The 288,358-nt window shown below is 42.7% G+C and overlaps 10 protein-coding genes across 21 annotated transcripts; 5 read left to right on the top strand and 5 right to left on the bottom strand.

Annotated features, from left to right (window-relative positions):
- Positions 1 to 105,683: 105,683 nt before the first annotated feature.
- Positions 105,684 to 106,775, top strand: C1QTNF4 (C1q and TNF related 4; the record flags this gene model as incomplete). The annotated part of the gene is made up of 1 exon (XM_080618321.1): positions 105,684 to 106,775. The coding sequence occupies one exon, from the start codon at positions 105,684 to 105,686 to the stop codon at positions 106,773 to 106,775; it is 1,092 nt and encodes a 363-aa protein (XP_080474447.1).
- A 3,193-nt stretch (positions 106,776 to 109,968) lies between these two features.
- Positions 109,969 to 113,320, bottom strand: FAM180B (family with sequence similarity 180 member B; the record flags this gene model as incomplete). Its single annotated transcript, XM_080618795.1, has 3 exons — positions 109,969 to 110,412; positions 110,976 to 111,055; positions 113,254 to 113,320. The coding sequence occupies 3 exons, from the start codon at positions 113,318 to 113,320 to the stop codon at positions 109,969 to 109,971; spliced, it is 591 nt and encodes a 196-aa protein (XP_080474921.1).
- A 5,390-nt stretch (positions 113,321 to 118,710) lies between these two features.
- Positions 118,711 to 123,949, bottom strand: NDUFS3 (NADH:ubiquinone oxidoreductase core subunit S3). Of its 2 annotated transcripts, XM_080618725.1 has the most exons (7): positions 123,869 to 123,949; positions 123,696 to 123,761; positions 122,460 to 122,557; positions 122,046 to 122,195; positions 120,275 to 120,400; positions 119,863 to 119,982; positions 118,712 to 118,937 (listed from the first exon to the last, which is right to left on the bottom strand). In XM_080618725.1, the coding sequence occupies exons 1-7, from the start codon at positions 123,915 to 123,917 to the stop codon at positions 118,770 to 118,772; spliced, it is 777 nt and encodes a 258-aa protein (XP_080474851.1). In that variant the 5' UTR covers positions 123,918 to 123,949; the 3' UTR covers positions 118,712 to 118,769. The 2 variants fall into 2 exon arrangements, with proteins under 2 accessions (XP_080474852.1, XP_080474851.1); XM_080618726.1 differs by lacking the exons at positions 123,696 to 123,761; positions 123,869 to 123,949 and adding an exon at positions 123,556 to 123,685 and having other exon boundaries at positions 118,711 to 118,937.
- Positions 123,950 to 124,018: 69 nt separating this feature from the next.
- Positions 124,019 to 131,784, top strand: KBTBD4 (kelch repeat and BTB domain containing 4). The gene is made up of 4 exons (XM_080618461.1): positions 124,019 to 124,110; positions 126,382 to 127,002; positions 129,439 to 129,545; positions 130,124 to 131,784. Exons 1-4 carry the CDS (start codon positions 124,092 to 124,094, stop codon positions 130,982 to 130,984), a joined length of 1,608 nt encoding a protein of 535 aa, XP_080474587.1. The 5' UTR covers positions 124,019 to 124,091; the 3' UTR covers positions 130,985 to 131,784.
- Positions 131,785 to 131,933: 149 nt separating this feature from the next.
- On the bottom strand, positions 131,934 to 134,712 carry PTPMT1 (protein tyrosine phosphatase mitochondrial 1; the record flags this gene model as incomplete). 2 transcript variants are annotated; one of them, XM_080619428.1, is made up of 4 exons in its annotated part: positions 131,934 to 132,187; positions 133,292 to 133,483; positions 134,041 to 134,121; positions 134,188 to 134,712. In XM_080619428.1, the coding sequence occupies 4 exons, from the start codon at positions 134,710 to 134,712 to the stop codon at positions 132,056 to 132,058; spliced, it is 930 nt and encodes a 309-aa protein (XP_080475554.1). In that variant the 3' UTR covers positions 131,934 to 132,055. The 2 variants fall into 2 exon arrangements, with proteins under 2 accessions (XP_080475554.1, XP_080475555.1); XM_080619429.1 differs by having other exon boundaries at positions 134,193 to 134,453.
- Positions 134,569 to 199,310, top strand: CELF1 (CUGBP Elav-like family member 1). Of its 10 annotated transcripts, none has more exons than XM_080619426.1 (15): positions 134,619 to 134,719; positions 153,218 to 153,258; positions 170,653 to 170,840; positions 171,593 to 171,675; positions 172,074 to 172,122; positions 175,334 to 175,468; positions 175,634 to 175,713; positions 176,115 to 176,276; positions 177,613 to 177,694; positions 180,063 to 180,191; positions 188,211 to 188,324; positions 188,499 to 188,684; positions 189,548 to 189,691; positions 190,427 to 190,595; positions 196,257 to 199,310. In XM_080619426.1, the coding sequence occupies exons 3-14, from the start codon at positions 170,663 to 170,665 to the stop codon at positions 190,552 to 190,554; spliced, it is 1,470 nt and encodes a 489-aa protein (XP_080475552.1). In that variant the 5' UTR covers positions 134,619 to 134,719; positions 153,218 to 153,258; positions 170,653 to 170,662; the 3' UTR covers positions 190,555 to 190,595; positions 196,257 to 199,310. The 10 variants fall into 10 exon arrangements, with proteins under 10 accessions (XP_080475551.1, XP_080475550.1, XP_080475547.1 ...); XM_080619418.1 differs by lacking the exon at positions 134,619 to 134,719 and adding an exon at positions 162,227 to 162,318 and having other exon boundaries at positions 153,220 to 153,258; XM_080619425.1 differs by lacking the exon at positions 153,218 to 153,258 and having other exon boundaries at positions 134,569 to 134,719; positions 175,337 to 175,468; positions 177,625 to 177,694; positions 188,214 to 188,324.
- Positions 199,311 to 204,135: 4,825 nt separating this feature from the next.
- RAPSN (receptor associated protein of the synapse) lies at positions 204,136 to 213,775 on the top strand (the record flags this gene model as incomplete). The annotated part of the gene is made up of 8 exons (XM_080618320.1): positions 204,136 to 204,327; positions 206,763 to 207,101; positions 208,328 to 208,486; positions 208,782 to 208,880; positions 208,978 to 209,100; positions 211,821 to 211,874; positions 212,488 to 212,687; positions 213,491 to 213,775. 8 exons carry the CDS (start codon positions 204,136 to 204,138, stop codon positions 213,561 to 213,563), a joined length of 1,239 nt encoding a protein of 412 aa, XP_080474446.1. The 3' UTR covers positions 213,564 to 213,775.
- A 215-nt stretch (positions 213,776 to 213,990) lies between these two features.
- On the top strand, positions 213,991 to 221,787 carry PSMC3 (proteasome 26S subunit, ATPase 3). The gene is made up of 12 exons (XM_080619427.1): positions 213,991 to 214,190; positions 214,312 to 214,392; positions 217,481 to 217,606; positions 217,734 to 217,838; positions 217,926 to 217,988; positions 219,015 to 219,152; positions 219,292 to 219,435; positions 219,656 to 219,804; positions 220,304 to 220,400; positions 220,548 to 220,693; positions 220,864 to 220,945; positions 221,058 to 221,787. Exons 1-12 carry the CDS (start codon positions 214,164 to 214,166, stop codon positions 221,166 to 221,168), a joined length of 1,269 nt encoding a protein of 422 aa, XP_080475553.1. The 5' UTR covers positions 213,991 to 214,163; the 3' UTR covers positions 221,169 to 221,787.
- A 1,326-nt stretch (positions 221,788 to 223,113) lies between these two features.
- On the bottom strand, positions 223,114 to 233,185 carry LOC308221985 (transmembrane protein 178B-like; the record flags this gene model as incomplete). The annotated part of the gene is made up of 4 exons (XM_080619457.1): positions 223,114 to 223,358; positions 224,709 to 224,846; positions 226,064 to 226,177; positions 232,804 to 233,185. 4 exons carry the CDS (start codon positions 233,183 to 233,185, stop codon positions 223,114 to 223,116), a joined length of 879 nt encoding a protein of 292 aa, XP_080475583.1.
- Positions 233,186 to 238,478: 5,293 nt separating this feature from the next.
- On the bottom strand, positions 238,479 to 250,665 carry SLC39A13 (solute carrier family 39 member 13; the record flags this gene model as incomplete). The annotated part of the gene is made up of 9 exons (XM_080619173.1): positions 238,479 to 238,554; positions 239,874 to 239,973; positions 240,110 to 240,242; positions 240,620 to 240,670; positions 240,960 to 241,049; positions 246,127 to 246,279; positions 247,560 to 247,678; positions 249,851 to 249,979; positions 250,398 to 250,665. The coding sequence occupies 9 exons, from the start codon at positions 250,663 to 250,665 to the stop codon at positions 238,479 to 238,481; spliced, it is 1,119 nt and encodes a 372-aa protein (XP_080475299.1).
- Between the last annotated feature and the right edge of the window lie 37,693 nt (positions 250,666 to 288,358).

Genomic DNA, 288,358 nt, shown 5'->3' with positions numbered 1-288,358 from the left:
CGTCCATCAAGCCCACGTTTCCCGTGTGCCTCTCCCTGCCAAACCCAGGCGTCCCCTCGGGCGGCCGCAGTTCCCGGGACAAGGAAAGTTGGAGGCCGCCCCCCGCGGCCGCGCTCTCAGTCGCAGGACCCCCGCTGCCCGCGCCGCTCCCGGGACAACGCCGCTGCCCGGGGCTCTCTCGCACGCACCAACCTCCTGGGCCCGGCCCAGCCCCGCTGCCGACTGTGATGCCCCAGCCGCCCTCCGAGTCCCGGCCTCCCGCTCCCCCCGCCGGGCGCAGAGCCCCCGCCGCGCTCCCCGGCCCCACCAGCGCCCCTCCGCCGTGAGTAGCTCACGGGGACCCCGGCACACAGCGGGGGACCGGCGCCTTCCCCGCCACCATCACCCCGGCGGCGGCAGCGGTTGCTGAGCAGCGACGGAGTCGCAACAGCGGCGGCGCCAGGCCCGGGAGAAGGGATGGGGAGTGCCGGCTTGGAGCAGCCCGGTCTCGGCTTGGTACCCGCTCCCCCGCCGCCGCGGCTCTCGCTCAGCCGCCCGCATCACCCCCTTACCCGAGTGCCGCTGGCGGGGCCCGCGCTGCCTTCGCCGAGGGTGCGGGGAGAGGCCGTGGCGGGGTGCGGCGGGGGGGAGGGTGTAGGAAGGATCGCGGGGAGCACCCCGCGGTGAGGAGACGGAAACGGGAACCGGCCGCTGCGTAACGGAGCCGACGCCGGACTGTGAAGAGACGGGGCGCGAGACGCGGTACAGCGCGAGGAGACGCGAGCGCGCGAGGCGAGGGCGGGGAGCGCAGCGCGCGAGCGGCGCTGACAGCGAGCAAACCGACGGCGCTCGCGCTCGCGCGCTCGCTCCTGCGCGCGTCCCCGCCGCCCGGGGCGCACTCGGAAGAGCGGCGCCTGCCCGGGAGCGCGCCTGCCGGGGTAAACCGGCCTATGGGAGAGCCCGGTGCTGCCGGCGGCGTGCTCGCGTCACAGAGGGATGGGGCGCGCGCGGCGCGCAGGCGCGGCGGGGATGTTCCCACCCTCTACACATACGCACACCGGGGTTGAGGGATTGGTTGGGGTTTCGCCTGTTTGCTTGCCGTGGCCGTCACCCCACGACCGGCCTCTCTGCTGTGTGGGGACCGGGAAGGTGAGGTACCGGGAGCGGGCTGCAGGGCAGTCCTTAACCGCCGCTCAGGCCCGCAGGGGAGACATCTCCCTCAGCAGGGCCGGGGGGAGATCCCGGTACCGGTCAGCAGCCGGTTAGCGCACGGCGAGAGCCGTGGAAGCTCGGAGGTTGTGCAGGAGCTCCCGCCGGGGCTGCTGTCTGTAACAGGCACTTCTTGATTTCTGCCTGCAGTGCTGTGGCATCTTGCCCAAGGATGAAGCTCAACGTAGTTTGATTATTGGTTTTGACATAATGATCCCCACAAAGGGCAGGAATCTGACAAGATTTTGTGTTAAGAGAGTAGGAGTGCTCCGTGTGTGCTGGGTTAGGGCAGGACACGGGGAAGGCCTGTTCTGCCTTACTGACTGTGGCTTTAGCGTGTTTTGCTTCTGTGGGGTATCAAAACGCATCCCTAATGTACACATAAACACATGTGAGCTCAGGGAGATGCAGGATTTCAGAGCGTTTAAGGGAACTGTGACTTCCTAAGGATTCACATGGGAAAGCTGAACACGTCTTCAAAGTTTATAACATGCCCAGGGAGTATTTTGGTGTTCTTGGGAGATTCAGTGGCCACGATGGGAAGGCAGCAAATGCAGTGGGAATCACAGTAGGAGTAAGCTGTGATTTGTGTAAAAGGCAGAGCTGGTAAGGATAGATTTTTTTGTAACCATCACATCGTTTTCACACCCTCTCCCAGTGTTAGAAGAGATAGGCTGTCCTGCATATCAGTGCTCTGCCATGTACTTGTTCACGCTTATCTTCTCCAGCTTGTTCCACAAACCCTCTTTTTTTCTCTCTCTCTTTTTTCTTTTTTCCTTTCCAGAACTAGTAAACATTTACAAAAGTGCTTATAAGGTCTATGAAAGTGTCTCTTGGTTTTCCTTTTTTGACATCATACATTATGGGTCAGCTGCCTGCTAACACGGAGCTTAGGGCACTGCTGCTGCAAAGCACTGTCTGGGGGACACAGTTATAATATTCTGTGCTCATAGCAACCTTCTAGAGAGATCTGGAAATGCAAACATAATTAATATATGTTTTCCCTAAGGTTTTAATTTCCAACTGACAACACTAGAGATTAGTTTGCAAATTGAAATCGTAAGCATGTTGCCAATGGCTGCCAGGTATTGAGTTGCTGATGCTAGCCCCTATTACTGTGGTAGTTATAAGTACTACTAATAATTATATTATGATCATGCCTACAAACTTAGCCAAGGATCTGGTTTCTAAAGCACATTGGGTTAGGTACAATGCTGACACTGGTAAAAGAACAAAATGAGTGTTTCAGAAGAGCTTAGATACATTTTCCATTTGTGATGGAGATCCCCGAGGGAAATATTGCTGAGGCATACATAAGAAAAACTAAACTATCATTAATAATCTTACACTTGGTATCCTACTGTCTCTTCATAAAAAAAAATCCCAAAACAAACCGCAAAACCAGTGCTACAAATCCAAACATTTGAAAAGTCTAAATATATTCAAAAAAGGCCAAAAGTGCATGAAGTGCAGATAAGAGAAGGAAACTTCTGTCCATGGAAACATTCAAGGTTGGATGGGACTCTGAGCAACCTGATCTAGTGCAGTTTTTCCCTGCTCATTGCAGGGTGTTGGACTTGACTTTTAAATGTCTCTTCCAACCCAAACTAATGATTCTAAGCTGCTTCAAGATAATCCAGAAACTAAGGCACAGTTTTCCAAATGACAAGGGCAACTGCAGTTGCCTTTGCTTGGAGGATCTCATGTAAAGAAAGATTCCAAAAGACAATAAAATTGTCCAGGGAGCTTCTCCTGATAGGTCTTCCCCATCTAGTGAGAAAATAAAGTTTTATAGACATAAATCTAGCTACTGACCCACAAAATATTAGGGTACTTCCAATACAAACAGTTCTGAGATACAGTGTCCACGAACTGAACAAAAAGCAGGGCTTAAATAAATGCGCTGTTTCATTAATATGCATGTGGTGATTTCAGTTGTACTTACTATGGTGTGAAATTAAATTCATTTCAAGTGATTGCTTAATGCAGTGAGCATACTACTGCTGGCTTATTTGCTTTCAAGTCCATGACATTCTGTGCTTTAGGCATATTATCTTAAATCAAGGAAAACAATGTAGTACTAGGGCTGACCCAGTATCCACTGGAGATACCAATGGATGAAATGTGATCAATCTGCACATAACTTGTACAGTTATGGATTATTTTTATTTGTATTCTAGTTCTAACTGTGCTATAGCGGTACCTGCTATCAGCCTCATTTTTATTTTGAGGAACTGGTGACCTGAGCAGTGCTAAACCATGACATAATGGGAGGAAGAAAATTCAATGACTAGTGAGAGAGATGAAAAGCTACTGAGGGGAGTGCTCTTACAGAGTGCTAACTTTTTCCGCATGCTAAATGCAGCAGGTGTGTACCTTTAGAAGTACATTTCACAAACCAAAGTAAAAGGCCAGTAGCTAATTATTTCTTTTTCCACCTCAAAAAGCTCATTTTTAAGTGTAGAACCTCACTTGCGACTCCAACAACTCCTTCATCAGGTGACCAAAGGTCAGAGCCTTAGTTTGTGGATGCTCTAAGACCATTGGGAAGGGAAATTTGCACTAGAACATGTGACACTTACTCCTGTGATTAGGAAACAACTTATGTTAAAGAATTCTGCAGTTTTAGGGTGGAGGCTTCTAGTTCTAGTTGCCCAGTGTACATTTTCTCATGCTTAATCTCACAACCCTAATGAATCGCTTTTAACTGATGCAGATCAGTCTGTTGAAGTCAGGTAATCCTTTCCATTTGGCAAGAAGGTGGTAGCACTTTTACATAGCAGGTGGAATCTCAGCAGGGCAACTCTGGTTGCACTTTAATGAGACATCCTGCCACCTGTCTCTGAAGTTACTCTAAGTAGCAACATGAGTTAAAATGAAAAGTAAAGGTATCTTAACTCTGCCCCCAAATACGTGAGCACATACTGGAGTCCACATTTAACCCTCACAGGAAACAAAACTGTGCTTTTGTGACCTTTTTCTTTCTCTATGCAATGGTAGCTGTCTCCTGTTCTTCACTAGCTCCAAACTCAGTGTCATGAAGCAGCCTTAATGGATACCACCAACTCCTATAAAAATACTTGACTTCTTCAATCCAGTCAGGAAAGCTGTATGCTTTTATCTGCATAAATGCAACCAGAACATAAGAATTAAAACTTGTCATGAGGGGTAAAGGGAAATGAAGCCACAATCAGAAGGGAGATTACAGAAACTGCCAATGTTAAATACAACTTTTTTACATATGCCTAAAAATTTTACCAATCACTTAATATAAAACCAAATTTCTCAAATTCTAAAGGATATTTTAAGGGATCCATCAAATATTTCTTTTCCGGCCCTCAGATTTTTTTCTGCTTTTTTTCCACTGGTTAAAAATCTGATCTTGCATTTGTTAAGTCTCAGTTTCAGGTAAAACATAATTTCAAATAATTGAAATAAAAACCCAAATATAAGCTCGTAATGTTATAAGAAACTTTTTAGGATGTTTTGAGCAAGTCTTAAGTCTGTGTCCACTAAAGAATATCACCAAAACCTGTATTTTCCATTTTCCAGGAAATGCTAGTGGGTACAGGCAGTCATTGTAAGTGCAGTACAAGGTAATGGTTTCCTCTCTGCAGATAAAAGAAAAGTAAAAAACCTGAATTACGGAGAGGTATTGCTTTTACAAGATGTAAGGTAGCACTTCAGCGTAACACACAGAAGTACTTGCAGCTGCAAAGCAGCCCAACACACTTTTCTGTCCTGTTTATCAAAACACTTTCAGTTTCCAGTTTAAAGCAGGTGAAACCATAACAAACATTGCACAAGAACTGTTTATCTGTATCCAAAGCATTTGAATAAAATGTTTATATAAATCAGTGTAAAACTATTCTTCCTTGACACTTCCACTTTTACAACGCTTCACTTTGAAATCTGACTGGGTTTGATGGGGCATACCATTTTGATTCTGTCCACACACTGGTTTTATAGCAAGCAAAGACTTAAAGGTCAAAAGGAGTGAAGTGCAAACACTATTAAAATGAACTGGGCAGGTCATGTAATCAAAAAATCTCGTTGTGGATGTTCAATAAAAGACAGAGGTGCCTGTGGTTATGTGGAAAATACTGCTGCACAGTGGTATCTGTTCTGGGTGACTGAAGCAGGGACAGCCTCACCATCACAGCAGCAGCCTATGCATCTCAGCAGAACAGAGGTGCTGCATTCCTAATATTGGAAAGGCAGCGCTGCAAATGCAAAGACAAAAGGGTCCTTTCCATGCATATATTTTAAACTCGAGCCACAAGTAGCACAGCTATGTAAACACAATCACTTGTCCCTGCAGATTGGTAAGTAAAATACAAATTATCCTAAAAGTATGTTTGGCATCATCCAAATCTATGCACAGTAAAAACTGCCTCAGGATTACTATCTGACAATGCAACTTGCACTACAAGCTGGGCTAGCTGCAGTTACGGACCCTGCCACCTGAAGTTGGCCAAGCACTTCCCACATTAAGATCCCATTTCAGTAGCTCCTATTGGAAATACTCGATTTAGAATCATAGAATCATAGAATAGTTCAGGTTGGAAGGGACCTTCAAAGGTCATCCAGTCCAACCCACCTCCAATGAGCAGGGGCATCTTCATCTAGATCAGGTTGCCCAGAACCACATCCAGACTGGCCTGAAATGTCTCCAGGGATGTCACACCCACCACCTCTCCGAGCAACCTGTGCCAGGATTTTACCACCCTCATTGTAAAGATTTTTTTCCTCACATCCAGCCTGAATCTTTCCTCTTTTAGTTTAAAAGCATCACCTCTCGTCACAACAAGCCCTGCTAATCTCTCCCCAACTTCATCAGCATTTTCAAGGCTCCATCCCCTTTCTTTCACATGCCTCAATTTTTGGAGTAAGAGTTTCAAATCTGGCAGATTTACACTGGTGATAAGAATGTTCCTTTAGCTTTTCCTATCAAAATCTACTCATATTTAGCCAGGCTATTTGTATAAGGAGCAGGGGGAGTCTATGACCTTAAAAAACAGATTTTTCACACCGTCAGAACTGTCACATAAACAAATCAAGTTTTGCAACTAGGTTTTCCAAATGAATTTCCCAAAGATGCCAAATGTATTGCATAGGATCTACTATTTCAGTAGGACCTAATCTGAAACTGAATTTATGGTCTAGATGTACATGAAGAATAAAAGAAGGAAGTCTCATGTTTCAGATCATCTCCATGCATCTCTTACTCCTGGGAAAGCTAGCGCATCCTTACAGACAGAGAAACTCATCATTTTCCCACTGTAAAAGAGTAGGAGAGGCAGGATTTCTAGAGCTGATTAGTGATTGCGAACATTTAATGTGTTAATGTGGTATTACTAAGGTGTTAATTGCTACAGTATTGCTATAATATTGCTCTTCTGAACGCCATTTCCCTCTATGAAGGAGATGCGCTTATTCATTCTCACCACATTTTTACATGAAAATTCCTTAGCTTTACTCACCTCCTATTTCTACCACAAGAGGGAAAGGGAAAGTGGTGATTGTTATTGAATGCTTGACTTCGTAACAATGTTTCTTCAGAGTGTTTGTTGGTTTATATACACCCACAGGCAAATAAACAAAGCTGTGGGATTCTCAGTATATTTGTACACCAGGTCAATATTTGCCTTTAAGAACTTGGCCCTTGGATTTGGGATTCTTGCAGACTACCAGTGATTTATTCCAGATTGGCAATTTATCTTTGCATTGGACTGGGCATTGTAATTCTTGCATGCTGATTTGTTCGGACATTGTAATTCCAACACGCTAATTTGCTTCCTTGCTCAGATCAAGTTCCCCACCTCAATAAATCTGTGTAAATAAATTTATCATGTCTTGTAGGATTTTCAATATTGAAACTTCAACAATAGCATTATCAGATAATTCTAGGTATTCATGTCCCCTGGAGAACAAGAACTTATCAGAGAGCCACATCTGTGCATGAAAAGGGGTGTGGTGTCTCCATTAGCTTTCCAAACAATGGATTTCCTGTGAAGGTAAACTTATACTCAAGAACAGCCCGGTCTGGTTTACAGCCTGAAATAGAAACATGGAACACTTTATCTGTAGGCTTATAGGGAAAATGCTATCATCTTTTCAAATAATGACCCCAGCTGTCTTCTTTCTCAGCATTGTCTTTGCAAAAGGTTTATGCATACACTTTCAAAGGATGATCAGCTCATAGAAGACCTGCCAGAGAAAGAGTCTGTAGCAGCAGCCGAGCATATCACATGAAACTCTACTGAGTTCTGGGCATAAATACTTCTGTAAACCAAAACCAGACAAAACCAAACACATTTTATTCAATGAAGCTTTCATTAAGCTTAATTATTTCATTATGCTGTTGACTAATTTCTTTGAATTTGTTATTACATCAGTAGCTACAACTGAAATAGTTCTTAAATGTCCCGAGGGCATTTCATTGTTATTGCGTCTACCAGTATTTGGCGCAAATGGAAAAACAGCTAATGAGCAAGTAAAATCAATTTATCGGTACCATTTACTTATCAGCCTATTCTCAAATCACATGTGACTTGAATGACCAGTTTTTCCTTTCATTAGCAAGTACATTGAGAGAAAGGATCTACCCCCCAGCAAGTGCCAGATAAACCAGATACTGTATCCTACCTGGAAATTAGAAAGTTATATGCAGGGCCTTCAGTTGAATTTCATTCCTGTTTCTAGCAGCATCAGCACAAAGCAAAGACAACAAACAAGTATAAAGCATGACTTTGTATCTCATAAAATAAAATAACCTCCCTGCAGTCATAAAATATCTATCAGAAATGAAATACAGCCTTCACTTCCACCAGCAAGAACTAGAACTAGCCTTTCTCCTACAACTGAGATAAAACACCTACTTGCAGCTGTGGAAATGGGTCTTGCTACAGTAATAGATGTACTCAGGCCGTTATTCTTACTTATCAAACTCCATTATCCATGGAAAAAACTCCAGCTGGTTCAAAACATACCAGACACTTTGCTGGGAACACAGGGCCATTGGGAACCAAGGGCTGTTGTGAGCAGGCTGCCTGCCTGTGTTGGTTCTCCGCCAAATGCCAAGGTTGTTCAAGGTTTTGCTGCTAACATCCAGCATTCCCACTTGGTGGCAGCTCCCTTGGTGTCCCACTGTAACCAGGAAACTGTCAGCTGGTTGGGACAAAAAAGGCTTTTGTCAGTAACGCTTGGAGTCGCTTCACTGTCACCGGGTTTTGGAACTGGCTGTCTTCTTTCTTAATTTTCTCTGGATTCTTTGGTAATCAATTACTCTAACCTTAAAGAAGGAAAACAAGACTCAATACAGGTAGAAAAGCCAAATTATTCAGACTTCTCTAGCGATCTTGAAAAATGTTATGTCATGTGAGATGAAAAATTGAAACAGACTTTCATCACTAACCAGTCACCTCCCTTGAATTGATATTCAAGTGATGGCTTCGCAGCATCTCTGACAATCAGCCAGATTTTTTTTGACTTTGGTAATGTACAGTTATTGTGTTTGAGGTTAAATACTTTCTAGATGAAATATTTAACCATTGTTTAAAGTGGCTTTCCCTTCTGCCAGTTGTGCCAGATTAAGCTGTCTTGCTGCTATGCCTTTTACCAACACAAAAAGCAGCAGAGCACTGTCCAGTTTAGGGCCTGGTTGCTACAGAAACAGTTACTGAGTTGATCACTGATGAAAGAGAGCTAAAAGACCCACTTCTGCTTTCAAAGCAAATCTGTGTTTGACTACTGTAGTAGTGTTTTATTTCTACAGCTAACAAAATGCCTACTATATGCAAGCTTTTTTCAGTTCTGAAATTAAAGTTGGCTATGAAGCTGGTGCATGTGTGAGATTAAAATTCATCCTATCTAAAATGATAGCACAAAATTTTAACTTGCACAAGGGATCTAGGGAGAAGTGCTTTATTAATATGAGAGTTATGCCCAAAAGCGTGTAGTATGTAAGTGTGGATTCCTATCTCATAAGGACTCAAAATGAGTGAGCCTCTTTTTGTGCTCTTTACTTCCCGTGTACACTGCAAGTGGCAGATAGGCTGAACTAGAAATGTATTTAATCTATATGGAATCATCAAATTGCCTGGGTTGGAAGTGAGCCTCAAAGGTCATCTAGTCCAATGCCAATATAGTTTTATATTATCAAAGGTAAACCAGAATTCTTTACTAATTCCACCTGACTGAATTCACCTTTGCAGAGTGGCTACAGAACAGCTGATGGATGGCAATGTATTTTACACTACTCTCTCACAGTTAGTGCAGCAAAGCTATCTTACACAGTCTACATGGTATTTATTTATATCATGTTCAAATGAGACTTGCTATTTGTTTGAACTCTGAGAGTTGCCCCCAGGGAAGGGTTGAAGATAACTTAGCTCCTGTGTCATTGGAGACATCAAGGGTGAAAGTTTACATAAGTTTGCAAACGTATTTTAAAACAAATTGTTGTTTCCTTTTGGTGTTTCTATTTCCTGTTGATCCTATAGCGAAGTTCATATGTGATAACAGAAACAGGAGTGCCATGAGAGAGCACTGGTGAAAACTGATGTATGTAGGTACAGCTTAACCACTGCGAAGTCAAAAGCATGTTAATGGCAACACAGAGCCGGATTTATACAGCAGGTTTTAGTCATTCGAGAGTACCTCTATAGCCACTCCATAAAGGACAGCCACTATCCAGGATGGCTTCCAAACTGTGAAAATTATTATAAGCTTTATTTCTTTTAATTCTCTCTTTCATACTTATGTAACACAAAACAACACAGGTAAAATAATGCGATTAGAGAATTAAACAGTAAATTGAATTGTCATGAAGTACATATACATTTATTTCTACACATTGCAAACATATCAATCAGACGAAACCTGGAAAATATTTGGAGGCATAAGCAACTAAGGAGTGTTTTCTAGAGGCAGAGTCCTAGAAGGTGATCACCATCACATCTTGCAAACAAATGTGTTTGCCCATTGGACTGACATTGTGTTCTGCAGGTCCAGGAAGAGGCAGGGAGCTTCTGTCCCCACCTAAACAAACAATGCAGGTCATGTCTCATCTCAATGATTTCTCTGAGCTCTGTGTGGCAGCCAGCCATACCTCACTCTCCAACATCAATACAGCTATAAAAATGTATACAAAACCTTTGACCATTTCACCTCTAGAAATGGTAGGGCTGTTGCCACAAACAGACAGCTTTCTCAGTTTTCTTAATCAGAACATGCACATGTAGAAAAACCTTTTAAACCTCTACTGCAATAGTTTTAAGCGTTTCAGAATGTTCACTGACATGAACTAAATAGCTGCTATTGCTAAAAATTATTATTGGTGGCTAGTGGAGGGAAACCTTCATGCTATTTTGTTACTTTACATGTCAGTAGTGTCCTTCCTACAAGAAATATGTGAAGTGGCTGAAAGATAAACGTGTGAAGTGGCTTTTGCTCGTTTGGTGGGATAATCATGCAATCTGTCTTTCAGTAAGACCAGCAGCTCCCTTTGACTGGAGTGCCTGCCTGATCTGCATCTCCTGGCCTGATCCTTTTTGTCAATCCACCCTTCTCCAACTTATTCTGGCCAGATTTTGAATTCATTTTTTGGCTCCTGTTGAAATTTCTTTTCCCCTCTTACTGAGACTCACCCTATGGAGGGTGCGACTTCAGATGTTATTGAATGGGTGGAATATTTACTCAGCTGTAAGATTCAGATGTTACTTATTTAATAAGCCTCATACAGAGCTCAGTAAATGACATTTGTATATTATTTTGGAAAACGATCTGGGATCCTGCAGGGTGAACAGCTGAAAATATTGGCTGTTACACAGACGGCATTGCCTCATAGGCCTCAGGTACTACTGAATCAGTTTAGAAGTTGAAAGGGAATACAAGGCTACGCTTACCCAAATGCTGCTGTGAACACACCAAGGTAAAACTCCCTGGCTACCAGTTTTCTTAAGGAAAATTGCAGAAATGCGGATGCAAAACAAGGCAGCTGTAATCCCAAGTGTTCATTCAGTGTGAATGGCACTGAGCTTCATGTAGCTCTTTCCACCCGGCACACCATGCGTGGTCTAATATAAGGTCTCACAAATGAAAGGATCATAAGGCAGGAGGCTACCCAGCTTACTTTCAGCTAGTGGTATGCTATTGGTAGCAGCTCTGTAAAGAACTGGTCCTAGTCCTTGATATCAAGAGGAAAATACGGCCCAGAATCCACACTGAGGGGTGTGAGTGACAGTTTAGAGAAGTTTGGCACCCTGTAACCATGCAGAATTGAGGGAAACTGGTGGAAAATAATGTTATTTGGTAAATCAGCTGACTGTTTAAATAACTACTGGACAGCAGCATGGGCACCAATGTCCAAAGCTGGCACTGTGAATTAGCACATAAGTGGTGCAGCTATTCTTGAGGCGTGTTATCTAGCACCCAGTGATTGCTGTGGCCCCTCAACATTCCTTGTGTCTGCTGAAAACAGTGCTGAAAACCCTGCTCTGTGATTCCCTATATGCTGAGACTAATAAAGCGATTGCAAAGAAACATACTTGTTCAGCTCTATATATTTCATATTTCTAAGGAGCACAGGAATTGTACAGTATGCACTTTATAGAAAAGCCTCAGAAGTTTCTGCAACCTGCAGTTACCAAATAAACTGCCTCCCACAGCATCTCCATTCTATTTTCAGTAATCAAAGGCGTTTAATCAGTGAAGGATGAGAGTCCATATCCCTGATCAACCTTTTAATTTCATTGCTTTAACGAAATCAGCTGGTTGAAACTGTATCTCTGGATCTCCAAAGGAGAGGAAACTTCAGTACGTCAGCAAATTCCTCAGGCTGCCACCTTCTGCCCAAAGTTTACTAGGCCAAAAAAGAAGCTAAAATCCACTCTCAGAAAGGCACAAAATTTGACTCAAGAGGCAACCAGGAATGACAGAGTTGTTTAATATCTTAAATGGGAAATAGAGTTTGTTTTCTGGCAGGTTTGACTGTAAAAGTCAGCTATGTGACTTGCTTCCTGTTAAATGCTATCTTGCTTGGACTTTGTAAACATTCTTTATTGCATGATTGCCTCCAATGACTCATCAAACTATTCAAAAAGTGCACATATGTAGATCACAGTTAATATTTATAGTCTGAACACAAGCAATACGAGTGTGACCACCTTTACAAAGCAAAGTAAGCCCAGTTACGTGCTCCATGCCTTGGTTCGTTAGCTGGTGCTTGGATTGCAGCAATGTTTTGCAATGCTATTATCCCCTGAAGCTCCTGCTGGGAGTTTTAAGGCATGATGTAACAAGTCTTGTGTGGGTGGAATGCTGCCCAGCTCTGAGGTAGTTTGCTTGGTTTGGTTTTGACTTCTGCATAAACAATTTTCATGTTGATTTTTAGCACGGCTTAGTTGAAAAGGCAGGCTGCGCCTACACCTTTTCCTGTTTCTCCTACAGACTCTTTGTAAAAAGCATTTAGTTAGCTTCTCTCTTCTTATTTTACAATCTTTCTTTGTTTCAGTTCATAAAAGTTCACATTTACTTTGAATGCTACTGAATGTTCCTCCTAAATGTGCACTACTTAAAAGACTTCTCATTTGTAGAGGTTACTTGTCCACCCTAGCCGCTGCTGTCATTCTCATACTGAAGCATTCACTACTGAAGCATTCCATGTTCTCATACTATCCATGGAATAAGCTATATAAGGCACTTTTAGGACATATACTGTTATCATAATCCCAATTCTCACCAAAGCAGTAGTATCAGACCTAATTCAATTGGGAAGTAGGCCTAAATTCAAAAGGGAAAAACACAGTTCAACTTTGCTTTACAAACTTCTCTTTATCATTTAATTCTGTGGAGAGACTATTCTGAACATCTAAATAATTGATTATTTTTAAGGTAGGCTACAAAGGTTGTAAAAATCTTCAAACAGCTGCTGAATTTGAATCACTGGCAATAAACAGAAGGACAGATCCTGGATCACAGCTTCTTTTGGTCTAAACAGGTAGAGCTTCTTTGAAATCAGGAAACTTACAGATTTGTACCAGTTCAGAGTGTGACAGGTATACAGGAATATACAGAAATGAAATGTTCCCATGCAACAGAAATCATAGGAATAACTGTTCAAAAGGCTACTACATAATTTATAATATCAAAGGGCAAAACGGTCTAATACAGCAGGAATGTTGAAAGGTAAAAGGAAAGATTTCCATTCATAGAATGATATAATTTAGGTAGGACTCTCAGGTCTGGAGAAGAGAAGAAACCGGCAGCAGCCAGGTTCAAAGCAAACAAGGTGGTTTTTCATGTAACAGATGGTGGACCTGTATAACTTCTTGCCACAGAGACCTTGTAGATAATAAGCCTCACGCAAGGTCAAGGTCTTTAATTGTTACTAATCACCTCAAAACCACATCCAGCCCGAGGAGTGCCAGAGTTGAAAACAGCTGGAGAGCATCAATGTGTTAGGGGGAAGTATCATTCCTGCCTGTCCTGTGCTTATTCTTCCCTAGGCATCTCTGTATGGCCAGCACTGGACATGGAGCACTGAGCTAGCTGGGCCTTTCATCTGACCCAGTATACGCAATATAGGTTCTTAGGTGAAAGAAAAACATCAGTGATGCATCTCAGAGTAAATGAAGTCTTACCGCTTCCACTTCATGTAATATTAAGCTTAACTACCTCTTCCTTGCCTATTCTACAGCATCTTGATACCAGATAAACCTGCTTTTCAGTTTTTGACTGTATCCGCTCTCACAATCACAACACGGCAAAATTTGGAAATGCTAATTTTTTAATCAAATGAATTACCTTTAATTGCCAATTTGAAGTACCAGCAAATACCTAGCCAGTAGTCTTCCACCTTTACAGTCTGGCTAATTGATTTCTGTGTAACCCCAAAGAGTTAATCATACTTTATATGATACACAGGATACATTAAAGTTCAGTAATGAAAGGTGTCATCACCTTGAGTTCATCTTGCTTACATTATTTTGTGACCAAGTTATGCAATGATACAAACATTGACAAAACCTTACATGGTGGTGTGGTATAAAATCATCTTCATGTGCTGCCAGGAGATAAGAGGAGGGATAAGTAATTCTAGGAAAGCTTTGGGTTGGGCTGGTTTTTTAAGTGCCCTGAGACTGATTTTTCAAAGTGCTTCACTTATGCAGTGAAGTGAATTCATCAGCACATCAGCACAGTGCTCTGGAGCAACCATACACACACTAAGGGAGACTAATGGGCTTGTCCACAAGGGGTAATCAGTGCAAAATAAGGCAGGAGATAAATTCAAAGCGTGCTAGCCAGCTTACAATAACTATTATGGTCTATTTCCACATGCAGAAAAAAACTAATGTCACAGTATCTTGTGCTGACAATGACTTTTCCTAAGTTTTAAGTAAATCACAGACATCATAATTTCTCCTTTCCAACTGCTAAAGACCTTGTCTCTGCTGCCTAAAAATCACCTTTCGTCGCATAAAGTCTTTCCATCTTCACACAGGGAGAAGGCTGTAGTTGCCTATATGACGTACTGGGCAAAGATAATTTTAAGAAGAAATTCTGCATATAAAGAAGCATTTCTTCGTTGAAATACATATGCAACTACTAATTTTAAAGTTGTGGGGGCTGTGCTGTGTTTAAGTGGAAGAATGCACACATCTTTAAAAGTCATCAAGCTTGTCTTCCATAGACCATCCTTCCACAAGAAGCATATCCATGCACACAGTGTTTCCTTGGTTAGTATAGAATCATAGAATCATAGAATAGTTAGGGTTGGAAAGAACCTTAAGATCATCAAGTTCCAACCCCCCTGCCATGGGCAGGGACACCCCACACTAAACCATGTCACCCAAGGCCTCATCCAACCTGGCCTTGAACACCTCCAAGGATGGAGCATTCACAACCTCCCTGGGCAGCCCATTCCAGTGCCTCACCACCCTCTCAGTAAAGAATTTCTTCCTTATATCCAATCTAAACTTCCCCTGTTTAAGTTTGAACCCGTTACCCCTTGTCCTGTCACTACAGTCCCTAATGAAGAGTCCCTCCCCAGCATCCTTGTAGTCCCCCTTCAGATACTGGAAGCTGCTCTGAGGTCTCCACGCAGCCTTCTCTTCTCCAGGCTGAACAATCCCAACTTTCTCAGCCTATCTTCGTAGTAATCTGAGGAAGGAGAATAACAAGAATATCTAGCAGCAGCACCACACTGAATTTATGTCACTAGGAACAGGTATAAAGGCCAGACCCATGAAGTCAGTCTTTGTGGGTGAACTTGCCTCTGCAACTCTAGGTGAGTCTTCAGGGAAGCTGCAGACTCTGGATTTGTCTTCCACCAGTTTTATGAGATGGACAATTTCCATTCAGCGTCCATGCTCAGACAAGTGTGCTCTGAATAAATGGATCTCCCACAGAATCTACAGTGTCTCTTGCGGGTATCATCAACATCAACTCATCAGCTCAAAGTGGAGCTTACACAAAGAGATGTTACTCACACAAAGTGGTGATAATGAAGCAGATTCAGTGGTCTGCTTGATCTCCACACAATCATATGTTCCTGAACAGTCCAGACACAAGCAAGAACAAAACAAACTGTGATTTAAAATCTTTGTCCTTCTTCTGGTACAACCCGATATGGACCATAATCTTATTTATAATTATAAGAAAAAACCCCAACGAAAGTAATTTCAGTCATTTTACCTTCCAGTCAGTGTCCATTTGCAGGTTAGCTGTCAAATAACATCAGTTTTACACAGCAGATTCTGTTAAAAGACTGTGCAAACTAGCACTATATCGGAACTGTTTAAATGGGCTTGGGTAACCCTTGTTTTTGCTTGGAGCGTCCGGTAAAACAGGAACTGACAAGAGATGTAGTGCTATAAAACTTTTTATTTTATATATCCTCTTACCAATTTTTAGTCCTAAATTATGTATAGACACTTTGTCTTATAGCCCTTTGTAGGATTATGACCCAGAGAGCCCTTGTGAAAAAGTACATGGCATGCAAAGGGCAAAAACTGTGGCTTAGATACTGTGAAGTGCCATTGAATTCACCACATTTGGCAACATGGGTTGCACAGTAGTCTGTAGCAATAGTTATTAGACAGAGATTACATTTCCTACAGTGTCTTAATGTATTATATTATATTAATATATTAATATGCATGAAGACAAAGGGGGGGTTCATTGCCAAAAAGGATAGAAGTAGTAAGCAAGAGTATAACATGATCATAAACTGCTGGGTCACAAATAGAGATGAAATACACACAAGGCAGAACTCCACTGGAAGAAACAGAGCTGCATGTAACAGAAAAGCCTACTGCAGGGAATAATTTAAACTCAGACACCCAGACAGTGTTAGTTTGTGCAGTTGGAAGCTCTGGAAGAGAGTCAGTATATCAAGTTTTCTTACATGCACCCTAAAATAAACCATAAGCGATTTTGTATAAATAATTCCTGGCTTCCTCTAACATGCACATTAATTACTGCAACTGTTTTTAATTAATCAATCATTCTGAGTTTTAAATCTGGAAAGCATGCTTTATGCAATAATAATGGAGTGCTACGGAAGCTTAAGTTTTCAACTGCTTTAAGTTCAACAGAAAAAGGTTGTGTTCCATTTTAATTTACTGTTCAGGGTTTTGCTATAATTTTGTGCAAACAGGCAATGAGGGACCACTAAAATGCAACTAGTCCACTGGCACAACTCTGCAATGAATTTAACATAAAGTTCCTCTAATGCTAATTTAGTGAGGTTATAAGCTGACAGCAGAAACAGATTTTAATGAGATAATGGCAGAGGTTTACACTGCTTTATTTTCTGCTACTGAAGATCTGAGGGGGGGATATTCCACCTAAGTGGTTGCATTTCACTTGATTTCCAAGAGATCTTTTATTGAATAAAATCCCACCTACTTAAAAAGAAATGTTAGCAAATTGGAATCAACAATAGACAGACAACTGGAGAAAAGCAAAATAGGTCAAGTGAGGGAAGGTTTGGCATTTAACCCAGGGCAAAGAAGGTCTTGGGGAGACCTAAGAATTTAAGGTAATAAGGCAAGTGTGCTTCTAAAGTGTTTTCACTGGAGTAATCTGGAGAAAAATATGAACATGTGATAACTCAGGTGCAAAATCAATGCTATTGAGATGATATGAGGCAATTTACACTTTCTTCCCGGTAGCTGATTTGGGCTGTCTGCAATTTCTGATGGTTTTTGCTTGTAATGTTCATATTTGGAAGATTCTCACTGACACAATAGGTAGACCTTTTTGACCTGCTTGGTTTGTGTTGTTGTGGGGTTTTTAAAACTGTGTTTAGATGTAGCCATAATTGCTTTTCCTTTCTCCTATATGTTTCATACAATTAATGTTTCTTATATCTGAAATAGGCACTTTTTAGCTACTTGTCTGTAGAGTCTCTAGAAAAACAGTGACCTGAGGAAGGTTTCTAGACTTCATTGCAATTATATAACTATTGATATTATCCCCAACTGCAATCCACTGCCATAAGCTATTCTGTCATAGACTGAGAATCTCATAGTTCCCTTCAAGCAGTGCATAAGAAGTAGATTGCAACTTAACAGCAAACAACTATTCGACCAAAACACTAAAGTTTGATGGCAATTACATGAACTACAAGGCCGACATGTATTACAAATTTAAAGCTATCTGCACAATAGGCTTTGACACATACATTAAATGACATGTTTTGAGAAGCTTTCTTGTTCTAGCCTGTTTATGACATGAAGACTAAAATCCAGGTAACAAAAATAGTATTTCAGGTCTCTCCACCTGTTGGTCTTAATTGGGGTTACTGCCTGTCAAGTATGATGTGCCCGTTTATCTCATGTTAGTGGAAGAGTCATGATCTGATCTGATAGTACACAGGTAAGCTGCAATTTCCTTACTCCTATTTGCTTGATTTCTTTTTGCTCGATTAAGGTCTGAAACGGAGCTGGACCTGCTGTCACTCAAGAGCTGTTACTGGCTGTGGAAATGAAGCTGTCTGTTGCAGTATTGCTATACCTGCAATATTTCACAGGCTGAAAATTACTAACAGCATTTTCTGCAGAAATTGCTTAGGGCAAAATCAAATTCTCACTTAGTACAGGATCTTAATTTTAATCCTATGCAGGCAGTTGTGTGTGGTCTTTGGGATTTATGAAATACAGTGACTAAAAACTGCTGGAGAGATGGCTCTGTGTGCTCCTGGATTGAAAATAAGGAGCATCCCTCATAATCAGGCCCACTAGAGAACACTTTTCTTCTCTGCTGCCTCTCATCTGTCACTCAGTTATAAAAGACTTCTATCTTGAATTTCTTCCATCGGTTGTGTTTTTATTTAGGGATGTAAGAAATTCTCTCTGCAAGTGTTTTAGGATCTTACTTCGGAAATGCTGACTTGAATTCATTGTTGGTATTTCTGAAACAATTTTGACTGAAAGTCTAGGGTGAAAGAACAGTGTATCCTGCTTTTTTTTTTAACTTCTATTCTCGTTTTTTACTAGAAGTATTTCCATGCCAAGTGTTGATATTCTTTTATGCAGAAGGTCCCAACATCATTGCCCACTATTCTTTTTGTATTAGCTGCTAATGAAACATCATTGAGAATAAAACAAGCAAAATCAGATTTATATGACTTGTAAGGCATACAGCCTTTTCATTGCACAAACTCTGGTGCAGAATAACTTTACATGGCTTAAAAATAAATTTGCATCTCAACCTGTATCAAGAGAAAGATTTCTTGTACCTGTGACAGAAAGGTGAACATTTACATGAAAATTTATCGAGGGTGATAAAAGGGCAGCTGAATTTTCACTGTGGCTATGAATTAGTTTTAGGAAGTATCAGAAACATGCTCTATCCTTCCCTTCCCTTCTGAAAAAATCAGGAGTGCTTAGGGATGATGGCATCACCAGCAGCTGCAAATCTAAAGAACTGGTGTTCGTGAGAAGAGTGATCAGGTAGAAAACAAGAGAAAAGGAAGAAGCATTAAGGGAGGAGGCACTGTATAAATGAGAACTTGGAGACACGAAGATTGATACGTTGGAGAAGATGAAGTCAAGATGCAGAAAGAATGGGTTCACAAATGGAGGTCAAACCAGAAACCTGAGTGACTGAAAATTGGTATGAGACATTTTGATTAAGGAAGTCAACCAAGATAAAAGTAAATTTGAAATGAAAAGGAAAGACAGACCTCAAAGTTAAATAACGGAACACTGAGTATAATGTCACAAGAAAGAGTAAAAAAACGCATTCAGCCCTGTTCTGAGAGCAACAGAGTTCCTGATATCTGATTTCTTATGAATCTGTGTCTGTGATTTCATTTTTTTTGTTGTCCAAGAAAATGTGACTTCTGAGTGAAGATTTTCCAGGTGTTGGGCATTAATAATAATTCATAATTGTGCAGTCACTGGATGGAGCGAATGCTGCAGCCTTTCCAGCAGTAAAGGCAGGTGCAGATCTTCTTCACCCAGTCATCAATCTTCATGAAAACTGTAGGCAGTTGGTATTTTTAAGGCCTTCACTCTGTTATCACTAAGGTTTCAGCTTACCAATGGCTTCAAAAATGGGTCATTAGATTTAGATGCTCACATAAACATACACATAGCTGAATCAAATAAGCCTTAAAAAATAAGACAAATTGAGTGGAACAAATCCCAGAGGAAGACGAGCTGTGGTTATTGAGTGGAAATGAGGCAAGACAAAGAGAAAGCTGACTTCATTATGGCTTCAGGACAAGTGGTGAAAGAAGAGGTAAGATAGATTGAGACAGCATCTAATAGAGAGTTGGGAAGAAGGCAGAAGAAAGCGATTTATTGAAAAACAGGAGAGTAAGGGATAGGATGTGCAAAGGCTGTAGCTGGCAGGTTCTGAAGAAGGAAGGGGAAAAGGAAGCTGTTGCTTCCCAGTGACAGGCAATACAGAAAAGAGGCTTGAAGGCAGGAGAGAGCTCAGTAAACTGAAGAAGGAAGTTAAGAGATGGGAAGAAAAGTGAGCATATGCAGCAGTGGGAAAAACAGCAGTGCCATCTGACTGAAGGGACAGAAGGCAGCAGGCACAGGCAGCCAAGGACAGAGATGTGGATATGGGGAAAGGATAAACTGACATAAGGATGAACTGTGTGAAGAAAATTGAGTAATGGGTATTAGATCACTTTTGCCCTGCAACTGTGTGCCAGAGCTTGAACAGGAAGGCTAGAAGGGGCTGGCAAGCCTACTCAGCTATTCTGTGTTGTGGATACTGCCAAAGGGGCAGGTGGAGCTTAACTGGTAAATGCTTTGTTCATGAGAGAAATACTGAATTATGTCTGGCAATTATACAGCAAGGGAACTAGAGATAATGATGTGTCTGTGCATCAGTGTCTCTGGGATTATCGATTAATCATCAGTCAAAGCTGGTTGTGAACTCTCCAAGACATGGCTTCTTCAGATCAGGTTGGTACCAGCACCAGGATCAGCATCTTTGATGAACCATGGAGTGGGATTCCAGGGGACTGCCAGGCACTGAGCCACTGCAAACAAGGCAGCCAGCTGGCTCAGAGGCCCAGAAACTCTGGAACCACAGGGCAATCCAGAAGGCAGACCCATCCCAGCAATCGAGACCTGGGAAGAGAGCAGACACTGTGCAAAGTGAAGGTCACAGCTGTTTGTTCAGGATGTGGGCAGTGCTGGGCCCAATAAGACCCATACCAATTTCAGCCAGCAGCTGCCAAGGATCATACTTCATTTCAGAAGTCCCATGTGTTGATATTTGCAGACCCATCTTTTCAACATGACTTCCAGCTTAAAGGAATCATCAGAAAATGGTGCCTTTCAGAGTCTGAGTAAAATGTATATGTATTTCTAAGATTTGGCCACCTTGGCTTGCCACATGAATTTGCTACTTGCAGGATCATAGGTTTCCTAATCATCTTGAATTGTTAAAAGGTTTTTGCGCTTGGCAATTTGTGCATCATCCTCCCATACACTTCACTGATTTGATAATGGACATAAAATCTTTCTACCATGACTTGAGTCTTCTGAAATGAAGTTCATGTGAAGGGGAAAAGACCTTCTGCCTGACTCTGGGCCATATCAGCAAAAGTGCAGAGCAGACACAGCTACAAACTGAGTCAATAAGCTGCAAATGTTCATCACTGTTGCCTAGTGAGTGAATATTTGTTCCTCAATTCAAGGGAAGTTTTGAAAGTTTTAACCTACACCTTACTGCACTTCCGTTTCATCATCTGTAAATGAGGAACAAGCTCTGAGAGACAATGCCAATTATTTTAATGTATGCATAGGCCAGAAAATGCCTTTTCTTGGAAACAGCATGGAGGAGAAAAATAATGCTTCATTGTTTGGACACAGCTTCACTAAAACCCAAACTTTCTGAATGTGCAAAATTCAACACAAAATGAAAAAGAGTTACTTTTCTTCCAGAAGCTTTCTTCAGTTAATTTGTCCTCCCTTTCCCTATTTATAGTATCCCATTGCTTGACTTGCTCTGTCACGTTTCTCTGTCCTGAGGTTACTGAAATGTCCTGTCCTTGACACCATCTGAGGTTAGCCACAGTGACGTTACAGCAGCCTGCACAAGGATGATAAAAGCCAGATTCAGTTCTCTGTCAGGCACCACTGAAACACAGATGCTGAAAGCTGTTTAAGATCATAGGGTTTGTTTCTTGTAGTGACAAACTGGCAGGAGCTGCCCTTGTGTTACTTTTCAGAAAGAAGTTAGCTGATATAACACAGTGTCTCTTAATTGTTCTTCCAGTATCTGTCTCACATAGACCACATCTACAATGTCGTCTTATCGTATCGCATGTTGTAGTTTAGAAAGAAATATTTCTATTACAAGAAAAAAGGAAAAAAAGGGCCTTCTTTAGCTTTTTTTAGGATATAAGCACAAAATGGAAAATACAGAAAAGATATTCAGTCCTTAACTGTGAGTACTGTGGAACTGTAAGCTTATCTTTACTACTACCATCTAGTGCCTACCATTATTATCGCACATTTCAGGTGTGATATGATATAATCATTCTTCTAGATAAAAACATTTTCCCTATATTATTTATGTGTATAGTGTTATATATTGAGCTTTTTGACAAGGGTTTTATAGCAAGATTCTGGTCTATGAGAAAACAGAAATAAAGGATCAAGTATACAGTGCTTGCTCAGAGCTATCTGAAAGAGATCCGTTTGCTGAAATAACCACATGTGCTTTGTCTCATGGGTCTCACACTCAATTCTAGTAATGAATCTGCAGCTCTAGATTTCATATATATAGGAGACAGGTGTTTAACACAGAAAAAACCCCAGTATTTACCAGCAGTTAGATAGCTCAGTAAAACACACAGTGCTGGATGCAATCTTGACATCTTGTTCAGTACATGGCCTTGGATGGGGTAACTTACCAAGGAAGCTATACTGGCACATCAGTCCGGAATACTCTAAGAGAAAGAAAGATGTGATGGGTATAACTGGACTAATGACAAAGACTTTTCAACTGTAATTGGACAAAAGTGTTCCACCCGCCAGTGACTCTGCTGTTTTTCTTCCTGTTCCCAAACAGGGTGAATCTTGTAATCAATAAACAGATAGGACTGTACAGATCTTTGATCTTCAAGAAGCACGTACAACTGTGCAGGAAATGGAGGTGGAACAATATAAAACCCCACCTAAACACAGTTAGAACTATGGATATTTGGATAAACTGAATTAAGCTCCCTGAAGGGAGTCTCAAGTAACTATTAAAAAGTCCACAAAATTAAACAGGGAATAGACAACCACAAGCCAATAGCAAAAAAGTGAGTAATTGTGTGCAACCATGACATTTAATAAACAGCATGCTAAAAGAGAACGCAATTGCTAAGTATAATATATTAGTGTCACACCTGCTACTGTCTATATTGCTTTTCTCCTTGTTTTCAAGATGGCATTAACTGTATTATCTATAAATAGATTAAACTGTGGAAGTCCTTTACCTACAAATAGTACACACACGATTCTGCAAAAAGCACCTTGTTCGTGCTGATCTGAACAAAAGAGAAGATGATTGTGAAATGGTGGAGAGGATGTTGGTGACAGTTGGTGGTTGCTGAGACTGAAACTTCCACGTAACCAGAGACCTGTGACAGCAGTGGTACAAGCTTGTCTCCAGACTTTGCTATTCTTGTTCTTTTATGTTGATGTGCATGAGATAACTCTGCAGGTGACAGATATACCTATAAACCTTGCCATCTTCTTTCCTTGGTTACCAAATGTGATCTTGATACTACTTCTAGTTTCTAGCCACTAGAAAATGCGTTGCCTAATCATATACCAGACAAATATATGCCCTCAAGTAATCTGACCTTGAGAGAAAAATGAAGCAGTTGAGAGCTTACTGAAATATATTCCAGCAGGGACAGGGAGCCATTCCCAGCAATTGGCAAAAATCACTCAGAAAAAAAACAATGTTTACTTTCATCTCTCACATATCATCTCTATCTGCACTTTCTGTGATTATTCTGCTTAATTGGGTCTCAGATTCAGCTCCACACAAGAAACCCTAATCATTCTCTGATAGCCATCATTGTCAGAATGCACGAACCTCTTTAAAGCTAAGTTTCTCCTTAGCAACATTATTCTCTTTCCCAGTATCACATAAGAGGCTTGGTTTACATTTCAGCTAGCTGATGCCTCAGGATTGACTTTCTCCTTCATCAAAACAATAACATTTGCCTCTTACCCCAGTTTGAAGCAGTTCAGAAATCCATCCTCTCTTTCTCCTTCCTACCCTGTTTAACTCTCTTGTTCTCTTGCCAGTATTGCAGCAGGTTGCATTCAGAGTCCTGTAGCACAGGGCAAGCAAGTCTTGACCTGCTGCACTCTGCAGCAGCCTTTGAAGAAAGTCTTTTTTACCCAACAGAGTGGTAAAAAGGGCCAAGTTGTGCTCATTCATAAACAGAAACAACATCCACCACTCCACAGCCCTGCCATGGGGCTGAGGAGAGCTGGGCAGTACCATTTGGGTCAGGCATGTAGCACACTGTCTCTCACAACAGCAGGCAGGTTGTCAGTCCAAGATGCTGGGGCTTTGGTTACATGCATCTGATCAGGAAAAGATACCAATGTTTAATCTCCCTGCTATCTGCCTCCTGCAGGAATGCTGAGATGAGCTGCAAATGCAGCATTTGTACTGGTGTAGAATTCTTCTTAACCTTTGTCTCATTGACATTAGGCTGTGCTAGAAAGAATGTTGTATTTATTTTACAGTTTAATTCTAAAGGAAGTCAGGAAAAGTTTCCTGGAGAAGCACAGATACTCCTTCCTTTTAAAAACCTGTAAGAACAGTGCATTGTTACTCGTTGCAACAAGTACTTTCTATAGATCAAAGTGTTGTCTGTTTTTATTACTACTTTCATTGTGATGCACACAGAAGATAACGCTGATCTAGAAAGCAGATAAAATACTTCAGCCATTACAATGTAGCAACCTCAATTCATTACTTTTGAAATGAATACAGCTCTTTTATCAGATCACAGCACACAGCAGTAGTAACAGAAGATGTTCATTAGTAGTCAAATTCCTCAATTAACTTATTCAAAACTAGTTTTTATTGTATTCAGTTTTCCTGAGGAGTATTTACTGAAACCTGTAAGTTCACAAAAAATGTTCTTTCGAAGCATGTTTCTGGCAAGCTGTTTTGATTACACTTTCTGGCCAATTCTATACTTCTGCCGGCTTCTCTGGTATGTTACTTCACAGATATGTATGTGAAGAAATCCTCATTTAGGTTTCTATTGTAATGAAATCAGCTGTCCCAAACTTACAGGTGAGGCAGTTCATTAGAAGCTCAACAGCATTTTTGCCCCTTAAAGGCAAATCATCAGTAGCAGCTCTTGTCTCATGCCAGGTTCAAATCCAAGTACTGGGAAGCACCTACTGTCTACAGACACTTCTCTGAAGATGGTGAAGATCCCAGCCCTTGGTCCTGTAGCAGCTCTGCTCTGTACCATGTGAAATATGCCTCCACACTCCCATTAGTACTCATCTTAGAGGTAGGCAACCTGTACTGTAGGCATGAAGTAGTTATCCTTCTGAGGTGGTAAACAATATCCTGAAATTCCAGAAGTTTAACAATATTGATGTTCTCTTTGGATGAAGATTTCCAAATTTGCTATCCCTCACAGCTGGAATAGAGATGCAATCTTCGTATCTTCTCCAAAAAGTGCACAAAAACTGTAAACAAGAGCCTAAATATCAGGATGTGACAGACAAGGTGGGATTCAAGAGACCTACTCCTGCCTACTCGTATCTATGTTCTTGCGCCTTAATACCTGGTCAATATGAACGAAACAAGCCCCGGACATATGTGAGGTCTAAACACTGTCTCCAGCGTGGGACAACTCGGGCTCCTAACACTAGCAGTCTGACTGACTGTCCCTTCAGCAGGGCAGCTTTTTCTTTACAAAACAACATTTAAGTTGAAAAATTACCATTCATAGATCCCCAAATAGTTGATTGTAAACATTTTAGGCTCTACAATTAATGTTTGGACTCTTGGAGGTCTTCAAGTGGCCTCAATGCTCCCGGATTCACAGGTATGGAAGCAGCAAACTGGCATAGCTTGAGGCCACAGGTCAAGGTCTTAGGTCTCACAGCAGCCTCACAAGGCAGACGAGAGATAGACCAAGAGTCTGCAGGGTGGGTATCTGAAGAGCCACATGAACAAGAAGGGAAGCCTGGTGTTTTTAAGGCTATTTTCAGGGAAGACAGCCACAGTCTCAGCAGCCTTAGCAGTTGCTGAGTAGAACTGACATCCTTGTCCCTTACAGAGAAGTTTATCACTATGAAGGTTTTCAGAGGCCCTGCTTCCTTGACTGAGATATGTCTCTGAATTTTTGTACCTTTTGAGTAACTACCACTTGGTTTAAAACCAAGTCTCACTCCAAGGCAAAATTATACTGAAGTATCCCAAGAGGTCAAAGAACTCATTCACTGGATGACAGTTACCAAAGCCTGTGTGTGTGGCTGCTCTTTTCCCATTTTTAGGCAGGTTCCCTTGCCTTTGTAAAGATCACTGCAGCTTCTATTCAATGTAGTGACCTTTACAGAAACAATGGTGGAATTGCATAAGGGCACAGAGACATTTTTGCTTTTAACCATTTTGGGAGAGTCTTGTAATAGACAAACTCACCAATCTGGAAATTAAAGAGTAAGATGATGCAAAGTAATATTAGCATATTACAATATATAATATAATATATAAAATACATAATATATAAAATACATAACATGTAATATATAATATATATAGTATAATACGTAATATTAGCATTCTGTGTCCTCAGAACTATGTTAATATGCTAAGTAACATTTTTGCCAGCTCATGGTGGGCTAGCGAAAACTTTATCCTCACTATGAGAAGAGGAATATACAGTCACAAACAGAGCTGAAGGGAACTTTTCCACAGGAAGTCTGTGATAAAAAAATGACTGGATGTTCTGGTTGCCCTGAGGTTTTATTCTCAGTGCACTACTAGTCTGCAACTTTACATTTAAAATAGCTTTGTGTAGTGTTCCACTATGAGGTCATTTAATGACATCGGTCAGGATTTGTGAGAGGCTCTGTATAAACACAGCAACATCAGGCCAGCAACTCAAACATCTCTCTCAGACCTATGAAATTTTCTTTTTGCTAATTTCTCGTTCACCGAGTAATTGTTTTCCATGCCATTTGATGTAGGAGAACAGGAAGAAACAAGCCACAATTTTAAGACAGTCAATTATTCTTTATATATCTCATAATAATGGTACACATATTAAGAATCTATTACACTGTTTCTGTACCAACATAATTTATCATTCCCTTATTTGGGTTAAGAACTGACTTTCAGTTCATAACATCACTATTAAATTTACCAGTGTATGAAGATGGAAATGTTACTAAAACCTAGATGGACTGCCAGTTCCTGACGTTTTGAGTCTTCGCTGTGGTAGGAACAGCCCTAATACAACCACAGAGTCACCCTGTTGGTATTCCAGTTTACTGCAGTAAAAATACGAGTCAGACTTCCTTCAGTCAACAGTGCCCTTGGTCATCCACAGGGTTTTGCCCTCACGAGAGTGAGAGGTTGCTTTGTAACCTTATTTTCTGCTGGGAGAGAATATCATCTTATGAACCAAAAGCCTACTGGAGAATGCCCTCCTTGTTTGCCCCAGCCCTGGCCCTGGTCAGATCCCAGGCACTGCAGCACTGGTCTTGTTCTTATGCCCTGAAAGGCAAGGGGTTGACGTAATTCATGCTACAACCACTTCGCTCCTGGGTGAGGTTTAACTGTTTTTGCCTGGTTCTACAGCTTATGTTGACAGAAGCTGACTTAACCAAGGCTTAAATATAGTTGTGCCTCAGTATGACTATTCACACATGCAAGGAAGGTGATGAAAAAGAAATGAAGAGTGCATTATAGTTATTTTACTTTGTAATATATTTAAAAGCTGTCTCCCACTACTGTTCCCATTTTCCAAATTTGACTGGAAGCTGGGACCTAATTCTCCACTGCTTTGCATTTCACAAGGAAAAAAAAGCTACTATCATGATAAGGTGGGATTCTGCAACTCCCAGTTTTTAAATATGTAAATACAAGGGCATCATGAGAATCAGACCTAGACACCAAGATTTTTTACTAAGTCAAATGAGCTCTTGTGATTTACCCAAACTGATTACCTAGATTTGGTCTTTACTAGAAGCTTAATGTGCTTTGTGTTTGAACTTCCCAAAGAAATCTGACAGTAACTGACTGACAAGCCCAGAGCTGTGTAACAAAGCAGCTTGCACGTTCTATTTGAAATCATATTTAGTTAAGAAAAGCAAATTCTTCATTCATATGAGCTATCCTAAAGAGATATAGAAAAGCTAATATAAAGAAAATCATGGATAGCTTTTGCCACATAACCATTCAACTGTCACTTGAAGACAGAATCATGTCTAATTATCCCTACAGTGACTAATGATTAGTGTTAAATATTTTCATTTCAGCCTTCTAGATCATTTTGATGGTTTTTGTCAATTGTGACAATTGACTGTGACAATTGTCAATATTAACCAGATATTTGTTCCAAGATACCAGATACTAATGAAGTCAAGTGTTTCCCATTCATAAATACTTTTCCTTGTCAGTGCTCACAAATTCAACTTAAACAAAGCTTAGCCACAGCATCATATATAATGCTTCAGAAAAAGAATTTCATTGTCTGTGTATAAGATCAGTAATTTCTCAGGTAAGCAGTAGGGCTTAATTTTAACATCACATATAGTTGCATTTTGTATTGCTTTTTTTTGATCTTATCCCATTTACCTGCCCATGGCAGAAGGGTTTGAACTGGATGATCTTTAAGGTTCCTTCCAACCCAAACCAGTTTGTGATGCTATGATTTTGTTTCTCTAGCTAGGGTAGAGTGCTTCTGAGGACCTCCTAGTCCTCAGACTATAGCAAGGATATTCACAACTCTAGGTTAATTTAGGAAATAAAATGAACAAGCAAATCAAGGTTTGTTATGCTGCAAGAGGTATGAAGCAGACTTCAGAATGCCCTGGTTCTAGTATAATTAAAGAGACATTAGGTGAACCTCAGCAAGACAATGAAGTTGGTAAAAACAAAAGAGAGGAGGCTCTTGAACAGATGAATATGTTGGTAAATGCTATAAAATGTTTGAAATACAATCAGCTCCCTGGTTGTAAGAACAATTCACTGGTGACAGAAGGTTTGCTGATCGTCAGCTTGTCACAAAGATGCTATTTTTAAACTTAAACCAAACATGGACTTTTTTAAATCCAGAGTCTTACAGACCTCCTCCTTCAATGTAAATGAGATAGTCTAAAATGCTGTGATTGAGAATTGTACATAATAATACTTACATGGGTGAAACAGCACCTGAAAGGCTTTATCAAAGAAGCTCTTTGATTAGTATAAAAGAGGATTTCTCCATATGGAATGGCACACCTAGATGATGAAGAAGAAAACATTAACTGTTTAGCTATCAGTGCTAGGTGCTTTATATTTTGGAGAAATTATTTGGGAAGACATTTTCAAATGAGGATCAAAATTAGCTATAAAAACCTTATCCTGGAGGGAAGAAAAGCTGAAAAACTGAATAAAAATCATTGTGCAGGAGAACAAGTTAAAAATGATCCTTATTATCTCCATGGTTTAATTTAGTTACCCCACCATTACCATTAAAACTCAGAGATACTGAATAAAATTATGAAATAAGCACAATAAGCACAGAAATTGTTCTTAAAAGGTTGTAAGTAATAGTTGAGAAAAAAAACCCTCATCAGATGTATATTACAGTGCTCTAATGTTGGGTCCATGAAACACTTGAAAAAAGGTTGAACACTTGCTGAATATAGTCAATAAGAAACCAAAATATTTTAGCAGCAGTTCACTGTTTATAGTCAAGAACAACTTAAATGAAATATTAAGCCATTCATTAGAACCATGTGCAGAAGCTCAAGTGGGTGGAATTACCTGCTGAAATCCAGAGACTTTAAAATGAACTTCTTGTCCCTCTCTGGTCAAAGCAAACAAACTGAGCCGAAAAGGAAAAGAAATGGTTCAGAAATATTCCAATGGCCAAGAATAAACCACTATAACCTAGAGCTCATAAAAGCAGGGAGGATAGGATGGAAAACCCAGTGATAGCAGATTTCAAATGATACATTAGGGTTCTGAGTATCAGATCTCTGTGGGATGAGGCATTAAGAGGCAGTTATGACTGGATCATAAAATAGCAAACTGATTCTCATTAGAGCAATTACAAGGCTTTTCCTCCAAAATTCTGGCACTCATGAAATATCACCTGGTAATTAAAACTGTATGTACTAATTGGTTACAGAAGAGACAAGCTATTGAGTAAATATATATATATAAAAATAGTTTTATATATTGACTGAAAGGAACTGTATCAAACAGATGGTTTCGTATCAGGAGGGAAGGGAAAGGCGAGGGAAAGAGAAAGGGGGGCATTCAATATAAATGTATACTGTTTGCTTACGTTATTTATAATATTTCCAGACAAGAAACAAACCAGGCTAGCTTCATTAGAAAGTATAATGCAAGGGCTGAGGCTTCCATGATCAGGATTATGTCTAGAACATATGATTCATAGCTGGTTTTAAAAGACAAACTGCATAAAAACTATTAAGTTATTTAGTCTAGACTGTAAATATGAAATAACAGCAAAAGACTGAGATGAGATCATGCAGATGATAAATACTTGCTTCCAAACTAACCGTCACACAGGATTCAGCACTATCTAGTTTACAGAATGTGCATGTCTCCATCGTTATTCCACAAAATACATAATATTGCCCCAGATGTCTATATGAAATGCAAAACAGTCTGGTTTTCCTTCTTACATACAATATGGGAATACTAGCTGATAAAAATATTTTGAAAATCCATCTTGAAAGCAATATAAAATTGCTCGAAACAGAATCTGAACAGGACTTATAGACGTGTGTATTGGGATTCAGCCTATTCAGGAGATTTAAGATGGGCATGATGAAGCTACTCTTTTTGTTGCTCTTTGTAGGAAAAAACAAAAAAGCAATCTTAAAACCATGGACCCAGGCAACAGCTCCCACTATATATTGCTGGAAAAAATATTAGGACAGCATCTAATAGGGGAAGACTTGACATATTCTGTGAGAACAGTGCCAAGCAAACTCTCCAAAATGGACAAAAATGGTAGTATAACTTGCAAAGAAAAGACAACACAGCAGAAACACTAAACTTGTGGAAAAGCTTTGATAGAGGTTGTATCAAACAAAAAGAAGCAAGAACATTCCAAGGGAAAAATAACTGAATTGGGTAGCCCTTCTTTAATCATCTATACTGCCTCTCTTCCAAAGCGTTTTCACCTCCTCCATACTAGCAAATGGTCAGTTCCATAATAAAGGTCTCAGAAAGCTTCAAGAAAAGGTTAAATACTCATACCAAGTTACGGTAGTATTCATCTAATTTGAAACAGAGGACAGCTATATTCAATATACAATTGTGTAGTCTTAATCATGTAGAAAGTTGTCTCGCAGGCCCTTGTTCTCATGGGGGACTTCAACCACCCTGACATCTGTTGGAGTGAAGGTACAGTCCGGCACAAGCAATCCAGGAGGTTCCTTGATAGTGTGGAAGACAACTTCCTTCTGCAAGTAATAGAGGAGCTGACAAGGAGAGGTGCCATGCTTGACCTGCTACAAGCTCAGGAGTGTTGCATCCCAACTAGAAGGAAGTGCAGCAGGAGGGCCAGGAGACCTCCTTGGATGGATAAGGAGCTGCTCAGGAAAATTCAAAGGAAAAAAGGGGCTTATAGAAGGTGGAAGCAGGGATAGGTGGCCTGGGAAGAATACAGGGATGTTGTCCGGGAAGCTAGGGACCAGGTGAGGAAAGCTAAGGCCCAGTTAGAATTAAACTTGGCTAGGGATGTTAAGGATAACAGGAAGGGATTCTGTAGGTATGTAGTGAATAAAAGGCAGACTGGAAGGGGTTGCCCAGGGAGGTTGTGAACGCTCCATCCTTGGCAGTGTCCAAGGCCAGGTTGGATGAGACCTTGGGTGGCATGGTTTAGTGTGGGGTGTCCCTGCCCATGGCAGGGGGGTTGGAACTAGATGATCTTAAGGTCCTTTCCAACCCTAACTGTTCTATGATTCTATGATTCTATTAATACCTATCGTAGTAACTACAGAAATGTTTTATTGCAAATGACTAAAAAGATATACTTTTATTTTGAAAACATTTTCTTTTCATTTCTCAACTAAAGCATTTTTTACTTGGAATCTCTGTCTCTTTTTCCTGCTCAAGTGCCTCAATTTGCAGTTAAAATGCAAAGAGATGTGAAGAAAAATGAGCTTAGTGGGGCAGATCAAAACTAACTCCCTTCATTACTCTGGCTACTCAGATTAATTTAGGACTGTGTTATCACATGGGTGAAACTGTTCAGAGGCATGACATCCTTATTTATTCTGAGGTTTGCAGGTGTGAATTGCAGTTGTATATATGCTTTCAAAATAGCTACTACAAGTCAAGTCATAGAATCATAGAATGGTTTGGGTTGAAAAGGACCTTAAGATCATCCAGTTCCAACCCCCCTGCCATGGGCAGGGACACCTCACACTAAACCATGGCACCCAAGGCCTCATCCAACCTGGCCTTGAACACCGCCAGGAATGGAGTGTTTACCGGTTCTTTGGGCAACCTGTTCCAGTGCTTCAGCACCCTCACAGTAAAGAACTTCCTCCTTATATCTAACCTAAGTCTCACTGTTGAAGTTTAAATCCATTGCCCTTTGTCTTATCACTACAGTCCCTGACGAGGAGTCCCTCTCCAGCATCCTTGTAGGCCCCCTTCAGATACTGGAAGGCTGCTCTGAGGTCTCCACGCAGCCTTCTCTTCTCCAGGCTGAACAGCCCCAACTTTCTCAGCCTGTCTTCTTACAGGAGGTGCTCCAGTCCCTGATCATCCTCATGGCTTCCTCTGGACTTATTCCAACAGCTCCATGTCCTTCTTACATTGAGGACACCAGAACTGCACACAGGGCTCCAAGTCAGTTTAAATTCTGTAATTATTTAAGAAATTGAGATGTTAGATGAAAATGAAGAATCAAACATAGTCTAGGCCAAAAAGCTAGAGACATGCCAGGAGAAAAAGGGTTCTAAGTTCTGTCATTTGAAAGCACATTATACAAAAACTTTTGCTAACTTTTATTGAAATTCTCACTTTAGAGCTGACCTTCCCCACCAGTGATTTTGTCTTGTTTGAATCAAGAGAGGCAGAAGTCCAGACCTGGGTTGGAATGAAAGTAGAGATGAGTGGAAGCCCATTGTACCACGTTCAGCCTCTCTACCTGTGAATTTGCTTCGCAGAGGCATGAAGAGGTCTTAAAACAGGTGAGGCACCTCTGATCTGCAGCCCTGGTCCATGCAGGCTAAAGGCCATGCTACTAGGATGGCTGCAAAATCTTGTCACTAGTGAAACAAGGAATTGGTATCCTCTGCACATTTGGGGTTTAGTTTTCTATACAAGAATGAACTGCACATAACAATCCCACACAGTATTGATGTAACCTTCCAAATGCCTCCTGCTTTTACAGTCTACAAATCAAGCTTCGAAACCAGCTTTTAAATGTCTCTTTTCACACTGAAAGAAACTGAGAAGAAGAAAAAAATAGCAATACAGTGTGGGGCTAGCCAACAAAATATTTATCAATTTCAGAAAGTCTTGAAGTATTTTGTTTCAAAGCATTGCTGAAAGAGCGGTATTAATGGCAAGACAAAAAATGCAATTCTGGCCAATAATCAGTTCAGAATTAAATTGTTTGTGTTATAGTTTATGTTAGATTTTTGTTCTATTTTGTTATATTTTTGTTATGTTATAACTGCTTATGTTATAGTTTATGTTATATTTTCTGCAGTTTCTTTCTGCTCAGACAAGGCCAAATGACCTTGACATTAAGACTCCAAACCGTATTTGTGAGATCAGGTTTCCATTCCCAGCCTCTGCTGAAGAACTGCTGTATCATCTTGAGCAAGTCGCTTTCCCGTTTTGTGGCCTCAATTTCCATCTGTACACAAGAGGTAATATGACAGTCATACCCAACTTCATACGATTTATTACTGTTTAAATTGTAAAGCAGAGACTGAGTCTTGCTGCTTATTCATGTAGGCACAAAACCAGTCCTATTTTTGTCTTGCTGCTACTCTGCTTGTGCCTCCGTGTTTGTGCTTAGAGCCTGAACTCCAATACACTGAGATGAAAGCTAATCTCTCAGCATTGCCAGCCTGTCTAGAACTAGATGATACCTAGAATCATATTAGAAACTCTGTTCTTCTCTTTCCTTCTCTCCCTTTCACACGCTTGCACAGTAAGGCACCTGTCTGCACCAGTCTGACAGCCAAAGGAAGTTCCAAAAAAACTTACAAATGCTTCTGGGATTATCTGAACCATATTTTGCGAAAGCTTGGTTTCAATAGTTTTATTACAAGCACAAGGATTTATGAGTGCATAAAATGCCAAGTTGCCTGCTACACAGCCTATCAAAAGTAAAAAAGGAATCAAAAAGGTTTACGAGATCACCATCCTGCAAGCATAGCGCATTCGCACCTAAGCACAGAACTGATCTGTTCAAGCCAAGAGACGTGCTCTGACATCATGGAAATTGCATGTCTCCCACACAAGGCATCTGAACATGTGAAAAGGCTGAGGAAAAATTGCTGCAAACGGCAAACCAGTGTTTTCACATGTTATATTGCATGGTGTAACACTGCAAACTATGCTTTGGAAAACAACCCTGCACCACCAGCTGGAGTATGCCAGCATCTTTCATGCCCAGCTCTACTATTTTAATGACCAGTTAGGGAATCTAACGCTATTATCACTCTTCCACTGTGTCATCCTCAACTCTTGGACTAAAGCCCATCCATCAGCATCGTTCAAGAAAAGTACCAGTAATCCTGTTCTACACATGTTCTTGATATACAGAGCTAAACCAAATACATACACATTTTAGCAATATCTAGACTAATCCCTAATATAATTAATTCAGCACAAACCTCCCAGCTATACTCCCATGCAAGTTAACAGTAGAAGACCTTTTCTCAGGATTGCTTTGAGACAATTGTTTGGCAAGAGGCTGTATATAGGACTGCTATAGACCTAATATTAAGGTGATTAATATGAAAGGACAGAAATCCCTTCTATTCAATAAACAGTCAAAAATGAAACAAAAAACCATTTCTATTCTTTTTCCTGTGGCTTTTTTCTGTTCAGAAAAGGCTAACTGACCTTGACAACAAGGCTCCAGACCATACTTGTGAGATCGGGTTTCCATTCCCAGCCTCTGCTGAGGAATTGTAAGGCTTGAGAAGCCCCTGCTGTTGCACAAAGATTGAATTTCATTAACATGAAACAAACAACCCAGGGTTCAGAATGCTGTAAAGTAGATCAAAAGGTTAATTCTTCCTTTGATGGAACAAGAAAGAGCTTTTAATACTTTGGCATACCCACAATGCTGACAGTAATACGTGGTTGTCAGTTTGTCGGTCACAGACTGAAAGGTGATAGCACTAGAGGAGAGCTGGGCCTGAGTCCTGCCGGGTGACAAACATGGGATGAAGCAGTTTTGCTGACAAACAGCAGAATGCATAAACCACATGAAGATTTCATTGGCAGAGCACAACACTCCCAAACAGAAATAATAGCTCTCTGAAAGAAGCTTTGTCCTGAGAAAAACAGCTCCACTGGGTTTGGGTTACTATGCTGGCGCTCCATTGGTGTCTACAAGATTTCGTCCCAAGCAAAGCCAACAAAACCTGATTACAGACCTTCTTTTCCTTTTTCCTTTCATCTTTTCTATTCTTTTATATTTTTTTTGGGGGGAAGAGGGGGAATGAAAAGTTTACAGACTTTTTTCTAAGACCTGCCTATTAGTTCTAGAGGATTCCCCACAGTGCTTTTGTCCAAGTTGCAGAAACACTTTCTGAAGGCTGTAAATCCTTTAGCTCATCACTTCCTTGAACACAGCTAACATAACACTCTCCTACTGGAATAAAGGCTGGACAGAATATTGTTCCCTCTTTGGATAATTTTGTACAAACATACTGGGGGTTTGGGGTTTTTTTCATGGAGAACTGGGTCTTTCAGAATTGCCAGACTGAGAGCATTCCTGCTTCTTTCCCTTTAGAGATGAGAATATGAAGCATTTCAGTGTTCCCAAAGTGAAGTCTGAGATTCAAAAACATGAAGCTGAAGCAGAGCATTTTGCTTTGTCTTAGCACAATACCAGACCACAAGTCCCCAGACCAGCAGATGCTTCATTCTCCCATTCTCCCCTGGAGGCTGAGCTCTCCATCAGCCTACACCTTCTTTGAGACACGGTGACCTCCCTTCTCGCCCTTTTCCACAGTGCAGGTACCATCAAATTTGACAGACAAATCCATGGACCAAAAATAACTTCCTAAATCCATTTTATTGCTTGAAAAACATTCAGCCATTTGCTTTTCTCCCCTCAATGAAAACTGTCTGCAAAAAAAAACTCTTAGCAAATAAATTTGGCTGAAAAAGTCTTTCTCCATCAGGTGTTTCATTTAGACTTCCTATTGGAGTCCTAGATTTATTTTGTTATTTCAAGCAAAATAAATTTTGCTATTTCTAGCTTATGTTATATAAAACCTATTTAGATATGGGCCTTAACTGCTAAGCTGTCAGAACAGCTGGGGGACAGGACAGGACAGAGAGGAATTCTGCTTTACGAATACATCAAGCTATCGCCACACAGAATATTTAGACCTCACATACTAGTTTGGAAACGAACATGCAAGCTTCCATTGGGGTTATTGAAAACATGCTTTTGTACTTAATGTGTGGTGCACGTGGCTGCTCCTGCTCGGTTATACTCTAAGGATCCTCCACTTCAACATGTATGTGATGCCACTTACAGGGAACTCTTGTTCTTGCAAACTGCGCTTCATAAACACAGTGGATCTTGCCATCTGCTTTATTTGTTAAAAGCACTAATTCTTGCAAAGTAAAATATTAGTGTATATGCTGTCTGCCAGTCTGTGAAAAGGTAGAGAAGAGGGAAGTTCTCAGACAACAGCTTCCCACACCATCATCTTTTTCGAGTCTTTAAATGGCTGGTACTATCATGCAAAGAGTGATTGTATCTGCATTCATCTTCATGTATGTCTGAATGATCTCCACCTGTAAAGTGAATTCAAGATTTACATGTTCATTTAAACTCCCTGATAGCAATGTAACAGATACACTGTTTCTGAACATACTGTTCTCTTCAGGATGCTATTCTCATTCACTGCTGAATCTACACTGTAGAAGACACTAGCGAACATTTTGAGTTTTAGCATAACTTAGTCAGAAGCCTTCATCTCAGTTCTCAGTCCAGATACAAAGAAAAGAAAAACAAAATAGGAATTATCTCACTGAAGAAACAATATACAAAAAAAGAATACTCTGGCTCCTATTAGAAAGAAAGCTCCGAAGAAGAGGTTTGTGGGTTTGTTTCATTGGTAGCAGATGTCAGTTGTTATTAAACCTGATGTTTTTAAAGCATGTAAACCAACGAGCTATCGCCTGTCAAAATCAGTTTTTAAACAATCACTTCCACCCACTAGGCCCTTCAAGTGCCGTAATAGGAAAATACCATTTAGGAAATAACCTGGTTCTAGTTGATGATACATTTATAGCCGAGTACAGGCAATGAGTCTCTGCCACTTTAACCGAACTATTGACTCTGCAGGTGCTGTTCTGTGCAAAATAGGAACTGGTTCTGAAATTAAAGGCTCCGGCTGAGTGCATCAGCTTTCATTTGGCAGGGGAATCAAAGGCAGATGACTCCTTTTCTAGCTTTTAACCCTGGAGTGGGCAGGGGTCAGCTCCTGTTCAAAAAGCTTCAGGGCACTCCATCCACAGATTCCTTTCAAATCTTTTTCTGACCTCAGGCTGCTAGACTGCAGTTTGTCCTAGCTCCCCTCACTACTATCTTCAATGCATTCCTCAAGCCAAAGGCAGAAATCAGAAATTAAGTCTATTGTGCTTATTCAAGCAATGATGGCACAGGAACCGCAGCTGGCTGGTGTGAAGCTGGTGTGGAGAGCACTTCCATGTCACTGCTCTTGTTCAAAGGGATTTTGCTAGGGACTGAAAATCTGGTCCTTCATTTTCAGGTGTAATTCACATTTGAAATACAGTATTTCCCAGTGGAAAGATTTCTTACCTAGATCAACCTTCACATTGCTGTGATCAAACAAACAGGGATCAGAAGAAGAGCTTCTTACCATAAGAAGGGCTTAGCTCAAGCACAGTATCTGATCATGCTCCAGACTGTGCTGGGCATCTTACAGTACTGACCCTGTGCACCAGAGGTTTCAGCTGTACACCACATCAGATATAGCAAAGAGGCAGGAATCAGTGGGGAGGAAATAAGACAGGAAACAACAAGAATACAACAGCAACGTATCAGACGGGATGTAGGCAGGCTCGTTGTTCCTAATGAACCATAACAGAGCTCTTGTTGCCTCCTGTTTGTGGCAGATTCTGTTCTCATGGAGAGATTTGAGCACGACAAGCGACAGCATGAAGGTGTTCTTGCCACACTGATACAGCTATACCACTGACTAATGTTTAGCACAGAGATACATCCAGGTTTAAAATTAGCTATGCTGGGTACAGCATGCAATATTGATCTCACAGAGCGGTCAGAATGGGAGAGAAACTCAGCTAAGGAGCTGAAGAAAATGAGCTTATACTAGGCTCTGTGCTGCATTGGAGCAATGGCAAAATGAGGTGGTTTAAACCTAGCTAGGATGCATCTATGAACATGCCACTAGTTTGAGGGCAGTGTAGATGTATCCTGGCTGAGGTACAAAAAGACTTCACTTCTTCCCCTTCGCACAATCAGATGCATATGTGATTTGAGAAATTTCCATCTTCCTTCCGCATGTGGCTCCTCCTGGGTCACTCCACACCGCTTACCCCACTAGACAGAGCTCTAGCCCAGGTATGTCTGGAACATTAGGTTTTCCTCATATGTTTGCAGAGAGATATCTCTGAGACAGGGGAGCCTCACAGGTTGTTTTTACCTTAGCAGGTTTGATTAGGTAGGGCACGGAGCTATACCACTTCCAGTTCCAAGGTTAGTACAGTCATTGTTATGAACCCTGGCAGTGTTCAAGGCCAGGTTGGACAGGGCTTGGAGCAACCTGATCTAGTGGAAGGTGTCCCTTCACGTGACAGGGGGTTGGAAATGGATGAGCTTTAAGGTCTCTTCCAACCTAAATCGTTCTATGATTCTATGAACTGGGGATCTCTGCACCACAGTCTTTTGAGTACGCACATATCCTTAGAAGCTTATTAAACAAGACCTCACACAGTATATGGGATACTAATATCCCTTGTGGGTTGTATATTTGTTCAGAGAGATTCATCTTTGAGCACCCAATGTCCTTGAGCTATCTACGCCAGCATAGCAAGTTATTTCTTCAGCCCTAAATCTGCCCAAATGGCAATTATTCAAGTAATGTCATCATTAATCTGAGTGGATTGTAGGGAAAAAATTATTTTTGCCAATAACAACAAAATCTTGGTACCTAGTGGTGGTCTTTAAATCTATGTGAAAGGCTTCTATATAAAAGTAGCAAGATTTCCATGCAGCAGACTTCTCAAAATATGAATGTAGGTTGCTTAATGTTAGTTTCTGACTTGAAAAATACTGACCTCAGATTGAAAACTCAGAGGCAGAATCAAAATGAAGAGTGCAGTATTCACGTCTGATGAAGTATTCATGTCTGGACATTTCCTCCTGGCTACTGTATAGAAGTATTCTCTAGGCTCGCAAGCAATAGCACTACAGGCTTTTCACTGATTAATCCTGCAGGGGTTTGAAGGACACTGTCAAATAGTCATAAAATTTACAATACCTATTAATTAACATCCCGCCTATATGTCTGCCAAAGCAGGGATTATTTTCTTCATTCCTTTTTCTGGAGTTTGACTCATCCAGTTTTAAAATGGATGAGGAGATCCCATTTTATTGCAAAGGAGCTCTAATTAATGTTCATTTACAGCTCTGGAGAGTTAATTCCAATTCTAAGCTGCATCTGCAGCATTGCAGCCATAAACTCAAGTCCAGCAAAGGACATTTGATCTCATGAGCTGCTGTGCCTATCTTCATGATATTCCCCTGCTTTTCTCATTGTCCTTCTTCATGTTTGATACCATTTATAAGAAAACAGAATCTGTTTAGCACTTTGTCTGCTCCTGCTGCATAATCCTTTGCAACACACTGCTGGCAGTTACAGGGATAGTTATGTGACCAGGAAGGTTCTGGCAGCGGGTACTGCCCAGTGGCAGGAATGAGAATAGTAGTTTATTTCCATACAGAGTCCTTCTAGAAAGACAGAGGATGCTGAGAAATCAGCAGGAGGGAAATTCTTTCCAGCAAAACAACAGAATTTGCAGGCAGTATCCCAAATCTGTCTACCCAGCATTGTCACAGCGCTTTGACCAAGCCATTTAACTTTGCCATATCTCAGGCTTCTGGGTGGCAAAAGAGGGACAAAGTACTCCTGACAAGGGTGGTCTGTTTCTATGTCAAGACAGGGCTTATAAGCTGAGCACTGCTAAAGCATTTTCAGGCTCTCAGAATTAGGTTTAAACGTTATTAAATACAGAAGACAGCTGAGTCTTCTCAGCACACAATGTGCTTTCAGCAGGGCTCAGTGTTTTCTTAAAGGGTCTTTGTATGGTAATGTGACATTTTACAGCCTATGTGTAGGCAATTATCTTTGAAAGAAAATGACCACTTTTTTTTTTTTGTGAGAAGAGGCTTTGATTAAAACACATTTCTGGGGGAGCAGATATGCAAGGGTGGAATGTGGATACAAAGCTGATCCAAGAGCTGGAGCTGCTATTAAAGGCACTAGAATAAAGTCGCTTGAGGAAGCCTTAGAGAAATTCAGACAGCATCAGACTCTGACACCGACTGGAGCCAGTGTAGTCTGTTGTGTCTGTAAAGTATTCAGTATCTCCTAGAAGGTCTTCCGTAACTAGACAGCTGCACTCCCACATGATTCTAAGTGGATGACAGGAAAGAATAATTAAAAGGCTTGTTGTTGCTGCTTAGCATCTCAAAATTGTTTGGACTACTGTGTATACAAGACATGCAGCATTAAACATTAATAATATCTGGTTATATTGGTTTGAGTGCAAATTTACTACTAATTCTTGTCCCCAGAAAGAAGCTGTTATTCCTTGCTCCTGCAGCAATGAAGTCAGTGGAGTTTTTGCCGCAACTGCACTGGGAGCAGGAACAGGTCTTAACAGAGGCTTTGAAGCTGCAGTGCAAAACAGGCATATCACCTCCATCCACATAGTACCTCCGCTGTGTGTGAGCAGAAATACTTCTTTTGCTTTAACTCACAACCAGCGCCATAAAGTTGTCATGCACAAAGCATTTCCATGCACTCTGTGTGTTATGTCAGTGCCTACTCTGGGTACAGGTAATCAGGTGCGTTCCCACATCATTTGGTCCCTGACCAAACAAGACTTCAGCATGCTTGGCAATCTCCGAGCCGGGAACATACAGCCTGTATTCACAACTATTCCTACCAAACCCATTTGCTTTTCCACCTACATTCTTTAGGCTATAATTTGACATTCATCTACCAAAGAATAAATTTAGGTCCCTTCAAATACTTCCTTTCACGACTCCTTCCTTCCATACTCTCAAACGTAACAGTCATGCATTTATGAGTTTATGGTTGAGAGTGTTTGCCACAGGGATATAAGGAGGCAGGAAGACAGGTTGGGCAGCAAACTGGAAAAGCACAAATGGGAATGTCTTCAGGATTCAACATTCCAGTGTCTGTACTGGATATCAGTGCTTTTGAAGTAATGTTTTCTCCATCTGTTTCTCTTGGTGTAAAGTCCAGTAGATTTGAAAAATAACAGAGGCTTCATTTAAAAGCACTAAAAATGACAATGAGCTTCTGCAGTTTAGGCTAGGACCATGTGAACATGAATTGTAACCAGGCATTTGTAAATTAAAGGGCAGTAAGAGAAAACAAACCCAGAAGTGATTTTTTAAAGGAGTTATTTTTCACTCACAGTAAAAATGCAGCCAGCTTCTGGGCAGCTTATAGAATCATAGAAGAGTCTGAAGGGACCATCAAAGGTCATCTAGTCCAACCCCCCTGCAATGAGCAGGGACATCTTCAACTAGATCAGGTTGCCCAGAACCACATCCAGCAAGAATGTCTCCAGGGATGGTGCATCCACCATCTTTCTGGGCAACCTGTGCCAGTGTTTTACCACCTTCATTGTAAAGAATTTCTTCCTCACATCCAGCCTGAATCTCCCTCTTTTAGTTTAAAACCATCACCCCTTGTCCTATCACAATAAGTCCAGCTAAAAAGTCTCTCCCCATCTTTCTTATAGGCCCTTTTAAGAACTGAAATGCTGCAATAAGGTCTCCTGGGAATCTTCTCCCAGCTGAACAATCCCAACTCTTTCAGCCTTAAGGCTTCATTCATGAGCCTTTGCTTATAAGTAGTAACTTGAGTCAAGTACTTGTCAATTCCTTCTCCTCCCACCTTGTATTTTCTGGATTTTGTGTTTCTTAGCCCTGAAGATGAATCATGAGCCAAAGAACAACCAGTACCACACTTCCTCTGTCAAGAAGGTAAGCTACCCAGCTTTGTTATGGAATCATTTGCTTCTTCCTGTGCATCTGAAGAGCAAACAAGGTTGTCAGAACAAGAGCTCCAGTGGGGAGCAGTAGGTTGCTTACACAATTTCCCATTACTTGCAAGTCTATCAGCAGTGAAGTGTTTATTCTACTAGAAAGCAAATTGGGTCTGATGATGCTTAAGCCTTCCAGCTGAATCACCTCTAACATAAGAAATCTATTCCCACAACAGCTCTGGGGTTTTGGCCTGGTTTTCAAAGGAAATGAGTCAAAGTCTTCATACCCATCTCTTCCAAAAACCTGTTACCCAGTTCGAACCAAATTCATCAGAGGGTACAGAGCATTGTGAAACCAGGCAGCCAAGTAGAGAAATGCAGGGATGCCCCTACTGGGGGATAGGCAGCGAGTAGCCTCTTTTCAGACATCAAAGGGTCTACAGGAGAGTCCTACCCCAAGACAAAAACCTCTGGGAAACCAGGTTTCATTGATTTCACTGCTGCTGGAAACACTTATTTGATGTTTTAATGTCAGGTGAGAGATAAAGATGTTCTTAATGGTCCGTGTTATTGCAATAGCCATATAATACAGCCTTCCTCCAAACTGATCAGAGTTTATTGTAAAACCATTTGTTTTTCTCATCCCACAAGTCCATTTGAAAGGCTGCAGCAAAATGTCACTGCTCTAATTGTCAGAAGTTTGGAAATTAGAAGGAAGTTCAGTTTTCCTTGGCAAGTTTGTATTATCAGCTCTAAAGACAACAATAACCCTTTAATTGGAAGACCCCTTCTCTCACATCTGCTTTCCCCATATTCCACTGTGGGTTTCCAGAGAGACTGTCCTCTTGTCTTTGGCTTACTGAGGCTAAACCACACTCTGTTAATCCTCTTTGTATTATAAACTCTCCATTCTCCTCATCATGTTCTGCTTTAATTCTTGTCTCCTGAACATGCTTGTTCAGTGGTCAACAAAGTCATGCCTTGTACCCTACTGCTAATACTTAATTTCTTCTTTCACTTGCTTGAGACAAGTTCTAAGATTGCACTTGCTTTTTTTATGGTTTTATTACACTGATAACTCACAGATATCCTCCATCCTTCTCCCTCTTTATTACTTCCAACACATGAGCTCCAAGGGTGTCCCAGAATTTCTGGTTCTTAATTCTATACATAATCTTAATACTTTGTAATAAAGTAAAAATTAACCTGTTCCTCAGGCACAGATACTTAAAGTCATTTGATTCTTTCTGTACCATATCATAGTTTGTCACCTGATGGCATCTCCCTACTTAAGGCTACCAATAATTTTATCAGCATAATTTTGGGTTTGTGTCAGTATCTTAAGGAAAATTTTAAATCAGATAGATCCCAGAACTGAACCTTCAGAAGCTCTGTCACTAACTTCCTTTTAAGCTGATTCTTCTGTCACAATAACTTTTAATCTTAATTTTATTGGATAAACAGCCCAGTTAACCAGTCTTCCCCTCTTGCAAATTTTGGCACCCCTAGAATGGGGTGTCACCCACAGAATACTGGGACTTCAACTCTCACCACCTTTCCTGATGTCCCTATACACATACTGATAGAGAAACAAAGCTTTCAGGCTACATGTACAAAAAGAGAGAAAATTTGTATTGATTATAAGTTTAAAGCTCAAATCAGTATAGTGTTGCTACTGTAGCTCTGATCCTATGGAGTCTGAGAAAGAATGGGCAGGGAACTGAACAGGGGCAATGTAGACAACTATCCAAAATGAAAGGTGAAAGCGAACATAGGTAAAGGACATGGATAACGAACCAACTAAATAAAAGCATCATTACTTTCAACATTCTTCAGTATCATGCAATTTTAAGAGCCCTATAAATGCCTACTAAGGATTGTTGATTCAGCCTCATAAAAACAGTAGTAATTTTTGAGGTTATCATGCCTGCCACCCATAAGATCCATTACCTTGCTGAGAAGAAGAATAAATAGTTGCTCTTCTCAAAATTCACAAGATAGGGGGAAGACAAAAGGTTGGTCAGACTTCTTTAGATAGCATTATCTTCTAGCTAAACATACACAAGCATTTATCGCACAGTAGATGTTCTTGGGAATTCACACAAAAAGTAAATTCAAGAAGAGGATCTATCATTAATGCTTTTGGACAAAACCAGACCACTCAGAGGCTGGAATTACAAGGCACTTTTTTCCAATACTGAATATTCACTGATTACTCAGAAAATGCTCTTAGCCTCCAACCTCTATTTCAAACCACAGAAGCTGACTATCATCTTTCTATAAAATGGGAGCTACACATGCATTTAGGAATTAAAGGGGGACATTCCAGTAAACTACCGTTGGTGCAGGTTTTCAATGATCAATTCATTTGGGATCGCAATGAAAACAGTCGGGCTTTTTTTTCTCTAATAGGAAAACACATTAAAAGATGCCCAACTCCTCTACCAAACATAGTTCTCCAAAGAAGAAAGAACTTTTTAAAGCGATTTATGATCACCAGCTTCCTCCAAGATCATTGGCCTTGTCTTTTGTCGGAAGTAGCACTTACTTGTGACCACTGTTGAAGACAGGATGTTGACCTATGTGGACTTTTGGTCTGAGCAAGTATGGCTGGCTTTATGTTCTTACATTAGACTCAACATTTTATATTCAGGCACAGCAGGATGCATCCCAGTGAAGCAGGACCAACATTAATGCTGGAATGCTGTAATACACTACATCAGCAAAAAGCCTCTTTGAGAGGAAACACAGCAGACTCACAAACCGGGTTTGGTCATGTTGACAGTTATACTGATTGTGTGAGAAATTAATACACTTTCAACTCAAATAAAACCCTGTAACTTATGTTCTGGAGGAAGTCTGATTAATATTTTATGGTTTATTACCATTTTTTTTTGGTAAATTATTCAAAAGCATAGCTCGGCAAAGCACACAGGAAGTCCAGAGTGTCAGGTCAATTACTTGTTTAAGCATTATGTAGAATTTCAAGTATTTGTTTCTAATTATGGAGTATAAATGTTACGATTGGGGAACAAAAAGTAAGGTGGGTTAGACATGTTCAGTTTTTAAGAGTCCATTTAAATATCTGGGGACTAGTACCCCAAGTGTTAGACTTCTCCCTGTCACTACAATTCTTGTAGCAGCAGTAGTTCTGAAGCAAAAACCTATGCTGCTGTGTGCTAGCTGGGAGAAATTAAGACATGTAACCAAGGATGTAATTTCTGCATGCCTTTATCATGATTAGATGAGCAAACTGACTAGCTACAGGAGCAACTGCTCTATTAGGGATCATTTAACAGTCTCTCCCAAAATTTGTGAGCAGCTTGTAATTTCAGAGAGTGAGAAAACAGTCATTTGCTGACGCTTTCCAGCTCCCTGCTATTGTGAGACTGTTCTCTATTGTATGTTTCCAATTGATCCCTCCAGACCACTGAAGCTTTTTAAGTCCTATATATAATGAACAATGGCTCCATTCGAAGGCTGCTTTCAACACAGCAGAGCTCATCAGGAAAGACACCCAGCCCAAGTATTACTCTTCTTAATTGAGTCTAGCTTCTCCTTTATGTGTCTGCTGCTCTGGAAATAGTTCTAGTCTTCTGAGCTGTATATACATATCATTCTGATATGTAAACACCCTCAACATGCTTAGCTCTTTATTACTCCATCGGTTTCACTATAACCCTGTGTGCTCCAGGTTAGGGGCATGAAATGTTTCAGCGTTTCATGGGCAAGAAGATCTGCAATTGTTCACAGTTTGCCTTAATGGCTGTTCTGATAGTCCCCTCATTTTTTCTCAGTCCTTGGCCACTTCTTTAACAACATGTGAACACCTACCTACAACCCACACTGCAATGAAGATTTAATAAATGATCCCAAAGCAGTAAAAGGGAATAAGAAGGTTCAGATCCTCAGTGTCATCCTTCAAAGCTACAATTATGCTCCAAACAATTCTAAGTGTTACTTAATGTTTTCCTATGTAACATGTGTCTTTGTCATTGCCTTGTCCTGGAACGAGGCAACTTTGCTTTTCAAGCTGGAAATCCGTTAATTTGAATCTGAAAATCCTGGAAATCTGGAAATTCAATATGGAAATCTGAAGAAGCCTGTTAATGCATGTTGGATACATTGAATTATCACATTTTAAAATAGCTGCTCACCCTCACACCATCACAATCATCCCAGCTGAGTCTAGGGACCCTCCTTTCAGGCTTGTCTTTGCAGTTTAACAAAAGTCAGGGGTAAATCAATATGAACATTCAGCAGCATCCTGGAAACTCCTCGATCTTCCAGGATTCTTGATTCCTGTCCCCAGTGACAGCCTTTCCTACAGCTTTCTGCTTCTTCTACAGAGATCAGGGATGGAAAGCATCAGTCCTATAATGATTCTCTCTGCGATTACACAGTCACATTAATGTAATCTAAATCCATGCCAGTGCTTAATGGAATGGTCTTTCCTACCTCCATATCACTAAACACTCCTACTATGTTCCTTGTCTTGTTGTAAGAGCCCAAGCAAGTACACAGTGAGCTAGATCAAGTACCTGGTGCAGCAGAAAAAGTCATGGCAAGGCAAAACAAGTGAAAAGAAAGGAGACAGAAGAGAGGGGAGAGTGGGAAAGGGTGGAAAGGGGGAAGACTTTAACAAGATGACTTTCCTGATTTAGTTTATGTGGCCACACAGTGCTAGTGCCTTGTCGAGGGGGACAGAGAAACACTTTCAGAAGCAGAGGAGATAGCGGGACTACCACTCTCTGTGACAAGCATGGACCTGTGCTAGCTTGAACTGACTATGTAACCACAGCTTATATATCACCAAAGTCCAGGCTTTCTGACCAAGTCAGGAAACCCATTACACAGGAGCATCCTGACTTCATAGCTGAGATACCTCACCTTTACCTCAGTGTCAGAAATGAGCAGGCAAATTGCATTTCAAGTAAGGAGCAGGGAATGCATGTAAGACAATGCTTATTATAGGAAAACCTGATGAAAAAGAGGAAGAAGCACCAAAAATGAATGCTTTAAGATACATTAGCATAAAAGCAAGCTGACAATACCATTCATCAACTAACTAAATAATTTCCAGACATATTTTGAGCAACAGAAGCTTGCAGATCTCCCACTGTTCCCCATTTCCATTTAACAGAGACATTATATCTTGTTCTCTAAAGCATTAGGCAGAGACCACAGCTGAAGACCAAATTGGCAGGGCAATGGTGTGATAAAGTTATTCATCTAAGTATTTCTAATACCTGGCATTTCTTCAGTTATTCCAAGAGACTATCAATGTTCTGCACACGAAGAATGAGTTACAGCTCACCACAAGCTGATAAAGTACAAAACAACCGTATTGCACAGCTGGAAAACAGAGGCACAGAGCATTAGTGTCTGTAACCACATTATAAAGTAGTAGCATCATGTGGGTTACCCGTCTATATCCAAATGCAAAATCTTTAATGTCAGATTTAGCACCAGTGGCAGTCATTGTGGCAGTTGCCACCACTGGCTGTTGCAGGTTTTGGATGGACAGACTTCATGCCACTCTGAAATGGCTCATCCTGTCTGCCACCTTTCAGTCTTAACATTTCAAATACGGGCAGGAAAGCATTATCTGTGAGGCATGCAAAGTAACTTCATGATCCAATCTTGATGCTTTCCCCAAAGGCAGGCCCTGAAGAGATACTTGGTTAGCTACAGAAATGTCACTGAAATACAGAGCCTTTCAGGCAACCCCTGATTAGCTCAGAGAACAAGAAAAGAGAGACAACAAATGTTCTTATGAGAACCTGTATATTTTTCCTTCACTACTTTCAGAGCAGTACAACAAGCCATGCGTCACTTGACAGGCTGCTTTCTGCTCTGCACCAGGGTGAAATACGTACATTAGTATCCGCTCCTAAGGTGTCAGCATTTCAAATTGTGGAAATGTCTTGATGAGATTACTGAAGCTCAGCTCCATTCTTCTCTTTCCACCCACAAGCTGCAGGCAAATTTATACATTAAGAGATAGTGGAAAAAGTCAAATTCCAATCTCTTCTGAGGACCCCTGCAGAAACTGATACACCTGGTGGTTCTGATCAGGTGAGTTCTGGGTTTCTGCTTTTCCATTGCCTGGGACTGCAGCAAATATAAGTCCTTTCAAATCAAATAATAATGCTGTTGAGTACTTCAGAGGATTGTCTGTTCTTTTTGGAATGTACAAGAGAATCAACCTTCCCAATATGCCAGTTCAGCAGCTTGGCTGCTATTGGATAACTATCCTTTACATTTTCTGTCTTACTGCCTTTCAGTGTATGTGGCAGCTGGTTTAAGTGGAACTGTTCCTAAACCGCAATGAAAAGTGAAGCATCCCGCTTGAATGCAGCAGGGCAGAGAACCAATGTGTGCAAAACCAAGCCTTTGCCTTGCTACAAAACGCAGCTACCGCAATGTGTACCACTGTGGCTGGATTAGACCAAGCTGGAGCGTGTTACATCACTACAGAAACCACCGTGTGCCAGAAATGCAGCATGCAACACTGCAGCAGATCATTTTACCTATCCCAAAATTTCCTCTAACTTCCCCAAAAGAAGGACACAACTTCCGTGATTTACTTTTTCACATTAACATTTTCAGTTCATTTTAATTTCTGTACCCTATGCAAAAAGACCTCAAGTTTTTGAGAGACCTGCACACAGTTTTTCTTGACAATGACTCACTGCAGCTCCACAGGGATGCACATCTTTCCCCACGGAGTCAGGGCATACTTCACACATAGTTTAAAAGGAAGAGATCTTGAGAGTGTAAACAAGGTAAGCAAAAGGAGATTTACATTCTGGAAAAAGAAATTTGTTGGTTTGATCTTAGGTTTTCTAATTCTGGATGCTTAGCGTTGCAATTCTAAAGTTATTATTTATGGAAAATGGACCTGAAAACAGAGATTGCATACTCACAGACATGCTCATGAAACTGCGGTAAAGCGTGATGGCAGAGGGAAAATGTAAATTAAAGGGTCCAAAACCAAACTGTAGTTTTAAAATAGTCTACCAGAAATATTGAGGGCAAAGTTGCTCAGCTCCAAGTTTTCACGTGGTTTTCATTTCGCAAAAAATAAAACCAATTACAGTTCTGCAAAAAACAAACCCACAATATCCTTTCTAACACAAAGTGTTTGAAGTGTTTCTTAAAGCCCTTAAAGGGAGGTGGTCACCCTGAACAGTCAACTTCATGTCGCAAGACCAGATACATTACAGCTACTTCACTGGTTCCTCAGTATTTTTGTCTGCCTTCTGGCTTTATGGTCATTCTTCTCAGTACTTTGAAGAGGCTCACATAAATGTGACCTTTTCAAGTCACGAATGACTGTGTGGACCAAACAGTAAGGTTAATTGTATTTCAAGTGTTACCAAACTGGACAAGGAAAGGATTAGTGAGAGGAAGTATATTTTAGTAATAATCTCCCATTCAGTTTGTGCATTACTTTTAGCACCAGGTGGAAGTGTTCAGGTAGAATTGTATAGCCAGATGTTCTTGCAGTGGGAAACCCCAGATCACTGTGCTCCCACACACCAGAAAAAAACCCTATGAGTAGTCAGCAGATCTTCCAGTTTCAGACCAGAGCTGTATGTAGGGAAATGATGATATATAGATAACCTCTTCGTAGTCTCCCTGCCAGTATCCCCCGTCAGGATTGGCATCAGCAGCATGTCACTGGCAAAGCACTGCACAGATTCTTGTGGTCAAGGTTCTTATTCTATAAATTCCTCCTGGAGCACTTGCCAGCATGTTCTCTGTGCTACCAGAACATTACCCACAGCTTTGAAACATCTGTTAAGGACTTTCTGTGACAGGTATCCTAAGCATTTTGGTTTTTACCTTCAGGTTGCTGCTAGTCGTCCTTCCAAGTTCAGGGGCTGTGAGCATCTGTTATTATGCCTTATCATGTATATGTCACTTTAAGCATATGTGAAAGTTTAGAAAAACATAAATGCAATCCTTTCTCAAGAGTTACAAAGCACACATGTGAAGTTCTTGTTCAGGTATAACTTCATGTATCACAAATGAAGTGAAGGGAGTAGTGAAGCCTTCACCTTTGGGGAAATATGTCAATTTTAAGGAATAATTGAAAGAGAGATTATATTTTATATGTGCATATGATAATACATAAATGTATAAAATATAACCATATGTAATATATATACGTACATATATAACATAGATGTTGGGAACCCTGGGGTGGGGAGAAATCCCAGCACAAAAAGTCTTGTGTGGGAGAGACACAAAAGGAGCAGCTGAAAGACAAGTTTGGCAAAAACAGCATGTGGGCTTGTGGGCAGAAAGATGTGTGGGCAGAGTTGTTTACAGCCTTGAAGGCGAGGGCAAGGAATATGAATTCCATGTGGATTTTCAGTCAAACATATTGAGACTTTTACAATTATTTGGCTAGCATTTCTAGACTGTTCTATCCTCTGATGCCTTCTAGACTGCTTAGCATCTTGAGTCCTTGAAAAATTCAGGGCACAAGGGGCTGATACAAGGGAAGCAATACTGCAGTGGGAAGCCAAAATGCCTGACACGTACATGGAGAGCTCCATCGGCAGAGATTTCCCAAGTAATATGTGTCAGTCCAGCTGAGCTCTGATTTGCGCAACGTATTATTTTCTACCCCAAATATCTGGATGCATTTTTTTTTATCGCCCAACAGGCAGGTATCAGAAGGGTGAATGACAGTGTTATTCACCCTGAAGAAACACATTTGATAAAGCTCTGGAAATAGTGATTCAGGTTTGTGTCAGAATGGGTGAAGGACAGGCTGCTGACACACAGAGACGAGAATTAGTCAGGCAAAGAACAACGATCACACTTCCGTTGCCACACTCACCTTATAGAAAGTAAATACTGCAAAAGGACGCCGTGTCTCCAATGCATTAAATCACCACGCCAGCAAGGTGCCACAAGCCATCTACTAGCTGTACGTGCTGCTTCCCTGGCTACCAGGTACCAGGGTCAGAGGCCTGAGTGCCACCCTAAGGTGGGCATGACCAGGTAAATGTGTGCTTGTGTCTTATTTCAGCTAAGCATGGAGGGGGTCTCTTTGTACAAATAGGTAAGCAATCATAGATGCCTGAAAATAAAAAAAGCAGAAGAAAGATCCCTTTCAGCTGATAGACATTCCATTACACTGGTGTCAGCTTTTCAAGTGTTATAGGAAAAGTCTTTGACACATGGAGCAGGATCAAAATCTCACAGACGGATTTTGCCTTAACTCAAAACAAAGTCAGAAAACTAATCCATGTCTCTCAGATATCATGGTAAGATGAGGAGATCGCACTGCTTCTCTAAACTTTTCCATGCTGAGACTTGGAATGGGTGGAAAGTATTACTCTTCAAGCTGTGGGACCTGCTGACAGCTGCAGCTCGTCTTTCGTGGGACCACAATGATGGGTGGAAAAAAAAGCCACAAAAATGCTTTCTGCATTAAAAGCCCCTATAACCAGTGTAAGCCTGGCCTGCTTAATCTTCACCAGCTCCCTTGACCTAAGTTGGGAGGCAGAATGTGGCCAAGGTTAGAGAAGAGAGCATTACAGCAATTGCCTCTTCCTTCAGGCCTCCAGGAAGCTTCGTGTGGGTGACAGCAGCCTCAAAGAAGTGCTTATTTATATCTATGGAGGTATCATGGTTTAACCCCAATCAGCAGCTAAGCACCACACAACCACTCACACATTCCTCCACAGTGGGATGGGGGAGAGAACCAGAAGAGTAAAAGTGAGGAAACTTGTGGGTTTAATAAGTAAAGTAAAGGCTGTGTATTGAAGCAAAGCAAAACAGAGAATTCATTCATCACTTCCCATCAGCAGGCAAGTAAGTGTTCAAGACATTTCCAGGAAAGCAGAGCTCCATCATGTGTAATGATTATTTTGGAAGACAAAACGCCATAGCTCCGAACATCTCACCTTTCCTTCTTCTTCCCCCAGCTTCATATGCTGCACATGATGCCATGTGGTGTGAAATATCCCTTTGGTCAGTTGGGGTGAGTGATCCTGGCTGTGTTCCCTCACAACTTCTTGCGAACCCCCAGCCTAGTCCCTGGTGGGGAGAGGAGCAGAAAAGGCCTTGACTCTGTAAGCACAGCTCAGCAGTAACAAAACATCCCTGTCTTACCAACATTGCTTGCAGCACAAATCCAAAACAGAGCCCCATACCAGCTACTGTGATGAAAATTAACTCTATCCCAGCCAAAACCTGCACAGAGAATAAAGGCAACTGAAGTCTTCCTGCCTGCGCACAGATCACCCTCATTGCTATCAACAACACAGGAATAAAATAATTGAGATTGCAGGTTTCTAGACAAAGCAGGAACTACAGGAGTCTTAAGTTTGCCCCCCATTGAGAAGCCCACCTCTCATTTGACATAACTAGCCTCAAAGGCAATAAAGCCATCCACTCTCCACGGTGCCTCAAAGACTTTTCTTGAGATAATTCTAAACATTGGACTAAATTATCAGACATGTAAGACATGAATGTCTATCAACTGAAGCTCAAAGGAGGTCACAATCTACTCGTTCTTGTTCTTCGGAGACACATGTTGTGCCTAAGCAGCGCAATAGCTGAGACACACTAGTTTTTACAGCCAGCAGCACAGAAGGGACCATTTTAGCTACCAGCTTGCCCAATCAACTTTAATTTCTCCTTCTCCCCCACAAATAATTAACTACATGCCTGCAGCTGGGCTGGCGAGAGAGCTGAAACCCAAAGATAAATGTAGACCCCCACTCTACATCCAGACACAAGAAGCTGTAACTGTATCAGGTCTTTTTGCTAAAACAGTGAAATTACTAGCATCTACCAATGGAAATCAATATAAAGCTCTCCCACCGTTGGCTAGAAGCCAGTCTTCCTACAGTATGGACATCTCCAGCCCACTGAACACAGTCCAGACATACCCCATTCACATGACTAACATTTATGTCCACGTCCTTATGTGGTTTTGACAAGTGGGTACACACCTCCACAGCATGATGTGGGGCACATGCCCATATCCAAGGGGTCGTCAGGAAGGAAATGTTAGGGATGGGGTTGCAAGCCAAGTAAATTGTGCTGAAAGGCTGAATCTGGATTATAAATCATCAATTGTGTGGTTTTGCCAACACAGTGCTGAGCATGTTTTTGCTTGTCAGTGCCAATCAACTGCACAAAGCTTGCAATCAAACCTTCAACTCAGTCTAGAAACGTTTTTGCTTTGTACCATAACACTGCCATGTTTTCCTCTCTGTAGGAAAGCAGCAGAAAACAGATGACAACTATTTTTTTATAGAAACTCATTTAATAGGAAGCAGCTACCTCTTCTCATCTCACATTATTTGAAACTACTCTTTTGCTAGGGTTTTATGCACAGATTTGCAATAACTTAACTAAGTCCATCTCAAAATATCTATCCACTCTTGGCCATTCAAAGCGTGTCCTTCTTAGCAGGAATTATTATAGTACACTTTCTGTAGTGTCTCTCTAATTGTACTCCTATTCTCCTCGTAGCTGGAGAAGGGACGCCTGCCACGCCAAATCAATGGAGCTCATTTAATCCCTGCCCAGTGCACTCAGCAGCAGCCAGGGGAGGTTGACCTGTTTCAGTCAGACACTGCTAGCCTGCTACAAGGGCAGCAGAAGCAGTGGTGCTATTTTGGCTGCATCATTATGGGGTTAGCAATGAAAAGACATGTCCTCAGGATTTGTGAAGTGAATATCCTAGTGCCCAGAAGTAATGTGCAAGCCGCTCGGAAAGGCAGGAGGGTGGCCAGGCACATTTTGTTTCAGATTTTCCTTAGAGAAACCTGCTCCAGGAGCATTGCAAAGAGAGGAGGAACAGTAATGAAACTTCAGCTGTCGTTTTATTGTGGTTTAAACCCAGCCAGCAAATAAGCATTACATCTGTTCCCATCCTTCTCTGTGATTTTTGCAAAGGGAAAAGGTGATTTCAGATCCACTGGGAAGGGGTCAGGAGGTGCAGAGGAGCTGGATGGAAGGCCCAGGAGATGCTCTCTCCCCTTCCACCACTCCCCCCACTTGAGGGAAGGGGCACATAGTGCATACACCCACTTTGTTGGATCTCCCCATAAACTAGACAGTGATCTTATTATTTCCACCCCTCTCCATCCCTGCCCTGCCTCCCTATTCCCCTTAATGGTGCCCATGAGGTGGATGAGCTTTTCCACCCACTAGTGAGGGAAAGGGAGCAGAAACTTCCCCATTGCTTCAGGGGACCGCTCCATTCTCAATCCCCTTGTAAAAAGTGGTTGGCTCTTTTCTTCCTATCACTGCCTCTTCATCCTCTCTTCCTCCCCACGCACTGCCACATGACTGAGAGAAGAGGGAGCATCTGCTCTCCCCTCCCTCCCTATTTCTCTCCTGCTCCAGCCACACCACGGACACTGAAGCAGATGATGGGGAGGAGAGGCAAAAATGTGCTTTGGCTTGGCAGCACATCATGAGTGGCCGTGCTGAGTGAACCGTGGGATGTGGGAATAGCACAACATAATTTGGAGAGCTGGGAGGAGTATGAAAGGTCTGCTGTGAGGCAGTGGCATGGCTTGCTCTCAGATGGGCTCATGGCAGAGGCTGACACTACATTAGTTGCTGTGTTTTTCCTGAGAGTAGCACCCTGCCACTCTTATCCCTCACCAGTGTGCTCCAAATTGCACTGTTCCAGTGGAAAAGTTCCCTCCCGGGTCTCACTTTTGTGTTCCTTTGTGGACTGGCTTCCCTAATTTAGGTGCCTAAGGGTTTTGCACTGAACTGATCATGAGAGTAGGAAGGTGATGTTTGCAGAAGAGGACCCCTGTCCTGTATTTCACCAAGGAGACATGAGTTAAACTCCATAGAGATGTAGCTCACCCTCAGGCCAAGTCACACCCTGTGGCTTGTTTCAGTGCTCGTGTGTGGAGACTTTTTGGAACTCTCTGTTGCACAAAAGCCCACACAATAGCAACTCTTTATCACCAGTTGAGATCTACTGTTGTGGGGTTTTTGCTATGCAGTTATTTCCCATGGGTGGGGAAATCCCATTGTCAGGTTCTGAGCAACAAGGTGGCCTTCATTTCCAAGGGGAGTCTCTCCCCAGCCAGCCCCAGCCGTGCCATGTCAGCCTGGCATCCTTCTGTGCAGACTCAGGATGCTCCAAATGACTTTTAGGTTTGTTATACAGGGCACATGGGTACCCTGCTCTAACTGCTGATATTATAGATTTGAACATCTCATGACAATTCTCCTATAGATTTACTGTTCTTCATAAAAGAGGAAAATGAAAAGTATCCCCTGCACTACTCAATCAGTTTTCAATGCAGTTTGTGTTCACTATATATAATGTAAGGTAGGCTGTTTCCTATCCCATGGTGGCTGTCATCTTTACTTCTCTCTGGCAATGACATGCAATGATTTACTAACACCTGTACAATTGCAGTGTCAAATTCCAGCTCTTGAAAGGCTTAGCTCTGTGATATACAACAAGATATCTGAAAGTACATTTATCACCTCTACAAGAGCTGCCACAGACCAGTCCTTTATCAACTTAGGTATCAAGGCCCTTCATTAATACAAACTACTAATGGCTGAAGTTTTAAATAGGGTTTGCTCTCCATTGTATAATGTTAACCAGTTGTGAACTTCCTTTATTTTCATTGGTGACTCATCTGGCAAATCCTGAATCTTTTTGGAGAATTCAGGAGCAATAGAAAAGACTTCTTCAGTTATCTAAAGTAAGAAACTGAATCAGCTGTAAAAAACTCAGAAGTACTGACCCGTGGGCTGTAGAATGGTAATTTATTAATGTGATATTTGACATCCAGAAAACTCATGTAAATTCTAGCAATCCTTGGTATAACTGGAAGGTAAGCAACATAAAATCTTCTTAGTACAAGTTCTTGGTCAGTCAAGCAATGTTGTGAAAGGGGGATAGAAGGATACATCCCACTACAAAATTCCTTAAATTGCTGTGGGAGTACCAGCCAAGGCATTAACTGATTCTCTTGAACTCTTTCCTTTCTACTCTGCCTGTTCCTCTGAGCAGTGGCTGTGGGGACTTAGCATTCATAGTCAGCATTTTTCAGTAATGTCCTTGGAGTGAAAAATGATCTTTGGCAAGAATGCGAAAAGACAAACACAAACCATTGGCACTTATTATGGCTTTTCATATTGTTATGCAGTTTTATAGTAAGCATTTTCACTGCTGTTCCTACAATCTGTTCCAAGAATCTCAGGAATTCGCAAAGTAGGCTGTTGGGTTTTTTCCTACAGCCAGGAACCTGAGGAATCAATTCTTATTCCCCATGTACCTAATAATCCTTGACGTTCCCAATTAACAACACGAGCAATAGCTGATATTACAATATTTATGATGATCAAAGATTTTTTCCAACTTCTTCCTTAAGCTGTTTGTTTGTCTTTCATTATATAAGTTGGGACTTAGGTTTGGTGTCATCTAAATTTCAAAGACTGGTAGAAGTATCAAGGGTAATTATATTTCTGCATGTCCTGTGCTAGGCAGGAGAAACCCAAGGGAGAGGCAGGAAGAACTGAACTGTTACACATTCTGTTTGTCAGCAGATTGCTCAAAGCCATCCACTCTTGACAAGACACAAAGCTAGGGCTATTGCTGGGAGGAAACGGTAGTACCTAGAAGTATAAAGTGTATAGATTCATGAGAAATCAGATTTGTTCTACTTTTTCTACTTATTCTGTAGCTCTTGGAAAAACTGGTTCTACTATTGTGTTTTGCTAAAAGGTTCGTTGTATCTGCCAGATAGACTTGCAGGACTTCTTTTTCTACCATTTTTGTGTACACATCTAGTATTTGGAGGTCTCCTGCAAAATAAAATCCATATTCATCTTGCAGATCTACACAATCAGGAAATCTGAATTTGTATTTGGAGTCATGCAGACTCTGATTTTATCTCAGAAATCAGGACTCAATAGTTCTAACAGCATGCAATATTTCTACCAGCTTTATGATTTTAGAATATAATTCAATTAGCCATAAATGCATTTTTCTGTCATCCTCAAAATAAGCCCCCCTCCAGATTTTGCTCTGATTTGTGCAGGTATTCATTACTATAGATCAGTTCTTTGTTTATTCTTTTCAGAAGCAATTATGTGTATCATATTGAATTGCCTTGTATCTTACCTGGTTGCTCCTTCCAATTGGAATGAAAAACTACTTCTCATTTAATTACATATTTCTTTTCCTAGATGGCTAGTTTATACCTCAGCAGTTACTTCTTTTCTCTGTGCTGTAGGATAATCTCTCATTCTTCTTTTAGTAATATGCCCACTTAATTATTTCTTCCTTTAGGTGCTGACATCATTCCAGTTTGTGCTCTAAATCTCTGCTTTCTTTTGACCATCCTTGTAAAATTTCTCTTTATGCTACATAAAATCTCCCTATGTAAGTTCCAGTGTGAAATTCTGTTAATCTTGAAATTATAAAAGAAGCATGCTTCACTACATAAATTTCATACCCATCAATATCTCTTTCATGTAGTATTGATCTGTTTATCACCCTAGTCAAGAAATCCATATTTCCTCCCTTATTTATATTCTACAGAAAAAACATTCCTCTGTAGCTTCAGCATCATCCATACAACTATAGCTGGTGGTAAACAAAAAAGTTTCTTCAGTGTGAGCAAATCTGGAATTCTTGTAGGCTTGGTTGGTACCTTCCAAACCAGCAAACAGGAACCAGTTCTTACTAATTCCTTTTCAAACTTGAAATAGTTCCTTTCACAGCAAAAGACATCTTGGGGAATATACTCTGAGTGAGAACACTCAGCTCTGCATTTCTGGAAGATGCCTTTGCTGAAAGTATACCTGGCAGGGGCAGGTCCTTTGCCTTTGCTGTTTGCTAAGGGGTTATGCAAATCCTCCATCTGTCTTCCCAATATCAACAAAGCTCCAAATACGGTATGTGATGCCTCCATTCTATTCAAGGATATGAAGAATTACTTTATTAAATGTGCTTAATATAAGCACATGATATGAATCAGATAAGTGAAGCTTACCCTTCCAGTAGCCTATATGGCAGGGTAAATATATGTTCTTGTCAGCACTTCTATCACTGGCTTACAGGCCATGTGAAATTGTTACTCTTGCTAAGATTGAAGACTGCTCCTGCACAGAAAAATGTGCTTCAGTATTACTTTTGTATTATTTTTACTTTCACAAGTAAAAGTGTTCGAACACCAGGGGGGTTTGGGTGCTGCTCAACTACACAGAAGCTTCTCAAGGTACTTTGGCTCCTTGGATTCGATGGACAGGGTGACTGTCACTGAATGGAGATGATTCAAAATAGTTTCTCTGGTGCTGTCCTTGTGATGAGAACCAACACAGTTACAAAGACATCAAGGCAAGCTGCAGGACAGGCAGGGAAGAAAGCGAGGAGATATGCTAAACAAACAAATCAGAGGACAAGATTTCAAGAGCAATCGCTCCCTCTTATCTACAGCTCTTTATTATTTTCCCTTCACAGCGTGTAGGGAGCAACCAGCAGACCTAAGAGATGCTGCTCCAGAAAGCCCCTGACGTGGTTTTAGATCAAACCTTACCTCCAACATCAGCCTATGTCCCATCTTTTTCTTAAGATCAGAAATGCATTTCAACACAGAGATTTAGTAAGCCAGTTGTAATAACCTGAACTGTGCAGGTGTTTTTACCATGTTGGTTTACTTTGAATAAGCCCCTACTGCACAGCTGCTATCCAAAGTTTAGCAATTGCAAGAAAGACTGAAGATATAATTAATACCAAGCTGTATGGAGGCAGAGGTTATCCTGAATGAGATACAAGCTTGTACTCAGTAGAATCCAAAGGAAGTGGAACTTCTCATGTAGACACTCAATGTTAGACACACACAAGAAGTCAGAGATAATGTTAAAATATATTTCACTTTACCTTTGTTTTCTTTCCTCTGGTGCAATGAAACACAATAGCTACAGGCAGCTGGCCACACCTTCTGGATGATGATATAAAGCTCAGTGTTCTGGTAGAATGCCAAGACTTTGGTTCCGTAAAACCTGAAACACATAGAACAGTGTGTGGGAACTTACTCTTACTCTGTAATTCCATGGAAAATCTAATGCGGATATAATTTTCCGCTGTGTTTGCAGCCTGTCCTAAGTGGCCTTGTCCTAATGCAAAAGAATAAAAAAGTGAAGTCTTAAGGAGAAGTGAAACTCAGTGGTCTATTTTCAGCATGCACACTCGAAGATGAGCAAAAAAAGAAACGCTGCTAATGATGAGAAGTAAATAATTGTTGTTCTTTTAGTGCTAGCTGGTAACTTTAACATTTTAGTGTGATTTTTATAGTGATGGCATCCTCTTAAAATAAAATAATAGCTTAATTAAGAAAGTTAATGTGTCCATAAATATATGCATAAAAATTAAATGGCCGCATATTTCTGCATAAGTAGGAAGCAAGGAGGAAAAAGTGTACATCAAAAGGTTGAGTTGTACCATTTTGGTAAGTTGCTACAAGGGGAGGAAGAGGAAAGAGGACAGCATCTATCATAGCACAACATTTCGTCAAACTCATTGGATAAAAAAATGCTAGGGAAAGAGTTTGTTGAAGAAGATCCTCAAATAGATGGGGCCTTCATCTTTAATGGAAATAGAATCATAGAAACATAGAACAGTTAGGGTTGCAAAGGACCTTAAGATCATCTAGTTCCAACCCCCCTGCCATGGGCAGGGACACCCCACATTAAACCATGAATAAACTTATCTGACATATCTGAGTGTTTGATGAGGGTGGAAAGCATGCAAGGGCTTTTTGAGTAATCAGGGTGTAAGCTTACAGGAAACAAATGTGAACTTGCTAGAGGTCACTTCACCTCCATATGACAGGCATTCATTTCGGAGGAGTCACAGTCTATGTTGGGGGTAGTGAATGTTGTGAACGAATGGAGGGTTCCTTCCATTAACCAGAACCCCAAGAATAATCTACATGATAATGCATAGCTTTGTATCAGCAAACAAACAGAGGTGGTTTGCATATAAACAGGCATCTAAAGGGCTTGGAAATGGAAATAACACATAAAAAGAATATAAATGAAAGTAAACCTGCACCATGCATTTATCATAACAGAACTGGAGATGAGCTCTGAAAAGGTCTTCTAGCAGCAATGAATTTAGCTATAGAAATTATCTACTTGTTAGGGAGAATAGAAAGAAAGGCTTACAGAAGAAGAAATCCTGGGAAGCAAAAATGATGGGGCAGTTTTAGAGGTGGAGGGAAGACAACCTGACAACACAGGGAACAAAGCTTTCAAGCACTAGCTAAGTAAGCTTCCATACACTCACAAAGAAACATAAAATTACTAGCAAAATAGAGACAGAAAACGTTATGAGCTCATGGATTCCAACTAGGCCAGAGTTGAGTGCACAATCAGGAGTTGCTGTCCGAACTCCTATCCAGAGATAATGCTTCTTATTGCTGTTAAACTTCTAAAAATAATTCCCAATGATTTCAAGGCTATACCATTTAGAAGTAAGTTAGTGTCAAAAAAGGTCACAGCTAGAAAGCCTTGAAGTTCTTTGCTTTTCAGGTATCTATACTGTAGATACAAGACAAGAAATGTCACAGCGTGCTTCCTTGTCTCAGAGACAGGAAACTACTCATGAGTTAGTCTTAGCTGTGGATACATTAAGTGCACAGACACAAAAAGTCCATTTACTGATCCAAAAACTCTCAGGTACACTGTGGCATGCCTTCATCCCAAAGACACCCATACCTCTGATCTCTGGTGTGCTTTGCTGCCTTTGTACAGCTATGACAGCTAGTTGCAGAGCAGTACCATCCTGCAAGCTGTTCACACTCTGCTGTTTTCCTATGTTTCTCCACCACAGACATGGACAGAAGTGTTCCAAGACTTTGAAAAGAATAGGGAATGGCATCTCCAGGGTGCCCCACCAGGAAATCCCCAGGCTTTCCTTGCCACTGAATTAGAGAATAGGACTCTTGACCTGCTGCCTCCCTGTCATACTCCTGTGATGCAGGGAGGACTTCCCGTTTCCTCCAAAGGGCAGAGAAGCAACTGGGTGATTCTTTTCTCACAGGGTAAAGACAGCACCTATGACTCTTGTAAGAAGTACCAATGCTTTCTGGATCCTCCCTTCCACCTTGGCATTGGAAAGGGTTGTTAATGTCTTCTGAGTTCCAAGACAAGATAATGGCATAGAGAATATGGAAGCAAATGCCTCCCAGCCAGTTATTCTGGATGCTCCTCTGGGTGCTCCCAAAGGAGCTAGCTTGAATCTCAGCTTTCCCTCAGGTGAGTCTGCCCCTCAGGATGGTGGAGCACACATCCAGTCTTCTTCAGCCTTTGCACTGATCTGGAGAGATCACCTATAAAAGCATGAAACAATTTTGTTCTCCAGGGTCTATTAAACTTCTGGCCTGTGCCAAGAGCTGATATATGTCTAAATAACACCAACCTCGAACTTAGAAACTGGGCAGTGACCTGTCAGAGGTGTGAAAATGAAACAGAAATTTACCAGTCCTTCCTCTCTGTAAATATGGTCCTCTCAGAGGAAGTGAGCCCATTTGCCACAGTCTATAATAACTACTAAAGGAAGAGCAGACAGCATTTTGGAACCTCAAAAAGTTAAGTGAGTCATTTAAAACACCAACAGATTCAGTTGTGCTCTGGCATAAGAGGCTGGAAACAGAAAAACTTTCTGTAATGTGCAGTCATTGTCCTCCTCTGATGGTGGTGTTAGATTGTGCACAATGGCAAGAAAAGCAAAGATCCCAAACCTGCCGACTGCTGTGATAAGAGAGAAAACTCTGAAGTGAACAGGGCTGCAGTGGGATTGTGACATTTTAATGTTAGTTTAGAGATACAAAAAAATCTGAAATAGAGATAGTCTTCTATTCATTCTTTTGCTCTATGGATAGCAGTCCTGGTGGAAGCATAAGGTGAAATTCATCCACTAGCCCTTCAGTTTTGTAGACATAGATTTAAGAAACTATTTTTAATCAGAAATAATTTTTATCTGAAAATAATGTAGTGAGTTTTACTTTTGCTTCTACAAATATCTGTCTATAACCAGTGATGCAAATACGTTGCACATGGCCCTGCTTTCTTCTGCAGTTTTTTCCCCCCCAAGTTCACACAATCTGAGCCAGACCTAATGACCCATTAACCCCCAAAATGATGTCTTCCTGAATTTGAAAGGTTTTCCAGTAGACCTTGTGATGTAAGGTTAGAAATGCTGTAAGTCTGACACAAAGCAGTTATAATAGGCTGCTCAAGACTAAATTGTAGCTATCTGCCTAAATCAGTAACTATTGTTTTGCAATTGAAATTGATGGAGTTATGTAGGTCAATCGAGGTGGAGAGACAAGGAGAGAATCTGAGTATAGGTGAGAAAGTTTCAGGCTGGAGAGAAAGATCACAACTAGACGAAGGAAGTAAGTTCTGTTAAAAATGTGATGTTTCGGTCAGTGCAGCCTCTAGGCTACCTTCAGGTCTCATTAAGAAACAGCTTTCCCCACTTCCATTAGACCTTTAGGAAGCTAAGCGTTCAGAAAAAGCTTGTCAAATATACGTCTTGTATCCAGGCGAACTGTAGTTTTGAGAAAGTAGTGGAAGAAGAAACCGTGAAGTAGAGGGTATTTCACAGAGTGCCAAAGGAAGAGAATTAAATATGTATGTAAGGGGTTTGGGGAAGGATTTGTAGCGTAAAGGTCTATTTGTGGAACATTTTGTTTGCCTCACACATGGTTGTACCACAAGACCGTTTGGTTTAGCTTGAGAAATAAAAGGTTTTGTAATATCTGGTTGTCTGATACAGTTGTATAAAAATAGTAAAACTGAGATAATGGTACCTGGTCTGCAAATATTAGGTGGAATGAAACAACTGGAACCATGTCTGCAAATAGGTTACATTCATCTGGTCAGGCCAAAATGGGATGACTTTCACCAATGAAAAGAAGAGGTAACTCTTTGAACCACACGTGTCCTGGCCCATGCTGAAGGGCATGCAAACAGCAGTGATATACAAGAAGCTGGAGGTCAGGATGAGATATTCACTTCATTTCCAGCCTTCTTCATTGTAGAATCAGAGAATGAGAGAATCATATTATGGTTTGGGTTGGAAGGGACCTTAAAGACCACGTAGTTCCAACCCTCCTGCCACCCTAAGGGTCTTGAACTGCACCATTTCATGGTCACTGCAGCCAAGGTTGTCCTTGAGGCTTGCATTCCCCAGCAGCCTTCTCCCTGTTGGTCACCAAACAGCTCTCAATCCATGCTATCTTAATCCTGCAAAATAAGAACCAAGACAGTAGCCTCCAAGCCAAAATAGCATCATATTTGCAGTACTGCATTCTGTAGACATATCTAACAGGTCTGATAAGGGCTTGAACTTTAGCTGTTAAAAGATGATGTTTTAGTTCTGAGACTTCGCAGTCTCTTGGTCTCACAGGTGCTCCCATCGTAGTGGCCTCAATTACATGTAGCAACAGATTAGGTGTAATTATGTGAGGTTTTGGGGAAGATGTGTCCCATATTTAGAGAGATTGTGAGGGAATTTGTGTGTATTTGCTTGATTTTAACAGACAAGCTTTAGAGTTTGAAAGGGCTATGGCCAGAGACCTGTACAACTTCATTGGAACAGAGGACCTGAGGAGCTGAGAGAAGTACATTTTCACCTGTATAACTCAGTGTAGCAGTAGTGCCTGATTTTACGGCTCAGTGTAGCAGGCAGTGGCCAGCAGCTTCCTGAGCTAACAAGTCATACAAACATTAATAGAAATTCAATAGTGTAATAAATGTGACTGTCACTGATTACACCTCCCAGGAGAAATACCATCCCTATGTATCCGAAGCTTTTGAGGTCTGCCCTCAGCTCTGCTCCATTGTATCATGTTAACAACTGTTCCTCAAATCATTCTCTCATCTTCCGAAACCTCCTGCATTCTCTTGCTAAAGCTAATAATGTGAATAATACACTGAAGCTCTAATAAATTTGTCATATAGGATTTAAACAAAATTCCTCTTCTCCCCACCCCCAAAAAGGTTAGAGGAGGAGTAATCACTGCTTTAAGCATTCGTCTTTTGTTCCTCTTTGCCTAGATGAAATATATTACAGCTTCTTTGTAGCATAAGAATGAGAACAGGTGCCTTCCTATGTGACAAAGAATATAAATGAAATATGTTTCTGCCTTCAGCAGCTGAACAACAAAATAACCAAAACAGTACTGGGATCCTGGTTGGAAAACAGTACCGTCCAGGATTATTCAGTTTATCATGGAGATTTATCAGACTCAGTCTAAGATGAGCACTTGTAGCAGCTTCTCAAGTGTTTTATTAACACTGACTTGCTGTGGTACACTGCTGAAAGTATGTAGTTACTAGGTACAAGTAACTACACTTTCTGTAATAGGGATTATAGCTGCATTTCACTGTCTCCCTAAAAAAAGACCCTTAGGAATTGGCTACAGTGACCTGGTGTGAGGGAGCAGCAGAAGAGAACTGCTCCACAAGGAAAGGTGAGCTGGGAGCTGAGGGTGACAGCAGGGCATTCAGGCAGTGCCCTCTACCCAAACAGGTCTGATGACAGTGAGAAGAATGAGCCAACAATCAAATGGTTGCTAAACAAGACTTCAGGGATGTAACAGATCAAAGGTAACCCAGGGATTCAGATCAGTGGATCTGGCTCAAGAAGGTACATGGCCAGACTACATAGCCACAACATAGCTCGGGCACGGACTGTAACCCAAGGTTACAGCTGCAAGTACCAAAGGCATGGGCACAGGCAGCCAAAGCCTTTGAGGGGGGCAAAGGCTGTCTTGGGAGCTGATAGAGTGGGCTTGCTTATCTACAAGGCTGCAAGGGTGTTTAACAGAAAGCATGTTTTAGAACTTTGTACTTCGAGGTGGAAACGGTTTCTTTTGAACTCTTAATTCACATTAAACTAAATTTATCGGTAAAGTTTACATTGGCAAATGCACAGTAACAGTCAATCCCCAGGTGATACACTCGATGGGAACTTCTGTTTATTCACAGGAAAAAAGGGGTGGTGATGGCTCTTGCTTTTAGCCAGATGTTTATGTGAGTCACACCTGAGATAATTGATAATCCAGACAGTGATAAGATGAAAATAATGGCATTACAGGACTTCCAGATTCAGTTAAAATAGCACAATTTTAATCCTTGCCTGGTTCCACATCTGCACATCTGCCTGTTCTCTCATAGTTAAAAGCACCACTGTTCAATTCCCCAAGCAACACAAATGGCAGTTTCACAGGCTACACAGGGGTTCTAAGCATCCTCACTCCCTTCTCCTATGGATATTCAGTCTTAAAGCCCCTGACCTCTGCAAGCACAAGCTGAGATGTTCAGCTGGTTGGGCAGACAGCTCACACTATCAAACACACACTTGTCTCCTGTCAGGAGGCAGAGATGAGCTGGGTGTATTGCACAGTCCATGGGCTGCCAGCTGAACTCAAAGAACTTCTTATAATCCTTGTTTGTGTTTCTCTGCTAGATCCCTTTGTGTTGCAAGATGTACGGGGCAACTAATTCTGAGAACGAATTGTTAGCCCTCTTCATAGTTACAAGTTTGCACACCACTTAAATAAGTCTTTTATTAGGAATCTGCATTACAGGAAATAAAACCTTTTATTAAACTGGGGCAGGTTAATCCTTTGCAACCGAGTATTTGGAGTTGTGCTTGCTATGGTTAGCTCTGATATGTTCTTTATTTCTCGTAATGCCTTAAGCATGTTTTTCTTCTGCTGTTTGTAGCGTGAGTGATGGAATCAAATGCAAATAACATGGAAGTAAATGTTTCACACGTCATAGAACCAAAACCTTAAGTGTAGTTTAAGTTAAGAAATCTATGAAACTTGTCTCATGAATCTCAGAACTCGTAAAAAAAAAAACCCTGAAGTATCAACACAATTTTGAAAGACTAATCTCTTAATAATACAAGTTGCATTAAAAAGAAATAAAACTTTACAGAAGAAATATAATGTGCATTAAGAATGCTCAAAAATGTAAAAAGGCAGTTGTAAAATTGTTTTAAATTAAATATGAGAATCTAACAAAGGTAAGCATGAGCAGCTTATTTCCTTCTATGTAAATTGTAGTGAAATTTTTTGATTGGCTCCTGCCATCTACCGCATGGTATAGGAAATGCAGCATAGAAACGTGAAAACCATGTGGAGTGCCTTTGCTGACAGCTCTGCATAACAGAAAAAGTCCATATTTTCTAACATTGCCAAAGTTCAAATACCCTACATGACATGCTTTCCCATCTCTGTGGATTCAGAAAATAGGTTGCCAGTGTCTCATCCATTCGGTGCATCAGGGTCACTCTGGTACCAAGTTGGACAGAGCCTTGGGTGACATGATCTAGTGTGAGGTGTCCCTGCCCATGGCAGGGGGTTGGAACTGGAAGATCTCAAGGTCCTTTCCAACCCAAACCATTCTATGATTCTACGTGAGGTGCAGCTCCGTGAAACCATGTAAAGGCTGAGGAATAAGAAACTGTCTACGCAAGTCCTGAGGAGAACAACAGTAATCTCAGATTATGCTCGTGGTTCAGACTGACTGCACCTGATCTGGTCCCACTCTGACTTACCAGTGTAGCCTGGATAAAGCTGTCTTGAAAGCAGAACATAGAGAGCCTTTGGTGTAGTGAGGCCGCTTAGAGCCACGTCTCTTTGTTTTGCCACTGGAGACAGAGCATGCATGGGAAGAAGGAGTCCGCTTCTTTTGTTCAGCAAGATGAAGCCAGCATGGCTTCACTAAGGGGAAATCCTGCCTGACCAATTTGGTGGCCTTCTATGATGGGGCTACGGAACTGATGGACAGGGGCAGAGCAGTTGACGTCATCTACCTGGAGTTGTGCAAAGCGTTCGACACTGTCCCACACGACATCCTTGTCTCTAAATTGGAGAGACATCAATTTGATGGGTGGACCACTCGATGGATAAAGAACTGGCTGAATGGCCGCATGCAAAGGATTGTGGTCAATGGCTCGATGTCCAGTTGGAGACCGGTAACGAGTGGTGTCCCTCAGGGATTGGTGTTGAGACAGGTCTTGTTCAACATCTTTGTCGGTGACATGGACAGTGGGATTGAGTGCGCCCTCAGCAAGTTTGCCGATGACACCAAGCTGTGTGGTTCGGTTGATACGCCGGAGGGAAGGGATGCCATCCAGAGGGACCTCGACACGCTTGTGAGGTGGGCTGATGCCAACCTTATGGAGTTTAACCATGACAAGTGCAAGGTCCTACACCTGGGTCGGAGCAATCTGAAGCAGAGCTATAGGTTGGGCAGAGAAGAGATTCAGAGCAGCCCTGCAGAGAAGGACTTGGGGGTGTTGGTCAATGAGAAAATGAACATGAGCCGGCTTCAGTGTGCGCTCACAGCCCAGAAAGCAACCGTATCCTGGGCTGCATCAAGAGGAGCGTGACCAGCAGGTCGAAGGAGGTGATCCTGCCCCTCTACTCTGCTCTCGTGAGACCTCACTTGGAGTATTGTGTGCAGTTCTGGTGTCCTCAACATCAAAAGGACATGGAATTGTTGGAACAAGTCCAGAGGAGGCCACGAGGATGATCAGGGGACTGGAGCACCTCCTGTATGAAGACAGGCTGAGAAAGTTGGGGCTGCTCAGCCTGGAGAAGAGAAGGCTGCGTGGAGACCTCATAGCAGCCTTCCAGTATCTGAAGGGGGCCTATAAGGATGCTGGGGATGGACTCTTCATTAGGAACTGTAGTGGTAGGACAAGGGGTAACGGGTTCAAACTGAAACAGGGGAAGTTTAGATTGGATCTAAGGAAGAAATTCTTTACTGAGAGGGTGGTGAGGCACTGGAATGGGTTGCCCAGGGAGGTTGTGAATGCTCCATCCCTGGTGTGGTGTTCAAGGCCAGGTTGGATGAGGCCTTGGGTGACATGGTTTAGTATGGGGTGTCCATGCCCATGGCAGGGGGATTGGAACTAGATGATCTCAAGGTCCTTTCCAACCCTAACTATTCTATGATTCTATGATGAAGTTTAATTCCAGAAATTAGGCTCTAAGCAAGCTCTCATGCTGCACATGATCTGCCTCAGAAATGCATCAACTATTAAGGGAAGCATCTATAAGATCAGTTAAATTTCCTTTGTTCAGGAAGCTATTGCCCTGGTGAATTCTGTTTTTAGGGAAGAAGGCAACACCTTTGTGCTGTTTAGGACTGCACTATCAAAACAAATGGTGTTTGCTTTAGGCGTCCAAGATTCATTTTAACAGTTTTTAGTAATCTCGATAATGGTGATCCAGCCTAATACCCTTCTTGTAAGCAGCCTTTCCATAATAGCCGTTACGTGACACCCGCTCACCTTCAACCAGCTTTAACTGATAGTGTCAAAGACAGAAGATAGTTCCCAAGGCTGGTAGACTGATAACCACACACACATGCAGAAGGATGCAATAAAACCTCTGTTGCCTGAATGCAAAGTGCTGATAAAAGGACACTTGTTTCCAGGGAAATACACTATATAACTCCTGCGTTGATGAGGTTAGTTTTGGGTTGGCAGGGCCAGTGCGCTATCAGACCCAGAGCTCTGCAGGTCTGGGTTTGCATTTAATCTCAAGCCTGGGCTTTCAGTCCTGGCCTGGGCTTCGTTATAGATGTGTCTCTTCCCAGTTTTGCCATAGGCATGCCCTGACCCAGCAGACAGACTTTCCAGCTCAGCTTTAGAAGCTCTCTTGTCGCTGTGAGCTTGCCCGGTGCTCTGGGCTCTCAGCCATCGCTCAAGATCTGACTCTGATCTGGGCTGTTTCCCCTGGCTCTGCCTTGCCTGCTTGGCTTGAGGGCTGTGGGGCTGGGCTCTGGCTGGTGAGGACTCTGCCCCATGGGTCTGTGCCTTGTCCCTGTCCCATGACTGCTCCACTGGGCCTGGGTCAGCCTTGCTGGGTTGCACAGGTCCTCGGAAACTGTTGTGCCAAGCTCCTCTGTCCATTTCTGCCAGGAAACAGTTACAGAGATGAGAGAAACAAGCATCTCCCTTTTAAAGTTCAAAGAAAGAAATGAACCTTGATTTCTTCAACTTGGAGCTCAGAGAATTCACACCTAACCTTTTGTTAAATTATGTTATGCATGATGGAAATGCTCAGTGATGATGTCCCCCGTTAACACCAACTGTTCTGCTGTAGGTACCTCCTCCAAGAATTCCCTCTCTTTGGATGAAATAGTGAAATATTTTGGCTGACTATATCCGCCAGACAACAGATTCAGTTAGGAAGGGCTGCAGTCTGGAAATAAGTATCATCGAGGTTCTCCTCAGGCAGAGATTAGACTCTGTTGAAGGCTCTGTGTTGTCCCCTGGCTCTGGCAGAATTAGACCCCTATGAACATAGAACAAAAAAGGACTTAATATCTCATCAAGTCTTTGCTATTGCACATAGTCTTGTCAGAAAAATCACATAAATAAACTAGGTCTCTCAAAACTAAAGAAGAGGGAGAGATTAGAATTTGACACCTCTTGATTTCCTCTGTATTTTGAATTCTTTTTTGCCATAAAATGGCATTGTAAACTAAATTTTAAGTAGTTGATTAACAGCTCACCTTTGCTAAGTAAGGGAGTTTCTAAATGAGAAATCTAATGCTGAACCTTTTCTAACTTCCAAACTTGCAGGCACCTCTCCAGGTTAAAAGTTATTAGTTGAAACAGTAGTAATTATAAGTTCCTTTTGTATACTGCTCTTAAAATGACAGCATTTCAAGTATTTAATCATACTATAAACTCTGTAAATTCTGTAACTGCTTAAAACCACCAGCAATTCAAGAAACATTGTTGTAGTTTGTCTTAAAACCTATTGATCAATTATATATAATTATTAAAAGTATATAAAAGTACATAAAATTATATAATTGTATATAATTGGGAACTGGTCACTACTAGGAAAATCAGTTTAAAACTCACCAGTATGATAGAAAATGCAGTTTAACACAGAAGCTAGCTACTGCTTTGATTCAGTGTATTAAATTCAAACAAGAACAACTGCAAGCAGTAAAAATGTGTTAGTGCTGCGGTAGCGCGTGTGTGTCTGTGCAAATCTCCTTGCATGAATGTATTGTGGTCCTCTAATGATGGGAGATCAAGTCTCATGCATTTTCAACCTATTTACCCAAAGAACTGGAGGACTGAAAGGAACAAAACACAAGTTGCAATGTCAAAGGGAGTTCACAGTAACTGTCCTCCAGTTCAAGAGGTAATCTGATTGATTGCTTTGGATTTTCTATATGTTTCTGGAGGTCAGTAAGGGCCATCCATTAAGCGCAGAACATTCTTTGCATTTCTACTCACTTCTCTACAACAAAGAACTCTAAAATGTGAGGGAAGCACCAAGAAGAGGCTTTGGCTTGCTATCTTTTCAGCAAATAAGTTGTTTCACCAGTAGTAGAAGTAATGGGGCCTGTGACCTACAGAACTCTGCCCCTGATTTTCCTCCTTTCTTCCACTCCCTTTACTTCTAGATAGATTGCTCCCCTGGTTTCTACTTGCTTAGCTGAACAAAGAGCAGTGTGGTTTGCTGGCTTAGTTCCAACCCCATGGCAGGGGGGTTGGAATTGGATGATCTTAAGGTCCTTTCCAACCCTAACTATTCTATGATTCTATGAAACCCCCATTTCTGTCCTTCAGAACACTCATCATGTGTGACTAGAGAAATGTTATTATACTGACTAGCATTTACATAAATAGGATTTCTCCCTCAAAGTCACCACAATTCTAAAAGACAAAGGAAAAGCACCTATCTATTGGCTTGATAATTCTCCTGGAAACCTTCCTTTTTTTTTAACATCACACTGTCATCTGGCCATGTAGTTTGACAAGAAATATTAAATGGAGCAGACAATATGTGGGAGGGATTGCAAGAATTTTATGTGGCTGCACAGGGTAGGAAGAAGGCACAAACTGTCAGAGTCTGTGAGAATCTTTGCCTTTCACTTCTAATACACTTTGAATATTAACACCTGACATGTTTCTCCAATTTCCTTATAAGTTTCATTACAAAAAGGTGGTCACAATGGAAGTTTCACCCCAGGATCCCTTCCTGGGAATCCTGAACAGGTCTTGCATCACGTGCTGTAAACCTAGGAGGGATTGGGGGATTTCTAATTTTCCCTGACAGCTCATCGTCCCGCAGCATTAATCCTGCTCATTGTGCAGGGGAGTTGGAAAGATGAATTCAAATGCAAAATGACCTCTCCTTCACCCTTCAGGAACCTGAATCCAATGCTCGTTTTAGATACCTGTCTTGAGGAGATGCTTCTTAGACTTTATTCCTAGGAAACAGCATGTGTGTAGTCACTGGAACAATAAGCCATTGTATATCAGCTGCTCAAGGGTAACTGAACTTTGAGAATAGATGTGAGAAACCTGGAGACAGGTTACCCCAAACTGATTCGTGTTAATATGTTTAGAGGGAGATTTGTAAATATGAAAGATATTACATATTTTTTCCTAACCTAATGCTGAAAATGAAGTTAGTAATTCAGAGGTGACCTGCTTGTGGGTGTATACCATAGTTTTCCTTTGAAAGAGCTCACATTTGAATATGCTTCCTGCTTACAATTTTGGAGATCTTTCTTTTTTTAGACCTTTCCAGTATTATGATTTTTTGTAACCTATCCCAGAGCTCACTCAATCTCTCATCTCAGTCGCTGAGTCACTCCATAGTTTCTCTCAGTCTACTACTGTACACCTACCTGTATTGTGATACCAAATTCCCTCACCAAAAGACGCACTTATATAGAGGCTCTTTCAAGGGACACTATGCATACATTTTGTATAGCTGCTCTCATTTCTGGTACCTGTTTGTGTGTTTGCTTGTTAAGGAGAAAATACATCTTCACTTTCAGAAAACTTACTGAGTTCCTCTTGATCCAGAAGGAGGGAGTAGCAACAAAAGGAGAAAGGAAATTACTGACCCCTTTTACACATTACTTTATGATTTAACCACAGGCTCTTCAAAGGTATGATGTAGCAACAAGAATTAAATTTGTATTGCCCAAGATAAGTTTATGTAAATGACTGAGTCATATTTTAAGAGGTTAAGAGCTTTGACTCCAATAGCTCTGTGTACCAGAAGCACTGCCTTCAGCTCTATTTTTAACTTGGTATTTTTATTCTCCCAAAGCAAAAGAGATTACACATCAATTGTACATCCTTTTTTTCATTTCTTTGTATGCTGACGGCAAGCATGAAAGTTTCTTTCTGCATCCGATAACTCATAAAGTTGTTTCTTTGACTGGTCGGACTTTGGCTTGAGATGCCCAAAGATCAAGCTAAACAATAACTTCCTGGGTTTACACCCAAGATTCTTTTTCTTCTTGTCTCTAACAAACTGGTATTTCAATTGTCACACACTGATTGAGTTCTCAATCAATCAATGGTTTTGATCTTCCACATGAGTGCATTATTGGCCCTTCTAGATGCCCATAATCATCCTATCTCTCCTCTTAAAAGAAAAATGAGAGGCATTCTGTTTTTACATTCTAAGGAGCTATGTCAGATGGACAAAGTGATCATCTGTATAATTCCAAAATCTAAAATATGCTCTGGTTCTAACTATAATCCTAAAACTCTTCCCTAATGGGTTTATCCCTTAGAAAGGGGAATAAAAAGAGGTGGCAAAAAAGAAATAGAAGTAGGCAAAATGTGAGTTCTGAGTTGCTCTTTATTAAACGTCATCTATGTTGAAACCAAACTCAAAATTGGCAAAGCTTTCAGGAAAATTTAGCAAAGAAACAGCTTGCAGTAATGTAGCAACCAGGGTTGCTATGGCAATAGCAGTACACTGTGAAATTTGGTAGATATGATTTTCCATGATTCACTGTATATTTTTAGCTATTTTTCCTTTTGTTCTCTCATGCTAATTGCCTTTCTGAAGAAAAAAGGAAGGACTGAATGGTTAGGTCACACCCTCAGAAAAGATAGAGAGGTGTCAGTTGGTGCTTAAGGGGAGCTTTTGTGTTCTAGCCTCAAAAGATCAACCATCCTAAGGAAATCTTAGGGTCCCAACTCCTACCCAGTTCATCTTTTCTTAAGCTTCTAAGAAGACCACTATTCCCTGCTTCTTGAAAACCTTCCATTCTCTGTCCACCTTAATTCCCTCCTCTAATGCTTCTCCCCACTTGCTCACAATCTGAACTGTTAGAATAATCATTCCCTTTCTTTCTTTTTCAGCTATTATCCAACACGATTATTATCCATAACATCACCTCTTTTCTTTGTGACGTGGTTTCAACTCAGCGAGTCAAAAATCTAGCTCCCTTCTCCTGACCCCAATCCCGTGCAGTCCTCTTTTTGGCCTCTCTGTGGCTTGCTCATAACCTGAGCTGATCAAGACTTAAATATCCTTTCACTGTCAATCACACTGATTCAGTCACTTTCCTAGCCATTCAGATACGCAGTCATGATTTTATATGGCTCCGACATTCAAGCTATCATGCTTTATTTACCTTGATAATATCTCTAAGATCTGCCCTCCTATTCTTTAACCAAATGTCAAAACCTGTCATACGAGTCCTTCTCTTTTTCCACTACAAATAGAATCTCTGCTCCTGGGCCACACATTCTCAGAGTCATTCAAAATGTTGACTTCATGATCTTCAGTTTGCTTCTTCAGCTGCTAATCTCCTGCTATTCTTCCTCTGCTATGCCAGGTTTTACTTCTGTTCTTCAGCTGTGTGAATTTTGAACTAAGTGCCCTTCTCTGTAATGATGCACTGATCATATACCATCACTGATCAACCCCTTCACTTTACCGTTGTCTCAAACTCTTGTTTTATTCCACAAACTGTACTGCTATCTCAATGCTTTGTACATTGATCTTGATATGTGATAGATGGGTCATGGAAAATGTAGAGTATCTCCTTTAGCTCCCTTTTTACAATTCACCTTTGCCACCTTATATGAAAAACTAGCATCTAAGTACATTAGGCAACTAGAAAACTACACAATCACAGGCTCAGAAAGTGCTCATGCTATTATTACTTGACCCTCCTTACTCTTCACTTCTAACCATTTGTTTGTTGAATACACCTCCGTATTGTCATTCTGTACAGTCAATAGTGCTCTAAGTGTTTAAAGGCTGAGACTCTCTGCCTGCTATATTGCCATCTATAAACAGCTCAAATGAAATGAGGCTCTGTGAAGCTTCTGTGAACTTCGGAAGGAAGGCATAAATGGAAAGAGTGGCAAAAATGCTGAGAAAGAGCAATTCTTTAAGTCAGTTGTGGCTGGGGAGGCTTACAAGGATCTTGGGGTGACATAATAGAGGACCAGAACTTAGGTGCCTCTCATTCTCAACTCCTCCAGATTTTAGTCTCAGCTGCTAATGTCAGCATACGTACATACAAATAAACACATAAAAAATAAGGAAGCATTCATAGAAATTAAAAGTTTAAAACATGCAGAAAAATACTTTTATTAAAGCACAATATATTTATGAAGTCAAGCTCCATGCTGCAAGATACAGAAAAAGGCTCTGTATTTGTTTACGTATATTCATGAGCATTGAAGACCACAGTGCTCCATCTCAAGACACAGCTGATCAGTAGCTGGGGCTGTGGTGCAGTGTTATATAATGCAAGTTTATGACTTTGTAAGACATCATTTTCCTTTCCAGCATGTATGGGTTTGCTTTTTTCTGTGTTTAGAAAGTAAAGTACTTCAAATAAATACTTTCTGGGGTTTTTATACAGTGTAGGACATACTAGATGCAGTTGCAGTATAAAATACAGTGATAATAATTGTTTTCTGACACAGATGACAGCAGGCTAAGATGTCCTCATCTGTTCTGTGGTAGCATCTAGCTACCTGAAATGACATTTTAACTCTCTCTGAGCCTCCATGAGCCGTAACTGTATGGGTATAAGGAAAAGTCAAAGGATAAGCATCTCTATTCTGAGCAACTCTCTATGCATGAGGGAGAAAATGCCCCATCCCTCAGAATTACCCAATTTTAGACACGTGATTAATGCAAATCCCAACGAATGAGAGTTCCTCTCACAAGAATCAGCAGCACTGAGGCTTCGATGGCTCCTCTGTAACGTCAGAAGTGCCTCATGCTGCAGCAGGCTCAGCTCGTGAAGGATCTGCTGTACCCAAGTGTGGTAACTTGTTCAGTCCATAGCATCACTGCCCCTCTCTGAGGCACAGAGCCTGCTGCTGAGAACAAAGCACTGACTCTGCAAACAATTACATCCATAAAACATTCACTGCTCTGTGTCTGTTACAGCTGTCCATGATTCTCAACATCTGTTCGGTTGTGGAGAGATTCAGAACAAACCTTGTAGAGTTCTGCTGATATTAGTTTGTAACGGGCTTTTCCACACACATGAAGTGCATCCCTCTTTCAATCTGCCAAATTAATGCCTGACATCCCTCACAGCCAAGACATTCGAGACTTCTATTTCCCACCATGCTTTATGTTTTCTGGCACAATCCAATTTCCCTTTTCCTCTTTAAGGTGACTTGGACTGCTGCTTTCTGACTCTGAATTGTTATTCTGGGTTTCTTTGTAAAGATGCTCAAATTGTTCTACAGCTGAAGTAATCAAGCCCCTTTTAGTAAGTGTTACCTTTGTAAATGCCAATACTGTAATTTCAGAATGTCTCCTGTTCCTAGTTACCACACAGCACTTTCTGCTCCATGAAGTTAGGGCTTTTTAGGCAGAAAATCCCTATTTCATCCTAATGTTTTACAGAGAAAAAGTCCCAGAAAGAAAAGCAAATGTGAGATGTTTAAAAAATAAGGAGTTTGAACTGTTCTGCCTATTCTGGATGGCTTGTCAAATACAGTAATGCTGTATATCGTATTTAGTATTGCAGCGTCCAAACTGTATTCCCTGGGCTATCCAGCAGATGATGCTAATGTATTACAAACTATTCTCTGTTCCTTTTAGAGGAAAGGCCAGCTGAAAGATGTAGTTTTGTCACATTCCAGACATTCTAAAAACTTCCAATTGCCCTCTTTAGTTCTTCTCTTTTCTAATATGTGTGATTCTGAGTCTCAGAACATGTTGTTCTTTCTGAAGCAGTTTTGTTACCAAGGGTTGAGCCTTTCAAGCATTTACCTACCAATCTTTCGTAAGCCTCTGACATTCCATTGAGTTTGACATGTAAGTTTGACCATTTCTAGAAGTCTGTTTTGATTTGCCATCTGTTCACTCATGCTTTGTGACACACAACATTAGGTTTTGTGCTGTGTCAAGCATTTATTCCTGTTTCCAGTCTGCAGTAAATATGTAAAGCCAAATTCTTGCACTAAAAGGACAAAAGCTAGAAGGGGAAATAGTATGTACCATTCACATTTGTAAAGAAAAAGGCAGAACTGAGTTTCCATGAAACTTCCAGCATCCTCAGCTTTTTAATCTCTTTCTCTAGTGTAATCATACCTTAATTATGGGCTATGAAAGGAAGCTTTATAATAATTTCTACTTTGGAATAGATTCTGATTTGCTTACTTTGGAAGGCTTACTCCTAATTCCACAAGAAGCCTCCACAGAGGCCTTTGGAATTACTTGCACAATGAGCATTCTACTAATCACATATATCAGAGTCCAAGATTTTTCCGTGGCAGTTCCTGCATGTCATTTATAAACAGCATTTATGTTTTGCTGAGGAAAGGAAAGCAGGATGTAAAGAACAGATTTTCCAAGGTGGATGTAGAAAAATCTTGACTTTCTCTGCTTGCCTCAGTCTTGACCTCATTCTTTATGATGTGATCATAGCCAGCCCTCTCCAGAAGCTCGGCAGCTGGTGACTATGTCTCCTGTGCTAACAGATAAGCACTTGCAGGCCTTCCAGCCATTGCATCCTGTTGTATCTGTTACCTGCTTGCTGCATTGCTGCATTGCTGCACTACTAGAAGGAGACGAGCCAAGAGAAACAATTCCCAGTTTCTGAAGAGAAAGGAAAAAGTACAAAAGAAGAAACTGATCTGCTTTTCTTTGTCCTCTTTTTTTTACCTCCGCTCCCTTGGGAAAAGTATGAGCCCCTGAGGAGATGGAGAAAGAGCCTTTTTGCTTCCTGCAGCAAGCAGGTCTGATGTCTGTCCTTTCCAGACTGTGAGGCTGAGGCTAATTAGACCATTTGGCTTTTCTTATACTTTTTTCCCCCAGGAGGGCTGAGTTCTATGAGCAAGTTGAAGCTTCTAGTGTCACTCCGCAGCAGGCTCAAGGACAGGCAAAACCCATTACTGATAATTATATTGCAAATGTTGGCAGCATAGAGCAGATCTAAGAATAGGCTGCCCTGCCAGCAGCTGGGACATTAACTAGACAGGGCATGCAGGATTTAAGGTATAGGCCCTAGGGCTTGTGTGCCTTAAGCTAACGGCTGAGGAAAAGGTTGCAGAACTTACAATTAAATCAGCACTAAACACTTCAACAGAAGCATATTTAGCCATGTAAGTCATACATAGTTGTGTGGTTAGCTGTTGTGTAGTCCTTAAAGCAAAGACAAACAAGAAATCAGTGGATTTGGCAAATGGTTTGAACAGAGAACAGACAGGAGTCATCCGACGCTTTTCTGTTTCCCTGGCATCAGTCACCAACAGACACACCTTCGTCACTGTGTGCACGGAGAAAGGGGATGGAGAGGGAGGATAAGAGGTAAAGAGAAAGCACGGCACTTCAGCCAACAATACACGTCCTTTCGCTTAAACAGAAACAACTTGCCTGGCCTGCCTCAAACCTGGTTTTGTGATGTGTAAATGCCTTTGGATGTGAACTTCATGCGAATGTATCAGAAAATGCTATATTCATGCTAGAGATAAATCATACAATTATAGAATGATTTGGGGTAGAAAGGACCTTAAAGATCAGCCAGTTCCAGCCCCTTGCCATGGGAAGGGACACCTTCCACTACAGCAGGTTGCTCAAAGCCCCATCCAACCTGGCCTTGAAGTACATAATAGGATGTATTGGTAAGTGTTGAACACCTATCTTTAACAATCCAAGTCAGGTCCTACCACACGAAATACGTGCTTTTCTCCAGTTATATAGAGAGCTGCAGGGCTTAACAGAAGTATCTGGGTTCCTCTGCTCAGCTGTTGCCTCTGTGAAGCAAGAAAGGGAAAAGCATTTTACAGAAGTCTTAAAGAAAGGGAAATTATTGAGAAAACACAGACCTTACAGGGACGTTGCCTTTGGCCATGGGACTGGAGAGACAAATATTGCAGAACTGATGTGTTTGGGTTTATTTTGAACTTTGATACACCCTGGAGAGGGACAGACTTTTTATGTAACTGACAGGAATTTTAACATAGCAGTACAGCTGGGTGATGAGAAAGAAGCTGCTGGTTGCTGCAGCTTAACTTGATAGAATTCATCAAGAATGACTTTGCTTCCTGTGAGGAGTAGGCACAGGAGACATTCGGTTGCTACTGTGCAGGCTATTTTTAATTCATTGGAGACATTTGGATTGGGAGGCTGAGCTTTATGGGCCATTGTATGTAAGTAATTTGGAACAATAGTTTCAAGCATTATAGGAGCAACTAGGTTTAGGATATTTTGATGATCAGAAAGAAACACTGAAATCAGCCTGCGTAAAACTTTGGTCGGTGTAGCATGCGCAGCTCTGCAGGTGTGCTTCATTGTACACATCAAGATGGGTGTTTTCTTGTTTAGTAGATTTGCCTTAAAATCATTTAGCTTTAGGGTATACAAACATGAATTTCTGGGCTCAATGCTTTGGTCTGGAGAAATCTTATGTATAATAAAGACACATCCAAAAAAGGTAGATAATAGGGATGAAGTTAATTTCCAAACAATTAACAGGAGTGCACATGTCCAGGAGATGTCATCTAGAATAGCCATAATGGGAAAGTAGTTTCTCTCCAGATATTAGTTGTTTCTTTGAGAGAAACTGATTTTTTACTGAGAAAAAGGGTTACAATAAACATCCAGTGCATTCAATATCAAGCACTTAGCATTCTGAAGGAATACTGTGTTCATTGTCATTTTAAGCAGTGCACAGTGAAAGTACACACACTTTAATTTCTATCACTTCTTTGTATGCAACCTCTGTATGTCTCAATTGCCTAGAAAATAGTATAGTTGACAATCTGAGGCTGTATGATTTACATGTGAGATTTCAGATGGATTGGAGAATACTGGGTAAGGCGTTAAACATTTGAATGTAAAGATCTGGGACCTTGAGAAGACCAGTAAATATTCTAAACAGCTTAATGCAAGGAAATACTATGTACAGAGTTAGAAGCTACGAAATACAAGAAATCTGATAAAGCTTCCTTTACCTGTGGAGAAGCAAATCAAAAACATTGTGGTCCTTCACAGGGGGCAGGGACAGAATTGCAAAGGAATCAGGGCATGATGATGGTTTCTGTCCAGTTACATAGGGTTTTTATAAGAAAATGGAATACAGTTTGTAATTCAATATTTTTGTTTCAATGAGTAACAAGAAAAGAAAGTTATTCATGAATTGTAATGAATGGAATGTGTGTTAAGTTCATCCTATGATTTCGATTAGAGATCTGAATATCAGGAAAATATTTTGATTCAGAAAGTGAAGCTCGTTGTTTGCACACAAAGGAGCTGGCACAGATGGAAAGTCAAAAGTACCTGCTTGTGCCTTTTGAGTTAAATAATAAGTTTTGTCAAAGCAATCCCAGGCACGGCTACAGGTTGGGCAGAGAAGAGATTCAGAGCAGCCCTGCGGAGAAGGACTTGGGGGTGTTGGTCGATGAGAAAACGAACATGAGCCGGCTTCAGTGTGCGCTCGCAGCCCAGAAAGCCAACCGTGTCCTGGGCTGCATCAAGAGGAGCGTGACCAGCAGGTCGAAGGAGGTGATCCTGCCCCTCTACTCTGCTCTCGTGAGACCTCACTTGGAGCATTGTGTGCAGTTCTGGTGTCCTCAACATAAAAAGGACATGGAACTGTTGGAACAAGCCCAGAGGAGGCCACGAGGATGATCAGGGACTGGAGCACCTCCTGTATGAAGACAGGCTGAGAAAGTTGGGGCTGTTCAGCCTGGAGAAGAGAAGGCTGCGTGGAGACCTCATAGCAGCCTTCCAGTATCTGAAGGGGGCCTATAAGGATGCTGGGGATGGACTCTTCATTAGGAACTGTAGTGATAGGACAAGGGGTAACGGGTTCAAACTGAAACAGGGGAAGTTTAGATTGGATATAAGGAGGTTCTTTACTGTGAGGGTGGTGAGGCACTGGAATGGGTTGCCCAGGGAAGTTGTGAATGCCCCATCCCTGGTGGTGTTCAAGGCCAGGTTGGACAGAGCCTTGGGTGGCATGGTTCAGTGTGAGGTGTCCCTGCCCATGGCAGGGGGTTTGGAACTGGATGATCTTAAGGTCCTTTCCAACCCTGACTATTCTATGAATCTATGATTCTGTCATTCTAAATACATATAACTTCCCACAGATAGGAGTTGTGCAGGAAAACTTTTGAAAGAAAACTCTCTTTTTTGAGTGATAAAACTGACTTCAGTATCACAGTATCACAGTATGTTAGAGATTGGAAGGGACCTCCAAAGATCATCTAGTCCAATCCCCCTGCCAGAGCAGGAACACCTAGATAAGGTTACACAGGAATGTGTCCAGGCGGGTTTTGAATGTCTCCAGAGAAGGAGACTCCACAACCCCCCTGGGCAGCCTGTTCCAGTGTTCTGTCACCCTCACTGAGAAGAAGTTTCTTCTCAAGTTTAAGTGGAACCTCTTGTGTTCCAGTTTATACCCATTACCCCTTGTCCTATCATTGTTTGCCACTGAGAAGAGCCTGGCTCCATCCTCGTGACACTCCCCTTTATATATTTATACACACTAATAAGGTCCCTCCGCAGTCTCCTCTTCTCCAAACTATAGAGACCCAGCTCCCTCAGCCTTTCCTCATAAGGGAGATGCTCCACTCCCTTAATCATCTTGGAGTCATCTTGCATAGCGCCAAAGTCTCAAGAATGACAGAGAATGTGGTTCCCATATGTAGATGTCTTCAAAAAATATGCTGTTCTTTTTCGATGAGTTGAGGATGATGATCTCTGATGATCCTCTGATCTCTGACTGTTCAGAAACGTACGTGTAGTGAATGCCTGGGACATTGTTATGAAGATCTGCAGTCCAATGAAAGTTAGCTTTAACAAAGAAGGGAAAGAGGAGTCTGCAATTTCACAGCACTGTTTGAAACCAAAAATAATGAAGAAATCATCACTCAAGAAATGAGGCCTTATGGCTGTGTTCTGTTGAGTGGGCAGGGTAGTGTAGAGGGCTGGTTTACTGCAGACACTTCTGTTGTGTCATTATTCACTCAAAATAATGTGATTATCACACATGCAGACTGGTAGCTTATTTCAACAGACACAGTTAAGTGCTAAATTGGGAACTGTGGAAGTGGAACAGGCTATCTTAAAGAGCTGGAGTGTTTATGCATGCTGATCACTGGCCTGTGATCAGATTTAGGTAAAGGAGAGTTTTGCAGCCATGTGAGACAGTTGAAGGAACTACCTAAGCACACCCAGAAGGATTGTATAAGCCTTACAATGACCTAAAAGTATATTTGCAGGGGGCTGTGCATGTGTTGGAGGATGCTGGTTGAGAACTGTTTCTTCTATTGGCAACACTGCCTCAGGCTGCCCTTGTTCATGCCTGATTTCTGACAGATGCCAGGACAACAGCTTGTGAAAATGCACAATGAAGAGGACCAGGGAACTCATCCAGGCGATGAATTGAATTCTTTTTCTTTTCTTGGACTATTTTCCAGGCAAATATGTTTCCTAATGTGAGTTGTCACATGACAGCCTAAATATTCATCCTGAAACACTTAAGAACACATGTGGGGGACAAGAAAACATTGCAAAAGATGAGAGTTTACTGCTCAGACCATCCCTGCTTACTTGTGTTCAGCTATATTTGCAGAGGCTCAGAAAGCCTTTTTTATCAGTAAAAGTAGCTTGGCAGGGTGTTCATTTTAGAATTTCAACCAGTAAGGAGAGATCTTGAATCCCAACAATGCCTAAAGGAGAGCTGGGAGCAATAAAAATTCATCCATTTACAGGATTGAAAAAACATGGAAAATGAAATCTTAACCCCACAGAGGTGTGAGGAATACGGTGGAGCTCTGATAATACGCAAATTGTCAAATTGAAATATTGAAGAACTTAGTTACTGAAAAGGTTGGTCTCTTAGAATCATAGAATAGTTAGGGTTGGAAAGAACCTTAAGATCATCCAGTTCCAACCCCCTTAGATCATCCAGTTCCAACCCCCCTGCCATGGGCAGGTACACCCCACACTAAACCATGCCACCCAAGGCCTCATCCAACCTGGCCTTGAACACTGCCAAGGATGGAGCATTCACAACTTCCCTGGGCAACCCATTCCAGTGCCTCACCACCCTCTCAGTAAAGAATTTCTTCCTTATATCCAATCTAAACTTCCCCTGTTTCAGTTTGAACCTGTTACCCCTTGTCCTGTCACTACAGTCCCTGATGAAGAGTCCCTCCCCAGCATCCTTGTAGGCCCCCTTCAGATACTGGAAGGCTGCTCTGAGGTCTCCACGCAGCCTTCTCTTCTCCAGGCTGAACAGCCCCAACTTTCTCAGCCTCTCTTCATACGAGAGGTGCTCCAGAACCTGATCATCCTCGTGGCCTCCTCTGGACTTGTTCAGCTTCTTTCACTCATGTTCCAGTTAGTCTCTCAGAGTGAGGATGAAGAGTTTAATATTCAGATCCTCAGGAAAGCAGCTCAGAGTTGAAAAGTAATTTTAGCTGTTGTGGGTAAATACACACATAATTCAGAATCTAATTTAATACAAGAGACTTGCAGAAAAACTAAAGGGACATATATATGTACGTTTAAATATAGGTACATATATATATAGGTATGCACTGAGGACAGGATAACTTCAATACGGTTTGATGGTATGACTAAAATACAGAATTATATCTTCATTTGGATATAGAAGATAGTTTTGTAGAAAGATCTATGAGTCCAGTTGATATTGAGACAATGCTGTAAAACATAAACCTTTAAGATTTAGTTATGATATTCACTTGTATCCTATTACTATGGAAAAGGATTAAATTATCCAGAACATTTGTAAGCAGAAGAGACAAAGACTGAAAGAGGAAGGGGAAAGCAAACACCCAGAAAGGTTTTGTTTTCTTCTTTGGAAGCTGGGTAAGAATTAGTTGTTAAGCAAACTGTTTTAAAGCAATTGCTGTTTGGTGTTTTGTTTTCTTGCTTGCTTGCTTATTTCTCCCAACTGAGTTAGATAGATTTGGTTTTTGTGTCAGTTTTTCTGTTGTTGAGTATATACGAGGCCTGTATATGTGTCTGCAGGTGTCCCAATGGAATTCAGAGCTGTACATCTTTCAGACATGTGTTAACTTCTTCAAATATAAGGGAAAATACTTGATTTCTTTCAGGAGAGGGTTTTTTTAACATTCTTTTCACATTTTCTCAAATTGAAATGCCTGACAGAATTTTAAATTTCATGGAATTATACCACACCCTGCTTCCTACACAGGTTATGTGAGCGCTCAACATTCCAGTCAGGAGAAGCGTTTTGACATTTTGGTGTTGTCAGTTATATCAAACTCCTTTTTATCATCAAAAATTGTCTTATTTTTTACCCTTGTTTCTCAGGCTCTAGCATTAGGAGATAAACAAGTGAAATATTTCTTCTCTTTTAATTCTTTGACACTTTTTTTGTGCCATACACTGAGTTCAAACAGTATTTTTTCTACCTATTTCTTCTGTTGTCAATTTTGTGTTTTCCTGGCTGCTTCTCTGGTGAGACAGACCAGCATTCATGTCTATCAAATACAGCAAAATTGCAGCATGCTGCCCTGTTATCTCTGTGCTGTTGGCTTCATCTGCCTTTTTTATCATGGAGTCACCAGCAGCTATTGCTCACCCCCTTGCAAGAGCTCCCATCTGATATCTCCAGCAATTTTCTCTTAGATTTTGCCAGACAAGTTCCTCCATAGGTAACTTGCTGAGGGTCAAACACCTTTTTGATAAGTTGAATGCTTTCCAGGTGTTTTTTCACCTCATGTGGTTAAGTTGCCCGTCAGCTACAGGGGTTTCTGCCTTTCTGTGCTTTCCTGCTGTTGACCATTTGGCTGTGACCCTGCTGGCGATTCCAAACCTGATCATTCAAGGAATATTAATTTGCTCCTACTGTCCCCAGGATTACATTTCAACACTTGTGCTGGATTTCTGCTGATTTGCATCACATGCATCCAAAATCTCTTTCAATTAGCAAAACAAGGAAAACGGGATATCCAGCACTGGTCACAACTGTCGTTCCCTCCTCAAGCATATGGCACAGAGCAACTCCTCTGCAGACATAATCATAGTTTCCCTCTGACCTGCCTTTCTTAGGTGGATCTACTCCAGATTTCAACAAACCCAGAATATCTTCCGCCTTGGCTTACTTCCATTACAACACACTCCAGGTACCTGATATGATCAATGACCCCAAAGCTCAAGCTTTGAATGCAGATCTCTTAAGCAGACTATACAGAATCACAGAACCCCAGACCGTGAGAAGATACAAACCAAACAAAAGCTCACCAAATCCCTTCATTTCCAAGAACAGGATTTGCAGGTGGGCTCCCAAAAAGTCCTTTTAGTTATTCACCCACAATAGTCATTGATGATGTCTTTTCTCTGCTGTTGACACTTCATTGAAAGTCAAGTGATGCCATCTGCCAACAGCTGATTATTCCATTTCCAAGTTAGTAACAAATACATAAACCAGCAGCAGCCTAATACAGAATTTTGAGGCATCTCACTGCTGTTACCACATCAACAATGGACCATAGATTTGTTTCCTTTAGCCTTATGCTGTCCCACTATGTTATCTGTTAGTGAGTCTTTACATATTCTTACTGTATTCTTTTTAATCCTGAGGTTTGTTTGAATCACTACTTGCTTTGACATTTCTCATGTTGATAAATACAAGTCAAGGATTAAAAATATGGCACATACTGATTACCAAGAGTACAATCAACGGCAATAAAACTGATAATAAGGAACATGCGTGCACCAAGACCAGAAGGTCTGCTCTCCAATAAGGCCACATCAGAGATGACTTAGCAGCAGAAAGCCTGCGGTCTGATAGCAGTAGGATGGGAACAAGGTTTAAATATGTCACACGGGCTATTTCTTTTCTCTGATTGGGAAGGCAGCAGTAAAGATACCCAGACTGAGAAAACAAAGCCAAAGTCAGTTTCATTTAAATACGAGCATTCACTTCCATGGAGTCTTGAACCACGGTTTGTAACACTGATTCTTACAATTCCAAGGCTACCATTCATTAATGTGTTATGCCATGAGAATTTTCATTATCCTAACACTAAAAGAAGCATTCCAGTATACTCATGGGGCTTCAAGGGATGTGTCCTGGTGAGGAAGATTTTCACCTGTAGTGAAGGCAACAGTATGAGATGGCACCAGGAGGTCCAGTGCATTTCCTTCTTCCTTCTTCATTTTTGGGAAATGTAGTCCTTTCCCCTCACAAAACCTCTTCTCCCGCCCCCATCCTAAGGACTCACAGGTAAGGCAGCTCTGCTCTGTTTCAACACTTTTCTAGGGAAAAGGAGTAAATCCATTGGCTGCTACTGGGTAGAGCCCTCTGCCTCCCCTCAGCTGAGGCAGAGAAGGTGTATGCAGAACTATAGCCCCAGCAACTGGCAGAGGCACATCTGATAGAGAAAGAACAGAGCACAGCTCATCCGGATTACACAGAACAATGCAAGACATATGGCTAGTTTGTAATCCTGTAGTATTTTAGTATTCAATCCAAACACATATGTTATCCCAGTGGCAACATAGATATTTAGAAGGGCAGTTGTATCATACTGTTGTTAAATTACTCATTGCAGTTAGATGACTAAAAGCAATGCATTTGTCTAGGCTATGCTCAGGATGATCATTCTCATCTCCTGGGAATCAGTGGTCCATTCATTCCTCCAGCAGCGGTACATTGGGTACTGAGTAATCTGTCCTTTGAAATGTGCAAAGAAGCTGTTAAGGGAGCACAAAATATGTTTAGCCAGCAGCACCAGCTGGATGTGAGCCCATCCGGGATACACTGTTCAGCTGACAGCTGTTGCTAGAACCACATGAGTGTTAGTCTCCAACTCTCTCATGTCTCATTCTGTTTATCATCCCTGCTCTGTAGGAGGGGAGAAGGAGGAAGATATAACATAGGGACAATGCAGCCATTGGCAGGTAGAAAGCTAGGCAGTATTTGCATGGTGGCAGGTATGTAATGTGATGTACACACCACATTACACAAGCTATTGGGGAAGAGTGGAAGCCATAAATTGCATCCCTGCGCTAAAAAGCAAATTACTTTCTGGCCATTTCATCTGTTGGACCTCTTCCTCTGAGAAAAGCTATTCCTTCTTCCTTTTGTTCGTTCTGTCCCTGTCTATTGTGGGGATTAGCCTAGCAGCTGGTACAGGAGTGCACCTGAGCTCTGACACCTCATGAGGAAGGGATGGGACTGGAAATGGGTTATGTGAAAACAGATTCACACACTGTCAGTATACAAGTACAGCACTTGCTGCAACAGTCCCCTGCAGGCCATGGTGCATCCTACGAGATGATAAATGGAGGTGGAGGTTGAAAAGCAGAACGTGCCAACACAGGGCAACAAAGGCTGGATCATCCTCTAGGAGAAGCCCCATGTCGAAGTGCCCCATCTATACTCAGAGGGGAGCACAGTGGCATCTAGATTCCTCCCATAGCAGGTGGGTATAGGAGAATGAAAGACCTTTGGTGTTGGACAGCTGGAACTTTTTTTAACATTCAGATCTCTACATCTTCTTCTTGAAAATCAACATAAGATTTTACAGGGCTAACAAAAACCATGCTTTACAAACCCTCAAATTTGCTCTTCAACATAGAATGGCAATGTGAAAAGCCTGCTATTTTGCCATCAGCAAAAATCAATGCCAACCTTCAAAGGAATAGCAGCGTTGTTGTTACCTGGTGATCAAGCCAAGCTTTCTAGAGAGAGATATGAGCTTTTATTGGACCAAATAACACAGCTGGTCTATAGACAGGCTTTTGGACTCACAAATTTCCACAGCAGGAGCAGGTCAGAGATGAACACGGTCTTGGGCAGACAAAAGCAAGACTAACTAACGCCCTTACCTCTCCCCATCAACCTGCCCGTGATCCGCCGGGCTGGGAGCGCTGCCCCGCGGGTCGCTTCGCCCATGACCCCACCGCGGCCGAGCCGGTCCCACACCCTCGTCCCTCCTTCACTCCCCGGTCCCCTGGTCAGTGCCTGCCGCGGGCGGGGAGCAGCGCAGGGCTCCCGTCCCGCCTCCCTCCGGCGCCGCTGGTGCATATCCCACCACGCCGGTTCCCAGCAAGGCAGCGGGAGCCGGGCCCGGTTGTCTCACGGCACCGGTCGCACTCCAGCGCCGCCGCCACCCATCACCGACCTGTGACAGGGGCTCCGAGCCCCCCCCTCCCCTTTCCCTCTCCCGCCCGCCTCCGGGCCCTCCTCCCGTCCCTGATTCGGCGCCGGAGCCCCGGGTGCCCGAACCCCCTCCCCAGCCCCGGCCCTCACCGCGGCTCCCGAGCTGTCAGTGCGCAGCCCCGCGCCGCCAACCGCCGCCAACCACCGCCGCGGAGCCGGCACCGCGGGGCGACCGCAGGTACCGTGCGCGGGGAGCGGGTGCTGCCGGGGCCGGGCTGCACCTGCGGGGCCGGGGGTGAGGATCGCGGTTCCCCGGCAGGACAAGGGGCGGTGAGAGCGGGGCCGCGGGCGGGCCTGTCCCTGGCGGTGCGGAGCGGAGCCCCGGCGGCCGCAGAAGGGTCGTCGGGGGCTCTCATGGCGGCGGCCGCGGGTCGTGGCGAAGGCGGGCGCTCGGGACGCGCTGCGGTGTCAGAGCCCGTGGCCCTCGGGGGCGGCGGGCAGGGATCCCGGGTGGGATGCGCTCCCGCTCCGTTCCCAGGAGAGGCTGGACAATAGAGGGATATGCCCCGTTTACCCCTCCCACCACCTCTTCGATTTGCAGCAGAGTTTATGTGGGAAAGGGTATGAGATTTTGGCCCCGCTTAGGATGGAGCCGAGGTTGGAGAACCTCCCGGGGCCGGCCGTGGGGAAGGGCATAGTGCAAAATCCCCACAGGGGCAGTTTCTCAGGTGAGAAACAGCATTAATCTTCAGTTTCCTGCGGGAACTGAGTCCTGAGGGTTTTCCCAAGAGTGGTGTAGGCGACTGACTCTGTAATGTGCGATTTTCTGTCAGATAATGCAGCTTAATCCTTCTCTGTGTACTTGGCATTCCCACAGTCATCTCCTCAACCCACTCCCTAAGAGCTCCCAGGGAAGCGGTTCAGCATCTTCAGATGATGTTTCTGTCAGACTCTCTTGAGTTTCTGCACTGCTGGCTGAGTAGAAGGCAGCATTGTGACCCTTTGGTTTATGCACACACTGAATGAGCCGTGCTTGAATTATTCATTCAGATGCTATTGCAACCTTCTGCAGTTTCTCTTCTCCAGGGACATGATGTGTAACAAGACTTTGAAATGCTTTGCCAATGAGGCTGCAGTCCTATCTAGGCATATGGCAGCTGTTTGCTTTCTAATTGTTCTTAAGGGTTAATTTATAGCAGTAAAAGGCATGTTAAGAATGAGGATCCCCAGTAGGGCAGCATTATCCTCTACCTTCCTTCTGTTTCTCTCTAAAAAGCTATAATTCAGAGTACTGAATGGTTAGTGGACTAGGCTCTACAATTGAGTTTTGTATTTTCCATCTGGAAAAAGCAATGCCTTCAAAGTACATTTGGTCTCCATGTACAAAATGCTTCCTAAGTACGTGTGTCGAACCTATGGCTTTGACATGGAATTGATTTAAATTTGATTATTTGTCAATGTCATAGATGTTTCTTATTTTGTAGGTAAAGAAACAGATACAGAAATGAAATACATTGGATCAAGAGATTTGACAGCAACACTTGGAATCCCATTTGTTGTTATTTATGTTTTACAAGAGTGATCATCTGTCCGTTGTGCTGTACTCTCCAAAGAGTGCTCATTGATACACTCAGGACCATTGATATTTCCCATAGGAGGTTGGGTGGATGCACAATGGCAGCAGCTACACTTATGAAAATACAGGATAACTGTACTGTGACCTGTAGTCAAGTAGGTGCATGATAGCTTTTATAGTCTCCATTTTAATAATAGACATATTTCCAAAGAGCAGCCAAGCTTACTGGTTTTGGAACACTCACTCTTGTATCAAATATTAATCTGGATGAACACAGGCACATAGAGGCATGCTGTATACCTAGGGTGTAAAGAGCCAAGATAGTTTGAACCTTCTGAGCTTAGCACCCAGTACTATGAAGACCAAAATACAACAAGATAAGTGCTAGTGGAAAAAGAACATCAGTCAGCCTCCAAGTGATGACTGTCATTCTGCTAGAATTTCCACATTCTTATGGTTAGTTATAGGCAGAAAGCATTGAAATGAACTAATCTGATAGATTTCCAAGGTGGAGAGTATCTCTGAGAATATAATATTAACAGCCGAGAAATGTCTCCCTCCAAGAGATACTTATAAGCAAAAAATAGGGCTTAAAATTGCTAGAGTCTTTAAAATGCTGAAGTCTAGGTCTTCATTACCAGCATCTACCATCAGACGTTATGATCTGGTGGGTTTTACTCCTGAACTCTTCCATTCACCCATCCTTTTAAATGCTCAAAGTATGAAGTGTATGTTCCTTTCCACGGTACACAGTTAAGGGAATTGATGTTCCACTTGCCTTAGAATTGCAGCCTACTGACTAGTCTGTATGGGTAAGGATCTTTGTACAGCCTTCAAAGACACGTTAAGGCTTGGCAGTTTGATAGTTTGTCATACAATATTTGAATGACTGGCTCTGATTTTCACCCAGTAGAGATTAAAAGCTTCTTTTACTTCTTGAATGACACCCAGAAATTTAGTATACATCCCGTGGCCCAGCAGATTCAAGCTGAAGTCAGGACTTTATTTTTCCTCTGAGTTTTCCTTTACCTTTTCCTTTGCCCCTATCCCAGGAAGGGAAATCTGCCTGATGTTCAATGATATAAGCCAGCAATACACAACTGCTGTGTTGGTGGCTGTTTTGTCAATCCCTTGTCTCCCCCTGCATGCTTTCTTGTCCTTGTAAAGCCTCTCTCTAGTTGCATATTTCCTCCATACAGGTTAGAGAACAAAGGAGGAATTCCTGCTGCATCTAATCAAAGGTCTGAGGTTTCCGGCAGAGGTAACACTGCCAGAATCAGGAGATGATCACAGAGCAAGCAGTAAGTGGCTACTCCAGAGGCTAATAATTGATTACTAGGGTCCCACCGGGAAACAGTATGAATTCACAAAGTCCTATTTCTCCCTCTTCAGCCTCCAGCTGCTTAATTCGTCCCATGCATGTTTTCTACTGTGCTACAGCCTCAGCCACAGTGCCAGGGAAACCATCCATATTGGGTTAAGGAATCTGGGAAAACTAGAGTAGTGGTTACTGGAATGAGAGCCGGAGGCAGATGAGACAGTGAAGCCACTGTTGTCAGGAGGAACACCACATCATCTTTATTCTTACGTACACAAAGGCTTTCTATCGCTTATGTGCCTGCTTGTGACCACTGCAGCTGGCATTTGAGCTCAGAGGAAAGGAACCTGGAGTCCTTTAGTCAAGGGCAAATGCAAAGAAGATATTTAGTCCTCTTAACCAAATAACTGATTGGGTGCATCCCTTCCAGTGCGTGCTGCTGGTGTAACTGCAGTGAATGTAATAAATTATGGTGTTCCTAATGTCGCCCTAAGTCTATGAAGAAAGCTGGTCACATCTTTCCCTTTCTTTATTTCAGTATTCCAGCAGGTTCTAACAATTGTTCATTCTACCTATTAAAAGATATTTGAGTAAGAGATTTAATTTGGGTTTCTTTGGGGTTTTTTTAAGTAAAAGTTAAGATTCTTGACTGTGGTTGCACATTAGTTTAAATATTTGCTTTGGTGAGGCACAAGGCATAGCAGTGAAGGAGACTATAAACTGGGTAAACATGATTTTATGAACAGAAAGATCTTCTTTAAATAATATCAGAAGGTTCAGAGCTCATAATCCATGTGCCAGCCCCTCAGAGAAACCTCAAGCTGCTTAAAACTGATATGATAGCTGTGTCAGTGTGACTTGGATCTGCTTTTCTTCAGTGTTCTCTTGGGTGACCTGGATGGTAAATATAAAGAGTGGGTGTATCACATTTGCCAGGGACATCAAACTGTGAGATTTGAAATATGCTGGAGGAAAGACGAGAATTCAAAATTATTCCAACAAATTGGAAGAATTGCTAGGAAAAGAACTGGGTGAAATTCAGTAGGGATTAATGTGAGGTACTACAATAAGGCAGGAATAATCAACTGGATAAGCACAAGAGAGAAGTAAATTACGAGCTTGCAACTCTGCAGAAAAGGATCTGAGTGTTATGATAGATCACAAGCTGAACATGAGTCAATGTCATGCTGTTGAAATGAAGGCAAACATCTTGCTAGGACGTATAAAAGACATATAGCCTGGAAGACATGTGAAGCAATCCTCCTGCTCTGTTCAGCATTGCTAAAGCCTCAGCTTGGAAGTTGCGTGAGGTTTTGGTTGGTACACTTTGAGATAGGTGTGATTCATCGCAGAGTCCAGAAAAGGGCATCACAGGTCAGAAAAACATGACCTGCGAGATGATTTGAAATAACTGAAAGCATTTAGCCCAAAGACCAGAAAGCTGCAGAGGAATATTTCAGTCTTCAGACACAAAATAGAGGAGGGAAGGATCTTTTCCTTGGGCTTATGGTAGATGGAGCAGAAAGCAAGAAGGAGCAGAAAGAAAGATTATTTTAGAATGCAGGAATAAGATAAGATAATAGATATAAGATAATAAAAAGACATAAGATAAAAACTGTTGAATATTTGGTCTGGGGAGGTTATAAAGAGTCCATTATTATAAGAATAAGTTAGACAATTATCTGTGAAGAATGAAATTGAGCTAGATCTGTCATGGGAATGCACCTTGAACTATCTGACATCTGAAGTTCTCTTCTAGACGATTCTTTTATCATTTCATGAAGGCAACATCCTCATCTCATGTAAATGAAATAAAAGCTGTCTGCTGGCCCTGTGTTGGTGTTTTCCTGTTATCCAAGGGTAGCACAGCACCAAGAACATAGTGCAGCTCTTTCTAAAAAGAGCCTGAATGAAAAGCAAAAGCTTAGTAGAAGATGGTTAAAAACAGTCTCTCTTTTTGGAGAAGACATAGAGAACAAGACATTCTGCTTGGCTGAGTCTATAAATGCTGAAAACAATTACATGGAAGAAGAAAAATTAATGAGGATTAGCAGTTAGGAAAATGATCTGAGCTGAAAATGCAAAATCTTCTAGTATTTTACTCCTTGAATGACTGTAGTCCAAAAATACTTTTTTTAGAGATAAAGTGAAATAAAATACTGAAATCAAAATAGGAGTGAAATAAAGCATAGTCTACGATTGATGTTTTTAGGCATTTCTCCATGAAGAGAAAATCTAGATCCTGTAGTATTCATGGTATAAATGAAATAAATAAAATATAAATATAATATAAATAAATAATAATATAAAATATACCATATAAAATGGCATATATTGTTTAATATAAATGGAACAGACAGAGTCCCCTGTGCATAGTGAAAAAGTGATGGATCTCTGTGAGGAGACAGGTAGAAAGAAATGAAAACGGTGATCATTTCTTTTGGATGCTGCAGTGGAAAGCTACACATAAGATCCTGAACAGAACATATTTTGAGTCCAACCAAAGGAATTTTTAATCCTTTAAGGGGAGAAGGATTTTCCTCTCTCCCCAGGCTTTAGATCTATCCATGCAGGCAAAAAGAAAAGCTCTTGGAGAAGTTAAATGCATACTGGGAGGAGTGGAAGTGGTTTTTCTACCAATCAATAACAGGGGATTTTTTCTGTGGAAACAGGTACTCTCTGGGATTGCAAAGCTGCAAAGCAACTGTTAGAAAGAATCTGTGTTGAATGAACAATACAAAGAGAAAATGAAGAATTAGGCTGTGCTTTTCAGAAGGCTGTTTTCATGGAGCTATTGCTCAGTGATGTGTTGTGTATTAACATTATAATCTGGCATCATTTAAACACACTTACACTTGAATTATCCATAAATAGATGGAAATCCTCATACTTTGATTTACTCTGGGACATGTGAGCACAAAGTGTGCCACTATATAAGCTCTGATCGATTTTTTTCCCTGCCCCCATCTTCCATTGCTGCTTGAACGCTTTAGGGAAAGAAACAATTCGCTTGGAAAGCCGGTGCCCCAGATACTTTAAAGTAAATTCACATCCCTTCCACCCAAGGGCTGACCAGTGCTTCACATTAGCTTGTATTTCTTTGCCTGAGTTTATTTGATTGCTCCTTCTCCTGTCCTTCTCTTTGCTTTCTTTACCTCTCATAGGAGTATATGAAATCCAGGCTTTACTTGGGAGACAGGGTATCCAAACAAAGGCTTACTGTGACCCAGTGCTAAAGGAGGTTCAGATTAGGAACAAGGTGGTTCTGGAAGGAGATAATGTGAAAAAAGATCTCCCTTTTACTGGTAGGAGGAAGCAATGAGACGGAGGGTTGTTCTCTAGGAAACTTGGGAGGAAATCTGAGGCAGCCTAAGCAGAAAGCTACTGAAGATGATGGAGGGGATTCTGTAGATATTAATCTCCTTTTGGAAGCTGTTGATAATTGTCTTGAAAAGGAAAGGTGTTAGGCAGAAGCAGCCAGAAGGAAGGTATTTGAGTAGAGGGAGCACTGGTTTGAAATATGAACTGAATGTGAACATTTGGGTTTAGGGTGCCTGGCTGAAATTTCTCAGTGTGGCTGCGAGGAAATTGTGTAGGCTACTGCAAATGGCACTTCTGTCAGTATGAGCTGCATATTTAATGCAATGTAATGATATCCAAGCCTGCTTTAAAAAAGCATCTGCATGACAGTGTTCAGAGCAGCTGTATCCTTCATTTCTTCTTTTCTCTTCATTTATATTATGTCCAGCTAGAGTCTAAAAGTCCCATAAAGCCTGCCAGTGGGTTCCTGCACTCGTCATTTCGGTGCGTTGGAAAAATTCTTTTCCTATAAGCAAAAATCAGAGGCAGCAGCTTCAAGCTGTCAAAGGCAATTTTGCCTAGGAGGAAACTGGCTGGTCACGCAGATGAGCTTGGAATCTATGAACACTTGACAGGCTCTGAGCAGTTTCTCACTGTGAATGAGGAACTGATGAGTGAAGAGCAGTGTCCAGCAGCGCTTTTTGATGGTAATGCCAGAGCCTTTTACCAGCAGCTTCCCAGTGCAGATGGAGTTTTACAGAAATAGTCACACAAGGATTTCTACTGCCATTGTGAGGGGACAGGTGGTTTTTTCAGCATTGGAAACAATATAGAGCCAGAAAGCAGATATGGGAAAACTTTGTAAAACTGTGTGTGTATGGAGGAGAAGCAAATGCTTCTTTCTCTCCCCCCAGCCAGGGCAGTAGATTCTGCACTAGGGACAGCAGCACCTCTCTGTCAGACTGTCACAGAAAAATCCAAGCTCAAAAGCACAACTGTGAAACCTTGATTCGTACAGGGCTTAAAGGAGGCTAAAAAATGGCACGAGCCCAGGTTCCAACTGCTATAGGCATTCCTCAGAAAGGTCTCATTACAAGGGATTTGTCAGGAAAGACCACTGCACATTGGTGATTGTGAAGGGTCAGACTTAACAAACATGAGTGTTAGATTAGATGGTCTCCAGAGGTCCCTTTCAACCCTACCAATTCTGTGATCCTTTGACAATGAATAACTTTGCTAACTTACTTTTCTATCTTTAACAGAGTATCTGTAGACATAAAAGAAAGAATGCTACTGGGATGAGAATTTGCTATATCTGATTCATGACAAGCAATCAATATTGAAGAGCACTATTTCCATTGCAGAATTTCATTGTTAATTGAGAACTTATATATCACCCAGAGGAAGTCTGGGTCTCAAGATACTGGTGACAAATATTGGGGTGGTCACATACAATGAGTATTCTTTGTATGATTGTTTCTTGATCTGCCTACCAACTCGTATTGTCATATTGGACAATTAAAGAACAGGACCAGAAAAAAGAGTCATTAGTTTATGTGGAGTTTGACACCTCTCTTTCCCCAGATAGAGTTCGCCAGAGTTTTCATTCTGGAATAATACTGGCCTCTGCTTTGGTGCTGAGTGCGTGATGCTCGTTTCTCCCCAGTTCTCCAGCTCCAGGCCTGTGTCCTGACCCAGAAAGAGGAGGAAGATGTCAAAGCAGAGATAGAAGATGCACAGATCTTCATGCCTTTAATCACCTTCTTCACTAAAGCAGAGCTCAGTGAATTTCCAAATTGAGATGTTGCAGCATGTTGGCAGTGAAGAGCAGCACTGCAGTGCAATTCACAGTGTTCTCTGAATATCTTCACAGTAATAAAACAGCAGGACATGAACAGAAATTAATGTGATTTTTTGGCTGAGTGTGGTGGCAGATGTTAAAAGACAGCATGCTTTCCTGCCTTACCTGTCAAGACAAAAACAAAACTCCCAAGGAAAGCAGCATTCCTGTAGGGAAATGCCCCAGTACCGATAGAGGCTTTATTCCGATGGATTCACAAAGCCTGCTGTCAGGAAATACCAGTCAATAGCAAGTGACATTTTCCGAGTATGTTATAGTGCAGCCTTTGATGGACAAAAAGACCAAAGCAATTATGTCTCCATTGATAAAACATAATGTTACGACTTGATCTGTTGAGCAAAGAGGACTGAATCTCACCCTTTCTGCAGGTTTTCTGTTAACTGCAGATAATCAAGAGGGGGACCAGAAATACCCAACTTGTGAACATCTTTGGTTGCATTGCTCAATCAATTCTTAGTGAGCTCAGACATGACTCACAAACGAAAATGTTTGTAATCCCAGCTGGCATTCAACTATCCATTAATTCCCTTAGGGGGTGACTACTGGACTCCACAGGCTCATCCTAGCTTGTGATTTGATGATCAACAAGCAAGAACCAGCATATCCCCTGTATCTTTTACCCAGGTTGGTAATGCAGCAGGTCTTACAGTAATGACTGGAGGGCAGCATTCCAGAGAGTGGAGGAATGGGTTGGAAGCAACAACTGCAGGCACAGATTTGCAGGGAAAGTGAGAATTATGTGACCACTCAAGTGAGAGAGGGGAAGAGTAGGTGTGGATATGCCGCTAGAGAAGAAAACAGACATGAAAGATATAAACTTTGATCCTTTTTCTTTATTAGGACCTGAGGTAACAGTTAAATAAAAATCACACATTGGCTCATAAAAAGTGCAGAAGCGCAGATACAGAGAAAGGAAATTGAGGACATAAAACTATTACAGAGAAGACAATGGGCACACCTTCAGAGTACACCACAGGTTCCATTATCTCTTATAACATCTCCATAGTCTTGCGTTCAACAGTCTTCAACAGGACCAAAGCGGCAATTCCTGTAATGTATAGACAGTCAAAATGACTTTCCTATTTAGTGCACCTTCACGGGTGTGAGGTTCCACAGGTTCCTATGAATTCCTTGACAAATAAACCTACTATTAAACTGCTGTTTTCATTCTTAATGAGGGGATGGAAGGAGAACATGAAAGGATCACTGCAGGATATTTCCCAACTGATTGTGCTGTGCCTGACAGATCTGCTGAACAACTGGACATGTGAATGGAAGTGGCAGTATGGAACAGGGATGAAAGGCAGTACAGCCTGTGTTTAACTGGAACACTTAGTCTCATCCTGGTGAAATTTCCTTCAATGTCTATAAGTATTCATTACAACTAAGGATCAAAAGAAAATTGACAAATAGGGCATCAACTCTGAGAACAGCATAGGAACCTCCTTTTCTAGTCTGCGTGGTTGGAGGATGGAAGTATTCATTCAGCTGCATTGAAGGAAACTGCTGCCTAGATACATAAAGTATGGTTTAAAAAAACCCCAAACAACCAAGAGCTACCTATACTGTAGATACCTACCTAGAGTAAATACTGTAAATAACTACCAGTAGTCTCTGAAGTGTTGCTAGACTTTCATTTTTTTAGCAGAAGGATTAGGGAATATCCTGAGATCTAAACTTCCTTTCACTGGAAAGGAATGGGGTAGAAAACATGAGCCACAGTATTTAACAATGAAACAGAAAGAATAAAGGGGTTAGAACCTGAGATGATTTCAGAGGACTGATTCTAGTGTCATTCTGCCAACCTGGTGTTTCCACTTTGTCACTCACAGCTCAGTTTACACTATTGACTATAAGGCAGAGATGTTTTTGGGAAAAAACCCACGTCCCTAAGGATGTGAGCTACACCATCACTTCAGGAAAACCTAAGAGCAAGCTTGTGTTCAGTGAGGCTATCTAGACGGCCTTTTCATTCTTTGCCAGCCCTTTAAAGTCCCCATGCTTCACTTGTTCTTGGGAAAAATCTTTATCTTTTTCCTGTCCAAACTCTTACTGAAAGAGAAAAATTACGGAAGTAGCCTGTGATGCTGAACCCATCTGCATCTTCCTTAGGCTCCCAGGTTTTGTGTCCAACCCCATTTACATCTTCTGCAAACACTTCTAAACTTTCTCCCTCATTGACTCCTGAAAGAGTCTCTCATGGTCTGTATAGCCATTACCATCCTCTTCACATTCTCATTTTGTGCTACTGTGGTACTCGTGGTGCTGTGGTACTTTGTGTACCGTGATACAGCTGGGTCTCAGTTGTTGATTCCAGCTGGTCAGAAATGACCTATACCACAATGAAATGGTACCATTTTATTTGCTGACTCTTTCATTTTAGCACCTTTAGTCCTACAGGGTTTGTTGGGTTTTCTTTTTCCCCAGACTTTATAATAGGATAGTAAAAGTAAGAAATCTTACGCTACATGTGCTTGTTATTACCCATGACCTTGTCTGATGTCTGCTAGGCTGTAAGCATCTTTTGAAAGCTCCTCTAAAAAGCCCAGCAATGTGCAGTTCAGCAGCCTACCAGCTTCTTTGCAGACTGCCATAGTTTAAATATCTTAAGGCAGGTGAAAATTTAAAACTTAATTCATCCCTGTAATTAATTCTTATTAATTTTAAACCATTAATTTCTCGTTTGCCTTTAGAATAGCCTGGATTGCGCTGCTTGTGCTCAGCATCCTTCCTTGTAAGGCGTCTGTCACTCCAGTAGGTCTGTTGCTGGGGCTGTCTGTCTGGCAGTGTCCTGCACTTCCTATGGGTTTACCTGCACAGCCAAAACAAAAATACCCCAGGACTTCTGTGAATAAGTCCTCCTGCTACATGGCTTCCAGCCCAGCCACTTGGAACAATGAAAGTGCCCTCTGCTCCATTCTCTGTGCCTTTCTCTCTAGAGCTAGCTTTTGCACTGGCCAGCCTGCCTTTTGGGCCTCTGTCTCTGTCTTAACTGAGATCCTTACGGCATATGCTGCCAAAGTGTCAGTTACTTTCTTTTACCTATCAAAATACCTCCTGGTATTCCAGGCTGGACTGTCTCTGTTAATCCTTTATGCCAGTGTAATTTGCCTTCTGGTGCAGCAATACGGCTCCTCCGGAGAGATGGGGTGCTTCAACAAAGCCTTGTTCCACGGGCTCAGCATCTCTTGTGCACAGCAGGAGAAAGAAATGCACATATAAACCAGGCTAAAAAAGGAAATTAGGTTGGGGGTGGGAAAAGAGATGGTTTAACTTTGACATTACTGTAACTGGATCCATGCAAAAAATCTTGCTTTTGAAATGGTCTCAGTGTTTTATGTCCAAAGGTGACTGTGTTAAACACTGCACAGCAACAGACTTCTGGCTTTCTGAAGCTGTGGTGTACAGTCTTCTCTGGCCTCTGCTTTCACAAAACACATTTATCACTGAACTCATTCCCAGCAATGGCTAGTGCTTTTCACTACTTATTTCAGGTGTGATTTCACTGACAGCTTATGAACAGTTTGTTAACTGCATGTGAAGAACACCTTTCTAGCATTAAACACATTTTATGAGCCACAGTTTAAACTCAAAATTTCTAACAACGTTTCCTGTTCTCGATCAGTATTAGAGTATGCTTCTTTGCTTTGCAGTCTTTTTTTCTTGAGGAGTTCGTATGTGGTGGAGAGTTGGACATGTGCAATTTGTTCATTTAGAAAAGGATGCAAAAAAATTGTGTTACATCTTAAAGCATTAGTCTGTTAGAATAACTCTTTTCTCCCATCTAGGGTTTACTCATCCGTCTTCCCTACCAAAACACCACTTTGACTAAATCAATGTATTTTTAAATACACACAGTAGCCAAAACAGAAGACACGGTGTGTCAGCTTGGCACTTCAACTGTGCGTAACAGATTGCCTTGAATGATGCTGCAGGAAGAAAAATCTTAATGTCAGAACCATTGTGTTTCCATTTTGATCAGTGAATATACATCCTGTCATGTGTCATCATTTTAGCTTAAACAGAGTTGTTAGAGCTGCGGTTGAAATACAGCAGGTTTAATTAATATTCTGAAGTGAAGGCTAACATTAGAGGTTTGTGCCAGAATTAAGCGTCTCCATTTCCTTTGCCTGATTATGGCTGGAGTTGAAGCACTTCAAAAGATTTTTTATCTCTCCACAGATCTTTGAGTACACAGAAGCTGGTTTGTTATGTTAAAGGACTGCCTTGGCTTGAGAAAACATTTAAAATTAAGTACTTTCTATATTAATAGCATACAGTTCTGTCATTCAAAGTATGGCTTAGTTTCCAAAAAGCACTCTGAACACTTCAGACAATGTTTTACCTCTCAGGATTGTTCCAGAGTTCAAAAACCCCACATTCATCAAAAGCAGAGAACAGCCAAATCCGCACATTTTGTCACACAGTCTCTTTATACCGATTGTGCTTTTGAGGATCTGCTACAATTAATTTCTGCTTGATGTTGGAAGAAGTGGTGCATTTGCATCATTATCTGATGCTTTTAATCTGTATCGGATGAGTGGAACAGGCAGTATGTGGTACCTGGGGAAAAAATTCTTGCTAACTATAGTCCAAGAAAGCTGTTCATTACACAGGCTTTCACTGATTCGAATAATAGAAACATCTGCAGCTGTCCTTAAATGTTAGAGTTAGAGCTAGGAAGAGCAGGGCTTTGCTCTGGCAGCTTACAGGATCCTAAGAACTTTTACTAACAGTTCATCCAACTGCACTGCTTCACTTTTGTTTCATATTTCATTCTTGTGGGTAAAGCTCCCACTGAAATTAAAGGACTCTTGCCTAAGGTAGGACTAGGGCATCTAGCTCATTAATATTTCGGAACAAAAAGAAAACCCTTGTGAGTTTTGCAGGAAGATCTGGCCTACAAGTCCAGAAATGGGGTGACCTTTCTGTTATTGAAAGGCCTTTTGTAAACCCATGGATTTCAGTAGAAGAGTAAAGGTCTTTCCACTGGTGGATTGACTGTGTTCCAGGATAGAAAAATCACCTCCAGCAAGCACAAAGCTATTAAAGTTTCCTGGGTCACGCAAATGGTGAATTCTTCCTCTTTCTTTTCGAAATAGATTTGCAACTCCTGTTCTGCTATGTCAGTCACTGCCATTTTAGCCCCTTCTTTTCAGGTCATTAATTTAATATCAGTGCATTTGAGAGCTATTTAGCCCTCTATTCCAAAATTAGTTCCTTGACTTCTTCCCTATGGGCTGCTGTCCCTGTTGGTACTGCCTAGTATAAAGGCAGTAACATACCTTGTTTATCCCTTGGGTCTGCTTAGCTTCATCGCATCCTTCTGCGGTGTTAGGACAGTAAGATATGATAAGGTAGAGGTCAAAGGGCCCTGATTCATACATAAATGTAGTAAGAATAACACAGTTGTTGTGTTATTATGTATGGCCCATGCTGCGGAACCACTTTTCACCTCTAACCTGCATCTTTCACCTCACTCTGAAGTTTCAACACTTATGCCCTAGCATGAACTGAATGCTGACCCCAAAGTGTCCATGGCCAGCCTCACATCCCTAGTGCTCTCTCTTCCCTGCTGGAAGAAAGTTATTTCAGTAAAAGACTTGAGCATCAGAAGCATTTGCAGGTGCAGCAGCAGAGCATTTTGAAAGTTTTATCTTTCAGACTTAATGCACTAATACCCAAGTCCAAGAGCTGTCATGAGCTGCCTCTGTTTATGGCAGCCCTGTGCTAGCTGAGTCTTCTTAATGACTGGCAAATTATTCTTAGGCTGGTGTGAGAGGCAGTTCTTAGATACTTTCTAAACTATTTTAAATAGATAAAGAACTTAAATAGTCCTGAAAGTGGTGAGTGGGAGCTGTCAAGGAAACAACTTGCTAATGGAAGAGCATTATACTGCCTTATTTAAATGACTTGCCAGTAAGTTACTGGGAAGAATTGATAAATAAGAGAATGCAGCAGCAGAGAGTCTTATAACTGAGTGACCCAACCTTTAATAAATGGCCTTATTACAGGGAAACCAGCTTTGGTACAGAAACAAGGATAGTGGTCATTGAAGAAACGTAAGGTCAGATTCACTACAGAGTTTATTAAACTCTTATTTGGTTTTAAACTCTTTTTGTGTTTTTGTGGCCGGCAGTGATGTGCTTGCAGTATATCCACTGATTCCTGGATACACCAAGAGCTGTGGAGCACAGGCAGTGCTTTAGAACCAGGCTTGATATTGTGGCTAAAAATGCAAACGCCAAATCCTTTCTTGTCTTTTCTTGCCTCAAGAGCGTGCAGCCATGTCACAGTCATCCTGGTTCTCCATGCAGCCGCACCACCGTGATCATTGGAATAGCAATGGATGAGTATGAATCAGAAACGTCTAATAGCCCTTATAAGTTTGCCTTTAGGGCTTGGTTTTCTGTGCTGGAAGCTCAAATGAGCCTGTCGTGCTAAATGTAGCACTCTGCGCTCTGCAAAAACAATACTGCTGAACCAGAGGCTGAGCTCACAGTGTGACAGTTTGGGGTTTAGTTCTTGGTGAGATGTTAGGGCCTTTTAGTATTGTTTAAAAGGCAGCAATAAATAGCCAAGTGCTTTACTGACATGGGAAGAGAGGGAGTCTTTGCCCTGAGGAGCACACAAGCTAAATGGCCAAGGGAGGAAAAATAAAGACAGCATGGAAGCAGATGCATGGCAATTAGCTGTGGCTTAATAGTTCTATTAAAAATGCTCTCTCAAATTAATTTCTGGGTGAAAGATAGTATGTCAGACCTGTTGGTAGCTGGTTTGTCCCATGTAAATGTTATGACTAGGGTTAGTAGCAAGTGAATTTTCAGCTGTGAGAAGGCAGTAGCTATAGGAATCAGTTATAGAATCAGGAATCGTGACTTAGGAGGTCTCTATTCTGACCTGCTGAAAGCAGGGCCAACTCCAAATGCAGACCACATTGCTCAAAGCTTAATAAAGCTTGGAAAGTCTTGAAAACTTCCAAGCATGGAGATTTCACAACCTCTCTGGGCAGAGTGTTCCATTATTAATTGCCCTCAGCATGAAATTATTTTGCTGTTTCTGGTGTGAACCAGAACCCTTTGTATTTTATGACCATTCTCTGTTACTCTCTCACCATGCACATCAGTGACAGACCTAGCTCTGTCATCTCAAGAACCTCTTCGTAGGTACTGGAAGGCTACTACTAGATCCACCCGAAGCTTTCCTTTCTCCAGGCTAAACAAGGCCAGTTCCTTCGGCCTTTCCTCATAGGGCAGGTGCTCCAGACCTCAGTCATCTTGGATACTCTCTTCTGGAGTTTGCACTCTTCAAGTTTGCACTCTTCAAGTGCAAACTAAAGTGCAATAATCTCTGCCTGTGGTTACTGGCTACATTCTGTTGATACAACCCAGTGTGCTGTTAGCCTTCATTACTTGTAGGGCACAGCCCTAAGTCAGGTACAAATTATTGTTCTCTAGGACTTCCACATCCTTTTCAGTAACGTTGCTTCCCAGTGTTAAGCACCAGCCTGTACCAACACACATGGTTAATCCACCCCAGGTACAGGGATTTGCATTCATCCATGCTGAATTTCCATTCAGCCCATTTTTACAGCCTGTCTAGATCCCTCTAAACAGCAGCTGTGCCTTCAAGTGTGTTGACAGATACTCTATTTTAGGGGTGTCTTCAACTTGGATGAGTGGGCACTCTATCTCCTCCAGGTCATTGCCAAAAAATACTGAAGAGGACTAAACACTAGCCCTTGAGCCTGGCAACCCAGCCAGTTTTTCACCCATTTAGCAGTCCAGTTATCTAGATTGTAACATCACAACTTGGATACAGGAATGCTCTGGGAGACTGTAGCAAAAGCTTTGCTAGAAGGTGGGTGACATCCGCTGGTCTATTCTCACAAGAAGGCAACCAGTTTTATTAGACACGATCTATCCTCAGTTGATTGATGCACACTAAATGTCACGTCCTTTGCCTAGAAATATGTTCCAAGGAATATGCTCCATGAGTTCCCCAGGGAACAAGGTGAGTGGCTAACTGGCCAACTGGCCTGTATTTCCGCAAGTCATCTCACTTGTCCTCTCTGAAGATGAGTGCAACATTTGCCTTTCTCCAGTCACCAGGGACCTCCTTTGATCTCCATGACCTTTCAAAGATGGAGAGTGGCCTCAATATGACAGGAGTCAACCGTCTCAGCACCCTTCAGTGCAGCCCAAGGGATGCATCCCATGGATGTTCAGGAGAACCAGGCTAAGTCAGGAAAAAATATCAGGGGCATGGAGGAAAATACTGAGATGTTTGTGAGTGAAGTAATCTAATGCAAAATTGGCACATGGATGAATAGTTCTTTTTGTCTTTGCTAGTGTGTCCCTTTCATGTTAATTAAGTGAGAATCTAATTAATTCTTGAGTTCATATCTATTGGAGCTGCATTTCGATTTTATTCCCAAGCATGAAAGAGCAGGGACTTTAGGTCAAGCTGGATTCATGTTGGCTTGATGAGTGATTCTAGGCATCGCATCTTGTCAAAAGAAGACACCATTACCACCTCGCAATCTATGTGTATTCCATCTGCTTTACTTTATTCCTAGGCCGTCCCAGTTGATTCAAGCATTTATCCCTTTACCCTTTTCAATTCAGGATTTGCCTTCACCCCCTCCTCCCGATGAGTAGCACGGTTTGCTCCTGTTCTGCTGGTCTGTGGATTCATTGTTTGCAGGCTGGCAAGCCCCCAGTTCTGGGGTGACAGATGGAGCAGACTGCAAACCAGGCAGTTGCCTCCCAGCCTGAATGATATTTTAATAAGCACAGAGAGGTGACAGGGAGAGGAGCTTCTCGCTGGAATGACTGGCAGGTTTGTTTGCAGCCTGAAAGCACTAATAGAGGATTTTGGCCTCAGTCCAGAAACAAAAAAATCACAGAAACTGGAAGCAGAAAATCCCATTAGCTTCTTATTTATCCCTCTGTTTAAGGGGTCAAAGTTTCTTCTTTCTGGTCTGTCATCCAGATACAGATAGCTCCCCTGTTTTGGGGATTTTAGCTCTCTCAGGGATTCTATACTTCGAGAGACCTGCCATTTATTTATCTTTATTTATCTTTTCCTTCTTTTCTTTTTTCCATTTCATTCATTTTCTCCATTGTCTTCTTTCCTTCCTTCCCTAAACACTCTCTTTTCTTCTGGTTTCTTTACACTCTTCACAGTGTAAATCTTTGCAGATTCATGGTAAAGTCTGCCTGAATAATGGGGTCTACCAATTTACTTGGCTTCCAGCTTCCACATCCTATGAAAACAGCCAGTGCAGTGCTAGGCAATGGCATCTGCATGGGAATCTCTAGAGCATATGTCCTCTCCTCCTGCCCTTCAGCTGTATCTCAGTTGTATAATAGAGGGTCTGTGTAGGGCTTTGTTTCATCCTCGGTCTTATGAATAAAAGCACTACAAAAAAGGAGTTCTGGCAAAGCCCCAGCACACCCTGAGATCCCTCTGCATTGTGAGCAACACAGTGTTTTGCAGACTAGCTGTAGGATAGCCAGGCTTTCAAATGAGAAGATTGTTTTTCTTCCTACAAGTACAGGGAATAAAGGTCCAGCTCTTGCTAGGAAAATATCGGAATGGTGCTTGGATCTGAACTGAGGGATGGTCCTGCACACTGATCAGAGAACGCACAGGAAACTTCCTCAGTATCTGGACGTAGACCTTCATGTTGTTTATCAAACTTTAGGTCTGGGTTTCAGTTGGAGAATGAGCTTTAAATTAATGGGATTCCTGCTAAAATATGCTTCTTTTTCCTTTCAGATACAATGATGGCACTGAAGGTTCAGATTCTCTTTGGTTTCCTTTGCTGCATGATTTTTCTGCCTACAGATGGCTTCCCAGCAGACGCCAGTACGGAATTTCGCTCTGCTTTCTCCGTGGCCAGAACCAGCAGCATGGAAGGGAGCTCCGAGATGGTCATTACCTTCGATAAAGTGTATGTGAACATTGGCAATGACTTTGATCCCAAGTCCGGATTGTTCCGCTGTCGGATCCCTGGAGCCTACTACTTCTCCTTCACTGTTGGGAAATACCCAAAGAAGAATTTGTCGGTCATGCTGATGAGAAACAAGAATGAGGTGCAAGTGATTGTGTATGATGAACATCACCGCAAGGAACGGAAGGTAGCAAGTCAGAGCGCTATGCTGCAGCTTGACTACGGTGACACTGTTTGGCTACGTTTACATGGAGATCCCAAGTATGCTCTTTACAGCAATGTGGGCCCCTATACAACTTTCAATGGCTACCTAATCTACCCAGACACTTCTGCCTTCTTCCAGAATGCTCTTAGCTCTCAAGAAGTGGGGCCACACCATCACACTATTCAGCAACTTCCCAGGGAGCAGAATGAAGCTTCACAGCCACACATGTTATCTGATCAACCAAGCAGGGAACAAGACCCCCGCTCTGCCTTCTCTGTTGCCCGCTCACAGAGTCTCCTGGGGACAGATGACAAGCAAACCCAGCATGAGCCCATCACATTTGACACAGAGTTTGTGAACATTGGGAAAGATTTCAATTCCTCCACTGGCATCTTCTCATGCCGTATACCTGGTGCATACTATTTCTCCTTCACCATCGGCAAAATGCCCTTTAAGACTATGTCAGTGAAACTTATGAAGAACCACAATGAGGTGCAGGCCATGATCTATGATGACAACCACTCCAAGAGGCGCGAGATGCAGAGCCAGAGTATCATGCTGCCACTTCAATATGGGGACACTGTTTGGCTCTACAGCCACCAGCATGACGGCTATGGTGCCTACAGCAACCATGGCAAGTACATTACCTTCACAGGCTTCCTGATCTATTCAGAGGCTCAATCAAAGCAGCTTCAAGGCGTCAGCTCAAATAATTAAGGGTTAAATAATTAATTACAGATGTGAAAGGAGCACAAGAAAAGCCAAGGTGCCATGAACTTGGGTGTAGCTCCTCTTCAATTATCATCCTCTACTTTGAGCATGCTATCGTGTGTCCAGTGCTTCCCTTATGCTGCACGCTTGTGCCCTCTCTGCAGGGTCACTGCTGTGTCTGCGATTCATCCACAGAGAGGTCTTTATAGTTTGTATGTGTGTGTCCCGTGTTAGTGTTTGATTTAAGCATAAAGCATGAGGTAGTTTTCTGGGTCAGGGGTGGGCCAGTGTAGTGAAATGCCAAGGATCAAAGAACCACTGCGGTAATGTTCCTGCAGATCCCCAGCATCCAGAAAGCGAAGGATACGGTGACTTTCCTTGCGTATCTGGGGAGGGAATAAATGTAATGAAAATGAATGTAATAAAAATACAAAATATGTAAAATTTTCTCAGATTGGAATTTGTTGTTACTTGTGTGCTTGTCACCAGCTGCAGTACCAGCTCAGGAGAGAAAGCAGCATGGTGATTGTACCAGCTGCAGTATGTGCTACTGAGCCAGTTTGCGTACACTCTTTTTTATCATCTGTGTGTGTGAAGTGTTGGTACCTCTTATGATATTAACGCAAATGTCACAATATTTGGTGCTTTTCTTAATCTGACATCAATGAAGTCAAGAAGCTGTTTGAGAATCTCAGCTTTCATTTAATGAAATAATACATTTCAAAACAAACCAAGAAGTGGGCTTCTAGCTCTTGTAGTAAAGGATGAGGGCTCAAATCTATGAATGGAGCATCCTCTGAAAGCTCAGAAACAAGGTGAGTAAGAAGAATAAAAGCTGTATCTCTAAATCCCTTCATATTTGGGTCAGAAGCAGACTCATAATGATAAGTGTGAGTAGTATCATGCGAAGCAATGGCAGTGTTGACTGCAGGGGCATTATATTCCCCAGAAACAAGCTCCTTGAACACAAGAACACACGGATATGGCTGATTTGCCTTATGCTGCGTTGGTAACATAGTGCAAACCAGATCACAGGCACCGTTAGGTGATACTTTCAGCATCTGTGTTCAGAGGTTTCTTACACAACTGTTTTTGCCAAACCATAGTGCTGGTGTACAGGGACTGTGGCTGTGAAGAGCCCTGGCACGTTCCCACAGGGCAGTAAGGACTGACAGCAGGATCCAGGGGGGCAGTAGGAAAGCAGGAGGCTGGAGGCTTCATCACAGTGTGACTGATGCTGTTTCCATTGAGCCAAACCCTGGTTTGTCTCCCCAGATACATAAACTGCAAAGTGCCAGGTTGGACAAGGCTTGGAGCAACCTGATCTAATGGAAGGTGTCTCTGCCCATAGCAGGGAGGTTGGAACTAGATAACCCTTAAGGTGCCTTCCAACCCAAACCATTCTATGATTCTGTGATCTTGAGCATGCACAAAACTTTGTGACGTGACTCGAGTTTAGTTTATAATCTGCTCAACACATAGCAATGCTCTTAGACTGATCCTAACAATATCCTGAATTCAAAACAGCGTGTTTGCATCTAGGTCACCAAGCCAACCCCCTCAGCTTTTATCCACACATTCACATAGCTCAGAGTGTATATTCTCCAACCAGACAATATTCCTTTATTCCAGTAGCATCCCTGCTCAGCTTTTTGATGATACTCTCTGCTCAAACTGGACTTGTCTGCAGCCACTCCCTGCCTTCATCACTACATACGTACCCTAGATATTCAAGACTGGGGGCATATGTGGGAAAAGGGTGAAGGGTAGAGATTGGAGGTATGTAAAAACCAGCATAAGAATAGAAGAACTTTAGGTGGGACACTGGTTTACTGGAAGTTGTACTTCAAATAAAATGCTACATCCTTTGGGAAAAAAAAACCCAACAACAAAACAACGACCAACCTGCTTTATGAAATCTGCATATCTGCCTCCTCCTGTCATAGCCCTAACCTGACCTCTAAAACTATTCTCTGTGACATCTTGCTTCCAGGCTTCTTATCCCTGCCTCACCAGTTCTCCTCTCCATCTGTTGGGCAACAACGGCTTGGAAAAAGATTAATGAAGGCAAAAGCCAGCAATTCCCACTTTGAATTTTGCACGTGCCTCCTTTGCTGAGCATGGAAAATTAAGAGTATATTGACAGAAAGAGAATTATGGATGCCATCATCTAAGCACATGCAATGAATGTGCAAAATTAATGTACCTACAATGGCAGCAGGAAACCTAGTGAAAACAAACAAAAAAATCAAAACCCTAATTACATTTATTTAATTCCACATTGTAGTGTGTAAGACAGAGAAAAGTTAATGACCTGTTTCTATAAAATAATTGTATTTCTCGTTTTGAGGATAGAGATCATATATTTATTATGTTTGGCTTGTAAAATGCCTTAGCTGTACAAAATAAACTTCATAGAAGAGGTAAAATCTGCTCCAGAAATAACTAGGTCACAATCTGTAGGAATTTAAATGAGCCCTAAGGAAGTATACTCCAGATATATTCCTGATAACTGACACAAAGCAGAGTACATGTGTAAATATGATATGCAAATGATAGAATGCTTCATGGAATACATATCTTCTCAGGTTTCTTTTTAAATTAAAGTGAATACTTGAGATGGGAAATTATTATGGACGTATAAAATGTGATGCCACATGAGCAGAAAGCTGAAATTAAGTATGTGACCTATATCATGAAGCACAGCAAAATCTGCTTAGCTGGTTAAAAGAAAGGAGAAAAGATACTGTATTTGGCTGAGACCACAGGAGGAATATAAACAGGCTGAACTGACTGGTCTGAAATGAAGTCAGCTAGGACAGCAGTGTGACTTCCTGGGAAAACACTGCCAGGGCATCTCTCCACTAAGCATCAGAGATGAAGACAGCTAACACATCTGAATAGCACCGCCCCCTTCAGCACAGCCCACTTAAACCCAAAACACAAGCAGAACAAAACCAAAAAGGAGAGAGTGAATTGCACTTTATAAGGAGAGAATGAAATGCACTTTATGGTTTTGCCCTATTTAACTTAAGAATAAAAGCTTGTGCAGAAATCCTTATAGAGTTGGCAGTGCATCGCAGAGAGCAGGACAAAAAGGTGTGGTGTATCTGCACAAAGTCCTGAAAAATGTGGAAACCAACATAACCAAGGATGCAGCAGAAGTCAGGTGTGTCCTTTCCTATGGTGGTTTCCCTTATTAAGTGTCTCTCTTGGTCCTGGCCAGATTAGAGTGATAGAAATGTTTCAGGGATGCTAAATGTGAAGGCTTCTCCTTCCAGGGCCAGGAAGCCAGGAGCAGGGTGGTATTCGCAGGGCAGAGCCCCTTGCACAGGTCACGAAAGATTTCATCCACCAGCTGAGAGAAAAAACGAATCCAGAGATTTTTATCCAGCCCCTGCGTGGAACGAACCTGGTAGGCACAGTAAACACTGGTGAAAAGCAGGCGGTCAAACCCCACTGGAGGCAAGGGGGTATCAGTCAGTGAATAGTAGCTCAGGTGCCGCTCAATCTCTGCTGGTGTTTTGGGAACTTCCTCCTGTAAAACGTGCATGAACCACCGTGCTGGGCGCAGGGAGGCCAGCTCTTCATCCCGCAGCCGGACTGTCCCATTGGCCTGAACATCCAGCCCTCCCCACAGCATCTGGAAGAGAAGAGCAGCACGTGAAGCCCAGCACAAACCCTCCGCCAGTTATAACCCAGCTGTAAAGCCATCTGCAATGCTGCCAAACCTCAGGCCACACCGACAGGCGGCTGCTCCCTGACTCGCTGCTGACGGCCCGCCTAATCCCACTCCATGTCCTTCTTTGCCAGCCCCACACCCCTTTTCTGACCGCCCCACACTTCAGTATCCCTATGGGACCCATCCAGCTCTCTCCTCCCACCCTGCCACATCTGACTCATTCCCACCCACAGCGGCTCCCCAGTGCAGCTGCCTTGGCAGGGGGGCTTGGCCACTTGGTGGGGAAGTCACCCATCACATCGGGATGGTCCCTTGTCCCACCCCAGGGGTTCGAGGTGCCATGGAGGGGATAAGAGCCCCTTTCAGCTGTACCCCACAATGGGAGGGAGCACAAACGCATTAAGGTTCTCCAGGCATTCCCGAAATCCAGGAGGGTTGAGAACAAGCAGGACGTGTGAGTTTTCACATGCAGGAAGGTGGGACCATGGACACTAACAGTGCCTTGGCCCCAACACCCAGGAGACCTCTAACACGATGTCAGCATCCTCTGGGCCGCGATGGGGAGTGTTGGCGCCGGCACCGTCCCTGCTGTAAGGATGTTCATCTGGAAGACATCAGGCAGAGTTTGGTAGCGCACGACCAGGGCCCTTCCTGTTTATGTTTGTCATTTGGTTCTCAATAACATCTTCAATGTTTCTGAGCTGTCACTCATAGCTTGCCAAACATGACAGATGCTGACCACAGGATTTTGATAAGCAAAACAAGCTTTTTAAGAGAAAAAAACACTTCTTTTAGGACAAGCTGTGTTTAAGGGAGGCAAGTGTAACTTTTGGATATGACAGCCTTTAATCCTGCCAACAGAGCTAAAGCAATGGCATCAAAGGCATTTGCTTTGACACGCAGGAAGGAAGCTTTTCACACTGAGAATGGGTGGGTTTTGAACTGATAGGGTTTGGTTGCTTGGCAGCTTTTGCTGGAGAAAGCAACACTTCCCAATGGAAGGAGGTGCTGGGAGGCTCCTCGACCTGCTGGTGGAGACATACCCTGATGCTTGTCCTGGTTTTATACTTCCCTGAGCATCTGCTGTCAGCAGGGGCAAAGTGTGAGGGGCAAAGAAACCTGGTCGGATGCATTATGGCTCTTATGTCCAGCTAATTCCTTGCTGGGCCACCCCACAGCATTTAAAAGGGGACAAAATTATACAAGGCAGGAGGAATGGGAGTTTACTAATATGAAAGTTACATTAATCCTAAGAATTCTTAAAGTTCCATTACATAACACTTCTAGTGCTTTAACTTTTTTGTATATATTTTGGCTTTATTATTTCCTTCTTGGTGAAAAAGGAGACACGAGCAGCCTCAGTCCAGGACTGTGACAGGGAGGCTGCATCCCCCCCCTTTCCCGTGTTGTTCAGCATAGTCATGTAGCCAAGACCCTCTCCTGCTTCTTACAGACTCATCCTTAAGGTCAAGAAACACGAAATGGAAAAGGCTTGTATAAAATATAAGCTTTCAGAGAGCTTTTTAAAAATTATTTTTATATGGATTAAAGCTTTTTTATATAAAAAAGAGGGAGAATTTATATTGAAGACTGCAGAGTTAAGGTCAGCAGGTGCTTATAGAGAGCAGAAAAATCACTGAACACTGTGTGTGCGTGATGACCACTAACAAACTGCACTTCCAACTTTCCATCCTTGATTAAGGCTTACCAAGGAGATGCACAAGCTGCCTGAAGAAGTGCACTGCCACCCCCAGAGCTGCAGAGATTTGTTTCTCTGCACAGCTGCAGGCTCCCTGATCCAAGCCAGCCGTGGCTTTGGAATGCGAGCGGGGATGTAGCTGCTCTTTCCTACTCCTCCATGGATGAGCCAGGAAGGCTTTTAGCTCAGGTAAAAATACTGCATCATCTGAATCTGTCTTTGCAGGGCTTCTGTCTGCTAACTGATCCTTTAAGTTCACAGATCTCTCTATTGAATGATTCCTCTACATGCGATTGGATTCAAAGTCAGTGTATTTGGTGACTAGCTGCCAAAATGCTGTCATTAGTAACTGTCTCATAAGTATGTGCCCTGTTAGATTCCGAGTAGAGCAAAACAAACATCAAACAAGTCATAACAAATAATGTATTGAAATAATAACATAGATATCCTCTAAAGATGGGAAAAAAATGTCCCTTGCTTACTTGAACATCCGACAATTGCTTGTTTGTTTTTCCCAAAAAGCATCTAGAAAATCCACAAAAATTCTTGCAGAAGCAGATTTTCTTCAGTGCAGACCCAAGAAAACCCTCCCCCTGCCACTGAACATCGCAGCAGGTCTTTATCCTACAAGTAGGTACAAGTGCCTGCCCCGGTGATCTGGGACTCCAGATCTCTTCCATGTCAGCACAGCCAGCCAGAGCATTTGACCATATTTAGAATCATGGAATCCCAGACTGGTTTGGTTTGGAAGGGACCTTAAAGCTCATCCAGTTCCAGCCCCCTGCCACAGGCAGGGACACCTTCCACTAGAGCAGGTTGCTCCAAGCCCCTGTGTCCAACCTGGCCTTGAACACTGCCAGGGATGGGGCAGCCACAGCTTCTCTGGGCACCCTGTGCCAGCACCTCAGCACCCTCACAGGGAAGAATTTCTCCCTAATGTCTAATCTCAGTCTCCCCTCTGTCAGTTTAAAGCCATTCCCATTTGTCCTGTCCCTACCTGCCCTTGCCAGAAAGCCTGAAGATGCTGGCAGTCTCACACCACTGGCATTGCAAGAACATTTCCCAAGCCAAGAAGCCACATCCCGAGCAGGTGCATTTCCTACCTGTGAGCCTCTGGGATCCAGCAAACACGCACAGGATCAGCCAGGCACTGACCTGCTCTGGGGCCATAGCAGCCCTGCTCCCACCCATGCACGGACAATGCCGTGCGTGGAGTGAAGGCTGTTTGCAGCGGTGTCCTCCCTTGCTGCTTCTGGTCCCAGCAGCCTCCGTTGGAACAGATCCCTCTTTCTGTGTTTCTGGTTACAGTCCTGGGAAGGGCTTGCAGTTCAACTTGCTGACCCCAAAGGATATTTTCCATCGTATTTTGGAAACTTGGAAGACTTTGTTGTGAAGTTTTTGGCAGAATCATTTAAGCTTCTTTTCCAACGACTGGCTTCCCACTGCAGTGTACTGTAGGAAGCTATCATTTGCACTACACAAATGACTCTGAAGGAGGGAGGTCCCTTCCACGTCTGCACTGCACCTCTGTCACATCTCCGTGACACTTCTGCTCGGCTCTTTGGCTTCGTTTTCAGTTTTCCTTTTTCCTGAATTTGAGAATCTGCAATCAGCCCTGAACTGTCACAAACAGATAAGGCCAGCAGGACTTATCCATGATTCATGGAAGCAGATTCATGGAAGAGCAATAGTAGCCAAAACATACAAACAGGCAGAAGACACGTCATTTGCTCAGCTCTGTATCAAACCTCCCAGAGGGAGAACTTGGTATAGCAAACAGCAAGGATCAGCGCCAGGCAGGCTTTAGCACTTCGTCGTCCTTTCCTGTGACAAGACTTGGGGGTTATGATAAGCGCAGTTTTCCTTAGATGTTGTGAATTACATAGCTGAAACTGCATCTGATTCCCTTCACAGCAGATCTATGTTCTCTACACATCTTTGCACTTTTCTTAGGGCCCAATCCCCAGTCAAGCTGTTCTATATTTCTATTTGGCATGGCACAGTATGGTCCTGGCTTCTCCAACAGTTTCTGGGATGCCAGCGTTATACAAACAGATATGTATGAATAAGTAACAGTAGCATCTCCCTGAGGTTAAAGAGGAAAAGAAGTCATCCCAGAAAAGAGAGGAGGTGGAGCTGATACTCACACCTTTCTCAACAAGTTACAGGGTGTGAGTTTGTAGTGACTACTGTCACCACATATTTTACTGAGGGTAGAGATGATGTTCCAGTTGGTAAGCTGGCAGCATGCAAGGTAGCATGTCTTCTGAACCTTCCAGGGTCTGTAGCTGTACCTGGCAATATATGGACCCACATCAGCTGTGAAGAAAAGCAGCACATAACGGAAGAGTCCCAGATTTGACTCTTATATACCCAGAGCCCTCAATACCCAGAGCCATTCTTACCCTCAGTTTGGATGAAAACAAGACCCGTGTTTCTGTCATAACCTTGCCTATCTTCAGATCAGGCTACACTTCTTTCAGTTTTCATTGTTTTCTCCTGCCTACTCTTTGGTTGCAACCCTTTCTTCTGGGATGAGATGTCTTTTATTAAGCTGTGAATCACGTGCTACTCAAGAGGCAGATAGTGGTGACCCATCTGTGCAGCGAAATGGATGTGCCTTCTGTTTTGTGCCAGAATCCCTTACGATCCCCAGCGTACACATGCCTTTGTCTAGAAGCCACTGTGCAAAAAGCCCCTGCACCTCATGGACTGTGAAATAGCTTCCCTTTAGCATGCACGAGGAGGACTCCAGGATTTTGACCAACCTCTGCAAAGGCCATATATGATTTTGACTGCAGGATCATTTCCTAGGAACAGCTTGCAGCTGAATTGCCTAGAGGATGCCCATGATGGTGGGAGAGATTAGAGAGGAGGTTCAGAGGCTGTGCTTAGCAGACTGATACAGAGGCAGGCAGGGGACAAGAAGCAGTGGTAGATGCTGCCTTGAGCTAGGGGAATTTTGCAGAATTTCCTCACTATCCCATGTAGAAAAGCACTTGCAGAGTGTAAAGATATGCCTTAGTTGTTTGCAAGCAGCAGAATTCACATGGTACACAGAAACAAGTGGGGTTTCTGACAGCTGCGCATGGTCCCTGCATGTACTATCGCAATGGCAGTGAGCCTGCTCCTCCTGATGGATTTTGTCCTTGCCAGGTATTCACAGCTGAGTGTGCACAACCCTGCCCCTCTGCACCCCACCTGGCCATGCCATCTGTTGTAGAAGCAGTTTCAACACATCACATCAAGCTAGGTTTCTGCAGGGGCACCTTGACTGGTTTCATTCTTTCCACCATAACTAAGGAGATGGGAAAGGGGAACAAGATACGAAGGATTGTAAACTGCAGCAGCTGTCTGGATGCTGGTTGAGACACGAGGTGTGGTTAATACGGTACCTAAAAAGCCTCTTTGAGAAGAAGGTTTCTTTGAGATTGGACTGCAGGGAGATGGGCAGCATCTTCACAAAAGGGAAATTATAGAATGGGAAAAATCTCTTGCTTTGAACCTCTTGCCCAGAACGTAGGGAAGATCATGGCCCCCAGCCTGGGTCTGTCTGGCAGGTGCTCAGGGGAGGAAGATGAGATGGTTGAGGAAAGAAGGGAAGGAAGAAGGACATACATGACTAGCAGAGAAGGTGAGGTTTGAGTCACTGGCAGGGAAAAGGGAAGAAAACCTTGAGGTAAGTAGGAGTGAAGCACTGACGGTAAACAGACATGACCTCCGCTGTCATTTTCCAGGTATGGTGCTGCTGGTTCTTATGCAAATGCTTTCCCTGACTTTCAGTTTGTGAGTGGCATCCGCTGCTTTAAGGAGTAATGGGCTGTGTGACAGAGAAGGCCCCATCGCACTGCACCTACTGCACAAAAGGAGCTCCCCAGAGGCCTCACACAACTTGGAAAGATCACGGGATATAGCGGGATGGGTGGTATGCAGCATGCTGTCACCCAGCCTGTCCCTCAGTAGCTCCATAAGCTCTGTTCTGCAGGATTGCAAGGCCCAGCTGAAATCCCCATCTGGGTTTTGACTTGTGATCAATTAAAAGGGCCCATACAGACTTTGTGGCTGTGATGCTGTGATGTAGGGAGATACCCTGACACCATCAATAGACACATCCTCAGGAAGGAGAGGCTGCTTGCCTGGCTGGAGGGAGAAATGCCAGAGCTCTGGAAAACACCAGCAAAACCTACTCACTCAGCTGGGGAAGCTCAACATGGTGACTGTGAGTCATCTCCTGAAGTCTATTTGTCCCCACAGTACCAGAAAATCTCTCTTCTGAATAGTGTGTCTGTAAATGCGCTACATCTGACTTACATCTCATCCACCATCCTCCTACAGCTGGGAAATCCAACCCAGGCAAACAAGCCTCATGGAGGCTGGCCGTGTGGATAAAGGGTTTGGAAGACAGTTCTGTGCTTGACCAAGGTGACCACAGCCTTGCCTACCATGAAGCAAGTGCCCACCAGCCACAAGTAACCTAGAGCAAGCAGGATGTATAGGCAAGAATGCCTTATAACACTGGAGCAGTGGAGGAGGTAGTGTGCCAACATTGGCAGTACTTTGCAAGGCTGTGCAACCTCTTGTGCCCTGGGATAATGCATCTGGGTGAGTAAATTGCACTCTTCATAATCTCCTAGGCTTCTCTAATGAGAAGAGATTTGGGTCCATTAGCAACTATGCCACATATTAAAGACCTGCTGGAGCCATGCCTGTCCCCACAGGGCTAGCTAGCTCTCCAGTACACACATCCTTCAGCAAAGCTTACATGTTGTTTAACTTGACAGGGCATTGTGTCTAACATTTCTTGACGTCAATCAAATTCTCCTTCTGCACAAACATCATGTTTAAATGTCAGTTTTCCTTCTGTTCCTGCCACCATCAGTCTTCTGACTTAACATACTGGGAAACACGTATTTTTTACATGATACAGACCATGAGTCTTGGCACGGTGCCTCAAACAACCTGGGATGAGGGAGGGAGAACATGGGGGGAAATGTGCTTTAAAAAGAATTTTCACAGCAATGGAAGTGGTGCCAGGAACTTTTCTGTCTTGTGCAATAGGCATCAGCATGCAAAAAGAGCCACCGCAACAGAAAACGGAGCCAGCTGTGGAACATGTCACAGCAAGGACTAAAAGTACATTTGCTATTTAATCAGCTCAATTGATGGCAGATCCAAAGTGAAGCTGAGAATTGTATAAAACCCCAAACTTCTGCTGATCTGTGTTCCTCTTTCTTTCCTGTAGAGCATTAACTTTGAAGGTATAATAGCAAGTGCTATTAATTTTAACTAGAGACCACTGTTGTGAGTCACATCCCAAATGCTGCCTGCCACAGCAGCCTGAAGCAAATTAAAGAAACAACAAAAATGGAATTAAAGGAACCCATGCTTACAAGGCTGGGGTGGAAAGAGACAAACATGAGACCTGATTCTTACCACACAGTTCAGCTCTTTGTTCTTGAAAACAGATCACATTCTAGTTACGATGAGTACTTGTCCCTTCTTTTTCCTTAATTGAAGTGACTATTGCCCTATCCCCTGCTCCATCCCATACTCTAACCTCCCCAAAACCCCTTTTTTAATTAGTGCTTTTAGAATTTAAAAGCTGAAGTAGTGATTCAGGGAATCTCTACAAACAGCTTGTGAATGATTTTATGAAATCTCTTATACAATAATTTTGAGATCTTAATGAGGTCAGTCAGCTTCCTAACACAGAACCGAGTTATGTATTTTCTGGACTAAGGACAAGGGACATTACTAATTGATGACTGCTGTAATGTTATCCCGTTCAAACAGGTGGTGGGTGGACTGAGACAGTGTTTTTCCAGCTTTTTTTGGAGAGAGCTGAGATTTTCCACAAGAACAGAGATAGTGGTAATGCTATTATAGCATACAGCTCAAAATAATTGGAGTAGTGACAAAAAAGGCATAGACTCTCATCTATGGCACAAGGGAAGAGGTTTTTTTGACTGCAGAAAAAAGCACAATCTGAAGATGCTGGAGAAGGCCTCCTGATTGTGAAGAAAAAGCCAGGATGAGAGTGGCATGTGAGAAATTACCTGCAACTCTTCCTTCTGCCAGAACAAGCACTGACTTTATGCCCATGGAAACAATGCAGAGATTTCCACAATTCTTTTGCTCTGTATCCAGGTACATCTTGTGTTATCCTAATAACTGTATTAGAATCATTTACAAAAGCTTTGCCTGTTTGGTATGTTATTAGCTTCTTCCCAACACCCATCTTGGAGCTCAGATACTGCTGTCCCATTGCTTAAGCTAAACAGCTGCTTTCAGTACAGCTCTCAGGTTATCATTTATGCCTGCAGGGATAGTTAGCAGAAGCAGTGCACATAAAGCATTTTAGCCGCAGGGAATTCCTGGACTCCACTCAGTTTGCAAACCGAAGAGACAAATCCAGTGTCTCACAACTTTGAAACAGCAGATAAACATCTTCCAGCTGGATTATCAGGATTGTAAATTAGCATCCCTCACCCTGTGCTTTTCATTGAAAACAACATTATTCATGTGACCACAACGGCAGGACTCTCATATCAATTTTTATTATTATAAATACTATGTAAGAACAGAAAGGATGGTGCCGTGCATCTGCTCCATTCTGCTGCTATTTTGCATCTTCTTTCTTGGCTCCTGCTTCTATTTTCAGGGTCTCTGGAGCTGGACGATAGGCAGGAAACGCCTCCCAAGGACTATTCAGATCAAATTTGCGAAACTCCTGAGTTAGCTCCACAGGCTCTGCCACTACCCGTTTCACTTCATCGTCATACCGCACCTAGAATAGTGCAAAGGACACAGGCCAGTCATTTTCATGCAGTCCCCACAGCATCTCTGCTATTGGCTGTACACAGTAATGATCCACACCACCCTCCAGTAAAGGGAATCCTACTTCTTATGCCATGGATAGGTCACAGGCTTCTGCCACAAACCTCTGGGCTCTCCACAGGAAAAGCCTCCTTTTTGCTACCACATAGGTCAGGTGTCCTGACTAATGACCCTGAGTACCCAACCTACAGTCCTTAATGAAGTCCACATAGAATAACACATTTAGTTCATCATATGACAAAGCAATTTCTTCTGAGTCACTGAAATAAGGTGGCCCATCCACCTGGCATACCTGGGGACTACTCTCATGAATCTTTATAATAGAGCTGTTGGGTTTCAGTTGTGCTTCTTATTGTAACACTCAGAACATGGGACAAAAGGACAAACAGGGTGAAATGCAGGTGAGTACCAGACACTAATGACTGGCTTGCTTTAACAGTGAGGATACCTCAACTAGTTTTATAATCTGGACCTACAAAAACTCAACAAAGTGGAGCTCAAAACTGTATTAAGATCAGGTCAGTCCTTTATTCCTGTGGGAACCTCCAGTTCTGCAGTGGAAAGTTCAATCTTTCAGAAGACATGCTAAAAGCAGAAGCACTTCCCCTGCCTGACAATTGTCTTTGGTACACATCACAGGAAATCTGCTCAATGTCTCTGGCTTCAGGCTGAGACAGATGATAGAGATTATTACAGACGATACTTTATGATGACTTCAAATTTCCATGCAAGACATCTATACAACTTTTATGGAATACACACAAGTGAAACATCCCTAGTACTTTTCGGAAAAGGATTCTATATTACTATGGTCAGTAATAGAGGGCATAGTACTGGAGATATTTGATAAATTTAGACATGAGCATTTCTCCTACCTCCACGTAACCAGAGAGTGGAAAGTCCTTCCGGAAAGGATGGCCCTCAAACCCATAGTCTGTGAGGATTCGCCTTAGATCAGGGTGGTTGGCAAAGAAAACACCAAACATGTCCCACACCTAAATGAAAGAGAGCCAAGTAAGTTGAATTAGATTAGAGAAAAAACACACCCAAAACATCATGTATTACATCTATAAAACTTCAGTTACATGCCTGGCTTCATGCAGTGCCAGCAAAACTGATGCAGGAACTCATTCCAAAGCAAATGAAACACCCTTTTATCTCCTACTCTGAAAACACAGCCAGTGAAACACTTCCCTCTTTCTTCATCAGGGCCCTGGCAATCAGTTTAATCAGGAAAACGCAGCCCCTCTCCACAAAGACTCTGCTCCCAAGCACAGTGGCACTCACCTCTCTTTCATACCAGTTTGCTGCCTTGTGCACAGACACTGCTGAGTCAATGGGTGTCAGCTCATCAGTGTATGTCTTCACCCGGATCCGACTGTTGAACCGCAGAGACAGGAGATTGTACACAATCTGAAGCAGAGTGAGAGAAGGCATTGGCCTTGTATGGCATTTATGGCTCTCTTTGCAGCACAGCATTGGCTAAGAAAAGGCACCAAAGACTATTTCAAATATTCTTTATCAGCAGAAACACATTCAGTGCTGGGCACTAAAAGACAGTATTACAACTGAGGTTCCAATAGGTTACGCTTTGGTTCTTACAAGCACAACAAAAATCACGAGAGACTTAGTAAACATGACTGATGAAGAGCTGAAGAGGGACACTAAATCTTAAAGAGAATACTGAAGGGAGGGAGACACTTGACAAAGAAAACAGCCGAAAATTACTCTCAGCATCCAGTGGGAGAAAGCTAAGAAATACCCTTAATTTTCAGTAGATAAGTTGGATACAAAGGAAAATTTCTACCTCTTCTGGCGATGAAGTACTAATAAGAAGGCTGCTTAGGAAGATTACTAGAACCCCCAAGGTAAGGGGAGCAGGAATACTTACTACAAGCAGACTGAAAAAAAAAAACCCAAACCTTTGTAAGAAGTTGTATAGCCCCACTTGATACTGCCTCTGTGTTAAAGAAACTCTACAACTCTCAAGATTTTTGCCTAATCACAAGATATGTTACCAAAAGTCAAAGCTGTTATGAGCAAAGCAAGAAGGAGCTACATCTGAAAACAAAAGCCATCTGATTAGCTAATATAGCTAAGGCAAACCTGTCACCCCTCACTTTCTGAGCAGCTGTAAATGATTTAATCCCACAAGATAAACCAAAGGAGGGAAACAAATCAGCTACTTTTCATTACCCTTGTTATTTTCTGTAAACTAAAAATCTATCAATTTACTTCTCTTGCCCAAAAGACAGTCTGCCCAGATCAGACACAGTAAGTCAGACCATCTCTTCGTCCATACGGCTACCTAAACCATAGCCAGCCTCTACAGCACGAGTCCCAGGTGTTTTGTGCCACTGCTTTTTAAAGATCTTCCTAAGTTAAACTACAGTAACGTGAACAAAGCTTTCTAATAGTGTGAAGACAATATGCTAAGTCAGAAGAATCTGCAGCTGCAATTCTTTTGTAGCTTAAAAGCTGTAAGTTGAGATATTCAAAAGCATTTGGGGGAACCAAATCTCCCAACATTCCTTGAAAGTCAGTGAACTGAAAGTTCAGTGCCCAAAGTCTCCTGATAGGTTCCTGAAAATCTGCCTCATGTCCTATCTGGTACTGACTTTCAGGGAATGTTTTTTCAAACAACTAAATAGTTTTTTGGTTTGTTTTAAAGATTAAAACAATAACAGCAGCTGATAAGCCTAACTGGAAGAAGGAAGAGCACCAGTTCATATCTGGCCAGAAAGAAGTCTGTAGACAATCTGATAAAACTGAAACAGAAGATAGAACAAACTCAACAAATCAAAAAACAAACAAAACAAACCAAAGCAAGAGAGAGACTTTCAGCAGAGCACAAAAGGAAAATCAGACTAAGAACCCAGGCAGTTATCAGTTCCGCTACTGCTTCCACAATCCACAGATCAAACAAAACCCAGCATTTCAGAGTGGACTTTTTTCTTCATTGCCAGAAAGCAAAAAATGCAATCAGAGTTGCAAGAGCACCCACAGCCATCAGCATTTGTGAAACTCTCCAAATCCTGTACCTATGAGCAATCCTTACCTCAAAGCGGTACTGCCGAGATGGGACATCAACTGCAGTCAAGTCAGCCAAGGACTTGAACTGGGCATTAGTGTGGTCTCGAAGGAAGGTCAGAACTGGAATGATCCCATCTGGATGGATCAAAAGTTCCAGCTCATTGAAACAGGTCACCTGATGAAAGAGTGGAAAGGACATGAGTACAAACACCAATAGGACTGGGCATTATGCTGAATCCAGAAAAACACTCAAAGAAAGAGAGTATATGGTACAGCAGACACACAATGACAGCAGATAAAGGGGCTTAATAATGGCAGTAACTTTATGCAATTCTGATAGGTCTTCCCCAGAACACCTTGTGAAAACAGCTAACAAAAAAGTAGCATGTTCACCAAGATCTGTCTCCCCTACAAAAAGAACTTCTCGAACAGCACCTACCTGTACTTGCTGGATATACTTGGGCATAATCTCAGCCACATACTCCCCAAAAGCACACAGCTGCTTCTGTTCTACTTCATTTTTTGGTCTGACAGTAGCTAAGGAGAAAAATAAAGTTCCCAAGATTATGGCAGGGAACACAGAAAGTGACAGAAAGAAGAGCAGCAACTCCTATCCCTGACTTACAAATCCCTTGTAGCAGTCTAGCTGTCTGTCAGTAGTTCTGGCAGAAACCAGGCAGCTTCAGGTTTAGGTACCCTGCAATGTTTGTTTATGGTAAATCTGAAGTTAAAGACAACATACAGTAGAATATACAGGATGTTGCAACAGAGTCAAGACTATAGCTACACATATGTGTTGTGGTACACAGAGCATGGAACTAGAGACTTTAAGGAAGGAAGCTTGTATTAGTGCTAAACAATTTTGCCTTGGCCACTTTACAGCAGAAAGAACAGTGCACAAGATGATGGATTTATGGCAATTGCAAAATAAGTTTTCAGAGCGAAGACCTACTAAAATCAAAACCTTTCAAGAGGATAAGAGAAGATACCACAGTACCTAAGGGGAAGATTGTGGTCTTTTAGTAATTTAAAAGTGCAGCTTTTAGCAAGCGTTCCAGTTCTAGGTTCACCACTTAAGGCTAGCAGAACTTGCAGGATTACAAAGACAGAGACTCCCTTTTTATGGGGAGTCACATGGAAAAGACAGGGGGTGATGGGCACAAGTTATTCCAGGGGAGATTCTAACTGGACACAAGAAGAATCATAGAACAGTTTGGGTTGGAAGGGACTTTCAAAGGTCATCCAGTCCAACCCTCTGCAATGAGCAGGGGCACCTTCATCCAGATCAGGTTGCCCAGAACCACATCCAGCTTGGCCTTGAATGCCTGCAGCGATGGTGCATTCACCACCTCTCTGGGCATCCTGTGACAGTGTTTTACCACCCTCATTGTAAACAATTTCTTCCTCATTTACAGCCTAAGTCTCCTCTCTTTAAAACTTTTATCCCTCATCCTGTCACAACAGACTCTGCTAAAAAGCTTTTCCCCAGGCGCTCATTTTTCCCAACGAGAACAACCAAAAAGGTTTCACCACACAAGAACGTCCTGAGGGCAGACCAGCGCCCCAAGGCCAAGCAGCCGGAAGGTGACAGGGCCATGACATGGTCTCTTTCACTGCTCCCAGCCCAACCAAGGGCTCCAACCGCAAGGCCCTCGCCTCGCTCCCCCTCACTTACGGCGAGTCTCTGTGGCGGAGCTCCCCGTCAGCCGGGCCTGTACCGCCGCCGCCGGGCCTGCCCCAGCTGCGGAGAGAAACGGACACGTCTCACCCACCGACCGCCCGGCGGGCCGGCCCGACCCGCGGCCATGGGCTGCCCCGGCCCCGCGGCCACCCCCCGGGAGCCCTCACCTCGCAGCGCGGCCCGCGCCAGGCCCCGCGCCGCCGCCGCCACCAGCATCCCGCCGTGACACGGACGGGCAAGGGCACGGACCGGAAGCGGAAAGCGCCGCGAGGCGGAGGCGCGCCAGGAACTTCTCGGGGACGCTTCCGGCTCGGTGGGCGGAAGCGGCGGGTGGCTGGCGGCGGCTGGCGCAGGGCGAGGGGTGCGGAGCAGGCTCCCCGTGGCGGCGGCATGAAGGGAGGCGCCGCAGGTGGGTGATGGCGGGAGGGCGGTGAGGAGGTGGGCTCTGTGGAGGTGCGTCCGCCGGAGGGTGCGAATGGCCCCGGGCTGAAACAGGGCTGCGGGTTCGAGGCGGCTCGCTGGCGGTTTCCATAGCGTTAATGTGGCCGTAACGGGGGGCTTTGCTTTCCTGGGAATTGGCTTTTCAAGCAGATCCCCTTGCTCCAGACTCCGAAGCGCGAAGCCGCTGTCAGCTGTGTACGTGGGTTCGCTGATCCCGGGCGCTGTTAGGAGCGGGGGGGAAAGGCAGTAGGTGTGCCTGGTGTTGGTTACACTGTCATTATCGCACTGCCGTGCTCTTGTCAGGCCACACCTGGAATACTGTGTTCAGTCTTGGTTCCCACTATGCAAAAAAGGTGTGGACAGGCTGGAGAGAGGCCACAGAGATGATCCAGGGACTGGGAAGCCACATGAGGAAGGGCTGAGAGAGCTGAGCTTGTCAGCCTAGAGAAAAGAAGGCTTAGGAGAGACCTTATCACTATGTTCTAGTATTTAGAGGGTGGCTATAAAGAAGATGAAGACTCACTTTTTAGAAGGAGTTAAATGGAAAAGACAAGGAGTGATGGGCACAAGTTACTCCTGGGGAGATTCCGGTTGGACACGAGGAAAATTTTTCATAACAATAATAATCAGCCATTGGAATAATCTCCCCAGGGAAGTGGTGACTCCCGATGGAGTGTAAGGTTTTGCTTTATGGGACACTTTACTGTTCCTGCACCTCTCTATAGATGCCATGGATGCAAAGGGGAGCTTTGTGTTTACAAAGCAGGGTGTGAGGTTTACAGCAGTCTTTAGGTGCTGTTGGCATTTCCTTAGTGACTTGGCACCAGCCCTATGGAAATTGCACAGGGCGGTGGAGGCAGCTGGCTGTGCTATGTCAAGAGGAAAGAGTGGTTCATCCATCCATATCCTGATGCTCTGAGTGGTCACTTTGGCATGCTAGGCAACAAAGCACCTTGACTTACTGGGATCGGGAGTCTTAACCGAAGTGGGAGCCCATCTGCAGGGTAGGCTTATACTTAGTACTTCTGTGTTCTGTGCTAATTGCAGTTCCTCAGTCTCTTACAGACTAATGTACAGGTACTTTTCAGACAGACCAGAACTATTGTAAATTCACACTAAAGGTATAATTGAGGCAGGCCATCATCAGGGATGGGATGGACTTCTAGGGATGTAGATAACTACTTCTGTGAACAGAACTCAAGCAGAGAAGGAGGAGCCTTCCTGTATCAAGCAGAGCTGTTACAGAAAATTGCATGTTTGACAAATAAAGCCTGGAAGAGTAACTGTGAATCTCCTGGAGAAAAATCCCATCTTTGGGAATCACTGTACTGGAAATCATGTTCAGTATTAATTGAAGAAGTTTGTGATATGAGTCACCATGGCTGACAGTTAAGGTGTGAAAATAAGATTAAAGTGAATGAAGGCAGGTGTGTATTTGCTCATAATACTTTCAAGACCCATGTGAAGAAGGAGCTCTTTACAGCAGTCCTCTTTTCAACCCACAGTCTTCTTGGAGCTCTCCAAACAATCTCTGGTACCTACTAAGGTGTTATCTTTTAAACTTAGTTCTCCTTGCCCTGTGGGAAACAGTGGCTAAGAACATCTAACAGGTTATTTGCTTGCTAAAGGTGTCTGGCACATTAACAGAATGAGTGTAACCATTAGTTGTCTCATTTGGTTAGCTTGAAGGACTGGTGGTTATGTCTGGCAGACTTCTCATGCATCATTTAGGTAAAACCAAGTTCACCTTACTTAATACCACTGCATCGTGTTGGTGCTGGATGGTAAATTAACTCCTCCTGATATGAAAAGCTGTCTGTGCTCTCTGTTAGTATGATACTGTAATCCTTTTTCCATCTAGCCCAGCTATGGTGCTGGCCACGTTTTTTTGGCTTCCCAAGTTGCCTAGGGTGGTTGCTCGTCTTTCCACTTGAATAACTGTTGCTGCATTTCTTTGTGTTAGTGAAATGGGGTGTGAAAAGCTATGCACATCTCCCAGTTCTGCTGGGACGTGATGCTCACTGTACTGGAAGTTTGGTATATATTATAATTTTAATCATGCCAACTTCTCATTTGTTTTTTGAGATTCTGAAGTTCAAGCAGAAGTTTCTGCCTGCACTATTTATATTCAGCATAAATATGCTGGCCTCTTACCAATATGTTTGATTTTCCCCTGTACCCTGAAGTACTGCATAATCTTGTTAGTGAAGAAGGACATGTAATTATTGTGATTTTACAGATTGCTGGAGGTCTGATCTGTGCAGCACCATGGATTCATCAGAAGAGACTGGAGGCTCCTCTGCAGAAGAAAACTACTTTGTGAACTACACCTTCACCGACCGCTCCCACTCAGGCCGTGTGGCCCAGGGTATTATGAAATTATGCTTGGAGGATGAGCTCTTTGCTGATGTTACAATATCAGTGGAAGGCAAAGAATTCCAGCTGCACCGCTTGGTCCTCTCAGCTCAGAGCTGCTTTTTTCGTTCTATGTTCACTTCCAACTTAAAGGAGGCCCACAACCGGGTGATTGAGCTGCAGGACGTTAGTGAGAGTGTCTTTCAGCTCCTGGTGGACTATATTTACCATGGGACTGTAAAGCTGAGGGCAGAGGAGTTGCAGGAAACCTACGAAGTGGCAGACATGTACCAGCTGACTGCCCTTTTTGAAGAGTGCTCCCGTTTTCTGGCCCGTACGGTGCAGGTTAGGAACTGTCTGCAGGTCATGTGGTTGGCAGATCAACACAGTGACATGGAGCTCTACACAGCTGCCAAACACTGTGCAAAGTCACATTTGTCTCAGCTGCAAGACACAGAGGAGTTCCTACACCTGCCTCTCCGCCTACTAACAGACATCCTTACAGGTAAGGAGTGCTTGGGACTAGCCAGGATGTGAATGTAGAGTGTATTAGGAGTTGAACAAAATAGATGGAAAGATCCAAGCTTTCATAATCACTGTCTATTCAGAGGCTTGCCTAAGCTAAGCAAAGCAAAACATTCTGGATAACCTGATGAGAAAAAAAAACCCTATTCATTGTTACTGGACATGAAGCATCTAAGCTATAGAAAAGGGGCACAGAGAATGCTGGTAATTCCCAGCAGTTCCTGAGTCAACAGGTCAGATGAATTAAAGGCTTTTTAAAAATAACTTAATGACTTTCAACAATTCACTGTATTTTTGTTTGCATTAAAAGTAAACCAAAGAAGCCTTACCGGAAATGAACATTTTATTAAGGTACCATTCTTTAGTTTTTAATCATTTAGCATAATAATGCAACAACTCAGCATTTGTAAGAAAGCTCGAGGACAAGCTATATTTTTAAGACTATGTTATAGTGTTGTTAACAGTTGTATATAATTGTTAGGATTCTTCAGGCTAGGCAGTCAGCTGCCTGAAATAGAGGCATTGTAACATCTTAGGTAATACAGTAATTACCCTTCTTGTCAAGGTAATAGCCTTCCCCAGTAATGATGCAGTGACTCAGTGCTGTGAAGGATGCGTTAATACATCAAGAACTTAATCCAGCTGCCACCAATCCTTAAAGTTTCTCTGCTGCTGTAGCAGGTACAGCAAGTGCTTGAAAAGCTCTTTATGATGCTGCAGTCACAAGTTCATTTTTGTGCATTTATGTATCATTGTTAGAGGAAGCAAGAATGTATAAGCTCAGACATTCAAATGTGCTGGACTTGGGAAGAGAGAGGTTGCCCCATTCTTGCTTAAATTAAATAACTTTGTAAATGAGTAAACAGTTTGTGTATCATGTGTTTTATATGTTGTTATGACAATAAACCTGCCATGACTGGCTGCTTAGGAATACTGGCAAATCTGTCTGCAAGACTTCAGGTATCCTGTAAAGTTGCTGCTATGCATATGAGTGTCTTTACAGATATAGTATTGTATTATCTCTATTGCATTTAAAGAAATTCACTGAGAACATGTACTGATAGCTCAAAAAAACTATTATAAAATTAGAGTAATCTTGATGACTAGCTGAATTTTTTAAACAATGTTGTGAGTTTATTAAGAAAAACTAAATTCCTAGGAATTCCATGTAGCAACCATAGTTTTAGGACTATGGCCTTTAGTTTTTGTGGTCCTATCTTAAAGTAATTGCTCAATAAAACTTTTTTCATGCATCAGCTATTTCCATATATAGAATAGCTTACTCACTATTTATGCCAAAACTTAGCTCATAAAATGGATTGAAATCTGAAATATACTCCTACTCCTGGTAGGGAAAATTTTTCTTTCGCAGTTCCTGCATCTTTGTTTAGTTAATGGTGAACTAAATAGAGGAAGCTATTAGTGGCAAGGATTAAAATTAATGAAGTAGTAATTTATTAAGCTTTTGTTGCACTCTAGGACTTATTTCAAAATCAGAGTTTTTCCATTTAGCCGCTACGTGTAATGGATAGCTTATGGAAATCCCTTTTACTAATAGAGTTGAAATACCTGCTTTTGTTTCACACTTTTGTTCTCCTCCCTGACAGTATAAATAAAAGTGTTGGAATTTGTCTGACGCCTTCAGCATCGTTGAATTCAAGGTTTGTTGTGAGAGCAGACTGCAAAATCAGAAAGCCTTCATAAGGAAACCTTTCAATGAATAAAACCTAATTGCTGGCTTTCCAGCTGGAAGTAAATACCTAAAATCTTCTAGGTAAAATACTGATGACAATGATGCAATAGTTTGTGGCATGACCAAAGCTTCCAGTTATGTCTGGAAACACTGAAATCTGATGCAGTCTGTTGAGTGTTTCCTACAGTCACGCTGCTAAGGAAAGCTACAGTAGCTCATTGGGGATTTCCAAACGTTAAGAGGATAGCAGCAACAGCAGATGTTCAGTCTTGAGGGTCAGCTGTCTGACTGCTCAGAGAAGGAAAATTTCTGCAGATGACTTGCTAGTTAGGTTTCTAGGACCAGCCAGAAAGAAAGGCAGCTGCTGAGATTCTCAAATAAGTGAAATTATTCTAAATGCTTAAATAAGAAAGTATTTTTCATTATCCCAAAGCATTTAAGTTCTCTTTCCTGCCTTTCCTCTTGGACACAGGTTCTTTTGTTGAAACTCATCCAAAGTGCTTAAGATCTGGCAGCTCTGTCTTCTGATACTTATCCAGACTAATTTCATGTAGACATCAGGCTAGCAGTGTGGATCACGCTTGCCAAAATCTATAGGTCTCTATATCCTTTTTCCCTCTCTAGAAAGCAGGGTTTGGGGTGGGAGTCACAGGAAAAGGATGCTCCTGAGTACGTACACCTTTGTCTAGATATCATAAATGCTTTTCTGTCCCCAAACCGCAGATGGCGTTCCATGTTCTCAGAATCCGACAGTTGCCATAGAAACCTGGATCAACTTCAACAAGGAGGAGCGAGCGGGCTTTTCGGAGACACTGCGATCGAGTCTGAAGGTATAAAAAGTTCTTCTGTTCTGGGGTTGGTGTAGCACTTGCTAGTTTCACATTTCCCAAGGCAGGGTATTCTGCTCATAGGTGTGACTTGAAAGTCCCAAAACACAAATGCCATTGAAATTTGTGGTGCTGCATGGGGAATGCTTTCATTGTCACAGATAGTAACCCCACTGACAGCTTTTTTAATATAACCTGAGGCTGCTTTCAGTAGTGATTGGAGCAATGCCACAAATAACTTATTTCATCAGATGCTTAGTTACCAGAGAGGCCATTCAGAAATCCTAATTGAGCATTCCCCTCATAACTCTACTCCCTCATTGATGTAGCCAGCCCTTACCTAAACCACAGACGCTTGAGTTCCAGTGAAGACTGTTGCTATTTTGCTATGTCAGATATGACTGGTATACTGAAAAGACTGAGGCTCTGAATCCCAAAGCTGTTGGGTGGCAGGACTTGGGAAGCAGCTTACACACCTCAGGCCCACAAGTGGGTCCTAAGCTGAAAAATTGGGTCTTGGGCATCGCTGTTGTTTGTGTAAACAGGTCAAGTTTTGCTGACGCACTCCTCCTTTCTCTCAGGTGATAGGAGAAAATGTTCACATCTACCTGATTGGAAAGGAGTCATCACGTACACATTCACTAGCTGTCTCTCTGCATTGTGCTGATGATGACTCCATAAGCGTGAGTGGCCAGAACAGCCTGTGTCACCAGATTACCGCAGCCTGCAAACATGGTAGTGACCTGTATGTCGTTGGTGGCTCCATTCCACGACGCATGTGGAAATGCAACAATGCAACCATAGACTGGGAATGGTGTGCTCCTCTGCCCCGTGACCGGCTCCAACACACCCTCGTCTCCGTGCCAAGCAAGGATGCAATATATTCACTGGGGGGGAAAACTCTGCAGGACACTCTGTCTAATGCTGTCATATATTACAGAGTACGAGACAATGTCTGGACAGAGACCAGCCAGTTGGAAGTGGCAGTTTCTGGAGCTGCAGGTGTAAACCTTAATGGTGTCATTTACCTGCTGGGTGGGGAGGAAAATGACTTGGACTTCTTCACCAAGCCCTCTCGGTTAATTCAGTGCTATGATACCAACACAGAGAAATGCCATGTGAAGCCATACGTACTGCCTTTTGCAGGCCGCATGCATGCTGCTGTACACAAGGATGTGGTGTTCATTGTAGCCGAGGGGGATTCATTGCTCTGTTATAATCCCCTTCTGGATAGCTTTACCCGGCTATGCCTGCCAGATGCCTGGAGCTCAGTACCATCCCTCTGGAAAATCGCCAGCTGCAATGGCAGCATCTATGTCTTTCGTGATCGCTATAAAAAAGGTGATGCAAATACTTTTAAACTTAACCCAGCCACCTCTGTTGTAACAGTCACAAGTGGCATCAAAGTGCTGCTCACTAACCTGCAGTTTGTCTTGGCCTGAGCAGGAAAAACAGGCCCAGTGATAGAAAGGGCAGCAATGGTATTCTGCTGGGCAGCTCAGAGGCATCTACCACACTCAGCACCAGTCCTGATTACTATGAGCTCACAATGTCCAGTTGTGAGGCCTATACTATACTATACTGTGCAGAGGAAGTACAGGCTTTCTGACTGTGAGCCTCTTCTCTTACCTAGCACTGTTAAAAGTTGAACGGCTGCATCTTAGATTTCAGATGGACTAAATGCTATTACTTTGATCCTTTGATGATAAGCTGCTTGTGTTTGAGGCCCAAATGGCAGCAAATGGCCTTTTTAGCCAGGAACCAATCTGCCAATAACAAACCCTATGGCATATGGACAATGTCTTCCTTGGCCCAGACTGCTGGTTTTAACTGCCTGGGAGACTGTGTGTTGCTGCCACGTCAGTCACAGTTAGACATCCACTGTGTCCTTCAGGGATGTCCCCATTTAAGCATTCTTGTGTGCCCATTTAAGCATTCCTCCCTATTTCAGAAGGGGGGACTGCAGAAATATTTACAGCAGATACCAGAGCTGACCCCAACTAGGTTTCATTATTCAGCACTTCTCCTAGAGGAGTGGTAACAAACTGGTAACTTGCTTACTGCTCTGTCCTCACCTAGCATAAAGACAGAGATGGTTTTTATGAGCACTGGCATCCTTTGTTGTACAGGGAATCCCCACCTCTAACGATAATGTAGTGTTGATTGAAGACAGAATTAAGACCACTTCCTCATACCCCTCTGTTGGCACTGTAACCCTTTGGGAAGGAATCTGAATAAAGTCTCTGCTGAGACAAAGTTTCCTGTTCCTTTGCTGCAAATATAGAACTTTCTGTGGATTGCAGGTCAGCTCAGCACTGATACTGTGTGTGGGAGAGAACTGTGGGGCTCCAAGAGAATGAAGGTATTTGCCACAAGGAAAGAAGTCTTTCATGAAACTTTAATATATGTAAAAATTTCTTTATTGGTGGTCAAGAAGTTCAATGCATAGATCATTAAAATGTAAGTTTCTTTTAAAGCAGTCAAACCAGAGATTTTGGTAGATCTTACTGACACTATGAAGTTGTCCCAGCAATCACATTCCTGTGAAATGCCTCCAGGACCTGGACTTGCTTGTGCCGAACGAGGATGTGGGGACGGATCTTGGCAATAGCCTCTACTGCTTCCTGAGGGCTCCAGTGATGCAGCTGAAAAGGCAGAAACCCTGCAAGTGAAAATACACTTCCTCCCTGCATGCGTTAATGGAGCTTTTCTGGAGGCTACAGGCAACACTATAGTTGTTAGAAAAGTTGCTGCTCTGCCCCTTGTTTACTTCATGTTCCTCACAGCGGGGACTGAACATGAATGCAAGTTCATGAAATAAGTCAGTTAAAAACAGGCCGTACAGGAACTCAGAAAACCAAATTCACTTCTCTTAATCCTGATTTCTGTTTATTGAGAAGCTTAGAAAGGTTCACCATTTCAGCTAACCAAGGAGAAAATCTGAACAAAAATTGATGTTTATCTGCTCAGTGAACAGGCAAATTGCTATTCTCATCTCAATCTGTTCCTCCATAGAATTAGGAACAGAAGAATCATTCAAAACCTCCATTTGCCACATTCTACAAATCATCAGTCCAAGTCTGGACATCTCCTAAACTGGGCCTCCAGTCCAAGCTCTGTAAAATCATGGTACCTAGGGGGGAGGGAAGAAGTGCAGTATGTGTAGGGCTGTAGATACACGTGCCTGTGTGTCTGTGTACACATGTAATGGAGCACCTCGTTTATGAGGAAAGGCTGAGAGAGTTGGGGTTGTTCAGCCTGGAGAAGACAAGACTCTGGGGAGATCTTATTGCAGCCTTTCAGTTCTTAAAAGGGGCCTATAAGAAAGGTGGGGAGAGACTTTTTTAACAGGTCCTGCTAGGATGAGGGATGATGGTTTGAAACTAAAAGAGAGGAGATTCAGGCTGGATGTGAAGAAGAAATTCTTTACAATGAGGGTGGTAAAATCCTGGCACAGGCTGCACAGAGAGATGGTGGATGCGTCATCCCCGGAGACATCCAAGGCCAGGCTGGATGAGATTCTGGGCAACCTGATATAGATGAAGATGCCCTTGCTCATTGCAGGGGGGCTGGAACTAGATGACCTTTGAAAGTCCCTTCCAACCCAAACTGTTCTATGATTCTATGGAACATTAATGCACCTGCTTATTAATGGTCAGGCTTCTTAAGCAAAAGCAAACTGTAATGGTTGGCTGTATTTGCCAAGACTGAATGAAAATAAACCCCACTTAGCATTGAATACTTCTTACTTGAATTAAATACGCTGCCACCATGGTGGCACTGCGGGAGCGTCCTGCCTTGCAGTGTACATAAACACTGTGACCACAGGCTCGGTGTTTCAGAATGAATTCAACACCCTTGTGGAGGTTTTCCAAGGTGGGGACTCCAGTTAGATCCACGGTGCTGAGACGCAGTTGCTCCACTCCCATTGCTTCCCATTCCTGAAATGGATATAACAGATTTGATCAGTTAATTTTGAGGGGTTTTGTGGTTGGTTGGTTTTAGTTCCAGAAAGAAAACCCAGAACCTGTTGAAACAGTTGGGAAACTCAGTCGGTTGTAAGCTGACTTTGAATGTCAATACAAACCATTCCATAAAACCATTCAGCCACTCTATGGCTCTATGAATCCTTTAAATCACACGTATGAAAACTTCAGTCCTGGCTATCAGAAAGGAGAAGTTAAAGGGAACTGAAAAGGTGTGGTTCAGCTGAAGGAAAGGAGGGGAGCTGGGATCTCATCCCGAGGCAAAAGGTGTTCTTGTACGTGCACAGTGATGTACATGGAGATTCAATGCTCCCATTCCCTCTCCGCCGCTGCAGCTCTAACACTTCCCTTCCATCCTCACTTTTTACCAGCTTCTCGCACAGTGTTAGAAGTTGGCTTAGGTACGAAGAAGCCACGTCTTCGTTGTCAGAGTCCCGGCTAAAGCCTCGCCAGCGCCGGGACGGGCGGACCGACAACAGACCCTGAGGGCCACCGGCAGCTCCCGGGCTCACCTGGGCGGAGCAGCAGAGGAAGCGGGTCTCGTACTCCTCATTGAGCGTGACTACGGCGCGCACGTTCTCCTCCGCCACCAGCTACGGGCACAGGCATCGTCAAGCTCCGCCGGTCCCCTGCGGCCCGGCCCGCTCCCCCGAGCCCACCTTACCCTGCGGCTGCGTCCCCGCAGCGGCAGCGCCCCCAGCAGCACGGCGCCGTCGATGCGGTGGAACCAGGGCCGGCGGGACCCGGGCAGCTGCGCCCGCGCCGCCGTGTACAGCAGCGTTGGGTAGAAGAGCAGCCGCGCCGCGCCGGCGCCCAGCGCCTCCGCCAGCACCATCGCGGGCAGCGCAGCGCCGCGCCGACTGAGGGGCGGGCGAGCGCACTGAGCGTGAAGAGGCGGGGGAGCCTGCAGCCGGAGGGAGGCGGTGTCGAGCAGGGCGCGGAGTGGAAGGTCGGTAGGAGGGGGGCGGGCACACAGCTCCGGCCCCTCCACCTCGATCCAGCTGTGGTCTCTCCCGGAAGCGCCGCCATCTTGCGGAGCCGGCCTGAGGCGGTGCGGGGAGCGGAGTGGGGCGCGGGTGGATCTCCGGGGGCAGGTGAGGGCGGCGGCCGCCAGGAGGAGCTCGGGCCGGGCAGGGACAGCGCTCAGCCGAGCCCAGCCGAGCCCGCGGAGACTGCGATTCCATCGCGCAGGTAACGGCTCTTCCCCTTCTCACCCCGTTCTCCGGGGCTCCCGCCGTGAGGCCACTCGTGCCGGGCCGCAGCGGCAGCCTCTGCGGCGGGCGCCTCACTCCCGCCCGCTCGCCTCTCCCCTACCCCTGACGCGGAGGGGCAGAGGCCCGACGGGGTGCCACCGCCCTGTGTGTGTCACCCTGAGGGGGACGGTGGCCGCCCCGTCGGGAGCCCCCTCCCGGGGCCCGGAACCGGAGGCCGCCGGTTGTATCTGATCCCAGCGCTGACAGCGCCTCGGGCGCCGCCGGGCCGCGGGGCGGCGGCGGGGGGCGCTGCAGGTACGAGCGCAGTCCGAGGTGGTGTCGCCATTGGGGCGGGGGGGGGCGGGTGTTGCGGCGGGTCCTAGCGCGCCTTGGGGCAGGGGAGAGGCTCCCCCGGGTACGGCCGCCGTTAGCCCACCGAGCTGGGTGGTTCGGGCCCTTGGGAGCGGCCGGGGGTTTAATCTCAAGTGCGGTTACATGTCGTAGGGGGCACATTAGAGGTCTATCTTTTGGACTAGTGAAACGTTTGGTGGTATGCGAGGCAATTCGGGCACGCGAGAAGCACAAGCAGGGGAATTGAAGTTCAGCACAGTGAGGATTTGCAGTTTCAAGCGTGCAAAGGCGTGACGGACATGACGGGAATGAAGTAAGAAAAGAAATATATAAACCAGGAGAGACAGAACATAAAATGAATGATAAATACATGAAGAAGCAGGAAAGGTTGATAGCAGCATGAGGCTTTTATAGGGCTGCTCATGTATAGGTAGTTGAGAGGCAGCATTATAATAAAGCATTAAACCTTCATTCCTTTAAGTTTCTAAAGAATTGTGACCCAGCCTTTTTCACCTTTAAAACAGAGGCATTCTATTCTGCCAGAAGTTGTCAGGGAGCATTTTTCAGATGTTGCAGCTTTCTCGTATGTCCTGCTTGAGCAGCGTGGCCATCAGGTGTGTTTCACAGGGAGTTTACTTGAGTCAGAAAAATGAGGGGGGAGATTTATATCTTTGAAGTATGCTTTGCTTCTGGTTTGCAAGAGCTTGGACTTTCTGAGTATCTTGAATTTGTTTATTCTTAATTTCATTTCTCTGTGTGTCCTTCCAGTCTTTGTACTGGTGATAGTTGTTATATTACGTCCTGGTGCCTTTTGCTTTTTCTGTGTTCTTTTTCTGCAGATTAGTTCACGAGATAGATTTTGCTGCACTGACTTGGCATTGCATATCTATAATAAACCCATCAAATTTTTTTTCCTTACCCTCAGCTATGTTGTTGGCAGCTGTGCATAATATGAGATACTCTTTACTTCCTAGAGTTGTGTCTGGACCTAAGCCTTTAAGAAGCAGCTTTGTGGAAATACTAGTGCTGTGGTAGATGCTTAAAAATTCTGCTTACATCTTTACTCTGAGATAGGAAATCTGAAGGTTGGTGCAACTTGAATCCTCCAACTTTAATATGTTCAGTTGCATTCCTGCAGATGAAAAGTCCCCAGGGGCAGGAGCACAGATCTCGCTGTTCTTATATCTGCTCAGGGGCATAGGTGCAGATGTGTATACAAGTAAAATTCCTAAACAGGAATTTAGAAATACAGTGAGATGAAGGATTATTTTTGGTTTTGAAGATGGTTAGTGTTCTCTTTCAGCATATGCTCACTTTCAATATTATTGCTCATATTTATTCTTGGAAAGTATATGCTGTTTGTGGAGTGTTCTCACTCCTTCTGAATCATCACTCTGTTCTTCCTTTCCCTCACAAAGTTTCTAATGTTACGTCAGAGAAAAATAAATCCCAGATCCTTCCTCCTTAGTTACGTGCTTTCCGTTACATATCTGCTTCTTTTTTAACATGAAACAGAATAATAGATGCAGGCTTAGAAAGTTGTGTTAATATGCATAGAGATATGCAATAGTTGTATATCTCATCAGTAATAAATCCATAATTTGTGAGATTCCTTGCAAGTACCCTTTACATCATCTGAAGAATCACTAGATGAAACAAATTCAGCAGGTCAAAGGAGGTGATCCTGCTCCTCTACTCTGCTCTCATGAGACCTCACTTGGAGTATTGTGTACAGTTCTGGTGTCCTCAACATAAAAAGGACATGGAACTGTTAGAACAAGCCCAGAGGAGGCCACGAGGATGATCAGGGGACTGGAGCACCTCCCGTATGGAGACAGGCTGAGAAAGTTGGGGCTGTTCAGCCTGGAGAAGAGAAGGCTGCGTGGAGACCTCAGAGCAGCCTTCCAGTATCTGAAGGGGGCCTATAAGGATGCTGGGGAGGGACCATTCAATATGGACTATAGTGATAGGACAAGGGGTCACAGGTTAAAACTTAAACAGAGAAAGTTTAGATTGGATATAAGGAGGAAATTCTTTAAGGGTGGTGAGGCACTGGAATGAGTTGCCCAGGGAAGTTGTGAATGCTCCATCCCTGGTGTGGTGTTCAAGGCCAGGTTGGACAGAGGCTTGGGTGACATGGTTTAGTGTGAGGTGTCCCTGCTCATGGCAGGGGGATTGGAGCTAGATGATCTTAAGGTCCTTTCCAACCCTAACTATTCTATGATTCTAAATTCTAATTTCCAACCCTAACTATTCTATGATTCTAAATTCATAGAGTCATTGTTCTTCCTTATATCTAACCTGAACTTCCCATGTTTAGGGGGACCTGCTGTGAGGTCTCCACACAGCCTCTCTTCTCCAGGCTGAACAGCTCCAACTTTCTGAGCCTGTCATCATGCAGGAGGTGCTCCAGCCCCCTGATCATCCTCGTGGCCCTCCTCTGGACTTGCTCCAACAGCTCCACATCCTTTTTATGTTGAAGGCACAAGAAATTATGGCACTTGGACATAAGAGAAATATTTATAATACTGTGTAACTTTACTTTTGAAATATTATGTTGCATTTCATAAAAAAATGGATGTTTATGTGACTCTTAACTATTTAGACTTGCATTGAGTTAATCCAGTGTCCAACTGAACTTAAGAAACTTTATCATGAGCAGGTTGGATGTTAAGTATTTCTTGCATATTTTTCTGAAATGCAGTCATCAGTTACTGTGCTTCTTTATTTCATCTGTTTGTCTTCTGGGTCTCCTGCCACAAATTGTGTCAGAGGGGCTGCTCTGATTTTTTCTTTCGTGTTTCTTTAGGCAGGGTGGGAAGTGATACACATTCTCCCTGGTTTTGAGATTTTGTGATTATTAGTCTCTAACTCTGGTATCTAGAAAGAGCCCAGTGCTCTGCTGTTGAAATAGAGGCTGTTCAGCAGGTATGTCCATGAGGCAGCCAGTTTTCCAAGTCATAACGTGAGTTTTGCACAGCAGCAATAATCGAACAGACTCAGATTTCTATTTTTGCATTCTTATGTATCAGTCTTGCCATGAATGTCTTAAATGTTTTATTTCAATGTAGGCATGTTCAAGTATTGCTTCTTGTCCTTTAGTTTATCATTTCCCAAGACTATGTGCAGAGTTATTCACTGCCTTCAGGCAAGAAAGTATCATTTTTATCCATTGATCAGTTATTTGGCAGGAAAAAAAAACCAAAACAACAGTATAAAAGCAGAGCAAAACACTTCAGGGTTTATTAGAATGGGAGTTGTAACTTTTCTCAGTTTATCTAGGTCCTCTAATGGGTATTTCTCCTAAAGTATCACAACGCTGTATGTTGAGTTGTGATCTTGTAACAAGATTTCTTGAGGCAAGAGAGATGATATTGATTGGAGAAAAGTGACCAGTAGTTTTATTGTCCTTCCTCCTGTCATTAGAGATCCTTGTGTTACATGAAAATAAATGCAGGATACCACCTTTTCTGCTGTTTCTGTCTACACCTTTTTTAGATTGTCCTGTCCAGACACTTTATGTTTAACACTGAAAAGAGAGCACTTTAGCATTCAGATTTTCAAGAGGAGATTTCCCAAACGTCAGCTGAGCATCATCCTGTTTGTACCTGATGTGACATTCAAGCATGTAAAGCTAAAATACATGTTAGATCAGAGCAGGAAATTTGGATAGAGCAAGGGAGAAAATGTAAACTACTTTAAAGCTGCAGTGCAAATTAGTCTGCAAATGCTTTGCTGTAGGGATGAATAGCTCACAAGTCTGAACTGTGATAAATAGAGCAGGCTTATTTGTTTGACAGCAATGCAGTACAGCACAGTCATCATCCCAGGTAGAGGCAGTCTTCTTCCTGACATCTTGAGTAGCATAAAATTTCCAGCCATCTTAGCTCTGTGCGTTTTAAAAGAGAATTGTTGCTAACTGAATTTGGGATGAACAGTGAGCAATTAGATAACTGAATGGAAGTCTTCAGAAGTCTTCAACTATTAGTGAAGAACTTCAGCGTAGGTGATACAGTTTGTGACACAGGTATACATGTGTGAAAGCTTTATGCCAGAAATAGAATCATCCTCCACAAGCTGTCTTCTCTGTCACTTGTATGCATATTGTCCTTCAGTTTTCTTGGTATCTTACGGTCTGTTTCTTTGTTTCATTTTTAGAAAAGATATGCTGGTTAATGGGCTGCTCTGTTAAGAGGCGGGGTACTAGTGGAAAACTGACAAACCGCATGTTTTGGTAATGAGTCTATTGATTTAGAGTGGATTTATAACTGATCTAATGATGTGGATGGCAGTGGTTTTGTTTATGTGAATAGGAATACCAAGGAAGACCAAGATTATATAAACTGGTCTTAAAATCATATCTCTGGGGAATTTTCACTCTGGTTTAACTAAATTACGTGTAACTATAACTTGGAACTGGCTTAGATACTGCCAAAATTCATGGCAAATGATCAGGCACTTTGAATTCTTTGTCCTTTTCAGCAGCACACCTCAAATTGACCTGGAATGAGCATGTGGATAAAAGGATGAGTGTTCACTGAGTATCCAGTGTCATGGCAGTATGATACCTGTCAGGCTTCCTTTGCAGTTTTGTTTTTTTGTGGCTGCATGCTGTGTGTTTTCTCAGAACTGACTGCTCTCCCAATTCTTACAAGAACTCAGGTGAAGTTCTGTGATGTCTTCCATACTTTTTACTTGAAATTAATTGGAGTTTTTCAGGACCTTGGCTTTTTTTTTCTTCTTCCATTAAAATTGTCCTTTCTTTCACTTCCGTCCAAAGGCTGTTTCATACTGCACCTTTCACAAAAATAATGTAGTTCTTATCCACTAGATTTCAGTATTTCACATGTCAAAGTAAAACTGTTGTTCTTCAAGCATATTATCATTTAGAATTCAGGTTTTCATTGAATACATGAATATTCTCTGCTATTTTTGCCTCTAACTATGCAGTTCAAAATATATTACCACATATACACTTTATCCACAGATCCCTCAGAATCTTTTGGAAAAAGAACATTCATGTTTGGTCTTTTCAAAGCAGAGGAGTTGGTTATTTATGAAGACTGTAGTTTGAATGAAGTACTTGGCAGACAATGGCCAAGTCTACCTACAAAAATGACAGCATCTTCCTTAATGTACTATACGTAGAGATTTGCAGGATGAGCACCAGGCATCTTAATGTCTCTGCAAAACCTTAAAAGACAGAGCTTTGATGAATGATTCTTCAGAGGGGAATGAAATACAGGTCTTTCGGGAAGAATATATTTTGAATGTTACATTTAGCTCTTGTTTCCTATAGGGACAACACAATGTAAAAGTAATTTTCTCATTTATAGTCCTAGATTCCTAAGCAGAGCATCGTCTCAAAATCCTGTTGCAAACTCACCTGTGCCTTCCTGTTATTTGCCTTCCCAAAATTCCTGGTTTTCATTTAAACTATTAAATAAAAAAATCCCATACATCTTGATGACATGTCAGCTCAGAGAAGAAATATATTTCTTCTGGGTTGTTTTTTTTTTTGTCTTCCTTGTCATTATGACTGTACAGTGTCTAGTCCAATTCATGAGCAAAGCAGTAAAGATTCCTTGCACAGTTGTAATGTTAGAAGTGGAACTACCATTGAAAATTATCAATATGCAAAATCTTTTTGGGGATAAACGGTTATATAGTTACTTTCCCGAAGTAGGTTTGACTGCTCAGAAATGTGTGATCATATGCTTGGTGATTTAAGAAAAATAAGTGAGAATATTCTGATACTTATGGAGTAAGGCACCTATATTACATTCTGGAGAGGTACTTTTAACAGGGACATGTAGGGCAAGGGGGAATGGCTTCAAGCAGAAAGATAATATATTTAGATTAGATATTATAAAAATTCCTCACCATGGGGGTGGTGAGGCGCTGGCACAGGGTGCCCAGAGAAGCTGTGGCTGCTCCATCCCTGGCAGTGTTCAAGGCCAGGTTGGATGGAGCTTGGAGCAACCTGGTCTAGAGGAAGGTGCCCCTGCCCGTGGCAGGGGGTTGGAACTGCATGAGGTTTAAGGCCATTTCCAACCCGAACCATTCTATGATTCGCTGCCAGAATTTGATCGCTATCAGAGACTGGCTGTAGGTGGTGGTCTCTGTATTTCACAGTGTGGAAGGTTTCCTGATGTAGAATTTGCTTTAGACCTTCTTTGGGTTTTAAAGTGTTTTTCTTTTAATTCAAGACTAAGTTTAATAGGCATTTCATGACTACTTTCAGGGGAGCTGACTAGGATGCCATTGTTGATCCTGTTGTGTGAGGAAAATAATTCAGAATATGCCTTGGCATCTAGCTAATTCTGAGTATGCTCAGAATTTGCAGGGAGCCTAAACCATTATCTCCAGTCACGAGAAATTAAGAAAGATTCATAAATTGATTATTGGTTAAAATACCAGCATGTTTATATGTACTTCCAAGTCACATTAACAGAGCTACCTGACTAGTGCACTTCTCTGAGTTCTGAATTGGTTACTGCATTCACGATACAGCTGAAAGTTACAACTTCCACTTATTTGTATGAGAGAACTTTTCTGGTAGCTTCTGTAAGATTGTTTCATATCACCACATAAATGTGAGATACAGCAAGTATAAGATACAGGCAGCAGAACACAGTAATCTCCCATGAAAAATTAGGCTTTTATATATGTATGAAACTGCTTTTAAGTTTGCTGACTTTCATACCTGTGTACTACAAAAAAATCAGGGAGTGTGCCCTTTCCATTTTTTGCTTGGAATACCTGGGGATTTGGGTTTTCTTTCAATTTGCTCTTTCTGTGCCAGAACGTGAAAAGGGGAAGGGAAGGAAGGAAGGAAGAAAATAGGATGCTACATAGAAGTGGATTTCATCCATTTTTTAAGAACAAGAAGTAGAAAAAGGTTTAGTTTTGCCAGTGTTTAAACCCAAAAGAACTACTGGGAGAGCAGACAGAATATAGCAGGTCACCATCGTAGTCTGTATCAGCTAATTGGAAAGGTCATTCTTGCTGATTTAGGAAAATACTTATAAAGGAAGAAGGGTTTATAAAGTTTGCTCTAATTCCATTTGGGTCTGGAGGAGAGGTCAAACCAAGAGCTTAGTATATGGAGGTGTGTGTCCAAAAGCAACAAGGAAGACCTGGCCAGTTAGTAGTTCTTGAAATGCTGGTGGATGTGGGGATTCCCTGGAATTTTTACCTTGTGTCTGAGTTGCTGCCCAGATTCTGTTGGATGAAGTGTGCTGGATGTTCCTGCACTGTTAAGGTGGGCTCCAGCAAAATGGATTTGGAACTCATTTCAAAACAGTTACTCCTATAAGTTTGTACACTGATTCTTCTCCTGCACAGTGTTACAGTGCGTGAGAGGGTGCATGTGTAAAGGAACTTGTCTTAGCAATGGTCTCCTCCAGAGACCATGTATGGGTAAAGCAGTTCAGCTAGTTCAGCTCCCTGCTCCTCCCTCTGAGAGCTGAACAGAATCTCTTCTGCTGAAATGGTTGTTCCGCTTTCTGCTTTCTATATTTGCACAGCACAGCACGGTAGCTAACCAGGCAGTGTGGCCAGCCTTGTATTGGCTGGGCACAATTGAGAGCCAGGGCTTGCAGTTTTTGTTGTTACGTCTGTCTGCATCTCTGGGGAGGACTGGCATTCCAAGTGAAAGGTGATCTATTTGTGGATGTTTTCCTTATTTTTATGAAATGCAGTTCATCCAAACTGGGAGTTTAGAGCCTGGGAGTGGAGGAGGGAAGTTGTATTGCAGAGAAAGTTATGGAGTGGGTGGCATTGGCTTCAGATACAGTTTGAACCTGCAGAAGAGCTGCTGTCTGCTGGGATGAGGATTTTAATGCCCCTGCCTGCTTTGGGGAGTGATTAGCCAGTAGCTTTCCATAAATGGTCTGTTGTTACTGTCTGCCGTGAAGATTAATGAAAGCTAGATCCTGTCCTGGAAGAACTGAGTGCTGTCTTTGCTTGTTATGGGCAAGGGGAATTAATAAGGAGCTAGACCCTGGCCAGCCTTGTTTGGAATAAGGAGCTAGTGTTGAGGGATGAGGTTGTAGGAAATGCCTTGTTAGGGAGAGCTGGAAACTGTAACTGGGACTTCCCTGGCTGGTCATTTGCATAAACTTTGTGTTAAAGCTCTGCACACATTGGGATGGCTACTCACAATTGCTTTTCTTAAGTAGTAGATCAGCTGGACAAACAGTGCAGGAAGTCTGTTAGCTGCTAACACTGTAGTTAACTGTTGATCTGATGTTCTTTGAGTAGTAGAAAGGTGCTTTAAATAGTGGCAGCAACTGTATCCACCATTAATATTGGCAATACATTTGATGAGAGGGAGAAAGAGGGAAATAGGATATAGGGTACTTTTTCTGTCTTTCAGATGATGCTGTCTACTTACAAATTCCGCTCTGTTTTGAATATCTAAGCAAATAGGCATCTCACTTTTTGTTTCTGAAATTTGAACAAGGAAAACATGGTTTTACTTGTGAAACAGAAAGAGAAGGCAGCATCTTGCTAAAATCATTCTTGAGGACAATGTTCTATGAACTCAATGTTTCTGTCCTACCACTGCAGTGTCTTCAGTGTCTTTCTTCCCAAGAAAGCTGTGTATCTTGAATTTGGAAGAAGCAAGTTTTGAAGGCAAAACGGGGCATTTCAGCTGCTGGCAGTGTCCATATTGCACTGTGTCTGCAGGCAGGGAACTGTGATGGATATGTGACAGAGGGTCATCTCATTCTTGAACTGCTTGAACTCAAGCAACTTTGTTGTATGGCTGTTTTCTGATCACTCTTGGTTTAACAGGGACACACTGTGGTAGCTGTCTTTCTTCATCTGGAAAACCTATGGAACTAATAGTGAATGTGCAGTTTTCTGAGGTCTTAAGATTGTTGTCTTCAGTGCCCTGATACGTTTTCCGATTCTTACATCCTCTTAAAGCCTGTACCTGCCTTTCTTCCCACTCTTCCACTTCCTGACTCTCCAGTTGACATTCCTCTCACTTAATACCACCCAGAGCAAAGTGACAAAAACATAATCTAAACTGTTCCTGAGTTTACAGTACTAGTTAAAAGCAAATCTTTGTACCGTTTGATGTCATCAGTTCCTCTAAAGTGTTTTCTGGTAGCATACTTAACTGTTAAGTCTTAACTGTTGCTTGTAGTCTTGTGGCAGGAATATGATTAGGCAATTTCAAAGGCCTCTTGTATGTAAACTGTTGCATGTTTAGAAAATAGTTTGTCCATTCGGTGAAAGATGTCATGATAAATGGGTAGAACACTAAGGAAATATTTTCACAAAGTGCATGGAGTAGATGACAGATAAAGCCAGGCTGTAGAATGGCACTGGAGATTTTAAGTCTTTCATTTTGTAAGGATTGACTGCGCTGTTACCCTGTTTGCAGAAAAGGTTTCATCAATGTTGGAGGCACGTGAGAAATTCACTTTTGTCTGACATCCTTTGAAGGTGCTGAAATCCCACAGGAAGGGGTAATTTTTTTGTTTTATTCTTACCTTACTGCTTTATTCTTTATGAGAAGCATTCCTTTTTTTTTTAATGTCATAATCATGCAGTTGAAAATAAAGTTAGGTTAGGTGTGGCAAGATTACGGGTATTTGGAATTAAGTCCAGTGTTATTTGAAGTTAGTTAAATTTGTAACTGTAAAGGTGATAGATGCATATGTTTCTTACAAGTATGGTGTTTTCCAAACAGAAGTAGTGGAAGCCTTGTTTATAATTCGAGGCCTTTAAAAAGGATTAAGCAGAGAATTAATGATGTGGAATTCGGCACCTAAATCTCATAATGTCGTTTCATGAGTAATTTGAATGAGCATGTGCCAGTATGGGTCTGAAAGAGACTTGTTCCATCTTTCATGTGTTTCCCCTTTCCTTTACACTGCCAAGAGCATTTGTGTGGTTGTGCAGTGAATTGAATCAGGGAGCATGTCTGGGTTGAAACTATTATTTTCCTGTTGTTGGTAGGCTAGATCCAACCTGGATCATTTCCTCTCTCAGGCTTGTTATACAGAAGTGGGGATGGATAGCTGGTGATCGAAGAGTTGTATTCTGTTCTTTAGGCAAGAGCATTGGCTTAAACTGCATCTATACTAGAAATGTCTTGATCTGTTCCTCTGTATTTCTACCTCATTTCTATCTAATCTTTATGGAGACCTTATAGCCAGTCTTCTCTAGTAATACAGCCCAAAAAAATTAAGTAAGAATTGTTTGCATGTGTTTCCTGTTGTGGCACATATCATTTGCTTCTTAAGAAGGTACTGAATGTTGTTATAACATTTCTTTATGAGTGTGGTATTTGATACATGCTGTGTTTGATGCTGCTGTACAGAGAAGCCTGCTGTTTGGGAAGAAATTGGTGAACTTTTCTGATGTGAGACAGAGAGAAGATAATGTGCTACATAGACAGTTAATGTGAGGTTTTGATTCAGGAAGTGTAAGGTGTCTCCAGAATCTAGATAAGAGGTATAGAAACCCTGGGACTCCAGCAAGATACACTAGAGGATTTTGTCTGTTTTGAGCCCTCATGCAGCCAAAACTGCATTTGTAGCACTTGGTTTTGTCATAAAGTTTCTGGAGTCTTCTCCTGCTAGCAGTGGAAACCAGCTTATGTCATACTGTGCCTTCCAGAACAGTGAGTGGAAAAAACTGATGGAGAAGTGTGTAAGTGAAGAACATCTGAAAATACGTGCATAAAACTATAAGCAAGTACTGAGCCTCTAGTTCTTGGCAAAGTGTACTGACAGTCCTGATCCTTCCCACCCCCTTCTCCCTCCACCCAGCTGAAGTCTAAGATCGGGTGACTGATCCAGCCTTGTACAGCAGCAAGGGTTTCTGAGGCTTTGGGAAGAGAGGAGTAAGCAAAGCTGAGCTGGCACAAGTTGGTGGGCATTAATCACTACTGGCAAGCAGCCTGGAGGGGGTGTCTCAGTGTCACAAAATGGGCCATGAGAGTAGTTTGTGGAGTAAAAGGCTGCTGACAGCAATAGGAAAGACGTTCTAATAGTCATCTTTAGATGTTTCTAACTAGGAAATAGTTAAGCTTCTTCAGACAGAGAGAAGTTCATGGTAAGGGTGGCACTACATTTGTGAGTGGTATTCAGGCAGAAATGGTACTTCAAGGTGCTCACTGTTTAGAAACATAGAATAGTTAGGGTTGGAAAGGACCTTAAGATCATCTAGTTCCAACCCCCCTGCCATGGGCAGGGACACCTCACACTGAACCATGCCACCCAAGGCCTCATCCAACCTGGCCTTGAACACTGCCAAGGATGGAGCACTCACAACCTCCCTGGGCAACCCATTCCAGTGCCTCACCACCCTCTCAGTAAAGAATTTCTTCCTTATCCAATCTAAACTTCCCCTGTTTAAGTTTGAACCTGTTACCCCTTGTCCTCTCACTACAGTCCCTGATGAAGAGTCCCTCCCCAGCATCCTTATAGGCCCCCTTCAGATACTGGAAGGCTGCTCTGAGGTCTCCACGCACCCTTCTCTTCTCCAGGCTGAGCAGCCCCAACTTTCTCAGCCTGTCTTCTTACAGGAGGTGCTCCAGTCCCCTGATCATCCTCGTGGCCTCCTCTGGACTTGTTCCAACAGTTCCATGTCCTTTTGATGTTGAGGACACCAGAACTGCACACAATGCTCCAAGTGAGGTCTCACGAGAGCAGAGTAGAGGGGCAGGATCACCTCCTTCGACCTGCTGGTCACGCTCCTCTTGATGCAGCCCAGGACATGGTTGGCTTTCTGGGCTGTGAGCGCATACTGCCAGCTTATGTTCATTTTCTCATTGACAAACACCCCGAAGTCCTTCTCCCCAGGGCTGCTCTGAATCTCTTCTTTGCCCAACCTGTAGCTGTGCCTGGGACTGCTGCGACCCAAGTGTAGGACCTTGCACTTGGCATGGTTAAACTTCATAAGGTTGGCATCAGCCCACCTCACAAGCGTGTCGAGGTCCCTCTGGATGGCATCCCTTCCCTCCAGCGTATCAACCGAACCACACAGCTTGGTGTCATCATTGGTGTGTTTTCAGTAGGTATTAGGTTGTAAAGTAATGCAGATTATATTTTCTGGGTTTTTCTATATTGTTTACAGTGGTGTGTATGCTTCAGATACTACATAAAGATATTAGAGGGGGTAAATACTGCAAAATAAAGAAACTAAAGTATATATTAAATGATGCTGCGAATGGTGACAAATGAGAAACCTTCAGAGAGCTGGAGTAGAAGCTTAGGAAGAACTGCTTTGCAGTAAAATGGTTAGATTTTCTTTCATTTGGGTTTTTGAACAAGGGTCAGGACATTCCTAAGTGAACGTTCCCACAGCAATGCCAGTGTTTGAAGAAAAAAATAACACAGAGTATTTTTTAAAGCTTCAGCTCTACACACCCAATATTAAATCTCTTGAAGCGTTAATGAAAGTTATTTGCTCTTCGAAGTGATTTGAATCAATATTCATTCCTTAAAACAGGACATTGACTCCAGTGCTTTGCAGAAGTAAATGTGAGTGTAATTTGAGACTTGTATCCATTTACTTCTGCAAAGGATTTGTCTGTGTGCCTATTACAAAAAAAACCAAACACCTCAAAATAGAAGTAATTGAGCATATTTTTACACTTTAGTTTGCAGGTGTAGCAACAGCAGACTCCGAATGGTAGAGTTCATGGCAAGTATTTGCCTAATATAAGCCAAGCAAGAGGCACATACAAGCTTAAGGTAAATCAGTCTTTCTTAGTTGTGCTTCTGAAATAAACTAAAAATGCTTATACTTAAATATTTTGAAAATACAGGATTTCAAACCTGCTCAGGATTTTGTGTCCTGTTTGATTCTGATCTTTCAAAATTGGGACACCTCAAAATGATGTTCCCTCTGACACTGGCAGTAGATGCTGGAAATTATCATATGCGCTGTATCCACTTCTGGTATTTTAGGTGTAATAGTACAGAATAGCAATTGCAGTTGAGGATCTTTGTGAGGAGACCTGCAGTACATCTTTCTCCTTTTGGATTTGATTTTACTGTCTTTTGTACAGTGAAAAGAAAGAATTACCTTGATATCATTAAAAAAGACTTACTGTAACACTGTGCAAACTGTCTGCACAGGGATGATTTTCCCATTGACATTTTTTTACCTTGCCCTTAATGATGGGTAAGTGAAAGTGTTAGCGTTTGAATCTTGTGTCTGGGATGAATGAGGTTGTTAAAGTTCAGGTAGTGTTGTTGCTTCTAGAACTAAGCTTAGTGGTTAAGCTGAGAGTATTGTTTTCGTTCTCTACACCTCAATCTCGTACCCGAAAAGAATACAAAAACCTCTGTGCTACATTGCTACATTTGAGAGGTCTTCCTGTGGCGTGTACAGTATCCATAAAGCAAAACACGAATGTGTGCTTCCTGAGTATTTTGGATCCTCATTCAGAAAGTAAATGAAATGTGTTGGTATCTACCTTCTATATTTGCAACTCTTGAGGTATTTTGAGAGTCCCTTGATGCTATAATCTGTCATTAACAGCCAAATGCTTTGTGGAAACTTTTAATGAAGTTTTTTTTATTAGGTTTTCAGCTGAGATGCAGCTGTAACAATGTGATTATACTCTGGCTCTTACTGAATACATTCGGTCACTAGTTCTCAAAACACCGTTTTGCAAAGAAAATAAATAAATGATAATACTGTAAAACCAAAAACTCAGGACCATCAGGTGACTTGTCCAATGCTATTCAGTCCCATAGTTGGTCAGAGAATTGCTGGCTTCTAAGCTCTAGTCTCATGTTTTCAATAGTAGACCACAGGATTGTTTTGCATTCTCATAGTGTGTGTCTCTTGACACTTTCATTGTGGGTTGTAAGACTAACGATGGATCTTGGGAATGTTTAAGCTGGGCATGGAACAGATGTTGCAGATATGGTGTACATCCCAAATCTGAAGTATTTTATGATATCCTGGTTACAGTAAGTTTTAGCATGGCATTTACAATGTTTTCCTCTCTTGTTACCGTCTTAATCTGCAGTGGGCCCAAAATGCACCTCTTCTATTCATTCTGTTCTTACTATGTCTTAAGTTGAACAAACTTACATTCTGATAGTTGAACATGCTGTTGTAATTCAATCAATCTACTTACTAATTGTACAGATTGTCTGCTAATATGTATGTACATCAGTGCTTGTGCTGGCAGCAGTGAGGAAAACACTATTTGAAAGCTCTGTGCAAGTGAAGTGAGCAGTTGCAGTGACTGGGAGCTGTTGCCTTGCATTGAGTGGGTAGCTTCTGGTGCTGAGAGAAGTTTGGGTGATGTAAAGATTGCAGTAGAAGCAGCATGTTTCTTAGGTAAGGAAGTATGGCTGCTTCCTTCGTAAGGTTTTGGCACTAAAGGAGTTTCTTTTTGTCTTGCTGTCTCATAAGTAGCATTTACCAGAAACTGATGTAGTTTTTGTGGGTTGTGGCCTGAGCCCCTGCAGTAATTGAAACTTACCTGATTTGTACAGGCTTCTCCAGTTGAAATCTGACTTTCCTAGTGCACTTGCTCCTTCACTGTCTGATGCACTGTTACCTCCCTGATTCTTCCACAGAAATAGTTACTTTTATATTTCCAACTTTTTATTAGTGGCCATAGATGGTACTTTAAATTAAACTATGTAAATCCTCAGTGAGTCCAGACCGAATGTTGATTTATGTGAGAGACTGTTGACGCCAGGATATATCTGAGGTTGAGAGCTATGTGGTCTGTTTTATCTGTTAGCTTCCTTAATTGTCAGTGGTAATCTTGACATCCCACAAACATGAATTGCTGGAAAGTGTGATGAGAAATCAGAACTAACTGGTCTAGACAAGTGCTGACTGTGACAGTAATTTCATTGATCAGAATCCATTAAATGATCCAGTGTTCTCTTACAGATGGTCCTGGGTGTTGCTGAGACTGGATTTACAGGGCTCATATCCATCGTCAAGTACTTAGTGGCTAGAGGCACTTGCCTTTGTTACCAGCTACACTTCTATTTATATTATATTGCATACCAGAAGTTACAACTGTTTGCTCATCAGTGAGAGTGTATTTTATCCTGCTTAGATCTGGCAGGTCTAAGTGTTAAATCTATGTGTTAAACCTTTGTTTTTCTACATAAAATTGTTGGGTGGGGTCATACTTCCTCCCAGCTCTGTACAGAAGAAGGTGGAAGTGACATCTGTACTCAGATGCAACATTTTAGTCGCGGGCAACTTCAGGAAGGATCTTCTTTGCAGAAGCTGTGATGAGATGTCCCAGTTCACACCTGTAAATTGTTTTGCTGTCCCCACTAAGAACCTAGGCTCATGCACCTGTGAAAACAGTTCAGTGTCAGCATCTAATGTTGGAGTGGGGTGAATCTGCTGTTTGAAGAAATTCAGATTGGAGGGCTGGAGTACCTCCCGTATGAAGACAGGCTGAGAAAGTTTGGGCTGTTTAGCCTGCAAGAAGAGAAGCTGTGTGGCGACTTCATAGCAGCCTCCCAGTACCTGAAGGGGGCCTGTAAGGATGCTGGAGAGAGATTCTCCGTCAGGGACTGTAGCGATAGGACAAGGGGCAGTGGGGTCAAACTGAAACAGGGGGAGTTCAGGTTAAATGTAAGGAAGAAGTTCATTACTGTGAGGGTGGTGAGGCACTGCCACTGGTTGCCCAAGGAAATGGTAAATGCTCCATCCCTGTGTTCAAGACCAGATTGGACAGAGCCTTGGGTGACATGGTCTAACGTGAGGCATCCCTGCCGGTGGCAGGGAGTTGAAACTAGGTAACCTTAAGGCCCTTTTCAACCCAAATTGTTCTGTGATTATGTGCTGCACACATTGCTAGCAGCATGCCAGCTATATAAACCCTGATCTGAGGTATCCAAGTCCTGGTTTCTTCTCAGAAGAAACACAGATTTCAGGCTTTTGGCCTTTGGGACAGGTTTGCCTCATCAACTTAGATAAAGTATTCGGTGTATTTATGTTCTGCATGCAGTTAAATGAACCATGCTAAACCAGTTTTGTTTTGAGAAACATTTATGATTTAAGAGCATTCTCCCAGGCTTTCTATGGGTGGTTGTCAGATTTGCTGCTTGCATTTTAAAGTTTTTATTGTCCTGGATTTTGCCTTTGATTCAGTGAGGTGTATATTTTTTGCCAAAGGTATCCAAGAGTTACATGTTCCTCTGGCTACGTGAGCTGTACTTCTGGTTCCTTTGAAGTTTTTGAATTAATGCTCTAGAGTGTTCCATAGTTACCTGTGCAAAGGGCATATTCTTTTTAATGTTAAGAAGTTGTTTACCAGTATATTCCTAAGCATTTACAAGATCAGCTTTTTCTGAAAGCTGATTATCAAAGAAATATAATTTGGCATTTATGACAACTTCCATAGGGCTAAAATACCTGGCAAAGATTGGGTTTAAATGGAAGAAAACAACAATTTTGTGTTACATGATGTTTTGAAGCCAGGTCTATTTGCAGAAATCTGAGACCATTTCTTGGCCATAAACAAATATTCTTTAATTAAACTTCAAAAAGGCAAAGGAATGTGGGTGAGGTGGAAGGAGGTGTCCTCAGGTTACATATTTGCTTCAATCCCTACTAGGAGCGTTTTAATCCAGAGTGCTATTGTGAAAAGGAAAAAATAAGTTTGTTAAGTGTTCCCTGGCCAGTAGTCAGTTTGCACTAATGTTCTAGAGAAGAGGAATCCATAACTTTGAAAATTCATATTTCAGGTAATAGAGTTATTTTTCTCAGGATTCATGGATTTAATTTTTTTCTTGTTCTTATTAAGTATTATAAGAAAAAGATTTCCGTTGTTGTGATTAATTCCATGTGCCTTTAGAGGGTATAACACTTTATTAAATCATAGAATCATATCATAGCATAGTTAGGGTTGGAAAGGACCTTAAGATCGTCTAGTTCCAATCACCCTGCCATGGGCAGGGACGCCTCACGCTAGACTAGGTTACCCAAGGCTCTCTCCAACCTGGCCTTTGAACACTGCCAGGGATGGGGCATTTACCACTTCTCTGAGCAACCTGTTCCAATGCCTCAGCACCCTCACAGTAAAGAACTTCCTTATGTCTAACCTGAACTTAACTGAACAAATGGGGAAGAAATTAGAACAATTGCAAACTACTACAAAATAGCAATGAAAAATTCTCAAGAGATCTCCCTGTGGAAAAGAGGGCATTAGTACATGGGATAAATATCCAAGTATACTGCAATAAAAGTTAGGTGAGGATATGGATCACTTATCCACACTTCTCAAAGAAGATAGGACAGAAGTTACGAAGGGGCCTGCAAAGCAGTGAAATTGTGGGAACTCAGCCTTGTATAATACTTCTTGCAGACAGATGCAGTTTTTGGTTTGATAGCTATAGATGAGTGAACGGATGTGGATTTTCTGTAAAACACTGCTAGACGACCATGAGTCTAGTTTTGTGAACTAACCTAGCAGAAAGCAGAGAAGAAATTCTTTGAAAGATAACTAAAAATCCAAAGTTTGTATTTAAGTATCTGCTAGCTTGTGTTGTGGGGCCGTTTGAATCTGCAAAGAGAAGTCTGAAGCAGAGAGTAGTGTCACCTTCTTACGAGATGTTTGTACAGAAAATCTGTGATGTTCCTGGTTGATGATTTGCTGCAGATGTAGAAATAACACCTTTTTCCTTGTGGTGTTAGTTCTTTGTGTTCGCTAATTCAGAGCTTTCTCGTAAGTTTTCATCTTACATAAGAGTACCTGTCTGCAGGTTGTCATCTGTTAGTGCTGCTGCTGTCAGAAGAATGTAATACAGGAGTTTAGGGTTGTGGGGACTGCTGTTGGTAACTCTGCTTCTGTCATGACAGCCAAAAAGCCAGACGGGTAGGATAAGTCCACTGAATGTTATTAGGAAGCTACAAGGCTTCTGTTTTCAGGCATGTCATGTTTGCAGTTCTTTCCTTTGAGCCCTTTCATGTAGTCTTTATATTTTTGAAATGTGCAACTTCATTTTTCAGTCTAATGAGGGTTTTTACTACCTCTTGATGACTTCTTTTATTAGAAATACACTTTACTTTCACGGTCTTCAGCATTTTACAAGGTGGAGTTCATGTTGCAATGATTGTTACTATCTAATTTCAACTCCAGAGTACTCAATGTCTGTTTTTTCCTTCTCTGTTTTAGACTGAAGACTGGAACGGCTAGAGGAAAGTGCGTAGCTGCAGGTACGAACAGTTTGTATCCCTCAGTTATGTACTGGAGCTTCATTTCAAAGGTTTCGAGAAGGTGTTTTTACTTTCAGTGATGAAAGCAGTCATTTTCCACTGCAGTGAGCAGTGCTCCCTGAACCTGAAACTTCACACTTTCCTGCCTTTGTACTGCTGAAGGAGGTTGGGAGTGTTAACAGATTAAGACTGCAAGTACCAAGACAATAGGCTGCTTTAGCTCCATCTCTAATATAATAGTTCTAGAAACGTTACTAACTATAAAGTAGAAATGTGTGTTGTCTTAGCAATTTCTCGACCAGAGCAACTCTGAAGTACTCCGTAGTACCTGAAACACTAAAGGTGTGTGTTAGAGTAATGCCTCTTTTCATCTGAGACAGATTTGATTACAAATGTAGTCTGGTGTGAGAATCCTTGGAGCCAAATGTGAGGGTCTTATGGTGTAATTTTCTTAATGCCTGAAGTCCAGGAAGGGTGTGGTTTCATAAGACAGATGAGACAAGTCCCTCTTACTCTTACTTGGTTTCCAACTAACTGTGAGTAGTCCTGTTTTCTTTGCTTATGCTGCTTCTTGCAGTAGTTTGCATGGTAGACAAAATCAGCTTGACAACCCAATAAAAAGCTCTTTTGTGATTAAGTTGTTATTTCTGTGGTTTAGCAAGTTGGAACGAGTTGCTGTGTGGTCACAGGAGTACCAAAAGAATAGATCAGACTGTTTGTAGTTGTGCACCTGAAGCGTTTGTGTTCATTTCTGAGGACAAATGACCTGTAACTGCTGTGTTAAGTAACACTACCGTGCTCGAAATGGGGTGATTGTGGCTTGTCTGATGAATCACCTCTGCTATGGCAGAAATATTTAAGGTGTGCTTTAATCTGTACACAACCAGGGAGAGTAGAGTTTGATGCTGTCTTGTGGAAACACTTGTTTTCTTCTGTGGTGAAACATTTTCTACATTTTTCATAAATACATTGGAAAGAATATAGTCATGTCTATGTCAGAAAGTAAATCAAATTTGTCTTTAAAGTGCAGGATATCCTGTCTCTCCGTATGTTACTCATCAGGGTAGAAAGAGCTAAAGTTAGATTAAGAAATCCAGGGACACCTTCCTTTTCAGTGGGTTTTTAGGGAACTGGTGATTGATCTCTGTGTTTGGAAGTACCGGTTTGAGGGCATTGGTCTCGATGCATTGAGGGTGTTGCAAAACGCGCAACTTCTGTCTTGAATGACTAGTGATAGGTGCTTTGCCCTTCCTGCTCCTTTGCTGCTCCAGGAGGACCACACAGAAGATAGGAAAGAGAATACTGGTCATTATGTTTGTATTTTTGTCTGAAGAGTTTTTATCTTTTGAGACAGACTAATCTGTGATTAGACCTAGTTTTCAAACTGATGGGATCCTGCCAATTACAAAACACAGGTCCAAACCAATAGGTTTGGATTACTTAACAAAATAATCAAGTTATTTACATAGCAAAATAATCAACTTCTTATGGTTGCTGAAATTAAATCACAAAAACACTTCCATTAGGTGAAAGAGTTGTGGTTTCTCATCTTAAGAGCAACATGAAGTTAAATTCATCTGCCTTAATGTGAACACAGAAAGGTGTCCAAATGAAAGAGGATTGAGTGTTTTCTTGAACATCTGATAACGGTGTATAAAAATGCATGCATCCCAGTATGAAATGCCTCTTACAATGATTAATTCCATAAATTAATTCCACGGAGATATTTCAGAATAAAACTGATGGCATTCCACTTCTGGTCTGGTATAGAGAGTAAGATTGAGGAGTCAGCTTTGCTTCAAGATAAGGAATCAGTCAGCCTTTGAAAGACCTCTTGGTTTCATTCCCCACTTTTCTGATAGCTGCTATCTTTAAGCAGACAAGTTTTTGGTTACTCTGAGGCTCAGGATTGCTTCTTGGATTTGGAAATTTGTATGCCAGACTTTGCCAAAACAGATTAAATGTTACTCTTCTGTCAAGTATTTGAAGTGCTTTATGAGAATTGTGAGGTTCAAGACTGAGAAGCTCCTACCTCTGCGTGTATGTACCTCTTATCATATCCACATTCCCTGTGCTTATACTCTGCTGGAGGACAAAAATGCCTTTATACTGCTTAAATGCCCTGTGAATAGAGAGCACTCTAGTTTTCATATTGTTCTTAACTGCCTTGCCCCCCGCCTTTAGGGTGATCCTGTTGTTTTCCTGAAGGTAAAGTCTAATGAAAACACCATTGAGTCATATCTGCAGGAATGTTGTGTGATGAAGAATAGTAATTACATGGTTTTACCTGGAAGATGTCTGTGTTCAAATACGATTTCTGTAGGTCTGAGCCCCTTCTGACATGGTGGCATGGAAATGAAAATGGGCATTAAAACACTTGTAGATTTGTCTTAGAAGGAAATTGAGTGTTCTGCCATAAGTTAATTCTTTCTCAATACTTCTAAAGCCATTTATATCGTAGTAAAGTAAATGTAAATCTGTTTGGTTATAGATTTGTTTGTTTGGAGGGACTGTTCTGGATCAGAGTAGTGTTCTTCATTCTTTCTGGGCTTAGCTCTTTCTGAAGTCGAAATCTACTATAGTATCTAATCTAATGGTTATTTAGACTTTATTGAAGAGGAAATTTTTAGTAGGTATGGCTGTATTTTCTTAGCTGATGGTGGAAACTGAGGTATATCTTTCAGACTGGTTTTCTTTTGTATCTAGGGGCTAGGAAAGCTTAGATATATTTCTGAGACATACTCTCTGACATTTTGATTATGGTCCTGCATGTGTAGCTTGAAAGCTAGCTTGTTTCCTCTGCTAGTCTTTTCTACCTCACAGTGTATGTGGTAGATGGAATTGTTTGCCTTACCACGGTTACTACAACCCCTTCTATATTATGGACAGTACTGGAGCTATACCTTTGCAGCCTTGTGCCAAGAGCTAGGGGAAATCATGTTCTACGTTGATGTACTATGTGGAAAATTATTACTGCAGTGATTGCTATTTTTAACTGCGAAGTGTGCTCTCCTGGAGCTGTCTTGGCTGCATTTGAACTCTCTGCAGGTAACATGCAACAAAAAGTTTTCATTTGGATAAAATAAAAGGAAAGAGAAATAGTGAGTTTTTACTGTAGTATTATATAAACTGATTCTTATTTGTGTCTGGTACTATTAGAAACAATTTGAGGTTAAAGGACTCCTTAAAATGGCTTGCATGGCTGTTCTGATGGCTGCAAGGAGCAATAAGACTTGAGACTTGATGCTTTGTTTAGTCCAAAAGTTCCCCTGAAACTTAACAAGGGAAGGAAAAAGAAGACTATTATACTTTAGAAAGATTTATGAACATGTCTGACTGCTATTCTAAGACATTGCAGTAAGGAGAGGCTTTAAAATCATTTCATAATATGACGTTTGTTCCTTCAAGTTAAGATGGCATGTTACATTTCTTAAGTAAAAATGTAACTCTGTCCAGTTCTTAGGGTTCGCTTTATATATGCATGAGGTGTTTTGCTTGCAATAAACCTTAAAGGCATTTTTGATTCACTGTAGTTCTGCAGTAATGCAACAATCTTCATATGTGGTATTGTTCTGGAATTGTATAGCTATTCTGTAGTCTCCCCTGGGTCCAATATGCAACCACACAGCAATTCTCTGTGTAAATGCAGTTGTTTTGCCCATGGTAGTGCTTTGTGGCATGTTTGGCTTGCAGACAAGCAGCCTGTTCAGAGCTTTCCAGGACCCAGTGGATTTCCAGCTCCTTAGCAGAATAACTTCTGGCTCTGTTTCAGTGGCAGAAAGCTAACCTAAAAATGTGTAGTTGATTCTTTAAAAACCTCTCGGGCAAATACTGCTGAGGTGACAAAATGCTTGTTTTGGGTGCATCTTTCAGACTAAGTACAGATCTGTGTTTTCCTATAGTATAGGAAAAGACAGCAAAATACAGGCCTATTTGAAACCACAATTCTAGGTCTTGTGTTTGTATTTACAAAGTATTCTGTTCCATATAATTGCTTGCAGGGTTGTTTCTTACACAAATAGCTCAAATAGCTGAAGGTAAGCTTTGGGCCAGTCGTAAACCCCGTAATTTTTGTAAGCTGAGAGATGATATTTGGGGAGAGAAGGAGGGGAAAGGCTGTGTAAGCACATTGTACCTCTGCTTTCAGGGCATGATAACTTGCAAGCATTAGTATTCTTATTCTCTTCTACTGTAGATTTAAGTGTTGAAGTGCAAATGTGATTTGTCATCCACAGTCTCTGTGTCTCATGGTCTGAATTCAGGCAATAAACAAAAAAGGAAGTAGGGAGGGGGCAGGGGAAACCTCAGACCTTGCTGCTGCAGCCTTAGCTGTTCCATCCTGTCTGCTTTTAGTAGTTCTCTGTACTTTCACAGGATAGAAATGCATGTCCTTGCTTCTTGTACTCTCATTTCCTGCCTTGTCTCCTGTTCTGTGTCACACTGCTGCCATTATTTCCTCTTACCATTGTTGTGACAAAGCCACTTTTCCTCCTCAAGAACTTTTTTCTATCTACAGTGCCAAAGTGTCTGCTGGTCTTTCAGATCTCTTTTGGGTGCTTAAGATTTGCTCCTGCATGATATAAGTGGTGGTGTGTTCTAGCACTATGATAAGAAAAACTCAAAGTGCTTCTCAAACCATGCTGGAATGTTTGCAGATGTTGACAGAAAATAGTAATTTTTAACTGATATTTTCATTTGCAAACCTTCCCATAGAGCTTAAGCAGTACCCCGAATACGCATTGCTTACCTATTTACAAACCTGCACAACCTACAGATAGGATAAAAGGATTAAATCTTCTATAGGTTGTTTTGTTAGTTTTAACGCTTATATGTCTTCATAGAGTGAGGGAAAGAAACCTATATGCTTCTGCTTTAAAAGCAATTGTCCTGGGATTCATACATCAATGCTTCTTCCTCATATCAATTATTAATTGTAAAATGTCTTGCAAAGAGGGAAAAACATGTGATGATTCCTCCTTGTCTGTGAGTAGCTGAAATAAATTATTGTAGGTAGCCTGCATTAAGGCTTGTTCTTCTCTGTTCTACAAGTACAGATGCTCTAATAGGTTGTCGTGCATTTACTGCTCCGATTTCATGATTCGATTTTTTGGCAATTTGTTCATTTGCTTATTTGCTTCATGTCTAGTAACTTTCATACAGTATCTTCTCAGCCAGGCTTCCGCTGTCATCTCTGCATCACAGGAAGTTTTACTGTGTTGTGGGTTTTTGGTTTTGTTTTTAGTTCACTATTGCTACCAAGAAATAGCTGATAATGGTGATTTTCATCTCCCTCTCCATTCCCTTGGTCTGAAAAAAGCTGTAGAAATATGCAAGATAAAGAAACAAAATTTAGCTGGGAAACACAAGATTTTAACATACATTTCAGATCACTATTGTGAAGGTCACAGTTGGGAACTTTAAATACACAACTGAAGTCTAAAGCTAGCAAGAGAAACTATCTTTCATGATAAGGGAAAGACAACAATCCAGGTACCTCTTGTGTTATGTTTCTGTGAAGATTAATGAAAGTGTTTCATGTATTATTAAGAACAGGCATAATGAAAAGATAAACACCAAAGGAAAGATGGACTTTCTAAGAAAATATTATAATTTGAAGGTTTACTTACATGGACATCTCTTATTTATTTCACTGTGCTAATGTAGTAGACTGCTATCCTAATGCTGTGCAGGTCAAAGATGTTCCTACCAGAGCATTTGCTGATTTTCGGTGCTAATGTTTGTACTTGAAAATAGGGTAGGTGAATACTGGCTGCCTTTGGAAAAACCCAGGTAAATACTTACGAACATTGTCTGTCACTTTGTAAATGGCACTATTGCAAACTCTGATATTTGAAGTTCTTTGGAGTTTCTGCCTCTGTGTAAAAAAGAATTAAATAGATACAGGTTCTGGGAATAATAGTTGTGATTTATCTCAGAGTAATGCAAAAATATTTAAGTAACCTCAAACTGTAGGGCTTTAGAGGCTGTCAGCTTCCTTATTCCTTGTTGTCATAGGGTAATGAGAAATTTTATGACTGGAAAAGGGTATCTGAGGTTATCTTCAGGAGGTGGTTTCATTGCCAGTCTACTCCATTTCTTTCTCTTTGGTAATGCCTGTGCAAGTCTTTGTGTTATCATCACTGAAGTAGCAGCCACAGCTGCAGTGGCTGAGCAGCCGCCTGCTGCTCTGTTAGCTGACAGCTATGCACTGAGACAGTAAAACTCAGGGGGGCATCATGCAGCTGTTCTGCCCTAGAGAAGCAGGTCATTGTCTGCAGAGCTGTGGGGTCATCATATTACAGAATTCCAGTGCCCACAGCCCCATTAGTGTATTCATGTGTCCCCTCTCAGGCAAGCATAAGAAGGGACAGTATGTCAGAGAGAGCTGAGATGAAAATTGAAGAAGTTTGGATGCCAGTGTCCTAAAGTTTGTGAACTTCGTTCATCTGCTATAAGAGGGAGATAAATCTGCTATAAAAATGATAAATCAGCTGCTCCTGAGTTCTTGTTGGACATCCTGTTACTAGGAGTTATTGGCAGAGCAGATCTTGTTGCAGTTATTTCTCAGATTTGAAGAGATGTTATAATGTATTTCCTGGTAGGTAGTAGGTAAGCTCTCATATTGCAGAGCTACTGTCTGCCATTTGGTGTAAGTTGTCCTCAGGACTGAGCCAGATATTGTATATATAAGAGATAGAATTCATTCAGCAGTTATATAGTGGCATATTAAAATCAATTGCATGGCATTTTAAAAAGAGGGGAAAGTGTGGTTTCTCTCTGTGCTGTGGCATTTCCTGTAACAAGTCCAGGGGTGTGGGTTTGGGGTTTTTTGTTGTGTGGTTTTGGAAGGGTGGTGGGTTTGCTGTTACTTACTAAAGCAATTGAATATAGTGCTGATAACAGCTGAGTGTTTCTAATTAAGAGTTGCCTAGTATGTGTACAGGTCAGTTCTTGAGTACTTTTAACAGGACATCTCTTTTTTTTTTTTTCCTGATGCTTTTTGTTTTGTCCTAACACAAATGCATGCTCTTTGGCTTGTTCCAGACCTATCTTTGCCAGTCATAAAGGCTAGTAATCTGTGGTGTTTGTTTTCACCACAGAACTGACTCAGTGGTCTCTCAGACTCTGTTTTCAGCTGAGGAGAACCAAACTTGCTGTGGTTTGTCTGGTAGCCTCTGATGGGTCTCTTCCAAGTACTTGTCCAGTCTGTTCTTGCACTCGTTTAAGTTTGTTGTATCTGCTCTATCCTGCCAACAAGGAGTTCCAAAAATCAACTCTTAATATGAAATGCCATTATTTTCCTTCTCAGAGGAATGCTGTTGTATCAGTCATTAAGATTCTGGGGTTTTAGCTGTCATTTGAAGAGTGAGATTCACAATGTTAGCTGCTTAAGAAGGTAATAGCTACAGAACCTTTTACAGTTGATTTGTGCATTCATTTCTTTGCTTGTTGTTTGAAATAGAAGTAGGAGGGACACCTAAACTGGTCAGATAAATAAGCATGTGGCAGTCAAAGCAGAAATGTTTGGCATCGTGTTCTTATGTGGATAATGCTGTAGATACAAGTCTTCCTTACTTGTTCGTGTGTTACATTAAGGTCAAAGATGTTTCTATCAGCATATAGCTGATTCCTGGACTTGACTTTTGCACTTCCAGCAAAGTGATTGCTTAAGGTCACTGGCCAGTGTAAAGACCTGGTGCTCTAGACTACTTTGGTGCCCTTTGAAGTGCCTTTGCAGTAATGCATGCAGCACCCGGAACAAACAAGAGGAACTGGATGCCGTTGCACAGTCTGTGCTGTAATGCAAAAGTATTTTCATTAATAGAAATAATAGGTATCTGCTACAGAGAGCTCAGGTGGGTTTTTAGTGGCCTGTTTTTAAAGGAAACAACGCACAAGACTTACACTGTCATTCTTTCCTGAAAACTTTTTAATCCACTGTTCCTGTTCAGATAAATTTATCAGAGCAGTAAATGTGTCAAGGCATTAAAATCCTAATTATTTAGCATTAAGTCAGGGCAAGGTCAAAACAGAACATTCGGGTCTTGCCCTTGTCCATCGGTATCCAGGTAGCTCTGAAATACTCTGGCTATTGGCTATGGTATAGCTAAACAGGCAGAAGTCACTGAAGGATCTTGAGACTCATTGGATTTATTGTAAGGAGGTAAGACACATCCATGGGAACAGCTTTCTTTAGTATGTATTGGCAGATTGGTGTTCAGTGTTACCTCTCTAGTGTTTAGGTTTATTGCATAGCAAACAGTATTCTCCTTTCTTCATGTCCCAGGAAAGCATCAGCACATCCTGGTTTGGGTGTGTGACATTTGGAAACTGAGGAGCTACGGGGGAAGTAGCTTGGTTTTTTGTGTCAGTTTGGTGCAGAGCTGAAACACAGAGCCTTCTCTTCTGCCACAGAAAGCAGTGCCTCTCTGAAACAGCATGTTCAAGCAGTAGGTCTTTTCTGACCAGCTTAGTTAAGAACCCCTTCATATGATGTCTTCCATATATATTTTCACATGAAGTTTTGGCACTGGGTATCTTGATTTAGAAAGGTAGAAAGTTCTGACTAAAGAACTTGAGAGCTGCCACAGCGGACACAGTCTGGTTTGTGGTTTCCTTCTGATAATGCCTAGTACTATGTACATTAGACAAATGGGTCTAAAATCTTAATAATTATTGATTAGTCTGTATTTAAAGCTCAGGTTACTTCCTAATGTTCCTTTGTAATGTTAGCTAGAAGGTGGCAGTTCTTATGTGCAGTATTTTGATGCATATAGCAATCTTTTGATAAGCTCAAAGTTGTTATTTTTTGCAGACTTTGGTACAAAGTTTTATGTCCTTTTCTAGAAAATTATCATAATTCCCTCATTTTATAAAATAGGGTTTATGTAACTTATTTTTAATCATTTGTCTTTACTATTAAAAAGAAGGGTACATTTAGCTGCCATTTTATTTTTGCCTTTCTTAGAGTGCTTAGGCAGAGAAGACATCATCCTGTAAGCCAGAGGGAAAGGTGACTTGCTGCTTCATCTGCTGGCTGGAAGTCTTGAGATTCTCCAGGTTGGAATTCATTCCTTTTGGATTAATTGGAGTAGAAGTTGCACCCTCTAAGCCAGCAAAGTAGGTCAAAAATATATCGATACACCTCATTCTTGTTGCGGAAACATTTTGAGGAAGGAGAGGAAAAAAGCTAAGTTTAAGCTATTCTTAGAATAAAATTTACTTACCTGATCTGTGAAAATCCCTCTAGGTCTGGAGGGATTAAATGCTCTCAAATAAATGCATAAGAGAGAACACTGTGGAACTTCGCTGTTTCTATCCTTTTTCTTCACCTGGGTACTTCTACAAAAACTTCATATAAATAAAAATGGATTTCAGTTAATTCAGTCCAAATTGTAGGGAGCCCCAAAATTCACGTATCTTAATGATAAATTCAGCATTCTGAATGTGTCAGATTTGTGTACCCACAGTGCATAACTGTCGTGGACATTGGCAAAGGAAGAAATTGCCATTTGGCAATTAGGTGGAGGCTTTTTGTACCCAGTGAGGCATGGGGAGACAGTTTGGATTTCAACATGGGCAGAAAATGTTCTGACCACAGGCTTGCTTGATCAGCAGTGAAACAACAGAATATTGACAAATACTCACTGGATTTTGATGCATGTAACTTAGGGGTTATCTGTTCAAAACCAAAACTGCAATTCAGCAACACTGTAGGGATCTGGATATGCACAGATAATCCAAGGGGAAGTTTATTCTAGGACCTGTCTCCTTCAGAGCTTCACAGTGTCTGATTTCCCCATAGCCTGCATCCTTTCGCATCGCTTGCTCTCACCATCCCAGTAGTCCCTCAGCTTCAGATTTGTGTATGTTGTCTGAAGTTCAGACTGTATCAAATGAAAAATAGTATTATCTTTAGCTTTCAGAGTTATGTCCTCATTGAAATGACCAAGGCTTTCTTAGGAAAGAAAATACAACACAGGATTTTGGGGTTTGTGGTTTGTTTTTTGGTTTGGGTTTTCTTTTTTAGATTTTATGCCCCAGGATGTGATGTAATTCTGTAAACTTAAAAGCAAAACTTTTAGCATTTATACTCTACAGTCTGAGGAGCATATATAGGAGTAGATTCTGCAGCTTAATTTAGGACTTCAGAAGCATAAAAAGAAAGATTTAATCTGTAGTATGTAGAAGTTTTTAATGTTCATGTTGTCAGATTAGCACCACGTTTAAATGTGTAGCTACAATCCATAGAGCTTGGAATTTCAGACATTGTTTCTATTATCCTTTGAATAGAAACAGTCAAAGAATGGATCTGGAAGCCAGCAGGAATTTGACATCTGAGCAAAAAATAAGTGTGTTTAGCTCTCTTACTTTTCTTTCTTGTTTTGTGAGGAAAGGCTGGGATGACTTTTGTGGGTTTTATAATTCCAAAGAAATGTTGCTTCCTTCTTTAATTCTCTGTGCAGTAGTGAAATACCATCTTTTTCCACTCTTTGCAAGAGTGAAAAACTCCTTTTCACAAGTGAATTCTGCAGGTCTTTTAGTTCCGCTAGTTTGATGCCTTCAACTATGTAACGTTAAAACAAACCTGGTTATAAAGTAGTGTTTTGTCACTAAAACTGCTATCATTAGTGCAGAAGTATGGTACCCTGAGGCACTGAATCTTGGCTAGCATACCTTCAGGTAATTATTCACCGTTACCCCAAACTGTACATAACAGCATGTGAAATTTTTGGCACTGCCATTAAAGTGAGCACATAAAAGGAGAAATTAAGAATAAGAAGAATTAAAAATTACTATGTAGCAGGATAGTTGCACAAAACTAATATTTTTATTATCAAGCCTGTAGACTGAATTTGACATGGAGTGTTATCACAGTGCCTGAGCTTGAAGTTGGAGTTCTGAACTGACCTGGAGTTCTCTCTTAACGGAACAAGCAGATATGACTTCCATTTTGAGGAACAGAGATATGAGGAAAGGGGTGTGTATAAGATCATAATAACTTAGTGATTTTCTTCACTAATCAATCTAACTAATTGATTCACTAATCAAACTAGCTAATCAATCTCAGTAACCTCTTTAAAACCCATTTTCTAGAGGGTCTGTTGCCAGCATCATCTTTCATCAGACCTACAGTGGGCATGGCTGCTGGCGTATTTTACTGGCTGCTTAAAAACTAAAAGATGACCAGAAGGAATGAATTCTGGTCTTCACAGTTAGGTTCAGAATTTAGGGTGTTGGTCTATAGATCTGTGTGAACAGTGGCAAGAACACTGCTACATCTTCTGCTGTCCTAATAATGTGAATCTGAAGTGTTTCTCTGTGGACTCATTTGAGACAAATCTACCAAGTGGGCTCCAGGCTTAGTTTAACGTTTGAATATGATGTGTTTTACACAACATGGCATTTTTCAAGTGAGAAGGCTGTAAGATATGTCTGAAGGTAGATAGGAATAATTTCCTGAAAGCTAGTAATTTGACCTCTGTTCCTTAGTGGTTATTTGCATGCTCTTAACCGTGGTGCTTAGCAGATAGCTTACACCTTTTTCATTAAAGTTTCTTGTATTTAAAACATGGTAAGAGCATGTGTAAATCAGTTACTGTTGAATATCTGATGTATGATGACTGGAGCGTTGAGATGGAAGAATAGAGGCTCTTCAGGAAGGACAGCCAGGAAAGATGAGGAGGGGGTGTCACCCTCTGTGTCAGTGACGAGCTGGAGTAAATGGAGCTCTGCCTAGGGATGGATGAAGAGCCAACCAAGAGCTTATGGGTCAGGCTTGAAGGGACAGGTGACATAGTGGGGGTCTGCTACAGGCCACCCAACCAGGAAGACTGAGTGGATGGAGGCCTCATGTTCATAAGCCCTGGTAATCATGGGGAGACTTTAACCATCCTGGTTATCTGTTGGAGGGACAGCACAGCAGGGCATAAACAATCCAGGAGGTTTCTGGAATGTGTTGATAATAACTTCATTCTCCAAGTGTTAGAGGAGCCACCAAGGAGAGGGGCTGTGCTACACCTTGTTCTCACCAGGAAGGAGGGGCTGGTGGCGAATGTAAAGCTTGAGAACAGCCTTGTCTGCAGTGACCATGAAATGGTGGAGTTCAAGATCCTTAGGGCGACGAGGAGGGTATGAAGCAAGCTTGGTACCCAAGACTTCATGAGAGCAGACTTTGGCCCTATCTGCTTGGTAGAGTACTACGGAATAAGGCCCTAGAGGGAAGACGGGCCCAGGAAACCTGGTTGGTATTAAACAGTCACCTCTGCCAAGCTTGGGAGCAATGCATCCCAATAAAGAGGAGGCTGCGGAAGAACGCCAGGAGACCTGCGTGGATGAACAAAGTAGCTCCTGGACAAATTCCAGCGCAAAATGGAAGCCTATTTCCTTTTTGTGGAAGAGAGTGGAAGCAAGGACAGGTAACCTGGGAGGAATACAGAGAAACTATGGCCTTAAGCTCCCTTCCATCCCAAACCATTCTATAATTCTGTGATGTGTGCTAAATTCATGTCTTCTCTTACTTTGCAGTAACATGCAGATCTTTTTATGTTACCAGGCCTAACTCCTTTTAATAACCTTTTAATCAAACCCACTATAGGCAGAAGATCAGAAATGTTTCTGGTTTGGGTTTGTTTTGTTTCTTTTCAGAGGCTGGAAACAGTTCTTTATGAAAAAAATAACTGACATGGTGTAACTGTGCAAGTGTAAAGCAAGCTATATATACTGGCCAGCCTAAATAACTGCAGGTACATGTTGCAGTCGTGGACAGACAAGAAAGAAGTAATTGCAGCTGCCTCAGCATGCATTCCTTGATGCTTTTAAGAGTTTATTTTGTGGTTATATTAACTGTATATGTAAGGCTCATCTGGATTCATGTTGGACTTGAATTCCTGATCCCTCCTGGAGTGTTCGGGCACACCCAGCTGCCTCTGCAGCACTTGATCCCTGCAGTCAAATATTTCTGCATCTCCTAATGATTCCTGTATTAGTCAGATTATCTCCCCAGTCATTTGGTATTGGAGAGTTAACAAGAGGTGTGTAATGTAAATACATCTCACAGTTCCTTGAACAACATGTTACTCCTGTTATAAGATGAAGCAGCTGATGTAGAATCATAGAATAGCTAGGGTTGAAAAGGACCTGAAGATCATCTAGTTCCAACCCTCCTGCCATGGGCAGGAACGCCTCACACTAGACCAGGTTGCTCCAAGCCCTGTCCACCCTGGCCTTGACCACTGCATGGCATGGAACATTTGCCACTTCTCTGGGCAACCTGTGCCAGTGCCTCACCCTCACAGTAAAGAACTTCTTCCTTATATCTAACCTGAACTTCCGCTGTTTAAGTTTGAACTCACCACTCCTTGTCCTATCACTACAGTCCCTAATGAAGAGTCCCTCTCCAGCATCCTTGTAGGCCCCCTTCAGATACTGGAAGGCTGCTATGAGGTCTCCACGCAGCCTTCTCTTCTCCAGGCTGAGCAGCCCCAACTTTCTCAGCCTATCTTCATACAGGAGGTGCTCCAGCCCCTGATCATCCTCATGGCCTCCTCTGGACTTGTTCTGGCAGCCCCATGTCCTTATGCTGAGGACACCAGAACGTGTTCTGATCGGTGTTTTCAAAGATTATAAGTTTTCAACAAATGACTGAGTTTTTTGCCCTTTATCACCTATAGGCTCTGTATATCTCTGGATTTATAGATGCATGGTAGGCAAAGCATTATTTCCAGAACAATGTATGTTTTGCTTCCATAAAGGAGTAGGTTTTGATGTTCTATGGTAGTTTTAAATAATTAAATCTTCTTAGTTGTGATTGTTTTGGCAGGTTCAGAGAACCAGGTAGCATTCTCCCTAGAAGTTAGGAGAGTATCAAAAACAGTGCACAAGGTAAAAAGAGTAAAATCGGCCATTGGAAATGTTGATGGTGAAGGAACTTCTTGGCTTCACACCTTAATTTTGTTAGTTATGGGAAGCATCAGTAAACTTCAGGGCCTTGGACTGCCTTTTTTGGGAGGCAAGGAGTTAGCTGGGGATGGAAAGACTGTAGTTTGTATTCTTTCTGCTCTGTTACCCATCGCTATCTTCATGGATCTGACACTCTGTTTATCTGACAGTGCACTCAGTACTGCTTCGCCAGGGAAAATTGCACAAAACAAGCCCAGCGCATCAGCACTTTCATTGTGTATTAAGCTGAGCCTCCCTTCACATGGTCACATCCCCTTTTTAATCTGGGATTCCATGTCCCTTTCCCAGTCCAGCCTTGTTTCTGTGGTGTCTATTGCTGGTCTCCCCGAGCTTCTGTTTCTGTGGTTTGAGTGTTTTTTTGTGTGGCTGAGTGTTAAGACCTGCAGGACTTTTGGAAGTGGCGTTGTTTGGGGGTTAGGCAATACACTGATTTAGTGTTAGTAGTTTGTCACAAACTGAGGTGATGGCTGCGTTCAAGTTGGATTTCCTCCCAGAGATGATGGTGGACCATTGCTCATTGAATGCCAGCCCTGTGTAAGTATTTCTGTCTTCATGTCTAAGTTTATAACTGAAGTGATAGTTGGAATTGCTGTCTCTGGAGCCTCTGTTGTTCGATGAACTCCCCTTGTGGGGAATGACATGGAGGAAAGAGGTAGGAGAGCCTGCAGCTTGTTTTCTTGAAGAAATCCTACCAAGTATTGACAGTTGATGTTGGATCCTGCAGAGGAGGAAAAATGATCTTTACAAGTTTGGGGATGAGGGCTAAGGAGGAGTAAAGCTCTTTGGCAGTATTGTTTATAGTGTGCTACAGGTGCTGATGTTATAAAATTAGTTATTTAAATCAGTAGTTGGGAGAACAGCTTCTATTCTTCCCTATTCATGACTCCAGACTAGACCTTTTAACTAGGAATGAAAGATTCCTTGAATACTGTAGAGGTCATGTTAAGAGTTGCCCAATTAATAAGAGCCATGCTAAGCTCTTGCAGCTACCCATGGCATAGAAGACAGGACTGAAGATTATTGTTGGAAGAGGGTAAACGTTTCCAGTTGTTTTTCTTTGTAAAAGGTATTGTTTGCCTTGACTGTTTGGAGATGTGCTCACCCTTTCTGAGTGGAAAGGTAGAGGGGAGTAGAACGATTTATGATTTCCTTTCCTTCTAGTAAGAAGCTTTGTTGCTTTTGATCTCAGGGGAGACCTTATAAATCTTTGAGTACCCAAAGGGAGCCTACAAAAAATCTGGAGAGGGACTTTTTACAACGGCTTGTAGGGACAGGACAAGGAGGAAGGGCTTCAAGCTGAAAAAGGATAGATTTAGATCAGATACTGGAAAAAAATTCTTCCCTGTGAGGGTGCTGAGGCGCTGGCACAGGTTGACCTGAGAAGCTGTGGCTGCCCCATCCCTGGCAGTGTTCAAGGCCAGGTTGAATGGGGCTTGGAGCAACCTGGTCTGGTGGAAGGTGTCCCTGCCCGTGGCAGGGGGTTGGAACTGGATGAGTTTCAGGTCCCTTCAAACCCAAACCATTCTGTGATTCTATGTCTGTTCTTACAGCTACAAAATTATGAGCTTTCCCTGGCATCAGTCCTTCCTTAGGCTCTGAACATCAGCATATGGAGGGGGGAAATTAACTAAATGTTACCTGGTTTGGAAATCTTGTTTTACTGAATTTTTTAAATTCTGTTCAATGGGGGAATATGATTGCAGATGGACAGTGAGCAGAACACTGTTTAATGTGTTAATAAGCCATTCAACACCTATCTTTAAAGTTAAAAAAGCAGTGATGAAGAGAGCTGAGTGCTGTAGAAGAAGGCCACCTGTATTCTTCAACGAAGAGACTAGGGGCAGTGGCAATCATTGTGTGGTTACTGTTCCACTTGCCCCACGTCCCTTCTAGACTATGCAGGGACTGGTCAGCAATTCTAAACTACTAATCACTATAGCTACAATAGGATGTCGTTACAGTCAGTCTTGCACAGAGAGAGGTCCTGTGGTATACTAGACTGTGACAACTGATAACAAGACCTCACATTGCACTTGCTGAACAATGAGGGGTCAATACAGGGAGTAGTGTGTGATTGTCAACAAGCTGTGTGGAATATAACACAGTTTTATAATAGGCTGTAAACTGTTCATACAGTTAGAGCTAATGCCTTGAAGCCTATTGAAGATTACCATACTCTAAACTTCTGTATTGTTGTAGTCCAAGAAATGACTTTTTTTTCCTATGTTAACACCCTGCCATTACTCAACTTGATTCAGTGTGTGGCTGGCTATAGATTGTCCAATTCCAACCTCTTCACATACAACCTAAGTCTGACTTTGCTTGCAAATATTGCTGAAAGCTCCCTAGTTTCACAAAGAGCTATTGCTTGGTAGAACTTTAAAGAAATTTCTCCTCTGTTCAGTTGTACCTGTTTCTCTGTGTTAAGATGGATCTTCTCCCTGGGAAATAGTTCCAGATAGTCACATTTAAAAACAATGAAGAAAATATTATCCTCTCATTTTCAGTGGTTACTGGTAACTTCAGTGATCTGTGGGTAAACTGAGTCCAGGTTCCTTCCTGTTCTGGTTTGTTTTTCATGTAAAAATATACATGGTTCAACTAGTGATACTTTTTTTTAGTCATCTGAACAGATTTATGTTCTGAATCCCAGATATTGACTACAGATAGAAACAAGCTTTAAGAGAAGTTTTGAACAGCTGTGTGGAGAGTGCTTGGTTTCCAAGTACACACCTTGCCAATGAACGTGAATGTGATTGTCCTGTGTTTGGCTGGAATAAGAGTTAATTTTCTTCCTAGTAGCTGGTGCAATGCTGTGTTTTGGCTTTAGTCTGAGAATAATGCTGATAGCACACCTTAAAGAAGCCAGGAGGGAGCACAGCAAGGACAGCTGATCCAAACTAGCCAGAGGGGTATTCCATACTCTAGAACATCATGCTCAGGATATAAACTGCACGGAGTTAGCTAGAAAGGATGAATAGCTGCTCAGGATAGGCTGGGTATCAGTCAGTGGGTGGTGAGCAATTGTATTGTGCATCAGTTGTGTTTTCTGACTTTTTATTTCTTGCTTGTTATTGTTCCCTATTATTATTATCAGTATTGTTATTGGTGGTATTATTTCTATTGTAAATTATTAAACTGTTCTTATCTCAGCCCATGGGTTGTACATTCTTCTGACTTTCCTCCCCAAGCAGCTGTGTGGTACTTACTTGCCAGCTGGGTTTAAACCATGACAGTGGTGTTTTTGAATATTCTGTGGTATGCGTGACTGGGAATATGCAGGAGTCTCTTTATATGTATATTTTAATCATGTACATTTATATATGTTTAGAAATCAATATTTTAATCTCACTGTAAGCATGCTTCTAGCTGCAGCAACATCTAAAATCTGCAGAAGGATACAAACCAGAAACTCATTCTTGATTTCCATAGCGCAAAGAAAATGAATGGCACACTGGATCACCCAGACCAACCTGATCTAGATGCTATCAAGATGTTTGTGGGACAGGTCCCACGGAGCTGGTGTGAGAAGGATCTAAGAGAACTTTTTGAACAGTATGGTGCTGTCTATGAAATCAATGTCTTGAGGGACAGGAGCCAAAACCCTCCTCAGAGCAAAGGTGAGAACTTCTGTACTTGAGATGAGTGTTAGCTGCTTTCATGTAGTTAGTCTTAGTTGTTTAAGTTCATTAGCTTATTCAAACATCCCTGTGAGGAGCTTTATGTGACCAGGTGTCCATGATAGCCCAGGCTTTTATAGTCTTAAGCCTGTGTGTCTGATTATATTTGAACTGCTGTCCAGCCATTAAGTGATCGGGATGCTTGAAAAGTATGGATTATAATTGCAAAACAGAACATAAAATTAATACTGTGTTGCTCCAGATCATCTTTGTGATGCTACAATATAGTGAAAATGTTGCTGGAAGCATCACAGTTTCAGATAAAATATAAAATTGAGGTCTTAGTCATTTGTGTGTCATCAAATACTTGTGTGCATTAAATACTAACTAAATGCTGTACCTGGATTTGCAGTTCAGTTACATGCAATATCTTATTTCTTATGAGACTAGGTAAATTTTTGGTACTAGCGTATAATTGTTGAGTTTGATAATGGAAGTAGCCAACAATTCTTTGGCAAATGTATCTAAACATTTGTTCTAATAGTGTATTGGTGATGTTGAGTCAGTTCTGAATATATCCTATTTCACTGCACTTAGTAACTGCTTAAAGAAGATTTCTATCAGTAGTACCACCAGGTTTCAATGTCTAACCTCTTCTACTTGTCCTAAGTTTTGCACTGGAAGGATAGAGGTGGGACTCGCATGTCAAGATTCCTAGTTCTGTCTTGGCTAAAATCTTGTTTCCATTGCAGGGTGCTGTTTTGTTACATTTTATACCCGTAAAGCTGCACTAGAAGCACAGAATGCTCTTCACAACATGAAGATCCTCCCAGGGGTAAGAGAAGAGCCATGCTTTCTTCACAACTCTGTTTTTCTGAGCTCTCGCACCACTGATGTACAAACATACATTATCTTGCCTTCAAATAATGTTTTAAAAGAACTATTCAAAAGAGCAATGTCATGAGAGTTATATGATAACAGATCTTAAGGGAATTTGTGAGCGTTTTGTAGTGAAGTGGGTGGGCATGGCTCCTATAATACTCTCCAAGGAGGAATGATGGCATATCCTAAAGAAAGCTTTTCTTTCTTCTAGAAATCTGTGTATTGTTACATATGCATTTCTGTAGAGGTAGTTTAGGCCTTCTTCCTCTTTTTTCCACAATTCATATGGGATGTATTTTACAGAGTATAAAGTGAATGTATCTAGGATTAAATAATCTTTTTACATTTCAGATGCACCATCCTATCCAGATGAAACCAGCTGACAGTGAAAAGAGTAATGGTAAGTTTTAGTATAGTCTCAATTAGGTGGCATCATTTGCAACAATAGGGAAGCTTGAGGATTTTCCTGTTGTTAACAGCTTCTGATGAAGTCCTCTTGAATTGGAGACAAAAAAAAGCTGTGTTTTTAATATAATAGAATAAATGATGTCTTTAAAATTCCATGACTCAGTATCTCCCACTGCTGCTGCTTGTGGTAGAACCACATTGTCAGTAAGGAAAACATCCAGTAAGTTCTTCTTTGTACGAAGGTGGTTTAAATATGTGTTGGGGACGTGGGCAGTGGGATTGAGTGCACTCCTCAACAAGCTTGTGGGTGACACCAAGCTGAGTGCTGTGGCTGATACACTAAAGGGAAGAGATGCCATCCAGAGGGACCCTGACAGGCTAGAGAGCTGGGCCCGTGTGAACCTTATGAAGTTCCACAAGGCCGAGTGCAAGGTCCTGCACTTGGGTCAGGGCATTCACAAACATGAATGCATTCTTGGTGATGAGTGGATTGACAGCAGCCCTGTGGACGAGGACGTGGGGTATTGGTGGATGAACAACTGAATATAAGCGAGCAGTGTGCACTTGCAGCCCACCAAGTCAGTCATATCCTGGTCTACATCAAAAGAAGGGCTGACATGTCAAGGGAGGTGATTCTTCTGCTTTACTCCACTCATGAGACACCACCTGGAGGACTGTGTTCAGCTCTGGGGCCCCCAGCATAAGAAAGACATGGACTTGAGAAGGTCGATAGGAGATCTGTGAAGGTAATCAGAGGGCTGAAGCATTTTCTCTAGGAAGACAGGCTGAGAGAGGTGAGGTTGTTCAGCCTGGAGAAGAGAAGGCTCAGGAGAGACCTTACAGGAGCCTTCCAATACCTAAAGGGGGCCTACAGGAAAGATGTGGAGGAATTCTTTATCAAAGAGTGTAGTGATAGGATGGGGGGTAGCAATATTAAACTGAAATAGCATAGATTTAGATTAGATATTAGGAAGAAGTTCTTCACTGTGAGAGTGGTGAGGCACTGGAATAGGTTGCCCAGAGAAGTTGTTGCTGCCTCATCTCTGGCAGTGTGCAAGGCCAGGTTGAATGGGGCTTGGAGCAACCTGGTCTAGTGGAATGTGACCCTGCCTGTGACAGGGGGTTGGAACTGGATGATCTTCAAGTCCTTTCCACCCCAAGCGGTTCTATGATTCTGTGAAATCTAGAAATGCTTTGTCAGGTGCTTGACCAATTTGAAGCAAGGCCTGTTGCATCTAGGGTGGGGGTCAAAACTTATTGTAGTTTACAAGGGAGATTGAAAATTCACCACTTTTTCAGTAGAGAAAAAAAACTGTGAATATTTCTGCACATTGGCCATTTCAGATGGATTAAGACATTTAGCATCTACCATTGGCTAAATGATCATTTTTCCATGCAGTTCCGTTATAACTTTATAGATGTACATGCTCAAATGATTGTGTGTTCATATAAATTGTTGCAAGATAAGCAAAGAAAGTGTTTAACATCTTGTAGTTTCAGCCTTTCTAGGCTTAGCTGAATTTGTTCATTTGCCATAGTTAATATAAGATTAGCATTGCATCACAGAGAATACAATCCTGGCTCCAGAAAACTTACATGTTAAGATAATTGAGAACAGAAGATGGGATATATGGGTAACATCTAGTAGGAGTAATACCATCTGCACCTTCCTCTGTGTGTATACAGAATACGTTTCTGTGTAAATGTATCTAGAAAGGAGTAATTCTTTTCAATTATTGTTGGAAGGAGAACAGAATAGGTTCTTTAAATTAAAACTGATCTTGCATCTCACACATACCCACACACACCCACACACACACAAATATCCTGGGAAAAAAAATGGAAAGAGGAAAAAAGGATTTAATGGAATTTTAGGGTGACAGTTCTGAGGCTATTATGTAATTACATGAGTTTTAGTAAATGGTGTAGGTGAAAATGTAAATTGGAAAGCATCAGTTAAAGTATTTTAACTTGTCATTAATAAAAGGGATTCTGGGTCTCTTGAACTAAAATGGATGGCAGAAAGTATTTGAAAGTATCTTTCTGCTCTAAGCTTGAAAGTGAAGTGGGTACAACATAAGATTTAATAATCAGTTAAAGTCATATTCATGGAATTATTTGAAATTTTCCTCTTAAACACCATAGAAGACTCAGCAAACAAGTTGATTTCCCCTTACCATGGCACTTAATAGAAGACTTTCTTGAAGCTTCAAGTTGTGCTATGTTTTTCATGGTACCATATTTTATATTGTGCTGAATCTTCTGTTTTCAGACTGGTTTATATTTCCAAATGGTATTTTGTATAATTCGCTTCATCCTTTAAAAGCAAGTATTTCAGAGGTGATTAGCATCCTTAAATAAATAAAGCATACACACAGTTCTGCTCTGGATTTGAATTTCCCCAACTCCCTTAAATGACCTTAAACTGACATTCATAACCACTAAGTGGAAAGCTAAGATAAATGTCTTTCTGCACCATTTATTTTAAATTGGTCTGCACAGTGAAAGGTACTATTCAATTCTAATGTATCTGGAAACATCAGCATTTAGAGAGAAGGTACAGTAGCACACGGTCTGTTGTTCTGATTTGAGGTGCTATTTTCATGTTCTTGGTACAGAACAGAATGGATAGATCTGAAATAGAACTAAAACTATTCTGGTTTAGCAACAGATGTCACTTCCACTGTTGAGACAGAAGCGTGAGAGAATAGGCAGATCTGAATTTAAGTGATTGGCATGATAAAGAGGCTAGAAAGATTTCTGCAGCTCTGTATCAGTTTAGATACAGTTAGGTATGTTGGTAGTCTAAAGATAGGAGAGACAGAAGTGAGAGGATGAAAATAGCCCAATAAAACACATACAAGTCTTCTCTCACTGACCAGGAACTGAACTTAGGAGATACAGGGAAGTGCTGAATCTGATATATTCTTTTGTTATGTTCTTGCAGTTCACAGGCTTGCAAGGGAGAAACAGTCAGCAAAGCATAAATATAAACCATCCTAAAATGTGCATCCTTGAGGTTCAGTGAGGTATCTTATATGCATCCTCTTAAATTGAAGAGATACTGTTATTGGGAATCTGGCTTTGACAAGCCATTACCCTCAGTACAAAGGAAAAACTGCAGCTGGTGGTGAAGGCTCAACAAAGTAAGATCTAGTAAGCACATACTTGCTGGTAATACTCTTTATCTTTTGCTTTCTTAGCAGTAGAAGATAGGAAGTTGTTTATTGGAATGATATCCAAGAAGTGCAATGAAAATGATATCCGAGTGATGTTCTCCCCATTTGGGCAGATTGAAGAATGCAGGATATTACGTGGCCCAGATGGCCTGAGCCGAGGTAAGCAGGAAGCTTTTCAGACAGTTCAAGGCTCTCCACTGGATGCTGCCTTTTGCAGCTCAAGGTGGCATTTTTTTTCTGCCCACCACCATTTTCATGTCTTTATTCATCCCAGTAATTGTGGGTGTAAAAGAATGACTTGGTTCCTTTCTGTTCTTTCCCCAGGTTGTGCATTTGTGACTTTTACAACAAGAGCTATGGCACAAACAGCAATCAAAGCAATGCATCAAGCACAAACCATGGAGGTAAAATAAGTTAGTGGGTGTCAAGAGATGATGTAATTTGTCAGGCAGTCACTATGGAGTTTGGAGGACTAAAGGGCAGAGAGAGAAGGCTAAGTGCAACGTGTGTTTCTTCACAAATGCTACTCCTGGACCTTTGTGTGTGTCCTGCTTCTATTTTTAGAGCTTGAGATAGAAACTTCATCTGCAGAGAAAATACACCAAAATAGAAAATACGATTAAAAGCAAATGAGATTTTGAACCTTTAATGAAATGTGCTGTTTGAAAAAAAAAAAATACGTGTGTGTGTATGAATGCATGTAAAGGAAGGGAAGAGGAATGCTTCCGATGACTGGGTCTGAATGCAGTATTTTTGTGACTGCTGGGGATAGCAAGTATGTAATTGTTTGAATTGCTGTTTGCAGGGTTGCTCTTCTCCCATTGTGGTAAAATTTGCAGACACACAGAAGGACAAAGAACAGAAACGAATTGCTCAGCAACTCCAGCAACAAATGCAACAGATCAGTGCTGCCTCAATATGGGGAAACCTGGCTGGTCTCAACACACTTGGACCCCAATACTTAGCAGTGAGTTTCTGATTTGGGTTCTTTTCATCTCTTCAGGGATTGCACTGGCTGCCTGTCTTGTAGTGTTTAATGGATTAATTTTTTAGAAGGCTTCTGGTAGATATGAACAGAGTTCTTAATCCCCATTTAGTGGATGAGGAGGCTGAAATTAAGTTATGTGCTAACAACTAGTCACGGTACATTTAAGTGAGGATTTGAGCCCCATTCACTGTAGCCCTAACTATTGAAATAGGGGCTTCTTTCTTTCTTTCCTGTCTTCTGTGGAATGACTTTGCACTAGGAACATTTTCTTAGTATGTTATGGCCTCAATGTAATATAAATGCCCTTTTCATATTTATGTGACTTGCATAGTTCTTACATTTCTATTCCAACTTTTTTCAGCCTTTATTTCTCTCATCCACTTCCAGAGAAACATAAAATAGTAGTTGGTGCTGTCCAAATAGAAAAGGTGATCAGGTTGGAAGTGCCAGTCAACAGTGACAGTGCACAGTAAAATAAAGAGAAGCTACTGTGTTTAGTAAAACTGACATAACAGAAAGTAGTCTGCTGTTAGTCACTGATTTGAGTTGATTTTGCTGGGTCCTTAAAGTGTGAATTTTCCATAAACTGATGTGCTGTGGCTAGAGTGACTGTGGGGAACTGTGTTCATACAGTATAAGGTCTAGGGAACAGAAAAGGAAACTTTCATGGCATTCTTGGTATGGTGTACTGTTGAAGTGGGGGCATTCTGTCTTTTACTGCTGCTATAGGTTTGGTAGTTTGGAAAGTTTTTATAACACTACCTAGTTAATGGAGAAGGGAATCAGAAATCCCTCTAGCTTCTGAGCTGAGGCTTGAAATTTCTGTCATGGCTGCTGTGCTTAAGGAAAGCAGAGTGGGTTCTCTCTCATGGTGTGTCTTTGGTTTTGGTATGGTATTTGCCTTTTGTTCTTGGCTGGCAATGTCAGCTCTTAAGGCTGGCTTGAAGTATCATATCCTTAGGGGTGGCAGTCCTGCCTGAAGTGCTTTGAATAGTTCTCTCACTACTGATTCCACTGATTTTTGTCTTGGTGTATTAGCTATAAACTTCCCTCGACACTGATAATGTTGAGTAAGGAAAGCATTGTGCTGTTGCTTTGGCTGCAATATGCATGGGCAGTGTGGATTTTCACTATGGTGGTGCTCTGGCTGCAGTGTGTAAGGGGAATTCTCTTTATGCTTTGTTACGGTGTGGTGCATGGGCAGTGGGAATTCCCCTTGTGACGGCGCTCTGGCTGTGGTGTGATGCAGTTTCTCCCAGAAAGCGGAGCCAGCCCTCACTCTCACTCTTGTTTTGTTTTTTGGTGTAATGTCTAGCTTTATTTGCAGCTCCTTCAGCAGACAGCAGCTGCATCATCTGGGAACCTGAACACACTGAGCAGCCTCCACCCAATGGGAGGTGAGTTTTTTTCTATCAGAACACATATTCAGTGCCCATGAAAGGAGGAGGAGGGTAGAGAAAGTAGACAAAAGGCTGTAGACATGTCAATCTCATTTGAAATAAGTAGTCCTGAGTTTACCCACTCCTCTGGAATGACAGGAATCAGAAGTTAAATCCTTAATTTTAGTTAACCATTGTCCCCAAGGTAAGTTGTCATATGCTGGTAATCTCCCCTACTTCTGGCTTTAAAATTGTCTTCCCTTATGGGTGCAAAAAGATGACTGTCTTATTTTATCCAAACAAATGCATATGTGAAGCATCGTGTTTTGAAGTAAGCAATAATGCATGTGATAATGGATACTTTGATTGCCCATTTTAAGTTCTTTGGTCTTAAATACTTCAAATTTGGAGATGCAGTGTGATCTAGTTCTTCATTTAGGTTCTTTAATTCCTTCATTTGAGTCATGATTGATTATGCTGTTGCTGTTAGGGAAATACCAGCTTAATATGTATGAGCTAAATTCCTTGCTGTGAACTGCCTAGTCAGAACATTCATTAAGTATAGCTGTAAGTATGAGTGCAGCCATTAAGTACTGGGCTGCAAATTGATTGTCCCTTCTGTCTTCACAGGGTGGGTAATAAAAATCCATGTGTTAGTAACTCCATTCACCACATGCTCTAAATTCTTCTGATGGCAAAAAAAACCAACAAACCATAGTTCTGGTTTTAATACTCAAAACTTTAAGCTTTTAAAATTGCCTTCTGGAGTTGTACTGTAGTTCACAATATCACGTGTCCTGTATGTGCAGAGGTTGATCTAGAAGTGGTAAGGAAGTGTCTTTGTAACATCTGACTTTCTACTGATGGGTGTACTAACACAGAAGCTTTTGCAAAGTGTTATATTGTAGATTGTAAGAACTTTGATTTATACTTGAGCAATCATTGTAGTGGAAGATGTCCCTGCCTATGATGGGGAGGTTGGAACCAGGTGATCTTTAAGGTCCCTTCCAACACAAACCATTCTTTGATACTTGAGGTTGATTCTAACCTTAGCTTCTTATGCTTACTGTTTTCATATTAGACCTCTTCAGCTGATCTCCGTTCTTGAAATTCACAGAAAGAAAAATTAAGTAGGTAATTAGATCCCAAACTACATCAGACTTTGTAGACAAAATTTAATCTTGATGCTGTTTGAAAGCAGATGGGAAAACAATGTGATGACGAGAGGGCAGGTGCAGAGTGAGCATGCCAAACTGCTTCTAAAAGGAAGCAAGCTGCTTTAGTCTTCACTAGCTTTAAGATTTGCACTTTTAACCCTCTACATGTAGCACAATAAAAACAAAAAGTACAGCTTCTTGATTTTAATTGAATCCTTTCGGATTCCTCTCCACCTTGAAAATCTAAATAAGGGCAAAATCATCTTGTTTCAGGCACTACACGTAGCCAAGGATACAGACTGTCACAAAGAGAAAACAATTGAAAAAGACTGTAAAAAATGAACTATGCTAATAGTGGAAGTTTTCTTTGGAAAATCAGTAGTTTATACTTCATTGCCATTTGCAGTCTTATGTTGTCTGCACATACTTAAATTGCAAAACTGAGATTTTATTTATTTGAGATATGTGCTTTGTCACCAAGTACTTAGAAAGCGTCCAAAAGAAGAGGTGCCATGTCTTGCCAAGGACATTTTGATGTAAATGAATGGTAATGAAATTAATTTTGGTTTTAATTTTGTAGGGAAGAATTAGTAGGAATTGTCTGAAGTCAGATGAAAAGAGGAGGAATTGTTAGAGTAAGTAAAAGTAGAAACAATGAAGGGAAATAAGGGAAAAGGATTGAGAGGCAGAATTGGAAGAGTGGAGCTAGCCTACCAAAGGATGGCTAAAATACAGAATTCAGAAGAATGTTGATATGGATGATAATCTCATGGCAGGAAAAGAGGGCAGGCTACAATGATGAAGGTGTGAGTTTGTGGCCAGTGTGGTGTGTAGGCCTTCTTGAAAGTATTCTGCAGTTATTGCTGTTCCTTTACAAAGAATATAGAGCAGCATGAGAAAAGATGTTATTGGCCTGATGTCTAGGCAAGTTCTCTAGCTATCAGATCCTGGCTTAACTTTGTTAAAGCTGCTATACTTTTGTCTACATCTTGGGATAGTGCCTACCTGGTCTTGTACTGAAAATCATCTATCTTGGCAAAGAAAGACTTCTTTTTTAGTTATAACAAGGAATATCCATGTGGAAAAGATCAGGAACTAGTATTAAGCCTCTTGTTTTTAAGCTTCTTTCCATCGCTCCCTTGCAATGTGCTAAGACTGCTGGATCTGTTAAGCTTCAATGATGGTGACCATTATAGGAGATACTCTGTGTATTCTTCAATGTGTTGCAGGACTGAATGCGATGCAGTTACAGAACCTGGCTGCATTAGCAGCTGCAGCCACTGCAGCTCAGAACACACCAAGTGGTACCGCTGCACTCACTTCCTCCAGCAGTCCCCTGAGTGTGCTCACCAGCTCAGGTAAGATATTTCTTATGCTGTACATGGGTTGCCTTAGAAATTGTCTCAAGATAGATGTCACCTCTTTTGTCCATCCCTTTTTGTCACTTTCATGTTGATTTCTTAATAGGTAAGCAGTTTTACTTAGTAGATTCACTTGCACTTCTTTAGGATAGGTATCTTTGCCATCAGCAAAGGCTTTTTTTTACCTGCTGTGTACCTTCCTCCAAAAGGTCAGATTAATTTACAGTAAAAAGTTTTTGAGATCATGATGAAGCGGAAAGATAGGTGACCTCTTTAGAGTTATGTCATTACAATCTCATCACATATTCCATTTATCTGTAATTTTAGGCAGATATACCCTGTTCTTCTGGACATGGAGATAGAAGATGCCTTAAGCATGAAGTAATTCATTCTGTGCACTAGAACAATACAGTTTATATTCCTCTGGCATTAATGAAGACAAGGATACTAGAACTACCTCACAGCAGTAGAATAAACAGACCCCTAGTACATTTATTGGAAAGCAGATATCTAGAACTGAGTGTACAAGTTGCAAATAAAAATCAGTATCTTCCTCTTCTGTTTTGTTTTGGGTTCTCTTGTGGTGGTTTTTGTTTGGTTTTGGGGGATCTTGAGGGGACTTTTTTTGTTCTTTGTTTTGCTTTTTATTTTTAGTTGGTTGGTTTGGGGTTTTTTTGTTGGTTTGGGGGGCGTTAGGATTTCTGTTTTGTTGTTTGGTGGTTGTTGTTGTTTGTACGTTACCCAGAGAGGCTAGGATGTCCAGGCAGTGTTCTTTTGCTGCCTTGTTGTTAAATGTGATCAAAACGGGAAAACAAAAGAAGTAAATTAAATTGTGTTTACATCAGACATGCTCAGGTTTTACCACAAATGAGGATCAGTATCCTACTCAGTTCCTTCTGTCATACCTTCAGTCATTTCTATATCCTGACATGGGAAGGGAGATCCTGTATTTTCAGGGTGTCAGTTTTCCAGCATCTGTGCTGTGGTATGTAAGGTTGGGGTGGGTTTTGGTTTTCATTAAAAGCCAAATTGCTTACCTGGTTTTGAAATCCAGCCTACAGAGTTGACATCCTCACCTGTGGTTGTGAGAGACAAAATAGGGGGGTTAAATTTCCAGAGGTAGCTTTTTGTATAGAAGGAGCAAGGTGCCGGACTAAGAGATTATAAAGAGATTAAAAGGAAAAGCTGGTTAGAAAACCTTATGTCACGTGATGAGGAGTTAAACCGTGGGTGCTTTGCACGGTTTTCTACTTAAAGAAATCCCCAAGAAAGAATTCACCTCAGAGGGGTTCTGCTACTGGACAGAGGGGGTTTTTTTTAGATGAAACTTTGTGGTCTGCAATTCTTAAAGATGGAAATGTCAAAATTTATCTTGACTCCCAGCTATGTTATCCTATCTATAATTAAAACAGCAACAGCAAAGAGTTGAGGCTACAGAAAAGCTTCATTTATAACCCACTAATGCTGCTTCATCATAGACAAAGCATAGAGATGAATATCTCTGAGAGTTTTTCCTATACATCCTGATGTAGCAGCAGAGCTGAAATTGTCAGGTTAAAAGTTGCTATGACTAAGTTGCTTAGAACTAAGGTTTCCCTGTTTGCACTTTCATCTACTGACTGGAGCAGGCTGCTTCTTTGATTTGTTGAGGTGGGGAAAGGGACTGGCAGGTTGTGAAGTTCAAATGCCAGACATGCTAGAAAAGGCAGAGACAGCCTCTTCTCAGAAGTGTACAGGAAAAGGACAAGGGCAGTGGATACAACTTGCAACAGAAAATTCATACAAAAGAAAAATGAAATGAATGGTGAGAGTGATAAAGCTCAGGAACCAGATGCCAGAGGGGCTATGGAATCTCCATCATTTCAGTGATTCAGAATACAGTTAGAAAGAACTCTGTACAGCCTGACCTAACTCAGAGGTTAGACCAGCTCTGAGCAGACCATTAGACTATACGATCCATAAAGAAGTTATGCTACTGTTCAGGGATTCTTTGGGATTGTTTTTACCTCCATGAATTTTGGCTGTTTCATAGCACTCTGTAGGTTCCTTTTCCCTTGATGAGAGACATATCTTGGGACTTTTCCACTTTTGATCATACTGGTGAAGGGGGCTGGGGAATGGGGAGCAGTCCATTTTTAAGTACCTTCTGTGCTGAATCCAAACAACTTTGATTGCCAGTCACATCAATAAATGATTGTTGCCAGCAATCAAGTAATCATGATGTGCTATTTGAATTAATATCCTATACAAATGTATCAGTCAGTTCACTCCTAAGGGGGGGCAGGAAATCTCAAATGTGTACAGACAGCATTCAGTCTCATGATACTTCCTGTAATTATACAGCTTTTTAACTCTTGCGTCTGAGCTATTATGTCTCAAAAAAAGCAAACTCAAAATTCTCTTGGTTAATATTTATATGTGCATTCACACTGTATATGTTCATATAGAAGGCTGTTGGACTCCACACATTCAAGGCATCCCTCCTGAACCATACCTAGACCTTGAAAAAACTCAGCATGCCGCTGTTCAGTACCATGTGTTAGTAAATGCCTTCCTTGTCTGTGGGACATATGGCAACATCTACTGTGATAACCTTTTAAACCTAACTGCAGATGGGATGACTGCCACCTTGAATTCTGTCCATCATCCAGATGTTCACCTGATGTTTATTTGGACATCTGTTCCAGATTGTCCTCAAGTTGCATAATTGGTGGAAAATCCGGACAATCATCGTGCATAGTTACATTTTTTAGTTTCTTTCACCTGCATTGATATCTTTTATGTTTGGGAAACTTAGAAGTCTACACAGTGCAGAGTCTGTGGTCTATGGATAGGTTACACGGCAAAATGGTTGAACTCAGAGGTGTTAAATATCACTGTTGGGCAGTCTTCCTACTCATTTCATGTGATTTTGTTTAGCTATTACCAAGCACTATTGTGTATGTTGATGGAGCAAAGCCTTCAGCCTTGCAATAAAGCAGCTACTCTTTGAAACTGAACAGACAAGCTGCTTCACCCACCTGTAGGTAATCCATGCTACAGAGACTGTGGCCTTAGATAAACTCATTTAAACTGATAAGTTTGTGAAGGGAGACTTAAGAAAGTATTATAAGAAGTATCTTGCAATTGGAGTGTCCTATCTGTCATCTTTTTGACTCTGATATCAATAAGAATTGTCTGCTCCAGAGGAAAACAGAATGGCTGCAAAAGCTGGTGTAGGTTCCTATTTCTCCTCATCTGAAAGGCAACCATCAAAGGTCCAGCAAAGACTAGGTGAATTTGCTGGCCTTAGTGTGTGTCCAACAAAGTTGTTTTCAGAGACTTGCTGAAAACCTTTTCAGGAATTTTCAGCTAGTTCTTCTAGAGTTAACCTTTCTGACTGGCTAGAACTCAGTAGATGGAGCTAAGAAAACATAACTTCAGTAGGAACCAAAAACTGCACAGAAACAATGTTAAGAATTGGGTATGGAGTAAAGAACATGTGTAAAGCTATACTGGTTTTCCATCTCCATTATTTATGCTATTTTCTGGTGTAAAATAATATACAAAAACCCAGAAGAACAGAAAGGGTGACTGGAACTGTGGAACTCCTTCCCTGTTAGGAACAAAGGAGCTTGAAAAATGGAAGACTGGCCCGAGAGGAGGATACAGTTGAAGCTTACAGATACATTAGTGTTGTGATGAAGACGAATAGGGAAAGACTGGTCATCAGCTATTTCAAGACAAGAATTATGGGTTATCAGGTGAAGTTGTCAGCTGACAGTTGACAAAAGAGCTGTTTCTTTGCATAGTGCATGATCAAATTGCAGAACTTGTGCCTTAGAACATAGTAGAGTCAAACAAGTTGGGCCTGTGGACTAATGGAGGAAACTGAAAACCACCCCTCTGCTTTCCCCAGTCCTCGAAGTTACTTAACAATATTAAGGGAATTTTAGGGTAAAATGCAGCTGCTACTTCTGGGATGAAATGCAGTTAATGTGCACAGCATCTACCCTGAAATAGTTCCACAGGCAATCCTGCACCCTTAGCATATGAGAAGATAAACTGGACAGAATGGAGCAGAGTGAAGATACAGCCACCAGGCTCTGTTTTATTCCATGCAGGTGTGGGAATGTGCAAATGCCATGTACTGGTAAACCACCTAGCAGCTGACAAAACAAAGTGCTAGAATTTCACACCCAAATATGTATGACTAGAGCCACTCCAGTTCCATATGCATAATGCTCAAGCTCCGTAAGTGTTTAGTTAAAGCTCCATAATCATATACGTAAGCTTTATAATCATACATATTTAAAATTGCATAAGTATTCAGTTAAGAAATTGAAACTTATGTTGCTGTGAAAGAGCCTGAACAGATACAAGGGCCTTTTGTATCTGATGCTGTCTCAGGAAACCTGAGAAATAACAGTGATTCACAATGAAAACTGATAGCTGGAGAGGCTTTGGCCTTGTTGGCAGGCTGAGAAAAGACTAACAAACCTCTAATCAAGAAGGACTATCCTTGAAGTCTGCTGCATCCTGACAGCACCTGGGTGATCATCAAAATATGTGAGGAAAAACATGATCAGTTGTCCTTTTGGTGAAGTATCATCATTATAATCTTATTTTAATACTAAAAATCCCATTCACAGGTCAAAAGACCTCTGCCAAGGTTGGGAGACCCTCCCCATAGCATGGATTATTAGGCATGCTATGTTATGTACTCTGTATGCAAATTAGCTTAGTAATAAGAATTAAATCATCTAAATATGTGAAATTAAGGAGGAGGGGAGGGAGGAAAGTTATGATTCCATTGTAACTGTTCACATCCGTTGATGGGCTGAACCTGTGTTCTTCCCCTCATAGGGATGCCTATTGGGTAAGAGCTATATGATTGATTTTTAGCTGGCTTTATGTATTATTTTCATGCTTGTTCTTGCAGTTAGTGTATTACATTGTCACCAGCAATATAGTTCTCAGTTTAGATCAATTTTGTGTGAGTTAGCAGAGACTTAAATTGACTTAAAATTGGCTTAAAAACTTACTTTAAAACTGTTTTAACTTGATGGGTGGATCTGCTATAATGTACCCTGAATAGGGTGGCTGAATCACCCTCTGAAGCAGTGTGCTGCTGCAGAGGGCTCTGGCAGCTAAGTGGTCTCAAGGGTCTCGGGGGTGGTAACAAACCTGTCAAACTTAGAGGTGAAGGGGTGAAATCTTCCCCCTATGGGGGGGGAATAAACCCCTTACTCAGGTTAAGACCCTTTTAATGTGACAGTGTTCAAAATGCACTGAAATTAATGAATGAAAATTGTAACTTTAATACAAAAACATTGTCCTTGGCTGAAAAAATCCTAGATTCACAAATTGCTATGTTAGTAAACAGACTACACCCAGGGTATACTCCTGTGTATTTGTCCTATGTTTCTGCTCTACTGTTACTTATCTACCATTACTCATCGTCAAAAATGGGTGCTGACTCAGTACAGCAATTCCTAGGTACATATGATAAAATAAACCACACGGTGTTAAATTCTCTTGGCATTTGCAGTACTAAGGCATATCTTGTTTTGCTTAAAGAGATTTCTGATCAAGTCAGCTAAGCTAAAATAACTGTGTGCAGTTTTTTGTAGTGGTTTAATTTCTTTAAAACCACACCCTTTCTAAAGTAGGGAAGGCGTCTGCTCTCTCTTACCTTGCTCTTTAGCTTTGGCTTGATTCTTTTTTTTCCCCTACCACTACTGTTTTATTGTGGGGTTGCCCTTTTTAAAAGGTGTTCTCATCTGTCAAGTGTCGCACATCCGTGTTGCAGAAACAAGTGATATTCTAAAATCAAGCAGCTGTATCATATCTGAACACCGGCTTTTGTTCTGTCAGCTGTGATGGTGTTCTTTACCAACTTGAGGGTTATCCTGTTACTTGCTCTCTGTGTTTTTCTAATATCTAGTATGCTGCTGATAGTAAGATGGGAAGTGTCTCCTTTTCTTCAGACTAAGCATCTTAAAATACAATTTGGGACACAATCTTTTGGTTTCTGACTTGATTGGAGGGTTTGTCTAGAACTTTACCTAGAGGAGCCTTGTCATTTCCTCTGTCAGTTCAAAAACTAAACAGTGATAAGAATTGCAGCTCGCTGCGTTCTCATGCAGCTTCTGTTAGGTACAACTACTTTTGTTGGGTACAGCTTTTCCTGGGGCTCATTTGGCAGGTTTGCTGTATTCTGTTTACTACCATATTCCACTCCAGCAAAGATTTTGTGCCACATGTATGAAGTGGGGAATACATAGTGCAGGTGAATCTGCTTGAAAGGTGCAAACCATTCTTTAAAAAGTTTTAATGGATGTATGCAGCATAACTGAGAATCACAAAAACACAAGGGAAACTGAAAATGCCTGAATTTCATTTCTATGGCTACCCACTTGGTGAGAGAGAGAATTCCTCATGAAACCAGACTACAAGATGCCTTTACAGCACTGTTCTGCAATGTCTTTTAAAGCTATAGAAGCCATAGGTTATTGCATATGTAGAAGCCATAGAGTATTGTGTGCAGTTCTAGTGTCCTCAACATAAAAAGGACATGGAACTGTTAGAACAAGCCCAGAGGAGGCCACGAGGATGATCGGGGACTGGAGCACCTCCCGTATGAAGATAGGTTGAGAAAGTTGGGGCTGTTCAGCCTGGAGAAGAGAAGGCTGCGTGGAGACCTCAGAGCAGCCTTCCAGTATCTGAAGGGGGCCTACAGGGATGCTGGGGAGGGACTCTTCATCAGGGACTGTAGTGACAGGACAAGGGGTAACGGGTTCAAACTTAAACAGGGGAAGTTTAGATTGGATATAAGGAAGAAATTCTTTACTGTGAGGGTGGTGAGGCACTGGAATGGGTTGCCCAGGGAAGTTGTGAATGCTCCATCCCTGGCAGTGTTCAAGGCTAGCTTGGATGAGGCCTTGGTTGCCATGGTTTAGTATGAGGTGTCCCTACTCATGGCAGGGGGGTTGGAACTGGATGATCTTAAGGTCCTTTCCAACCCTAACTATTCTATAATTCTATATTTTCCAATGTATCTTGTGCTACTGCATCAATAACTATATGCATAGCTTTTCTTGTTTACCTTCTTTAGATTTCTAAGTAGTCCACAAATCTCTTGGGAAAACCACTGCTATATAATCATAAAATAAGGAAACAATAGTATTTTTTTATCATGTCCATAACTTTTGTAGATGACTTTAATGTGAAATTCTGTTTCTTTTGATATACCAGCGTGGCAAATGTTTTTCTTGCGGTTTCGATGTCTGTTTCTGTAGAACTGACTCTGCCTGTTGCAGAATTTGGCAGGCTGTGTAAGCTGTTAGTCTGCTAAGTACTATACCTGTAGACATCTCTTACTGAGTAAACGTGGCTGAACATGTTAGTGGCACAGCCAACAGAGGGTAGACTGTGTATTTTGGATGTACATTCCAAGACTTCTCATGGCTCTAGCCCCAGCTGCTGCAACAAGATTTTTAATGGGAAATCATTTAAAGTGTCAAAATAATCTGGGCATCTGCTGTTCCTGCTCTGGCACTATGGGAAAACCATATGTTCAGTTTGACTGGAGCTTTCTTTACTGTCCATAACATACCTATGTCAGGCTTTTTCAGCTTGTGTGATGTTTTGAGGATAGACACTAACATGCAGCAAGTCATTGTCAGCAGGAAACAGGCACTGCTGCTGGTCACCTTATGTTGAGGTGAAAAGCTGTACGTTTTCTGACTCTTGGGTGTCTTACACTTTATTTTCTACTAGTTTTTTATTATCTACAAAGAGTAGAAGTTATGATGAATTAGAAACGTTTTGAAAATGTGGGAAAGGATTAGAAGATGTAAGCAGTATGATCAGTCAAGTTGTGTGGGTTTGGGGTTTTCTATTATTGACATAAAATATACTGCATTGCCTTGATCTCTTCATTACCAGCCTTTTCCAGAGAAAAACCTTAATGAAGAAGTTGAATTATCAGGCCCACAAAATATTGCTTGAAGTCTAATTATCTTATTTTAATAGCAGGTTCCTCACCTAGCTCCAGTAGCAGCTCCTCTGTTAATCCAATGGCTTCTCTTGGAGCATTGCAGACGCTGGCAGGGGCCACAGCAGGCCTCAACGTTAGCTCTTTAGCAGGTAAGCTGTGTGTTGTAGTGAGTTGTGGGAGGAGCTGAGCATCATTCCTCAGGCTGTGCTAGTTCTCTGGGGGGTTTTCCTGCTCCCTGCTTTTTGTAATAGTGCAGAGTATTTGAAAGGTAATCGATCTGGCTCAGTGGAAGTACTTGGTCATCTTTATTTTCTCTTGTACAGGAATGGCAGCCTTAAATGGAGGTCTCGGCAGTGGTGGTCTCTCAAATGGGACAGGTAGCACAATGGAAGCTCTCACACAGGCTTATTCTGGAATCCAGCAATATGCTGCTGCTGCCTTGCCCACCCTCTATAACCAGAGTCTCTTAACACAGCAGAGTATTGGTGCAGCAGGAAGTCAGAAAGAAGGTAGGCAAAAAGGTGTAAAAACAACTCGAGGGGTTTTCAAAAGGGCAAGCTTAGCCCTTGCAGCTGCCTTATCTGCAGAGGTTTTATTTGGCAGCATTTTTTAGAGTTCTAGAGTTACTGAAGATAAAGAAGGAGAACCTGTGAGGTGTCTGTTAAGGGCTGTCCAAAGTAATTTTCATACAGTAGAGTTCTCCCAGGATTTCTCTATTCTTAAATGCTTAGGATTGTACTCCTTCACTTTCCTGGAGTACAGAAGAGTGTGATGTATCAGGATGCAGCCTGATAAATCCCACTGTCAATGAATCAGTTGTGGTTTTGTTGACCTTGCTTGTCTGGTCCTTCACTTCTTCCCGCAGCTACTTAATGCCAATCTCTTCAGATTCAGCATCAGCTTAACATGTTGTATAAAATAATGAAGAATGTAGGAGTACATTTTCAGCAGAATGTAGGATGTTTAGAAAAGAACCTGTCAGATAACAAGTAATACAATTACTTGTAGTCTGTATTGAGATTTACTTAATTCCTGGAGCTGCAAGCTTTGCATAGCCATTTTAGTTGGCATCTGGGGCTCAAACTTACTCTTCAGCTTTCATTACAGCAAAGATGTGTGAACCAGTTTTGACACAATGTGGAAATCTCACATAAAAACGGTGAGAAAGAGCTGGAATTATTTGAATGGTCAGTCCCAACAAAGGGTCATGCTGACTTATTCTGGAATCAAGTACTCCACAGGAGTGCAGACAGCAGTTTCATTGTTTTACCTAGAAAATTTGGCTCGAATGGCTCTTTCACCCTTTTTTTGTGAAGTGGGCCTATGTTATCCATGCTGTTTCTGAATTACTATTCCTATTTGTTGTTTGAAGGTCCAGAGGGAGCCAACCTGTTCATCTACCATCTCCCCCAGGAGTTTGGGGATCAGGATCTGCTGCAGATGTTCATGCCGTTTGGAAATGTCGTCTCTGCCAAGGTCTTCATTGACAAGCAGACCAATCTAAGCAAGTGTTTTGGTATGTTGGGTCTAATCATTACCTATGGGAAAGGCAGCTTATTTCTGGTAATCTCTTTTCCAATATATTGTTTAGTCTAGCTTTTAAGTCAAGTAATGACTTTTTTCTCTATATCCCTAATAAATAAATCAATCCGAACTCTTCCAGCAATGAAACTGTATTTTCTCCCCAGTTACTGATTCCAGCCATTGACTGGAGTTATTTAAAATCCATTCCTTCAAAACCCTGGAGAAGTTTATTTTGAGGATGCCCTTTCCCTGGAATTATATACAGCTTTTCATCTGAGCAAAATCTAAATATAATGGTACCAGTTCCGTGCTGCCTTGACAGCTACTTCACTCCAAACAAACCTACTCCCATATAATGCCAAGAGGGTGATTTCAGTCTTGAATCTTTAACGAGCTTTCATATATAGATTAACATTCTCCAGGCTTGGTGTTCTCAGGTATGAGTTCTTATATATTAAACTCATTTTTGTTGGTAGACCAGAAAATGTTAATTTAACATCCTGAGCTTTGTGTATCTTCTGGCCAAAGTTCCATACATCAGAAAGCAGTGCTTTGTCTGAGAGCCCTTTAGTAAGAGGTTCTTATGAAGAGTCTGCAAGAGTTGGGAGCTTCTGAATATAGCATTTCATGAAAACCTCTCTTACCTTGCAATACCTGCATTTCCAATCATGAGTACCTGTTCTGAAGAGCTTTGGCATGGCTTAATTACGGGCTTTCCTTTCTTCAGGTTTTGTAAGTTACGACAATCCTGTGTCTGCACAGGCTGCCATTCAGTCAATGAACGGCTTTCAGATTGGCATGAAGCGTCTGAAAGTACAGCTCAAGCGCTCTAAGAATGACAGCAAGCCATACTGAGCGCCCCTCCCCTCCGGGACTGGAGTGAGAAGGATCTTCTGGTAAGTTGGAGAGGAGCGCACTTAGTGATTCGAAGCCCTAAGGCTGTGTTTTTACAGTCCTGGAAGCTGATCCATGCCTTCTATCTGGCACATCTTCCCCTGAAGACTCGGCTGCAGCCTCTGCTGAGAATCCCGCTTTGGATGGAGGACAAGTTTGTGCTTTTGTTTCCAGTGTTTTACTTTGGAGTTTAGGTGCCATATCGCTGAGGTGTTTCTTTTTTATTTTATTTTTATTTTATTTTATCCTATTTTTATTTCTCTTTTATTTGAAGTTTGCTGTGTTTGTAACCAGTGTGTGTTGAGAAGGACCAATGCCAGCTCCTTGGGGGTGGGAGGCAAGGTTAAAGGGAGCAGCAGAAACTGACACCACACTGCCTTGGGCTAGAGAGGAGAAGGGGGAAGCAGAACTGACACCACACCACCATGGGCGAGAGGAGAAGGGAAAGCAGAAATAACACAGAACAGCTGATGAAAACAAAAGATGGGGAAAGAGAAGTGAGTCCATCCAACTTTGGGTGAGCAAAGAATTGACTCCATGTAGCCAGTGTCATACCCCATCCACTCTTTGAAATTTCCTCAACTGCATGCCGTGGTTGGGGTCTAGTAAATCATCTCTAAAGCAAGAGACAGGCTAGAAGGGTGAACACATTAACAAGCCAAAGGAAAACTGCAGTGATTTTATTTTGCTGTATATAAAGTAGTGTTTATATAGCACTGTGAATGTACACAGCACTTTATAAAATTATTAGATAATATCCCTGCCCAGAAAATTTCACTGTCCATTTAGAGTTGAATATTAATGAGACGCAGTAAATTACTCCATATTTAAGCAAACTTATTCTATGTACTCTGTCTAGGTTTTGTAGAAAGGTATAGCGAGAGACAGCTTAGTCTGGATGAATACATCCGGGGCTGGAAATGAGAAACTTTTGATCCCTGATAATCTACTGATTTTTTTTGACAATTTTCTTCTTAACAGTTCATCACATTCCCATTTCTGTGGAATTTCCCATATTCTGTGGTATAATGTCCTTTTTGCAGAGTATTACTTCGAATTCATTCTGATAAGCATAATATAAGTGCTGTTTGTTTCTCTATTAGAATTACTTCAATTGAGATACAAAGCCCAGAGTTACTCTAACATAGCTTTTGAGGCTCCTGTTTCATACATGTTCTTTTAGGATTTGATTTCTCAGTCTTAACTCTGTTGCAAAGATAACTTCCTGTTGTGTTTTGTTTCCTAAACAATTTGTGCAATGATTTAGTCTAGCAATTAGGTATTTATTTATACTGCAGTTTTCCTTTAAGGTGGTGTGTACCAATGCAAAACAGGCTAACACAGGAGCTGTGGAACCAGAGCAGAGCATTGAGCCATTCAGTCTTACTCTGCCTTTTGGGTACTAGCTGTCATCTTCTATATTGAAGAAAAACTGAACACACCCCTTCAATGAACACACACTTTCTCTGCACACTTGTGAAATTGCTAATGCGTTGCTAAGGGCCTTTGTTATAAACTGGTTTTAGGGGGCTCAAAGGACTTTTGACACTCTGGCCTGAGTTATTCTAAGAAATCAAGAGTAGAGTCCCATTTTATAACCACCAAATCCACCTCTGTCACAAGAGGAAGTTTACAATTTTTGTGTGTCTTTAACAGAAGTTCCATTTACCTCATTTTCTCCTTTTTCTTGTTTTATTTGTATTCCTGGTTCGTGATGCTGTTTCCCAGTTAACACTGTAGTCTGGGAGCCAGACTGTTGTGTGGGTCAGACGTAGGGTTGAGACTTCCTGTTCTGCTCCAGCAGGAGGAGCACTAAACCCATCAAACCTGAGATCTTATGGTCTGTTGGGAATGTCGATGGTCTGTTGGGAGCGTTGGTGTTCCCACAGACAGGGCCTCTTGGGATCTCAAACCTCAGAAGTACAAGGCCTGACCGGTAGCATCCAAGAAGAGCCCTTTCCATTCTTAAATTGAAAATCAAACCATTGATGCCAGTCTGTCTGTACTGATGGCAGACAGGTAAATCTATCAGTATTATCCAAATCATTTTGTGGTGGCAAAGGTTCAGAGGCCAGATTGCCAAATTTCCCAGTTATGCTGGCATGTGGTACCCTTCTATGTTAATTATTTGAATCTCTAGAAACGTGAACATACACTTAAGTGAACCATGTACACTTGAATTCTGCATGATGGGAAAGATGTGTCCTGGTTTTCTGAGAACAGAGTGTTGGAGTGTGAAGGCCTCCAGGGTGATAATGAGTTGGTTGGGTTTTTTTTTAATATAAATAATATACTTTTCAAAAAAAAAAAAAAAAAAAGGGAAAAAAAGAGAAAAAAAAAAAAGAAAATAAACCAACAACATATTTGGGAGCAACTGCTCCAAGTGCAACCTGCTGTAACCAAGAATGTTGTTTCTATTTTTATAGAAGTTTTATACTGCTCCAGGGTGGAGAATATTTATTACCTAAATTATTTCACTGGAAAAGATTAAAAAAAAACAAGGCCAGGGTTTTGTAGAATCCTGAATGTGATTGTTTTACACACATAATGATGTGCATGATTGAAACTACTGATTTTCAGTGGCCTGTTTGCAGCCCAACAACTGCTAAAGGGGGAAGACGAACGCTGTGAACCAGTGGAGGAGAGCACTGTGCTCTGGGGTCTCTACAGTCACTCTTACCTTCTTTGCACCCTACCCCACTGTACTATCCAAGACCTTCGTCCTGTCTTTCTTTTAACCTGATGCTCTGGCCTCTTTACAAGTCATTTCAGTTGCCCAAAAGTAGATATTTTTAGCTCTGCATCCTATAGTGTGTCCTCAATACTGTAACTTACGGATCAAGCTTGGCATTGTTGCAAATAGGTGCAGCTCCTATTGACTTTAGGAGATTGACCAGTTTACGCTGTGGCTTAGTTTGATCAGTGACTCCTCCCAGACATAATCACCTTAAGACACCTAACTTGGGCTAGCTCTTGTGCCTTACTGGCATAACTATAAGTATTGCCAAAAAGCAAAAAGAAAACAAAAAACACATCTATGCAGGTTAAGTTTTGAAAGGTGTGATCCTCAGATGGTTTGAATCAGTGCAGTTCTGCTCTGTTCGGAAGAGCTGCATCAGTTTTCACCAGCTGAAGATGTTGCCCTTTTTGTGTATTTGTTTCAGATTTCCCTTTCTTGGTGTATCTATGTGTATGTTGCCAAAGTTAATAAATGTATTGGGTTTGTGACTTGGGCAGATCTTGTTCTGATAACAGAACTGATCAGGTAAAGTCAACATTTCTGTGTCTGTTTGGTGGCTGCCACTGACTCTGGAGATTTAGGCTCTCCTTTACCTTCCAGTCTTAAGTCAGGTTTCTTCCTCACTCATTGGCAAGGAAGTCTGGGATTTTGGGGACTTGGGGCTTTTAAATTTTATTGTATTTTTAATTCCTATCATGCTCTCATTCAAGTGCAAATCAAATCAGTGTCAAATGCTTTATATCCTGGATAGCAGGGTAAGAGTTGAGTGAGTTCAAATGAACTGCAGAAGGATTGGCTTAAGTAGCCACATGGACAAAGTATTCTGTATGCTTATAAACCAAAGAATCTGAATTTTCTACAACAAAAGCTAGTAGGTCTTCTGATGAAATGGAATTCCATATTCCATGTGCCACCAGGAAATACTTAATATTTTTAGAAACAAGACAAAAATGGTCTACTTCATACATTTTATTTTTCTCTCACATTGTTTTTACTAGATATGCCATAATAAGATGTAACTATTGTGAACAATTGAAGTCTTAGTCTGATGCCACTTAGTTTCAAGTACTATAGTAAAGAAAATCAGTCTTCAGTCCCCTCAGTAATTAACAGTCCAAAATAGGATTATCCCTTTGTAGCTTAGTTTTTTCTTCCAGTAGTACAAAACTTGCATTATTAAAAATGCTTTTTATAATTAATGATTAAATTTTAATCCTAAACAGAATGAGGATTGGAATTTTTCAAAAGTACCTGAGACAGTGGTGGTGAATATCGCTTTGTATTTTAATGGTGAAGCAGTTTACTACCTGTGGGCACTACTCACTGGAAAATAGGAGCCTCAGAAATTTTCTCCCTGGCAAATATATCTATAAGGAAAAAGCCTTTAATCTGAATACTGAAGATCACGTAGCAGCATACATTCTGCTTGCATGCCAGAATCAGTTGAAGTGTTTCTTCTGTTAATGGTTGAGAGTTAGGGAAGAAGAGCCAAGCAGAATGAAATTGTCCCATTTCATTTGGAAATACCTAAAAGCAATTTGGATAAAGCAAATTTCAAACAGAGGGTGCAGCCATGAATGCGTAAAATGCTTTGAGAGCTTCTTGTTGCAAACATTTAAACACAAGGATGTTTATGTATCCTGAGCATATCTGCCACAAAATATAAACCACAGAAGGCAGAACTGTCACAATTGTGAGAATAAAATGAACTGGAATAACTTTCCCCAAGTCATTAAGTTCTTACCCAGCATCTCATGGCTCTGCTCTTGCAGGCCTGTCCTTCCTCAGGGCTTTAATGAAACTTTGTCTTTCTCCTCAAAGTTGCTGAGTGAAATAATTGGAAAATCTCTACCAAAAAACCCCAAACAAATCACACAAAGAATTTCTGTGGTACATGCTTAGATGTCACTGGATTTCATGCCTCTTGTTTCTCATGGCCTCAGTTTGTGATGAATTTATCTTTCTGGTTTAGGATCCCAGAATGTCCTTTATCTCTTGCACAGCTCACAAGCTGAGGGGAGGAAACAAAGGTATTTATAACACTTAATAGAACAATTATTCATAAACTCGTCAAGAAAGCTTCACAAAACACTTTTTTTTCTATTCCTCAAACTGGCAACAGTGACTGTAGAGCTCAGAGCTCAGAATCCCCTCCTCATGAAGTCAGGGAGCTGGGAACAGAAAATCCCTGTGTAGGTTTAATGGCATGAAAAGTGCTCAGCTAGGACAAGTCTTAACTTGCAGTCAAGTCTTAAGGAATTCTTCTCTAATATGTGGAGGGTTTGTCTTGTATAACTATTTTCCCCCCTCCCCTTTGTTCCAAATCATCCACCCTAGTTTCATGGGCTCCTAGCGAATGAGAAGGGGCTGTAGCTTGAAGGAAAGAACACGGTTTCCTGGGCTACCACTGCCTAAGAACTTCCGACGTTAGGGTGCAGGAAAGGTCTCAGCTGTCAAACCACCTGTGAATCCCTTATGTCCTCTGTCTTGTCTCTCATGGTCTCAGTCTCTGAGGGCAAATGTTAGCCCTGGAGCCGTATTTTTTGGAGTTGGTCTCCTGGGGAGGGAGCTTGCTCTGTTCTCCTAAACAGAGCCAGTGCAGACACTGGGCACAGGGCAAGGTGAATGTGTGCTAACCAATGTGCCACTGGGCTGTGGAAAGCTCCCCAGACTGGGTGTTGAGAGGGAAATCCAGGCCTCTGCTTTGATTTGATTTCTGGCAGTTTGATGTTTACTTGGTGTCCTTCATGTACTTCGACTTTTACTTGTCCATCGTTGGCATGTGCTGCCCTTCCCTGTCAACTCCCTTCCCCAGGAGATCTCATTGTACAGTGCCCATTCTTGTTCTCTCTCTCTGTGTTTGGATGTACTGCTCTGTGTAACTCAGTGGGTCTCCCTCTTTCTGGTTTGTTTTTTTTTCTAGATTCCTGCCGTTTGTTCATCGTTGTGCCTAAAGCATGTCGATGTGGCGTTCAAGTACATCGTCCAAATCCTTGTCTCTTCAGCTTCTCTGATGCTTGAACTCTCACCTTTGACCTTGTGTTCACCTTTGACGCTGATGTGTATTTTTATTGCGTTTGTTTCTTTCTTTTTATTTTCGTTTGGTTGGGTTTTATTTTATTTCCGTGCTGCCAAATCGGTTTTGCTAGAAAGACTGCTGCAGGGGAATATTTAAACTTGCATTTGAATATAAAAGAATTTCTATTTTTCTAGACCTTCGTAAGAGAACCACTTGATTTTGTGAATCTGATTCTTTGTAATTGTCTTCAGAGCAGCCTTGCTAGCATACCTTGTGAGTATTTGTATTTCTGTGAACATACAGCCAATCACTTTCCAGGCTTAGGGTTGGTTTTTTTCCTGTGTGCTTTAGTTGGGAAAACCACAAAACAACACAGTTTCGAAGAGAAGGTCAATTCTATTGTGTGACTCAATCTTTCAGGAGACTTCCTAGTCACATTTTGCTGATCTGGTTTCTGTGCTTGAGGAGACAGCATGTGTTTTTATGAGTTCAGACTTGTGACTTGAGTGGCATCAGCAGAAAACACTTGAACTACATTTTCCTTCTGATTGTAGCGACATTTTTTTGCCCTGATTTATGGATTTTTTTAATTATTATTATTTTTATTTTTTCCCCTGCTTCCCTGTGTGATTATCAGTCTGCAGTGAAAAATTGATCAGAGTTGATGTTGTATTTTGTTAAGCTCCAGCATGCTTGGGTTTCTTTTTTTATAACTACAATCTCCTCAGCAAAATGTGATGTTTCTGTTTTAATCTTTCAAACTAAGATAGTGCCCAGAAATGTTTTGCATGTTTCCTGCTGTTTTCTTCACACCCTCGTATATATCACCTTCACCTCTCTGTTTTCTATAGTTTGTGCAAAAACTGAGCAATTTAATGGGTTTCAAAGGTATCCTTTAAATTGGTGTTTTTGGTAATGACAATTATCTGATCAGAAGCCACCTGAGGGCATCTACCTGTGCACTTAGACTGTCTGCCTGACAGAGCACCTGGACCTTGCTCCATCTCCAGTGCTGTCAGAGGCACCCAGGGGGCTTGGCTGTACTGTTTCTGTACTGGAAGTTTTGGTGGAAGGAGACAGCTGGGGAGCAGGAAGGTGGGGGAACTTCACAGTGTTTCTGTTTCCAAAGTTATCTGAAGCTAGGGCTCCTTTGAAACAGCGTTTGTATCATTCAGGACATGTTAATGTCAAATCCAGCCCCAGTTTAATACCATCAGTCAGACCTTGATGGCAGGATCCTGGAAAGGAGGCTCTGGGTTAGCTCTTGAAATAAAGTGATGGAAATACCCCAGAGAAAGCATTTGTAAACCTGGTCCCACAACTGCTGGCTCTTTTCCCAAGCGACAAGCACAATACAACAGCCTCTGCAGCTGTTACCTGAACAGGGTACCATCCCCAGCTCTCTTCTCAAGGGCCTTAGCTGGGGAATCTCTCCGGAGATTTTTTACTTTTTGTTTCGTTTTTAATTGGGCAATGAGCTAAGCAGTTTTGTTTCTGGCTCGCAGAATGAACTAGAACAGGTTACTGCTTTCTGGGTAGCAGGCTTTCCCCCTACCCTCCGTACCATCCGCACAGGTAGAAACCGGGATGTAGCTTCTAGATGAAGAGCGTGTACTGTGATGACGTTTCAGTCGGAAGGAGAAGCAAGCTTGTGTAGGTATCTTTAACAGTAGAAAATAATGTGAAATGAAATCCCAGGAGAAAGGGGTTTGCTGAGAAAATAAATCGTGTTTGATTTGGATGGAAATCTCACTTTTGTCCAGTGTTTGGGAGAATGCAAAGACGCAAAAGGATTTCTTTTCCATCCTACTCCTGAGTTGCCTGAGGATATCCTCAGTAGATGCTGGCTAGACTTGTCGAGACAGTCCTTAATCTGCTTGTAGGACAGACCACGTTTGGATATGGTACATACACCTGGGAGTAAAGCGCGAGGCTGGATGAAAAAAGGATCGAGCCTTGTTTATTTGGGAGGTAGGGTTGTGGGCTGGCTGCTGTTAGTCCCACAGTCTGAATGCACAGGGCTGTGTGTCAGTGGGGGGCACTGGTTACCCTGCAGTGTATTGAGTAACTGCCAGTACGTTTCTGTACATGAGCATTTGGTTCCATAAGGAACTTCGGAGAAACCTGTGGAAAAACTATCTGAAGAAAACCAAAATGCCAAACGTCGGATGTTTCTTTCCTTTCTTCTTTCCTTTTCTTCCTTTGGTTGTTTTAATTGTTCTGTGGTGGTTTTAATGGATTTGAGACAGTGGAGCAGCAGCTGCCTTTCTGATTTTTGGCTGCTTTTTGTGAATAATTTAAAAAGAAAATTTACATTTTGGAGACAAACCTGTGGGCTTTTTTATTGGTACAAACATTGTATTTAACACTAGGGGTTTTGTACAGTTTTTTGCCTTTTCTACTAGAAAACGATGTAAAGTGATTCACAATGTGACGAGAAAACAAATTGCCACTATGACCAAATGTAGAGTCTGTTCTGCAGTAATGGGATTTAATCAACTCGAAGTCGTGGTTCAGTCGTAGAAATGCTTTTCTTTACCTTGTGTTGAGCTGTTCCTTTTACTTTTTTTCTTGTTTTGATTTGCAAAACAAAAAATGTCTTTTCTTTTGTGTGAAATTGTGTTGTACTCTGTAGAGAATTACAGATTTTACTTTAATGGTTTAAAACGCAGAGGAGCACGCGTTGCTTTTCTGATCCGATGGCAGAGTTTGTGTAGTGGATTTCAAGATGAAAAGATTTGTTACAAGTTTGGAACGAGCGAGTATGTGTTAAAGGAATTTTCTTCCTTTTGTGTGTGTGTGTGTTTTCTTTCTTTTTTTTCCTTTTTTTTTTTTTGTCCCAAAGGGCAACTTAAAGCTGTTTTAATTGCACAGACACACCGACAACAAGTCATTTTGTATATGCCAAGTGTGGTACCTTCCTTTGTTTATTTGCTATTAAACTGTTTGAGAAGAGTCCTTGTGTGTTGTATTTGTGTCTCAACCTTGAGGTTCTTTCTGGGTGGGAAGATGAGGAGAGAGATGAGGGAATCTTCCATTTACTTAGCTGTGAGCTTCATGGTCCAGTACCCCTTGTTCTAGATGTACAGTATAGCCCTGGATGTACAGTATAGCCCTGGATGTAGAGGAGCTACTTTGAGAAGAAATGGAAAAGGGTTTTGGGTTGTATAGCCTCCATTTTGTTAAGATTTAGCACTGCATAGCCACTTGCCTGGCCATGCACTGTGCTTCATGGTGTTTCAGGGGCTAAATAACTTCAGTGTAATACCAGACTTCAGCTATATAGAGACAGCACATGTGCGTGGTGGTGTGTGGGATTAGACAGGCACCAGCTCATACTGCTCCTATGAGTCCCATACCCGCCACTGCCTCCTTACCCCTCCAGAACACAGCCAGGCTTGCTGAACCTGTCCTGGTTCAGCTTCAGTGCTCCCAGTCCTGGAAATACTATACAGGGAAGCCAATGGGTTGGGATTGTTTCCTAGCTCGGGTTTTGTGATAAGGAGAAGTTTACCCGCTTTGCTTTTAGAACTATGATGTGTTAATCATGTGAAATGAACAGTAAACAAGTATTTGGTGTAGGCAAAGTATAATCCGTTCAGAAACTTGCCACGAGTTTGACATGAATATTGCCTCTCTCAGAAGGAAAGAACCACAATGGCCATGACTCTGCCACATTTCTGAAAGCTCCTCAAATTCAGTGCTGTTCCTCCTTCTTCTGTCTTGCATCTCAGAGACTGCAGGCACTTTCAGGGCAGCTACGCTTCTTCTCTGTGTCCTCTTCCTCTGTTATCTGGCATACTTGGTTCCACCCCATTACTTCCTACATGATTGTAAATTTGAGAGCACTTGCAAGCATCGGGATTCAGCGCTGCATTCCTGTCCCTGCAGTGCACCAATTGCGATGGCGAGGCACTGAGCCATCTGTTGCAGAGTGTGCTGGGATCCCTGCAGTTAATTTGCAGCTGTTGAGAAGGGAGGCTGGGGAGATTTCAGCTCAGATAGGTCTGAGGTGAAGGATGGAGACAAACAATTGAGTCAGAAAAAGCGGTTGTTTAGGCAGGATGGAAGATTCTTGCTTATGCAAGAAGTTGGCAAGATTTATCTTACACAAAGCTCTGTCAGTTGTGTCTTACAGAACTGACAGTAGAGCCCTGTGGGCAGGGGTATCAAGAGCCAGTGTGTTTATCTCTGATAAGAATCTGTGTTTCACATGAGTTGTTATATTAACATCAGTAGGAAAGACACAAACCTGTGGATTAAGTCCTGATGGTGAATGTTTTAGGAGAAGTAGTTTTTCCTTTCGCATCCACCTCCACTTTTCACTACTTGTTTTGACTCCAGTCTCGAATCTTCCTGACTTTACCAGCCATGTTCTGCTGTCTTCATGTGGCCAGGAGTCACCAGGATACATTATGAAGACCAATGGGGAGAAGGACAAGCAGCTCGGTGTGGTCACTCTGAAGAAGTGACTGCGTGATTAGCCACACTGCGTATATAGCTTCACTGCATGACAGGTGAGATCCCCTAACTTGGTGTTTCCATGCACCTTCCAGGCTTACTTATTTGCCATTCCTGAGAAGAAACTGTGGACCATTTACCGTAGAAGCTGTACCTCAGTCTTGCACAAACTAGAGACACAGACTGATGATCACTCTGCCATTACTCTCTTGAAGCAGCACAGGTAGTCAGTGTCTTGGTGGTTCTACCCATTTACCCCTCCTTATTTAGGCAGCTGCACTGGGATTGGGGTGGGATGTTCCATATCAAGAGTATATTTCTGGTTTCTGAAAATGACCAGTATGAGCTTGATGGAGCTAAATCGTACTTTACTAGGGTAAGTTTTTATCTCAGTAAGCGAGTTGTGAGTTGACTCTTAAGACACTAAGCATGTTTTCATAGGAGAACTCAAAAGGAAGAACAGTGTGATCAACAAAATGCAGAACAGATCATTCCCCTCCTGTTCCATGGGGTCTGTCAGACTGCAAGGCATCCTTTTCTCACTTTGCCTTCTCTCTGTGCATTCAGACGGTGAATACTGAGGAGAGCAGAGCTTTGGTGAAGTGGTCCAAAAGCATCAGGATGAGTTTGAGGTACAGGCAGGTTACTTGTGGAAGGTCAATTTAGAAAGTAGTCTGTCCTGCAGATACGATGTCATTTCTGGTTATCCCTTCCTTGAGTCCTGGCTTGATTCTTTTATGTAGCGGACTCCAATGTTTGCTGTGCCTGGCTTCTTCTGCAGTCCTGAAATGTGATGGCTGCACCATTTTCAGTGCTTTCCATGAGGATTAGTCTTCTGCGTCTTGTGTCCATCCCACCACCCCCCTCCAGAGAGACACCTAAGAATGACTGCAGGGAGGAGAGACTTAAAATTCTGAATTGGACCTTTATGGAAGCCCTAAAACCTATAAAGTATCTTGATAATAACTTAAACAGTGCTGCCAAAGTGATTTTGCACAGTGACCAGCTGTGCTTCAGCACTCTTGGGGGGTTTTCCCACAGTTCCTACTTCCAAAGTCTGAGAGTACGCAGTCTGTACTGGAACATCATCTGGCACATCACTGCTCTGAAGAAACAGGGCTAAACTTAATAATGCAAATGTCATACAGTATATAAACTCCCAAAAGAGAAGCAGTCTTGACTGGAGCAAGACTTTTCTACCGTTTAAAGTGCTTTGCTTCTAAAACTTTTTCTAAGGATGTGTTGGATACAGGTATGGATGGAATCTCTTAAGATCATGACAATGATGTAAAGCCTTTGGGCAGACTGGTTTCTTACTCCTGTGTGTCCTGTTGTCCTTAGGGACATTACCTCAGGAAGGCTCCCTTTGGTTTTGCTTAGGCAGCCATGGTGTGGTGGCCTGTGGGATGACGCTGTTGGTATTTACCTTTGCTTGTGGAAGAACTGCCACTAAATTCACATAGAAGCAGGGAGGCAGCTGGAGACATCCCTGCATGTGGGTCTATCATTAAATCCCTGATTTGCCATTTCTTCTCTTTGGCCTGACATGTGTCTGGGACTTACGTATCTGAAAAACACAAGACTTCCCTGAGGCATCCCCCCCAGCCCTTCAAGGTTGGTATCTCTTCTTAGGAAGGACAGAATAAATCTATAGATAACCAAGACCAGGCCCATTAACAAATAGAGCACATCAATGGCTGTATGAAACTGGACTCCTAGAGGAACCAATGTACCTGGGGTTTTTTTACTCTTTCAAAGGTGTGTAGGAGAGTTAAAACTACCTCTAATTGGGCAAACAATTCTCATATACAATCAGAAGCTGCAGAAATCTGTTGCTTTGGGTCATTAAGAGTCATTTTGGTCATTAGACTCATGAGAGTCCAGAAGGCGGCCACAAAATTGCTCAGAGGGCTGGAGCACCTCTCCTATGGAGACAGGCTGAGAGCTGGGCTTGTTCAGCCTGGAAAAGGCTTTAGGGAGACCTTACAGAGGTTCCCAGTGCCTAAAGGGACTACAAGAAATCTGGAGAGGGGCTTTGGACACGGGGCTTTAGGGACAGGACAAGGGGAATGGCTTTAAACTGACAGAGGTGAGATTAAATATTGGGAAAGAATTCCTCACTATGAGGGGTGCTGAGGCGCTGGCACAGGGTGCCCAGAGAAGCTGTGGCTGCCCCATCCCTGGCAGTGTTCAAGGCCAGGTTGGACACAGGGGCTTGGAGCAACCTGCTCTAGTGGAAGGTGTCCCTGCCTGTGGCAGGGGTTGGAACTGGATGGGCTTTAAGGTCCTTTCCAACCCAAACCATCCTATGATTATTGTCATTCTTCATAAAAGATCGGCAAGTTCTGGATGCAGAATTTCAGCAGATGCCTTTGGCATCTTCCACTAAAAACTCTTGGAGAACTGCCACAGATATCAAAAGGCAACAAGCAGCAGTCAGTCATGAACAAAGCTTTTCAGGATGGTTAGTTTCTTGTTGTCCCTGAAATTCAGAAATCAGTGCCGTATCCAGTAAATCTGTGCCAGAGCTGACCTTTGTCCATTTTAAAAGGCCAGCTGTGGTCCTCAAAAGCGAAGCTGGATTTTGTGCCTGGTAATGTATCCGTCACATTGCTGCAAGTGTAGTACTGCACATGTGTATATGCTGGAGCCCCAATTCATACCTTCTTAAAGGCACGTATTGTTCCTAAAGCTACTCTCCCAGCTGAGGCTGCCACCTCCCAGCTAGCCCAGCACCACCACTGCTTGGCAAACAGGATGGTTGGAAGAAGAGAGAGGAGACAATCAAGACCTCCCTGTGGCTGCACTGCCTGTCTCCCCACGGGGTGTTTATAAGCCATGTGCTGGCAGGCAGGCGTGGGCAGTTGGCTCACCATGACCTTGGGAGCCGGGAAGCCTGAGCAGCATTCCTGGGAGCCACGTGAGCCAGACTGGCAGGCGCAGCTGCAGCCAATGGGGCGCAGACCAGCACTGGCTGCTCGGGTTGAGTTTCACTCCTGTTGCTTGGGATTTTTCTCTTTCTCTCCCTGTTGTGCTTTTCCTCTTTGTTTATGGGATTGCATAGGCGGATGCACTGATGGAGTCCTAGAGAGCAAGGCATTTGCCCACTGGATTTGGGATTCTACAGTGCTGAGCAACCACTTCTTGCCATTGCCTACCACAACTCCAGCCCCCTGCCATGGGTGGGCTTTTATGACTCCAAACCTTCTGAGCACACAACCTGCCCTCCTCTATCAGGGCGTTTTATGTTGTGTTCTCTTCTATGCACTTGCTTTTTGTTGTCCTTATAGGTTAGTGTATGAGGCTTTTTAATGCATGGGAGATGGGTCAGGACCAGACAAAGCAACAGATAGAGAAAGGACTCCGTCTTTACCAGTCTAATCAGACCGAAAAAGCCCTGCGAGTCTGGATGAGGGTGTTGGAGAAGTCTGCGGATCCTGCTGGCAGGTTTCGGGTTTTGGGTTGCCTCATCACTGCTCACGCAGAGATGGGCAGATACAAAGATATGCTGAAGGTAAGGAACTGGAGATGAATGCATGCCATGGTGTGGTACCCACTACGGAAAGTGGCTGGAGATCAGAATGTGAAATCAGGGGGGTTATTTTGTATATAGTAGAACATACCAGCTATTGAGTGTAAGTTGTGGGCTGCTGTAATCACTGTGTTTATCAATAGCTCCAGCCCACAACATACACAGAATACTACTTTTCATTGGGTCTGGTCCCTCAGGATTCCCAGGTTATTGCAGTTCTCCAGTTAATCATGGGGACCTTTCTTGATCTATTCCCCACATGCAGGCACACCATACAACCAAGCTGCAGGAAAAGAGATGAAAACAGGGCCTTTGCTGCACTTGAAGCTGTTTACACTGTATGTCTGTAAAAAGAGACCTCCATGTGGATTCTGTAGAATAAGCAGCTGTCTACATTGTAAAGACATATCTGTTATCTTGTTCAGATGATGTTTGATATCTAATATAGATGTTACATTGGTTTTATTACAATTCTTTGTTTGCAAGGGGGCTGATTAACAGGAGAAGGAGGATGCTTTTTTGGCAGGGGGACTGAGACATTCCAGGAGGGAATGTTGAGGTCAGAGAGGGGCTCCCAGTTGTCAGGACAGCATAGAAGAAAGGATATACAGGGCTTGATGGAATAGTGGTAAAAAGAAGCTGAAGTTGCATTTCAAGAGCATGAGGATAAATGTGTTTGATTAAATGAGCCAAAAAGCTGGTATGTGGATGCGAGAAGTAACAGGATGCACATAGAGAGCAGCAGGCAATGTTTGGGAGGGTGACTCAGGAATCTAGGAAATGAGGCAAGAGGATGTTGTAATAGTGTTAAGAAACCATCACAGCCTGAAATAGAGTCTTGCTAAAGGGTCTTGATATTCTTGTCCTGGAGTTTTGGTTTACCTCTTACTAGGTTAGTAATTAATTATTCAGCATTTAGCACAAAATGTGAACAGGAACCTACATCTCATTGAAAGGATTTTGGTAGCTCTGTTTAGAGAGGGGGAGAGCACATCTTACTAGTAAACCCATGCCCTGTTTTAAAACCAAATACCTAGGGTGAAGAAGAAAAGAGAGTTATTAATACAATTGGAAAACATCTGAAAAGAAACAGTTCTGATAAGTGATGTGGAATTAGGTGGTGGCAGAAACAACAGACTGATTAGGAAGAAATAGAAAGGTTAAGATGTGGCTACCTGAAGGAAATAGTTGAAGACTTCTCAGGAAAACCAGAAACAAGCAGAGGAGTGGGGTCAGTACAGAATCAGAGTATGCCTGAACCTTAATTTGTTATCAGAGAACATAAACTGGGATCAGAATAGGTGAATTTTAGTTCTTCCCAGTATTAGGAAGAAAAAATGGCTTCAGTCAAACTGAAGATTTTATACCATGAGTGATCAAAAATAGAGGAAAGAAAACTTTAGCAAAGGAAAGAATAGGAGAAAAGAAGGCAGAATTAAAGGCATGAAATGAACTGTGATTTAAGAAGGGTTATGATGGAGAGAAAAATTACTTCACACCAAGGAAAGAGGCTGTGGCAATCAGGAAATAATGAACAACTTGTACAAAGGTAAGGGAACGCGGGGAGCCATGAGCTGATGCACAGTACTGGGTCCATACAGCAGCTTTCCTACGGTGTGAAGGAAACTGAGAACATACATCCCCAAATACATGCAATTGTGATTGGGGTTTTTTTTTTGTTCATTTTGTGAAGAATGTAAAGTGTTCTACTGGCTTCAATTATTATGTGTTGGTGCTCTACAAGAAAAGGAAGTAATTGGTGCCCTTGGAAATTGTTATCCATAAACCTGATAATCTGTAATGAAAATACATACAGAGAAAATTGCTATATATTTACCTTTGCTACTGGTATTAATTCAAGCCAGCAGTGTGCTTGGTTCGCCACAGAACACTAAAGAGTCACTACTCAGAAGAGTGTGCAGTCTAAAAGAAAGAGACTTCAAGTCATTTAAGAAAACTGTATGCAATGAATCCTGAAGGTAATAGAACAAAAACTGTGAAGACTGAAATCTGTTAGTGAAAAACCGATGAAAGTAGCAGCTTACTTACTTTTATTAAAGGGTACTTTAATATCTTAAGAATGCCAGAGAAAGTGGAATAAATTGAGTGAAAGAAAACTGAGCAGCAGTGTGTCAGATGTGTCCTGCTTCTCTTTAGGGCCATCTAACAGCTTTCTTTCTCTAACCACCATGTGTGGAGAGAGGGAGAGGTTTCTTCAGACTGCTCATAGGCCTTTTATACCACCAGATAACTGCTCAGTGTAGACGATGCTTCTCAGTCTGTGCTGCTGGACTTTGCCGTGCTCAGAGATGAGCCATTTCTCCAGTACAGGGTGCTATCCTGTGGGTGTTTCAGCTGCATTTAAATCGACTATATGCTTTTATAAACACTGTCTACACTGTCTTTTCTACTTCAAGTTTGCAGTGGTTCAGATTGACACAGCACGGGAGCTGGAAGACCCAGATTTCCTTACAGAGAGCTACCTGAACCTGGCTCGCAGCAACGAGAAACTCTGTGAATTCCAGAAAACAATCTCTTACTGTAAGACATGCCTGAACATGCAAGGTACCACGGTGAGCCTGCAGCTGAACGGCCAGGTGAGCCTCAGCATGGGCAATGCCTTCTTGGGCCTCAGCATCTTCCAGAAAGCTCTAGAGTGCTTTGAGAAGGCTTTACGCTACGCACACAACAACGACGACAAGATGCTGGAATGTCGAGTCTGCTGCAGCCTTGGGAACTTCTATGCGCAGCTAAAGGTGAGGTCACCTAAGGGACAGAAGGGAGATTGTGCCATGGATTCAGGAAAGAATTGGATTTCAGGTTATTGCTTTGCTATAGGAAGTGAAGTACTGAGAGAGCATTGTAAGCTAAAGTGTCTTCTTTGTAAAATCACCATCCTTCACAGTAAGGATGGCAGGATTAGTGCAGTGTTTATATAGCACAGCAGAAGCAGCTGTGAATATTCCTGTGTTGAAAAGATCAAACTTAGCTACAAAGAAGATCACATCAGAGGAGGTACTGTCTGTACACAGGGCTGGCAGCCAGAACTCACGGATTCTCTACTACTACCACTACTACAGGCAAATAGCTATTGATGTGAGCAAAACCGGGCAGGAGCTGAGGATGGGGGTGATTTGCCAATTCTAACTTCTGCTGCAAACAGCAACAAATAAGTTTTCCTCACAAAGTCTTGATTCTTGTCAACAGCGAAAAACTCACCAACTGAAGCATTGAGAACTATCTGTAAACCTTTCTCATAATACCAGAAATAAAGACAATAACATTGTGCTGGATACTTTGAAGGTATGAAATAAGAAGGGAGAAAGGAAACTTTTAAAGTTGAGGTTTCCTATGTGCATCTTGGAGGATTAAAAGATATGAGGACTTCTTCATCTCTGCAGTCTCATGTAATTTACTTGAGAATGGGTTTAGATAGGTAATAGTTTTACATAATTATTGTAAAGTAATATTTCTTTTAAAAATGCTTTTAATGCAGAAAGATGCCTAAAAATTAAAATGTTAACATTATTACTTCTTTTGGATTTGGTGAGGCCATGATTCTTTGCTCCTGTTTCCTGCAATATGATGGATAACCAGATTCTGACTTTCCATATGGAGAACATAAGGGCTCCATGTAGATATTGAAAGCGGAGATGATGTCAGAGCAGAGAAGGTTTTCAGCCTTTAGTTATAGAGGAGAGTAAATGGTTCCTGCAGAGTAAGGCTCATGACATACCTTAGAAAATTCATTTGCTCTTTCATTGCCCCAGTGCCCTGAACCTAGAGGGTAAAATTAACTCAGTATATGGAAATTCCACCTTCCACAGTTTGATATCCACTGAAAACATCTAGGGAAATGCAGCATGTGGAAGAGGAGCAGCAGGAGTTGAAAGGTGTATAGAAACATTAGTAAATAAAATGTTGCGCTTTTTTATCTTTATTTTTGCTGTAACTAGCGTCTGTCTGTCTGCCTGTCTTACAGGACTACGAGAAAGCCTTGTTCTTCCCATGCAAAGCAGCTGAGCTGGTGAATGATTACGGCAAGGGCTGGAGCTTGAAGTACCGTGCAATGAGCCAGTATCACATGGCAGTGGCCTATCGGAAACTGGGGCGCTTGGCAGATGCTATGGACTGCTGTGAGGTACAGGGTGCAGGCAGATGCAGAGCTGTCAGAGGTTTTTGCAAGGGGATCTTGCTTACAGGACTGGGAGGAAGAGATATACATGGCATTCGTACTTGTCTATACATGTTCCTGCTGCCTCCCAACCTTAGAGCTGTGGTTTCAATAGCCCACGGGGGCTCAGAAGTTTGGGTGTATGAATTCCCCTTGGTTGAGAACATGTGAACAAGACTTTGTGGCTGCAGTGCACAGCCCCAGCCCTGCTGTTTTGAACCAGGAATAAGCTCTTTTACTGACCAAAGACAATTTCTTTCAGGAGTCCATGAAGATTGCCCTGCAGCATGGTGACCGGCCTCTGCAAGCGCTGTGTCTGCTGTGCTTTGCAGATATTCATCGCAGTCGTAAAGACATACAGGTACAGCTCTTTCCTGCCAGGAAGGACAGAGAGGATAGCAAGAGGGTGTGCAAAGCAGGCCACAGCAAAACATGTGTTTTCCTCCCTGCTTCTACAGACAGCCTTTCCTCGGTATGATTCCTCCTTGAGCATCATGACAGAGATTGGGAACCGCCTGGGCCTGATCCAGGTGCTGCTTGGAGTGACCAAGTGCTGGATGATCCAGAAGGAGCTGGACAAGGTCAGTTACAAACTTGTTTATTAAACAAGATTGGAGCATAATGTCTTTTTCTGCACTGTGTGCCTGTCGATGTGCAGTAGAGACCTGTACCCCTTGGTTCTATCAACAGGGTCTATTGCTTGTACAGTTACACTTCTCCAAATGGTCTCTCTCAGCCAGGAATTTGTTAGTAACAGTAGGAACAGCCATTCTGAGGCAGACTGCTAACACACCGGTGTCTCATCAGTCAATCCTCATGACTTTAAGCACTACACTGAGAAACCAGCACTAAGGGAAGGAAGCCTACTCTTACACTGTAGCCAATCAGCTTATGCTTATGCTCTGAAATAGATTCCACTGCCTACTTAACAGCTATGAGTTAAGCTCATTGTTGTAATAGTGATGATGTTTAAACAGCTCTACAGCTCCACCATGTGCTTTGCAGACAAACGTGGCATCAAATTCCTAGAGAAACTGAAGGCATAGAAACTGTGATGTGAAACAGAGAAATGAGGGCAGAAAAATCATCTGGGAATAAACAACTGGTCAATATAATGCAAGGGGGTGATTTTACTTACTTTGAAAATGCTTAGGCAGCATATATAAGTTAAAATCCAGATTGCACTAGATACAGCAGATTGCATTGCAGGAACGCTGCTGGCATTACAGGAACAGTGCTGGGCTGCAGAATGAGATGCTCAAAAGGCTAGCCTTGAACTAGTGCTGAAGAACCTGGAATGCCTGTGCAGTGCACATCAGGATGCTGCTTTGGGTGTAGATATGGTGAAGATTCACACTTATCACTCATACAAGACACAAAGAACTTTGGCTTAAACAAAGCATCCCAGATATTAGGAAATGAAGTATGTGTCTGTTAGAAAAGACAAGCTCAAAGTGCTGTCAGCATCTCTTTTGCCTACAGCAAGGAATCAGTTGGGTGAGGTACACCTTGCAGTCTCAGCAAGTAAACACTGTTTGCAATGGAAGAAGAAACTGTGGATTTAAAAACTCTGCTCAGTGTAATCCCTTCCAAGCCTCATCTCATGTTCAAAAGATGGGACAGGACACAGCAGCTAGGCCTCCACATAAGAGAATATTCAGAGCACTCAGCAAACCCCTACATCTGCTGATTGCACACCCAGACATTGCCACTCTCTGGTATCACAAGCAGTTCTCACTTGCAAGAGCCTGGTGAAGGCTTTGCACAAGTCTTCATCTCACCAAAACCAAGAAAATGAATAGATGAATCTTGTATTCTGCTCCAGGCATTAGTGGGAAATCTGCCCTCATGGGTCAGGGATCTTATTCCCATTTTCCAAATGTGACCTCCTCAGATGTCATAGCTCTGAATACTCACCCAAGCCCGTTTCTCAACTTGCCAGTCCCGGTTTCCATTTCTCATGCTACTCATTCTGGTATCAGTTACCTAATAAAGCAGTTTGCTAACTCTCCATTTACAGATTCCCTATTCTTGTCCTAGCATCCTCCATCTTCCCAGTCTCCTCAGCCAGTTAATCCATTTCCTTTCATTTGCATGTGATGCCTGCTCATGGCAGGGGGGTTGGAACTGGATGATCTTAAGGTCCTTTCCAACTCTAACTATTCTGTGATTCTATGGTCAGTACTACTGCAGATCCTCTCAGGCTGTTCGCCCAAACTCTTGTGCAGCCTCACATTCCTCTCCAAGACAATTGTCCCCTGAGCTTCTCAGCATCTCTCCCCCCACCCCACATGCTTCATTTTGCTTCTTAGTCCCAGTCATTAATTTCAGGGTTTTCTAATACACAGACACTCTTACTAGGCACAGCTTGCAGTTATGTTCCAACTGGTAGCCTTCAGTTCCTGCTTCCCTCTTCTTCACGTTCCTTATCCTAGGCTGTTGCTGCCACCACAGGTCTAATGCCATCTCCTCTGTATTCAAAGTCCTTTCTTTCACCTTGTTGGGTCCCCTTCTCCTAGAATAGTTAATGCCAAAATATAGGGTAGAAGTTATATAAACTACTGCATCACAAGGGAGACCTCTTCTTTCCCTTGGACAAATCTAAGCAGATCTCAACAGTTCTGGAAGAGGAGATTGATGATCAGAACAGTGAGGAACACTATGGCATCTAGGGGAAAGTAGGGACTCATTTTGGGTAACAGCTGCTATGCTAAATACTTTCCTTCAGATTGAAAAAGGTGGACAGCAGTACACTCCTACATCACACCACGTCCAAGTAGGACAAAGTGGATATGTAACAGCAAGGGCGAAATGGAAGAGCTTGGTGTGTTGGTGGTGCCGATCCCCTTCCTCCCCTCTTGTACAAGGGAAATTGGAGTTGCCCAATGACTATTGAACCTGTAGGGTTGGAGGGGGAAAAGGCTTGGTTTGCTTGTGCTTCGTCCCAATCCCTATGGCCATGTGTGACTGAGTTTAAGTCTGTATTCCGCCTCCTTGGAAATGCCAGCGTCTGCCGACATCATACCCCCACTTTGCACCCTGTGGCTGGAGCAGAAATGCAGCTCTTGGATTATTTGTGGTCTTTCAGAAACCAGGCTTTTCTTATGGATGAACTCTTAGGAGAGGGGGGAAATCTGCCAGACAGCTGTCTCGCATCTCCAGAGTTTAGTGGTGCTTGTTTATGTCCAAATTCTACTCTCTACCCGTTTACCTCTCTCTTTTAATTCTCATAGGACATTCACACAAGTCTGGTCTTGATATATCAGACTGAGAACTGATGATGCATGCTCTCCATTTACAGGCTCTGGAAAGTATTGAAAAAGCACAGGAGCTGGCAGAGGGACTAGGGAACAAGGTAGGATCCTACAGCTTCTCTTCAGCACTGTCAGTAGGTTTCAACACAAAGCCAAGTCTTGAAATATCCAGACTTGTTCTTGCTGATAAATGTGTCTGTGCTAACAAGTCAATGCTTGGGACTTGATTTGTTGTGAAATGTTAAATTATGGGCAGTTGCACAGATGATCATCAGTGTGCAGGTCTGAAAAGCGAGAGATGAGTCACAGTGGGATGAGCAAAGGGGAATGGGAAGCAGTAAAAATGGGATATTAAACAAGCAGAGAGCTACAGTATTGGGAGTCTCTTCTTGAAAAACATTATTGTCCTCAGCAGCAGCTGAACTGTGTGTTGGCTGGAGGCAAAGTGCAGTGGATGTCATGGATCGCTGAGGAAAACCATCAGCGAAAGCATTGCAGATGTCCTCAAACCTGGTGTCCCCTTTGGTGATACAGAGAAGCAAGGTTAATGGCAGGAAGTGCTGAGAGACCAAATGTCCTTATGAGTGGTCCTATCCCTGGGACAGGTTTCTGTGCTGATGTTTCTCTGGCGGATGGGGCTGAAGTGGTTCCCATTCCTGTTCCTGGTCTGTCTTTATCTTGTTCACTTCTCTTGTTTCCACCCTTTGTGTGCAGCTTGGCCTGCTGAAGCTCCACTGCCTGTGTGAAAGGATCTATCGCACAAAGGGGCAGCAGCGAGAATTGCGTGACCACGTAGTGAAGTTCCATGAATGCGTGGAGGAGATGGAGCTGTACTGTGGCATGTGTGGAGAGTCCATTGGGGAGAAGAACAACCAGCTACAGGCGCTGCCTTGCTCTCACTTCTTCCACTTAAAGTAATGAGCTGGAAGTACTATGACGTTAGTCATAGGAAAGAGCTGTTCATGACCACAGTAGGACAGCCCTATGCATGCTGTTCCCTAGGTCTTTGTCCCACTTTGCCCTACAGGATCCCACTGCAGTGCTGTGAATCTCATGGCTTTGATGGGTGAGATTTCATAGAATCACAGGTTTGGGTTGGAAGGGACCTTAAAGATCATCTTGTTCCAACGCCCTGCCATGGGGGATGGATTTAGCCATACTGTCCATCTCACTCCTGTCCTCTAAATGGTAGCTCACCAATGTCCTCACCTTGCGGGTGCCAGATTCTTACTGAATTACTCCACACCCAGGGTAGTTTGGATTTCTTCCCATGAATTCCTCCCCGCCCTTTTCTCTCTCATGTACAGGGACATTGAGGTGAAGGTGTCCAGTCTATTATTGCACTATTGCCATGAAAGTTTACCTCTTCCATTATTTTATTTTTAGGGTGAACATGAGTGTAACAGAACACTTGCTGCTGAAAATTAACAATGTAAAGACACACAATTTAGGAATTTAAAGCCCCCCAATGACACCAGCGTTAGGATCAAACTACTGGGTGGTGAGAGATGCCCAGTGAGCCCTGTGCGTTTGTCTCCAGCACTACAGCAACTTCCTTGTAAAGAGGGGCGTGCTGAGGGCCCTCCGCGGCATGGGTGGAAGAGGGATCATACCGGGAGGGCGCATTTTCCATGTGAGGTGGTTAATACAGGGAACAGGAGCAGGAGCGGCGCTGGGGGCGCAGAGCCCCCCCACAACCAACCTCCTCCCTTTGCAGGTGCCTTCAGACCAACGGGACCCGGGGCTGCCCCAACTGCCGCCGCTTGTCGGTGAAGCCCGGCTACGTCTGACCTTGCCGCGGGGCTCGGCCCGCGCCTCTGGGACTGCGGCAGCCCCGCTGTGCTCGGGGCCCTTCGGGCTGCGCCGGCCCCACCTCAGCGGCCGCGGTGCTCGGGTGGGAGGCGGGGTCCCCTCGCCCTCTCCCCTTCGCTCGGCGGGCTGGGGCTCGGCCCGAGTCCGCTTCTCTGTACGGGCACTGACCGCAATAAAGGGCACGGCGTGGCCTGTATAGGAACCGCGCTGTCTCCCTCTGCTCCGCGCTCCGCGGCCGGGCCCGGCTCCGCCTCACGGGGCAGCACCGCCCTCGGCCGGGCCCCGCCCCAAGATGGCGGCGGGGCCATCACTCAGCAGATTTACCCGGGGCACGTGACCCGCGTGGTGGTTTCCCCTCACCATCCGCGCCCGCAGATTCGCCACAGCTGTCGGTCTGCTCTGCGGGCTGCCGCGGAGGGGCTGCGGCCGCGGTGCGGTGCCGAGGAGGAGGAGGAGAAAAGGAAGGGACGCGGAGCCACCGAGTCGCCTCCCTCGCCGCCTCCCGCCCTGTTCCCGGGGTGAGGAGCGCGGAATCTGCCGCCCGGAAGCCGCCGTGTTGTGCGGTCGCTCGCTGAAAGATGGCGTCGGTGTGGGATGAATCCGAGGTGAGGGGCCGGGACCGCGGGCCGGGGCTGCCGCCGGGCTTGGGGCTATGGTGGTGGGGCGGGGAGCGGCGGGGCTCGGGCCGGGCTGAGCCGAGGGTGACGCTGCTGCTGTGCCCCGCAGGACGGCGTCGGTGAGGAGGTGCTCAAGATGTCCACGGAGGAGATCGTGCAGCGCACGCGCCTCCTCGACAGCGAGATCAAGGTAGCGGCCAGGGGCCGGCAGCCACGGGGGAAGCGGGGCCGGGGAGGGGACCTGAGCTGACCGGGCCTCGGGAGCCGTGCGCTGCTGCTGCATTGAGGGGAGGGCGCGGGGGAGCTCAGCACAGCCGTGGGACAGAGACCAGGGCAATAGAAAATAAAACGCGGTTATCTAGATCGTGAGCGGTGGGTTGAGGTATAGTGAGCCTCGAAGGTAGGGCAGAAATACTAAAAGAGCCGGGAGCTGACGGGTCGGCTGTTCTGCAGAGCTTTGGAGGCACTTGCTGAAGGTACACAAGGCCTCCCAGCTCTCGCAGGCCCAGGGGAGGGGGAGTCTGTTCCGCTGCCTGGTTCAGGTGGGATCATCGAGTCACTCAGGTTAGAAGGGACTTGAGAAGATATCTGGTCAAACGTCCTGCCCAGAGCAGGGCCAGCTGTAACCCAGGCTGCTCAGGGCTTCATCTGCTTGGATCTTGAAAGTGCCTAAACAGAGATTGCACCACTGCTGTGGGTTCTGTGCCACAGCTTGACTGCGCTCGTAAGGGTGAAGATTTGCTTTACATACAGGCTGAACCTCTCTTGTTTTGGTCTTTGTTGTCTCGGCTGCCTGCCGTGCACTGCTGTGAAGTGTCTGGTTCTGTCTTCTTGGTACCTTCTCCAGTAGTTGCCTTCTCCAGCTGAAGAAGCCTCAGCTGCTTCTTACAGGGCCTGTGCTCCAGTCGCCTTGGCCATCTCGATGGCCGTGTGCTGCACACAGTCCACTTTATCAATGTCTTTGCTGTAGGGGCAGGGGAAACAACACCGAACAGTTGCTCCAGATAGGATCTAACACATGTTGAGTAAAGGGGGGTGATCGCTTTTCTCCATCTACTGGCTACACTCCTGCTAGTACAGCCCAGGGTGCTGTTTGCCACCCTTGCTGTCAGGGCATGATGCTGCCTCCTGTTCCGTTTATTGTCCATGGAGACCCCCAGGTCCCTTTACTCAGAGCCAGTCAGCAGCCTGTGTCAGTGCAAGGTGCTCTTCCTTCTCACCTGCACTCCTCCTCTTCTCTAGGCCATTCATCAAGATGTTAAGTAGAACAGACCTGGGTAGACCTGACCCAAGACAGACCTGTTTCACACAAGAGCTCTTCTAACTTTAGTATAAGTTTGTCTCTGCTGCCTGATTTTAGTAGTATTAAGATAAATTGTTTCATGAATTCTAGAGAGCAACTTGATCCTAGTGCTTCGGAGGCCACTAGTGGTTCTGACATATTAACATACTTGGTTTTTAAAGGCAGCAAAGTTAAATGAATGTCTTATTTTGAAATTGCAGAAGATAGTAAGGAGTAAAAGTTGTCTTTATTTTATAGTAAGAGCGTCATAATTGAGAAATGTTTATTGGCACCCTCCCTTCATGCAGCTTTCCTTGAATATTTCTCAGACTAATTAATTCTAAATTGTTCTAGTAATTTAGAATATTCTAATAATTTCATTATTCTAAATGTTTTGCATTTATATGTAACAGATACAGTACTGACTCCTGCAATAGTCCTGTGAGTAAGTACGTGTTACAGCACAGTATTACGCTTAGGTATCAAGAGTTTTAAGAAGATAATTTTTTAGAGAGGAGCGGATAGGACAAAGGGTAATGGGTTCAAACTTAAACAGGGGAAGTTTAGATTGGATATAAGGAAGAAGTTCTTTACTGTAAGGGTGGTGAGGCACTGGAATGGGTTGCCCAGGGAAGTTATGAATGCTCCGTCTCTGGCGGTGTTCAAGGCCAGGTTGGACAGAGCCTTGAGTGACATGGTGTAGTGTGAGGTGTCCCTGTCTATTGCAGGGGAGTTAGAACTGGATGATCTTAAGGCCCTTTCCAACCCTAACTGTTCTATGATTCTGTGATTTCCCCATTAAACTTAATCACATATGCCAGTTCAGATGCGACCAGTTCTCTTGAGATCATCTGGGGCTACAGTTGCTTCATTGAGGCTCACAAAACTGATGTGTTTTCAAACTGAGTAACCAGGAAATGGAGGAAATGTATGTGGGTGTCAGCCAGACAGCACTGAGAAACACCTTTATTGCGTGCATTAGTCTTGGGTATAAATGTACTGACTGTTGGATGTACAGAGCTTCTTTTCTGACAGGTAGTAGAATCATACAATCATAGAGTAGTTTTGGTTGGAAGTGACCTTTAAAGGTCATCTAGCCCATCTTGCAGCGAGCGGGGACGTCTTCAACCAGATCAGGCTGCTCAGAACCCCATCCAGTCAGGCCTTGAATGTACAGTTGGCTTTCTGGGCTGCAAGCACACACTGCCGGCTCATGTCCAGCTTTTCATTCACCAGTACCCCCAAGTCCTTGCAGGGCTGCTCTCAATCCCTTCATCCAACAGCCGCTATTGATATTGGGGTTGTCCTGACCCATGTGCAGGACCTTGCCCTTGGGCTTGTTGAACCTCATAACTTTCACATGGGTCCACGTCACGAGCTTGTCCAGGTCCCCCTGGATGGCATGCTGTCCCTCAGCTGTCAGCCACACCACTCAGCTTGGTGTCATCTGCAAACTAGTTGAGGGTGCTCTCGATCCCACTGTCTGTGTCACTGATGAAGGTATTAAAACAGTACTGGTCCCAGTTCTTCTCTAAACCCAACAAAACATACCTTTAAAATAGGTGTTTGTATGTGGATGCATATAGATATGCACGTGTATGTGTATATCTGGTCACTTCCGTATCCGTATGTCTGTATATATTAAAAACTGAAAACCAAAACACAGCTGCTTTATCTAGGTCACATCCTTATCTAGGTCATATTGCACCCTGTAAGCTGCTGCATTGATCAGGGTAAGGTTATCCAGTGACCCTGGGAAGAAACTATTTCAGGATATTGATTAGTAAGAGACCAGAATGGATTGCATAGCCTTGATTCCTAACCAGTGCTGGCTAATTTGCTGGGTTTCCTCTTTTTATATTAGGTTTCCCTTCATAATCACTATTTCCTCAGATTTAGGTTTTCATAGCTTTTACTTTTGGAATAATGTATGAATTTTATCTTGCCTTGGTCTTCTACTCTGATCCCTACCTCTTTCATCTGTGACTGATTCCAGATCATGAAGAGTGAAGTACTGAGAGTGACTCATGAGCTTCAAGCCATGAAAGACAAGATTAAAGAGAACAGTGAGAAGATCAAAGTGAACAAAACCCTGCCATACCTTGTCTCCAACGTTATTGAGGTGAGAGCAAGCCACTCTTCTGCGGCAGTGTGACAAGTGTGTGCAGGATGGGCAGGAGGAGGGCATGGAACTTGTCAGTAATTTCAGACATGGTATGTTCTTAAACAACTGTCATTCTGATTTGCAGCTGCTGGATGTTGACCCCAATGACCAGGAGGAGGATGGAGCAAATATTGACCTGGATTCCCAGCGAAAGGGCAAGTGTGCTGTGATCAAGACATCTACACGTCAGGTAAGATCCATGTGCCCAGCTAGATGTGGGGAATGCTGAAAAGGACCACCTCCTGCTGGTTTTGCTTACTTTGGTCTTTTTCCGCAGACATATTTCCTGCCTGTTATTGGGTTGGTTGATGCTGAGAAGTTGAAGCCTGGAGACTTAGTGGTGAGTGAGGCTGTTGTGACTGTTAGATACGATGCTTACTAGAAAAGCTGCCTATATCTTGCCCTTCAGAAAGGAGGCAAATCTGCCCACATTTCTCTAAGACCATTTCTATACTAAAATCTTAATAAAAAGATATTATGGTGTCGTGGTTTAAGTCCAGTCAGTAATTCAGAAAAACCATGTAGCCGTTCGCTCAGTCCCCACTTTCCCCTCCCCCTGCTTCCAGAGGGATGGGGAGGAGAATCGGAAGAATGTAACTCCCACGGGTTGAGATAAGAACAGTCCAGTAGCTAAGGTATAACACAAACCACTACTGCTGCCACCGATGATAATACTGATAAGGGAAATAACAAGGGGAGAGAATACAACCGCTCACCACCCACCAACCAATACCCAGCCCAACTGAGCAGTGATCTAGCCCTTCCAGGTAAACCCCCCCCCAGTTTATATACTGGGCATGACATGCTGTGGTATGGAATACCTCTTTGGTTAGTTGGGTCAGGTGTCCTGTCTGTGCTTCCTCCTAGCTTCCCCTCCTCCCTGGCAGAGCATGAGACTCACAAAGTCCTTGGTCAGAGTAAACGTGACTGAGCAGCAACTAAAAACATCGGTGTTACAGTGGTGTTCCCAGGCTGACAGTCAAAAACACAGCACTGCACCAGCTACTAAGAAGGAGAAAAATGACTGCTACTGCTGAACCCAGGACATATGGGTTCAGTCATATCTGTAGTATAGAAAAGTAGTTTAAGGGCTGTGTTCTTTATATATACAATTAGGTGCTGAAAATTTGGATACCATCTACTAAGCTTTTTAAACGCATCCTTTGGTATTGTAAGTAGATTGGACTCCTCTTTTTTGGCATGTGCTGAGTAGCTATGGTGTTGTCCACTGTGCAATCAGTGATTTTATGAGTATCAATGTCACAGCTGATTATTCCCGCATCCTTGAGTTCTGGTGAATCATCTGTGATTCCATGTTTGTTGTTATCTGAAGGGCCTGTTAAAGACAAAGGATTTGTGTTTACAGGGAGTGAACAAAGACTCGTACTTGATCTTGGAGACTTTACCTACTGAATATGATTCACGAGTGAAAGCCATGGAAGTGGATGAGAGACCCACAGAGCAGTACAGTGACATTGGGGGGCTGGATAAGCAAATCCAAGAGGTAATACTTCATATTTAGTTCCTGGTGTGACTGAGAACAGCAGTCTTTGAACTACAGCTCAGAACTTCAGCTCAGAGCAGGCAGCCTGAATCTGTGAAGGAGAATGGCTTTATCTGTTAGTATTTTCCTTTTGCTGTAGCTTGTGGAGGCCATTGTCCTGCCAATGAACCATAAGGAGAAGTTTGAGAACTTGGGTATACAGCCACCCAAAGGAGTCCTGATGTATGGGCCTCCAGGAACAGGGAAGACACTGTTAGCTCGAGCATGTGCTGCCCAGACCAAGGTAAAAAAAACCTTTGAAAGCGTGTGCTGCTGTAGACTAGTACCTGAAAAAGAATAAGAACATCTCCAAGGGGAGAGGGGTCGTACATACAAATTGATGTTACATGGCTGGGATCTCCTTGTCTGTTTTCTTGCTTGGTTCTTTTAATTAAGGGTTTTCTGTAGTACTTGGAACTGACCCAGTTGAGACACAAGGCATAGGATTCTTTTTCAATTCCCAGGCCACGTTCCTGAAACTTGCGGGTCCACAACTTGTGCAGATGTTCATTGGTGATGGAGCTAAGCTGGTCCGTGATGCTTTCGCTCTAGCCAAAGAGAAAGCTCCTTCCATCATCTTTATTGATGAACTGGATGCCATTGGCACTAAAAGGTGAGGTGTAGGCCATGTTGCAAAGCTCCTGGGAGCTGCCCAGCAGCCCCCTTTACCTGTGTGTGTGAGGGAAGCCTGGCTTAAAGCATGGCCTATTCAGAAACAGTGTAAAGCCCATAACAGATAGATAGCAGTTGCCACAATCCTTAGGCGCATGAGTGAAGTTCATGAGACTTGGGATCTATCTGATAGACTCCTGCTATATAAACTGTTTTCTGATAACTGCATCAGGCACATAGAGATGATGTTCATCCTCATTTACTACTTGGGCCTGGACAACATTAGCTCCATTTAGCTCTAAGAACATAATAAGACTTAGCTGCTGCTGACAGTTATTTGAGTCGCAGTCCCCATCAGGGTAGAACTTCCTGTAGTTTCAAGTTGGAATTTGGAAGATCTTGGCCAGTAAGCATGAACTGCATTCATTCTGTCTTCTTATGTGATTAAAAACATAGGGACAGGGTTCATGCTGATAGTTCTACGCTTGTTTTCTCTTCAGGTTTGACAGTGAGAAGGCTGGTGATCGTGAGGTGCAGAGGACCATGCTTGAGCTGCTTAATCAACTTGATGGTTTCCAGCCCAACACACAAGTCAAGGTTGGGATCTAGCAGAGAGTGCTATTGAGGCCCAGGGTGCTCTAGCTGGGGATGGAAAGCAGTGTCTAGGAGGAAGCTTGGTGGATCCTTGTGGAGGAAAGGCCTGTTCTCCAGGTGTCTCAGACTGATGACCCTACTTCTACTTAGGTGATTGCTGCAACCAACCGGGTTGATATCTTGGACCCAGCTTTGCTCCGCTCTGGACGATTAGATCGCAAGATTGAGTTCCCGATGCCTAACGAGGAGGCCAGAGCCAGAATCATGCAGATCCATTCACGCAAAATGAATGTCAGGTAGGGCAGAGGCATGGCCTTCTGGGGCTGTGTTTTTCACTCATGAGGGTACCTCAGTGGCAGGCACTTCTGTTGAGAGCTCACTGCTGGGTTTTAAGGCAGCTCCATACCTGTGTTTCTATTTGGTACCTATTCTCAGATTTACTGTTTTTCATCTCTGCCCATCTCAGCCCTGATGTGAACTACGAGGAACTGGCTCGCTGCACAGATGACTTCAACGGAGCCCAGTGTAAGGCTGTGTGTGTTGAAGCGGTAAGTATTGCTCCTCTACAGCAGCAAGTACTGATGAGGGAAAGGTGAGAGCTAGTGTGGAGTAGTTATTCTGAACTGATGAGGTGCTCACGTGCCCTCTCTAATCATCTAGGGGATGATTGCCCTCCGCCGTGGAGCCACAGAGCTCACCCACGAAGACTACATGGAAGGAATCCTGGAAGTTCAAGCAAAGAAAAAAGCCAATCTGCAGTACTATGCCTGATCTCTGCCCAGTCAAGGTTGTGGCCTTGGCAGAGGACAGGACTAGACTGGACTGTACCACTTACTTTCTGTCTGGAAAAAATAAAGCATTTTTTCCCTCTAAAAACAAAGCCATGATGTGTTGGGGCTGTTGCCCTTGCGTGGTGGTCCTGCATCTGCAGAAGGGAAGGTGAGACGCTCCTGTCATGGTGCCCATCATGCTGCCTTTTGGAGCCTCTTCCTAGAACTGGATTAACTCCTACTCTGCTGTTTCTGAATGAGGACCAACAGGTTATACTGCAGTAAGTAAGTGTATGTTGAAGTGGATGAACAGCAGCTCAGACAGCAGCCTTGGTTTTGCCTGTTGTCAGTGAACAGACTGTACAGCTTTGTTAGAGTCTTTGAAGCTTCTGAACATCCATTTTGCAAGGGAGAAGTGACCATGATTCATGTTTTAGCTTTGTAATTTCACCTCGACTCTGGAAGCTTTAACACCATTGCTGATGTGAGATCTCTGGTGAATCAGTTGGTAATTAGTCAGAAAGAACTGAAGGTTTCATCCACTGAACAAGTCTTTCAGTACTTTTAATACCAGTTGCGAATTACAACTTCCATTTAAAAATTACACTTTTCATAAATACACTGACTTTAGCATTAAGTATCTTACATGCCACTGTATTGTATTTTAAATACAATGTAAACATCTCCAAATGCTGGCCATCTCATCTTTACCTGTGCAGTTTTTGGACACTTGGGAGAGGGACGGGGATGTGAGGGAAGAAAGAACAGATGAATGAAAAACAAATGCACCCCAGAGTACTTTGGCTGATGTTCCTGAGTTAGCCCTAGTACGTGCACTGGTTCTTCACTGCTCGTTTTGGAGAGGGAGCCTGTTCCTGCAGAGCGTGCATGTTCTAGATGCGCTGTGCTCAGGGGGCATCTGACATTAGAAAGGGCAAGTGGTGAAGTGAGCAGAAGCCACACGTTCCTGAGGAAAATACACTGTGGTTCCTTTGGATGTTAATATAAGAGAGGGGGTTGTACATCTGCTGCTTTAGCAGTACTGCTGTTTGAGCTCAGGGGGAATTACTCATCTCCTTTCACAGAACAGGAGTTGCACCCACAAATTAGTTGGGGCTGAAGTTTAATCCCAGCAGCTCAAACTATGACATGCTTTCAGAAATACACCCTCTCCTCTAGTGGAATAATTTAAGCTGCATGTTGCATACATCTCCCTGTTAAAACGAGGGTATGGTAGTTAGCCAAGTGAGTAACCTTACCTGTATAAGAAGCTGAGGATAACTTTCCCCTCCTTTCATAAAGCCAGTAAGAGTTCTTTCACTGCTCAGTTACAGCCGGCTCCTTTTGGAAACAGCCTTAGTAGTGAGTAAATAGCTGATACCACAGCATGGAATAGAACAGATTTCTGATGTAAATTAATACTAAGAATGGGCTAATTCTTTGGCCTAAACCTCGGCTTAGATCAAGGTTCTTTTGGGAAATGATGGCCTGAGCCAACACTAGACATGCCTGTTGCAAAAGTGTTCAAGCCAACTTCACATAGCTCCTTGCCCTAATTTGGGTCTGAATTACACAGACCTGCAGCAATAGAGTTGGTGCGTAAACATCCCTTACAACTGGACAATAACAGGACCATGGAGGTACAGTTCAAAAAACAGCACAAAAGAAGACACAGCCTTGGACTTAATCCCTTGTAAACAGAAGAAAAACGAATCAAAAGAACTGTCCCCCTTAAACCATCAATGAGCAAATCACCAATAATTCAAACCTGGAGTTACTTGCAATGTCTGTGTCCGCGCCTGGAGGCTGTAGCAGCATCCCACAGGCTGGTGTTTCCACAGCTATGGCACTGCTCTCCACACGCTGATATTCTACCTCTTCCTGGTGTTAACCCACAGCTCTGCCCAGGCTGCGCTTCCCAGAGTCTTTCCTCACTCCTGCCGAGGTCACACAGCCCCATTTTCTTGTCTGGGTTTTTGTACAGACGCCCGCGAAGTGTTGAGGGATGGGGCCAATGTGCAGAGGAACCCAGCCAGGAGGGTGAGGCCCAGGCCCCCCCAGGCACAGAACATGGACCAGCCATAGCCATGACTGATGTCCTCTGGCAGCCCATAGACGTAACGAGGATAGCGAGATAACTCAAAATTGATCCCAGCTACGCATGTGCAGAGTGAGATGATACAGCATGTACCTGCAGGAGAAAAGCAAGAGGGTTCTACGCTGCCCTCAGACAGGTTAATAATACTGTTTTTTTCCCCTAGGTGTTTTTGAAGTCGTGAGTTTTCAAAATCAAGAATTACCCGGGGTTTTTTGGTAGTCCTACCAGTCACTCTTCTTACAAGGTGGGGTGGTGGTGGTGGGATGCAAAATATGTAGACCTGTACTTCACAAATAACCAATATTGACCAATATTGCCTTAGCTCCCTCTGTTGCTATTTCAGACTCAAGTTGTGTAGTTCATCATGCTTTGAGTCTCCTGAGACTTTATGTCCAATGATTAATGTCATCAGGTTTCAGACAGGACTCAGGCAGTCTCTCCTATGAAAGACAAATAGCTGAAGCCCAGGGCTGCAAAATGCATCTGTGCTTGGTTTCTACTTGGAACATCCAGGCTTGCTCCAAAGACAGTGCACAGGTTTTTGTCACCTGCTGCACATTCCTTAAGCACACTGAGCATAGAGGAGCAAAAAAAGCTAAAGAAACATAACACAAGGCTCTCCAGTATGTCTAATATACACCAGGCTCAAGGTTGAGGTGTTCATTTTATTCCCTCCAGCTCTGGATCTCTGTCTAAATATTAGTAACAGCTCTTACTGCTGATAGCAGTACTTATCCGTATGGTTCCCATCACCATGAGTGCAGAGCACTTGATGGGGACCCAGTCTACCTGTTCCACTTAACGCTACTTTCCTCTCTCACTGTTCTGCTATAAAGAAATGAAAATGTTCCCAAAGGAACCTGCAGTTAAGCAGCACATAAGACAAGGAAGGACAGCACAAGCCTAGCTTCCAGCCTTTCTAGCATCACGCTGTGTCAGCAGGGTGGCTTTCTGTGCAGCTCCCCAGCATCCTTGGCAAGCACTGAGCTTACCCCCGGGTCAGTGTTCTCCAGGCTTGGCTGAGTTTGGACTTCGCTGTTACCCAAAGATGCAAGCATCTCTGAGCAGCAGAAAGGCACTCTACATTGATTGCTTTGTTTGTTTGTTAAGATTCCCAAAGGAAAACTGAGCTGAGCTGTCTGACAGGAGCCACAGGCTCCACACACTCAGATCAAGCAAGAGGGTTATGCTCATTGTGTCCCTGTGGCCACACATCAGCTCTCCAGAAGGCATGTGTGCATACAGTGGGGGTCTACTCAGAGGCATGCAAATACCCTTGCAAGCACAGGTCGTGGCCAGTGGTAACTGCGCTGTGCTGATGGGGTGCTGCACTACAGAACGGCTTCTTGTGTTTGCTGTGGGCTGACTTTACTCTTAAGAGCACCTCCCCAGCCAACAATACTGACTGTGGGGACTTCAGGAGTAGAAGGGAAAGGCTCTCACCTCCCATTAGGAAGAGCAGCCCAGCCACATACTGCATGAGCTCCTGCTGTTTGCAGCAGCCCAGCACACCAATGATCCACCCAAACAGGATGATGGACACTGCCATGCCAATGAAGCCCGCTGTCATCCTCCGCAGGTCTGAGGAAAGAGAAAGGAGAAAAGCAAGAAAGAAGACATGAAGATAGTAGCAGCCAGACAAGACAGCCAAGAGAGAGATTTAGATTTGCTGTTTCTAACGTTTTTACTTCACTTATGGACTCCTCCTGTAGCTTCTTTGAGATAGATAGTGTGCCCATTACATTGAAACTCATGGAATCCAGCTAACCTGACTCCCTTCTGCCTGGCGCTGTATAGCTAGAGGGCATTCCTGTCCTGATCAAGAGGAATGCTGTCTAAATACTCCCCAAGATGGGACAGAAGGGGGGCATCATGCATTCGGTAACAATTTGTAACTGTTTGTTTGTTAGTACTGCAGGGGCTTTGGTTTTTCATGTGGTGTGTTACTTTGGGATGGAGTTTGTTGAGTGAGTGTCTGCAGAAAATAGAAAAGAAGTGAGGGCGATGCTGAAGAGAACTAAAGGAAAGTGCATGGAAGGCAGATACTTTGAAAGGAAAAGAGGACTAGTGGGAGGACAGAAGCAGACAGCAGATCAATACAGTATGATGGGAACAACTCCAGTAACAAGCTCTAAAATAAACCTTGGGCACCAGTGATATGAACAGCACTTTGTCATCCATAATAAAAGTGCTGTTCTTGTCTCCTAGTTCAGCCTCTAGCTGGATTTCCTCAGCACTGAGGCTCACATGGCAGGGTCTAGGCAGAATTATAGGAGGCAACAGACCAGAAGACAAACATAGAGAGAAGCAGGAGCAGAAAAAACTGATTAAATCATTCTCCGTGACAGGCTACAGGTCAGTTATCTGTGTGGGAAGGACTTGGGGATGAGGCAGCTTGTGGGCCAGGAGCGGGTAACAGGAGGTTACAAAGACAAACTGAAATGTTGGCTACAAGATCCTGTTGCCAGGGAACTGCACCAGGTCACTGGTGTGCACACAGAAAAATGCAACAAGATACATACCGACTGTTTGGTGATTACCTTTGCTGTAAGCTGGCTAGGAATTGCCCGTTCCTAGATGATTACATTGTGCAACACACTAAATACATGCCTGTATTCCTGAATTCACCACTTAAGCCCCTCCAGATCTCATGTCCCAAATTACACTGTCAGCTGCTTGCCCTACCTCACTAACAAATAGGTATTTATGCTTAGCACCCAGTGATGGCTGAGTGAGAGCCCACACTTGGCACTGCATTACGGCATTAAGTAATCCAAACACTCCCATAGGTTACTTACGGAGTGCGTGCCACTCATCCTGCCGGATGGTGTTAGTGATGTTGATGGGTAAATTGCGAGGCAGAGAGCTGGAGGTGTAGTGGTACTTCACAGCAGTGCAGCGCTGAATAACTCCTGTAAGAGAGACATCAGTGTGAAACAGCATGAAACCCCTGTGCCTTGCACTTGCTGCCGTGCTGGCTGCCCAGCAGCACTCATGTAGCCTTAGTTCAGTAGCAGAGCAAACATAAGCCAAAAAAAGAGAGTTATTTACATCAAAAGCCCTGGGGATTAAGAGGGGAGGAAGCCTTGCTGAAAAGAGGGAGCAAGGTGCTCACCCAGGCAGGCTCCAGGAAGGAACAGTTAAAGGTAAACAGTAACAACAGTCACTAAAAACGGCTCCAGAAGCTTCCTAAAGTAAAGTAACTGGTACAATCTCTTTGGGATGGCTGAGGAGACAAGATCGTGGCTGAGTACTAACAAACAGCACTGCTTTGTCTCTAAGAAGACAGAGTTGAATCAGTTTGAAAATTTTGAGTAGATGCTGGGAAGTGAACTCTATGGGAGAAAAGCTTGAATTTGCTCCAGTAGTCAGTGGCTGTTTGCTTTACTTTTGATGAACACTAGTACCCAAGTAGGCTTGTTTCCATTCCACGTAAGCTTGTTTCCACTTCCATTTCCACAGCTTAAAGAGAGAAGTGTACCCAGACGGAAATGTGAACCTACATCCACGCTCTTCTTGAAAGGGATTTTTGGTTTAAAAAATAACTGATAACACAGCAGATACCAGGGGGTGGAAGGAGAGGAAGATGCCTTTCCTTCCCTGTTAAAAATAAAGCCAGGGGGAAGAATAAACATGGGTGGTGAGATGGAAGAGAACAGCCAGAAAGGTGAAAGAAAGAGCTAAATAGTACAGGAAGTTCCCCTTAAACAATGGTTATAGGATCATTACCACTATTTGAATGCTGGGGCAGAAGAACCATTCAGAAACAATTAGTTGACCAGTGAGCTAACAAAGCTGCTGAACAACCACTAACAGGGAGCTGCAGCCTCAGTGATGAGCTTTACAAAAGACACTAGAAAACCCAGGAGAGAAAATGAGCTTTGTGCTGCTCCCACAGCAGTGGGAATCGTTATTCTATTCTCTGACATTGTTCACTGCGATTGTACTGACTTGGTTCCTGCAAGGACCTGCAGAGGAAGACCCTCTTTGCAGGCCTCACAAGATTAGTTGCTGCACACAAGAAACCCAACCAATTCCACCCATCAGGCCAAGGATGATCTCAATTTCCCCACATTAACAAAACAGTGACATATGTTAACCCAAATGACGAAAACTCAAAGGTAGAGTTCCAAAAGCCTCTGAGCAGCAAAACATTTCAGCTGTGTCTCCCAGCATCCCCTTCCCAGACACCCCAGGGCACTGACACACAGAGTTGCTGCCCTTCACCCTCATGCTCTGGAGCAATGCTCCCTCTTTGTGGTTTCACAGCAAGTCAGTAGTCCCGCCTCAGCAAACAGACCAGGAAGACAACAGAGAATGCCAGTTCACTTGCAAAAGCTCTGTAAACATCTGCACGAGGAACTTAGGCCATGTACAGCACATCACAGTATCTAATTACATCTCACCTGTAAGTGTTGACCAAATTCAGTTTCAATGTTGACAGGATTTACATGTGTTGTTGAGAAACATGTATGTGGTACAAACTAGTGACACGAGGTTTTAGATTACGATGCACTGGATTCATGAAAAGAAAGATCCACACACATATTCTGATTATAAAATACTACTTATGAAGCAGTATTTTATATAAGAGCAAGGATTACTACTTTTGCAGCTCATTAAAGTAAAAATCAAAGACTAGAGATGTACATCCCTTATGATCAAAGCAATGGACTCCAGAGTTAAAGCAGCACTAAGAAAATCTTTGCTGTGTGTTATTACCACAGTTTACCTGTAGACTAAAAGGAGAACTTCTCCACCTTCTTATGCAAATCTGGTTATTTAGACGTTTTCAAATATCAATTCATTCTGCCTCTGGTTTAAAAACTTCACTCCTAATCCTTTCTTGCCCAGATTTCCAAGTGCTAATTACCTGAAACAGGTAGGCAAGAGAGTCAGGGGATGGGGAAAGAAGTGAAGGTGATGTCTCAGCTCAATCCCTATCCACTTTCCTACCAGAAAATCATAACATACACCCAGGCAACCGTGGCCAGATTTTGCATCTGCAGCTCACTCTTCTGATATTCTCAATGAATCTCTAATCCTGCACACAAATATAGTCAGGTTCTCCAGGGGCTGCACTTAGAGTGATACAACACCTTGTTCTCCAAGTACTCAAGAGAAAAGGGGAAAAAAACAAACCCAAAACTCAAAAGTGATAGAAAAGTCAAAGATATTTCAAAGGTACTCCTATAAGTCCTTTGTCCTAAGCCCTTGCATACCTTAAATTACAGCCTATAAAATGGGGACAGCATCCTGCCCTCCACTTCAGAACCTCACTAGCAAAGTCATTTTGCTTTGTTTAGAACACACACAAGAAGCACTATAAGAAAGCCTGCCAAAATTAAAAACATGGCCTTCAGGCTTGAATAGAATGGAGTCATGTGGTGAACAACAAGTAACTGAGCATTGTCTTTTTTGGCACACGAGTACGATAAGAATACAGGACAGAAGGAGGCAGGTGCTCATGTCTTAACTTCCACTAAGCATATGTACAAAGAAAAGGTTACTCAGGCAGCCTGATCCTGGCATTTCTCATGGCATTAGAAGAACACTATGCAGATGTACCATGTGTGCAATCTCCTTGATTAAAAAATAAACATAAGCAGCAATGAACTGCACCCAGCAGTGTCACATTGACACTGTCATGGCTGAGCCACATCCCTGTGCCCTCCCGCAGCCATCATTGTTTTCTCACACTTTATACTCAACGTGGGCTTTTCTCCCCCCTCAGGATTGCAATGCAGAGATGTTCCCCTTCTGTACCCCCTTACAGCTCTTGGGACACTACATCTGAGTGTCCCTGGACAACTGCTGCCTTCTGACTGAACACAAAGGCTGGGAAAGATCAGAGGATGCTGGCTAGATGCAGGCAGAGCACAGGCCCGTTGTCTCTGAGCTGCCAGACACCTGGAGATCCAGATCCAGGCCTGCTGTGACATATTCCATTTGTAATCCTGGCTTCAGCGACTTTCAGTTTAGCTTTTGTCTCTCTCTGACTTTGAAACATGCAGGTTCTTTTCTGTACACTGCCTTATGTGCCACTGTCATGAGGAGGAAATTCAGGGGTTCTCATTTTCAATTCTTCTACCTGGCCCAGTCCTATCTTACAGCAGTTTGGCTCTCACACAGCTGGGAGAGACCCTCTCCTCCTCATCATGAGCAAGGCCAGGGAGCAGCCATAGGCAGTTAACACTGAGCTATCACAAGGTCTGGCCCTCCCTCCCCTCATGCCCCAGGACCAAGTGGCCACTGAAGCTCCCTGGCCTACTCCTATCATTTCTGCCCAGGACTGTGGAGAGCATCACAGCTATGGGACCACTCTGTCTACATCATCACCCAAAGGCTACTTGATCTCATAAATAAACCTTCCTTTAAAACACCATAATAACTCTTACAGATCATATTTACTTACAGATCATGCTTACTAATGGCCATTACCTAACAGACTGAGTTTATTAAATATGCCACTACAATACATGCTCTACAGACCTAACAGTCACTCCTGTTCACCACTTCCAGTTCACCACCAGCTGGAAAGGATGGAAAGGACAGGTACCAGGACAGTTTTCTCTCAAAGGCCTCACTACTGCCACAAACCGATGTGTTCCTCTGCTTAAGCATCTAGTACTTCTCACTTTCTCAGCTACATCATGGTACTAAGCAGTCACTTCTGCCCAATAAATGTGAGACGCAACAATCTCACCCCAGTGTTTCCAGAGCAAGCTTGAAAAGCAGTGAAAGCCCCAGCTTAATAACAGTGTTGAACCTTTTCTTTGTTAATTCCTGCCATTTACTGGTGTTAAAATGCATATAGTTCAAGCTATCCAAAGCATCAAGCCCACCAAGCTATCCAAACCAGCCTATTAGAATGGATCTGTCCCAATGAATCATTTTCTACTGTCACCATTTTGTAAGCAACACTTTCTTCATATTAATAGAAAAGATCACTAAACAGCACATAACAAATTCCTGCAGGACCTCGATGCTTAAGAATTCTCCATGCAAAAGGTTTTTGTTGCCGCATCAGTTATCCAGTGTGTAACCCACATAGCACAGGCTCTATAAGATGATGCGTACTGCAAGTTCTTACACTCACAGTCCCTCCCTTCACACACACAGATCCTCTTAAGTTTCCCCAGCAGTGTTTCAGCTCTTTGGCTGCTATCTTTTGCTGCTTGCTAATCTCCATTTCCCCCATTTGGTTTGTACATTTTCTCTTCTTTTGCCTTCTTAATTGTATTTTTAAAATGAAACTCTCTATTTTTTTCACAGCTCCAGAATAGTGATTTTGCGTTTTAAGAAAAATCCCACACATCATTGCCTCTTACATTTCACCATTTCCCACCTCCCAGTTTTGCACCACATTTTTTGACTCCTGCTTTTTTCTTTTAAATAGATGAAGTGAAAATATTTTACATTTAAAAAAACACAGAAATGTATGCATGTATATGTGTCATCAGCTAAAAGGCTCAGGTATAAAAGTTTAGGCAGAGCTGCTTTGTATTAACAGCAGCTTAGGACAGAAATCCATGGCATTATCTAAATGGATAAGGGTATTTATTAGTCATGTATTCAGAATTCATGAGAGACCCAGAAAGGAAAGAAGCCTTATTCCAGAGGTACTAGAAAAAAGGAGAATATAAATAAAACCCAAGCCAAAATTACCACAGGCCTGTCACCAAAAGATTTACTCCTCCGTCACTAAAATCCTATAAAAATCTGCAGTTTAAGGAATATTAGGAATATAACAAGGCATCACACATCACCAAAATGCTGGCTGAAAACTTAGTGCAAATGGAGGAGAAAGTAGGCCTTTCAGAGGTGGACATAGTGATCTTCAGCTCACACAGGGAAAAAACCACCTATTTTTTTCCTTTTGGAAGCCCCAGCCCTAGTATTGTGCCTGAGAGAACAACTCAGGCAGAGCCACACCTGAGTGTCAGAGGGAAAAGGCTGCTTAATCACAGCTGTCAGAGAAAAGACACACACAGCGGGAGCAAGGCAAGGCTGCTAGTAAAGCAGGTCAGGGGAAGGGATAAAAAGGGAGTCTTATCTATTTAAAGATCTGACTCCACAAGAACTATTATTAATAATTTCCCTCTATAAGATGACACATAAATCTTTACAGTAGCAACTGCAGACCCAATAGGCAAAGAAAATGAGGGAAGCAAGGCTTGTAGGGACAGGCAAGGTCTTTTATTAGGACAGCTGGAATGAAAAAGAAAGTAGGAGAACCTTTTGGATCTAGAGTCCATGGAGTTTTACACATCAGACCCTGAAGAAGATCGTTCACCACCCTGTAATGTCCTTGTGCATGCACAATGCAGGCTCTAGTGTCTCTGTCTCACCATTACCATAAATGGGAAAATACCTTAAAAACATAAGTACTGAGGACCAAACTAGTATTCTTCCTATCCCTTCCCCCAGTCTTTGCTAATCTAAATGGGAGCTGAAGGCATTTAGCTTGATGTGAAGCAAAAAAAAATAGATAAATATTTTACATGACAGGCACAATTAATAGAAAGAAATTAATGAGCTGCCTTTTAGTGAAATCAGACCAACATGGAAATGAAAGTGCATAAAATGGATCCTAAGAGATTAAATAAAGAAGCTAATCACACAGCACTAGAGTTGCTACAAGAGTCACTGCTGTGTACTGGAAAGAATGGACAAAGATGAGCTGAGCTTCACAGTGCCAGTCTATCCATCCTCTGCTGTGCAGGACTGGCGTCACAGTTGGAAGCCACACCGAAGAACTGCTCCCACTTTCTTAAGATAGCATTTCCATTTTGTGCCTCAGTGGAAGCACTTCTCCCAACTCCTACTCTCCCTGTCCTAATATGTACCTGCTGGAACAATAAGTCCTGTTATTTATCATTAACCATACATGACATTTCTTATCCTAAGCTAGTTTTAGACATCATTTATTTTGCCTTAATGGGTCAGGCCACTACATAATTTATACCATCCAGTCTAGCAATTTTATTAATACTTCTTGAACTGCTTGGCTTTGTACCATGTGCCACAACAGAAGATCCACAGCTCTCTCTCGTGTCACCCCAGAAGCCCTGAGTGATATTTGTCACAGTGAAGGCCTGGCAATCTACCGCAGCAAGGAGCACTCCCCCATGCTAGAACAGGAACAACAGGTCCCTTTCCCCCAGCTGCAGGCATCACAGAGCCCTAAACAATACTTGTTTATATACAAAACTCTCAGTGCTCAGTAACACGACGGTGTCAGGGGTAGGAAAATGCCCACCGAGCCCTCACTTAAGTGCCAGGCCCTGCCCTGAGCTACAGAAAGGGCTCTCTGAGGACACAGTCCCACCCAGCACTGCAGCATTTAAAGCAGAAAGGGACGCGTATAAGACCCGGGATCGGGCCGGGGCCACACTCGCCGTTTCCCGCACGACAGGCCCAGCCGGAGCCACCCGGGGCTGCACCCGCGCCGTCCCGGGCAACCGCAGCAGCGGCAGCGCTCAGCACCACGGACAGCGGCGGGGCCGGCGCCGCCCTCACCCCCGCTCCCCGTCACCTTTCCGGATGAGCTCCTCGCTGTCCGGCTCGTAGCCCGCGCGGTGGCAGCGCCTCCAGAGCCCCGACACGGTGGAGTTGAAGCGGCGGCCGCAGTGCGAGTCCAGGGCGGCGGCAGCAGCGGCGGCCGGAGCAGGGGCCGGGGGCCGGCCGGGCAGCAGGGCCCGCGGGGGCCGGGCGCGGAGCGGCAGGTGCGAGCTGGGCGCCGACATGGAGCCGGGCGGGTCGCTGCGCTTGTGGCCGAAGCCGCGGCAGCGCTCACGGTGCCGTCGCGCGTCCGTCTCGTACCAGGAGTCGGTGCCGATGGCCACGGCCAGGAGGGCGAGGGCAGCGGCGGCCAGGAGCAGCCCGGAGCCGCTCAGCGCCTGAGCTGCAGCCGCCATCTTACCGCGCCGGGGGTGGCAGGGGCGGGCGCTTCCCCTGCAGCCCAGCTGGGGGCCTCCGCCTGCGGCACCGCCCCCGGAAGGGAAACGGGGCCACCGGGAGCCGGTCCGAGCTCGGTACCGCACCGGTACAGCCCCCAGCGCGCTCCAAGCGCCGGGTCAAAGGGGTCCCGGGGCCGCTAGTCTCCACAGCACTCTCGTTGCTCCGCGGCACGAGGCCCCTCACGGCCTGCGCGCGGGGCAACGGCCGTGCTAACGGTCAACAACGGCCCGGCCGCGAGCAGCGAACGGCCCGTGTGGAGCCCGGGTGAACGGGGCCCAACCGTGCCGGCGGCCTTCTCTTGCCGAGGACTCGGCCCTCCGAGGCCAGAACTGCCGTGTCCTGCCAACACTGGCACCACGGGATCGAGCCGTTCGTAACGATGAAATACAAACACACTAGCAGCAGCGGCATGGGTTGGCATTTGGATTATTACTTCTCCTCAGCCCTTCATTATCAGTTAATGGAAAGTAAGGCCTGAAGAGCTGAAAAATGTCAATCGAGTTTATGCAATGAGAAGCAGGCTAAAGCCAAGCCATCAGTTAAATGCAGCATTTCCAAGGGCACAAGATCCTTTTTGTTCTATGGGACTTGTTCTTCCAGCTGCAGCAGTATCAGTCTCCAAGGCCAGTTGTTAGGTTATTGCCTTTTCAGTTCTGGCCTCTCTAAAATGATCTAGTGATACAGTAAGTCTAAATTACAAATTCAATGTCCAGTGTTAAAATTCTAGAACCATAGAATGGTTTGTGTTGGAAGGGACCTTAAAGCTCATCCAGTTCCAACCCCTGCCACAGGCAGGGACCCCTTCCACTAGAGCAGGGTGCTCCCAGCCCCTGCGTCCAACCTGGCCTTGAACACTGCCAGGGATGGGGCAGCCACAGCTTCTCTGGGCACCCTGGGCCAGCGCCTCGGCATCCTCACAGGGAAGAATTTATTCCTAATAACTAATCTAAACATCGCCTTTGTCAGCTTAAATCCTTCCCCCTTGTCCTGTCAGTACATGCCCTCATAAAGTCCCCCTCCTTAGTTTTATGTGTCCAAAGTACTTTAAATTGTTCCCTAGAAAAGAGCAACTGTTCAACTGTAGGAGATTCAGAATCCCCCACACACACCCCTTGTCACTTCTTGGTCTCTCAGCCTAAACGCCCTCCCTAGCACTTCTCCAGGGACCCTGCCCAGAACAGGGTACTACCACTGTTCCCAAAGCACTAAGGCTGGTGGAAACATGCAGGAACCACAGCTAAAGCTTGTTTTAACCACGTTTCAGCATGATCCTCTTTAGCAGTCTGCACTGGACAGATGAGATTAGCATCCATGCAGCTGCACATTAGTGCCTTCAAGGCAGACAAATTGAAAAGAGCTGCTGTCAAAAGGATTTTCTTACACATACCAGTTAAATTGTCTTCTACATCAAGAATGGGAAAAAAATAATCACATACAATCACTCTTCTAGATAATATGGACAAATCTTTCCATTATAACAGCTCATTCCTGGAAAAATCCCACTGTTTGTGCTTCCTAAATCTGCAATCCTATTGTGACACCCTACTCTCTACATTAGTTCCTCGGGCTTAGTTTTAGAAGACAGAAGCTTCAGCAAGATAATCACCCTATAACGTTCTCATGTATGAGACTCCTTCCACTTGTTCTCCTCTCTGTGCTGCTGCAATTGTGTCAGAGCTGCTCTTTGTGGAGCCTGCAAACCAGGCAGCTGATTAATCAGTGCTAATTTTGATTGCTTTTGAGAAAGGGGGAGGGAAGCTCACAGCACAGCCCCGCTGGCAGAGGTACCAGCACAGCCAAAGAGTATGGCAAAGCCAGGGACAGAGATTCCAAAATGTAGATTGCTGGCAAAATCCCCAGATGGTGAAATCATGCCCTTGATCACCTACCTGTCTTCATCTTCCAGACCTTGGGTTATGGTTTTCCTCCTTCTCAAGGACAACTTCTGGTAAGAACCAAGAACCATGTACTCCCATTCAGTATTTATAGGCTGAAAATCTTCCAAATGAAGAGTGGGGTAAGACATGCTCTGAATCCATTTTTGAAGGGTGGAGAAAATCCTTTTAGTTCTTCCTGGACTACACAGAACATTTGACGAACATGCCCTTATCCCACATGGCAGGTAACCAGCTTAATGTTAACTGCCCATGGCACAGGGGTTGGAACTAGATGATCTTAAGGTCCTTTCCAACCCTAGCTATTTTATGATTCTATGATACCAGATAGGATTGGTTATTTTCTTAATCTAAACTACTCTAACAAAATATGGTTGCAAAAGTCTGGACAATCACCATGCAACCTCTCCCCTCAAGGAGGAGCAACTCACTTGGTGATGCTTTCCAGGGAAGCCAGACTAGCAGCCAAGAAATACAATCAGACCACACCACTTCTGGCTCTCAGTGCCATGGCAGCAGAAACAGGAAACTGGATTAGACCCTTTTCTTTCAGTTGTGAAAGTCTGAGGAGTATAAAGAAGGGCAAGACAGAGCCCAGACTTCTCTAGACTAACCCAGAGATATTGCTCTTTAATTCAGATGAAATTCAAACTGAATTTGTAATTCAAAGAAAAATATCAGCTTAAACCAAAGAAAAAAAGGAAATAGAAAAAAACCACAAACCCACATGGAAAACCATTTATTTCATCTCTATTGTCTCCATGCAGAGCAGACCAATACAGATGAAGGAGGAAAATGCATAAGAGCAGCTGAAAAAATAAGAGCTAGAAAGTACGATTCTCTCTGCATTTCCAAAAGTGGCAAATGTGGTGGAGTGATGCTCCATTTCCTCCCAAGGCTCTCCATCCTCAGCCCAGGGCTGATGTAGTGGAAAACTAAGGAGCCCCTCCCTCCCACAAGCCCTGTGCTACCCAGGAATCTTCCCAAGAACCGCAGACTGTCCAGGTCTGTTGTAGGAGCCAAGAAAAACAACTCAGAAATCCTTTGTTCAGTGTAATCCACTTCACATTCCTGAACGCTGAGCACTGACTGTGGTTTTCAGTCCTGGCAAGGCTGGGTGCTGATGCAACACCACCAACTCATGGGCACTCACCTGGCAATGCCTCAAATGCCAGCCTCATCTTGGGAAACAGCAGGCACGTCTTTCCATGCAAACCTCCTTCCTCCAGACCTACTACAGGGTCCATTTAGCTTAGCTAGAGGGACACTCCCGAAGCTAAAACTATAGGGTTAGCATATTCCCCCAGTGCCTGCAGGGTAACCAGATTAATCCTTCCAGGAAAGCAGGAAGTGGATGCTACCTTCAGACTGGAGGGAGTAGTTGGCAAAGGAAGGCAACTTTTAAAGAGGAGTAATAAAATTACACTAATCCTCCCTCATTGTTGCAGTGAAACAAGTTACTGGTATAAGCCCGGGGTAAGGAAAGGTGAAAGCATTTCAGACAGCAGCTCCTGGGCAGAGAGCACTGCAAGCATGAGCTCTCCAGCGCTCTCTGGAAACTAGGACAGGAGCTGTCATAAAAAAAGAACTGTGTCAACAGTTCAGGAATCGCTTCGGGAAGTAAATGCCTCTGCTGTGGGCAGCATACCTGCCTTGTTGCTCTGACCCAAATTGCCCTCTCAAGGCACGATCCCCCTTGATAAGGCCCTGTGCAGACTGGAGGGCTGTGCTGATTTACAGAAGCTGTTTAAGGACAGAGCTGAGTTGGTGCAATTCCCATTTTGGCACCTGTTCTGTGTGCAATGACTCTGCTAGTTCAATTAGACCTGTTTTTAAATAGACTTAAGCAAAGATAAGCTCTGCAGAAGGGATGATCTATTAATTGTGCACATCTCTGTGGCAACAAAACAGCCTGCGGAATGATGGCCTGGTCAATCCTGTGAGCTGGAATGCAGGAAAGCACTAGAAATGTCATTTATTTTTATTGGTCTCAAATTGCCCAAAAATTTATCCCAAGTGTCATACAATAGAAAACTCCTCTTAAAGCACACTTACTGTAACCCTTTCTCTCCTCCTTAGCACAAAGCTTTTTCTAGACCCATTATTTTAGCACAAAGCTCTTCCAGATCCATTTTTTAAATCTTTTCCCCAGCAGTTTCACCCTTCCCAATTCACCTCCCTCCAGCATTCTTCACTGCTGTGCCCCTTCCTTTAAGGGCTGTCAGTATTATTTCTTATCCATTCATCCCCAACATACTAACTCCACTGTGAGGTAAGAAGCCCAGAAATAGGCTACCATCTATATTTTTGGTGATAGCATGCTCTTAAATAGGCTACACTGAACAGAAGAAAAGCTACTGGCTGCTGACCAGGCTGTAGTGTTCAGCTATTGCCCCAGATGCCCAGACCTCTGCCATGAAGCATGCCAGGCAGGGCTAACACACCACACTGCAAGAGAGCTCTGAAACATGGTGTGGGGCAGATGGTGGGTGACAGCAGGCTCAGCCATGTTCAGCTAATGGTTATGAGAAGAGGGAGCTCAGTCACAACAGCTTCCTTCCAGCTGTAGGGCAGCTGGTAGCATGGCAACAGAAGAAACATTTACTGACCATTTTTCAGATAAACAGGCTGTGCTGGTATTGGAGTGGTTAGGGCTGAGGCAAGAAATCACCGAGCTGAGCCATGTAATTGTAGTGACCTATCCTAAAGTGCCTCAAGCTTTTGGCTTGATTTTAACAAATACAAAACAGACCAAAGATGTGGACTGCTGAGGCTAAAACTACCTTTAGGAACAAGTGATATCAATGAAAAGCTGAAGATCAAGTTGGAAAGGGTTCTTTCCCCTCTGCCTCGTAGCACCATGAACTCCTCATGGGTAGGGAGTTCTGGCTAAAGCTGTTGGTTTATTGTTGCTTTGCCATCTCTGTTCTGCCTCCAGCCCTTTAAAGTGGTAGGAAAAGTCCTTCCGCTTCATCAGCTACATGAATGACCTCTGTTGTTTTCACACAAGAGCTTGGGAGGTGCGGTTCCATCAGAATGAACCAAACGAAACATTGTCCATTCGCTGTGGAGCAGTTTTCAGTTCATTTCTGCTCACTGTATCTTTTGCTCCATAAAAATAATAAAAAGGAGAAAATAACAGGAAGCCCTGATGTGTGGATTTTAGCAGAACAGGGATAGGAGAGCCAGGGAACGAAGTCCTGCACACCCAGAACTCTTTCTCACCTGCTTCTCATACTAGCAGCCAGATCTGCACACACACACACAGGAAGTAACGTTAGTGTTCCTTATTGCTTTGAAACAGCTCAGAGTCACTGTGGTGGCTCTGGGAGGCATCATGAGGTCTTCGCAGAGGTCACTCAGTTGTGAGCGAGAGTAGCACCATGACTGTAATGCCTGTACACAGGAGCAGGATTTGCTGCAGGGAGTTCCTGGTAAAGAAACAGCAAAATTAGGAGGAGCCATTGACAGTCCCAGTAGGCAGCAGTGTAAAGGCTTGCGAATGTTCTTTGCCCTTCCAAATCTACAACAAGGAGAACACAACAGCTGCATGAAGCCACTGACACAGCTGAGAAGACTCTTTCCCAGCACCTCAAGCAAAGTTGTCTTCTATAAACTGACATGTTGTTGTTCCGCTCAGCTGCAAGGCCCAGATTCAAGTTTCAAAAATCAATCTGAGCTGTTCATGCAGCTACCCAGGTGTATATTCCTGTCCTTTCTCTCACAAGAGAACCAGCACTTCTGCAGCATGTTCACCGGTACTTTAGGGACCTCATCCAGCTGACAACTAGTTATGAAAAATGAAAACAAAAGCTGATGAATTTTGCCCTTCTTTTAGCACCATCTCAGGTGCTATGCTGGACTGAAGTGACTGTGTACCCACCGCCTCTGTGTACTCTGCCAAGAGCTCTGCCAGCACAAGAGGTTACCAACCCAAAAGCAAGCTCCCAACTTGTCAAGAACATTCCTCCACTACCACTCCTCTGTGCCAGCGTATCTTAGAGTGCCTTTATGATGGTACAGCTGGATTTGGACCTACTAAAGCCTTAATCAGACTGCAAGAAACCACAATACAGATAAGGGGAGGCCAAATATACCAGAATATATACCAGGTTAGAAGAGAGATGACTGAGGTGGGATACAGTAACAAACTATGAAATGCTGAATGATAAAGAGAAGAAAACTATGATTTTCTACTCACACAGCGAGATCTAATCAAAATGAATAAGCAAGAGGCTAAAAAACAATTAAGAAGCTTCATTTAACACAGTGCAGTCCAACTATGCAAACTTGCTGCCAAAGAGAGATCACAGAAGCCCAAAGTAATGGATAGGATCAAAAAGGGATGAAAGAAGCATGTGAAGGGTAGGTTCACATGTGGTTATCAGACACACACAGCTCTATGAGGCCCTAGTTCAGACAGCCCCTAAGTCAGTACATACCAGAAGCTGACAAGACAGACTGGGGAATGGGTCACCTTGCTGGACATGTTTGTGAGTAACCTGCTACATACTGTGCCAGCACAGACTTTGGGACTGACCCAGCTGAAGGTTCTCATGTTTAATAGGGTCTTTGTAGTCCCCTATAAAGGCAATACCACCCAGCACTGCAGTCTACCTAAATTGAAGCCTTGCCCATGAGATTTGGAAAACCGGCACTCATGTGCTCCCCAGAGCAGGCATGGGGAAGGATTGTATCCCTATTCCCTGTCAGCAAGAACTGCTGCAGCAGAACAGGAGGGAGCACTTACCAAGGATTCTTTTCCTCCAAGAGATCAGGCACAACATTTACCAAGGCAATATACAGAAATCCTCCAGAAGTGAAAGGGAGGATCCAGGCTACTGTTTCCCCTGCACAAATATAGAAAGTTTTGGTTATTACTGAGACAAAGCCATGGGAGAAAACACAGAAGAGAAGGAAAAAAGACACATGGGGACTAAAGCCAGCCCCTTCCATTCCTACAGAGGTCCCATCAGGGAGCCCTACCTGCTCCTTTTGGCGACTGAGCACATATTGCAAAGCAGGCTCCTAGAATCCCTCCCAAAGCTGTGGAAAGCTGCATCTTGGCTGCACTCCAGCGGTCAAAGCCAGCCCGAAGTAGGATTGCAAAGTCTCCAACCTAAGAAAACCAAGAGCTGACAGTTAATGAATATAAATTGGAATGGCTGCCCTATCCCTGGAATTGTTCAAAGCCAGGTTGGACAGGGCTTGGAGCAATCTGGTCTAGTGGAAGGTGTCTCTGCCCATGGCAGGGGGTTGAAACTGGATGAGCTTTAAGGTCCCTTTCAACTGAAACCATCCCATGATTCTCAGTCACAAAGGTAATCCATAACAAGACCAGTGCTTCAAGACTCTTTCTAGTTTTCCATGTTGCCAGTCTTCCAGAGGAAGCAGCTTTTAAAGCGACAAGAAAATGTTAACCAGACCCAGCCCTTCTCTTAGTACATGAAACACCCCTTTAACCCCTCATGACAGCTGAATACAAAGCCCTCTCACCTCATGTGGGATTTCATGCAGGAGAATGGCCATTGTGGTTAGGAATCCAACCTGTAGTAGAGGAGAGAAGGTGATAAGGAAACAGTCCCCTAGCTCTGAGAGATGAAGCTTTCACCAGCATATCAAGGCCTCTTTCTCCAAGTTAAGACTTGTTACAGTGCAAATGACTAACATGACCCAAATTAGAAGAAGCTCTCCATCAGAAGGGCTGCTTTTTACTTTAGTCTCCATTTCTCCAGAAAATAGGAAAAAACACACATCTTTGGGCTTTTTGCATGTTGTATCACACCTGAGAACAGGCCTCTCCAGTTCAGTACACAGCTGGTGACAGAAACCTTACCTTTCTGCTAACCAGGAAGCTGGCTGCTACTGCCAGGCCGTGTGTAAAGTTATCAATGGTGTTGGCCAGCAGATTGAGGTATCCACTAATCTGCAAAGAGAAGGAAGAGCCCCTGATAAAGGAAGCGACATAACAAGATAAAAGAAAGCACATGGCTTAGACATAAGTTTTATGGAGGCATGATCTCCTGGGAAAGGTCAGGATATGGGTCTTCGGGTGAAGATCTTAAACTATGTCAGTGCTCAAGTACAAATTCAGTATTATGTTCCGTATGAGAGTAAGCCAAGTTTTAGGGTAGGCAAGTATTGTCTGAGATGAGGATAATCACCTTATGCACATGACAGAGCTCTAGAAACAGACACAGGAACGTGAGGAAAGCCAAAATACAAGAATATATCTGATTCCAAGTTGAAAACCTTTTAGGTAATGCTAATTTACACAGGTGACTGGCTTCAGGTATGACCTGACCTTGTTTTCTAGTCACATACTTTAATATCCAACTGTTAAATACCTCTGCTTTAAAAAGCTGGCAAGAACAATTCAACAGAACAAATGCTGCTGAAATTGCTTTTTATAACTAAACAAATCTTCAAACACCGTTCTAAAAAAGCTTGTGCCTTGTGGGTTTGCTTTACCCTTAACAAAGAATATAAAGAGAAGACAGTGATGACAGTCACCAAAAAAACACCTACTAGAGGGCTGGACAGCATGTCTCTGCATTTGCATATAAACACATTCTTAAAAATTATAAGCATAAAGCAGTTGCTGTCCTCACAAGCCCATCCCCATGTTGAGACTTGCCTATCATGCTGTGGTCATCTCCAGACAAATTCTGAGTGTTTGACCTGAAGTGATTTTCTGAGTGATTTGACCTCAAGCTCTTCTGCTCACAGGTTTCTGGGCCTTTATTCCCTATCAGGTTTGACAAAAACTACTCTATGTGGGTCCTGAGACACCGCAGTTTGAATTATTATCAAATCAGGTGTTGGCCCATACATCAGGCTCTCTCTGCACTGCAAGAACTAAGCTGGCATGTATTAACTCCAGATATATGGCAGCATCCAGTGAGTGGAGAGACTGTCTAGCAACTGTGTTATTGAGCTCTTATTTCACCATAGCATGAGATGCCAAAGTTCAGCTAGAAAAAAACACAAGTGCCGATGGATTTCATGGTCTTCTGCTCTTCCCTGTCTCTCTCAAACTGTTCTTGGGGCATTTTTTCTTCCTGCCATATGGGGCTTTCTGTCAAGTCTTTCTCTCCAAAGCGCCACTTTTCTGCAGGGCACTTCTACTGCATGATCTCAGGACATCTTTAGAAGCTGTAAACTTAACAAAACTGCATTGACAACTAAATCGATGACTAAATATGAAAATAAAGAATTAAGCAAAGCCTACCTGCACATCATGTTAAGTAAACAATCTAAGTAACATCTCCACAATGGATGCCGAGGTTCCCTGCATGCTTTGGTAAGAAAGGGAACACAAAGGGATGCATGCAGGCAGACTCATAAACATGGCAGCTTTACTTCTCCCTCCTCATTTTTAGTCAAAGATGACTGTAATACTCCTGCTTTTCATGTTGTGAATTTATGTGATTGCTTTTTCCCCACAAGCTAGTAATAATTATTCACAGAAGTTTTACACAAAAATGTTTTCCCATACCACTGTAGAGGGAAAAAATAGACCTCATGATTAAAACATTATGACTTTTTTTTTGTCAGTGGCTTGGGCAAAAGCTGTCACTGAAAGAAGCAAAGCCTTGGAGAGCTCAGAGATAAATTGGGTTGATGTGACAGTTATGAGTCTCTGACATTTACATTCTGTGAATCCCTAATAGGATGTTCTCATTGCTCATAAAGAGCACAGCCAGATGAAGTGTTTATGTTCATGCTTCAGAATTAATGTCACTGTGCAATAAAACATACTTCTACAAACCAGCAAGGACCTCATGTGCCATAGGAAAAAAGAAAGAATATGCAATGCAGAAGTACTCTACAACATTTTTACTTGCTAAGGGAATGAAGGCTGCAATGCAGGGCAGAACTGATCTATGTTTGGGTGCAAAGGAAGCCTCCCACCTGCAGTTTTCAAGCTAGGACAAATTATTACAGCAGCAGCCATAGAGCAGAAGATCTAACATAAATGGACAAAGGATGACCGACAGCTTACTAGTCATTAAGCCTTGAAAGACGACTATTTTTGTTTGAATAGTGTATTTCCCTTTTTGTTTTCTGAAAACAAAAAAGGGGGTTATGGAGCAAACAGTAGAACCCAAGAAGCCTGGCTTGACACAGCTTTCTCTCTATTCTTTCTAGGCACTTAGCTCACTTCCAGCAATGCTGGTCCTTCTATGTCCCTTCCCCACCCTGCACTGCCTGATAGTCACTTCCCCAAACCACAGGGGCAGTGAGACCTACCCGCTGCTCTGCCAACCGGCGGGACCTACGAAGCAGCACCTAAGTTCTGCCACAGTCTGTCAACAGGACATTGGTTTGCATTCCTCATCTACCACCATGCTGATTTTTATGGAGCTTGCAGGAATTTGATTACCCTCAAGACTTCTCTCCTCTCTTGAACTCGAGCAAAATTAATTATGGGTTCAAAAGTTATTGAAAATGAAGGGCAGAACAGATGGACAGACAGATGGAATGACTGCTTATGTCGTTGCCTAAGGAAACAGGCTAACAACGGAGGAAGATCTCGGTGGTTTTGGTAATTTCCACCCTGCCAGAAAGACTATTAAAATATTCAGATGATATGCTCTGAAAGTAGAAAGTTAAAACTACATGTTAACTCATCAGTTTCTGTTTCATGCACATTGACAAGAGCCAATAGACTGAGAAGGGCTCTCCATGGTTGTTTAGACCTTCTACATAACAGCTGAAAGAATCTCATTCAATTTATGCATGAAGCCCATTGTTTCTTAAGCTATAGTGTACCTTGTAGAAAGCAGCTTAAATCACAGCTTAATGCCCACAAGTGACAAAGAATCTACTATGTCTCTAAAGTAAGTTGGTCCGTTGGGAAGTTACCCTCAGTTAGAGAGTTGTCTTTGATTTCTAGTCTGTTACTGTTTGGTATAGCTTTAACTACTGAAATTTAGTCATGCCTCTTACATGGGTGTTAGTATCTTTCAAGTCAGCCCTGATCTGTTACATTTACAGAGCTAAAGACTAAAGAAAGCCACTTCTTATCACATACAGCAAACCTAAAATAATTATTTCAGCTCCTTCCTGACCCCTTTAGTAGTATTTTGGATATTGTGGATAACACTACTGGAAAAAGACAGATAGCTGTTTCATTACTGCTATACAGGAAGAGGAACACTCGCCTCTTCTCTTAGACACTATTTCCTATTCACCCATCCTCCTGGTTATAGCATCATAATGGAAGAATGTGTTCAAACAATTTCCTACTGTGATTCTCATACCTTTTTCCAAGGCATTGACTTCCTAGAAACTGTCCCTCTCTTATAAATACAATCTGCATTCTTTCTAAATCTATTCCTTAATACTTGCATGGATCAAAACATGCTAAAAATCCAGCTCTTTTGATAAGTTACTCTGTTTAGCCAATATCACTGACCTCATGCAGCCACAATGTGCCATTGATGTAGTAGGGTTTTTATAAACCATCACTTAGAAGAATCATAAACCACCAGTGAACAAATGTAAAGGGGGCTGCATTAATCCAGTCCTTGATAATACAGAATAACTGATTTTTAATAGAGCTAATATTAGCAAAGTTGATTTCATGCAGTACTAGTTTTATTAGAATGTGGGAGAAAGTTGCTTTCCATTCATTTCTCAGCATCATTACCTTCATCAAACAATCTCACAACTGAATAAAAGGCAGGGAAAAAAGGTTTGGTGGACAAGAATTTATCTTCCATAAAATCTTATCAATCAACATTAATTCCATTATTTTCTTAATTAGGACCAATCCCTGCACAATTGTATCCTCCATCAGTGTTTCATTTCTACTTGCAATCAGTGGTAAACTAATCATCCTCCAAGTCTCCAGTTCCTTATATAGACCTTGCTAAAATAATGGCACAGTGTTTCGTAACTCAGTAATACTGGTTTCTTCTTCTCTGTCACCTCTAGAATGCAGCACCCTGCAGCTTGTGCAGTGCCTGTATAGGTTATATGAATGTGACAGACTCAGAAATTCCCAGTGACCTCAGCGTATCTTCCACATGGCATAGTAAGAGCTATGAAGTTACAGCAAAACAGATTTAAAATAGAAAGACTGAAGAGCCTCTGATCAACCACATATCCAGGTTTGGGCTAGTTCATGCAACCACACTTTCTGTTCATAGTCACTCTCCTCCCATCCTGCACATTGTTATGGGCTTTCCAACTCAAATTACAGGTCCTCCTTCACCAAAGCAGTGATTTATTCTCTCACTTCTAATGTTCACCCAGATAAGGGTTTCCACAGTCCAAAGACAGTACCATAAAACTGAAAGCAAAGCCAAGCTAAAGGTTAGCCCAATGGCACAGTACTCCTTTTCCCACCTCCACCTGCCAAGCTGATTCACGAAGTTAAGTTAGGAGAGAAATAAACCTAGGGAGAGGAAGGGAAGCACTAACTCTTTGCTAGATGAGGTCCAGTGCAAAGGAATTGATGGGAAATAAAGGTTTGGAAGCAGAAGTGGACGAGAAGCACTTTCTGACTGCAAATAAATTGATCTGAGAAACTGGACTTCTAAGTTTTACAGTGGATAGCTTCAACTGTCAAAATGCTTCCGAAAGGTGCCTTAAAAGGAAAGGTGCAGCTCACAATGGGTACGATGAAGGCAACAGAGAAATCACAGCACAAAAAATTAAGCAAATAAAGATATGACGAGTGTAAGATATAGAGTAACAAAATGTGAAAAGACTGTACTTTGGACTCAGGATTCAGCCAGAACACACACCATCAGACGTATGCCTTCACAAGAGTGATTTGCCTCTTTGGCATAAGCTGCAGTGCAGATTCCTCCCAAATCCTCCATTTCCTCCCTGCTATGCCCCACACAGACACTTTGACAGCAAATTAAGCACAACTCATTCAAGCACTGAATTCCCCACTCAAGCACAGTTTTTTCCACAGACAGCTCTTGAACTTTAAAACAGGTGCTCCAATAACATAAGATGTGAAGGTGAGTTTGTGGGTCTTTTACCTTGATTCTGTTGTCTGTTGGACAGGACCGGCGAGAAGAGCCATTACACTGTGCTATATCTGTTCCTGCTCTTTGGGATTGGCCTGCCACCTTTGGCACTGCGTAGCCACTTCCATTTGGAATCTTTCCAGCTGGTGCTTTGGAGTCACAGACCTAAATTAGGGGAAAACAAGTTGTCACTCCCTTTTTGTCAGTGATGAATAAGCATGAATGAGGGTCAGAAATCCAATCTTCACCCTTAAGCCTTTTGTCCTTCCAATGCAAACCAGCAGCTTTGGCACTCTACTTTAATAACAACTGTCAGAAATGAGACAGATTTCAGAGAGCATTGTGACACCTGCACTGTGAGGCAAGAGCAAAGACTTCCCACTCACCCGGAGAAGGAAAGTAGAAAGAGAAGAGGAACTGGAATTACATGCCCTTGGCATAAGCCGGGTTTCTCTGGAAAGACAAGGGACTGAGTCTGCCTCTTCTGCTGGAAGCTGCTGCCCAGAGAAATACAGCTCTGCCTGGGCAGGGGATGGAGCAAAAAGAGTTTTGCTCTCCCTAGTGCATCAGAGTAACTAAGTCGAGAGAATTATTCTATAGCTGGGATCTGTCAGCTTACAAATAACAAAATGTTCCCATCAGACATCAGTCTGTCTGTAAATGACGATTAAGTTCCTTTCAGACATTAAAGTCTCATGTCAAGTCAAAGTGACACCTAATTGCTCTTATGCAGCGCCTGACCTGCAGTTTCACCTCTCAAAAGTCATGGCACAGGAAGGACTGAACAGTCTGCAGAAGTTGCTGTTAGGTGTTGTGCAGATGTCTGAGGACTGACTGTTCACTCCTTCTGATAAAGCTGCCTATATTGCCCTTTTGCAGCTGGGTGACCTTCTGGACCATTACTTACTATTACCTGGCAAACCATAAACGTGCTCTACCACACAAATTTACCCAAACAAATGCCTGGTCCAGGCCATACCCAATATGGGCCATACCCATACCCATGGCAGTGAGGAACGCTTCCAGAGAAGGCTGGTCTTTGTCTCAACTGAGGACCCAGAAGGTGAATGAGTCACGATGGCTCAGTGGAACACGCATCAGCAAGCTGCCATCCCTCAAACCTTGGCTGAGCAAGTCTCATCTGCAGAGCGCTCCAGCTCCTAGTCCACATAACAAGGGAGCTCTCTTTCACACACACCACATCAAGAACACAACCAGCCCTGAGGTGAGAAATCTCAGCTAAAACCACAAAACCAAAGCCCAGAGATAAAGCCCCTTCATCTAAAGCCCAGTGTCAAAGAAGTGGCAAAAAGCTCCCAAAGGGCACTGACAAGATACTCACAGCTCCAGGATCATTTGCTGTGCCTGTCAGATAGGGCAGATGAGGTGTTTAGTACAGTGCTCCAAACATAGCAGTACTCCCTCCCCTCCAGCTGCAAACTTACCACACCAGGGCACTCCTTCTCTTCTTCCTCTAGGAAGATCTTCTCTAGCACCAGGAAGGTCAGGAAACCAATGATCACCCAGAGACCCAGTAGCTTCTGCTGCTGAAAGCTCTGCCCTTCTGAGGGACAAGAGAGAAACCTTCATGACACGATCAAGTGCACAGCATCCCCCACGTGTGAGCCCATTCTGCCCCAGACAGTTTAATCAGCAGTTCCAAGACATAAACGACAATGGAAAGACCTCCTGTGAGGAATAACATATCCAACATATCTCAAAGCAAACCAGTTTCATTTGCTCATTCTTGACCCAATAGATATCCTCATCTTGGAAACAGAGTGAGAGCCCCCTTTTGCTTCAATAGTGCAATCCAGAGTATTTCCTGACAACACTGGGAATTTCACTGAGCTCCAGAGGCAAGTGAAGGTTACATCAACAAAAATCCTGCAGCTGCATCTATTGAACAGCAAGCCCTGACATGAAATCTGACATTAGTGGAGCTACAGACCCACCTTCCCCTTTGTGCCACACCTGAGCAAGTTATGAAGCCCAAAGCTATAAACTTTCGTTTCAATTACAGCCAAGCTTGTGAGATAATCACCCATTCAGCCTGGCTGCAGACATGGAGACTGCATTGCAGTGGAAGAACAGAACGACTCTGTAACGGGGCTTACATGGGTCAAGGAAACCTTTATGCTTCGGGACAGCCTGGCAGAAGCAAACAAGCTAGAGCAGAAAAACAGAGTAATTTGGGAACCGCTGTAGAAAGGGGGGGAAAAAGCACAGCAAGTTCTGCTGGCAGTGCTAGAGCTGAGGAAGAAAAGGACCAAAGGCCCAGCAGATTTGAAATCCCAGGACACAGGAGCAAGGAAGTCTGGGAAACCCAGCGCATCCTTTTCCCCTCTCTCACATCCTCAGTGGGGAAATGATTTCTTGGTGTCTCAACAGCTGCAATGCAGCAGCACGTGCCTTCTATGCCATCAGTTTGCTGAAGCGGACAGATACAATCATTACAGGTTTCAACAACCATTCTGATGGGTGAAGAAGATACACAGACACCACAAGCTATGTCCCAACCCAAACAGTGTTTAGCTCATTGGCAGACAGAGGTTTCTATCACCTGCATTTCCTTTTTTCTGCATTTCCATTTTCCTTTCTACCATGGTTTTGTGGACAATTTTCCATGAATTCTCTCTGAGCAAGGACTTGAGCCCAACACATTTGGGCTTCCACAGATGGAAGTATAGAATCACAGAATCCTAGAATAGTTAGGGTTGGAAAGGACCTTAAGATCATCCAGTTCCAACCGCCCTGCCACGGGCAGGGACACCTCACACTAAACCATGTCACCCAAGGCTCTGTCCAACGTGGCCTTGAACACCGCCAAGGATGGAGCATTCACAACCTCCCTGGGCAACCCATTCCAGTGCCTCACCACCCTCACAGTAAAGAACTTCTTCCTTATATCCAATCTAAACTTCCCCTGTTCAAGTTTGAACCCGTTACCCCTTGTCCTATCACTACAGTACCTACTGAAGAGTCCATCCCCAACATCCTTGTAGGCCCCCTTCAGATACTGGAAGGCTGCTCTGAGGTCTCCACGCAGCCTTCTCTTCTCCAGGCTCAACAGCCCCAACTTTCTCAGTCTATCTTCATACAGGAGGTGCTCCAGTCCCTGATCATCCTCGTGGCCCGCTCTGGACTTGTTCCAACAGTTCCATGTCCTTTTGATGTTGAGGACACCAGAACTGCACACAATGCTCCAAGTGAGGTCTCACGAGAGCAGAGGAGAGGGGCAGGATCACCTCCTTCGACCTGCTGGTCACGCTCCTCTTGATGCAGCCCAGGATACGGTTGCTTTCTGGGCTGCGAGCGCACACTGAAGCCGGCTCATGTTCAGTTTCTCATTGACCAACACCCCCAAGTCCTTCTCTGCAGGGCTGCTCTGAATCTCTTCTCTGCCCAACCTGTAGCTGTGCCTGGGATTGCTCCGACCCAGGTGTAGGACCTTGCACTTGGCATGGTTAAACTTCATAAGGTTGGCATCAGCCCACCTCACAAGCGTGTTGAGGTCCCTCCTCTTACAGAAAGGACCAAGGAAAACCAACAGAGATTGGACACCAACAACAGGTGTCTAAAACAAGACAGGAAAAGCTGACAGACAAGAAATCCATTGCAAGAACAGAAACAAAAAGAAACCATGGCCAATCTCAGAATCTTTAGAGGACTGTAGAGTACAAAGATGAAGTATCACATGTGTTTTCAAGATGGAATGTAGCAGTAGGCATAGCACGTAAAGCTTTCATACCTGTCGTTGCACTGCATGTGTAGGCCCACGCTTCAGGAAGCAGGTGCAGAAACACATTCCCCAATAGCCCACCAATTGCAAAACTCAGCAGCTGCTTCAAACGGTGTGATCCAGCTAAAAAAAACCCAAACCAAACACTGATCACAACTCAGCAGGAGCCAAAACATCTTCAGCTGAGATTTTGCACAGAGGGACCTATATTAGAAGCATCTGCAAAGCAGGCTTTCAAAGGAGAGAGCACAGAACTAACAGCTGGAGTCCCTGCACCACTTGGCTGGGACAGCAGTGAGTGGGAGGTTCTGGACCAAGCAGGGCGCAAAACAAACAATACCCTTTGTACAAGCTCCATCCTGGGCTTGCATTTGTCCAAGGACTCCCTATCAGATTTGCAGGTATGGACTAAAGCATCGGAAATGGACGGTCTGTTTTAGAGCATGGTATTTCTGTGACAAGGTCCTGTTCATCACCGTGTCATTTAGTAACAACCCAGGACTTCCGGCTTCAGAAAGGCTAAGGTGTGTAGCAGGCTTACCTTCTGACCGCAGAGCAGCTCCTGTCTCAAACGGGATCACCAGCAAGGGGAAGACCCCACTCAGCCCCACCATGAACGAACCGATGAGGGAACAGATCCAGGCATCCAGCCGCTCGATGCTGAAAAGGTCTCCCAAGGATGGTGTCTCCTTCTCGCACAGAGGACCAGAACTTGCAGCAACATGACCCGCTGGGAGCTGCTGAGCTTCACAGGCCACAATCAGGAACAAGGAGAGCGTCCCATCAAGCAGAAGCTTTTGCTTTGTCATCGCTAAGAGGTCTCAGCCGGGCTGGCCAATCTCTAAAGAGAGCAGAGGAGAGCAGTCCTGACAGAGTGCTGGAGATTCCCTCCCGCCATCCCAGAGGAAAGGCCTTGGTCACACCATCCCCTCCCTCAGCATCCTAGCACAGGTAACAACCATCTGAAACTCTTCCTGATTTCAACACAGCACTAAAGAACAGAGAGGCTACTCAGGTGTATGAAACTGCACATGAAACATCTTTTAAGTCTGGCTTTCAGCATCTCCCCTCAGTGAGCTGGGATAAGGACTTTCTTATGTGTCCTGAGGCTTCAGTGAAAGGTACTGTTCAGAGATCTTCTCTTTGCCATGGAACAGCATCCATGTAACAAATGAGGATGCAGGACAGGCAACCTAACAGAGGTCTGTAAAAGCACGAGTGGTGTAAAGATGGTGAACAGGGGTAGGTTATTCACCATCTCTTCAGATGTTCAGTACTACCAGCCACCACGTGAGGCCAGTGAGGGTCAGCTTCAAAACACAACAAATGTGACTCTTCATCAGCACGTAGCTTGTGTGGTAGCTTCTCCAATATGGAAAATTTTACATGGATTACACAGAAGACAGGACAAGTGATTGCTCATGGTTAGACAGCTCACATTAGACTCAGGAAATACCCTTATCTGAAAGGAGCTGGATGAGTAGCTGGAAAATATCATAGATACTTGTCCTATCTTTATTCTTTTGTAGAAGGGTAGGGGTTAGATGGTCTCTTAGTCAAAACCAGCACAGCTGTTACTAAGAACTCTTCAGTCACAAGAAACCTGGAGAGAAGTGGGCATGTTAGAAGAGGAAAATAAGGATAATAACACTCTCATGGGCAATCAGGAAGGAAAAGCAAACGATGCAAAGGCTGAAATGCAAACACTCCTTCAGTCTCCAGAAGAACGAAATGTGACAAGCAAGATTAATTTGGAAAGGGGAAAAAAGAGCAGGTTAGAAAAGAATGGCTTAAAAATGTTCCCAGAACAGCTTTAAATTGAGAGGGAATAATGGCATTCACCTGAAGGCATGTGAGAAACCAGTCAAAGTAATCTCTGAAGCGTTAGTGACCATCTTTGAATAGGGAAGGCTACGGGAGGCTGGAGAAGCATCGTGCCTCACCTACCTTTATAAAGAGAAAAAAAAAGGTGGCAGAAGACTTAAGAAGTTACAGACCGGTAACTTCAATCCTCTGACAGACTCTTGATCAAATTAAATGATCAGTTTGTAGTTACCTATAAGATAAGAAAGTAATAAAGATAGCAAAGCATTAAGTAACAGCCAGACAAAAAGGGGCCTGACATTATCAGGACAAAATTCAAGGTGTTGGAACCAATCTAAGGGCTCGCTGCAGCCAAAAAGGGCAGCATTGCCCCTTGTCCCCCACTCCCTCATGAAGCATCAAAGCATCCCCTCCCCATGCTCACACCTGGCTCCATGGGCACAACAAACTAGCAGGAAAAGCTATGTATTTTTTAAAGGTTTGAACTTTTCCCAGTTTCAGTCCCTGAACTAAATCACTGCAGGAGGAAGGCCCAGCTGCAGTGAGCAATCAAATATTAAAGGACAGGGCCCTGTGAAGGAGAACAATGAGCTCCAAGCACAGTGAACAGAGACATCAGGAGCAGGGAGGATGCAAGAAGGAACCACATTTGATGACAAGATAATGACTGATCAAGTGCAAACTCTACTGACCCATACAGACCCCATCACTTTTCTTAACTGTTATTATGTCACAAGGAAAAAATACTCTCAACATACCAAGTTCAGGGGTTTGTGGCATCTTATTGCAGTGTTTTGATCTGGCTGCAGGAAACCAACTACCTATAGCATACCATGAAACAAGCTCAGCAAGGATCACACAATACAGTATACTAAGGGAGAGAAAAAACAGTAACTCCAATGTGCCACCAAAAAATGCACACATGCATTACATTGATTCAGAAATTAATTCCAAGCCAGTAAAGTAGGCAAATGGCATCCCGGAACACATTACTGTCCCTACATTGTAGGTGTGATGCAGAAGCAGTGATTCCATTCCACTCCACACAGGTGAGACTTTAGCCAACAGACTGTACCCAACCTCACTTACTCCTCGTTATAAAATAGATGACAAAGATCAGAGACACTGCAGTGGAAAGAAAAATCCAAGTGTAGACAGCATGACCTGGGAAAAACAACTGAAGGACCTGGGTATGTTTAGTCTTAAAAAGATAACACTGATGAAAGAGAACAGAATGGTCTGCATACAATAGAAGTCACAAGAAAGAGGGAAAGTGCTCAACTCTTCTTCCACATTGTAGCATCGGCTCAAATGGTAAATTGAGATTCAGTCTGGATATGAAGAAACAAATTACATGGTGCCAAAGTGGTGATCCACTGAAACAGGTTATCTGTGATGCAGAACTTCCAGCACCCGGCTGGATTTTGCTCTTTCTTTTGAGGAAAAGAGTAAATACCTGATGCAGATGCTACTTCACTGCAAAGACTAAATCCCTTCTTGAAGTCCCTCCAGCCCTACACCTATAATTTGATGTAAACTGGTGGGATCCTTGTTCCATTGGCAGGACCCTAGGGAAAGGGGCAGGTTTTCAGCTGTCAAGCACTATTGGTACAAACACTCCACGCTCTGAGCACTGATAACAACTATGAGGAGAGCCCAATGGGTCAGAGATGCTGCCCTCTGCCCAGCGTCACTCTATGAATGTATCTGGGAAGCTGCCAGGCTCTCTCACTCCCCTTACTGGGATGCAGGCTACCCCAAAGCTATGCAGACACACACAACTATGCCACAGAATCCTCCACTGGAAGCTCTTAAAATGTTACCTGTCCCCTAACATGGTACCTAATAGGTAGTTCTGTCCCAAGTACCAATGCAGGCTGAAGCTGTCAGCCACACAGGCATCTGTACAGGGAGGTGATGAGACTCTTCAGGCACATTACACCAGCCACAGCCTTCTCTCTGCTTACTAGCTGCGGCATAACAACCTGCAATTAGAGAATTTCCTGCTTTCAAAAAAGACGGGCACCTCTTCCAACTCCAGAGCAGGCCTGACAGATGCCCTCTTCCTTTATGACTATTTTAGACCTGGAAAATGACTGAGAACAGCTTCTTTGTAACGAACAGAGAGAAAAGGATATTTAAAAACCAGGATTTATACAATCACCACATGCCTGTGAAGAAGCAACAAACACACACAGCGAAATGACTGCTCTCTGCAGCTTGGCAATGATGGGACGCGGCACAAACCGGCCTCTTCCACAACCCTGTTGTCACAGCCTTTGAGACTCGGTCTGGAAAAGTAATCACTGCAATTGATTCAATAAGTCTGTTCCTTTCATCTCCTTCTCCACACCCAGCCCACATTTGCCCCAAGGGACACCTGAAAGGGTCTTTGAGACCAAAATCCTGGAGAGAGGCAGTAGCACACAGGACAAGGGGCATGCCCAGAGCTCTAAAACCAGGCTGCATACCTGGCTTCATGTCCTACTCCCAGCAGTGAAACAGACCAGATTCCTTCAAAAAGGGACAATAAATGAGCATAAAGGGGTAGAAAACCAATTCCCCCAATCACATTTGTGTTGGTCAACCTTCTGTGGCCCATGGGTCTGTCTTCTCCTGTTACTCACACAAAGGAAAACCAGTACATTTCTTGACACCTGTGCTGCCTGTCATTACCTTGTGGCTCAAGAACATCTCCATATCTCATGCAATAAATTCCTGATGCTTACAAAACATCTATAAGGAACTTGGGGCATCACCAGGACACACCTGATCTGATCTTTACACCCAGCTAATTATTTAGAGCATTATCCCAGCATTTGCTTTTTTCCTAACGTATCGTAATCACTTGCTCAACAAAATGCACTTCCGATCTCTATAGCCCCTTTGCTTCTCTATCTCATTAGTACACACTCCTCATGAGATATTAAGTTTACCTAACGTTTGTGAAGTCTCTAAATTCAAACCAGCTGCTCCTAAGACAAATATTTAAAAGGAAGAAAAGGAGCAGTTGGGATGTAGTCCTAGGACAAAAAAAGCTCAAGGGAGACAATAATACCCTGCCACTAGAGTTGCAGAGGGTGGAAGAAGCCTTTACCTACACCTGATTTTAGACAACAGCTCCTGGTTTTAGGAACTCAGCTAGAGAAGGTCTGGAGAAATTTCTAGAGAAAGTACCTGCAGGTTCTCCGAGACGTCTGTGGTCACTGAGGCAGAGACACAGCCAGGTTTATAGAGATACATCTTTGTCAAGAAGAGTATAGGATCTACTTAAGGACATGCATGGGAGAGAAACAGCCAGTGCATCATTTACTCGTTGGTTTTTACACCACCATTTGGGACCACAGCTCTCACCTGTGTCAGATCACAACCCTGTCACCATTAGGTTAGATTTAGACATTAGGAATAAATTCTTCCCTGTGAGGGTGCTGAGGCGCTGGCACAGGGTGCCCAGAGAAGCTGTGGCTGCCCCATCCCTGGCAGTGTTCAAGGCCAGGTTGGACACAGGGGCTTGCAGCAACCTGCTCTAGTGGAAGGTGTCCCTGCCTGTGGCAGGGGGTTGGAACTTCATAAGCTTTAAGGTCCCTTCCAACCCAAACCATTCTATGGTTCTATGATTCAGGAATCAGATCTGCTCAGCTCCTCCTGCAACAGCCTCAGCACTGGAATAACCATGAGGTCTTCCCAGCTCAGGAAAAACAAACAAATGAGATTTGCCATTTACGCACCCCCGTGTAGGGGCAGGCTGCACACATAGGCAGAGGAGCTCCTGTCCTCCTCCCTGGTGGCTCTGTAGCAGGCAGTGCCTGAGAAAGCACGGGCAAAAACTCAAAATGCTAAAGGAAAAACCTACTGGGAAAGAGAAAACAAAACACTGACACGACGACGATTCCTGCAGCCACCCACCTCCTCCCCTCCGAGACACTGCCTTTCCAGACCACACAGCTTCGGCTGTCTCAGCACAATTGCTCATTGCCACACAACATTTCAGATGTTGTTGGGGGGGAAAAACATGAAAAAGAAAAGGCTTTTTTACAAGTGTTTTCCCTGGAAGCCTGATTTTACAGTTGCAGAAGAGCACTACATGCAATGGAAAAAAGTTATTTTCCAGGGAGGAAGCATAATTTTCAGCCAAAAAATTCTCCGCAAGCCACCTCCCTCCATTAGCCCTGTGGAGAGCTTTGTATTCCTCCTGGAAGCCCTGACCTCGGCTGAGGCATACGAGGTCTCCAGCTCCTCCCCGAGCATTCCTCCCTTAATCACTGCCCACCTTCAGGACCGCACTGCTCCGGCGGGACCCTTCCCCTTTCCCTCGTCTCTCTGATCAAAACCACTCTGCAGAGACACTCGACTCCTGCAAATCGCGCACATCGCAGCAAGCACTGCCAAAGGCTGTCCAGATCAGAACAGAACACAGACCCCGCGCAAACCTAAGAGCCGCCAAGGCAGGCGGTTAAAACACTGCTCAAACACTGTTCAAACGTAGTTTGCGAGACAGCGACTCCTTCCCCATCCTTCCCAGCACGAAAGAGGAAAGTCTGCGATCGGGCAATGGCGTTCACCCCAGGGCTGGGTGGGATTTCTCCTCCCAGCCCATCAACCGCGGCAGCCTGGGGCAGAGGCCGGGCAGAACCCCAGCACACCCCCCACCGGTGCCGCAGCTCTGGCCCAGCCGGGCCCGGCTCCGGTCCGCAGGGGATTAACGGCGGCCCCGCTCCTGTCGCTGTTCTGACACCACGGCAGTGCGGAGGCAGTGATTTACCCCGCTCCCGCACCCCGCCGGGCCGGTATTTCAGTCTCCCCCCAGGGCCCAGGTGCGGTCCCAGCGCCGAGACCCCCCCGCGGCTTCCAAAGCAGGCACTTCCAAAACTTTCTCCGCCGGGGGCCGAGCTCCCGGCCCCGGCGCGCCCGCAGCGGAACTCACAGGCAAAGGCGGCTGGACCGGGGGGGATACCGGTCCCGGGAGACCAAGGGGAGCCGGGAGCGGGCGGCGCGGAGCCCTCGGCTCCCGGCGGTAGCAGCCAGGCCAAGCACCGCGCTTCCCAAACTTCCCCCGCGCTCGGACGGGCCGAGCTCCACCGTTACGGGACTCTGCTCTCTGCGGGCACCGCTGCCGGCCGCCGGCCCCGCTCACCCCGTCCCACCGCTGCCCGGGGCTGAGCTGCGCGGCCATACCCGGCGCCCACCGTTCCCCCTTCCCCGCCGCAACAGCGGAGCAGGGGGAGCAGCCCGGTGACCCCCTGCTCCAGCTCCCCCAGCCCCCGTTACCGTGCGCCGCCGCCGTGCCCCGGTCCGCCGCTGCCATCCAGCCGCGGCTCGGCGCGGGCCTGCCCCGCCCGGCAGCCCCTCGGCTCCGCCCCCCCCCGGCCGGCCACGTCGGTCCCGGCCTCCCCGGCACCAGCGCCGCCGCCCCGGCGGGGACCCGCTGCCGAACGCGCTTCCGGGCACCACCGCGGGGGGGCGGGCACCGGCCGCGCTTCCTGCCGGACCCCCCTGCCGCTCGCTGCGCCCCCCAGCGGCACGGGCAGGGAGGAGCGGACCGAGCCCCGCGGTGTCCCGGGGATCCCGGCCCGCAGGAATCGCCTCCCTCACGGTCCGCAGAGGCTTTAGCGGGTCCCCAGCAGGAGCTGGCGGACAGCGGGACACAGACTCACGCTGTGGGAGCGCGGCTGTCCGGAACGTGCCTATTTTTACTGTGCCTTTTTACTTTGATTTTAATTGACTGGACCTCAATTGTGTGGCAGCCTGCACTACGGTTTAGCCTTCAAGTGTTTTTAAATAATGGAGCAACTCTTAAACATACTCTCCTGCACCTTACAGGTTCAGTACAACCTTCATGATGACAAGCGTGTAACCGCAGAGCTCCACAAGCACCAATATGCTATTAGCGGTGAAAAACATCCTCGGTTCTGACAGAGGTTTGCAGAAACTTCAGACGAGGTCAAAGGAGAGCAGAGATTTACTTTATATCCAGGCTGAGCAAGGTTAGAGCTGCTGTACAGGCACTTTCAAAAATGCACCGAAGGACCTCTTAGTTCCATCTCTTACCATTCTCCCTGCGACACAGAACTTGTTTCTCACTCCAGTTTTCAGAATGAATCCTATTCCCCAAGGAGGCACTGCTGACGCTGATGCGTTTTCCTACGGTTTTGCCCTGGCCTCATTACATCATAACAATGTCATGCCCTGGAGCATGGGAATTAAGTCGGCTGCAGTCGCCTGCACTGGTGTAGCTGCTCTTTCTGCGCTTGAGTAACAGGAACACAACCCCATCTATGACCACACTGCAAATGCAGCTAAAGAGAAGTTCTGCCTTTCTCACTTGCAAGCAGAACATCTACATAGAAGCTGAATTCTGAAAGGGAACTTTTAAAGAGAAAATATTTTGCATTTTTGTTCTCAAATTGCAAGGGTCTGGTGTTCCACAGGGTCAAACTCTGCTTACCACGGCTACAACAGGCGCCTCCTCAGGTAAACCAAGCCACGCTGAGCATTTCAGACTGGTGCAATCAATGGTGATAACACAGTCTCAGGGAAATCAGTGGGAGTTTGCTTTTGACTTCAGTGCTGCAGGATTTCAAGTTTTACGGCATCCCACCACAAGCCAGCACAAGAAGAATTGAGGATGTAATGGGCACTCAGCAGCTCGTGTCCCCAGGTGGCAGCTGCTAACGCATCAGTGGAGCTTTCCCATAGCTGGTGGCCGCACAGTGAATTTGCAGTGCTAGTTGAGAGATCAATATGGCAAGATCAAGAGTCCAGCTGGATGGATCCATGAGCCAGTAGTTAGATGACTGGAGCCTTCTCCCACAGAGCTGCTTCAGCCTGATTTCTCTGACAATGACCTGGAGGGTTCTGTATTCTTTACTGAGTTATTTCCTCAGCTGAGGAGAAAAAACCCCAAACAGATCAGATTTAAAGGCAGGCAGACAGACAAAACCAGACACCATATATCCAGCTCGCTTTGACTTGCAACTGATGTTCTCACCTTGCAAACATCTTTACTTGGGTGTCTCTTGTTTACAATCTTTGTGGTGTCTTGTGAGTTTCTTGCCAGAGTAATGGCAATGATGGAACTGAAGCAGCTCCCCAGAAGAAAAAGTAAACCCATTAACACATTCTAGTCCAGTGGCACCCATGAAAACAAAGATGGGTTCAGCCACAAAAGCCCCGCGATACCAGTGGAGTTTGGCACATTTTTTGGGTAAATAATTCGTTTACTGATAAAAATTCACTCAAAATTATCAGCTAATGAATGACAAATGATGCAAACAGATTGATTTTAATCTTTAAATTGTTATTAGTATGTTTTAAAGTCCCACCTTGACAAAGTAGCAGCTATTGGCCGCGTCTCCTGCCCGAAAAATCTGTTTAGAGCATTCAAGCTGAAAACGAAAGGATGGAATGAATGTGAAAGGATAAATGGAAAACGAGTTGTTCTCACTCGCCTGCTGGGCGCTGGAGGTCTCTGGAGTTTGTGGCTCCCGGAGGCTCGGAGCAGCAGAAGCTGCATTTCTGCAGCGGCACCGCCCGGGGGTGCCCCCCGCCCGCAAAACGCGATCCCAGGGCCCGGAGCGGCTTCCCCGTCGTTGCCGGGGCTGAGCTAAAGCGGGTGGCAGTGGGGAAACGGAACTTCACCAGCGACAGGAGATACATTAACCCGATAGGTTAGATCTGATCTCTCATAGCTACTGGACACAAGCAGCTAAACCCACGGGTAACACTGCATGAGAACTTGGTCTTGCCATCGTAGCTCCTGCTAAGCCTGGTGCCTGGGCTCTGTGTGCAGCCAGGAATGGGGAATGAGGATGGTACCGCCGCACTGGTGGTCACCTCTCCCCACTGAGGCGAGGCAGGACGGGAACACCCCAAACTCAGGGATGGTGCTAAACCGTCTCCTGGTCACTATGCCGCTGTGGGAAGCTTTCCTTTAGCCAGGCAAAGCCTCAATGGGATTTAAGCCCCGCGTGTCCATGAAAGCCTGTCAAACATCTGCTTTGGTGGAAGGAAGGGACCATTCAGAGCAGTCTGGCTCCCAAGCCACTGCAAGGGGAACTGGACTCTTTCCTAAGAAGACATTTTGGCAGCTGAATTTCCACCATAAAACTTGTTAATAAAGGGATCAGCGTGGCTTAATTTGGAATGGAACGGAATGGAATGGAATGGAAGTAAAATCATGCTTCCTCACACCTAATAGTGCTGTCTGCACTCCATCTCCAGGACATTCTTAAACATATTTCTTCTTGTTGTACAGTCAGAAGCTTGCTTCTGAAAAAGGGTGGGACATGAATGGTGCTCTAAAAGTGCACTGACTCCAAAGAGAAGGTACCAGAGCAAACTCTCTGCGGAGGGCACATAAAAACATCCCTGAAGGGCCCACATGTGTAAGATCAGATGTTAAGCACTTGCAGATAGAGCATCAGCAAGCAGAGAAATAGGGGCAGGCAGAATGTGAATAGGATGGGAAGGTTTAAAAAAGTTCTTCCCAGCAAAGGTGATCGGGCACGGGAAGAGATGTCCCAAGGTTACTGTGGAGATTCTCAGAAGTTCAACTGGCCTTGACCTCAAACAACCTGATCTAATTATGAAACTCTGAGCAGGAGAATGGACCAAGAGACCTCCAGAGGTCCTTTCCAGCTTAATGTTTTCTATGATCCTAGGATTCAGAAACAAACAGTACCAAGGGGTATCAAGTGAATCAGAGGGAGACCCCTCCAAGTGTTTGAAAGGAGCTACCCCAGCAGTAGGCATTTTTGCCTGCTGTGTGGTGGGAGCCGAATGCAGTAATGCTGCTGCTTGGAAGTCCTGCTCTGACTCATCCCAGGACACATTTCTGCAAGGCAAGGCAGAAAAGGAGAAGTGACTGCTGAGCCCTGAATGGGGGGGGAGGGGAGCTGGCCCCATGGATGCTCAGAACAGGGAATTTTAGTCTTACTCATCATATTATTTTTATATTTGGGTTTTCAGATGTAAACCTCAGTGTTTCTGTCAGCATATTAACTCTGTGTGCACCACAGGTTTGTCTGCTAAGCCCCAGTGACTCCTTTATCCCTGCCTCCACGCACAACTTCCAGCTGCAGGCTTGGTGTGGCCCACTGCACTGCACCAGTGTTTGTAAGGAATAAATGGATTGTTTGGTGAGTGCTAGTTAATCTGGGCAGATTTCAGTGCCATGTTGGAGAAAGAAGACGGGCCTGGTTTAGGAAAGATACAGACAGAGAGTAGGTATGGGCAGGTGAGTGAAATGTAGCAGATGAGCCATACAGGATATACAGAAGTTAGAACTGAGATTCATCCTGAAGAGCTGCTCTGCCTAGTCTTAACAAACGTAAGCAGGAAAAGGAAGGGAAATCTATATGACTGTGAAAAACAAGTAGTGCTAAAGGTCCAGGAGAATCTAAACCTCTAGCATGAGTTTGTTCTTTGCTGAGGTTTTAGACTTAAACAATGAGGCCACAATACTACCTGGCAAGCTGGGTATAAGTATTGATTACGTGTTTGATACATGGTCTTTATCTAGTATCTGAATGTAGTTAACGCTGGATTCTGACCATGAAAGAGGGTTTTCTTATGTTCTTCAGTGCTTAGTACTGAAACACCTGGTTTCTATAACCTAACACATCTTCTTCATGTCTCCAGGGTAGAGCCCAAACAATGGCTCCTGCCCTTCAGTTGTCAGAAGACAGGCTGCAGTTCAGTATGGATGTTTTGATATCAGTGTTGCAGACATACAAATACTTTACAACCAACATTCACACTTTCATTCTCTGCACAGAGTGAGATCTACATCTGTCCCTACTGAGGTCATGTTCTGAACACTGGTGCCAAGATTCACACTCTCGGCTACTGCAAGTAGTGAGACCTGTGCTGCCACTCATCCTTGAGTGCTGCAAGCTCCAGACTGTGCAGTGCTGCAGACCCTGGAAGTGGAGTGGCCATCACTTGGCAGAGATGTAATATTAGTGTTTACACTCTAAGGCATGGTGTGCAAAAAGGGTTAAATAGAAGGGGTTTATGGAGTGCAAAATGATCTCTAAAACAGTAATACTGTGATCCAGAACAATGTCCACCTCAAGCCAGCAAAGACAGAATTTAAGTTCTCCAGCTTCTTAAAAGCAGGAGGATCCATTATTCATATTCACCACTCGAATTCTCAGCCTTGTCCAGTTTTCTTCTAATAAGAAGACCACAGCAGTGTAGAGGTCAGTGTTTTACAGTCTCCTTCCAGATTCAATGAATCTGTGCAGTCCCCGTTTGGGTAAAATACAAAGCTATTCAGTAGGTTGGTACAAACAGTTCTGTAAGAAGACTCAGGAGAACATCTCATCAGTTTCAATCTGCCATTCTGGAATACGGTCTCAAAGACGGAAGAAATCTATGAGATCAGGGTTTTTCCACTTCTGTTTGTCTAAGGTGACAGAAGTTGTATACAGCTGGCACTAAAAAAAGTGCAATTGATAGCAAAGTTCATCTGAGGTACTTCAAAGTAGGTGGGGGAAGCTCTTTTTTTTTTGTTTTCTAGTTGACAAAGCAGCCCAGGACTGGAGCAATAGTGGGAGTGCCACAGGCAACACTGAAACCGAGTGGCAGACATTATAATGGGGGAGGAATCAGAACAAGAATAGCAAAGAGAATTGCCACTGAAGCTCAACTAACATCCCCTGTTAGCAGTAATCCCACTTGTTGGTTAAACAGAACAACGCACACGCAACATCCAAGATGAGCAATCCAGCACATAGCAATGGTTTCCTGGTGCTATGATCAATGATGAAAAGGTGCAGGCAGAAGTAAATTTAGTAGAGACATCAAGAGGAATGATTAGAAGAAGGAAAGATGCAGACTGGGGCAAGAAAGTTTGTGTAGAGACCAACTCAAACTAAGTCTTAGAAGGAGAAAATTGGGATGCAGGCATAGCATCTCAAAGATGAGGTCTAGAAAGGTGATCTTAGTTGAATCTGGACAGTATCAGATACAATAGCAATGGAGAAAGATAGGTGAGAGAAGCTGTGAGTACTGCCAAAGCCTTTTATCCTCCCACAACTCTGCACTAAGTGTTTTGCATTTTATCTTTTGCTTTGTGTTCTCAGAAGCCACTATCAGAAATGGGATATGCTCTGAATAGTGCACAGCACATTTTTTCCAGTATGGCCATTTATTTACATTGAGCGAATACATCTGCTGGTTGGCAAAGCCAGTGGCCCCACATAGATCACAAATCCTGAGTTTGAAAGCTTATCTACCTCCCTCATTCCTTGCTATTGCCACAGATCTCTTCTCAGCAGTCTGGGGCTTTGCTCCCCTAATGCTGGGCTTCTCCTCCACATCTGCCACCCCTGATAACACAGCTGAGGAGCCCAGAGGAAGTTATACAAGATGCTTTTGTCAACACTCCTTCCCCCACAGACCATCTCCCACCTCCTTTGTTACTGTAAATCGACATCAGAGCTGCTGAATCATGATATGGGAGTCACAAAATGTTATTTATGCTGTAGAAACAAGGCCCCCTCCCTCTCATTGTTTCCTGCCTGTGTCAAGATGGAGTCCCTGATTTTCTGTCCTAGCTCCTCTTGCACTGGCACTTCAGGAGAAGCAGGCTGAGTTCTCATCATTCAAGCTACAAGCACAACCAAGATTCTATTCTGACCTGCTAAAAGTCAGCCTTACTGAGCAGACACTGTCTGGACAGTTCAAAAAGCCATTTGGAACCAATGTCTAAGAGATTTGCCTATAAGGTCAGAGCCCCAAGGGAAATTTTCAAGTGATACAGTGCACATTTAAAAAGCTGGCCTCCCACACACAGGACTTATTTGCACTGCAAATATTTTGTTAGGGTGCTTAGTTACAATGGGCTTTATTCCTAAACCTGTCGATGGAGCTGAACTATGGTTTGTGACTGGATTCCTAACAAGCCAGAGTGTTAAGGAAAGAAAATGGTGCGGTACCTGGAAAGGGTGCATGGAATAGAATGACTTGGAAAGCATTAGACAACATATTAAAAGACAAGGAGGACACAGAAAAGAGAACAAAGAGACAGGAGGAGCCACGGTTGTCGTCAGGGAGACGCTGATGCCCAGAGACAAGAAGTTACAGAGAAATGAAATATTAAAGATTTACAGGGAACAAGGGTGAGTGATGTCAAAGAGGAAGTCTGAGAGGCCTGGCAAAACACAAGGAAAGGGAGAGATTATTATCAAGCCATCCAGAAAACTTCATAATGATCAACATTTTCTTTGTCATAAGCATTTACAATTTTTATGTGCAGATAAATGCTTTTCAAAGCCGTATTTTCATAGCCTACTATGCGATTTCACCTTCCTACTCTAAACTAGTACATAGACTCCATATAGATTTGCTAAAGTATGCAGGGAAACTTTCAGCCTTTGACTGTCTGAACAAATGTACCAGGAAAGGACTCTTAGAGATATTTTGCAGAAATTCGATTCAAAACTCTGCCATCAGTTAGAGAAATCTAGGAAAATTCACAAATGAATCATAGAATGGTTTGGGTTGGAAAGGACCTTTAGATCATTCAGTTCCAAAGCCCCTACCATGGGCAGCGACACCTCACACTAAACCATGTCACCCAAGGCTCTGTCCAACCTGGCCTTGAACACTGCCAGGGATGGAGCATTTACCACTTCTTTGGGCAACCCATTCCAGTGCCTCACCACCCTCACAAGGAAGAACTTTTTTATATCTAACCTGAACTTCCCCTGTTTAAGTTTGAACCCATCACCCCTTGTCCTATTGCTACAACAGAACTAAAAAAAAGGATTAATTTCATTCACAAATGAAAAGCAAATTGTAATTTCTTCCACTTGAATGCTGTTCCTCTGCTGTTCTCTTCCAAATTCTTACTGTACAACCAGCTTGCAAACAGACAAATCTATCCTTAAAAAGAAAGTATGGGAAAGCAATGAAGATTTTAGTTCTCTATTTCCTGGCAGTCTTCCCCGGTAACTATGACTCACCTTAAGATTATCAAAATACAGAATAACTTCAAAATAACCAACTAGCCAGGAGTTATGAAATAGTGATTGAAATCATTGATTTTAAACACACTACAGAATTGTTATGATTGCTATTAGTACTGTAGCAGTAGGTGAGAACAACATTTGGATGAAATGAAACATGTGCAAGAACCTAATTTGAAATCATAAGCAACAAGAGAATGACAGAACCTATAGCAGAAGTTATTGGAGAGAAAAGAAGACAAATTAAAAACCCAGCTGGTGGCTTGCATTAAATGTGTGATTTAGGTCATGTGAAAAGTTTCTTTTTTAACAACAAATGACATCATCTCCCTTGCTCAGTTCAACTATCGTTTGGCTCATGGCACACTAAAATACAGGACAAAATTAAATGTACTAATGGTAAGTTAAAAACAGACCTTAAAACTCTGCTTACACTTCCCTATCATGTGCTTTAGGTTTCTCATGGTTTCAAACATATTCATCCCAAATCTATTGAGGAAAACATCCTGTTGTACCACTATTATATTAAGGTTTATATGCTATAATGTCATAGGCTATTCTTTCAACAGATCTCAAAAAGTTTTACTCTTCTTTAGACACAGCATTTTACTTCAAACAGGGCACTGAACATGTACCCCCTCCATGACCAACAGGGAAAATAAAGGCATAAAGAGTGCAAGTGGCCAGGTAATGACTCAAGGAGCAAAACAACTAACCCAGTATCCTAGATTACAAGCCAGACCCCAAACTCCTGTGGACCATACACTTCTATGTTGAAGGCCAGGTTGGACAGAGTCTTGGGCGGCATGTCAAGTGTGAGGTGTCGCTGCCCATAGCAGGGGGTTTGGAACTGGATGATCTTAAAGCCCTTTCCAACCCAAACCATTCTATCATTCTGTGATTCTATGTTGGAATTGGCAATTCTATTTTCTTTATGAAATACACCTTTCCACTAAAGTGATTTGGAGGTTACAGGTAACTGAAGTGACATTTTTGCAAGTACTTGAGGATTGAAAGGGAACACCAGATGTAGTAGGATGAGAGCTCAAGACGGAGGTGACCAGAAAAAGGAGCACAGCAATGTGGCTTTAATACAAAGACAGGTAAAGGCAAAGGAAAATTTTGGGAGTTTAGAGTGTGATTTTATTGGAAGCCGCAGATTAGTCACCTTTCATGTTGGGGAGGAGCTATTTATAGCTCTTTGTTTTCCACATGGTTTGCTGTGGGACTTTGACAGAAAACACATGGTTTTCTATGTTTGGTAATATGGGGAAGAGGACAGACTGGGCTTAAGAGCCAGGCAAGGCTTCAGAGCTCTTATTTTGCCAATGCAATTAGTTTTTCAGCTGTGGCTCTTTGAAAAACTTCCATTGAGTATCTTTAGTAATTTGTGATAGGATAAAATAAAAGGTTTTAATTTGGGATAGAATATTCTTTGGTACCAAGTGGCCATGAAATTAATTCAGTTACACATGGAACATTTACTTCGGATTTAGTTCCTCAGGATTAATTTGACATTTGTCAGATTATCACCAGGAAATCAGGATGACCCGAGTACAGACTCTTCACCAAGTCTCTAAAATTCAAACTTGTGTTTATCAACTGTTTAATGCTCTCCATTCCTGAGGGACCGTGAGGATAAGCAGATGGTCTGCAAAGCAAAACTAATATTTGAGGCTTGATGCAAGATATTCATTTTGGCCAAGAGGCATGTACGGTCTTGCCTGCTGTTTATTTCCACCACTCAACAAACTGGCTGCAAGATAGCTGTTCCTGGTCATCATGTGCCTATCCTAGGATGGGCTTTGTTATGCAATTGAACCTGCTGTAGAACAATAAAGGAACAGTCATTATTTGGATAATACAGAGCAAAATGGTAGTTTGACAGGTCTTTCAACTACAGAGGATAGGCCTATTTCTATTGCAGGATGGACAGAAGTTCAAATTAGAAAAGGTGAGACAGCGACTGATTATCTGAAAAGGATTTTTCCCTGACAGGTTATTTAAGCACAAAATCTTCAAGTCCCCCACATCTGTCATGAAGGAGCTGCTTCTGCAGCAGCGGGCTGGCCCTGCTAACAGGCGAGGAGATGGTCTCAATGCACTAATGGTTCTTTCCATCCAAATTTCCTGTGTGTGTCACAGCTGCTGGTCTGTGCAGCTGTCTCTGGTTTGTGTGTTTTTTTGCCTACCCCATCTCATGTTTATAAATGGCTTATCATTTTATGCTGCAGATGAGGGAGATGAAGAGTAAGAAATACTGCTCTGATTTCTGATCACAGAACCCTCAACAAATAAATATCTCTCCTGTTTGTTTGTAATAGTAAATACCAACACATTCTTACTCAGACAGACTTTTACCCTTGGGCTTTAGATTTTCCTTTGTTTTCTTTTTGCTCTCCAGGCACATATGGTCAGGGATTTATCCCCTGCCAAAGGCTTTAGAAGGCCTCACTCCTTGTGAACTCCAGTAAGTGTCACTCTTCCCTCTGTAGTGATGATTTACAGGAAATGCATAAAAGAGTACAATCGGTTTCCATATTTATTCAAGGGGTTCAACAAATTTCAAAGCAGATGTGGAGCAATGAGACCTTTTAGTAATGGAGCTTCATGGAAGCTGCCACCAGCCTCTGGGTACAATGAATATATCCCCCTGGGGCATGGTGGGGGGCACTGGTTTTAGTCATGGCAGACTGAAGCAGGTGCTGTCACCCTCTGATTCCTTCAGCTTTCTCTCATTTCATTCATCAGTTCTGAGTCAAATTCACTTCTCATCACCTAGAGGTTGAGATAACAGCTTGAGACAAAATGAAATGACTGATGAAAAGCCCATCCCAGCCACTCCAATGCTCACACACTGTGGCAGGTAGTAGAATTGCACTGGTTTGTAAGAGCATTGCTCCATAATTTTCAGTCCTCATGCTGCCCACCCATCTTGTATTCATGTCATCCTCCTTTTCCCTTTTCATTCTTTGGGCAGATAGACCTCAGTTGCTGAGTGTTGCTTCAGTGTAAAATAACACATGGCGCTTGTGGTGTGGGAAGGAAGCTGGCTGTGAGAGATAAAGGTTGAGGTTTAGAGCAGACCGACTGTTACACTCCTGGGGCTTTGCTGCTCTTTGTATAACCTTGGTGTGGCTGGGTGATACAAATCAGCACTACCTTTTCTGATAAAATTCATCTACCAGAGGCAAACAGCAGCCATACCTCCACAGCTTTTTTGTAGTTCCAAAGTGGAGGGGTCAGATGTTAGTTTTCCATTATATTATTGAAAAAGAAAAGAGACCAACCAAGTTTGGTTGGGGCTCAGAGACTTATGAAAGAAACTGAAGGGAAAAGAAAAGATAACAGAGGACCTGCAAGAAACAAAAGCCTTGGGGGAAATTCCAAGATTGCCAAAGAAAAGAACAGTCACTGCGAATGATTGTGCAAAACCACCATCTTCTCCTTCCGTCCCGCGAAGACTAGTGCAACTCACTTTGAAAGAGAAAGAAAGAATCAAGAGAACAAGCAGAACTTCACCCAGCTGCCCCAGTCTGCAAAGCCCCACTCCTTTACTTCACCCAAACCAGCAGGCAGGCAGAAATGCAAAATCATGCCATTTGTGACCTGCAGAAACAAAGCCTAACGTTTGCATGGGTGGGGAGACATAGAGTCAAACTTATAATCAACTGTAAAAAATGCCGAGTAGAAACGTGCTGGTTGCTTTAGTTAGTTAGTTAGTTACTTATACCTTCCCCTTAATGCAAGCCTTCATTATTTTTTTCTTCCCAGGAAATGCAAATCCTAAATGAGGCCCAGCTTCATTGCACATAATCGTAGAGACGGAGACTGATAGTTTCAAAGGCTAGAGACTAAGCCTAATGGTTCTGGAAGATGCCGCACCAAAATCAATCTTTAACTCTTTAGTGGAAACCAATAATTGAAATTAAGACAGGAAGCACTGAAAAAACAGAAAAGATCTGAGTTGATCTCCTCAAAGTGGCCCTTAACCCATCTTAAAGGAAAATTCCTGATCTTCTGCAGTGTTAAGCAGTAAGGGAAGCTCTTACATTCCAGAGGGCTACAGAGTAAGCAAGTGTGGATTTAGCAGGCAGGTCTATGGCAGCTGCAGTCCCTCACTTTCCTATGTCCAGAGCAGAACAAACATTGTCCAACCATTCTGCCATCTGATTCAGACTCAAGCTGCCTGCTCAAAGGGAAAAAGTACTGTGAGCACAAGCACAATGTTAAACAAGGCTAAAACTGCTAAAAAATTTCACAAAGAAGGGAAACAAAAATCTGCTCTTTCTCAGAGGTCCACTGTGTACTGATCTCTATACTGAACTCTGGCTTTGTCACTCACGTAATCCTGACGTAAGGAAGTTATTCCCTTTAAGAAAATTTGGTGGAACCAGAATGAAATTGGCATGTAGAAACCCTCTGTCATTCAAAAATACATAATTTGCCTATTTTAGATACTGATTTTATTCAAGCAAATCTAAAGCATTTGCTGTAAGCAAGAGTAAAGCTAAACAATGTTTTTTTTTTCCCTTAAGCTCTGATTACATCAAGAAAAGCTGAAAGTATTTCACTGCACTGGTTTAACTCCAAAAGTATTACTGATCCTATAAAATACTTTATAGATCACACACAACTCTGAAGAAGACTGGACTGTTTATTGGCAAAATATCTTGTGGTCTAAGTGCTCCAGCAACTGCAGTGGAAACCAGGAGATCTCAGGGCCTATGAAAGGCAAACCTTAAGTGTGAAAGAGAAGAATATTCTGTTGCCCTTTCACACTCAAAACTGTAAACAGAATCAGAGTTTGAATTCAACAAAATTATGTTTCAATTAATGCAATAAAAATCTGTTTAGACCTAATGTAAAATTAAGAAACTTATGGACTAAAATATATGTTAGTCTGAAAGTGAGGAAACTGTGTTTTGCTCTTTCAGCCTTCCTTTCATTGTTTTCTTTCTGCATTGCTCCAATTCTTTGTCAGTTTTCTCAGCTAACAAAAAATAATCAAATAAACCTGACCCATATTTCACAAAATCAGTGCTAAAGAATTCTAACTTAGCAAAATTAGGTAATGAGGGGTTAAAAGAAGCTGCTGACAGCTGAAAATGCGGTATAGACACAGAGCAACCAGATTTCCTTGCCAGTGAATTTAGGAGAATAAAGGGACAGAGTGAAATGCACAGAATAATTTTCAAATTTAAGAAAAAATCAGAAGAGATGGTTTTGAAATAAGAACTGTACATTATAGAATGGCTGCTGGGGAAATGATCCCAGTAAATAAAGAAATAAATGATCTTGCTCTCAGTGAAGGCCTATAAAGCTACGCATCTATGGGCTTTACCTATGGCTTTCTATGCTGGGTAGCAAGAGCTGAAAGGAAAACTAGAGGAGCCAGGTCAGAGCCTGCTCAAGCAGAGTCACAGGCAGGAGGGATATTAGCAGCTTGGCACTTTGAAAAGGTTCTCTCTGAAAAAATAGTAAGAAATAATTATTGAAGTGAAATCAAACTTAATTAACTTAGTAGGACAAGTTTCATTCTTCAAACCACTGATCATGTCCAAACTTTAAAGTCTGTTTTCCATTTTCTAATGTGCACCCACATGATGGAGCTTAATAGAAGTTATACCTTTGTTCACGGAGGGAGGGTTTTTCTAGTTTAAAGGGCAATTTTGTGCCTACTTGACTTGAAAAAGGCTAATTCAAAATCCAACCAATCAGTGCTTTCTCCACCGAGAGGCACGGAAAAAGCCTGACTACAAGACAGCTCCCTAAGCACCTAAAAGTCATCAGTCCTGAACATGTTCTGAGTTCATTTGCATAAAATGTACCCCTCTCCTTCTATTTCTTGCCTCACACATTAGATTATTTTCATACTGCATATTAGACCACTAATAAGGTACAAATTTCAGACAGCGTGATCTAGTCTAATAAGCACACAAAGTTTAAGAGGACTGAAAACTCCTGGCTTCTGCACTCGTATTCCTTGGCTCTGCGATTTAGTGCAATGAAAATCAATGATAATGTGTGATTTTTCAGCTCAGACCATAAATTCGTATCTGCAGAAGTTAGTAATACTCACTTTGGATAGGTCATAAGGAAAAAAATCAATCTCAATAAATGTTAAGCTAGAAGCAGGCTGAGACAAATCATCAGATCTCTGGAAAATGTCTGGAAGCAAATTGTGATTTGTAGTCAAAGCTGAACAAAGTAAACGAGGAAGAACTGGTGGAATAGTTTGTTTCTGAATGTTTGGTTTCTAGGGTGGCTTTTCGCAGTAACAGGCACGAAAAGGATCTCTGCCTTGCTCAGGACGAGCTATTTTTTCACATTTACATGGCCAGGAGATGGAGTCCCGGCAGTCCAACCTTAAGTACGTGCACAATATTCCAAAAGGGACAGAATTCAATGCAGTGATTTTTTTATTATTACTAATTTTTTGTGGCTGCAGAGTGCTAAGACATATCTTGGAGTTTAAGGATATGTTGATTTGTCCAAAAAATATAATAAACCATGAAGTCCTCCATGGAAAATCTGTGACAAGTGTGTGAACTGGAATATTTTACTAAAGCCAAACAGAATCAGCCATATATTTTGCCTAGTCTGCCACAAAGAGAAAAGCATAACTGTATCATAGTTTTCAGGAGAAAAGGCATAAACAGCACAGCAGTGTTCTGTCCAGCAAAATGAATTATTTTTCATATATTTATAACTTTGAAAATAGGCAATACACAGAATAACCAGTGGAAGAGAGAGATGTTAGATCAAAATGAAGAGAATATGGATGTGTTAATATTGGAACTGGTTCTGTTACTAATCTCTGTGCACACTTGAAATGAAAACATATTTCATGGCAGGAAAAAAACCCCACAGTTACAAGCTTTAGAAAAATTCCAGTGTGTGCTGTTAGGAGAGCTAACGTAATGAGGGGAGTTACAAGACAAACTGCAGTTGCCTGCTGAATGACTGGGCAAAACACAACCAATCTGTATATAATGCGTTCTTTCAAAAGGAAGTATTGTGAAGTTTTCATCTCTGATTAAGTCTTTTCAAAGTAAACTGTGCTTAAAGCATTCTAAGCTCCATTCTAAAGCAATTTGGAGAACAGAAATCTTGATAGAAGGCTGCCTATAGTAACAGCAGCAGGTAAAATGTTCACTTTATTTTTGGTAGAACTGCATTTCCATTCGCCATAGAGTAAGATCAGTTGAACTGTGACAGAGAAAGAAAACACGTAGGAGCTACTGCTGAGAGACAAAGAGATAAAGCATTTATCCACAAAGTATTTGTCTGTAAACCACGTCCAGGCAAGATCATGTAAAGATCCTATGGGCAATTTTGTGGCTCTACTTCCTAGGGATATTTGTTTAATGTTCTGATGGCATTGGCTTCAAACCTACATTTACTCTCTGTGTAGGACTTTCAGCACTCTTGTAGTATAGCTTTTATTATTCTACACCTTCCTGTAATGCTGAAGACCAGATTTCAGGAACCTGACTGCTCTTCTCAGTTTGGTTGGAGTTGTGGGAATAATTGACAACTCCTGGCTGAATCTAAAAAAAGGAAAAAAGACAGAGAATTCATTTCACTCTAAATAATTTTTACCATTTTCTTACAAAAATTGAAATCCTCCTAGATTTAAATATGAGTTGTGAGAAACGTGTTTCAAACCAAAATGACAGTTTTTTCATGTCAGATCTTATTAAATTTTGAAACAAGAACAAATTCTGGCTTTCAAAAGCTTCAAGTCTTGACAAAACAATTCAGAGAATTTCAGAAGAATTTACAAGTAGTTTGTTTTGCAGGGCCAGAGCCTCAAATCTGCATTTACTGGACGAATGAAACAGCAGAAAAATAATGCTTAGCTCTAGTCTTGATGGCTAATGTCATCTTCCGGCCTCCTTATTGTTGCATTTCTTTTGCATCAGCTTCTCTTATTCAAAAACCCTGCTTTATTTTAATTTAAAAGCCCCTACGAGACTTTGACTTGCCCATCCTCCAGCACATAAACCTGCTTTCAGTTTTTCTCCCCTCTGATTTTGCAGAACAGTTTTTCAAGATGATTTTAGCACCCAAACACAACAAAACCCCGCAAAATTCAAACCCTTTTGCGTGTTTTATCTCTCTGGTCTCTTTTGCTTGTTGTGGAACATCCTGTTCTTCACTTTCAGCCTTTCCTATTTCTGTTCCACACACCCCCCAAGGTATGGTATTTCCTACTTAGAGCATTTCCTCCTGCTCCTCCTTTTATATGCAGAAGGCACCTCTATTCTCTGAAATGCCATGGCACACTCCTTTCTCTGCAACCATGAGAGCGAGAAGTATTTTTTCTTGTTTAGTAAGAAAAACATCCGAATCACCAGATACCCGTATAAATCTCCACCCTAAAAACACCCAGTTCTTCCATGTTGCCAAGGAAATGAGTACATAGTTAATCACGATGAACAAAACACAGTCCTCTCCACCTTCTCTGTTTCTTTCAGCCTGTCAACCCTCCAGACAAGAAACTTCTTACCGCATTTCTGTACAAATTTGGGGAATAAAACAAAATAATTAAGAAAAAGTCTCCATATTCTGGGTAAGCGCATCCTACTTTAGCGGATTTAAGCAACAGGGAAACATAGGACATGTTGGTGACTGAATTGGGTTATAGGCCAGAGAAACTGAAGCCAGGAATTGCACAGGCACCCAGAGGTCAGCAGATTTCTCATCTCTTTCTCTGTGTACCCTGCAGTGTTCTGTTAGCATTTTGCAATAGGCTCAGCAGCTAAGTTTTTGGGGTGGGTGTAAGAGCGCACCACTTCTGCGGTGGCCGTTGTGCTTCCTGTTTTCTCAAGGCTGATGGAGACGAGCTGGCGGGGCTGCTGATTTTGAAACAGGGGCGGCTGCATGATTGCCTTGTGAGAGCTCAGAATGAATCACCAGCTCATCCTTATAGAAAAATCCCAAAGCTTTCCAGAGCTGGAACTCTAACTCTGGTGGCATTGGGCTACCTGCTTGTGCACTGAGAAGAGGGTGGGGAATGCCCAGAACACCAAACAGTCAAAAATCAAAGTGTCAGACCACAAGAGATCATGAGATAAGTTTGTAAATCATACAACTTTTGGAAAAGATTTTTCTGTTCATTTGATTTCCATTCTTTGAGAAACATCCCATAATTCTATATTTTTATATATATTTATATATTTGTAATATGAAAAACATGAAGTATCATGAGACTTTAAATAAAACCACAAATCATTAATAGCGGATGGACAGGAAGGTTACTGAAACACAGAATTACCTTTACACACATTTTGACCAATAAACATCCAACCATTGGAGGGTTTAATGATACACTAAATTCAATTTGTTGGTAGAAGAAGGGAGCTTTTTGATGAAAGACAGGAAAGAAAAGGAAACTACATTAACAGCATCATAAAAAACTTCTGATGTAGGAGGATGATCAGGGACTGGAGCACCTCCCGTATGAAGAGAGGCTGAGAAAGTTGGGGCTGTTCAGCCTGGAGAAGAGAAAGCTGCGTGGAGACCTCATAGCAGTCTTCCAGTATCTGAAGGGGGCCTACAAGGATGCTGGGGAGGGACTCTTCATCAGGGACTGTAGTGACAGGACAAGGGGTAACGGGTTCAAACTTAAACAGGGGAAGTTTTAGATTGGATCTAAGGAAGAAATTCTTTACTGAGAGGGTGGTGAGGCACTGGAATGGGTTGCCCAGGGAGGTTGTGAATGCTCCATCCCTGGCGGTGTTCAAGGCCAGGTTGGATGAGGCCTTGGGTGACATGGTTTAGTGTGGGGTGTCCCTGCCCATGGCAGGGGGGTTGGAACTAGATGATCTTAAGGTCCTTTCCAACTCTAACTATTCTATGATTCTATAATTCTATGATAAAAGATGAAGAATAGGGGGTTGGAACTAGATGATCTTTAAGGTCCATTAGAATCCAAACCATTCTGATACACTATGAATAAATCCATCCTCTTGCAACTTCATCCAGCTATGTATCAATGTAAGACATTCCAGACCTGTTTACAAGTAACTACAATATAACCAGGATCAGTGTCCCTGATCAGGACACTCTCAAAACTGAAATGAGTATTTGAAGCACAAGCTTGCAAGAACAAATCAAGCCAACCAACCAAACCAAACCAAAGCACCCAAAACCCCCTAAACAAACAAACAAAGAAAGAAAATGCAGTTAAATTCATCCTGTACTTTGAGCTCCAGACTCACACTGGCCCCTAGATTGTCTAGAAATTTGAGGCTAACACCTGTTAGCCTATGCTAACAAATATGCTTGAGAAACCTTGCGTAGCCAAGGCAGTGCCTATTATACCATGCACTAAGCTCCCTGAATTAAATATTAGGCTTTCCTCTATGCTTTGTGTTGTCCATCACAGCACTAGCCATTTCTGGAAAACTAACATGACTCTTTTTTAACCTGTTTCAGTTCAGCTCCATGCTCCCCAGCCTGCTCCAGATAGTTTTATGATTAAAGCCTTAATTCATTACTGCTGTCTTCAGTGCCATGCCTAAAAGCAGCTCAGGTCAATATTTTGGAAACAAGAGCTATGCAAAAGGAAAGGAGATATGAGACTAGAAAACCTCTCTTAAGGTTGAAAGGAGCAGTGGTTAAAGGAAGGACTGGTAGGACCCTCCTGCGGAGATATGTGTGGTCAACTCCTAACATTTGGAGCCAGCTCAGAGAGGAACAGAGACTACTATTTAAACCAAATAGCTCCGTTACTCCTTGATCCTTATTGTATGTCTCATGCCTCAAAGTGATCCTGTGTTCAACCCAACTGATCGTCAAATGTTTACATTGTGCTGGGTGCATTTAACACACATACTAGAGAATGGTTTGGTATTTCACTACCTGTATGTTAATACCTCTGCTTTTAACCATCTGTTTGAACTCCATGCTACAGTGTCTAAAATACCCCCAAATATTTGCACATCATTTTCCACTTCCTGGACCTTCACATCCTCCTACTCTTGCCTGGTCCCCCATAATCTTAGACTGTATTTTACTTAAATATTCAATATAGATGAATGTCCCTTTACTTTCTGAATTCTTGTTATAGGCCTGCCCTGAGTTTTCACAGAGAAGTGAATACGAAAGAGCTTGAGTTCCTCTCACCACACTGCATTTGTTTCACTTTCTCCACTTTTCACTCACTGATTTAATCTGCAGCTCTCTGAGCTCAAGCGTAGGGTTCCTGAATTCTGAGTTCGTAGGATGAAGACATTGGAGTTGCTGGAGGATGCAAGGAATGAGGACATGCTATTAGATATCTTCCTGATCTGGCTCAGTGGCTCTATATCTAAGAATGCGTTTCTTTACTCACATTCTTTACTGAAAATCTCATCAAGCCTGCTTAGCAGTATCTACCCAGGGGTTTGCACACTAGAATAGGAAAAGGCACATCCCAGTATCACCACCATACTGCTAAGCAAAACTCTAAGAATCAGTCTATGGTGTATTTTAAGCTAACTTACTGGTTTTTCCTCCCTGGCTTTAGAAGCGGAATGACTGCAGTCTCCCCAGTCACATGCATCTTTGAGGGTCTGGCATGCAGCTCAGTTTGCAGCAGTATGGAGCCAGCATGGTTCTTGTGGAGCAATTCTTTATAACCTCAACTGAGGTGTTCACAAACTGAAGCAGTGTAGACAGATGCAGGCAGGTCTTGGAACTTGAGAAGAAATTCAGTGCCTAAAGATGTGGAATGTGATAAAATGGATGTAGATGGTGGTAAAAAAGGACAAAATCTAGGGATATGTAATCTGTGGATTTATTAGCGTTCATCATTTTGGATGACATGATGAATGACACTAACTTTCCCAAAATGTACAACAGTATTTTCTGGAGCTGAACTAGCCCAGAGGATCAAATCTCATCGCTTTGCACTTACTAGTGTACAACAGCAGCTCCAAAGCTAATGCATAAGGAAGGAGGCCTTAGCTGTATGATAAACCTGCCCAGTTCTTTGGAACCACATACCATGAGTGACAGAGCCCATACTGACCAGAAAGGCAAGCTGCTATCTAGAAGCTGGCTACCCCAGACTGCTCCAGGTCCGTGGCTAACCATCAAGCCAACTGTCAGACTGCTAGGTGGGGGTGAGAGGGTTGCAGTGTTGTTATGAAAGTTGTTTATCCACTGATTATCAACAGCAAGAGCGTACATGAAGTAACAGCAGGCTTTTGCAGGCAGAGCCTCTGAATTACATTATGGCAAGAGACAATGCACTGTGCCCATGGTTTGTGTTCCAGCAGAAGCCCATGGAGAAGTTAGCAAAATGCAATCTATTCCTTTCTTCCTCAAGGCTTGATAAAAACAGATTGATCAAAACCAGTGTGGACAGCACTAGCAAAGTGTGGCATGTGAAAGTTCTAGCTTATGCTTATACAGTGTCGGGCAACCTGGAACCTTATTCTTTTGCAGAGATAATAATCAGCAGAGTCCACTCCAGACAGTCTTGTCCAGCTAGTCTGCAGTCTTGTCCTTTCATATAACACCGGTGTTTTCACTTCAGGTGGTCAATGGTGTGGGCATGGATACAAGCTTGAGCTTGAAGCTATCAGATAATTCTGAAGTCTGTTAAAGAGGAAAAGTTGTGGTGACAGAATTTCCCAGAATTTAGCAAATTCATATCACTGCATAGAAGAATGTATCTGTGAGATGTTGCAGGGCTGGGCTGGATGACAGTTCAAGAAGTAGTTAAGAATTCAGGGCTCAATTCTCATTTTTCAGGTAACACCTTTTTTCTGCTCAGGACCAAGACCACGTTATATCAAACCACAAGTTTTTTTAATTTGGATAAAATGGTGTGGAATATGGATGAAGATCAAGAGCTTCTGTTCTTATGTAAGAGGCCTATAAAGATACTACTGGTTTTAAGAAGATAAGTCCTTTTTTTCATCTTGTTTTCACTCTTGCTCTTCAGCTTCCTTTCCTAATCAAACTGGGAGAAAAGTAATATGCTCTCAATGCTCTAATAAGAAACTAGAAGAAAACCCACAAAACCTTCCTAGCCTGGATGAAACCTCTTTGACACCCTTGTATATAGAATCTTCTATATATGAGCATAAGCATGTATAGGAGACATACAACACAAGTCACTGTGGAATATGAAAGGAGTAGCAAAGCTCAGCAACAAACTGTTCCAACGTGTGTTTTCTGATTGTTTTATGAACAGTTTTATCTATTTTGAAGAAACTGGACCCAGGGAAAAAATGACTAAATAAATACTTTGTGGAAATTCCTTACATTTCCAATCCAGTCAAATACAATAAACACACTCCTTTGAAACATATACACGAAATCTAGAGACAAGTCATCTATGGATTTATCACTATCTAGAGAAGGAGTGGCTCTGTTGTAAGAAAGGAAGCAAATTCCTCACCTGTTGAAGGCTGGTGAACCTAGCTGGTGAACCTAGCTGGTGAACCTAGCTGGTGAACCTTCTGGTGCACATGTATGTGTGTGAGGCCTTAAATTTTTTGACCGATAATTGGTACTGAAGAGGATGTATGCCCTTTATACAGCTGGAAGAAAAATAAAGTAGTCCCTTGTCCTAATAGCCATATGTTCCACAACAAATACATCATCTCATTGGTAAAAGGTGTATAACAAATGTGAAGGAAGAAAGCGGCTTGGGGATCCATGCATACAAAGATAGAAGGACCAAGAACTGCAGAATTACAAAATGACTTTAAATCCACTCCAGATGTTTTGTTCATATTGATTTCAATTGGATTCCCTAATGACAAATTAGCAATTTCTGATGATAGGAAGATGACCACTGGAGCACTCATTACAGATTCTAGAAGAAGTCTTCTGCAAAGCTAACATCTAATCTGACAGTCAAGTCACAGAATAATGTAGTGCAAAAAAAAAAAAATACATCCAAGACAGGCTGAGAAAACAGATTTAGCCTCAGTGGCATGTGCTCAAATGCTAAATTAAGAGATAGGTCCTGCTGGCTGACAGCATCTGGGAGAAAATTGTCCTAGGATTGAGACAAATTCTCTGGGGGAGATTTCTTTCAGTGTGCTATAAACTGTCTTAAAACATGTCTGTCCTGAATGACATATTATTGTGCAGAGATCTTCAAACTGGTGCCTGGGGGAGGTATGGGACATACAATGGCATGGCCCGACCCATGGCTGAGCTGAAGTTTTCGCTTAGTGCATTACTATGTAGGTATATCAGTTTGTCTGGGGGATCTTGAAGATGCTGCTATATTCTGGGGTGCAGATAATCCTACTGTGGCATTATCCCGAGACTGGAAGGCCCTCATTGTCTAAGGTGTGTGCTTAGCATCATAACACATAGGAATAAAGCTTAGGGAAAAATCCCTGATAGATTGTAAGATCACTGACATTTAAATTAGCAGCTACTTTAGTTGCTCTTGTATTAGGCCTTATTGTCACTACAGCACCCTTTAAGGAGGATCTGCCAAGAGTGATTATTTTGGGGCAACTTACCTTTTCTGAAGCAATAGCAACAACAGTTGTTGATGGAAAGGTTACAAATAAACAGACTATCACAGATTTGACAAAGTTTGACTCAGATCTTGGGGTTTCCAAATGGAGACGATTCTCTATAAGAAAACAAACATGAATCAGACTTAAAAAGAATATAATGCCTTTTAAGCTTACAGGGACTATAGCTTAACGCATCTAGTTTCAAAAGTTAAGTCTTGATTGTTTCAAGAATGTAAAGAATAAATCCATCTGGGATGGATGAAGACTGTCAATGAGAAAAACAAAAGAGTACCACCGAAAATTGTTTATATTTCATTTTTGTTGAAACAACATGACAATGACTTCCTGATTTGGGTTATTTTTTGTATTTCAGTCAAGTTCTTTCATCAGTGATGTTCCCAACACCAAGTCAGATGTAGTCCTTTGGGGTTAAGGTGAAAACCCTGTCCTTGTTTCTTTGAAAGCACATTTGGTAATGAAGTGACTATGGAGGTGCCGAGGATCTGTTCCTTACTCTTGTCTCAGGAATCAGGAGTTTACAAGTAACTGTAATAGCTACATCCAGTTTTTATCTTCCTAAGAACTGATTGGATCTGGAGAATAAACACAAAGAATTTTAGGCAACTTTCTTTCCATGGTAGCAGGAAGGCAGCTGGGAGTGATCCCAGGCTTGTGCAAACTGCAAAAGAGGTAAGTGTATTTGTTGGATGGGAAGAGAGCTACACGGTGTGTTTCTCCAAGCCTAGACATACTGGCCATAAAGAAAAGCCTGGTCTCTTCTGACCTCATGCAAAATCGACATGGAAATAAATGAGGAATGTTCTCTGCAGGAGATTCTGAGGAAGAATATATATGGAATAAGGTCTTCCTTTCATCGTCAAGAGGTAACTTGTGAAAGGAAGTAATTTTAGTGTTGTCTCTCTTGAAGGTTTGATGTTAATGTTTCAGCAAGAAAAAAGAAACATAGAGCACTGCAAATCCCACTACCAATTCAATGCTGTTTGCTAAATATAAAGGGCTCTGTCACCAGAGCTGAAAACACCTTGGTATATACTGATATCTCAGGCACTACAAGCAAATGTGCTAATAGTTTGGTGCCAGAAAGTCAATGATAAAGGGAAAGAAATCATTATTATAAAGTTTGAGTCCTTAAACAACCCTTTGCAACTTTGCTCAGCATTCTAGCTGCCAGGAAGTCATGGGATCCACGTGTTGTGTTACTGCCTTTTGCCTCCCACTTACAGAGGAGAGTTGGCTAAGTGTTGTGACCCATACTGCAACAATATAGGTTGATTGCAGATTAAACATGTCTTCAGTTTATCCTCAAGGATCATGCCCAATTCTTCTAGGTCATGCCAATGGCAGCCCTCTTCCTAGGACTAGCACAGGTACTGAAACAGGTTGTGACATGTTTGTATGGTTTTCATTTTCATTCTTCATGTTCAGATTCAGAACAATGAAAATGCAAGGACTCTGCCAGGTCCTTCCTTCGCAGCACTAACTATGCAGTGCAACACGAAATGCAGTTAAACTGCAGACCTCCTGAGGTTTTTCCCTCTGCAAAGTTTTCTTCTTCCTGAACTCTTCTGACCAGCTCTACAAGAAGTTTATCCTGTCTCAGCTAAAACACAAAATCAAATCTCTGATCCCAAAATAAAGGAGACTCTAATCCAACTAATTTTAATCATCACCCTTCCTTACATTATCCCTCTGCTGTCTGGGTTTAGCTTTCCAGTTACTCTCCTTTTGATGCAGCGTGTCTTCCATCAACTGGCTTACCACTTGGAATAAGATGCAAGATGTAACCTCACAGGAGGCTTGCTTTTTGGTTGGAGAACCTCTCATCATCTAGACTTCCTTCGCAAAGTGAAAGGAGTCAGTCTGTGCCCCACTGCCCAACTGAGCTCTTTAAGAGCACCTTCCCATAGTCCCGACACCTAGTACATATGCAGTCAATAATGCATATTAGATGATTTCCTGCTACTGGTGGTATGAGGATGAGAAGCAGTCTTTTACTTTCCATAGGACAAGAAGAATAATCAGTGAAATCCACAGCCTGAAGTGGATGGGAACATCAGAAAACAGTATCATGAGAACAGCTCAGCATATCGTGCAAAGGAGGAGCAAAGTGGCAAAAGCTGTTCTAGTAAACTTCTATTTACTGGCATGCTATTGAGCAATAGTTATGGTAACGTGTCTATGCATACCTACATACACAGATTCTCCCATGTATGCACACAACCAAGAAGAAGTCAGAATAGGGACATGTTTTGCAGGTGGTGTTCAGAAAGGGATAAATATTGTAGGGCTCTCAGTTTGTAAAGTTATCGCTGTTCTTCACAGTGCTCTCAACAGCAATTTAAGAGCCAAATCTATTTAAAAACAGTAATTGCAGAGAAGTGAAGTTGCCTTTGGTTGTGCTGTTTTTCTCTTTCCCGTTGTAGCTTCCTCTTTCTCTTCACCAGCTCAGCACTGCTGGCAGCTTTTTATAAACCACGATTCCTACTGCTGTCAGCTTGTTTGGAAACTACATGGTGAGCTCAGTCCAGCAGCTACTGCTGTGGGTTTGTGTTGAATTGCAGACCGGATTTGCTTTAAGTTCTGTACCTACCACCATAATTTTCATTCCAAAACACTCAAAGAGCTCTACATATTCAAAAATATTCAGTACAAAGCAGAATTTTGCAGTAAATATGTGCAGTTATGTAGCATAAACTGAAAGTGTAAGTGCATTCCCATAAAAATCAGTAAAGACCTGCACAATGCATATGGGAGTGATAGCTTCTGGAAGGTTAAACTGTTGCAGGGCCATCAGTAATGCTGAGTTATTCTAGGTTGAGAGTAATTTGCACTGAGCATGCATAAGGGATGTTGTGACCAGAGCAATAGCTGTGAAGCAAAAAGCAATATTGATATGATCTTCATTTGTAGAGGAATCTTCTACAATACCTTAGACATCTTTAATACCAGAGACAGAGTGGGTGGGTGAGTAGAGTGCTGTCCAGAAAGATTATAATTACATGAATAATTAGGAATAAAACAGTGAAAAAGCTTCATCTAGCCATAGCATCCAGAAGAGATTACTAGGGAAGCAGGCAGAAGAAAGAACAGAGGAGCAGGACTGGAACTGAGGAGACACTGTAAGTTGAGATAGTGCACCAGCACTCCGTATGTCTTTGTCCTCTGCTTGCTGCTCCAAAGGCAAACTTTGCCATTGGTTTGGTGGAGAAACTAACTTGGAACAGACACATTATAGTACTTCTCACTACAGGCGAAATCGTACAGGACTGGAGGATGATGGCAAGATCTTGGCTTGAGGCAAATGGTACTTAGAAGAAAAGCCATAGAAAGAAAATAAAATCAGAGGTTCCTCTAGGCCACAGAACTCACAATCTTGTTTACTTGCAGATCTCTAAAATGCTTCCATGTAGGTGCAAACATATCTGGGATTTACATGATCAGTTTAAGCCCACTGATAACAGGGTTACTTTTTGTTATTATTCTCAGATCACTCAGAAGTACTCCTTGGACTTACAGTGGTCTGTAGACCATGAGTTGAAAAGTCACTAAATCGTGACTGGAAAACATAGGTCTGAACATAGTACTTTTACTATTGAATTTAATTGCTGTATTACTGAATTAAATGAAAACATCATTAATAGCAGGCTGCAACTGCAAACGATGTAAAATTCAGTCACTTGTAAAAATATACAAGCCAGTACTTGAATTAAAGTTTAAATAAACAGCTAAGGATTTGTATGTAGGTGAGGTCTGTGACTGACAAGACAAAAAACTTGAGTAAGCCCATGGACATAGCAGTGGGAATAAGGTGGCTGGAGAAGAGTTGAAGCTCCATTTATCACTAGAGCACATTTTATCAGCAGCTTTGCCTGTACTCTTCCATGCTGTACGTATTCATGTAGTATTCCTAATAGAACTGTAACCCTCTCTGCCCATTATCAGTCATAACAAGAACCCCTCAACAGACAAAGCCATTGGGAAAGTCTGTCCCTTTCTCAGCTGGCAGGAATCCTGCAGTCTGGGGACAGAGACAGTCGAGTTATAAATACTCAGCTGTGGCTCCGTTTTGGTGTCTACTCCTCTGTCTCCTGCCATCTCCTGCTGAGAAAAGAACCATTTCCCTTTTCTTAATGACCACTAAAATAATTTAGGGAATTTCCAGCACACGGTGTACAGATTCTGATTCACTTTTACACCAGAAAATGTTTAACTCCTTCTGGGAATTATTGTGAATTGATCCAAGTCCTACAAACTAAGATATCTCAAGTTCCTTTTTCCCTTTTTCCCTTTCAACCATATATGAGCACTTAGCATCCAAAGTATTCTGCTCCTCTGCACCTCTCTGTCACTGCAGTGAAATCTTAGCCATGAGATCCTAGGCTCTCACACTGTCAATTGGGTCAGATATGTTTCTTCTTCTGAAATGGGAAGACAATTCTCTTTTTCTTATTTTCTAAGACACATATATACCTCTTAGCTTACTCTTTTGTAACATTCATGTTTCACTGCTACTACTAATACAATATGGTCAAAAAAAACCCTCTCTGTTTTCCTTCCCTTCTACCTCCTTTTAGCAAAGCTATTCTTCTTGCTCTTGCTGTCACTTGAGTATCGTCTCTGACATTATGCCAATCCACACAAGCAGGCTTTGTCAAGGATGTGCAGTTTCCTCTTGCAGGACACCTGTAAGATAAATTTTTAACACATTCCTTCCATGGCCTAAGCTATCATCCAGCAATGGCCTGAACTATGCCAGTCTCCATCTCTCTGGCCCACCTGGCTTCAGACTCTCTTTTTCCTTTCTCTCCCTTCTCTGTTGTAAAGGGAGACCAAACCAGTGTTCAAATGCTCTCTTTTGTATTTCTCCACTGTATTCCTCTCAATTACCACATCAAAACAAAAAGTTGAAGTCCCTTTAAGACCCTACACACAATTGGTCCTCCCTAGTCTTTGTTTGATGTATAACATAACACAATAATTGTTTGGTATAACACTTCTGGCATAACAAGAAGGGTTAAATACAGATCAGTACAGTCAAATACTGGATTGGAGGTACAGAAAATTGCTTGTATTAAAAAAAAAGATTGCAAAATTAGAAAACCAATAACTGCAATTGTGAGAACAGGAGGGAGGAAATAAAGTATCCACCCGTATATATAGCAGAAGAACTTTACAAAAAATATAGTAGTAAAACACAGAGCAAAACACCTGCAACCAAACAAAAAATTACCAACTCCTTCAATGGGCCTGCAGTCTTTATGTGGCTGATGTAGCATTACTAAAAGCAGGGAGCAAACTGTGCTTCTAAACAATTGAGAAGCTTAACACGGAGCTACTTATTTCTAGACTGCCAATTTTTTCTACCAGAAGATAAGTGGAAGATGTCAGTTTTTTACCAAACCCTGCAGATTTCAAGGCAAGAAAGCAAAAATTAAGCCTAAAGAATCTAACTGGCATATAGTAACCTGGTCTAAGGTTACAAAAGGATGAAACGTAATTAATTCAATCACAATTTCTCTTAGGAGTAATTACTTCGGTAAGAAAAAAGCTTCTATAGATAATTTACTACAGTGTGTCATACGCACTTGTCCTAGCCGCACACATAAAGCTGTGACATGAGGCTTGCTTGCATGCTTCACCTCTTATACAGCCAAACATCTACTGTGAGGCTTCCAGTGCTTCAGTTCCTCTGTTTATACAACATTCCAGACACAAAGTCCTTGTGAAAGTGGTGGCAGAGAACAGGAAGTGCAGCTGTAAACCCACCAGCTACCTAAAGATATGTTTACTTGTGAATAGTGGTTTTCTCTTTAGAATTCTGAGACATTACTAAGAGATACAATCCTACTAAGATGCAAGTCTGGAAAGCATTATTTACATTAGGAAAGCAGACTACTTCTTAGCTGCACTCTCAGAAAGAACTGCTGCCTTACGATCCAAATCAAACTCCATACAGCAGACATAGCTTGGTGGAGGTCACTACAGAGCCAGGGGAAGAATCTTCTCTAAGGGTGGGTGCAGATAATCAATTTAGTTCAAATCATAAGTGCACTTCTAAAATTAATCTCCTGATCCTCCCTGCTTACTGTGCTTTAATTTGAACCACATAGCAGTATTAGAGCACATAAACTGGACTCCTTCCATATGAAACTGAAGATGGGGCTCAGGACTAGCTGTAAATGGGAATTCAGTCCACGGCATCAGACTAGAGCCAGTTTGAAGTGACACCCTCTAAAAGAAAACCAGACTGGTTGTTGAGCCTTCATCAACAACTTTTTTCTCACATATAATGATCTTCTGGAGTCATATCTCAGATGCAATTTATTCTTCTAGCTTAATGTTCACTATTAACGTATCTGATTGGGGGGGGTGTGAGTGGGAGACACCCACAATTGGACTGTAGGTTTAAGGCACAAGTCTATGAAGGGATGGTAGACTATACTGCTTGCATCTTACTGGCGCTAATGGTAGATTGGATGTAGACTTCAAGAGTAAATGGTACTAGCGCACTTTTCCATGTCATTTGCTTGAAATGGTACAAGAGTTTGGATGACTACAAATGAGCAGGAATGTGTAAGCTGAAAATCTGTTGCCTGGAGAATGCAGAAGATCATTAAAAACTGGCATCAAATCTTACAGCTATTTGAAAATGCCTTAAAGCCAAACTAAGTTTTTCCGAGTAGACTATATAATGTAGCTGAGATGTAAACAGATCTTGAAGCCAAATAAATTGCCAAAGGGAGATTTTCTTCTTTGCTCAATTCTGCTTTATGGACAGCTTCAAAGCTACTAATAAAATGAGAAATAAGTGCTTTTTATTTCTAAAAGTGGTTGTATACCATCATGGTTCTTAAAAATTCCATGAGGCTTTCTGGTTTACTACTGACTCACATTATTCTTCTTCCTCCCAGTGAAAATAGGTATCTTCATTCTGATATGGATTTAGTCTAGTTTAAGCTTGAAAATCTTTGTCAATTTAGCAAAGTTAGTTAAGACTGTGATATTTTAATGACATTTCCCACTGGCAAAAGTCCTTATAGAGATGTTGTTACATAAAACTCAGGAAATCTTGAAAGCTGGACTGTCAAAAGCACTTTTTTTGCCACTAGGAACTTCATCAGCTGTAGGTGGGGATGCTCACCTAGTGAGGAAAAGTCTTTTTTCAACTGTAGCTATGGTAATAAACCTGTGGGTATCACAAGGGTGCATCAGTGACTGATAATGTATAACAGTGGAAAGGGGAGCACATACTTCAGTGAAGTCTACATTTAGTCTGTTAAGGATCCTAAGGTGATGCTCTGCATGAGACAAAGTGGTAACAAATTCTTCTCAGCCAGTAACTTCCAGCAGCCATTTTGGGGCTCTTACCCTCTCATTATGGAAAAATGCAACAAAGATATCTCAACTCATATCTTCAACTCAGTAGCATATGTAACAAAGAGTTAAATGTAGAGGATTGTGCTCAAGAGCTCCAGATGCCTCCAGTTCCACAGAGACCCATAGGCTCTCTTAAGAGGGCATGTCGTCTGAATGGATATTCAGTGCTAAAGGATAGTATACAAGACCCATAAATCTTATTACCTCAGCATAAAACAAGTTCAGTGGAAAACATAGCTCTGGGAAGAATACGGAACATATAAGGGAATCCTTGCTTAGAGTTCTTGTCTTACTGCTACAAGAAAACTCAGTAGCAGAAGAGTAAACACCTGCTTCTGACTTAATGACTTCAGGATGAGTGATGTTGTATGTGGTTTTAGCAGGGTGAAAAATTACCTTCTGAACACCAAACAAGGTTTGAGGTAGCGGGACCTCTCTGTGATGTGGCTGCGAGTTGAAACCCTTTTGCTTTGGTAGCTTGTGGTTAGAAATAGCTTGAAGAATAAAGGGGTAAAGGTAGGGGAAGAGCTGTTTCAAGAAACTGCACACAGTGAGGTGATGCTTAGAGGGAAAATCTCTCAGATTAATATGAATTAAATGTTTTCAGAAATGATCATTCAGAAACTTAATCTTTCAACTCAGCAGGTTTTTCTCTAGTTCTCCAAATTCCCAAAATGGAGAAGGATCCCTACTCTACTTCAAAAGCCTTTCTGAAGGTCAGATTACATTCTGTGAGTAGCAGTTCACATCGTATGCCTCTGGAAATCGGTTCTCTACTATACAATCATTTGATATCTTCATCTGTTTTCTGCATGTAAGTCATCTAATAAGGTACTGCAGGGTTCTGGGCCAGAAGTATGGTCTCTAGTAGGCCTGCCTTTAGGAGTAAGAGGAGTCTGTGATTACAAACATAGGGTAAACCACCAGTTATATACAACAGTAAGAAAGTAATCTGTGTTGAATTTTAGCAAGATTGTTACTAGTAATGTTCCTATACAAATATGATAGTGTAAACAAGCAATTTATTTCAGTTTTAGCATTTCTATTTATAGAAATAACTCTCCTTCTTAGGAAGCTTATTTAAATTTCTGGACTTTCTGTTGGTGCTTAAGCTTTATGGTGCATTCTTTGGTTCTAATTAATCCTACAGAGAACCAATTTCATTCTTCATCTTGACAACCATGGTGCACTCATGATTACTCCCATGTTAAACATGGTTGATAATGGTGGCAATCTAGCATTCCCTGAGTGCAGTAAGGCTGGTGCGATATATCTATCCTTATTAGGTAATTTTCTGTGCTAAGAGACAGTGCAGAAATATCCTCCAACATATGAAATATAGTTGCATTCCACTTTAACAGAAGCCTGTCTGTGTAAAACACTACACTTTTAAACCTCCCAGTAGCCGCTCAAGCTATCTTTCAGTACGATGAATCAGATAGCATATCCTCTTTGTTCTGAATAGCCTTTTTAATAGAGACACAATTTCCACAATTACTTTTATCACCTATCTAATACCCACTTTAAGATTTGTGCATGCTATTGTTCACTCCCTTGTCCTCTGTTTGCACTGAATTTTATCATCAGGACTGTACTTTGCTTCTCTCCTTCCCCCAGGGTGGTTCAGATCTCTACCAGGCTGGTATCCAAGAGGAGACTCGAGAACCATCTCAACCATCAGAAGTGGACTGTTTAGCAGCTTGCTTATTTCTAGGTTAAAGCCAACATTCCATGGTTATGAATAAAAAAAGAATGAAATGCTTATGTGTCAACTGATGCTGGTGAGTTAATCTCCCATCATGTTCTTGATCTTATCCTAT

This window comes from Psittacula echo (assembly GCF_963264785.1).
Source record: "Psittacula echo genome assembly, chromosome: 5".
Classification (NCBI taxonomy): Eukaryota; Metazoa; Chordata; class Aves; order Psittaciformes; family Psittacidae; genus Psittacula; species Psittacula echo.
The sequence above is the reverse complement of the archived record's forward strand: the minus strand, read 5'-3'. Positions and strand labels throughout refer to the sequence as shown.

Excerpts from the sequence above, each read along its gene's own strand:
- CELF1 (XM_080619417.1), top strand. The coding sequence starts at position 170,663 with ATGAATGGCACACTGGATCACCCAGACCAACCTGATCTAGATGCTATC. Across the intron at positions 172,123-175,333 it reads TGACAGTGAAAAGAGTAATG|CAGTAGAAGATAGGAAGTTG; the intron begins GTAAGTTTTAGT and ends TTGCTTTCTTAG. Across the intron at positions 175,469-175,633 it reads CCCAGATGGCCTGAGCCGAG|GTTGTGCATTTGTGACTTTT; the intron begins GTAAGCAGGAAG and ends TTCTTTCCCCAG.
- KBTBD4 (XM_080618461.1), top strand. Across the intron at positions 127,003-129,438 it reads ACTAACAGACATCCTTACAG|ATGGCGTTCCATGTTCTCAG; the intron begins GTAAGGAGTGCT and ends CCCAAACCGCAG. Across the intron at positions 129,546-130,123 it reads CACTGCGATCGAGTCTGAAG|GTGATAGGAGAAAATGTTCA; the intron begins GTATAAAAAGTT and ends CCTTTCTCTCAG.
- NDUFS3 (XM_080618725.1), bottom strand. The coding sequence starts at position 123,917 with ATGCTGGTGGCGGCGGCGGCGCGGGGCCTGGCGCGGGCCGCGCTGCGA. Across the intron at positions 122,196-122,459 it reads AGTATATCCAGCAAGTACAG|GTGACCTGTTTCAATGAGCT; the intron begins GTAGGTGCTGTT and ends CTCTTTCATCAG. Across the intron at positions 118,938-119,862 it reads CACTCTCTGGTTACGTGGAG|GTGCGGTATGACGATGAAGT; the intron begins GTAGGAGAAATG and ends GCACTATTCTAG.
- PSMC3 (XM_080619427.1), top strand. The coding sequence starts at position 214,164 with ATGGCGTCGGTGTGGGATGAATCCGAG. Across the intron at positions 214,393-217,480 it reads TCCTCGACAGCGAGATCAAG|ATCATGAAGAGTGAAGTACT; the intron begins GTAGCGGCCAGG and ends GACTGATTCCAG. Across the intron at positions 217,839-217,925 it reads TCAAGACATCTACACGTCAG|ACATATTTCCTGCCTGTTAT; the intron begins GTAAGATCCATG and ends CTTTTTCCGCAG.